Raw genomic sequence first — 288,358 nt, 5'->3', positions numbered from 1 at the left:
ACTCTTTCTAAGTGCTCAATTTTTCATCCAAGCAATGGATTAATCTGCTTTTAGTTGTTACTCTATTAAGTCAATATCATAAAAGAAACAATGCATGTATCTGCATAACCATCTCCGAGCAAAGGTTTAATTATAAGTGTACTCTATAAATGCCGCATAGTAATGGACTGAAAACAAAGAAATGTAAAAATATATATATATATGACACGCACTGAGTTGAAACAATACCACCTACACTACTGAGGTGCCCACAGTTAAGGCTTTGCTTCTGGACACAGTGTCCAAATGCCCTCTGGCTCTCTTATTTACTTGTATCAACAGCCTGATGCTTTGCTCCTGTTGAATATTTTGTAAAATCCACAATTTTCATGTAGTGGTTCGTGTTCTTTTTAAATAGGTGGGGCCATACATTATGGCATCTGTATGTGAAACATGCATGAACTTGGATCTTCTGAAGAACAACTCAAGAACAATTTTGATGATATATTATGAGATTAATATGCAGAACTTATGACTAAATACTATATAATAAAATAATATATATGGACTGCACTCTATACAGTCAATAAAAACAGAATCACATATTCCGTTCAAGTCAAGTCAGAGTTGACTTCTATAGCACATTTATAAGCACTGAACAGCCTCAGTTGACCAAAGTGCTCTACAGTCTATGCAAAATATGCATATAAATAATAATGACTAAATCACACACACACAAAAAAACCCACAATAAAATATAATCAAATAAAGCAAATAGTCGACTTGATATACTGGGTTACAATAATACTATGTTTGCACAATAAAAGCCAGGATGCCTTTCTCAAAGTAGATTGTTCCAAAGATTAGGGTCTGCCACCGAAAAGGCTCTTTTAACACTGCTGTTACAGTTGTTTTCGTGCGTTGAAAATCACCTCTAGAAATCAACTCGAAATAGAAAAATTTATTAAATTTCTTGTTTTATTTTATGTCTATTAACAGTATATTCAAATATGAGTAGTTAAGAAAAAGCAACAGTCCTGCACGCCACAAGGTCTAACTTGGAAGAATTTGGGGAAATTTGGACATTTCACTGGTTTTGTGTTAAAACAGTAAACTAACGCACACCAAAGCTAGCCATTATAAATTATGATTGTTGCAGTTCTATTTAAGGCTGCAAATAGCAAGTAAATCTTTTTTGTTCTCGAGGACCACTTCTAAATATTTTTTAGGAGCCATTTATGCAACTTTAGGTTAACTAAGGGTAGCCTTCAGTTAACCTCAGCATCTACGCTGGAGCTAACTGGAAGTTAGCTTCCCAACCCGCACAAGTAGTATCTTCAATACTACAGCCACAGTGTGTGGATCCAGCAACACAGAAAAGGTCGTGGCATAGACAGCTTATGCCAGGTGTAGAGCAAAGTTTGAGATTTGAATGGTGGTGTTTTTAGTATCTTGTTATCGTCTTCTACATTAGTTTAATGATGAAAGTAGCTCAATATGCTATTTATCTTGATGTGTGCTAACAAGTTAGTTTGCAAACTTTCCAGAAGTTTGGAGATATTCTGCGCTTCATTTAGACTAAAAGCTGGTTGAAGTACCTTCAACGTTAACCTTGTTTAAATGTACTTCACAGACTACAGCATTTGTTACCCTGATACAGTGCAGGCCTAGCCATGCCCTAATGTCAATATAATACAACAAGAGAAATAACTAAGACAAAATAGCAGCAGGCAGGAAGTGGCCTTCAGAACCTTTCAAGCTTAAAACCGCTTTCTAAAGGCAAAAAAAGCATACTTTAAATAATGAATATTACTGCAGTCAACCTCCATCTGACAGTGATGTTTGGACAGCTGTTCTTCATTTTTGTCTGCTTGTGGGGTCATGAAAGCTCTTCATCCGCAGCAGTACAGCGAGTTATCCTCAACGAATTTATCTGTCTCCCCAGCAAAACATGCAAAATATTTTTTCTTAATATTTCATGACCCACTAAACACTAAATAAAACTTGCATTCATTCTGTGCTCTGTTTTTCTTTTTTTTTTCTGTGTCACTGAGCACTTGCTGTGATTCTCTTTGAGTCCTCCATTTAAAATATACCACATAGATAAATTATGGATGAAACGTTAGAGGCAAAAATTGAGCCAAAATAGAACTTTCTTTGAAGAAAATGCAGGAGGAGCTTACGCTGTCTTTTTTTGCAGACAAGCTGTAAATTTATTATTGGCAAAGTATGCATTCACTACTCCTGTATGATGCCAGTTAATTAACACTTTCTAACCATAATTCTATTAATTATTACTATTACCCTAACCATTTTGTCCTGTCTTCCTCCCCTCACCCCCAACCGGTCACAGCAGATGGCAGCCCCTCCCTAAGCCTGGTTCTGCTGGAGGTTTTTTCCTATTAAAAGGGAGTTTTTCCTTTCCACTGTCGCCATGTGCTCACTCATAGGGGGTCATCTGATTGTTGCGGTTTTCTCTGTATTACTGTAGGGTTTTTGCACCATGAGCAACTGTTGTTGTGAGTTATATAAATAAGATTGAATTATAATAATCAAGGGGTGCAATTACATGATATTACATCAGAATGTTGTGAGATGAATTTATAATAAACATGCATTGATAATAAATGTGCATCGATAATGCTGTCTGTTGTCCTAGCTATGCTCCCTTACATTCTCTCCCTCTCATATACACAATTACAAGAAGACATGGGGCTGAGGCCATGGCCTTTACCTTTTTAGTGCTCGCCGTGCTTATTGGAGCATACTGTCTAAGACATGGCCCTGCTCTCAACAATAGCTTCAGCAAAGATCCCATTTAGTTAAGAGCCCATAGAAGACCTGTCTTGAGGCTAAATGCAGAATAGCAAAGAGTGGAGGAAGAACAAAACAGAGAGAGGGAGCAGGATCAAACAGCAGAGAGAGAGAACAGAAACACATATGTGCAGCTAGTTCCTTATGGCTGATGCTTACTTTTTTACTGTCTGATGAAACCCAAAGCACTCTTTGCTGTCCAGTCATCTTTTCTTAAACCCATTTCCAACCTTCTATTTCCTGTAAATGAAAGTTTAACCAAGGGGAAACTTTCTCACTTACCATCAGTATCAGTTACTTAACAACTCTGATATACACTCGACTCACATGAATCCAGCTTTTGTCAGTTACCCCCTCAAAAGTCCAACTCTCTCTATCCTCAGCAGACCAGGCAATCTCACTTTCATCTTGATTCCCTTGTGGTATTGCCAAAATGATGGAAATAGCAGCAATTCCTCAGTGAGGGTAGCTCTCTAATGGTGATGGGTGTTTTCTGCTGGCATGAAATTGCTAACTTATCTCCAAGAGGGCAAGATCAACCGTCATCACTACTGTCACGCAAGGTTTTATTCATTGCCTCTCTCTGCCCACCTCATGGTGATGGAGTGCAGCAAAGCCTCGTATTTTATGTGCCGTAATTAGGATCATGTCTGGCAAGGAGAGCGGTCATAGGTATAAAGCATGCCAGTATCATAATGCAGATACAGGTTTGTAAGGTTCTTTAGCTGACTCAGATGCAAGACAAAACCTGACAAGATGTTTTAAAATAAATTACCTTTAATGGCTTATGGGAAAAATATAACAAAAAGTGAAATAGAAAGGTAACAGGACACCCCAATGTAGAAAAATGGGAACTGAAAATGCTTAAAGGTAACACAAAAACTGATCAGGGAAAGAGCAGGAACAAGAAATGTGTAACAGGGCTATGGGACAGATACTCAGGGAAGATAAGACAATTCTTGCAAAAATACAAACTGCACTGCATACTGCTAACCCACGTCATTTAAAGTATGTCACTATCCAAACTTGGCTGTTGGGGTAATCAGTAATTCTCAAGACCACATGCGTAAAACCCTTGCATAAAGGAAAGTAAATATTTAAGTGGAAAGATAAAAGCGCAAAAGAGACAGTCTAACTGATAACAACATTTCATTCAAACACGCTTGCATGTTCAAAATATTACAGTAAAAGCATTTAGCTGAATACATGCAAACTGTTTAGCGGCTCATTCTGGAAGATCAAATAAATTAAAAGCACAGATTACCAAAGCAACAAACGATCCAACGGTGTCCCACACATCTGTCAAAATCCATGTAAAATACACCAGGACAAAACCCTACACAATGCATGAATTCGACACTTCTGAATACCTCTCGCTTGATATTCAATACAAAACACACAGTTTGTAATGATATTTACCTCACGATAACAAGCCAGTGTTCCCTACAAACATATCAACACTGCACCAACTACACAAGCTAGCTACTTTGGTGAACCTCTCTCTCTGTCTAAACTTTTTGTCAACATTTTTGCGCTCTCAGGGGTTCTCCAAAATGTGCAGTGCCATCTAGTGGTGTGAATAAAAATGATAACATCTTCCCCACCAGAACTCGAGACAAAATAACAAAAAAAGTCCAAGGACAAAAAGAAGAGATTCAAGAGATTCAAGATTCTTTACACATGCATAGTTATACAAGTGCAACACGCAATGAAATGTGTCCTGTTACTGATGCTGAGACGTGATCTGCTGTTGTAAACTATCAAACTAGAAGATTTCGGAATGTATAACAAAGCAATAAATAAGTAAACAGCTAAAATGGTGCATAGTCTGTGTGGAGCGGTCAGGAAGGCATCTGGATGTGACCACTCCATCTTGATTGATTGATTGATTGATTGATTGATTGATTGATTGATTGATTGATTGATTGGTAATTTATTTCAAACATGTAAACAATATAGAAAAGAAAATAAGAGAGAGAAAAAAAAATACTATACAAAAAAATCAATACATTTCAATATAGCTGCCGTTCTGATTAATTTACATGTTGAAAGGGAGTGGGAAGAAGTAAACACTTATTTAATCCCACCCCTTTGTCATAAATTATCAGTTAATATTTAGTCAGCTTCCTTACTGATATAATTTGTAATAAAATATAGTGAACAGATTTCTGATATACTATATACTATAATATAACATCATGAATTTTTTTAATTTATTTATTTTTTTTTTTAAATAGAGACATTCACTTAATTTCAATATTTTCCTTTTCTTTATAGTTCGAGAAGATCATATTTTTATAACTCTTTTTGAACTGTTTTATGTTTGGACATTTCTTTAATTCCATATTCAGACTGTTCCACAGTTTCACTCCATGAACAGAAACACAAAAGCTTTTTCTTGTAGTACGGACCTTCCCTGTTTTGAAGTTACAAAAACCCCTTAAATTATAGCTTCCTTCTTTCAAAAAAAAACATACTCTGAATATTACCTGGCAGTTCTTTATTTTTTGCTTTGAATAATTATTTAAATTTAGTCTGTAATTAGCAAGCCAATACAGTGTGTGAAAAACTAAGTACACCCCCATGATTAAATAACTATAGAATCACATCTACCACCAGTCTGAGGTGCAGCTCTTGGATTTTTTGCAATTTCTCATTTCCGTGCTTCTGACCTTGGGGTGAATTTACTGGGATGCCCACTCCTAGGAAGATTGGCAATTGTTCACTTGTAAGTAACTCTCACTGTAGAACGATTAACTTTAAGTTGTTTAGAAATAACCATATAACCCTTTTCAGACTGATTGTCAAGAACAATTGCTTATTTGATATTATTACTGATATCTTTCATCCGTGGGCTTCAGTTATAAATACCTGAACGCTCCAGGCCTGCCAGAACTTCAGCTTTTTTAATGAAGTGGATTTAATTAACAGCACCTTGCTGTTACTTACCCTCTTATTTTCTATGGAAGCAGTGGAAGTATACTTAGATTTTTACATTTTGGCTTAGTTTTTATCAAGGTTTAATACGGTATTGATGTTGCATTTACTTAATTTTCAGACCCTATGATTTTTCTTTGTTTATTGATTGATTTTTTTAAATGTCCAGATAGATAAAACTTAAGAATTTCAAATGGTGCAGGGTATTATCTCAAATAAAATACAAAAAATACTTCATGTATAATCATACCCAAATAGCATGAAATGTGTAGTTTACCTTAAGCAACTGTTTTTTTAAAGTGCCACTGTTAGCATGCTAACATCCTGAATGAAAATTGTCCCTCTTGATGGACAAGGTAGGGATGACTGAAGGTGAGAAGTGCATAGTGTTTCACACTTTTTGCCACTATCATGACATCACCTGGGTATTTGTAGAGCACTCCATGTAAAAGAATGCACTTATAGACTCAAAATAGCAAGGGTAAGTACGCAACTCAAGACACAGCCTGAGCTTCAGTGTTTCTGTTTTCAGCGTTAAAAATATTTGTTACGAAATTAGATCAAACTCAAAATTATGCAAGTATGCATAACCTCCGTCAGATGTAGCACTTGGTCATAAATTGGCAGAGAGCCACTTTAGACTGGAGGGATACCATGAACATGTCAACGCTTTCAGGCTGAGTAGAACAACTAAGTGCAAATGTGTAAAAATCTACAGCAGTCCTGTGCCAACTCACACTTCTGTCTTTATGTGTAATCTTGGCCGATAGGAACATAATGCTCATCTTAGATGCTCAGTAATTTATTTAAAGATTTTTATACTGACCATTTTTAGTGTGGTCATACTGAAGACTCGTTGCATATTTAAGTTATTGATAATACCTTCAAGCCAATCAAAAATTATTCTTCCATGCAGCGTGAGAGTGAGAATGAAATATTAAACAGTCTTTCCCTTTGACACCCCTCTGTGAATCAGGAACAGAAGGTGTCTTTTCATCTGACACAGAACAGACCGTTACGGTTGTCAGTTGCCGCTTGAAACTAATATAGAATATCAAAAACATGCAGTAATGAAGGCAGAAGGACGTTACAGTAGTTACTGTAGCTGAACTCCAAAAGGGATTCTTTCGTTCACGTGTTATTATATCTAAAAACCAGCTGGGGCACCACAAAGCAGCCCACCCAGGAAGATAGACTTAAATCACAGGATTTTTTTTTTCTCTTCCTGGCCTGCAGTCAGTCATGATGGATGGAGCAACAAAGTGTGCTCTGCTGTGGGCTTCAGCTGCTCTTAAATGTATGGGCAGGGGGATGGCGAGATGGACAGTAGGCAGAGGGATGAGATGGAAGGACCAGGGGAGATATATGAGAAGAAGGTCGGGGCGAGGTGATAGATGTCTACAACGAGGGGCGAGAGGGATGGCATAGGTGGACCAAGGTGACCAGTGAGAAGTTATACTGTAGGTGGGCTGTGGGGGGTTGCAGTGAGCCTGCGATCCATCTCTGTCAGGTGGAGGAAAGGCTTTTCTCCCTCAGATAATTCTGAAATTCATCACTGGAGCTAGAGGTAAGGGTTGCTGTGTGTGGATATGTGGAGATGACCCACTGACTACTGACTACATGTTACGCTTTATGGTAGTGATTTATGGCACATACAGAGGCTTGTCTGTCTCATGATGAGCCTTCGTTGACTCACCATGGATGCAGCCAACCCTGAACTCTAAGAAAACAGTGAGAAGAAAAAGAAGAGACATGAAATAATACACATAGAATGTCAAAATGCTGAAGATTATGCTACAAGAATAAAATTGTACATTCACTGTAGCATATCAGTCCCTTTGTACATCCAGTAGCTCACCAGGGGGGTTGTGTCCTTTGATGTCCTTAGATTATTCCTGCAGTAAACATGCCATATTGTAAAATTTGCTTCCTTTTTTCATAGCTTGTCAGCTCAATTATACGGATTCATAATGAAAGAATATGCAGGGTGGTTTGACAGAATTCATCTGAATCAAATATATCGAAAGCTAGAGAATAATTCATGACACAAGTACTGAAATCACCGAGACCTGCATTTGCTCAGGAACTGAGTTTCATAACAGATTGGGATTTAATGTTATTACACATTTTATTATGAAAAAGGCCCAGCGGCAGCTCCACCACTTCCTTACTGTAAATTAAAATTCTTTGTAGTAGATCAGATACTATTGAATCTTTTATTGAAAATATTTAAAGGAAATGTAGGAATGGCAATGTCAACTTGTACGTTGATCCGCTGCTTTGGGCTACACAGATACATCAAAAAGTATTAAGAGGAATTTTCTACCGGCCTTCTTGGTCCCCGGCAGACAAATCATCCTTATTAAAGGCTCCACTGACATTTTCAGTTGTGCCAACTTAAGGTTCCCATTTATGGTTTGAAGTGAAATGTCTTGGCAGCTATTGAAACTTAGTGCAGATGCTTGTGTCTCCTTAATAGGCCACTCTGCTTATGTGGTATACAATGAAATGAGATCACCAGTTAGAGATTTTGCAGGCGCTTTAAGCCTTGAGATGAAAAGCTGGCTAAGTTCTGGCAAACTCCCTTCACAATTTGCTACTTTCTTAAAACCACAGCTGTTTTTCTCCATTATTTTTATCTTATTAAGCTCATAGTGTTCAACTTAACTTCAGGTTGCATCAAGTAAATATCACTCAATTTTGTTCTGCCCCCTCTAGAGCCACAAAAGAACAAATTTTTCCAATCTGTAGTAGCATTCAGAAAGTCATCTATATTAATGAACCTGGTGTGTGTAACTCTTTTTCTTGAACTTTTAATTCAGAGCCATCTTTTCTGAGTTTCTCTGGCTCAGTTATCTAATGACGGTTCAGCTGAAGTAAGTCAAAAAAAGTGAAAATCTTCAGGATATTTTAAGAGCTTGAGTGCAAACAGGTTACAAGAATTTGTGAAGCTTGCACAGATAAATATTTATAGTACTGCCACACTAGGGAAAAGAGTGGGTTAGTGACCCCTGCATGACCAAAATTACTGCAACTGTGAAAGAAGTTGTGATCTCATTGTATTTGAGATAGATATTTCAAAGATGGAGACTAGGTCTGCAACCTTTTGCAGTCAGTTCCCGTCTTCAAAGTGGTATTGATTTGTCAGGATGGAAGTGAAACAGCAATAAGACAGACTGAGTCTGCTATCACTTTGGGACTGAATGGGGTCATGTTGGCACTTGCATGCAATACTATCACCACCGTGATAATATGGCGATTTAAGTGCAAGATGACATAGGTGCTTAGCAACCTCGTTTTTATATAAGATACAAGCAGAATATAAGCAGTTGGCAACCAGCTGAGTGGTCCCCTATTGCAAAGAGACGCATCGCAGACGAGTTGGACCCATCACCACAGACTGACTGATTGATTGCAATGTGTTGGCAGTTTGTGTCTATAAAGTGGATGGCAATTATTTTCAAACCTTTAGCAATCTGCACGAGAGTGATTGCAGTCACTCTAAGTCGATCCACGACTGACTGATTACCTCCCATCAGTCGTTTTGTGCTGTTGCCTTGTGATTAAAAATCCCAAAGGCTGAAAGTGTTACACCTAGCTGGTCGCTGCGACTACCTGCAATTGTCTACCAAAAGTTTTAAAAAAAAATCACTGTAGTCCTAGAACAACTAGTCACAACCAGTCATATTTTTTTTACTGAGCTATTAAAGCAACAGCACATGAAAGATAATGAGGAGTACATCTTCAGAAAATACACACAAATACAACAGAAAATAATGGAAAAGTTCACATGATGGTTACACCGCAAGGGAGAGCATTAGGTACACGAGTGAAAAGGATGTCCAGCTGCTTCCCACTATTATTTTGTGTGACCACTGGGAGAATATGATTTTTTTCACCCCTCATATCACCTAAATATTAAAGTAAAATAATAGTGCATGCTGTTGAAATAAGCATCACATCAGTTATCTTAATATTACACATTAGCGGTCTGTTATTCTCAGAAAAGTAAAAGTCTTGTACAGTAGGCAGTCAGTTTCAATGAATACACTCAGAACTGAAATTACAAGATGAAGAATGAATTTCTTGAGTCATTCTGACAAAGTATGTAAACATTAAGAATCAGAAAGGCTAAACAGAACTTTTCATTTTGGCGTGAAGGACTTCTTCGCCGACTCAAAAGCGTGTTTTTTCACACATGAATTCATGGTTTTGGGTGAGCCTTGCGGCTTTTTTTGGAGGTTAACCATAGTGTTTTGACACATGTATGAGCTGTTTCGGGAAAATTTATCTTCCGAGCTGTGAGTCTGACAAATGTGCCAAAGCGTTTGAGAAAAGCTGTCACGTTAACATGCTGAACTAAAAGAGCCAACATGGTAAATAGTATTACTGCTGCGAATCAGCCTGTTTGCACTGTCATTGTGTGCCTTAACATGGAAGCATTACCGTCTAACTCACAGCACTGCTGTCTCTAAGCAGAGCTCTACACAGTCATTAGGAAGGATACTGACTCATAGCTTCAGGTGTACAGTCATTTATCAAAAGTGTAAAGGTGTAAAGTGTCTTTAATCACAGTTATGGAAGTGCTGGCAAACCACTGCACCGCTTATATCAAACAAACACTTTATTTGTGATTACTTTGTGTGAATAGCACTGAAAGAAAACAACAACAATCATATAGCTTTCATACATTTAGAGTGAATTCATATGCATCAATTGTTTGTTGAGACATATGTGAAGTACTTCGAAATGGAACAGAATATTTTTGAGGCTAGAGAAAACACGAAAGGGACCGAAGGGAGGGGAGCAAGAGGAGCAAAATGTTTGTGGCGAGGGAAAGGAGAAAAATTTAGAAAAGACAGAGTACCGGTTGCATGTAAGAGAAAAGGGCAGCAAGTAAAGGATGGAAAGAGGAGATGGCATTAGTGGAGAGGAGAATGGAATGGATGGGGGAGCCAGAGGGGAGTTTTGTACCGAGGAACACTATCATAATTGTCACTTTTGATCAGGGAGGAACTCTAGTTCACTTCATGGACCACTGCTTTTTTCCAAGCTCCCACCCCTCTGAGGATTCACTAGGCCGAGCATTAGACAAACACACACAAACAAGCATAAGTACCCCCAAGTTTTTATTTGCCATTCGTGTTTATGGCTGCGGATGAACATAAACATGTGCAAGCATACACTTCACTAAAGGCCTTAAATGCACATAGGCACAGTTACAGATTTGAGGAAACAGAAGAAGCTGAAATAAAAAAGTTTCTTTTTAATATTTTGGAGCAGTTGTTTTGTGCTTGGATTCATGTTGGCAGAACGACACTCTGCTCTCTCTTGATTCGAAATGCGGTACAGTGACAGGAGGGTTGCTGAACTGTAGCAATTAAAAGTCTGAATGGATGAGACGTTTGGTAAAAACATGATTTTGTCTGTGTTATGTTTTGATTCAAGTTGGTGTAGAAGCAATCTTCAGAGAGAAGGATAGAGGAGGAGGTCGGGGGGGGGGGCATAAACCCTAAAGGCAAGTAATAAGTATGGACATTTAAACAGCTGGTGCTTCACAGACACGAAGCAGGTCCTAGAGGGATACTATCCACCTCAAGTGAAATTCAAGTTTGAAAAAGGAAGTTTAGCTTGTTGTCAGAGGAACTGGGACTGAATTGGGTTCACAAATTTCCCTGAATGTAGCAACATTTAAAAAAAAAATAACAAAAGGAAAGCGGAGAAACTGTAGGAACAAAGTATGCTAAACTCTGAAGCTCTGGCCTGCCCTTAACTTTCTCTGATTCTTGGGATACAAATCAAACTGTATTGTTCGGGGCCTATTTAGCCTCAACAAAATTAATCAACACATGCCAAACAATTTTCTGGCACGGCACGCATTTTAAAATTACAGAGGATGAGTAGAAAATTACAGTTGTCCTGATTAGGGGGCCAACGGTGGAGATGTGGGTACGCCTTTTGGATTTTTTTTTTCTCTTAATGTGTTAAGGTTGTGCTCTGAGAAAGAAATATGTACATTCCATATATGCACACACTAAGTCTTGCAGCTGCCACAAAGAAAAATGCTTGTTTCATTGATGTGTTTTATTCCTTAAATACTAGAAAAATGCAAGTGAGGTGAGGTTGGCGTTTATTTGCAAAAGTCAATACTCAGCATTTAAACACTAAAGCATGTAGTCTTCTCAAATTAGCTTCTTGATGTTGCAATCCTCTCTAGAATGTTTCTGCCAGTAGATTTTTCCATAGTGTCTATAGTGAAATGCTCCCCCTGTCACACCAGATGTCAGATAATCAGGTCAAAGAACATATAGAACATGTAAACTATACAGTTGCATGAACAATAAAAAGCCTGGTCTGGCTGTTTTCTGAAGCATCACCACAGCTCGGCTTCAGGGCTGTTAAATTGTGATCACAGCTTTACATCTCTGACTTAAAGCTCAGGAAAGTTGTGAAAATGTTAAAAAAGATTTTTGATATCCAACAAAAATTTTAGAAGGTTTTGGTACCTTTTCACTTTGCTTGCAGAAGAAGAGCCCAGAGTAAAAATTATATTTACTCAGATCTCTCGAATGACAATATACACACATTGCTCAAGAGTTGTCAGCCATATGGACGTGATACAAACACTGGTTTGCTAGGGAAACATGTATTCCCTGACTGGAAGTTGGTGTATCTCGCTGGCGAAATTAGTTGCAAGGTTTTACTGCTTTATTTTGGTTGCTAGCAGGTTGCCTGTAGTTCTTTGTGTTTGTCTGCAAATACTATTACTCATTCCTATCAGGCTCAGCAATGTCAAATTAATTTTACATCTGAGTCACAGACAGCGTACATTGATCATAAGTGGGGCAGACCAGTAAAAATCCCCTTTTTCTCAGTGTAAATAAGTTTAGCTGCAGATGTAATTCTTGCGATATCTCAATATAAGAAAATAGAAGTGAAGTTTTAACAGCATGTCTCACTAATACTACATGATAAAGAAATGCTGCACTTCTTATTGAAAGAAATCTGCCAGCACAACTCTTTGGATTTAAATAAGCATGTAAAATTACAGAAAAGAATCTGGTACAGTGGCTCCAAGCTGTCCTTTTAATTATAAAGCACAAAGTTTTTGTTAAATAACAAAAAATGTCCTTTACTTGTTTATTTATTTTACTGTGGACACATTGTTAAACACAGACATTTCTGTTCAAGATGTCCAGTGGGCCGCATTAAAGTCTGTGCTGGGCCCATTTTAAACCCCCGGACCTTTTGTTTGACACCCCTGATCTAGTTCCTATTCGTAGGTCAAAATATTTTTAATTTTTACTTTGAAGGTTCATTTTCAAAGTAGAAACTGTGCCTCTGTTCTGCAGCCAACATGTTTCAAAAGGCTCAACTTTTACTTTGAAGGCAAAAGCTCTCCCTGCTTTGCGTTGTACTTTTCACAGTTTCACTGCAGCTCGGAGAACAGCTGGCCAGTGTTTTGAAAACAAGTCCATCACATTCGTTCAAACTAGGAGCACAGCAATGTGCGAGCAACCAGTTAGTAGTTTTCTGTGGAACTTGACATGGAACTTATTCACTTGATCCAACATTGAATGCCATACACCTAAAGTAAGGGGCAAGTTAATTTCATATGGCTAACGGTCACGTGTCTACAAAACATCAGTAGTTACCTCCGGTGTATATTACGCTGTAGGTTCCACATCCATATCAGTGCTGTCCCAAAATTCACTATATCATTGTGCGTTTGTTCATTCCCTGACTTGTGTGTGTAGTGTAGCTTCCAAACTTGTTGCAAGTCTCTCTGAAATATAGGTGGAGCTCTCCATGGTGCTGAAATCTTCTCATCCTGTTTTCTGTGAGAGCACTATTCTGTTTCCTTGCTATACCATTGTTGTGTGTATGTGTCTGTGTGTGTGTCTCTCTGTGTCTGTGTGTGTGTGGGCAGGTGGGCGTGTGTGTGTGTGTGTGTGTGTGTGTGTGTGAGTGTTTTCACTAAAAGCATCTCGAAACGTTCATGAGCTCTCCATGGTGCTGAAATTGCAGCCGACTTCGCAAACTCAGAAGTCCTTTCCATCATCCAGCGACCATTATGTCATTATTTCAGCCTTCAGTTCACTGTTTACTTTAAGTAACAAGGTCATTATCTGGCAGTAAAACCAGGCTGCAATATTAAGTGTTGACATTCATTTATTTCTGTGATCTGATATTACTATTGGGCAGACATTTCTGTGGGCTTTAGACTCCCAAAATGGCAATGGTTTTTAAAGCCAGCCCAAGTTCTGCAAGAGGACAGTGGAATCAGAATTCAATAATAATAGTGAATCTAATTTCCAACTAATCAAATATGATAAAGTGGAGGGGAATAGATAAATAACATACAAAGAAAGTTCATTATGTAAGTTAAAAACAAAAACAGATTTTGTATTATTATGTGTTGAAATGTTGTTGAATGTTGTTTCTCCATCCTTTAGAAACTTCATTTCCTCCATATTTATACACATAAAATGATAAATGAGGCTGTGAATATTTAATGAATAATCCCCTCTGGAAGAACCTTCATAACACAGATAAGGATTATACTGCAATTTTTATAGATGTAAGTTCTACTAAAGTGAAGCTTTGTGGCTCAGAGCACGACCTATTCATAGGGATTTAATAGAAAACACAATTTCTCAGTTAAAGCTTTACAGAAACAGATATCACATGCAAGAGTTTGTTTTTGTTTGTTTGTTTGTTTGTTTTGAATATTCAAATGAACAATAATGTGTAAAAACACAAAAGTCTATGAGCTGTGGATGAACGTATCAAACAAAAGGCCACGTTTAGTATTATACTGTACCTGTCCCCATTTGGTTTGCATTTTGTACTAAAGTACAAAAACACCTGCCAGACACCACAATTTTACAATGAAGGCAAGAATGATTATTTTATCTCTGTCAAGAATATTGATGCAAAATAGGTTGTTGCAGTCAATAAAAAAATGTTTCCATCCTTGTGATGCTTTTATTCTAAGCTGCTGCCTTAACAGAAAATGATGTATCGAGATGTGAGGATGGCAAGGTTGACTAATGTGTGAGTTGTGTGAATAATGTGCATGTGCCCTTCTGAGCCTTTGCTCTGTAGGAAGAACTAAAGCCTGTCATTTGCCTTTTACTAGAAGAGTTAACCTTATCTGAATCCATTTTAACTACTTCTACATATATATGTATCTGTGTGTGTGTGTGTGTGTGTGTGTGTATGTATATGTATATATATATATATATATATATATGCATACACAGCAGCAGAATTAGTTATGATGGCATTCTGTAATTCTAATAAATGAGAATGATTATATCAGTCACAGGCAGTGCCGCCGTTTGATCTCCTTTGTGCTTTCATTTGGTCCAATTCAAGAGCCCACAAATTTAATTCTCGGCGGAATCCTCTCAGGCAAAAAAGGGGGGGAAGCAAAAAATGTTCATAGAAAGCATAAGAGCTCTGAGAGTGGAGGAATTTAGCACTAACAGATCAGTTCACACTTGTACATCCAGACATAAACCCCCCCTAGTTTTCCTTTGATAAAGATGCTAAATACAGACACATGCATTCTGTCCTGACATTTAATGAATACAGACTCATTTCATTTTTAATAGCGCGATATTAGTGTCACCACAAAAAAAAAAATCATTATTTCCCAATTAGAAATGAATCTGCGTAATGCAATTCAGGAATCTGACGTAATGCCCCCAAGTCTTGCGGCAAGTGAGTGCCAAATTTCCAAAGGAAAATTTGCTCTAGAAACCCGACCGCCCACCGTGTCACAAAAAGGTGGATGAACAGAGAAAACGGAGCGTTACTCTAAAGGCAAATCTATGAAGTTGCAGCAGCTGAACAATTTGTGGTTAATATTCGGGCTCTGACATGCTGTAATCTGCTAGACATACTTCTGTGATAGCTTTTATTTTTCTCCCTGTCATTTGCAGCTCCGTTCAAACGGGCCCAGTGGTGAGCAATTTTCAGATCCGAGCTGTGAAAGTAAAGCGGTTCACATTTGTCTTCAGAGCCATGTGGTTCATTTTTACCCTTGACCTTCTCTCTGTTTGTCCACAGATGTCACACCTTGATATTGACTGTTACATAAAATAAAACTGAAAAAAAAGGATTCATGAAAGGTTGCACTCTTTTTGGCTTGGTTGCATTATAACCGATTCAATCATTCAAATATGGCCAATCTGCATAACTATATCTGTCTGCAAGTGAAGCTGCACCCCAACGGCCTTTCCTCCAAAACCAAGTTGACCAAACAGCAATTTTCATCCCTTTTACTTATCCTGATGCAAATACAGGAAGGCTCTCCAGTCTCTAGTCACATCATGTAAACTGCAGAGGACACTTCTATACACAAAACCACAAAACAGCAAACAACAAAATGGAAATATTAAAAGCGTGTGTTTTTCTGTTGTTTATGCGATAGCCTTTTAGTTCCAGTCTTGCAAGACTAGTTAAAAACAAAAAAGTGATAGTGCTAAATCTCTTCAGTGTTTTACAGCATGTGAAACAGAAGGCATGAAGAGGTAACAAGGGTGTTGCATGTGGACTGACCTGTGCAGTGTGTGGTTTTACAGTAATAGCTGCAAGTGCCGAGCAAATTTAGCAGAAATAACTGTTAACTGATAATCTCTGACTGTTTTTTGTTTGTTCTCTTTGTTCCTGATCACGTGGGAGATGTTGCAGAAATATCAGTGAAAAATAAGTGTGAACTGTTACAAGCCAGAGAATTGTCTCCGCTTTATAAATATGCAGAATTATCCTTTTAAAAAACCTGTGAATTTGAATAAATCTGGGCTCGTGCACTTGCTGTATTTGGAAACTGCGCGTGCTGACGTCATTACGGGTGATGCTACTGAGGCTAGGACGAGCAGGAAGGAGGGGAGAGAGGAGGGGGGGTGGGGGGTGCTCCGCCGTGAACGCGCTTCGGATTCCCGGCGGAGGGCAGCGAGGGCGCGCATCTCTGTCCTCCGCTTGTGAAGCGACTGCAGGGGAGCCAGATGCCCGACTGTGAGTCGCTGCCTGTGGATACCTATCCTAAATGCCAGAGCAGGCAAGAGACGCAGACACGCTTTACTCCGTGGGGGAGAAGAGGAGAGAACAGAGGCAGTTAAAGGAGTAAAAATTGTGTTTTGTTTTTTTTTTTTTTAATTTTCCATTTCTCCCCCCCCCCTCTCTTGTTTTTCCCCCTACTCGCTCTCCCAGCTTCAACCAAAAGAAGAGCTTCCTTGGACTTGGAGTACCGAGCATCAGTTGAAAATAAAGCCGCTATCCCACTCTGCCCCTGCTATTGCGGCGCTGTTAACTGTGAGCGCGTCCCCACACTGCTTTGGAATATACGCGTAAAACCATGGAGATTATATGACGTGGATTTATTTATTTTTTTAATACTACTATTATTATTATTTTTAAATTTTCTAACAAAACTGGACACCTACAATAACGAAGTCCTTCTTCTTTCATTTCACCATCGCATTATTATTTTTTGCGTTGTTCTGTTCTTTCATTTGATCTGTGGATGCTTTTTCTTTTAAATTGATCATTATTATTTCATGTCCGTAGCTATTCTTCTTTCTTTTTAATTGATCGAATCATTGATTTGTTTTCCACACTTATTGTTTCTGGGTTTCATTCGGACACGCCAAAGTGGGATGCCTCGCGGAGAACATTTGTTGGAAGAAGATTCCGCGCGGCTGCGAGGGTGAATGAATGATAGTATCCCCTCTCAGTCTGAGACGTGCCATGGATGGGAAACTTAATTTGTATCAGCGGAACCGATCGGGGAATAGCCGTCGCATCAAATAACTGCTGCTGACAGCGATCAGGTAACGTGCTTTACCCACACTACTGAAAGCTTTTTTGAAAAAAAAAAAAAAATAGGGGGGGTAAGACTGTTTCTTTGCGCCATCCACACTGCCGGTTTGTTTATTTATTTCATTCATGTCATCCATGCTGTGTGGAAGTCCGATTTTAATGACGCATATACGTTCAGGATTCAGTACAGTTATTTTTCGTCCGTCCAGGGCAGTTTCACAAGACTGAGCTGTATGGATAGTTATCCGTGTTGGGTGGGGGGTGGGAAGGGGGAGGGTATGTGATCTGTGGACCTGAGCGAAAGTAGCGGTCACAGTAGGAAAAAAATCCCCAAACACGTCTGAGCCGTTGAGTTAGATCCCATTAGTAGAACTCTGCTTGAAAGCACAATCCTCCCTGAATGCCGAATCCCTCAGTGGGAGACACTGAGAACTGTAAGTCTGTCTTTAAAACCCGCTGTCAGACCTGTAACTTTCCGCAGTGGCCGAAAGAAACACACACGCACACACACTTGCACAGAGAGCATCGTGGGCACGTACCCCGCACAGACAATTTTATTTCCAGCTTCCAACACACTGGTTCGCCTCTCGCTTTATTGATGCATTCTCATCAGCACAACCCTGCATTCAACACCCCAACAAAAAAAAAAATAAGGTCTTTCTTTTTTTTGGGGGGGGGCACGATGCCATTCTCAATTTAGATAAAGGTCCGCACACCAGACCTCTTCCCGCGTGCGGATTTCTCCTCGACGTTTCCACGAAAGGTTTAGGGATGCTTGCAACGATCGTCGGCCGGTCTCAGCATCTATATCTGTATGATCGAGGTACTGATGCCGAGCCCCTACCACCACCATCCCCCAGCGAGCGCTCTGCGCCTGGGTGAGTGGGTGCCTTCTCCGATTGAATGTTAAAGAGCCAGGATGTACTAAAGACGCCACTGATCGTGCACTGGGGATTGAATAACCGAGGAGGGGGGGGCTTCTTGACTAACATCCGTACTGGCATCACAGCACGCAACAGAAAGCCCTTTGAACGCTTGCTTGATGAAACTCTTGGGTCTGATTATTTGATGAGGTGGGTGAAAAACGCATTCGTGGGCACCTCTTTGACTGTGCTGTGCGTCTGCCGCAGTGCCTCTCTCGGTCTAAGTCGGTGCTGTTTTCAGTGAAATGATAAGTGTGCCAGGGTTTAGTCGGAGAAAACGGCCCCACAGATGCCCCCCCTCCCGCTTCGGTAGTGAGCAGGTGGCTCCGGTGACGCTGAGCGGGGATGACAAACGGGACGCGACAACGGGAGTGCAGAGGAGCCTCCGCGAGCTCTGCCCCCGTCTCTCTTATTTTCTACCCATCTGTTGAGCATGCATCGTGAGCGCTCTCTTCGCTCTCCACCTCAAAATCAAACCCCGCATTCCCTGCCACTGGATCCTCTTTAATTTATGGAGTGTAGCACACGTGTCAGCGGCGATCTCGATTATTTTGCTTCCCCAAGTCGCCATCTGTGCGCCGTGTTAAACAATTCCCTCCATTGTTTTTTGTTTTGTGTTGTTTTGTTTTTTACTTTTCCCCCCACTGAGCCGAGACAAACTCTTGCTACGGCAGCCGGTGGGTGAACTGGTACAGGCTACTTAACAGCGACACTGATTCATGTTTCTTTGGTTCTTGGCATCATTTAGAATCTGGATTAACAGGTCAGACATAGCCAGCAGTATCTCTGTCTTTCTGCTATGGGAGCTTGGTAATCATGTAATGGATTTGTTAGTGCTGGGAATCACTCTAAAACTTTACAGTATGGCCAGAGAACCCCATTAAAGGGGATACTGGCTCTTCATTTGAAGAACCGTGTATCCTGCTGCTCTGCTTCCACCCTGTAAGTAGAGAGCAGTAAATAAGCACAAACTAGCTTCTTGTTTAATTTAAAGTCAGTGCTTGTTTTGCTGCTACAGTTGGTTATGGCTGATGTTGTCACCAATGGCAGTAGTAGGGCTGCTTTTAACCAAGATGAGCAACTCACAAATCATGGTTGATGCCCATCCTTTTTTTTAAACCCCAGCTGGTTAGAGGACAGAAGGAGGATAGCAAAACCAAACCTTCTAAACCTGCTTATATTTATTAAATTTGTTCTTTTTTTCACACTGAGCACCATAAAATTCCCAAATGAGTAGTTTCCAGGAGTCCTACTGTATGGTAATCTGGATTAAGTGAATAAATGGCTGATAGAAGATGCTCATAACAGTCCCAGCCTCTGAAACTGAATTAAAAAAAAAAAAAATCAGAACTTGCCCCAATTTCCAATTTAACATTTTTCATTGGGAGCTCTATTTTTCAGTACTTTCGATGGAAACTATAAAACAAGATATTCTTTGGATTATCCAGAGGGATTAAACTTCTGGAAGCAGATGTTGCTGTTTTCATTGTAATCTTCGCATTAGTGTGAGCACCACAACAACAACAATAATGACACCCCCCCCCCCCAAAGAAAAACATTAAAATGAGCTGGCAACTCTCTGGGCTGGGAGGAGGCATAACTTTAATCCTGCTCAAATAAAAGTAAAGCCAACCTACTTACCACAGTGGTGACTGATAAAATACATTTAGAGAGCAGCAGAAATAAGACTGAGAAATGGTTACTATAAAGTTCAATATATACCTCAGACATTTACTCTTAAGTATTCGGACATGAAAAAGTTTTATATTCAATCATACTAGTATCTTAGTTTCCTTGGAATCAAAACATATTCTTTACATGAGCACAACCTTTGTGATCATTCAGAATTCAGTGTGTAATTTATCATACAAGTGCATGAGTTTTTTCCATCTAAAATATTGAGCTTAGTTATGGAAGTTATGCAATAGCCATGATGTGCAGTGTATGCAATGTGCAGAACCTTTTCATGACTTGTTCAGCATCTGTTTGAGCACAGAGCTGGCATCTCACTGTGTTTTCTAATGTTTTTGAGTTGTGTTGCTCCACAAGCAGCATCTACACTCAGAGTTTCTCCGTCCCTTGCCAGACTGGTCAAGGCTGCTGCCCATAACAATCTCCAGAGTATCCTCTAGCTCTTTCAGGAAGAGCCTCCTTATGCAGAGCATCATCCAGGCTGGATTTTCCCATTCGTGCCCGGATCCGAAATGAGATCAAGTATTTCATTCACAACAGCAGTGCAGCATGCTTGCAAATTTTAGCTCAAGCAAGGTGTAAATTGGTTCCCGGGAGGACAGAAGTGGGAAATCTGAGAAATAATCACTTGTTGCGAGATTAAGAGTGTGGCTGCAGAAGACTTCTCGCTCGAAAAAGGAATGTAAATAATGTAAAGCCTTATAGTTATTATTAGTGAGAAATCGTTAGCTTTACATCCTTGGTAATTACCTGTGGAGGGTGCCTTTAAAGCCCTATGGTCAAGCAGCAGAGAAGAAGAACCGCTCTTTATTGGAAAATAAAGTTATGAAACGGACAATTTTGACCAAAGTGCGACAGGGACGTTAAGCAGAACAGAGAAACGAGACGGCAAGTAATTACCGCGCCATCACTGAATGATCAACCCAGCAGCTGCTGGAAAGGCAACACAAATGACAGCGTGACACATATCAGCTGAAGACGTATGAAAACCACCCAGCTCTGTGGCAGTTTTATAAGACCTGCAAATGTGATACTAATAACATCTTCAATATCCACCCACATGTCATGCACTAACGCTGGCAGCACTAAATCCACCCCCCTACCTCACCCCAGCCCACCTGTCACCCCTCTCATTTTCTCACACGCACACCCAGTCACTGCACACTCTAACCTCTCTCTCACCTATCTGTCTCCGCGTTTCACGTCTCACTTTTGCTCAAGCGACTCGGATAGGCAAGCATTCAAGAGCATGCATCAAAACCAACAAACACACACACAGTATGAAAACTGATGGTGGCACGTCAAGCTGTGTGTGTGCATACGTGCATGCTGTTTAAATAGTACATATGGACTAGGGGGCCACACGACAGCTTGATCTTTCCTGGATCACTGCACCCTGGCTGAGCCATTGTTCCTCTGACACCCCCCTTACATACACAAACACACGTTCCCTCTCCTTCGCCGGCCTTACCCTAACAAGCTTCCTGTTCTGTTCTCCTCCTTCCACCTTTCCTCCTTATGTTCTAGCCCCATCCATCCATTGTACCGTTTCTCTAATTGAAATACTACCGGGGTCCTTATTACCTCTGTGGATCTGTACAGTTAGGCTGGGATTGATAGAAGAGGACAGCTGCGCCCAGCTTCAAAATTCTATAGCAGTACGGTCATATTCACTTGTTAAGTAACGCACCAACATCCAGGCTGAAGACTTTTTTTAATCATGCCATGTAGAAACCGCTGTCAGCTCCCTGCACATCAGTCATCATCAGCTCAGGCCACTGCTCAGCAAGGAAGTAAGGGCTAATGAGGAGAAAAAGCCCAAGAAATAATCATAAAATGTATAGAATGGGCTCAAGAGTCGGTCGGAGAGATAACCAGAGTAAGTTGCTCAGGAAGAACTGGGGGGGAAAAGGAAATGAAGCAGTCTGCATCTGCTTTCTTTCCCTCCTCGTCCTTCTCCTCCACGTCACACATCGTACACTCCTACTTCGAGTGCTCTGCCATGCTCCATTTGGAGTCACAGATGCCTCTGTCACTGGGGCAGCATTCGTTTGGCGCGGCCCCTGGGTGACTGTGTCAATATTTGTAGTGAGTGCCATTTTGGTTTGGGGCGCCTCTATAAGCATGACTGGGCTTGGGCGAGGCTAAAGCTAAAGGAAAATCAACAGGAAGCCAAAAAAAAAAAAAAAAAAAAAGGAAAGATAAAAAAACAGGCCCTATAGACTCACTATGTACAATTAATTAAGCCTTTTGGCAGGGAAAGGCTAAAGGATGGGCCTCCTTGGGAACAGATAGGTAGGTTTGGGTTCGGGGGGGGGGTAAAAAACAAAACAAATTAATTGCCTTGAATCGCTGACATAATTCACATCTCTGATTAATATTGATTGCACAAGGGATAAGAAACTGCCACAATATGACCGCAGAGAACAGTTAATTTGCCGAGATTCCGTGTTAATAACTCTTTGTGCAAAGATGAAAAAGGAATCTTTGCAGGGCAATGACTGTGCAATTTGAGGTTCTTACTTGGTGCTCATTAAGCTGTGTGTTTGTGACTAACTGCTTCCCAACAGTAATATTTGCCTTTTTATGTAATGTTTTTTTCATAATGTGTGGCCCTTGGGATGGAGAAAGAGCAAGAGCTGGCAGATCGTATTGATTCAGAGCATCTAAAGCTGCAGTTTTATAGCGCTTTACAGGAGGGCCCGCAAGGATTTCCTTAAGTTCATGATTGCTTTTACTCAGCATCATACATCACAAATCTCATAATTTTTTTCCATCCCCGACCCACCTCTGCAACCCTGTTACAGCCCTCCATTTGTCTCCCTCTCCTTGTCTTTCCAACATTACCGTGCACACACTTCAAAACACCTTCTTTTAACCTTTTACTTACCTGTATTATGTAATGTGAAATATCTAAGTCACCATTTTTCAAAGAAATGTACACACACACACAGACACAAAGTGGCTGCCCTTTGCAGCTCACACACAGAGGGGGTCTAGTTCCACTGCGTAACTCAGCGTTCAGAGGGCGCAGACTCCTCTGCCTCAGCACATCGGCCTCATCATCAGCAGAGTGGCTCCTCTGTTGCACCCATCGCCCCCTCCGTTCCTGCTCTATACAGGGGAGGATACTTTGTGTTTGCAAGCCAACAAGTGAAATGCTCTGCTCTGCGGGAGCAGAGGAAAAGAGCCTTTGCACCATGGTATTATGGGATCTGATGTGTTAATGTCAGTGTCACCTGTGTAGACTTGGAAGTTATACAGTAACTCTCACACCCTGGTTATACAGTTAATTTGTTAGATGAACGTTATGTACTTGGTAAATGGATTGCTTCTTATATAGCGCTTTTCTACCAAGTACTCAAAGCGCCTTATACAAAATGCCTAACTCATCCATTCGTTTGAGCCCTTTTTCTATAATGTTTCAAACTAAGTGCTTTCTATCTAGCATTCAAACTTCAATGAATGCATCAGAGAGCAGCGTGGGGTTCAGTATCTTGCCCAACGACACTTTGGCATGCAAACTAGAGCAGAACTTAACCACCAACCTGCTCTACCTCTGGAGCCACAGTCATACGATCAATATATTTGTGTCAAGGTGTTGATTTCTTTCGGAATTTCTTGATGCAAAGAATGCTTCCTATATTTCCTACCTCTTAGTGGCTCAAAGAAACAGTTGTTGAAGTGAGATCTGGGGATCCTCACAGGGTCTCATTAACTTGCAACTATTTGCAAAATTTGTCCTCAGGTGCTAGCAAACACAGCCAGCCAATGTATTAATGCTGTTAAACTAAGTCCACATATATTATCTGTAAAGTAAAAGTCAATTTAAATGTATGTCACTAAAAACAAAATTAAAATTTAAATGTTTCTGTTTTTATGAAAGTTCTGAAATAACCAGACTAAAAAGCTTTAGTGCTCATATCTTTGAGCAGGTCCTCGAATCCTTTTTTTCCTCTTTAAGGTTCTCCAGCCACAGATTTGAGAACTGCTGTTCCAAAAAATGGTGATTGAAATCTCTTATCTGAATAGTCATATCTTATAAAATACATTTTTTATTTGCTCCTGCTGAGGAAAACACAAAAATCTCAGACTACTGACAATCAACAACTTTTGACACCTTCACAGTTATCTTCTGTTAAAAAGAAGAAAAGCTTTTATGACAAAGAGCTGGAAATTATCTCAAATAAGGGCACCTCATCTCTTCAGGCTATAGTTATGAATAAACAGAGTTTTAGGAATGTGCATAGCTTGCCTGTTTAAATAAAGATTGAGAGAAAAAAATCTGACAGACATTCAGTGCTAACACGCTGTGATTTTATATGTTGCCACTTTTCATGTTTCATTAGTCCTGTGCGAGGGCCGTTTGCTACATGTGTGATTATGCATGAGACATGTCAGTGCGCATGTGTGCGTCTGTGTGAGTGCACAGAGCACCTCCTCAGGTCCAGTGGCTTGTCAAAGCTGCAGCTTGTGCATTTTTGGAGGAAGCAAAGTGGACAGGTGGAATTCCAGCCCAGCGGCAAGCTGGATAGACTCACACTGTGACAGGTGTGTGCATTGACAGGGCAGAGTTGCCATGGAGATGATTAGCCGAATCCCAGTGGTATGGACCCGTCATCGTGTTTTCCGTACATGTTAAAATGTTAAACCGGAGCCTAATCGAGGGTGATAGTGCGTCTCTTTGTGAGTTTGCAATGCAAAGATAGAGGCATGATTAAGTGAGAGAGAGAGAGGGAGAGAACTAATGCTGCTATGATCTAAAAGATATGCACAAGGTGTCCTGTGGTGTTGGTGATGTGATGCATCAGGTGTATGATAATGGTGAGATCGGTCTTTTATTTCCATCTCATCACAAATGGATGACTGAAAAGATCTCCCCCTGGTGCCACATATAAATGCACTCAAATTTGTTTTTGTTTTGTTTTGTTTTGGGTGTTTTTATGCATACGGTTACTGTGAATGAGCAACTTAATCTAAACCTAACCAAACAGTTTTTGGTACCTTACCCAGCAAGCAACTGCTAAAGTACAAGCAAGTGAATAAAAAACAAGGCAAGGTCGGAAACACAAAGCTGAACAGAACTTGAACCACAGTCTTCCAACCGATTCAACGCTTTCCAACCTCCAAACCCAGACTTTGTTGTTCCTATCTCTCTGATGCTGGAGGACAGCCAGTGCACATCTCTAAGACATATGACAGAGCATAAGTATTTGATGTCCTGAGATAAGAAGAAATTTACTGGTCATTAAAGAAAAAAACTGAGTCGCAAGTGGTGGAATCTTGAGAAAAAGCAATTCTGCAATTTAATATAACACCTAAATCTAAACTGTCATCACCGATGTAACATACACAGAAACACCAGCCTTATTTTTAGTCCATGCTGTTATTATACCCTGCAAAGTCTAAAATAATCTACTTGTTGCACATAGATTTATAGTCTCCATCATAAATTTGCTCTGTCTAATTTAATTTTAGATATTTGATTACTTTGAGTTGTTGTTTTTTTTAACTGCCTTTAACTTAAAAGTAAATTGCTTGCACTCGTAGCCTCAAAGCTCAGAACTCAAAGCACTCAAAGTTTCCAAAATCTTCTCAGCTTATATAATGGGATGTGAGGTTTGCCAGTTTTTATTTGGAAGGCATTAACATCAATTGGACTAATAAGCACATTTTAATATTTCACACAAAAATATTCTTTACGACCAGATCACTTTTCTATTTTTGACTGCTTTTGAGTCTGTATGCACCTATCCCCAATTCTAGATATGCTGAACTCCAGTCATGCCCCCAATGCATTCCATTGGTATATTCCAAGATAAGAGACCTGCTTGAGGTGACATTACACAGAATATATGTAATAGCTCCTGCCAGTTTTCATCTACTTCACCAGAATTTCAATCTCGGACTCATATAGAGGTCTTACAGGTTATATAAGTGGTGCAGAGTGGCAGTGAGTGGGGTGATGTGATTTTGTGCAGTGGAGTACCTTTTGGGGAGGCTTTGGCTTTCTAAGCGCATTTGGTTGTTCTTGTGATTTGCTTTGTCTTTTGGCCACTTACATCAAGTGTGCATGTCCCAAAATGGCAGTACAGATGCTTAAACAGCAGAAAGTGACTGTGTTTGTGACGCTTGTTTGTGACAGTTCAGACTGACTAAATCCAGGCTTTACAGGGAGCTCCTGTTGTTTCTCTCATTTCCCTTCAGACCCTCATCTTTTGTCGCTGTCTCTGCACATTCATCTTGTGGAGTCAGATACTACTTTACAGCTTGGGGTAACTACAAAATAGTGCTCAAGTTAAAACATGTTCACCCTGAGTTGACAGGTCTTTGTTTCAGGTTTGTTGACTTTGTGCGCTTTTGTGTTGCCTTTAAATTTCACTTTGTGTTGCATAACGCAGCTGAAGTGCGGCATTGTTTGCCTTGGTGAGAACTGAAGCAACTTTTTCTCCCAGGATGAGTGGAGAATAAGTGGGAGCAGCAGCTGTGCAAGGAGTGAATACAAAATATTTTGAGCACAATGCGTACTTCTTTGCTCTTTGTACTCAGAAAAACCATAGACTGTATGTGGAAGATGGCCATAGCTACAAGTTTATGCACTTGCACTTTAAAAACTTTGAGTTGAGTATTTTGATCATCTTGTCTTCGTTTTACCCTAAAACCACATGAGTCGAGATGATCTTACCATAAAATCATGTGTTTTCACACACTCGGAGTTTGAATCACAAGGTATTCAAACCATCATTTCCTGTTTTATCGTCTCAAAATGGAACCACGATCTATAATAAACTGTTCTGTTTATTAAAAAATACTTGAAAATGATCATTGAAATCATAAACAAACAGGGAACATTTTGATTGAAGTATTACATCAAATAAGATGCAAGCTCTTTTTCTACTCTTTATACACCAAAAAATATTTTCTGCAACAAATCGCCTCCTGCTGGCCATTAACAAGAATGAAGGTTTATTCTGTACTACCTTCCCTATTGGGGGTAACATTTTTGTTTAATATACAATCGGTAACTGTATATGAGAAATTTTCATTACAGACTTCAGTACGGTGGCTCGGAGAGGTCAAACGCACTGCAACTTAAGAGAACACCAGCAAATAGAAAATCTCTACAATAGCACACAAAACACAACAAAACACAACAGCTATAGAAAAAAAACACACATGCACACGTAACACAACAGCTGTGGAAGTGATAAGCTAACAGTAAACAGCTAACAGCAAATGTGTCTATAGTATTATATGAATCATGCATTTAAAAGACACATTATCTGCATCTTTTTCTTCTTCCCAAGACTGATGAATCCTCTTCTTGTTTTAAGTGTGTCTCTTAAGTGTGCCTTTATGTTACCTTTCGCATATTTTGATTTCTGTCACTTCCACAACTGTAACATTATTGTCCACCCAAAAACAGTTCCATGTTTTTTTTTGTTTCTACCTTCATTGTGTATCATTCAGCCTCTGCTGCGTTTTGTGTGCTTCTGCAGCATTTTTCTGTTTGCTGGTGTTTAACCTTTTCAAGTTGTAGTGCATTTGACCTCTCAGGGCCACCGTACTTCAGTCTTAAAACTAGAGTGTTTCCTTGTTTTCAGTGACACTTTTACTTTTAAGAGCCAACATGCAGCTTGAAATGCTTTAAAAATGAATAAATGTGCTTTGATTTGAGCACAGCAGAGAAATTCAAACCCTCATGGAGCCAGACTGTGTTCCCTTCACAGAAGCATTGTGTAATTTATTGTCTCCCCACTAAACAGTGTGACCAGACTCTCATCATCACGTGGCCCTCCCACTACCTTCACAGCAATTAGACAGGTAGATGAAATGAGAGTGTTGCAGAGGCTAGCAGTGCAATTAAGGTTGGTGTGAGAGGCCACTGTGCTCCTATGAAGCAGTACCCCACTCGCCCACACAGTGTGTACAGGCATTGCCATGATGTCCCAGTAGTGTGGTCTTCATCAGCAATGCATCTGTATTGTCTAAATGCTGAGTACATAGCGCAGTGTCAGGAAAAAGTGCACACACATACACACACAGGTATGACATACGCTTCTTTTGAACCTTCTTATTAAGTTCACCCTAGTTCCCACATACCTTTGACCTTGCTCAAAGGAAACCTGCTGACTCTGTGACTCTTTGCCTAATGTTTATGTTAAAAATATTGATTATTCATAGCAGCTTTGATGTTTCTAGCTAATCATTATTGACATTATGAATTAACATAGAATATGCAGGTAAAGCTGAGCATGCAGCTATATAAATATACCTATATATCAAATGATTGTGAACAAGTTTGCTAAGCTTATAAACTAAACCATATAATGTTATGATGTTGCTATTGGTAGATCATGTGGTTCACAGACAGTAGGAGCCCCAAAAGGAATAGGTGGGAGCTTTGATGTGTTGCCTCATATCTGTACCAAGCTGAAAACCACTCCCACGAGTGTGATCTGCTGACATAGAGTTGGTTTGGTTTGCATTAAACAGAAGCTGCAAAAGACCACAGTTTGTTGGCCAAGCGTAGAGCTAAAGATTTGTGACATATCAGTTGGCTAGATGATGATTGTTGTGACTGGAAACTGATGTGACTATACTGCGCAATTCTCTGGTTCACTGCCGAAGTCATAATGAGTTGCCTCAGGTACTTGCAGATGCTTCATATATCTGGAGCTTTAGTTTTTTTTTCTGTTTTTTCTTCTTCTGGATTTCAGAAATGCACAGAGTGATTGTTCTATCTCTGATTGTTTGTAATGCATTATCTCCAGCGCAGGATTATAAAACATCTTACACAGCAGATGGTACAATTAGAGGTAAAAGGTTTCTGTGTGTGAAGGATTGGGATGTTGTATCAGCCATTGGGAAACAAATCCTAAAATATGCTAGTGGTTCTCTAATCAAATATACTTCTAATTCTTTCATAAGGTGGTAGTTTGATGTTTTTCTGTGCTGCTTGTGTATGAGCCCTGTTTTCATATCCACAATCCAAATATTTCACTTGTACTTATATTGATTTTACTACACGTAATCTTATCACGATCTCTTTGGACATCTTAGTAGTACGGTTGTAGCTGTATCTCCTCCATAGCGAGTGGGCCAATCTGAACAAAGCTTTGCATGAACATCGTCACACATACAGCAATGATTAACAGCAATTTTTAAAAAGACTTACTTAACACTTAACGTCATCAAAATTTGTATCCGCGACAGAATTTGTATTATACGTATTATTGCTAGTCTTTGTAATTTATACGCTGTCAATAGTACACGCCACGTCATGGTCAGATATGTTCTGCTGCCATTGTCCTTTAAAGTAACATTTTTCTCACTGACGTTAACCGTATCTTTATATATGAAATGAATAAAAAGAAGAAAACATTACAGTGGGACCTTGACTCTGCTGGAATAGAACTGAATGCCTGTTCTCAGAATGGATCTTATTCTTCTTTGTTGAATTAACACTTTCCTGTCAAGCCTTGCACTGTGTGCATAGTCACCCATGCTCTCTATTCAGCAGTGACAGCTGCAATCATACACACTGTGGCACATGAAATCATAAAATTACAGTTCCACCTCAGCAGATGCCATTATCCGAGATTATTTCTCAAGCTATACCTTTCTCCAGACGGGCCCCCGAGTTGTTACGCTGTTCTTCTTGCTGTCTGGGTTTTGCAGAGACGTGTAGTTTTATTGACAAGAAAGCTCTGGGGCACATTGTGGAAAAGTGAGCGATTCCTTAAGATGGTGAAAGTGCAATGTCTCTTAAAACAAAAAATACAACTGTAAAAGCTTAACATAAACACAGCAGGCATGATGGAGTGGTAATAAACCTATTATGCACCCTGAGCATGAAGGTAAGACGCTTTAACCTCATTTGTGTACGTGGATACAGCCGACTCGCCGGCATGATGTCTCAAATATAATCTCTTCCAAGTTACATATTGAGCTTTTTATTACATCTGCAGGTGGTCACTCCACAGGAACGTTACAGTACTTTGCAACTTTGTGTATATATGCTCTAGTGAAGAAGAAAATCCCAGGTGATGCTTAGATAGGTTTTATTGCTTGCGGCCTGACAGCGTTTTAATTCCCCTTGCGGTTCCAGTATCATAGCAGCCCAATCTCCTCTCAACACACCATCAGCACCTTTTTCCAGGACCCAATTTAAACGGTGATCCTAAAAGTAGCAAGTTGGAGACCTGGGAGACTCAGAATGCCTCTCTTCATGGAATAGCACCTTAGTACCTTAAAGGAACAGACCCCATCAGAATGTAATTAGATGCTGCCAATCTCTTACATTCGCTGGGGAACCTGGGGCTACAGGGTCTTTTAATGGAGATGGTTTTCGTGCCCCTCCCTGGGAAGCAGAGCAGAACTCTTGCTTTCAAATCAGTGAGTTGAGCCTCAAAGTATTTCCTGAAAGTGTTAATCTTTTGTAATGAATACTGAATGCTTGTTTTACATTCCTAAATGAATATCACACCATTCAGTATCTGCACTGTAATAAGTGTCTAGTAGTTCCAACTGACACATATTATACTTCTCAACAGCAGTATGATTAGTAATTTATAGCAGCTGATGATGTCTTAAACCCTGATGTAAAATGTGGTTTAAATCCAATTGAGCTTAAGGTATGATGGGAATGTGGCTTATGGGACTGTTGCGTCTATCAAATCTTAAGTCATTCCAATGCCTAGCACTGCCATTAAGCCTTCTGGGCTATTTATAATATGCAGAATGTACCAAGTATCTAATGATCTGATTCTGGAGGTGAATCGTGCAAAGCAGCAGACCTATAGGGCGTTCCAATGCTGTACATGATACATGAGTAAAGATAGATGTAACTACATTTGTTTATTTACTATACGTGATTATTTTGGCCAGAGTGAAAGCCACTGTCAGAGCAGTACAGTGGAAGGTGACAGTAGGAATAAGGGGCTACTGGCATTATTAACCCCTCACTGAGTCGAGTGGAGCAGGCAATTACAACCAGTCATATCCCTGTCACGTTGCCAGAGGGAGACCGTTCTGCACACATGCACACACGGATGCACGCACAGTATTTTTTTTGTTGCATCATTTCTAATCACACTATATTCACCAAGGTAACACATAGAAACCCAAGCAGTCACACAACCATGTTTTAAACAAACACCCATGTTAGTCACACTTGTATGAACGACTATTTGGAGACAAGCGGAGGCATTAAGTAATCTCACGCGCACCTGCTTTCACATTCACTTTCAAATGAAGCATTATAGAGCCAGACTGTTGGCTTCTTTATGGTCTGTTTCAGTGTGCATTCTGCCACACACATTTCTGAAAAGGTTCCCCCTTTTCAGAAATTCTGCCTGTTGTGCAACATTTTCCCTCTGTTTGCTGCAGTCATGACTGCTGCTTCCCCTCTTCGTTGCTGTCTTATTAAACAGGCCACCCACACCAAGTCTCTCCTTCATGCCTTCTATTTCGGGGTGCTAAGCTGCTGAGCATGGCCAAACCTGCTCACAGCAGTATATCTGATCAAATCAATACCTATTTCTCTCTCTAACACTTTTTCTATTCTTTCCTCTCGTTTCTGACTGCGGTTAACCGTGATGGGATGATTGGAAGGCGATACATCCACTGGGTCTGTCTTGTCTGTGTGAGATGGATAGATTAGCGGTGGAGAGAGTAAGATCAGTGAGACGGCTCGGCCATGCTGCACCGCGGTAAGGTGTTAGCAGATCCATCAGTGTTAGAGTTAGGGTTGGAAGCCAACCCAAGCTTTACTGGACTCACCCGGGATGCAATGTAACTCCTCCGTCTCGCCTTCCCTTCCGTGTTCCCCCCATTAACACCTCATGAGGCCAATAAAGGAACAGATTGAGATATCTTGTAACGCCCCTAAACAATCAGCAGCGTGTCAGCCATTTTCCAATGTTTGCTCCTACCAGTTTTGTCTGTCAGATTCCCATATTTCTCACAAGAATCTATTCCCACCTCTGTGCTTTCCTGTTGCTGTCACATTCCCATTCGCTGCTCACACTCGCAAGTCATTTACATCTTCTGTAAGAGCAGCATCTTGTTTTGTACTCCCACCTTTCCTTTATATCACACACCTACATGGTTATAATTTCATTTTATTATGTGATGTTTGTTATCATGCCGGCACAAGGTATGGGGCAAACCTAAAAATAATAGTTGTCCTGTTTTTTGGCAACGGATTGTGTTATTGTGTCCTTTTGCTTTGGCTCAGGTCCTGTCAGCTTTAAGAAAATATGAGTAAACAACAATATTGCATTAATATTTAGACATCCTGTCACAACAGACGGAATATTTGTGCTCAAAATCAGTCATCTATTCATGACTTAGCAAACAGGTCAACACAGTATTTATGTGGGAATGTGTGCTGCCTCTATTTTTGCCCTTTTATCAACATCTAAAGACTCTTAGTCTGCCTGTACACGTGTACCTCTGTGTATAGCTGTCCACTCCTATCATTCTTTCCCGTGCCAGTCGCCTCCGAGTTCTCTGCCTGCACTCTATACTCACTTAAAAGTTTTGTTCCCTTTTTGAAAACAGTCAGTGTTAGAGGTTTGTTTTCATTCTTTCTCTTACCTGGTATGTTATTTTTGTGTGTCTTTTAGTATTTTCCTTTCGCAGACCTGCTGTTCTGGTTATGAGCTGGCTACCTTTGAAGATCCTATTTTTTGAGTGTGGTTTTGAAAGTCCCCCGTGTGCCTGCAAACACACACATTCTTCAGCTCTGTTTTCCTTTATCTCTCACTGCCTTCAAACTTCTTTACTCCCATTTGAAGACTTAAAAAAAAGAAGAATAAAAAACAAGTAATTTTCAACTGGGGAACAATGAAGTATCTTTGCTTTTTCCTTGTTGTTTTATTCATTCTCTATTGAGGCACCCCATAGCCATCTGCAACCCTGAACTGGATAAATGGAAGAAAATGGATGGATGAATGGATGGATGAATGGATTGATGCGTAGGTGGATGAATGGGTTTACAGTGCATCTGGTCAAATTAAGGACAGAAAAAAAGAGTGAAATTAGACTTTTTTTTAGAAAGTTGGCCATAAACCTTAATTAACACTTTTAATAAATAACCGGTTAAATTTGAAAGAGCTGAAAATTTAGCTTAATAGGCAGTAGTAGTAATTAGAGTGTGGATGAATAGGTTTAAATTGGCTAAAAATAACTGTTAATGAATATGTAGTTGTCTAAAAGTGTCTATTAGAGCCATTAGTTTTAAAGGGCAGTTAGCCTAAAGAGCACACATGCATGTGAGCACACAGCTGCAATAATATGATAATGATTATAGATAAAAGTTTGTTAAAAGCAGTGAAAAATTAATGTCAATCTGGCTTCTTTCACCACAGTAAGAAGACAAACTTAAGCAAAGTAAGAGTTGTGATTTCATTCTATAAGGACTATAGTAAATAGTAAAGACCATCCATATCTAATATATATGTATTTAGAATGTATGTTCTCCCCATGTTTGCGTGGGTTCTCTCAAGGTACTCCAGCTTCCTCCCACATTCCAGAGACATGCAGTTAGTGGGGATAGGTTAACTGGCAACTCTAAATTGCCCATAGGTGTGAATGTGAGTGCGGATGGTTGCCTGTCTATGTGTTAGCCCTGCGGCAGACTGGCGACCTGGCCAGGGTGTACCCTGCCTTTTGCCTTAAGACAGCTGGGATAGGCTCCAGCCCACCCATGATGCTGACAAGGATAAGCGGAAAAGAATGAATCAATGGATAGTTTGGGGGTTTTTTTTAGTGCTTTTTGAGTATGTTTTGGGACAGAAAATAATATATCAAGTAAAAATACCATATCCATTCAATGGCTGCTGATAATAGCCATTATTCAGGTAAAGTGCAAATTTCTGATCCTTTGTCTACCCCTCTCCTCTTCCAGCTGTGTCATGACACATCGTCATCCCCACAAATTTCCTATCTCAGTGCTGGCTTTGTGGATTCAGTCATCACGTATTTATGAGCAGCCCTTAAACGCACTTCAGGTCTGGAGGCGTGGTAGTGAAAGGGATTTTTTTTTCTTTCTTTTTTTTTACATCCCACTCATCCTTTCTAAGGATTTTATCTTTGCTGGCACTTATTCCCCCTATCTCATTTCCTGCCAACTTACATTAAACTAAGGGTCCTGCAAAGGAACTAATGACATGACTGAAGCATGCACCCAATCAAGGACAAGCTCTGATAGGCATCCTCACAGATCTCCTATGCTTGATCAGAATTTTGATTGACACCATCTCTCATAACCTGCTTTTAAAATGAGCCCACATTAAACGGATTTGTAGCCCTTCATTCGCAGGAACAGATTGTTGCTCTCTTTCCCAGAACATAATGAATCATAAATGTCAGTTATGGTTATGATCAAAATTGTTGTAACGGGTTCTTTTTTGTCTTTTGTCAATAAATGGCACTGATTTACAGCGTGGTTCCTCCTGGCATACTCGGGGTTGGTGATCCAATTCAACAGGGTAACAAGCCCCCTTAAATACTGTCAGTTTAATGAGATATGCAGCTTATACACATATGACCACTCACTCTTAAAGAACTGTGTCTGTTAAAAAACATGCAGTAATACTACTTTGGCAACTATGGACAACCATAAGTTAAATATGTATAACTGGTAATTGCTGGATGGGTTGTTAGCATTTTAGGTGCAAGTTAAAGTCAGAAGAGCTTTTTTCCATGGTAGCTCTTATCAGCAGAAATAAGTTCAGATGTTAGAATAATTTAACAGAAACTTTTTTTTTTCATTTAAACAATGTCCAATGAGAGTGTAATGTTCATAATAATGTAAAAAAAACCCTGAAATATAAAAAACAGACTGTACTAAGACTAGGAATTCAACAGTTTGTCTTTGCTTGCATTGGGGCATGCAAAGACAGACTGGTTTGGGGCATGCAAAAGCCCAAGGCCCGAGCCCACATAGAAAGGGGGCCTTCTGTTCTCACTGTGCCTGCATGGATTCTCTTCCGGTACTTTAGTTCCTCCTGCAGTCCAAAGACATGCATGTTAAGTCAACTGGTGATTCTAAGCTGGTCATATATGAATGTTAGGATGAATCATTTTCTGTCTCTATGAGTTATAGGTCCTAGAAAAGGTTAGGCTCCAGCCCCACTGCAACCATGAATTGGACAAGTGGAAGAGGATGGATGGATGGATGGATGGATGGATGGATGGATGGATGGATGGATGGATGGATGGATGGATGGATGGATTGATGGATGGATGGATGGATGGATGGATGGATGGATGGATGGATGGATGGATGGATTGATGGATGGATGGATGGATGGATGGATGGATTGATGGATGGATGGATTGATGGATGGATGGATGGCACTTATAGTTTATGAACCAAAACTACTTGGTTATGTTTGGGAAAAGGTTTGCTTTCAACTCTCTGGGGTTGACGGGATCACACGCCAAATTTAAGATGAGTGTCTATTTCAACTTGTATTGAAAGTGCACATTGTTTTGAAAGGCCACATAAAACCAGAGTTATGATAAAAAAGTACACCCATCTATCTTCACATTCAGTGTGGGAAGAAACGGTAAAAATTGCATTTTCTAAGGACAGCACTGCACCCCTTTTCTATTGGTGCATGTACCATGTCAAATAATATGGCAGAACGTGACATTTTGTAATTTAGGAAGAGGGCAAAGTTATAGGAATGACGGCAGTGAGAGAGAGCGATATTGATAGCAAGTTTTGAGATGTGAGAGATTTGTGATACTTACCATGTTTGGAGCCTATAGTTACTGTTTAGTCTTCAGTAGTTAGTGTGTACTGTAGTCGTTTGTTTTGTTTTGTGTGTCAAAACAATGACAAATGGCAATGACAATGACAATGACACTACTAGATGTCGCAGTTGCTAGGCAAAAAGCCTCCAAAGACAGACTGCAATGCAAACGCCGTCTCCAGGTGGAAAACAGGAGCTCTCAGGCCTGCAGGTTTTAGGCCTGATCTGCTCCTCTGTGTTGTGGTGGATAGAAATTATTTTTTGGAGTGGCACAAATAATTTATATGGCATCTTATTGTGACACCTAATTTTTCTGTACCTAATTTGGCTGCATTTTTAAGTAAATAGTTGTATATAACTTTGCACAAACCATGGATCTAGTTATAATCATTAAAATATTTGTGAAATGTTGCAACAGGCATAGTCTGTGTTTCTCTCAAAATGCACCTAAGGCATAGTATATTATATTTTGGATTATGTAGATGTATGTGAGTGCCTTTTAAGGATAGTGAGACTTTGCATTGCTGACTAACATTGATATTTATCTGCCTAATTAAAGCTGAAAACTGGAGGGCAAAAAAGGGAAGTCTTAAAATCTCTTTTTGAACTTCTATTCTAAAGCACTAACTTGGCATTGTAAATAAAGGACAGAGGTGAGGTAAAGTGAGTCAAAAGAGGTCTTTGGTTTATTCACTTGGTGACTCTTAAGTTTCCAAACTCTACCTCCTCTGTGAGAATGCCTATCAAGATTCATACTTCTACTCCATTCATCTAGATCATTATAGTCTGTCTGGGTACAATCCTCTTGTGTTTTCTTGTTTCCAATCAGTTTCCATTGATATTCTAATTGATTTCGACTATATTTCTTCCATCTTACCAACATACCAGTTTCCCCTTTTCCAATATATTTCCTCTGTCTTCCATTTTATTCTTTTTTTTAAAACTTTGATTCCTTAGCTGCATAAAAACTGCAATTTACTTATTTTTTACTATTCATTCCTGACAGTAAAACCCAGGTTCAGCCCAGGCCAGCGAGTAATGAATTATAGCTGTAATATCTTTCACTGGCTGACAGCCAAATCTGATTGCTATACAGTTTTAAAGGTGTGTGTGTGTGTCTGTTTGTGTGTGCGTGTGTGTGTGTGTGTGTGTGTGTTTATGTTTATCTGGGCTTGTCTGCATCAGCATGATTGTGTGTGTTTGCTGTTTGAGTGGAATGATCTGTCATCACCATCCCTGTCTCCTTCCTGGCAGATTGTTCCATCATATGAATTTCAATAGAATTGCACAATTGCTTTCCTGTCATTTGCACAGACATGATTATACACCTTCGTAAACTATAACCCATTCCAGTTCTGAGAGGAAAGGAGAATATCTTTAAGCCGCAACCACATTTAGCTTCAGGTAGTAGATAACAGTGTCGCAATTATGGCTTTTACATCTGCCTAGATTCATTGTATGATCACAGGCGATGAATGTACCTTAGCTTAAAACCTAGAACCGGATTCAAAAACCCATTTAAAGAGATCTAACTTTGTATTCATTTTGAGTTTTATCATTATTATTATTATTATTATTATTATTATTATCATTATTATTATTATTATTATTATCCATTTTCTTCCACTTACCCAATTCATAGTCACAGGGGGCCCATAGGTCGCTAATCTGTTGTGGGGTTAAAACATAGAGACACACAACCATTCATGCTCACATTCACACTTATGGTCAGTTTAAAATCACCAGTTAACCTAACCCCACTGATTGCATGTCTTTGGACTTGGGGAGGAAGCCATAGTACCTGGAGAGAACCCACCTAGACATGGATAACTCTCTAGACAGACTGGATTTGAACCCTGGACCCTCCTTGCTGTGAGGCAACAGTAGTAGCCTAGACACTTTTTTAGCTAATCATCCATCCAAAAACAAATAAGCACAGATACAGTCTAAACACCGTACTGGGCTGCTACTCTTTTTGGCAAATGTTAATAATCGGATGGAAAATGCCAAACGGTCAACGCTCGGGTCAATCACCAGGTCAATCCACGTTCACTCTGCTCCCATCTTGTCACATTTGCACCACTGTGAGATGCATTTTTGTACGCTTTGTGCAGAAACGCACACATGAAAGCGTGCATAAATTTGTACGTGCATGTCTGTCTAAGAAAAGCAGCCAACTGGATCTTACTTGTGTCAACTAATAGGGCAACAAGACAGATTCATTAAAGTATGTGTCCCTCATAGATATTCTTCTCGGGGCTTTAAACATGAATAAACACTGACAACAGTGTAATTTATCCAGTCAATGAATTTCCAAACACTTGTTTCTACAGGGTTAATGATCGCCACAAAGTGTCAGTTGTGTGTACAACAGTGTTTTGTTCCTGTGATTTCTGTTTTTCTTAGTGGAAATTATACCTTTCACTTCTCTATTGTCACCACACAAGTTCTGTCCATGTGTGCACTGCAATCGTTGTCCGACTTGTTTTGGGGTTTTTTTTTTTCCTTTTATCTTGCGTTGCGTCCACGTTCAGGCTGCTGCTCGACAATTAAAACTGAGATTTTTTTTTTTCCTCAGAAATGAGAGCACGTGCAGCAGTTATTACAAAGCAACAATGATAAGGATAAGGGAAAAGCAAAGTGTGGGAAGAACACAGCGCCTGATTTGGCTGTAGTGCTGCCTTCTGTCTGATCTTCAGCTAAAAAGGCCCTAACTCCTACAACAGGCTTATAACCCCTCGCTAATCCCCCCTTCTGACTCATTTCACTGCAGTTTGAAGCTCTCTTTAAATCTGTTGTTCGCTTGGTGCTGTGTATTTGCACACATACACACACTCGCACGCACGCACACGCATGCAAGAGCCTCTGAATAACAAAACCCTTCAGATGAAATGGAAATGTCTCGCTGGACTGGTAAATTGCGCTGTGAGAAATATCTTTAGCCAAATGTTCACACAGACACAAGCAGAGAGACGAGTACACACTGCAAATCCATTTTGTGATTTTTTTGTTTAATTATAAGTGTGTGGATGCTACCCACCCGTGACCTCCATTACTGATAGTTTTTTGTTTTCTTTTAGCTTGTGTTAAATGTTTTCTTGTTTCTGAACATAATGCCTTTTATGGTAAGAGGAAGAAGGACACCCTCAGTGAGGCTCATAAAGACACAGGGTTAAAAACACACACACAAAAACACACACACAGCCATTACACATTGCATTATGTTGCATTGCCCGCTCTCTTTCGGCTCAGTCTATATTTAACAGATTTCCCCATCCTTTATGTGCACCAAATTAAAAAATGCTGAGCAGCTGAGTGAGTGAGGCTGTCAGAGGTTTTGAGAGGACAGGAAGTAACCCCTCCCCTCGACAGAAGGTCTTTGTGTCATTATTAAAGATTAATGTTTTCACGAGCACTGGAGGAATTAGCATTAGTGACGGTTTTAGTGTCAAACGCTTGTTTCAGAGCTGTCAGTCGCTCCCGCCTTCCCAAAATGAGACGACTTAATATCATGGCACTAATAATACCACCTAATCACGGTGCCAAAATAGCAGATCACAGGCACGGGTTTTAGTGGTGGTGGCACAGAAATACATTGAAAAGACAGGATTCTGTCACCCTGAGGGTATTCATAGAAGGCTATAGAGGCACTTCTTAATAATGTCTGCTTCACACTTTGTCACTATTGTTCTCCGATTACTGTGTTGGTTGAAACAAAAGCTAAGATTTTGGGGGTTTTTTTGTTTGGGTTTTTTTTAGCCACTCCCATTTCGATATTAAAAATATTAAGCATCATTGGCTAACCCAATAATTCAGCTGACATGCTGACTCTTTTAACAGCCACAAGCTCATTTAAAGCATTCCTCTGTTTATAAGAAGCCAGTGGATTGGCTATAATGCAGACTATTCCTTAACATTTACACATCGCTCACCAGCAGCTTCCAGTGATGGATTGCTCTACCTTTAGTGTGGTGCTGCAGCTGCACTCTCCATCTTCATTGCCCTATGGAATTGCATTGACCAGCCACATGTGAATGGAATGCGAATATGGTTATGGAAAGAAGGATATTTACCTTGCAGAACAAATCACCCCCCGCCCCACCCCACTCCCCCCACCCGCTTCCCCATTTAGAGCCATTATGCTCTGTACTAGACAATATTTCAGCCCCTCTTTAAGGCCAGATTATCATGGGATTTTATTATTTTTTTAAAAATATGATCCAATTACCTTTGTTTGTCAGACAGAGTGAAACAGGAGTGATTCTGAATGTAATACACGTACCGTCAGCCTCATGACACACATGCTTGAACCCAGATACTGGTATACAGTCTCCTGTGCGGCGTGTAGGATGAGTGTCTAATAGCTCAGTGATGAGGACGGGCTTATCACTAAACTGTATGGACCATTTATGCCCCATTACATAAATGAATATAGTGAAGGTTCAATGAGCAAAGCAGCAATTATAACCTGTAGACTACAATACTGTGAGAAATTCTGTTGTATTTAGATCCAAATGGCATTGGGGTAAGGGGCTGATACTGTAAATCACAGAGCTCTACGGGGTATTTTTTATTCTTCTGTTCTGGCTTCAAAGAACTTTAATCTTTCACGCATACATTGAAGCATTTAGAGTTTCAGACAAGTCTGCCATTGTATTGGAGGTTAAAGCAAACAGGATATTGGTGTTGACTGATGGTGCATGCCTCTGAAATATTGCTATTTTTGTGTCTCTTTTTTTATGTAGCTGTGAAAATAAGCCTGTTCTGCATTCCAGTCACACAGAAGCCATGGGTGGCTGCTCACTCTTATGGGAAATACAGTCCAGACCATGTTCTACATGAAGTATCATCTACCAAGCAAACATTTCAACATACCTTTTTTTTAAATAAACATACAGTTTTGTATCATGAAATTAGCAGAACATATGGATACAGGTTTTACTTTACTTCATGTAAAGATCTCATGATCTTCTTAATGGCTTAGGAATTTAAACAGGTATCTGGAGCTCCCATCTTTATTTTTCATGCTGATTTATGTGCAGTTCTTGTATAAAGTATACACACACTCATTGCCGTTTTAGTGGTTTATTTGAACTACACTGTTTGCAGGGTGTACAGCATTCATGTTTAATGGCTTTAAAAGAAAATAATTGGTTCCACAAGTTTGAATGTATTATGGATTTTCTCTAATCCACATAGGGTCATTGTGCAGTATACACAGGCTCAAATATGCACATACACTTCCACTAACATTTGGTTAAATACGGGTGAGTCTAGTAGCCAAAAATTGTTAGAGTAGCATTATTTTAAAATAACATTACTCAAGGAAAAGTAAAAAGTAATTATACATATATACATACATACATATATCTATATATATATATATATATATATCTATATATATATGTAGATAGATAGATAGATAGATAGATAGATAGATAGATGATGGTTAAGCTTCAGCAGCAGTTGGCTCTCTTAAAGCTGTGACCGTTTAGCAGTGAACAGGAGTCCCGCCTGACAAAAAAGCCTCTTGCAGGCTGCAGGTGCAGGAAGACATGTATTGACTTTGATTGACAGCTTGTTGATGTGAGGAAAGCTATGCAATAGATCCATACCACCAGTGAATAGACATGAAAGATACCTCACCAGCTCCCCTGATTCTAGCTTTCCTGATCCCATGGATCCAAAGAAGTCTTCGTCGGATAGGCTGCTCTTTGTGCTAGCCCCATCCAACTCTGTGTCTAGGTCAGGGGTAGGCAACTCCAGGCCTCGAGTGCAGGTGTCCTGCAGGTTTTAGATGTGTCCTTGATCCAATACAGCTGATTCAAATTGCTAAAAGACCTCCTCAACATGTCTTGAAGTTCTCCAGAGGCCTGGTAATGAACTAATCATTTGAGTCAGCTGTGCTGACTCAGGGTGATATCAAAAACCTGCAGGACTCCAACACTCAAGGCCTGGAGTTGCCTACCCCTGGTCTAGTTGATGTCTGAGGAAGTTGAGACCTGTGAAAAGATAAATAGTTTTTAAATAATTGTTTTTGTGATGTATAGACTACCAATCTGCTCATGTTTGGCATGGAAAACGTATAACACTGGCGATGTTTTTTTCTAACTCTGGTCACCCTCTGGCTTTCTAATTAACACTATAATCTTAAATCACAGTAACAATAAAACTCAATATAAGTCAGTGTCTAGTGGCCCACAATTTAATGCATAATGGATATTTACCAGTTTTTAAGATGGTAAAAGTTGGTAGTCCAGGTGTTCTAAATCTTGGTAGAAGTATTACAGTTGCAGTACTTTCCGTACGTTTCCACTAAAACAAAAACTGTGTCATTCATATCCCGTGCAAACAATTTGCGATGATTTCAAGATTTGGTTTAAAAGAGGAACATATACACAGCTAAGCAGTGTTAGCCAAAAGTTTCTCTTTCAAAAAAAGCTTGAAATGTCTTTGACACCATTTAGTTTTACTGATGTTGTCACTGATGTAGTTTCTAACAGAGAAGGGGGATTGATTCTGGACATACACAATATGCCACAATATTTTTTTTAAATCCTCACATACACAGTGTTTTTTTTTTTAAAAAAACCCTTTTCTCATAATAAAGTTCTAAACACAGCAGAAATATCAGAAATATATGTAAATGTGGACAAGGCCTAAGACTGTCATCCTATAACCCAGGAGTGTCAACCTCCAGTCCTCAAGATCCAGTCCTGAAACCTTTAAACACGTCCATGCTGCAATACACCTGAATAAAATTATTTGCTCTTTAAAAAAAAAAAAAAAAGTTACTTAAGCAAACGTAATTGACTAAATGTAACTTGTTACTACCCACCTCTGGTTAGCAAGTCGCATCTTAATTTGATGCTTTTGGTAGCGATTCGCAAGATCTTGCCATAAATCTTCCTTGTAATTTAACCACTTGTCTTTGCAGAATTGGTAGCGTTCATTTATGTTGGTTGGTTTCCTGGAACTTTCTCAGCTTTTAAGCATACTCAACAAGGGTTGTCTTCAGGGGTTTTGGAAGTCCATTCCAAAAGTTTAATATTAGGTTGCTTTGTCCATTCAGAAAAAAAGTTTGATGTATGTTTGTTTGGGCTCATTGTCCTCTTGGAACACCCAGTTGTGTCCAAGATTCAACTGTTTAGCTGTTGATTTTAGTTGAACTTGAAGAACTTAGCTTAGGTTGATTTGGCTTGTCCATTTGCACACTTGCAAACTTCAGCTAAGCTTAAGCAGGGGTTTCTTGGTCGGCACGCTCTCAGTCCATGATGATTATTCACTGTGGGCAGTGGGCAGAAATTAGCAAATAGGTTTAGTTAGCCTACTCAACTAGATGTAGTTAAGTTAGTGGGGATAAAATTGAAGCAAAAAGGGAACCAAATGTATATAGTCAGCAGTGCTGTTAGGCAACCCTGCTTAGCCATCAAATCCTAATATGCTGAAAATATGTTTCGTGACTGTTTTTGAGGACACAAGCCTTGGAATATTCTTTTTTTTCCCTTAATCAACACATTAATTTTTTTTAACCAAAGACAATTCCCTCTAATATTATCCTCAGCTGGGGTGCGTTCCATCTCATTTCCATCGCTGTTTATTGCTAATCATTAACAAATGAATTGTTCCGTGTTCCTCTTTAAACATACATAACTAATGTACTGTATACCGCCTGCTTAGCAGGGGAAAGCCATTTCACAAACTGTGAACTGATACAAGCTTTGAGCTCTCTGTAATATACTATGTTGCCATGCTTTGTATCACTTTTGAACCTTTGTGTTTGCTTTCTGTCAACACCATCGTTTACATCATGTTTCCTGAGAAAATAGCCTTTGCATGCTATAGTCTTAGCATACAGCGCACAGATTAGCAGGCTTACAGATAAGCAGGCTCATGTTTTGTTAGCCACATTATCAGTAAAAGTGATGACAAAAGTGTTTTACTCTAATTAGTCCTTGCTAATACACTTTTCTGCACCACCATGATGCAAATGTTGTTTTCAAAATTGCTTTGCTAGAACAGTTAGTATTATGCTAATTAGGAGCTAGTTTAGTGCTAGTTAGTATGCAAGTGGACACAAGTGATTTAAGGGCTTTCAACCAATGTCAGTGGATGTCAGTTAACAGCTTGTCCTGATTGAATAAACCGAGTAAGAAAGAGGGTGGAGGGATGAGAGGGTACATGTTTGATTAGCCTCTGAAGAGAGGGATGTGCCTTTAATCCCTCCTCTACCTAATCCTTCTCCTTTTGGAGGGTCCTCACTGCCAGGGGCGAAAGTGTTGTAAATCAAGAGTGTGGAGCTTGCGGTCATACCGGAGAGCTCTTTTACCTCTGTCCAACTCTTTTTTAGTATTTTCAACCAGTATGTTTTATATCCACTATAAAGCAACAAGTGTTCCTGTCTATTCTTATACACTGAGGAAGAAGAATGTCTGCAAGCACTACATAACTAGAACTACATACAGGACAGCAAAAACTACACATGGGAGATGGTGACCAGTGAGGCGGCCACAATCCACCTAATAAAAGAGGCTGTAAAAGTGCTAGGGTTAGTTAGGGTTAAATCTAACTAAACCTAACTAAAATCTTCTGACAGTGCATTTTTGGATGTATTCACTAATAGCCATTATATGTTTCAAGTACTAAAAGAGGATAGACCACCAGTACATTTATCATTCATTAAAAATTATTTCTTAAAATATTTTCTTTCAAAACCTCCAGTTATTGTTCAAGGATCCAAAAGCAGGAAATGATTTACCCACACTTGAGCTTATATAAAGTAGTGAATGGGGGGAAAACGGAGGGGGGGAAAAACTGGCAGCTAAGGCTAATTGCAATTCCCCAAGCACCAGTGGAACCTGAAACCTCAGCCTGTAGCTCTATCCTGAATACTGAGTTTCAGCTGCCTGTACCCATTATAGGCTAACATGCCAGAGCATATCTTGTGCTATGCAATTCATTTTAGTTAAATTAATATCCGGGCTTCAGATAGCATGCTGTAGTAGCTATAGCAAACCTCCATGCAGACAGCAGCTGTCATAAAGGACCAGCCATTGCATAATGTATACCAAATGCTTTGCCAGTGGTATCAATGTGTGATCAATATGCAATAAAAACTCATTAAGGCAGTCTATGTTCTGTCATGGAAATTAATTCCGGAAGACAAATCAACGCTGTGTCACCCTGGATATGATTTCAGTCCATCCATGCAGAAACAAGTTATTTAAAGCCAGAAATTGGATATGGAGGGAGGGAAAGGGAGAGTGAGGAAGGAGATATTTAAAAACAGAGATGGAGAGAGGAAAGGGAAGGATGAAACCAACCCATCTGGAAGAGAGGAGACAGAAAGAGTCTATGACAGGCTGGCATAATGAGATTTGGTAGTCTGTGTGGCTTTATTCACCTGAAAGGGAATTAACATAAAACACACACACACACACACACACACACACACACACACACACGTACTATTTTTTATTCTGCTCACATCTTTTCAAACCATCAGAGCTCCATATCTGTGCCTTCCAGTCTCAGTGATTTCAGTTTCTGCTGGATCAATCATCTGAATGTTTATTGCAAATGGTGTCTTTTTATTTATTTATGTATTTTACCAGGTTTAAAGATAGTAGTTCTTTTAAAGTACATCAATTTGCTATATCCAGCATAGAAACTATAAAAGACAAAAAAATCATGATTAGCAGGTAAGTGGGATGTCAGTAGAGTAAACCTCAGGGTTTTTCTACTTTCTACTTTAACTTTACTTTTTTAGTTGCTGTTTGTTGACGTTTAAGGAACTTGGATGGTTAAATTAGGTTATTATAGATACTGATGAAAAATGTAATCTTTCGGCACAGTACCCACCTGACTACTTTTGTATGTTCTGTTACTCCATATCCTCCATATTATTCTGGTACTTCACCGGTTTGTTGTCCCATGGTCAACAACAAAATGTTCCAGCACAAGACTTTTTAAAAGTGGAAAAAAGTATTCAAGAAAAAACCCTATATTGATCTGTCATTGATGAGTTGCTTACTTGCAAGTAATATTCACAGAGGAGCAGCTTCTAAACTATATTTTTATAAATCTCATTAGCAGTCAAGGATGTACTCCTTTAACATGCACAGGCACACATGCGAAGTGAACTCTGTCTGACTACTCCCCTCATTGTAAAATTGCGCCAGCATTGCGATATGATGTGACTCGGAGGGGTCTTGACCAAGAGCCAGTAAGTGAAAAGTTGGAGGTGACACTGCCCTCATGATAAAATGCAGCTCCTGGCAAACGTAGGTTTCGTACCACTTTGCGTGTGGTTGCTCCACATTAGGACTGGATGTGATGCTTTTTAGGAATTTAGTTGGTTTTTAAAAAACAAATACCAGCATGCATTCACATTCACTTTTACGCACAGAAACCTATACCTGCCCACACTTGCACCTTTCCACTAACTGAATTTTAAAATAATCCCATGCACTACTTCTAATAGCAAAATCAGATATCGATCGCTTTCCCTTATCACTGCACATTTGCCTGCCAAGGAATTGTAAGAGACACTGGCAGTGTGGGTTTTTCAAAGAGGAATGGAGAAATATTAGTATTGATCAGGATTTGCTTTGGCTTTTATGTGAACAGAGCCTAATTCCTTTACAGAATTAGGCTTTGAAGATGAGGCAAAGGCACACGCTTGCTAACTTGCCAGGGTTTTGCAGACATGCAGCTGACTGACTTAGTCGCCCAACAGGGGTTTGGGTGTCTTGTGTGTTTCGGACAATGTGTTTTATGTAAAATTATCTATTTTTTTTTTCACTGTAGCATCACAGTTCGACTGTCTTCCTGGTTTGGGGGAGCACTTGTAAAAGTTGTTAAGAGGGAGTGCTGCGTACCTATGGACACACTTTTGTGAGCATGCTATGACTGCAGTATTTTGTTCTGAGTCAGTTCCTGTGAATAGCTTGGCTAATTTCTCCCTTTATCCCTGACGCTGCGGTTACAAATCTGCCCTGTCACATATTATTCATCACTTCCTGGGCTTTCATTTATTTAACACTCCCTTTCTTTCATACAGTGCTCCCTGTTTTTTCTTCTTGAGCCTCCTCAAGTGTATTTTAAATGCAGAACAGAATAGAAATATCCTTTATTGTCCTCATTGGGTACCAGTATTTTTGCATCTTCTGTTTTTAGTCTCACTTTTTTTTAGCTTTCTTTGTGTTCTACTACAACCTTGCTTCGCTCATGCGTAAAAATCAAGTAGTTTATTTTTTCCATTTACATAATTATGTCTTGTCTGTTTGCTTACATATGAGTTTACAGGAATGACAAAGCTTGGCAACATTTGTAGCTCACGACTGCATAACAATGCACAACAGGTCCTTGGTATGTAAAAATCACAGATGAATATTTATAATTCCCCCCATCTGTTTAATGAATCATCCACAGCAGCATAACAGATTCTGACAGTGGACTTGGGAAAATAGCCAATCGCAGCCCACTTTGACTTCAAGGCCCGAGTTAAAAATATTTAAAATAAGATGATTAAACCTAAAACACTGCACAGGCACTGATACAGTGCGATTACACATAGTAGAGTTTAAATAAAGTATTCAAAATGTGCTGATCTTCACCTTTGATTAAAGGAGTTTCATAAAGGTGTTGCTGTTTTAGTGTTGATGAGCTGACAAGTGTATTAAAAGCCCACTTTTAAAGTTTTTGCTATCTCTGTGATCTGTTCTCTGGTCGTGGAACATGGCTGCCCCTCCCCGAGCCTCGTTCTCCAAGAGGTTTCTTTCTGTTAAAAGGGAGTTTTTCCTTCCCACTGATGCCAGTGATCTTGCTCAAAGGGGGGGCGTTTGATTATTGGGGTTTTCTCTGTAGGCTCTTCGCCATGCAATATATAAGCACCTTGAAGCAACTACTGTTGTGATTTGGCGCTATAAATTTTTGTATGTTCTGTTAGTCCAAATCAGCTAGCCTCAGCCTTTTTTTATTTTCTGTTAGCTTACCAGTTTGCTCGTTGACCAGGTTGCTGTCCTCCGTATCATTCTGGTACTTCACCGGTTTTTTGTCCCATGGTCATCAACAAAATGTTCCACCACAAGACTTTTTAAAAGTGGGAAAAAGTATTCAAGAAAAACCCTGTACTGATCTAGCATTGATGAGTTGCTTACTTGCAAGTAATATTCACAGAGGAGCAGCTTTTAAACTATATTTTTATAAATCTCATTAATAGTCATGGATGTACTCCTTTAACATGCACAGGCACACATGCAAAGTGAAGTCTGTCAAACTCCGCTCATTGCAAAACTGCGCCAGCGTTGCGATACGATGTGACTCGGAGGGGTCTTGACCAAGAGCCAGTAAGTGAAAAGTTGGAGGTGACACTGGTCATTTGATTATTGGGGTTTTCTCTGTAGGCTCTTCACCATACAATATAAAACACCTTGAAGCAACTACTGTTGCAATTTGGTGCTATAAAAATAAAATTGAATTAAATTGGTAGCTTTATTTTGCTATTCAGCCTAATTATGGCCACCTATCAATCTGTCTTTGTACCTCATATTATGAGTTCGAGTGAAGTACAAATACATAGCCTTCAGCAGACTATGAAACTGCTCATGTCATTTGTCCATTTACTTTTGAACCCCTTAAAATAGGAGATTAGGTAAAAAAGAAAAAAATTCTAAGGCAGAGAAAAAAAAATGACTACGATTCCCAAACAGGTAATGCCCTACTTTTTTTAGTTTTATAATACTTCTGTCTTTTCTGTCCCATCTCCTCCATTAGGCATTCAGTTAGGACAGAGTTTGGTAGTTTGACAAATGGGTAAGTGACTGCCAGAACATTTTGTTCACCATTCTTTTAGCTATAGCCCAAAAGTGCCTTTCAACTGGTTTGTGCAGCTAAGCACAGAAAGTGTGTGTTTGTGTGTATATGTGCACATGAGAAGATGCGTACGGAGACACACACTCTGTTTTCGTGTAGACCAATTTCTTCTGTGTGGTGAAAACACGTTTCAGTCCATGAATGGAGCGTGTGACTGGAAAGGCAGCTTTCTGCCTTAGAAAAACCTGCCACAGTACAGCGTATATGGCTCAGCTTTCACTGCCCCAGGCTTCATTTGAATTGACTCATATTCTGTTTGTTTGTTTACTCATGTTTAACTGCAGAAGGGGAAAAAATTATATCTGGTTGGAATATTTGGTGTAAGCTATCAGCTTTTTTGTTTCTAGCTCCTTTTTTGAATGAATTAAATTAGTTAAGTCAGATTTTTTTTTCTCTTATAGTTATATATATCATTTTCTTTGTCTGCTTTGGAATCAAAGGCTACAGATAAGGAAGGGAACTCTGCACAGGATCTCATTGAATACCACTTTAAAATATTTTGAAAACTGTAAAGATGTTGTGTGCATAGATTAAATTAGCTTTATTTAGTTGTTAGTTATTGGTGTGTTTGTTGGATTCATAATGTCTAATGCCAGGAAGCCAAGAAGTCTTCCACTGTGACTAATCTCACTAAATAGGTTAAATACTTGGATTATCCATTTGTTCATCCATCCATCCATTTACTTTCCTTATATACACAACTGGGCAGTCTAATGTAAGCAACAAGTGCATGTGCTTTTTTTCCTGTTACTCTTTCCTGAGCGTCACCTTTCTCAGGTGCTTTGTGGTCATTAATGATAGTCTCATTGACTTTTGCAGGTATACTCTCATTTCACTCTCTGTCACTTAACCAGCAATCTTCCTGCCACCAGTTAAAGTGGTTATAATTGCCATATGAATGCACGTGTTTGTATGTATGTGTATGTGCTATAGTGTGTGCATGTCGCAATTAATCCTGGGGGTAGACCGCAGCTGTGAGAGATTTTTAATTGACTTCGGGGGGCTCGGATGGTAGATTAGCAAAGTATATGTGTATGCTTGTGTGCACGTGTGTATTTGTGTATCTCTGAAGCAGCACATTTATGGGGCGTTAACATTGCTATTAATGGCACAGCTGGGGGGGACGCATTCGTGTGGTAAATAGAATTTGTATACTTTTATGTGCACCCATGCATTTGCATTTGTCTGTGTGTGTGTGTGTGTGTGTGTGTGTGTGTGTGTGTGTGTGTGTGTGTGTGTGTGTGTGTGTGTGTGTGTGTGTGTGTGTGTGTGTGTGTGTGCATGAGGGCAAGTAGACTAATGTTGAACGGATAAGTGTTTGGGGCAATGTGAAATGTCACACCTCATGGGAAGCAGGAAGTTTGGATGTGGCACGTGTACACTTTCCCATTTTAAGCCTATAAACATCTCCTGGCCATCCAATCAGCCGTAAGATGGGAGAGAGTGGAAACTGAGGCTGGTCTTTATGGTGGGAACCTGAGATGGTTACTACTCTCCACCTGGAAAACCTGAGATTTTACTGCTAGTTAATGTTCACTAACCTTCCAACACAGTTTCCACATTATGCACCTGAAATGTAAAAAAGAAATCAAACAGAATCAAACCTGCTGTCTCCATATCATGACTGATAACAAGCAAGTATGTTAGCTGTCACAGTTTATTCAACAAGAAGTCAGAGGAAAGTGAAATAAATAGAAAATAGGTCAGTCCATGAAGGCTTTCACTGCAGGAACAGGCATGAGAGAAATGCCAATTTCACACAGAAACACTCAGACATGCAATCGTGTTCACGCAGACCCACAGTCCAGCTGTGATGTTTCCTCTGTAGATGCACTCCCTTCTACCTCTCATCTGACCTGAAAAAAAAAATGACCCTAATGTGCCCATCATCTCTATAATGTGTCCGCTCGCTGTGTTTTTGAGCGTGTAAAGTGAGTTTGTGTATACATATTTTTGCTTTTGCACACAGCTGTAAGCTATACAAACTGTCATAAATCATTCAGCGCTGGAATTAAAGCATTCGTAGAACCCAGTGTAGAGTTTTGTGTCTAAGCTTTAAACCTAATTTCTTTATATTTTGTCCGGAAAATTGAAAATAGGTGCAGCTATTTGTGGAATGGAAATACAGTGTATAATCGAAAAACACAATTTATACAAATCTAACAAGCTGGAAAGTCAATATTTGGTATGACCACCTTTGTTCTTCGACACATTCTAAACTCTCATAGGCAATCGGTCGTGTAATTTCTTTAAGTAGTCTTCAGGAATAATTCTCCTGTCTTCCTGAAGGACATTCAAAGCTCTTCTTTGGATGTTAGATGTATTTCCATTCTCTGTCATGGTGATCCTGTACACTAGTTCAGTAATGTTTAGGTCCAGTAATGTTTGAAATATATCCTCAAACCATGGCAGAGCCTTTACCATGTATTACAGATGTTGAACTTCTGTTGTACCGTTTTCCTGTCCTTTTCCATACATCAGTGATTTGAATCAAAAATTACAAACATGGATTCATCCCTCCATAAGAGTGATAAATGCCTCTGATTTTCAGTCCAATTTATGTCTAATTTGGTGTGCCTCAGCATTTTCTCCTCGTTTCCCTTCCTTAAGGATGGCTTCTTGACAGCCAGCCTTCCACTGAGAGCAGTTATGATGGGTCAAGTGAAGGGCCACAGATATGCCAAGTTTCCAGCTAATCAGACTCTGTAAATCACCCTGTTGGCACAAAAATATTATTTTATGACTGTTACACTGTGGTCTGCCAATTTTTGTAGAGTCAGCTACATAGATGCAAACGAATATGCATTTTTGCAACTGGCAAACACACATATTTGTATTTTTGTAAAACTATATAAGTCAAATACATAAAAATGCCTAAACACACTATTTAAAATGGGATCTTTACTAAGTTGCCGGCTATATGTAGGCACAGTACACATTCCTTTGTGATGTGTAAAAATCTTTAAAAGACGTTCAGAAAACCGGGAAAACATGAGGACCCTTTAAAATTAAAAAATGCCTGAGGGGTGGCTACTCTGTAGGCTTTTGCACAGCACTGTATAAATGTCATCGAAGACTATTAAATCAGATTATTTTACGCTGAAGTGGCTCAAAACATTCATCAGTCAAAACCTTAAACGCAACATATTTTGACAGTGGAGCTGAATGGCACTCAGCACTGAAAGCATTTGTACTTATACATATATAGTTTATCACTGTATAACAACTAGAGGGAGAGTATAACTGTATAGATTTAAAAATGAAAATATAGGGTATAAATAAAGGGTTGAGAATCAGAGATGTGTTATGACTATGATTAGGCAGAAACACATATGGCTGAAGGCAAACGTACCCTTCCTGCTGATTCTGCTCAATCTGCCTTCAAAAGCCAGATGTGTGATGTAGTGCCTCCACTACATCAAATATGCAGTCATACAGTTTCCTCTTACAGTTAGTGTATTTACCTAAAAAGCCTCATGTGACGAAAAGCAGTATGTCAGTATGTCACCTGTGAAGGTGAGCAGTGAGTCTGTCCAGTGGGACTGTGAGTGAAAATGACCAAAAAACTTACTCTGAAACAGAAGTGAGAAAAAAGAATTCTGCTGAAGTTAACTTGAAAATCAACAGTTTGAACCAGCGTAGACAGCAATGAGTTGAAGTCAGTTTAATGTTTGGTATTAATCAGATCAACTCCAGGTCTGTTTGCATCAGTTACTCAGATCAGGGAGTTTTTTTAGAAGAGAGAAGAGTACACCTAGAAGGTGCTGTAATCTCTCTGCAGCACAGTATGCACACATTTAAATGCAACATATCATAAGAAGCTAACGCGTTTCCACTTTTGCCTTTGTTTTCTACGTAACGCTGCTTTTGGCTGTAGTTTAGATTCTCAGTTGCTAGAGGCGTATTGGAATAACAGACCACACTTAGGAACTGGGGCCACTGTTTACCACAGACCATTGAGTCCTCAGTCATACAAGCCTAGAGATTGGTCAGCGAAAAATGTGCATTCCCCAACTGGTTGGCTGAAACCTCCTTGTAATTGCTTTTCTCGCTAGCAAATTGACCATATTTTGAATGGAAGATGCCAACTGGTCTACAAACACATGCCAACTACTCTCTAAATGGTGTTGGAACTTTGGTAAGGACACAAACTGGAAGCAGACACCGATAGCCTTGAAAGTAAAGGTTTGATCTTATGAAGTGTGCTTGCTGTAGCACTGACTCCCAACTATTACTTTGAAGGCAAATGTATTTCAATCATTCATGTTCTTTATTGGTTAGTAGTTAGCAAGTGTTTGCAGTCTTCAATGCAAACTACAGGTGACCAACATGCTAGGGACCAAAACAATCATAAGGAGATTTTGGTGCGCAACCTTTCTCACCAAGCAAATGCTGGCAGCCTCCAGCAACCGCTCACCAACCAGTTTGGGAATACTCGTTTTTGATGTCCAGACACCTTTCAAATCATGTGCGCATGACAGAAAGAAAACTCTATACCGGTGATGTATCAGATAGATACTAAATACAGACCAACTCTAGAAATAAGAATAATTCAGCTAAGAAACAGATGCACTTCTTCTTGCATGTTTTTGCTTGTCTAGCTATACTGTTATGTTTTTGTAACTTAATAATGTAAAGTGAGTAAACAGATGTTATTAAAATATTACATAAAGGCTTAATTTCCCACTTTTACATAGAGTTCAGTAGATGACTTAAGCTGTTTTCATTCATGCACTGCTGCCTCGATACCTATGTGATGTCAAATTTTAAAAAGCCAGACACCATCACAAGCATAGACAAACTATTTTATTTTAGTATTACAGGTAAATCTGCTGTATTCTTTAATTAATCAATGAAGTGGGTGGGCTGTGTTTTAACAACATAAGCACGCTGCACTAGAATTTGAAAAAGCGGATGTATTACAGCCAATTTACATTACAGAGGCAGAATGAGTCAAAGTCTCATTCTGCCTATCAAAAGCCAAGCTGACGTGAAGGTGAAGTACAGAAAGCATCTGCTGTCCTCAGAGGTGAACCAAGCACAGGTGAGACTGCAAGACAAAGCAGAGAAGAGAGGCGAGGGAAGAGTGAACTTGACAGTTGGTGTTCAGAGAGCGTTTTCTGCCGACAGGTCCCACCTAGCCTCGGTCAAAAGCAGGAACTGAGATGAAAAGAAGGGGGAAAAGGGAGAGGATATTGGGGGTTGCAGGAATGATGAAGATGAATGAATGGAGGAGATGACATAAAAGCTGCAACTGAAGGTTATGTATTACGCCTCTATCCTTCATTGTGAAATAAAGTCTGCATTTTGCTTGGGAGGAAGCTTAAAAAAAGTTGAAATAATAAGAACTCTGCTTGATCGTATCACTCAAAGCCATTGGTTTTTCATTTTGTACAAACTGATATCACATGGCCCCGTCACAATACATTTTCCATTCGGCGGGTTTGGCGCACCACTGAAATGTAATCCTCTCACGCAATAATACATTTATTCAATCCACAGTTAGTGGATCAGTTGACATTTTTGCTCTTATAAGCTCTTTCGTTCTTTCTCTGTCGCATTCTCGCGAACGTCGTCCTTCCCGGGATCTCACATCATCAGCTCGCACCCCCTTTTTTTCTTTGTTTGAGGAGTGAGTCACCAGTTACTGGTTATCTTACCTGGAAAAGTTTTATATAGTGCATGCACATTAAAGACTGAGTGACACAGAGTCCCGGTGAATGGGAAAAGGGAGATGAGTGGATGGATATGGGCTTCTCTGGCATTTACACGAGGGAAACAAGGGCGAGGAGAGAAGGAGATTAAAGGGGTTAAGGCAAAGAGTGGGAAGGAAGAGGGGAGAGCGGCAGGAAGCGAGCACAGAAGACAAAAGGAGAGGGAGAGGAGAGGCTTGCCTTATCAGCATTCACTCATCCTACAGTGGATGAAATTACCCTTCTCTGTCTCGCTATGTCTGCGGTCACTGCTATCGGCCCAGGCTTGGGGATTTGCGGTGGTCATAAATCTGTGCATGCACATGTCGGCGTGTGTGCATGTGTGTGTGTGTGTGATTGGGACACGTGAAAGCAGGTTTGTACGGGCGCAGGTGGGTGTTTGTGTTTAGATGCCCTGTTGTTAAGATGAAAGGACTTTGTGGACAGAATAAAATGTACGGAAATGAATCTGCAGCATGAGGAATGAGCTCTCATAAATCATACGTGTGTGTGTGTGTGTGTGTGTGTGTGACTTGCAGCCAGCTAAACCAAAACAAGGCCTCAGATACCCTGTGTTTCCCCAGCTTACTAATAGTAAAACCACATTTATAACAATTAAGTATGGTTGCCTCTGCAACCCAACATCTTTGTGAAGCATTTGTGTGTGAGCCCATTTGTGCGTGTAGATTAGCCTGCACTGAGACATAAGTTAAAAGAGCCCTCCGGTTGATGAATTCTCTTTAGTGAAAAAGCTGATTTAATTGGGTTGCTCCCCAATCCTTTCTCCGATAAGGACACGTTGATAAAAGATAATTCTCCTCTTTATTCTTTCCCCAGCATGTTGCTCCGTATTTTACCAGCAACAGCTCTTGTTTCCTTTTTTTATTCATTCATTCACCTTTAGCTTCTTTGCTCTCTCTACAGTGCATATATACTCCTTTGCTTTCCAGCTTTCTCTCCTCTCCCTGCTCCTCTAATTTATTTCCTCTGTGTGCTGTGTGTGAAATGCTAAATTAGAAGTCGGGTTAAAAAAAAAGAGAGCCTTGGAGCGAGAGACATCAATAGCTTCCTTTTAATTCTGAGAACTCCCTCTTTCCCCCTTCCTCTTTTCTCTCTCTCTCTCTCTCTCTCTCTGTCCCCCTTCCTCTCTCTCTTTTACCCTGCTAATAAAGCCAAATTGGCATGAAAGCTAGTGACCTCTCCCCTCGCCCGCTCTTTTCTCTGCTTAAAGAACCATGTCGGGAGAAGAAACGACAATGACAAAAAGGCTGATGTCATTCTCCATCCGAAAATATATCTCACATCAAGTTCCTTTTATTTTCACCTCTTTTTAAACTCCCTTTCATGCAGCTTTACGTCTAATCTGTTTGCTTTGGGTGCCATCCCGCCATCTCTCACAAAAGACCTTGGTATTTTCTTTCTTCCTTTTTTTTAATCTCTTTTCTAGCGTTCCCTTGGGAAAAAAAGGGGAGGAGGTGGGTTGATGAAGCATATTTTTTAATGTCTGATTCGCTTGGTGCTTATTTAATAAGTCTGTCTACCTGCCATACCTGCCTGTTACTTTGACTGTCCCCTTTTGAAAGAGTTGGTGCAGAACGACCCGACGTCGGCGAGGCTCTTGCAGAGTTTAGATTTAACAATCTTGCTCATTTTTTTCATCTCTGTGTCTTCCTTGACCTTGGGGGTACATTTCTTTTCCTTTTCACACCAACTCCCTGATGCTTTCTTTGTGAAAAGAAAGAAACTTCTTCAGGCCCTTAACTTGGAGGGGGGGCATTTTTGAATTCCCAGAGGACAGGCAAGAGTTGAGCGCACCTGTCATCCGCTTGTCCTCTCTTTTCACAACTTGGCTATGAATTATAAATACAGCGTTTCACTCCCTTTTATTCTTCCCTGGGCATGGAGGGAGTTGAGCGTTCAATACATAGGCACCCACCCACACACACACACACACACACACACACACAAACACTCATACACACTTGCACTGCATCCTTTTGGGTTATTCATATATTGTACACTTCATCCATATCTTATTTGCATTTCCTTTGTTCTCTCCCTCTTCTGTTGCCCTCCTATGGGCCTCTCTCTTGTCATAATCTCTCTGTTTTTACCACTTTTATGGCACCACACCAAACAGTGACATATAGCCAAAAAGTTTCAGAGTGACAGCACCAACTTTTCCATTAAGTTTTTATGAGTCAGCGTCACTGATATTGCTTTTTCTTGCCCTTTTTGCAGTATGTGATGAAATCTACCTTTTTGATCCCCTCCTCCACGCCTTCACCCCTTCTGGTGTTTGCACCGGTGTGTTTGCATTGTCTCTGCAAATCTTGTCCCTCTGGGAGTATTGACACATTAAGTTTGAGTCTGTGATTATTTTGACTTGGTAGCTGTGTTGTACTCAGAAGAGCAGAGGCACTAATATAATTGGCAATTAAATTAAGGAAGCAGGCTTTCCACACACCCCCCAGCGAGTTTGCACAGTGTCTCCTGCAGAATTCTGCACACATACACTCAATAGTGAACAAAGTCTTCTTAGTAACAAGGTTCCAGCTATAACATAAAAACTAAATATTGAGTGAGCAGATTTTTTATTTCACAAACTGAAGGAAACAATTGTTGTGTTTGATATTTGAAGTTTTATTCTTTCCATTTTGTGTTGTTAATTCAAGTAGATATCTTCGCCTGTTCTCAGTCTCAGGATGTCAAATACTCCGTGTTTGTCAAAGCACAGGTGTCACATGGTGTGTGTTATGATGCAATGAGTGAGACTGGTCCTGGCATCCTTTTCTCCAAACTAGCCTACAGTCTTTTTGTAAGCCTAACCAAGCAGTTCCATTGCCTCAACCTGAACAAACAGTGAAAGCAAGTGGTGAAAATTTGGTGAAAAGAAAGTTTTCACAGGACTCGATGCAGTCCTGAAGAAAAGCTATGTACACACCTGCTTCCATAAGAATTAGGAGTATACATTTCTAAAAAAATGCACCTGATTAATCAATCTTAAGCAAGTTTGACCACTTCTTTAAAAACAGAAGCTTTGGTAGTTTGCTGTTCTGAGCATTCAGGTGTGTGTTAACACAAATCCACAATAGTGCCAGAGGTGTGCACCCCAATAAATTCTCCCCACTAAGAAATACTCAGAGAAGATGCAAAAGGACCTACATATTGGGCTCTACATGCTTTTGTTAGCATTCATGAGAGTACTATTAGAAAAAAGAGCATCTTCTTACTAAAAAGGACATGGCAACGTAGCTTAGATTTGTAAAGCTGCATCTCAGAAAAACCACAGGATTTCTGGAACAATGTGCTTTTTACAGTCAAGACCAAAGTGGAGATGTTTGGCTATAATGCATTGCACTACATTTGGCAAAAAACAACCACAGCATATCAGCACAAACCCTTAATACCAACTGTCAATCACAACTCTGGAGGGGTGATTATTTGGCTTGGTTTGCAGCAACGGGACCTATGCAGCTTGAATTCCTCTGTATACCAAAGTATTCTAGAGTTCCAAATGTCCTCTGGCATTAACATCAGCACAAAAACTGTGTCCCAGGAGCTTCATGACATGGGATAGATAGATAGACAGACAGATAGATAGAAAGATAGATGTGAGACATGCACCACTGTGCCACCCAGCCCAGTTAAAATGGTTAATACAAACATAAATGTTTCCCTTTTTAATACCTTGGGTTAAATGTGCATCGCACGCAGTTACTTAAAATAAGAACATAAAAGTTAATGTCCCAGTGATGAATGTTTCTAATTTAAGAGTTTCTTGTGAGTTCACGTGCATAGGTAGCTGTGCTTCCACTTCACACAGATGACTCCCTCTTTTTTTTTTTTCAGAGGCACAACAGTGAATTACCAAGTCTGCATTAGTATGTGAAACATCCCTCTCCTCAACTTTCTAAATTACACTCTGCTCTGCCCATTACTCCGAGCCCAATGGGAGCAAGGTTTGTTTAGCTCTGCTCCAATGGGGACTGGATGTTGTTTGAAGGCCTGCCATTTCAATCAGGGTTGTTGTTCAGCTGTTGTTGTCTTTTGGGGAACCTGGCCAGGCTCATCGCCAGGGGGACACATGTGGTTCATCACGCCTGTAATTGGATTTGATTTTGCGTTCTCCACTTTTTTCCCCATGTTTAATCAGGGGACTGTGCCACCAATGACTTTAGGCTAGCACCAAACATCATAAAACAAAGAGGGAAGGACTGACAGGGGAGCCCAAAGTGAAGTTGCACGGTGATTAGTGATGTGGGAAAAGTTGGCAAAGAGTTAATTAGAATACATGGATATTTGTCAGTTTACAATTTAAGTCCCAGCTTAAGGGAATGGAAGCTATACAGGCTTTAAGTGAATGTATTTTAGAAATGCGTTTTCACCTTGTGTGCACATGAGCGTACCGGTTCAACAGCAAGACTAAGAGGCGTAAGGGAGATTGGTGATAATCATGAGTAGCTGCATAAATTATGACATGGCCTTCCTCTCAAGGGGGAACCCACAGTCAGGCCATTTGTGATAGGAAAAGAGAGGAGGAAGTCTATTATCACGCTGCCTTTGTGGACTGATGACAGGCAGCTGCAGGGGTTAGGACAAACCCGCAGGGACCAGACGCCTCAGCCCTCCCCGCCACCCCCTCCCCCTGCTGGTGACTGAAGCAAAGAGAAAGCGAGAGAAAGATAGTGGGAGATGGAGCTTACCATGCTCCCAAACCCCATCGGTACTTTGAAGGTCAAGATCTTACAGTGCCATGTTTTATCTTAAGGAGTGGGGAGAACATCGATAGTGTGTATGAATGTGTGTGTGAGCGGGAAAGAGAGAGGTCATAATAAAGGCTTTCTCCTTCCTGTTTTACTGACAAGAAAAATAGTGAGGTGAGGATTTTTGGTGTAATCTATTTCTTTTTTTAACAAAGTAACAGTCACCACCTAAAAGGAACTATTTATCTCTGACTTTTGTAAGAATTCGGAGCTTTGAAGATGGGTTTCCTGTGGTTTGCTTTCTAAAATATGAGCATAACCACAATGCATGTGATCTCCATGAAGTCTCATTAAAAATAACCTGATGCTATTGGGGGGGAGGATAGGTTATCGTTTCGGTTTTTAAATTTTAATATGCACTTTTTTTATTATTTAGCTTTTCTGTCTTTGATGCATCCTTGTTTCCGGCTTCTGTTTCCTCTGTTAGTTTCCTTCTCTTCCCTAGTTTTCCATGTGTGTGTGTCCTTCTCATCTTTACTTCTCATCTTTGTCTTTTTATCCATTATTCACTGCTTGTTTTTACCTGTGTCAGTTAGCTCAATACATTTCCTATAGGTTTCCTGTCTTGTTAGTCCAATCCGTTTTTCCTTGTGCTTTATGAACTTGTGTTTTGTTCATACAAATGGATTTTTTCCTGGTTCCTGGTTCTGACAGGTGGGGCGCACGTTACCTGGCAGAAAAGTCATTTGGAACTAATGTTTCATCACTTTTACTGCGGAACAAAGAAATTCGCGTCAGTTACGTTAATAATATGCACATCCGCTGCATCCACTGAACAGCTGCAACCGTGTGCATAAGTCGACTTACACACATTTTCGGCTACAGCCTACACACATCAACAACAACAAGGCCCTATTTCATTCTGTGATTGCAGATGCCGCTCAGGTACGTCTGCCTCCCCTGCAGACCAAGCCCCACCACAGCTCTGCAGTCAAAAACAGGCTCACTGCAGCCACTAAGAGTGAATAGTATTAAACTCTCACTATATTATGTATTTTTTATCTCTGTTCACAAGTTTCTGGATTTCTTTTTTTTTATAAGACTAAGACTGGAGTTTATTTTTTCATGTCTGGCAATGTTCACATTCGGTTTAACTTGTTGCTTTTTTGAAGAAGTTAGTCACTAATGAAGCAGTCTTGTGACAAAAGTTACAAATAGTTGTTTGAAATGAAAGTTGTTTGTTTAAAACAAAAATTACTGAAGGATTTATTGTGAACGAGTTTATTATCTAAATAAAGTTGCAGCTATGCTTTTCTATCATTGTTTTGTTTAGATGGGGCATGAAAATATTTCTTCCTGCCATGTGGGGAATGATGTAAAAAGTGTGAGAACCACTGCTTTAAATTAATGTCAAATCAGTTTGTTGTGTAGGCTGGTTTATTTGTGACACTGTGGTGTAAACCAGCTTACAGACATTGAAAGTCAGAAAAATCACTATTTGCGATAATAAAAATAAGTATTTGAATAATTCCATGAGTTAAAACAGTTGTAAAGCTCGAGCTTTAAATAAATAACCCCAAAATGTCTTGCTTAGCTTTTTCCCATATCTTCAAGCTTCATTTCATTTCCCGACTCAATTGCATTACATGAACTAAGACAATTACACAAATTAAGGCTTGCAGCATTTTGAGAAACCACCATCAGTCAACACACTTTATTTTCCAAAAAACCTTCACCGGCTTCTTGTCTTGACGGCACAACTAAAGCCACAAGCTAAAGCAACATTTCCTCAATGCCTCCAATATCATATATTAAATTTAAGAACGCACTAAGCATTTTCTAATGCACCCTTCAAAATTACCCTGCTATTTTTCCCTGTTTTCATTCTGACATCCCACTGCCTACTCTATGCTACCCACACAGCCTGAGTGGCAGTGGTTCGCCCACTGAATTACACCATAATCTAAGTCTGCCACTGAATGACCGTTAGAACAAGATAATTATGTCAGCTAGGCAGCCATCAATGTGTCATACATCTGAGTGCTCAGTAGTACACTTTTTGGTGAGTAGAGCGCTATGAGCCTTTCACTCTATGTTTTGCCTGAATGGAAATTTTTATTTTAAATCCTTACTGTGTTGTAGCTGTACAAGCCTCAGAGTCTTGTAGTTGAAACAGCAGAGAGTTGGATATTGATTAGACTCATGAGTGTGTCAAACTGTGCTTTCTTCATGTAAGTACACTCTAAAAAGATTCTCTTTTGTTATTTTCTACATTTTTTTTATCAACTGTTTAAAAAATTGTGAATTCTTATGATGACATGTGTTTACCAACACTGTTAATATAACAGAATCAAATCTGAGGTAAGTCAGGGGAAGGGCCTAAATTCAACACTAATCTTTGTCATTGTTAGAATTACTTTCATTGTAAAAAAAAAAAAAAAAAACCCCAAAAACAACACATAACATATACCAAATAAAAGATTCTTTGCCCTCATAAATATAAAGCAGTAATTTTCAGCTGAAATATATCAAATCAGAGGTTTATTTATTTAAACAATCACCAGTCAAGTAAATTTCAGTTGACCATATTGTAATAAATTTCACTCTTTGTATAGTAGTTTAGTAATAAAATTTACATGCAATCAAAAAAGTACTTTGAGCTTTTTGGGCATAAATAGTTTTTTTTTAAGTGTAATTAAATAATGCAGAAAAGTGACTCATGTTTTTTTTCTTTTATTTATTTATTGTAGTTTTCAGATGGTGAAACAAAGAAAAAGACTTTTTACAGAACTTTTACAGTGTTCATATTGATTGTTCTTCCAAAAGAAACTAGCAACAGACAGGAGAAAGCAACAAGTGTAATCAGGTTTAAGACCGTTCAAAAATGGTTATGAATTTGGCTAACTCATCTCTGTTGATAGCATTCTGTCCCCGCAGGCGCAAGGCCAAAGAAATGAATCCATCCCAAGCCCTTGACTCTCTGAACAACTGTCAGCGACAGAAGTGAGATTGATTTTTGTCCCCAGGGTGCAATTTGAGATTCAAGTATAAACATAGTCATTTTCATTGCAATTCTGAAAGGTTATGTTGCCTGAAAAGGAGTGGAATAATGAATAAATCTAAGGGCCTGTCTCTGACTAAATTGCCACTGAGTCAAGTAAAGTGCTGTTAAAGAAATGGAGTGATGATTGTACAATTTAGTTGACAGAGGAAAACAGTGCATTTAGGTGCTATCTGAGTGAAGACGATTTCTTCAGAAAAGAAAGCCGGTATTAAATTATATTCCATGATATTAAGAAAATAAAAATAAAAAGGTTTCAAAAACTGTAAATAGTTTTCCGAGATCATTCTAAAAAAATCCACTTTTCCCGATGTGGCATCAAATGTTTCGAGACATGTGACTTCTTACTATTAAGATTTGGAATTTTAGTATTGCTAGAGTACTGCAGCAGCTTTTCAGTGCTGATTTTCTATTCAGGCAGGCTTTTCTGTCCTGACTGACTCTGATTATCTTTCACATCAACAGGACACAGTGACATAAAAGAGTAATGAAAGTAATTTTTTCCCTGAGCTTTTTCTTTTGTAGATGCAGAGAGAATCCTGTATCTATTGGGTTTTTTTTCTTCTTTGAAAAGGAATGAGTTTCTCTTCAGCGACGCTGACAGACACACTGCACACATGCAGACAGATCCATGCAGAAAGTGTTACCTGATCAGAATTTTCTTATTTCTGTAAATTTTCAACACCTGGAATAGAGGTGAGCAGCTAAAAATGGAAAGAGGCAAGCTTTACGTGTTCTGCGTATGCGCATTAGTCTAGACTCGGTCACCCCACTCATCTCTAGCCAACCTGTTACAGACTGCCCCGCTCAGCAGTACAGTAATATCCCTTCATTCCATTCTGATCCTAACACACAGACACACTTCTGCACAAACACACCTATTCTCTCTATTCTGTTGCTGTGGCCAATGCTGACTCAGGATATATGAAGACCAAAAAGAATAGACAAAGCGCTGACAACACCAGGTCGTTTGGCTCACAGCGAAAAGGCTGCACGGGCTGACAAAATGTGCATTTCCGCGGCCGTAGCACTTGTGAGCACTTTGTGGAGTGAAGTGTTTTCAGTTTAACATTTTCTCTTTTGCCCTCCTTTAAAAAATGCAAAAGACACTACTCTTCAGTCTTTACAACATGAGTTATGTACATCTGTCCAGTCTTTCTTTAGCTTTAGCTGTTGATTTTTTCATGCTCGCCAGACGAAAAAAAAAAAATGCATGAAACAGCCATTTGTTTTATGAAAGTGACACCACCATTCAACGCTTCCTTATCTCATCATTGATTGGCTGTTGGATTAGCCACCTGCTTTGACCAGTGTGTGGTATCGATGGGCTGCCTGTCAGAGTCAAAAGAGCCCTCCAAGCCATTGAACAGAACTCAATGGACCTGGGGCAGGGGGGTATTGATGGGGACCTGGAAATCAGATGGGTCTTTTTGCTGTGACTGCAGGTTGCTTTTCTCAAAAGGTGTCGTGACACATGTTCTGGGTGTGTCTTGGTTGCATTGGTTGGACTGTTACTGACATGTCGCATGTATTTAATTCATTTAATCATGTAATTGAATTGATGTCATTTCAGAAATTTTAATTGATGTAATTGTTTCACCGTGTTGAACATAATCAGGGAACAAAGCTGGTCAATATTAGCGTAGATCCATGTACATTGAGTGGACTGTAGCTCATAGGGGGGTCAAATGTCAACTACTGCGTAACTCCTATAACTATGCAATCTTTCCATGCAAAATAGATACATGCGCTTGTGCATGTATGTGTTTTGGCACTCTGATAACTCAGTTCATTTGCCTTCATTCCCGTTTTCTCTGTGCTTAACCTATTTGTCTGTACGTGCATGCATGTGTTTGTGTGTTTTCTGTTAGTAATTTTGTGACTTTGATACAGCATGTGCATGTGCTTACTCATGTTTGTGTGTATGAATCTGTGTGTGCGCACTCGTGCTCATGCTATCTACTCCTTACGATCAGCGTATGTGTTTATGGGCTCGGCTTGCCTCCCGAATCACGCCGGGTCGTCTGGCCTCTCTGGCACACTGCTGCCAGTCTGGAGCACGAGATAAAGTTCTGGCCTAAAGGAAAGAAGGCAGACCACATCCACCTTCTTTATACCTAATCCGCCCTCTCTCCCTCTTATCCCCTCCCTTGTACCCTCTCTCCATCTCACTATCTCTTCCCATGCATACCACCTCTCAGACCTATGTCCTTCAATACGCCATGCTCCTTTTTTTTTTATCAATTTCCCCCCCTATGTCTTTAACTCCCTCCTGTCTGCATTCTCTCTGTTTGTGGTCTAGAATTATTTTGAACACCACAGACCATGAATCAACCTTCCTTTCAACAGCCACAGTCCTTGAATTATTGTGGATTTAAAAGATAGTGAAACCACACAGTTTTTTTCTCCACTTCTTATCCATTCATTGTTATTTTATCTAGAAATTTGCCTACACTCTTGCAAGTTAACAGAAGAAAAAAACAGCAAGTGAAACAATAAAAGGAAAAGTGGATATGAAAAAATTTCAAGGAGGCTTTTATTTTTCATGGACTACAAACTTCTGTGCTTACCTGGTCTTTTGAGTTAGCACTAAGTAGCACAGAACAGATACTGCAGATACTGGAACAAAGCTTTTATGGGATATTTGCTGTACTTGTATTGTATATTTGTTCATAATGAAACATTTCAGTTTCCATTGCTGTGCTCAGAAATAAGAAACAGCTACTGAGAAAATATTTACAGTTGCACACACTGGATTGCACAATCTTTGGAAGCTTAAAGGGAATTGGGGTGGACAGATGATACAATATAATAGACATATATAACATAGCATTGGCCAGGGGGAGGTAAGCAAGCAGTGACTGTTTGTTGTTATACATTCTGAATATCTGTTTTAGACCTGCAGAGAGAGGAGACTTATTCAAGGTAAAATCAATGGATTTACAGACCATTGAGGGACATTTTACTTATCCCAGGCATTTAGAGAGGCATTTATTGCTTTTATAATTATAGAAATGTGCACTGCCTTTGCCCTGTTGGGAAATAACTAGTGTTTAGATTGATTTATTTTGTACCTTTGACTTTACTATTAGTTTATATTTAAACATTACTCTGAAAATCGATTTGCAAAAACTCGAGCTAATCTCCTACTCCGAGTTTGCTTTTTTAGTGTTTGATGATGTGCTCAAACCTGGGTTGAAGACATTGATGTTTTTAGCCCAGGAAGCTATGAAAGACCTTTATATCATGTCCCTTTATACGAGACAACAACCATTTAAATGCCAGATCTGAATGTACTGTGGAAGAAGGCATTTATGTGAAGAAACGTAAGATGTGACACTAAAATAAAGCAGCTAATGTTCACTATGAATCACCAGTAATATTAAGGAATATTAAGTATAAATGGTGACTATAGGAACAACACACATTATGCTTTATATTTGTCAGTGATGTTAAGTAGTTAGTTTGTACAAAGGTTTTTAAAGAAGCTATAATGGGCATAATGAATCTTTGATTTCTTTGCAGCGCGGTCTTTCTTTATGAACTAACTACACAGCCACGATGTTTTAGAGCATTAACCTAACTGACTTTGATGCTCTGTCTGACCTCTCAGTGAACTTTCTCTGGCTATTGGCAGTCCCTCGTATGATGTCAGTACACCTCCGGCTTTGTTAAAATATGCAGGCTTTAATAAAGTTATGTTTCCCCAAACTTGCATAGTTACTTCAACCAAAGAATATTATTCCCTCGTTTTTAGTTTCATCTGAAACGTATTAGAGATAGATGGATCCAGACTGGATGATGATGTCAATTTTAGCCGGACTGTTTAGCTTGATTTGTAAAACAAATTCATTGCGCATCTTTGTATCCAAATATCGAGACACAGATCCTGTCTGCATGAGAATGATTGTCCTCTGTCACTGTCATTAACATTTGCATTTCAATAGTCCTTGCTTGATTGAACACCAACAGCAGTATAAGTGGTTTGGAAGGCAATTTCCTTTTTGCTTCAAAACAAATATCCATACTTATTGATGCTTCTCTTCATCAGAATCAAGACTGAAACATCCTCCGTTGCTTTCCATTTTTCTCTTGGGAGAAAAAAGTATTCTGTATTTTTGTGTTCATGTCTTATTTTTTTCTTTATGGTTGCTGTTTCATATAATGGTAGATCTTTTATTATTATTATCATGATTGTTATTGTCATTTACTTCCTTTTTGCATTATGGCATATTTTTTTTTAGCTTCATGGATCTCCAAAAGTTTTATCTGTTCATCTGGACGTAGCGTTTTGTGGGAGAAACGTTTCGTCACTCATCCAAGTGACTTCTTCAGTCTCAGCTGACTGCAGGTTTCCCCAAACCTTATAAACAGTACATTTGCATAATGACTGAAACCAGCCCACTGAAGGAACAATGGGCTGTGAGGTCAGTTCCTTAATCATAATTATGCAAATTCCCATGACCATTGATCAACAATCACTGACCAAAACCCACTGATCAAAGAACACTGATCAATGGCCATGAGTACCATTCACAGAGAGTTGGGGAATGGCTGCAATCACAGCATTGTAAGATGGCGAAAGATGTACCCTTAGGCTCTCGTTGAAAGAGTGTCCACTGGCCTGTAGGTGTAAATAAACTGCAGAGTCCTGGCCTGATGAGGTAGCTCTTCTGTGTTGTGCCATCCACTTCGCTAGAGGTTGTTTGGTTTCCCCGATGTATAAATCCTGGCAATCCTCCTGGCACTTAACAGCGTACACTATGTTACTCTGTTTGTGTCGGGGACCCGATCCTTGGGTGGACCAGTTTTTGGCGCAGCGTGTTTTGGGGTTTAAAAGCCACAGAGACCCGGTGTTTAGAAAAATGCGTCTCAACTGTTCGATACTCCTGACACATATGGGATCACTACAGGTTTTCGCCTGGGCAGCGGTTGTCCTTCTCTCCTGGATCAGCTGGAGCTTTCTTTAGGTGCCTTCCAGCTTTGACAAAAGTCCAGCTGGGATAACCACATTTACTCAGGGCCTTCTTGATGTGCTGTTCTTCTGCCTCCCTGGCCGCTGTGTCAGTGGGGATGGCGTTAAGCTCTGTGTTGTAGCGTCCTGATGACACCCAGTTTGTGCTCCAGTGGATGATGAGAGTCAAACCTTAGATACTGATCCGTATCGTGGGTTTACGGTACACGTCAGCTTTTAGATGTCCCCATTACTGATGGAAATCTCACAGTCTAAGAAGGCTAACCTGCCACTTTTCATATCCTCCCTGGTGAATTTGATGTGTTGGTCCACCGAGTTAATGTGATCCGTGAAATGTAGTACGTCCTGAGATTTGATTTTCACCCAGGTGTCATCCACATATCTGAACCAATGGCTTGGTGGTGTTCCAGGGTAGGATAGCAAAGCCCTCTTTTCCACTTCTACCATGTACAAATTGGCCACGATGGGTGAAACTGGGGAGCCCATGGCACACCCATGTTTCTGCCTGTAGAACTGACCCTTGTATGTGAAGTAGGTGGAATGAAGACACAGTTCCAAAAGCAAACACACTTGGTCGATGCTGAGAGTGGTCCTGTTGCTGAGGTTGGTGTCATCCTGTAATCTCTTACGGACTACCTCCAACGCTTCCGTGACTGGGATGCAAGTGAAGAGAGATGTAACGTCGTACGAGACCATGGTGGGCTGGTTTCAGTCATTATGCAAATGTACTGTTTATAAGGTTTGGGGAAACCTGCAGTCAGCTGAGACTGAAGAAGTCACTTGGATGAGTGACGAAACGTTTCTCCCACAAAACGCTACGTCCAGATGAACAGATTCAACTTTTGGAGATTTACTTTCCTGGATGATTGAGAATGCATCAAGACATAGCTTCATGGATGTTTTTTGTGACTTTTAGTGTGTCACACATCTCTTTGGTTTATCCTTGAATAACTCAATACTATTGGCTGGTTTTTGGATTTTGTGCAAGCAGCAGTGATCACTAAAGTTGAAACACACAGACAGTAATGACCTCCTGATTCTTCCTCTGGCAGCAGCTATAGCATTTCTACTTTTTTCCACTTACAGTTGGATTAGCAACAACATATTTTGACATTTTTAGTTCACAAAGGATGAATTCCTGAGCTTGATGACACCATAGACTTTGGTGCTAGTGCATGAGTATCATTGGTTCGGGGGAATCTCTAAGCACTTATTAAGTCTTAAGTATTAAGATACCAATTGTGCTCATTTCCAGCTCCATGTTTTTCAGTTGTTGGACTCTTTCACCTGTTTTGGCTCGTCTCCCTTTAAGAATACCTTCCTTTCTTCTGACTGGATGCCCCTCACATTGGAAGGCTTGAACAGCATGTGGGTGGGGCTTCTTTTCTCACAGCCACAGTTCAGATGAATGAAATAGACAAAGATAAACTGTGTAAATACAAAGTTTTTAAATAATGATTTCATGTAAAAAAAAAAAAAACTGTCCCAACCTACCTGGTTGGGATAGTGTAATAAAGACCAATGAGTCTTTCACATTGTTGTGGAGGGATTTTGCCCCACTCTGTTTTGCAGAATTGTTTGAATTTGGCCACACTGGGGGGTTATTAACCATGAATGTCATATTTAAGGTCAAAGCACCTCAATGCCGTTTTACTCTAGGATTGGACTAGACCACTCCAACATCTTCGATCTGTGTCTTTTGGACATGCTGGTGTTTTTTGGATCATTAATTGCTTCAAAATCTGGGAGTACTTGAGCTTCATGGCACAAACTGACAGCCTTGCATTTTCCTTCAGGATTTTCTAATATAGAGTAGGATTCATGGTCATCCAGGTCCCGAAGCATCAGAGCAGCTCCAGACCATCACACTACCACCACCATGTTTCACTGTTTATGTGATTGTTCTTTTTATAAAATGATGTCTTAGTTTTATGTCTGAGGTGGTGGGACTCCTGAACCTTTGTCTTGTCACTCCACATAATATTTTCCCCAAAAGTCATCGTCTAGATGTTTTTGGGGGAATGTGAGACAACCTTTTGTGTTCTCAAGCCTTTGAGTCATTGGTGTGCTCTTGGAGAAATTTAGCTGGCTGGCCACTCTTGGGAAGATGCACCATTGTTTTCTCCATTTGTGGATAGTGTTTCTCACAGTGGTTTGCTTATATTGTGGCATCATGTGTTGCTTTTGCTCTTTGAGATCTGTTGGCCTGCTTCACTTTGTCAGACAGGTTGTTTTTAATTGATTTATTAATTAATGACATTATGCAAAAAAGCCAAGAAATCAGAAAGGAGGGCAAACACTTTTTCACCACACTTTAGTCATGAAACCTTTGGCCATCTTTAATGAGGAAATCCACCATTATAATGTTGCGTATATCAGATAACATAACATTATTTCTTTTCACCATGTTGGAAAGAAATAACTACTTTTTTCAGTGAAATTAATATGAGTGATCATACTTTTAAGACCACCTAAAGAAATCTGCATTATGTGCATATTAACATTCAGCCCTAAGCAGTGGTGTGGTTGAACAGACGTGCAGTTCTGCTTCCCAGGGCATCAGTTGTTCATTTGTTTCCTATCTTTTTTTACATCTGTTTCTTTTTATGTTCTATTGATGTGTGGCGAGGTTATGACATTGGACATGCAGTGTATTCACAAATGCTCAGATGCACAAACTTCAGAGAAAGGGATGGGAACTCTGACAGAAGCTGACTCATGTTTTTGTCAGGTTGATATTTGACAGCTTTTACTCTCCCAAAAGACATGTTTTCTGACCTTGCCTTACAATTGTTTGAAAACACAGACAGTAAGGAAATCATGCCAGACTTCAACCACTCCAAGTGATGAATTTATGCTCTCGGGTTTCCACAATGTGTGCAAAGAGGTAGGCGTAGGTGACATCAATCTGGCTTATAACAGCCTATATCTGATAGAAGTTTTCCTTTGCTTATTGTGCTCTGGGTTGTACATCACTGCTACTGTGCATTATTTGGTTCCCACTGTGCGTGATCTTCATTATCAAAAGCCCAATGTCATTGTTCTTGATGAAGAGTACACCTTTCATCGAAGACAGGAACATCATTTCTCTTTTCTTTCGCTTTCTTTTTCCTTTCTTTATATTTTAGGCTCCCCATCCCTTATCCATCGTTCCCTCTATATATCTGTCAGTGCATGAGGCGAGGAGAAGAAGTGAAGCAGACAAGAAATATATCCCAGTGAAAGACAGGTCTGGATAAATAAAGAAGAGGTATATTCAGCCCTACCCAAGAGGGAAAGCTGAAGGGAGACAAGGGAAGGATTTTTTTTCCTCAAGGCAGCTGTCAGATTTTGAGAGGACAATGAACAAGGGAGAAAGAAGGTAAAAAGGAGGAAAAGTAGAGGTGAGGGAACATGCTGAATGGATGGGTGATAATAAGAGATAGGGCACAAAGTCAGTATTGATAAAGGAGAGGAGGACAGATGCAATGTGGCATGTACAGCCATAGGTAGCGAAAGAGTGCTGTCTAGGTGCAAGACTGCTGCAGTGAAGCTTTTTTTGAGCTATTTGTTCGGTAGGGCAGTGAAATTATAATTTTAAATTTTAAAGAGGAGATTTTCCTTTGCCAGAACCAACTAGAGTGTAACCTAAATTCGATAAACAGCTGCAGACATACACATCAGCCCCAGACTTTTCCTTATTTAGAGAGAATTTAAATCAGTCTTCTTTGGAAAAACAAAAGAGTGAAAAAACATGACCCCAAAATGCCAGCTTTTCAACAGCTAAGGTATAAACAGCTAAGGTATAAAGTTCCACTTTATTAATTAGATTTGAAAAGGTGTCTTAAACCCAGTGGCTATTTCCTCAAACAAGCAGAGAAGCACGTAATCCTTGAATAAAAATAAAAAAATATGAAAACCGAGATTTTTAATATCAAGGCTTTCGCCTGGCAGTAATGACGTGTCAAACAATTACAATATTTTTATAGGCTCTCATTTACATCAGACTGTCAAGACTGTTGCGTGGATTCTTTTTTTTTTCAATCGCAGCTCTGCCCCCCAAAAAATTGAAACCTTGAAGGTGGGAATTAAATTTGGGTGTAGTGGTGAACCTATAAGTGCTTGTCTTGATCTGACTTAATTTGAGTCATTCCTTTAGACGAGCATGACAGCTGCTACGCTCATATCTGTTATGTTTTGGCAAAATCAAACACTGCAGCTTTATTTACAGTACTTGAAAGACGTCAGATGACTAAAATTTAAAAAAGCTCCTAAAGACATGACAGCTTTATTTTTATTAGTTGGCTTTTATTAGTCCTTTCTCAAGTATCTTCTGCAACTTGACCGTTCATGTTTTTATAAAGGCTATCAGCTATCATACTGTATGAGAGTGTAGTTAGCAAACACACATCTGTGTTACAACTCTTCTTTTTCATAGTATTTTATTCACCTTAAGAAATGGCAGCAAAACAGTAGTTAATGTGCTAATGTTGCTAGCAAGACCACATACCAACCCAGTATCACGGCAAAGCATGTAATAGACACACTAGTCCACCGTATCCATTTCATGTTTTGCCTCTCCAAAGTATGTAATGGACACGCATGCAGAAGTTGCAGTAAGCCTGCAGTACCAGCAGAGGGAGATATTTAAAACAAAAGCGTTTAAATGTCCATTATTAACACATTTACGTGTAAATACATATTAGCTACCCAGGTAAATCATTTGTTGCATAGTACCCTGGACTGTAGGTCATACCTTCATCAGTCACTAGTGACTTCTTTGGTTTAAATATATTATCTCCCCCTGCTGGTGTAACTTATGTATGCAAGTGGTCACGTCATGTCACGTGTTTGGGTTGCAAATATGGATGACAATTATTTGCATGTAGTAACTTTTGCAGCTTTCATGACAGGACTTATGTCTCCATGCTTCTTCTCTTGAGAAGTAGGACAAGATACTTGTTCTTAGTTCCTTTAGTCTAACCTGAACTTACCTGTTACTTTCAGACCAGTGTAATTAATAAATTCTTGGACTTTTGTCATATCTAACTGTTCCTGTTGTTGGGGTTGACTCATATTTCTTTTCTGCACTAATAGGGCTTTAATGTTATTTTGTTGCTAAATTACAGCGTGGGAGACTGTTGCTACTGTTTTGTATCAAAATGTTTTTTGTGTAAAATGGCTTTTAATGAGGCTCTGAAAAGCTCTGGAGTTTTCCCATTCGCTGTGTCCATTTTTGGCATTCTTACTTGGCATTCTTCTTACTAACTTCTGACTAATTAAACATTGGTTTCATATTTGCAATTTTACATCACCACAGCATTTAGTTAGCTAATTCTGCATTTTTAAGTAATGTTTGCACAACTTCTTTTCTACCTTTCTGCTTTGTCCCTTACATTTAAAGCAGGAAACTGCAAAAAGCAATTTGTGCACTGTAAAATAAGAAAATACATGCAGACATACAAAATCAAAATCAAAATGCCAATGCATAACTCAATATTTTTTGAGATTTTCAGCATGTAACTGTTGTTGACTTTGAAAGAGCTCTGGCAGCTTGACTTTTCTTGTTACATACTTATTTACGTGTCCTATTATTGTATTTGTACATATACAATGAAAATGTGGGTTTTCCACCGGACTACTGGGCAAGAAATATAAATAACAAATAAAAAAGATAAGCATAATCATAAATAATAACATTATTTCAAAAAACATGCAATAAAAAGAACACTGTTCAAGAAGAAAAAGAATAAAAGTATAAAAAGTTAGACGGAACACTATGATTATAGCTTGTCAACCCACTCTACCCATCATCTCCACATGAGATTAGGTTGGAGTTTCCTCCTAAGTGTGAACTGGGTGGCCTGGTGATGAAATCGTGATGAAATAAAATGAAGAGCACACAGAAAGTTAACCAGAATATAATGTTTTTCTATAGCATAAAAGTCAGCACATTCACCTTACAACCCAATTGTCCCTGGTTTGCAACTAGGAGGAAACATAAGCCCAATTTTGTGTGGTTGGGTAACAAGCCAGCGTACAACTCCTGTTGGTCCCAATCCTGGATAAATAGGAGGACTGCATCTGGTATAAAAATCTGTGCCAAACCAAATATGCAGATCCATCTGCTGTGGGGAATAAGGGAGCAGCCAAAAATTGTAAAGGCAAAGTTTTATGTTACTGATGCTAAAAATATTTGTTTACTCAACAAGAAGTTATGTGCTTTTTGAAGCAAGAATTTGGTTGATAACCTCACAGGAATATTGTAATTGCATGAAGAAGAAAATTCAAGATGCAGAGAGCTCTAGTAAAGTAAACCCACAACAAAAACTCACGGCAACAAGGTTCAATAGACATTTAAGTTCCTGTTGTTTTTTTGGGGTTATCGTCTACTTATATTTATTTTGTTTAAATAATTCTTTACCATTCATCTATTGCAAAGACACTGTACAGTTCTTCTCACTTACATCAGCACTGGTGAATGAGAATGAGCATTTAAAGCTCACCCACTTGTTTACTCATTCAAAGTAAGTATGTATAAGTATGTGTAAATACAAACTACAGACATGTAGATATCTGGACCTGTGACATTTATCCTTTGCATGCAAGAACAAAATGAGTAATTAAACCTTGAGTCTTGACCATGCAGACTCCCTGTGTAGAGAAAAAGACTAGTCTTTATAGCCTCTCTCTGCAGAATTACATTCCTTGTGAAGGACACATTGTCCACATAAAGACATGAACAACACACAAACACAAACACACGGACCAGAGTTGTAGGCTTGTACCTGCAGCGTCAGCTGTTTCGGTCTGGATTCCTGTCTTCTCCTTGATACCGAGCCCTAAAAGCAAGGAGAGGAAATAGAGAGAGAGAGCGAGGAGATAATGAAATAAATACCATGCTTGGCAACACTTCAAAGAGAGAGGGAGAGCCTGATCTGCTCTACTGCAGCTAGAGAGGGAAGAGATGTTACATAAAGAGAAAAGATTGGGGGATAACTGTAACCACCACCTCCGCAGTAACACACACACACAAACACACACCCAGACAAAAACACATTAATAAGCTTTGACTGCTCTGAGCTTGTTACCTAATAGCATTTGGTGTTTTGAATTATCCCAAATTGCTGGTCAGCATATTTTTATTAGCACAGCATATATATATATATTCCACCACTTTAGACACTTTAGAGATGTACTGTGAATGGAAAACTAGCCACTTTTGAGAGGTGCAAACCATAACTAATCTGCATATCTGTACAAGTAAACACTTTCATGTGACCGCTTTTGTATTCTCGTGCAAGCAGGGGAGGCCTGAGGATATGTTCAGTAGAAACTATAATCAAACATGCACCAGACCATCAATGTGTGTGCATCTTAATGCATATGAATGTAGCATACTGTTCCCCTTCTGATGTTATGATTTACATTCAAAGTACTCAGCGCACAAAACACGTGTTCCTTCTTTGTAGATAGTCTGAAGAAGACAAATATGCCTGCCTGAAGGATGCTTTTTCCATCAGTTCACACCTGCACGTGCACAAGAATACACACCGACAAATAAATGTAACCTTGAACGGCTTACAAAACCTGTCAAACATGCACTGAGACACGCGCAATCACACAGGGGCGCACACACACACACACACACACACACACACACACACACACACACACACACACACACACACACCGCCTTGCCCTTTTCACTTCATTTCTCTCCTTCTGCTGTAACATTTCTGTTGACATCGACAATAAATTTAGCTCTAGCTGCCTATTATCTTTCACCCCGATGCCACAATTACATTAAGTACACTATTGCTCCGTGTGTGACTTTTTAATTTTATTTTTCAATGAGCAGCTTTTTTCCCCCTTTTTCCAATCAATGAGTCTTGGAACTTTAAAGCTTCTTTAATGCCTTTTAGATCCCATTACGATGCCTCTGGTTTTCATGGGAAGTGGTGTTTGGTATTTTCAATCTTTTAGTCCCAGATCAAATTTGCTATTAGCTCTGCTGTGGGGAAATTGGGCCGACGCGCAGATGTCTCCATTTGCATGCGGCAATCAATATTTTCAATATAAATATTTTCGCCTTAAAACTAATCATTTGCTTGCAAGATTTCACTTTAACCTTGTGTAACCTTTAATATCTGCAAATCTTATGCACAATTAACCCTTCGGAAGGCAAAAAAATGAGTTAAGAGGAATGAGCTGCTGGCAGAGTAAACAGGGGATCATGTATGGAGGTCAAAAACTTCCAAAGATGTGTGGATTGCTAGACTGAAGAGGCAGCTGTAGTGTTGCCCATGAAAAGAGAGAGCAAGACAAAGCAAGCAGTTTATTTTAAGCTCAGTAAACAATATCATATCATTATTGATTTCACAAAGGATTTCCTGTTTCCAAAAATGACTTTCCTTTCTTAACTATAGTGCATCATTGAGGAATTTGTGTTTTTCCATTTTCCTTCAGCTTTCTTCAGACTTTATATAACAAATGTTTCAGTCCAAGTATTCTGTCTCTGTTTCTGTCTCCTTCATTTGCTTTTTTCCCTCATTCTCTGGCTTTCTCTGTACCATATATTCTTGTTTCCTTGAAAAAAAAAAAAGAAAAGAAAAAGCTGGTGTAAGCTGATCTGTTGGCAGGAATATGCTGTAGAGGGAAGCCGATCCCCGTCTTCCTCAGTCTGTGAACCTCTATTGCACAATAAAACCTAGATTCCCTCTAGGCCCACCACAATACTACAAGGCATTTTTCCAAACTCCTTATTGTACATCCCACATCACACATACACAGACTCGTTGATTTATTCAGATCTATATATGCACATAGCAGTGAGTTGTCTGCCTAAATACATGGTCTGCTTCACTCTCATTTTAAATATAATCACACTGCGTTCACGTGTCTGTTCCATCCGATCCTGTCCAAACACTCAGCAGATGGTGACATTTAGGCTGTTTTCCCCACCATGGCAACAAGGTCAAGGGGGTAGAGATGTTTGAGTGGGTGTTTTGAGGCAAACCTGACACACGCTTCAGTATGTGTAAATTTATAATCTGCTAAATCATGCTATCAGAGAACTGCTACAATTAAAGGCAGGCAAGGTTTTGTACAGTAAAGCATTAATGTATCATAGCAGGAATATTGCTGCCTTGAGCTTCCCTGGTAATTAGTCGCAGGGTCATGTTAAATGTGAAGCAGACGGGAACTGATGTGCTGCAGGAAACTCTTGAAATTTAGAGTGGGAAGAGTCGGGTATGTCACGTCTGTCACTGTCATGCAACCTTGTCTACACGTGACATGGTAGCTTTGGTTTTCTTTACTCATTAATTACATGTCACTTTTTTCATTTGACTGTATGTCTAGCAGATGTAAGCTGTGCAACAATATACTAGATAAAAGCTTGATTTTTTCATTTTTTTGTGCTGATTGAAGAAGATTTCTCGGAGACAATCTTTAGCTCAGCTTTTCAGCAGCAGCTCAGATTGACTGGTTGCATCAGCCTGTTGGCTGTTTGAACTCTGAGACGTTTAACCTTAGGTAGTTTTGTTAACTCATGCCTAAAGCAAGTTTTATCAGTAAACAAAAGCTTTATTTGGTGACATTACGCAACTGTCTCATGGCAAAATATGAACTAGTCACAAAAAAGTAATACGGAAAATGGGCAAATGCAAGGATTTAAGTGGGTTTGACAAGAGCCAAATTGTGATGGCGAGACCACTGGGTCATTTATGTACGTGGGGAGTGAAGGCTACATCCAACAGCTTGGATAACCAAAATACACAGTGCTGGTTCTGATAGAAAGGCATCGGTATACAATTTCTTTCACATTGGTCTACATAGCCGCAGACCAGTCCACCTGCCCACTGCCAAAAGCACAACACAAAGGTTGAGATGTTGATTTAGCCTCCAAATCCGATGGAACATCTTTGGGTTGGACAAACAAGTTCGATCAATGGAGGCCTCACCTCACAAATTCAAGAACTTAAAGGACCTGTTGCTAATATCTTGGTTTGGGTCAGGGTGTGTTAGTAGCAACAGGGGGACCAACGCAATATTAAGCAGGCGGTCATAATGTTATACCTGATCAGTGTATGTTGTCCCGACATTTCAGAGGAGCCGCATGATACTCATAACCAAAACACATGATCTTTGAAAAAGGTGACAACTGTTATATTTATACCCAAACCATTTCTTTCTAAACCTGTCTGAGTTGCTTTTTATTGTTTTAGCCTAACTAAGTAGTTTTTAATGATTATTAATAAAATAAATCTCTTATGTAGGAGTCAAACTGCGATCTGTGAGCGTCAGCGACAATGAATGTTTCCTTCCCCCGCAATTCCCTCCAGCCCCCCAAAATGTCGAGTTTTTCATCGTTTAAACGTGAAAAATATTCATTTCATGGAGACAAAACTGCAGATAAAAAATTGTGTTGAGGCAGATGAAAATAAATGAAGCTCGGAAATTTGTGTGCAGGAACATGAAATAAAAATGGAAAAAGTCAAAAATGTATCAGTAGATTAAAAGTCGTAACTGTTTCACAAATGGCTACGAGAATGGCTGTGTGTAATATGCTTTCACCAAACCTGCATGTTAATGTTATGAAATGGATAAACTGCAACACTTTGCTTGTGATCTATTAGTCTTTCTCTCAGACTTCCAGGGTTGCAAAAGAAAGAAAAAAAAAAGGAAAAATTACCTTCCCGCACCATACTTTCCATTTCATCAATTTTCTTATCCTTAGCTCCAACAACTGTTTACTCACTCATGTGAAATTAATGGGTCTCATTATCAATATCTGCCCGCAAAAGTAACATCAATCAATATTGAAATTCAGGTTTGGAACACATTGAATAAATGCTACATGCCATTAAAGTGCTTTTTAAAGGGTATGAGACCATGTAATAATTGGCTTACATCTTCCCCACTGAGTGTATTGAGAAATGCTTTTGCTTTAAGTGTTACTAAATTAGAGTTTGACAAATGACTTTCAGTTTTTCTTAGAACATCACATCAGTGCACAATCTACTTACCGCAATATTACATTACCAGTGTCATTGTCATTTATTGTGTTTGCTTATTTACTACAGATAATTAAAGTAGTGGTGGTCATTTAATCAGTGCCCATACTCATAGCTCATACACAGAGTATGAAATTGCTACAGTGGGAAGTTACTTTTCACTGACAGAGTAAATCCCATGTTATAATTATTTGCCTTCTGTAGATTCGGGACCATATATGGCGATATTGACAATAATTCAGTGTAAATCCATTCTAGGAGTAATTTCCTAATGTGTGGTCATTTACTCCTCTCAGGTTCGGCTACAATTAACCTGCCTCTTTACCTCTCTGTTAGCCCTTCACCTTCATTTACAGGAAAGTGTGATGTTAGAGCATCTTCAGAGACTTAAGCCATCTGTTCTCTGCTGAACAGTCATTTGTTAGTGGTATATTGAAGAATTAATATCGGTATTAAAAGGGAAAATCACCGATATCACTGATGATTGGTACAACAGTTCGATTCAGAGTTGATTTAAAAGCTATTTCAGATTCGGTAAATCACATAGTGTACTTTAGTTTCAGGTTTTTAATCACAACTAAGCTGTTTGTTCCAAACCATTCATCATATGCACAATATGCACAACAACTGGCAGTTAAGCTAAATGGTTTTGATGAAGGTCACGGTCTGAAAAGGAGTATGCAGGTTTGTGGAATTTAACGATACAAATTTGAAAGACTGTCACAGTCCTGAGTCTGCATGACTATAATAAAACGAATATGCGAGATGATGAACAAAACAATGTAAAATGTCACTAGCAGAACAGAGGCTGCTCATCATTATCCATAACTCTGCGGATGGTTTCACAGGGCCTTTGTGATGTAACTATGGATGGATTTCTTTTCTTTGCCTGATCCGAGTAGACTTTGCTATGTGGTGCAGTGGGTGTTAGTTGGCCAGCTTGTTTTTGCAGTTGTAGAGGGTTTTTTTTTTTTTTTTGCTCCACAACATTAATCACTGGGTGATTGCGTAAGACTTGCTGGCAAAATATTTCACTTTCATCTTGCAGAGCTATCTGTAAAGTTATTAAAAAATGTGCCAAACGCTTTCGATCTTCAAAGATAAACTACAAAGTGAGTCTGCTGTGTGAGACCTGAACACTGTCTGGGTGCTGCCGTGCGGTGCTCTTGTTGTTGGAGTCACAACTTTAAAGATGCGATATCCCAAACTTGATATTAAGACTATGTGAATCTATCTAGAATCATTGAAGAAAGAATTCTAGTTCTTTCATGAACTAGAATTCTTAAGTTAAGCTGTTTAAGTGACTTAATCTGTACTATAATGTTCGTTGGTAATTTTTTGCATTCAGATCGAAGCTACACTCATAAATAATTCCGTAAACATGCTTTGAAACATGTGAACTACTTCCCTTCGATGCCCGCGTAGGTTCCCTGTTGATCCACTCCCTTCACGATTGATAAATCAGTTCGTTACTCAGTTTCATCGCACACTTATGATTTACGCCTTGTTCTTCAATCAGCACACATGTCACATGTTAAGCTGGATCCATGAATATATATAGGCGCATTGGTGTGCTTGTGCTTGTGTATGTAGCATATCCATAGCTGAAAGACAAAGTGCCCTTTTGTGTGATCAAGGGGTGTAGTACTGCTGTCTCTTTTCACAGCATGAGATCCACTCAGCTTGCCTGCCATTTGTGAATAACTGATAAGGCAAAGTGAAAAGCACTGACTTGATGGTGTGCTGGAGCAAGTTTGATAAAAGGACGAACAGAATACTGACTTCTAAAATGTCAGCCCGAATAAATCAGATTAACAACATTAGTTCTTCATATTCCTTTACAGACAGAAGATCTTATCCAGATAAAGGACTTTAAACGGAGCAAGCACGGATGTGTGGCTATGCGGGTAAATAAATTAAGTTTGACTTTGAGGAAGGCTGAGATTTCTAAGGGGCTGAAAGTAAAGATGAGAAGGGACAGAGTTGAGAATTTGATGCTGGAGGCCAGAGAGAGAAAGAGGAATTTTTCATGACTTGTTAATCAGAAGTACAGAGAGAGACTCCAAACACTTCGCACAAGGATACAGACTTCAATTTTTGATAGTATCGAGTTAGCGTTCAAATGGGTGTGGCGCCCGTGTATGTGTGTGTGAACGTCATATGGATTATTTATCGAGCATCGGCGTTTTGTGTGTGTTTGTGTGGGCTCATATAAAGGGCACGTGCTGATCTCTGCTGAGGGTTGCAAATGAGAGAGATACGCTACATCAATAAATCTGACAATACCATTCTCTACCAGAGTGCACTTAGATGTATGCACTAAAGAATGGGTGGAGGCAGAGAAATGGAGTGTGAGGGACATGACAAAAAGACGGGGGTGTCGTGATGCTTTATCAGAACTCCCTAAACACAGGCACCATATCCAGGGATATTCAGTTGCCCAAAAGCTATTTCACTCTATCATTCTGCAAGAACAAAAAAGTTTACTGAAAGGTTTTTGTGGTTTAGTGCAAGATTATCTTTTTTATGGGAAAAGCCTCATTAAAGTTAGCATGTACACTAATGTCCATTTTAGACAGCTGCTGTCATAGAATAGTAGCTATAGTTGTTAGCCTTCAGGCTCTCTGAAGTGAAAGCAGAAGTATTATATTAGGGGGGATAATATTAAGAGAAGAGTCTACATGGGAATGTGTTTATTGGGGAAGATGAGGTAGAATGGAAGACTTATACTCTGGAGACTGGTGTTTGCTTTCTATCCAATAACCTGTTTTTTAGACTCAACAAAGTTATTTCATTTGCAGTTAAGGTAACCAATCCATTTGTTCACTGTCAGGAAAAGGATCTCATTTGGGTTAAAACATACTCTGTTAGAAATCTTCATGTCTCTTATGATGATATGTGTCAAATATGCAGATAACAGCTCATGTGTTGCAACAATCCTTACAACGTAACAAATATGCTACTCATGCTACATAGTATAGTCTAGTTTTGTTATCCAGGTCTCTCTGTTGCCTGATAATGTCCCAGTTCAAAAGTTGGGAACATATTCTCACTACTGTTGGATCAAGTAGCTATGTATGAAATAAGATGAGTCACTTTTAGGGACAGATGCACAGAGTCACAATGAAGAGGGGGGATTATTACGGAGCTCTGCTGCCCCTCAGCTCTGTGGAGATTTAGAACTTTGAGCTCAGTGTGTCAGTTTCCTAGCACACAACTTAACTGCGGGGCTTCATTGCTATTGTGGCATCAATTTTAGCACAACAAGAAGCTATTCTCAGTGAAAGGATCTAAAAGCCAGCAGCACTTAGCAAGCACTTAGCATGCCACTTCCTTAGCAAAATTAGCAACTAATGAACTAAACAGATTATTAATATTGGATCTAACTGTTACTTTAACTTTAGCTAAAGCCTTTAAATTAAAGCAGAAACTTTGCACGTTTGATATAAAATCCAGTTTGGTGGTGTACAGATGTAAAATTACAAAATGTATTTCTTTGTCCAACAAATTATACAACTAACTATAGGTAAGGTCCACCTGTTGGCTATGCATGATCAACAGGTGGACCTTAGTTAATCACACATTTAGCAGAAATCTAAATGAAGGCAAAAAATAACTGTAAAAAAGTATTATGTCAACTTAAAGGGTGACACCTCACAGCTTGTTTTCATGTCTCGGTTTAAGCTCTTTTTCTTACGTAATTTTGTGCATTTTGTGCTTGCACTTTAAAACGCTTGAAAAACTAGAGACTTGACAGGATTTGAGGGGAGAAAGGGAGACATGGGAAATCATATGCAACAAAGGTTCTTGGCTGGACTTCAGCTCGCAGTGATTTATGATTGGAACCTTAAAGGCTTAGGCACACAGTACATTTAGCTTTTCTGAGTAATGACCATTCTTTTTTTCTTTTTTGCACTAGTGTATGGCTTTCAATTAGCACTGATGACTAGGTTTATTGTGCATTACTGCCTGAAGAAATGCCTGCTGAATATGCGATAAGCAGGTTTTCTGTAGACTCACTATCCAAACTGAAAGAATTGAAGCTTGAGGCTACTCCACTGAGGACCTCAGGCCAAACATATCCATTAGTTTTACATGTTGCCTCAATGGGAGAAACTGATACTAAGTGGAACACATCGAATCTTTAAACAGGCAATAGATTTTTTTTTGTCATACAATAGTGACATGATTGGTTAGTTCTGGTGTATGGGTGTGGTGGGATTTTTTTCTTTTTTTTAAACAAAGCAGCGTTGATTGCTTCATAACCTGTATCAATGTTTTGCTTGGTTCTTAAAGAAAAGAAAAAGTCATCTTTTTATTATGATCGTTGTGCCAACAGGGAGTTAAAAGGGAGTTTTTCCCTCCCACTGTCCCCAAAGTACTTGCTCATAGGGGGTCATATGATTGTTGGGTTTTTCTCTGTATGTATTAATGTAGGGTCTACCTTACAATATAAAGCGCCTTGAGGCAACTGTTGTTGTGATTTGGTGCTGTGTAAATAAAATTGAGTTCAATTGAATTGATTAGAAGGTGTGAGAAGTTAAAAAGTTGACTTTTTACTTTAAGTAATGTTTAGATTTTTAATTAGCTACATTTCTTTATGCTTTAAAATAATTTTCTCCATCACTTACTTTAAGAGACTGTTACTATTCCATCTGTATTGATAGAGGTAAGACGTGTGAAACATATTATATTATTCTGTTGTAAGTGTTGGTTCAGCTAAAGTTTACGCTGCACACAAAAATGTCGACAGTACCAGCGCATTTTGGTTTTCAAAGTATGATTCTTAAACAGAGATTATTTTATAATTCAGTCATTCAGGGTGTTTTGCCTTGTGGTTTCACAGCATGGCTCAGCAACAGTTCAATGCAAGTTTATAAGTCAGGCAAGCTTTTCTGGAGACAGAGGGGAGGTTTTTAGAGACAAGTGTATGGGGAATAATACAACTGGTGATCATTAATATCTCCTTTTGTCATCATGGGGAAAGGATCCTGCTGTGTAAAACGAATAGATGCAAATTCTTTTTCATGCTAGAGTGAATTCAAATGCTAAATATATATAAGGTCCCTTTTTTAAGTTCCAGGGCAAGAACGCATAAAAAAGCATTAAAATCTTTTTTTTTCTTGAACCAAAGTATATGTTTCCCCTAAACTACATTCAGTCCTCTACTGTCGAGGACAAAAGACCCATTTTTGATCTGTCATTAATGATGCTTTAAAGCACTCTGTGAAATAATAATCCCAGTCAAGGACAGCGATACTTTTTAGTGCTGTGATATTATTTCAAAACTAGTGCCCCAGCACTGTTCTGTCTTGCAGATGTTTTATGGTGAGGACAAAAATCAGATGAGTCATATTGTCACTTGCACGGCATTAAAGAATAACGACAGAGCCAAGAGGAGCGGGAGAGGATGGTGAGACGGGGAGTGAGGGATATACATATTTTGCCATCCTTGGTGATAACATTAATGTCAAGGTGGAAGGGGGAAGGAAGACATCAAAGCTAATGAATATTTATGGATGCCCATAGTAAAGTGCTGTTTTAGAGTGAAGTGGGACAGAATGGCCTCATGAAGACAGCACTTTAGGGCCTACTCCAGCACAGACTGTGGCTCTATGAATATTCATTGCTCATTGTCCCAAAAACAATTTGCTTAACGCTTTTGACTTCTTTTCATCCGTAAAATGTGTGTATTTTTTTTTCTTAACCTATGCATGGTTTGGACTATCTCTACCCTCACTTTTGTTCAGTCTGTTACAGGAGACACTTTGATTTTTGGCACATAAATGAAACAATGCAAAAGTCTGTATTTACTGATATATAGCATAGGGCACATCATTCCCTTCAGTACAGAACAGAAAAAAAATATAAGAAGTTTGTCATATAGATAATTCATCATATTCATACAGCTAAGTGACATGTTTTTTCACAGGGCCTGTGTCCCCTGTGCAGATTGTACAGATATTATCTCATTCCGTGTGTTTATTTTTTATTTATTTTAAGTAGGAGAGTCTGTAACAGACGGGTGACAGACTCTAACCCCGTCATATGCCAGACAGCATCATGTCCTTGAGCAGATTTCACAAGATGCTACATTCCTTCCACCTTTCCCCCCACTGTGCAATGCATTTGTCTCTATAGCTCGCACTAGTGCTGTTTGAAAGCTCTTTGGATCATTCATAATATGTGTGGGGGGCGGGGAATCAAGGTGAGAATGTGGTAGAAGAAACACCCAGTCCAAATAGTAACACGAGACTAAGATGAAAGGGAGAAAGGGAAAAAAAACATAATATCATCATAATGTTGCTATGGTTACTTGTCCCACACGACTACCAGCTCCTCCCAGAGTAAACACTGCCTGATAAGGGAACAGAAGTACGGTGCCTTTGAGTGGTGTGCTGTTTGCAAATGGAGGCCTACAATGAATATTCTGTGTACAATTGCTCATATGTTATATATGCGTGTGTTTTTGCTTTAGCAACATGTCTCTGGTTGCTGTCTTTAACAAAAACAAACATTAAAAAAAGAATTAACACTTTTTTCTTTTTTTTCATCACTTACATATGTGACATTTTTAAAGAAAATGAATCTTTCCTGTGCTCCTCACCGCACAACAGGGTGACATACTGGTTTCGGAGACCTTCCCGTGACCCCGGTGAAGCAGATTTATCGTCCAGAAAATTGTGTGTAGGTCAGCTGTCCTTGAGCATGACAGTATTTTATGCACTGTACATCACTCTGAGTTAGCATCAACAGAATGCTTCCCCCCACCCCAAAGGGGATTATTTATTTTTCATGTTAAGTGATGCAAATTGTATACATATTTCCCCTGTTGTTGTATAATGGCTTTAACTTTAATGCACTTCTTACTTCAACATCTCCTCCTCCTCCATCTTTCTCGTTGTCTTTTGTTTGGCCCTCATTAAAATCTCACACCTATAAGCGTAAGTGCCTCTTGCTGTCTAACTCTGGGGAGTCACCTCTTGACATTGGTGAAGTAAGCCTCTTACCAAAATCTTGTGGACTACATGTGCAGTGATGGAGGGCCTTATCAGACTTATATAAATCCTGTGAGTACAGGTAACTGCTGCATTTCACTAATCTGAGCCTAAAGGAAGTGGAGTTGCTCTAAACGCACAAACACTGTAGGTCTTTGGGTAGGAAGGTTTAGTAATCTGATTGGCACTGTCATGCTACACGTCACACTAATAATTAAACAGTTTAACAGAATTTGTAATGTCAATACCTGATGATATTTTGTTAATGTTCACTATGTAGATAGCATTTGCATTTGTACCAAGATATTCTTTTGCTACTGGTTAAAAATCCGTGGTCCCTCCCAGTCCAAGAGTCAGAAATGGGCTGTATAGAACTTGTTGACCATTACAAGTACAATATATAGTTATGTAGTGCACTCTAGATAGCCATACTTGTCAGTGTGAAAAAAAATACTCCCAAAATAACCAGTGTAAGTGCAAAAGGATGTAATTTCAGTCTCACGTGGCATGCCCTTGTGGTTGTACATATGTGATTTACCTGCCGTTTCATTTACATCTGCAACACACCATGAATTTCAGAAATTCCACTGTTTTTCTCACTTTTATGCATTAATGTTTAATTTGGATTATATAACAAGAGCTTGGGCCCACTACAAGCAAGTTAACAAGACTACAGCTGAGGAGAAGAGAAAGATGTTGAATGATGTTTTTATTCTCTTTCACTCAGCTGGTTCACAAGAAGATGACATTTTGTGAGCTCATACACTTGACATCAAATAATCAAATGAGAATTTTAAATAAAATTTAAAATCAGGTCAATAAAACCTCAGATGAGCTAAGTTGTGTCTTACTATTTTATAAGAAATTAAGGCAAATGCAGAAGTGTGAAAAAAATTATAGCACCCTTATTTCCATATGAATGAAGAGGGTAAGTAGCAGCCAGGTGCTGCTAATCAAATGTACCTTATTAACTGATCTTCAGCAAATGTGAGCACCTCTGTAAAAGCAGAAGGTTTGGCACGGGGGTATTTGGAGCAATCAGGTGTGTTTTAAATCAGTGCCAAGGAAGAAAGACATCAGCAGAGATCTTAGAGAAAAAAATTGTTTCTAATCATCTGCAGAGACTGCAAAGACTATAAGACCTGTTTCAAACCATTTGACGTCCATCATTCCACAAAGAGATGGATTATTCACAAGTGGAAAACATTCATGACAGCTGCCAATTCCCCCAAGAGTGGAAATCTTAGGAATATTCACTCCAAAGTCAGAACATGAAATGTTCAGGCCTCGGTTAACATGTTAGATGTTAAAGTTTATGACATGACAAGTATGGCTTGTTTTGAAGAGTTGCCAGGAGAAAGCCTCTCCCCTCTAAAAGGATCATGTTGCATCTGAACCAACCACAAGACTTATGGAAAAATGTCGTTTAGATAGATGACGCCAAAGCGGACACATTTGTGCTGATGTGCTGTTTTTGGTATCGGCCAAATGCTGTGCTGTGCATTATGGTCAAACACCTCATACCATCTGTGAAGCACTGTGGTGGAGGGGTGATGAGTTGGCTTGTTTTGCAGCCACAGGACCCGGACACCTTGCCGTCATTGAGTCAACCAATGACTGTTGTATACCAAATTGTTCTAGAGTCAAATGTGAGGCCATCTGTCAATAGGTCATGAAACAGGACAATAATCCCAAGCACAGCTGCAAAAGTCCAGTTCAGACCTCAGCACATTTGAAATGGTGCTGGATGAACTTAAGAGAACCATGCATCAATTAAGCTAAGAAAAAAAAGCACATCAGCCCAGAAAGTTCCTCATTCATGAGATGGCTTTCCAAGTCCTGCATCTTTGCATCTGAACATATTAATTATATACAGCTCATTAATTCAAAGAAAATGTTTTTTTTTTCTTTGCAGTTTCATTTTTTAATTCATCAATGAGTTTTTGTGGTATTGTGTAGTAGCTTTGTAAAGTTTTGTAATGTGTTTACAGTACGAAGTTATGGCAAAAGTATGTGTTGCCTTGAGGCATTTGTTGAATTTCAAAGCATAGCAATATTTTTTTGTAAGAAAAAGTAGGTATTATGCTATAAGGTTATTGGTAGAGTGGTGCAAACATTTCCCATCTCCCACACATCCTCTTCAAACCACGATTATGCAGAACCACTTGAAAGTCTTAGGTGATGGAGCCGACACACTGAGAATACAAAAATATAGTGACTATTGAAGTAGTTTCAAGCAAAATGCTAAAACACTGTATATAGAGTTTTTTTTGTCAGCTGTGTGTGTGTGTTGTGTGAGTCAAAATCAGGCTGTTGGCGGACCCTCACTGTGTCGGTGATGGTAATAGTTTGCCAGAGCCTTGGGGGAGCTTCTCAGCAGGCGATGGTGTGTGTATGTGTACGCGATGTTGTCTGTGTGTTTGTGTGCACATATCAGCAGGAAAGGGTAGAGCAGGCCCCACAGTGCATGTCTCAACAGCCAAGTCATCAACCCTTTTAATCCAGCCCAGCAGGGATGTGTTTGTGTTTTTGACGGTGCTTGTGTGTGTACGTTTGAAGAACTTAGTGAGAAGTGCTGCCATGAAGTTGTTTATATTCTACTGTGAGGCGTGGCAGAAAGCTGTCCAAAACATTTTCAGCTTGATGTGATTTTTTTAAATACAATATTGAACTTTTTCTCTTTTATCCGTGTCATGTTGAGTTTGTTTGCTTGTGTTTGAAAATATTCGCTAATATGTCTTATGTCCAATCAGATCTCTCTCTATCCCCGCCTCACCCATCCTATTCTCTCTTCTCTCCCCCTGCAGGACGAATGTCATAGGATGAACACTGCTGGTGGGGTGTGTCTGTCTGTGCTGTCCTCTCTCCTGGCTGTGGCTGGGGCCCTGGCTGCCGTGTCTGCCCTCGCTCTAGCTCCTCTCTCTGCCCTGGCTGAGGCTGCCTATGGGGTTGCCGATAGCGTCCCCAGCACCGGGGCAGAGGGGGCCCCCTCGCCTTTGTCCTCACCATGCTCCAGCCTTGTAGCTGGGGTGCTATATGGCTCTTTCTCCCTAAGGGAGCTTTTTCCCTCCAGGGCACCGGGTTGTTCCTGGTCTCTGGAAAATCCGGATCCCACCAAGTACTCCCTCTATCTCCGCTTCACGCGCCACCCTGTCATTTGTAGGACACACTCCCCCATGCTCCTTTCCCTTGACCACCACCTAGCCAATCAAAGCTGTCCCCTGCACTTACAGACGGCCACTGCCAGAGATCAGGAAGTCATCGATCTTTGTGGCAGCCACACCAGTTCAGACGGACCTTACTCCTTTCTGCAGTTCGATAAGAACTTTGTCCAACTGTGTCTAACGAGACATCCAGCTGCAGATGAGCCTCAGGTATCTAAGGAATTGCTGGAGCTGAGACTGGTAGAGGTGTTACTCATTAACAACGAAAACTCCAGTCAGTTTACCTGCGGTGTGCTCTGCCGATGGTTCGAGGAGTGTTTGCGCACTGATCACAATGGAGACCAGGAGGTTTCTGATGGGGATGGTTGTGGGATGACTCAGACAGGCTGTATTTGTCCAAATCACAACATTATGGCACCGCCTGTTCCTCTGCTCCCAGAGACACCGCACACTTTCAGTAACGGGTCACTGGCTCCTGATGACTGTTGCGTCACCGAGCTGCATTCCAATGATGCAATCGCCATAGCGCCCCGAGATGTCCGACAAGGTAGGATTCCTTTCACTGTAATTTATGAGGTGGAGTTTCATGCTGGTCATGCTATCTTCAGTGCATCACACATGAGCACACAGCCCTGTGTGAAAATTACTTTTGCCTTGTAACACAACGTGCAATAAAGCAAATCTCCAAGGCGCAAGATGACCCAAACACTCTAAGTTGTTTATTTTATGTATCCACTCGGAGTAACAAATGGAAAAAAAAGTTTGTTATTGTGCCTTTTTGTAGCGCCTCGAGAAGCGGCGGAGGTGGCGAGAGGGGGGTCACATTGGCTGCTTGACAGAGAATTTATTATTTGAATTTTGTCTTTTGCATGTTGGCCTTTAATTAAAAAACGAAGCAGTTCAAAGGAGGCCCTTTAAACCTTCCATCAAAAGATTTGTAATGCCTGACAGAAATTCAGCCTTTTGATCTATATTTTAGAGATTCCCCCATGTGGCCAAGAGGTGGGGCTCCCATGACTTCAGTTTACATGCTGAACGGTATTGTGTGTGTGTGTGTGTATCCATCCACTGAGAATGTTAGGACTAGATCAGATTTGACACCAATGGACAATATGCAAACCGTCTTTTCTACATCAATGAATTAGACACAAAGAAGACAATCCTTTCACGCACAATACACATGGAAATTTGTTTGCGTGTGTGCATCCGCATAAATCTGTTTTCTGCCTGCAAGCAACACAGATAAGTGCTTAATCCAAACAGAAATGGACAAGCACTTGTGCTAAAGCTTTCTAATCATTTCACTTCATCACTGCCACCAGAGTATTTAGTCTAATGTAATTAAATTAGAACAATATTGAGGTGCATGTGATATACAGAGATGGAGTTTGCTTTTCAGGTCACATAATTGCATAATAATTTTCCTTTGGGTGCCTCATAAGCATGTTTGCAGTCTGAATAGTAATAATTAGAACCAGGTTATTGCTAGGCTTGGCCTTCCTTTAACAACACACTAACACACACACTAAGAGCTCTAGGGAGATTTTTACCTTGCTAGTGGGAAGGTTATCGTCTTCCGGATTTCATGAGCAGGGGAGCATTTATCATCTTATAACCTCATAGAGCAAGAAAAGGGTATACTTAAGGGAGATTAAGGAAGTGAGTCATTTACCATTTTGTCTTGACCTGATGTACTATTGCTTGAGAAAGTGCCATGTAACTGTTTTGGCCAAAAGTCAAACTGATAATGCAACTCTTTTAATTAATTGTAAGAGTTGCAGTGATATCCAACTTATGGCAATGTCCTGAAAGACCTCTTATCTTTATATTTGTGTCACTTCCATGAGACTGTTTTTTGCTGACATATTGATTAGCAGTCACATGTATGGTTTGGAGAAGGTGGCACTACCAAAACACCAGGAGGCAAAGCTGGAGATGCTAAGTATTTCAGTGGCAGTGACCATAAGAGAGAGCATTAGAAATGACTATATCAGAAGGGCAGCTCAGGTTTTGAGTTAAAGTTAGAGAGACAAGGCTACCTTTAATCTCCAAGGTTTGGAGATGTGCAGAGGCAGGATAGTGGATATATTGGGCAACGAATGTTGAATATGGCGAGCCAGGCAGGATGACAAGAGAAAGACCACAGAGAAGATTTATGATGTATTAAAGGAGGGCATTAAGAGGGTTGGCGTGAGAGAGGAAAATGTTGGCAATAGGGTTTAGATGGAGGCATACAATCCACTGTGGGGACCCCTAAAGAGAGCAGAGAAGAAGAAAAAGAAGATTAGTTAGCAACCAGCCACTGTCCACTCCTGCAGGATGTTCTCAACCCCTGGTCTTCTGTAGAAAACATTTTTTTCTCACCAGTTCCCTTTTGCAGTAATTACCCATAAATGTTAAAATTACTGTAAATCCAGGACTGTGCTGTCAGAGTAACAGCCATAATCTTGCCTTTACTCTGCTCCTGCTCCTGTCCCCTTTCTGTCGACTGAAAGATAAACAATTTTGCCCTCGCTGAGTCAGAGACACTGAAAAACAAAGCTTAAATGCCAGCTTTCTCCTTCATGCCAGTCCACTTTTTGCCTTAATGCATGGTTGCCAACTTTCAACTGTCAGCTGTGGTGAGACTCAGACACTCACTTTAAATTTAAGGCGAAAACAAATAGTAAAAAATAGAACAAAGGAAATGAATTTCGACTTTAGTAAACAGGGCAGTGTCTGAGCCTTAGAACGACATCTGTGTAAAAGAAAAATGAAACTGAAAATGAAAAAGTAAAACTGCTACTCTGTAACAGCTCATCTGTCTCAGTTGCAGAAAAACAGACTCATTTATTATTGATAATAAAAATAATAATTAATGGCCTAACCCCTCATCAAGATGCATCTATATTGCTTCCATAATCAAGCAACAAATACAACTTCATTCCCAGCCAGAATTAGGCTACAATCAGTGGTGAGTATTAAAACAACCGTTAAAAGTTAAAGGTCAGTTGACTGAACTGAAACACATAAAAACTGTATTTTTTCTGATAGTGATGGGCGAGTGTCGGTGCTAAAAACAACAAAAAAAGAGGTTTTGGCGCAAGAGTTAGGAAATTAGAGGAAAAGCATATAAAAACAAGCACATCAAAGAAGAAGATGAAATAAGGCAGGGTTGCCAACTCGCGATGGGAAGCTATGATGGGAACTAAATATACTGCAGATCTTTCTTCATAAATTTTACATAAGCAATCCACTGGACATTTAATTAGCTGAACTCACAACTAAAACTTCTGAAGGTAACAATTCTATAGATCTTTTCCTTGAAATGGGCAAACAGATCTAGTTACACCGAGTTACACAATCTTTAGATTTTAGATTAATAGATGAGATAAATACATGATCAACAGAAGTTTCTAATTTGTCATGAATACAAGTTAAACTCAGCAGGGCTCAGCTGAGTAATACAAAAGTAATTGTCAACACAGTTTACATTGTTACGCCACTTGAATCTGAAATCTACTTTTCTTCTTTTTTACAAGGTGACCTCAACCAGTACAGAAATCAAATTGTACTAAATATGACCTGTGAGGGAATGCTGTTAATCAGTGCCAGAGGCATCAAATGATGAATATTTACTTGTGAAAAAAGCCTGTTTGTTCTTCATCCACGTAGTTTGCAAAGAAAGAATTATCTATGTAGTTTATTAGAGTGACACTTTGCTCAACCAGTTCTTTAATACCGCATATGTGTATTTTTCTATAGGCGTCTCAGTGGATGCTGGCAGTGAGAGATGTTACTTTGTAGAGAAACAGTTCATAGTAAATTCAACAAACTTGTTTGCAGAATATGAAATTGAATCTCCTCTATTGACACTGACTCTTCGAGGAGTAAACTATACAATAATAATGACTCAACTCTCAAATCTAACTTTCTCAAAATTGCTGCGAATGTCTCAAATGGCAGAGAGTATGGAAAGTAATGCAAACAGATTGCTTCTCCAGTTTAATAAACATGTAACCTTGGGCTTTTCCTCAACTGCTGTAAATGGTTTGCAGTTTTAGTTACTCTAAAATGCTAGACTTGCACATGACCTGCAATGTACGTATTCCTAAAACAGCAAAAAAGCCAAAATGCAACACGTTTATGCTTTAAAAGGCTTTTCTCTATATTTTTGTAACTCTTGTGCTTATGATGTGATTCTTAGAGCTACCTGTTATACCACGACCATGAGCAAGTGAAGGCACATTTTAGTTCCTCAGATGTTTTGTGGCTGAATGTCAGGTCTGCTTGATAAAACTCAGATCCCCGGCTTTTCCAAACCATAACCATTTTGTATTTAGATTAAAAAAAAAAAAAAAGAAAGAAAAAAGAAAAAGGAAATACAAAGTGCGATCATACATGTGCACACATTAGCATGCGGATAATATTTACAGTTGAAAGTTTGTGACGATGCTCATTTCCACGTGCTATTTATCTTATGGTCTTTACATGTTACGCTTTTTCCCCTTCTTTCTTTTCTAAAACTGAAAATATTGCAGCTAACTCTCCTTTGCACACTAATCAAATGCACTTACTAGAATGGACAAAGATCTCAGCACTACATAAAAATATTAATTTCACATTCTCATGTTCTTATTTCTATTGCGGTATAAAGTGAGCTGGAAGGCTTTGCTCTTGCAAATACATAGGATCCTTTAGATTTCTATTTGGAATGAAGGGCAGCCTTGCTTGAGTGAATTATTTGGCCTTCTTAAAGATTATGAGAGAAAAACCATTTCTTAATCTAGCCAATTCTGAATGGTGAACTATACTTATATATCTACACAGCAATGACAGAATACATTAAATCTTCAAAGGAACTCTCAAATAAGATACCCTGATTGTAAGTCTTTAGTGCATGTGGGTTCAATTAGTACATTGCTGCTATTAAATTGCTGATGAAAATAGAGACCTATATTCATCCATTATGTCCACCCCATTCTAAGATCCTGTGTAATTTATATGATAGCCTGTAATTTTATTCCTTCATTTCATGCCTGTGATTTGTCATTTATGTATTCGTAAAGTCCGCACGTGTGCCAACAACAGTGTTACCTGTGTCATTGGGATGGATGACAGATGGCTTCTCCTGGTGTATGAAGTGTAAGGATTAAGGTGATGTCAAGACATGGAGTTCCTTCTCATGTCAGCTTGTGGCTTCCACCACATTTGCCCGTAGCTTCTACCTCACCTAATCAGAAAATGGCAATAAACAGCTGATTTATCTTACCGTGGTATACTACATTTCATAATATCATGAGCTGTTCTGGATCCTGAGGACATAAGAACGTCTCATTTATGTGAGAGATAGCTGAACGGAGAGTATGAAGCTAACATCATTGTTTTCAATCGTTCATCAATCATTTGTGAGAGAATTACACCATCCTGTATGTGTTGGCTCATTCATCACGCTACAATATCTACCGTAGTTGCCCTTTGATTTAATTAGTAGGCATGCACATATTAAATTGGGGGTCTAAGTGGAAGCTTCCTCCTCAAGTTTGCAGCAAAGGCTATAATTTGGTGCTTGTTTTTCTTTTGTTATTCATCGTATTATTTGCACTAGTTGGTATCAGGAATGAAAAGACTGCTGTTGCAAGCACAGAGAAGTGTCAGTTTAAATAATGTACTCTTTAGGAAATACTATAGGATGCAGCCTCAAGCTAACCTTAAAAAATTCCAGCTTCTGTTCTCCATGCCAAGAAGACGGGAGTCCATTCTTTTAAAGAAAAAAAATCCTATATAAACTGCACTGGTTGCATTTTACTTAAATGCAACGGGGTTTATATGTATTGCTATTCTTTAAAAAAATAAATAGAAAAAGTTAATACAGTATTTTTACTGTAATTTTTCCTTTATTTATAAAAACAAAGCCGAACCTTTGCAGTAAATACCAGCACTTTGTTGTTATTAATTACTATTGTGAAAATAATTTGAATTGGTGCCGAATGTTACAGTCTTGTGTTCTTTTTCTTTCTTTCTTTTTTTCTTTCTTTCTTTCTTTCTTTCTTTCTTTCTTTCTTTCTTTCTTTCTTTCTTTCTTTCTTTCTTTCTTTCTTTCTTTCTTTCTTCCTTCCTTCCTTCCTTCCTTCCTTCCTTTCTTCCTTTTATTTTGGCACTGGAGTGGAAGTAAAGTTCAACCCATAAATACAGGAATGAAGCAGCTGAAGAAGTGTCCACTGCCTCCAGTGCAAGTGCAATCTGGCTTTGTGCTGTCATGACACATTCAGGTCATGTTTGTAATGTCCACCAGCAGTGTTTACAGATGCAGGAGAGCAAGGACAGCTGGACTTGTCTTTGACTTGCATTTCTCTTACTTTAATGTGAGTGACTTTGATCAGCTACAGTGTTACATGATGATTCATTCCTTTAACAGCCCAGTACCGCAGAGATCTGTGCACATAATAACATATGCTCAAGTTTCATAAATTCTCGGAAAAAAACGTCTATTTCAGGATGACAGTTTTTGTAATATACAATGCTGTTCAAATGTCTTAAGTCACCCAATTTTTATTTGGAAAATAACAAAATTTGTGCAGTGATTTATTGAAATGTTCAAATGTAAATGGAAATATAGTGCATAAGGCAAAAACTGAGTTTGTACAATTCTAAAGAGCTTGAAAGCCAATATTTTGTAGTACAACCTTTCTGGTAATTTAACTTTGTAAATGGAGGCATTCAAAGCTCTTCTTTGAAGAAGCTTGACCTGCCTTTTGTACTTTTTCTGATCAACCTGATCCCACACTGCTTCAATAATGTGAGTTCTTCTTGTGGAATTTGGCATTTGAATAGTTTCTTGACAGCCAAACTTCCACTGAGATCATTTCTGTGCCGGCTTCCATGAACAAAATGAATAAAGAAGTGATGGATGGCTTAAGACTTTCACACATGACTACAGTATTTTACTATGCTTAGTTGCAGATAGTCCACTTCATGGCAAGTCTGCATGCTTAAATATTGATATCTGAATTTCTGTGAGTAAGGTGTCATTAATTTCCATATACGCTTCATTATCCAGCTGTCAAGAGGTCACTTTGCTGGACATCTGCCTTAATCCCTGCACATTCACACATCCATACTGCACACACTCACACATACTGACACACACAGTTACAGCATTTCACTTCCAAGGGAATTCATGTTAGCACAGATTCAGGTTGCGGATTATGTCATATGCATGTGGTAGGGGTGTAGAAAGAGGAGGTGGAAACATAGAAAGGAGGAAATTAGAGAGGAAACTGGGATTTGACGAGAGCTCTGGGGACCAGATCAACCTTGCATTGAGCAGAAGCCAGTGGTCCGTCACTTAAAAATACACACTTACACACGCACACCTAGACACAGACACACACACAAGCAGTCAGTTCATCCCTTCCTCACGGAATACTATCGCTTCTTGGTAATTAGAGCAGAGAGAAGTGTGTGCTTTTTCTTGTGTATCTCGAGCAACATGGGTAATATGTGTTTATTCTCACAGTGTGCTGGTACACTGTATTTACATACAGGTGTTTGCATAACCCTTTACCCAAACACATACAAACACAATGAAAAATGCAGGCTGCAAACACACGCCACGGCTTATGACAGAGAGTAATTGCATGCCATACAATACAGTAGCTGCGGAGATATTTTTTCCCTAAAAGAATGGAGCACGGCCACGTGTGTGTGCATGTGTGTGTGTGTGTGTGTGTGTGTGTGTGTGTGTGTGTGTGTGTGTGTGTGTGTGTGTGTGTGTGTGTGTGTGTGTGTGTGAAAGACTGTGGCAGGAGAATTAGTATTCGGTGCACATGGTACTCTTACTGAACGGGCTCAGCACTGAGCCCCTTTATGCTCCAGCAAAGGCCCAAACACTCACATAAACACACACACACACACATTGATAGACATACACACCTTGTCATTTAAATCCTTTCCCATTTTCTCAACAGATTGCTTTGGATCAGTATGGATTGGAACATAGTACACAAGCCAACTTCCTGCTGATGCCATTAAATATGCCACAAATCAAAATTATATTGTACATTGTGTATTTTCCAATAAATAGGACCTCTTTGTCCTCTTTCTCTTACATTCTTTTTTTTTTTTTTGCAGATGGCACAATACATTTGCATAGTATGCATGCTTGCTTGACTCCTACATGTTGTACTCTGCCACTATGTCTTATTTTGCCTCCCACCACAGCCATCTGCACATATAGATCCAAGATGTTTATTCTCAGTTTTTGACACAGGTTTTTTTTTTTTTAAGCGGGTTGTACTCTGTTAAAATTCAATAATGTGAGCTGTGTTGATGTGTGATATTGCAGGTGTTAACTCCAATACAAAAGCAGCTTATAAAAGGCAATTTTAGACTGCATCGATCCTCCTTGAGTTCTGTAACTCCTCTCCAATTAGCGTCTTCAGATATCTCGCTGCGTTCCAATTGCATCTATTGTCGTTTCCGGTGCACTGGTTAGACTTTTGAGTTGAAAAAGAAAATGTATGATGTTTAAACTCAATTTGTGTTTTCAACAAAGACATAATTTGATCCAAAAATGATCCATAAACAGGTAGACACAATGACTTTTTTAACACCAAAGGATTAAAAAAGTAATTTAAAAAGCATATACTCTCACTCCCTCATGCATGCATTGACCAATTTCCTTCACCTCTAACTAGATATATTGATTTACTAAATTTTAAATGATCAGTAAACTTCCTGTTTGTTTGTTTGCTTCTTTTTCTTTTTTCTTTTTTTACCCCTGTGGTGATGAGGGCAAATCTGCATGGTGTGCCAAAAGTTTAAGTGGGTTTTGACCTTTTCATCTCATTTCTCTCACCATTCGGTCATGGCATATGGCTGCCCCTCCCTGGGCCTGGTTCTGTCAGAGATTTCTTCCTGTTAAAAGGGAGGTTTTCCTTCCCACTGTAGCTAAGTGCTTGTTCAAAGGAGGTTGTTGAGGTTGTTGTAGTTTTCTCTCTATTATTTTGGTGTCTTTACCTTACAAAATAAAGCACCTTGAGGTGACTGTTTTGATGCTATATAAATAACATTTAATTCAATTCAACTGAGCTCAATTGAATTAAACTGAAAAACCTTATTAATCAGAGAAAATTTATGGAAGGAATTGGCAATATGTTCTCCAGGAACATACTATACCAATACTAGCTTACTGAGAACAACATAAAAAGAGTGAAGACACATATAACATTAAAATGCATACATGCACACACATACACAGACACACACAAGAGAATACAGGGAGAATATAGTACAGCAGAGTTTCAGTAACCTGGCCCCGTGTTGAAAATGCCTTTCAGATCCCAAGGGTGTATCTGGTCGAGGGAGTAAGATGGGGGGCAAAGGTTGGTGCTGAATTAGGTCTATCACTCTGTCTGCACCTAATGAAAGTTGTATGATGTTAGGAGGTGAGCGAAGCCAGAGTAAAATTGTGAGCGGGATATTTTAGGCCGGCGGAAGTTTTGAGCGACATGCGAGGAGATGAAGTGAAGCGAGGGAGATGTGGTTAAGGCACCAGTGGGCCAAATTAGATAACCTCTAGAGAGCCCCCCATCCCATGCATACCCATCATTTGAGACTGCGTGCAATGTGCAGCGTGTGTGTGTATGCCTGCGTGTGTGCGTGAGTAGAGAGTGAGAACAAGAGCAAGTGTGAGTTAGTGCGAGCGCCTAGGATATTTGTGTGTGAATGAGTGGATGACGAAAAACCTCAGAGCTACAGCGTCTCTCAGAAGGCTCTCACAGCTTTAGAGTGGCCATAGAGCGATTCGTTGATAATGGAATACAATGATGTATTACAGCGCAGACACACACATAGATGCACACTCACATAGTCTGTATCACTCTCTGGCCCACTGATTCCCAAAGTCAAGCTCCGATGACTTCATGTGATCGATTAACTGCAGAAAATAGACAGGCATTCCACAGAGCACCTGTGCCCACAGTCACATGATACAATCCCCACAGGAGGCTAGCGTGCATGTGGATGTGTGTGCAATTGTTTGTTGGATTTCCAGTTGCGTGATGATATTAAAAAAAAAGCATTCCAATGTCAAACTCCAACCATGCAAATCTCTGTGACAGGGTTGACATTTTGCGTGAAGCATCAGCCTCTGCGGTTTTATAAAGAGTAAAAAAAATAAGAAAAAAATATGTTGGTGTGGCACCGCTTGCTGATTTTCAAGCACACACCCCTGCGTTGTTTTGGCAACAGTGACATTTCATGTGAGCGAAATGTTGACATGCAGTTTGAAGCAAAGCATTTGATTTTAAGCAACTATCTGTGGGATGCGAACGGCGGTTCACCTGCATGACAAAATTCTTTTGTTTCTGCGCTTTGACAAGAAGACAACAAAAGGCTTTGCCTACATACAGTGGCAATTTGATCCATCACAATTAGCTTTATAGCTGTGCAGTGGAGCATGTGATGCTAATGTGGCTATGGGTACTATTCCACTCCCAGCAGCCCAACTGTAGGTGACATTTATCTGTGTTTTTCACTGACTTTTAGTGTTGTTCTCCTCTGACTTTCCTCCTAACATCAGTGGAACGGCATGAATTATGTCAGAATGTTTGTATTCCCTCAGTTCATGTGCTCATCTGTTATGGCTGGGTGTTGCTGCCTGCTTAAAGTGTTCCAATATATTGTTTTAAATTGGAAAAGAGGAGGAGACGATACAGTTTACATCAGTTTGATTTGACACAACACTTTTCTCCTGTAAACTCTCCAGCTTGTGGACCCTATCCCACCACTCCCTGCGCATCTCCAGTCCTGCTCGCTACACTCTACTCATCAAACCATAAATAATAAGTGATGTCAAACATAATATTAAAAAGCACTGAAACACAGAAAGTGCTGAGCATCCACTGTGTCACTTTAGTGCTTTAAGATGTTAGTTTGGATCCACCCAGCTCTTCAGAACACCAAGCAAAGCAGAGCAGCTCCCGTATTACTCCCAGACTCAACTATTGGAATTATTATTCATCCCATAGTATCATATTATCCTAACAGAGAAATTCACTCTTGAAGGACATGCTTACCAGTGATTCCTTCCCATATTTTTTAAAAATACATTGAATTTTACCATTCATGGATCCCACTAACAGTGTGAGTATGTGGAATCAGTTAAATGTTTGGGTTTATGAGACAGTCACCCTAAAATAAAGCTTAAAACTTTCTTTACTTTTTTCTTAAAAATTGAAACTTATTATTACGGACTCAGTCACACAATAGCAAAATTATGATGTCAACCTTGTGACTTGGAAAAATGTAATTCCATTTTTTTGCTCTCTATATTCTGGTTCTAATTCTATATAAAAGTAAGGTTGCCAAGTGTCATTTTGCACTTAAACTGCTGTCCTGCAGTAACTTTGTCACTATTTGTTTCTAAATTTAGCAAAGTTTAATGTTAGTATTTTGCATATGTAGATGGTACCAGATAACCACCATATTATCACAAACAGATTGCATTTAATTGCCAACTTGTCCACACTGCTTCGCAAGCTCCATCCTAAAGCTGTTTCATCACCATCTTGAGGCAACAAAGTTCCTTTGGAGACAGCAGCAGACTGCAAATGTTTCAGACCTGTCCTCATCTTTGAAGCAACCATCTTTTCACTCCTTGTGCATAAATATACATTGCGTGTCATTCACTTTTTTCCCATTCTTTTCTGTAGTTTGTGTCTTTGTTATTGTGTTATTCGGCACGTCTCTATGCTCCTCTATCCTGTCTTCTTTTTCTCCTCTTCCTCCAACCAGTTGCAGCAGATGGCTGCTCCACCCTAAGCCTGGCGATTCTGTTACAAGGAAGTTGTCTCTCACTGCTATTGCAGTGAGCGAGCTTATACGGGATCTAATCGTTGAGTTTTCTTTCTCTAAAATTGTGGGGTCTTACTGTACAACACAAGACGAGATGGCTGTTGTTGTGGCACGATAGCCACTAATGTGGCTTTGTGTCGAGATGGACACCGATTGCTTCACTAATTCTTCAAAATAAAGAACAGAAACTGTTCAACAAATGAGACTTTGCTGTTGATTGAAAGCAACCTTTTTGCTTGTACCTTTTCTTGACAAGTATATTGTGCCACTCCAACAACTCACCAAAAAAAATCCCCAACACACAATAGTCCTGGTGAATAGCATGTGAGCTTTTATAAAGTAATTGTTCCCAGTGCATCTTGTCCATAGTTCAGCCATGCGTGGGAAGTGCAGTGCTTTGACCCGTGTGGTAAACAACTGGCCACCTGAGCCCACAGCAGTTACTTTGCATGTGTATCTGCTTTTGTATCAGCATTCACAGCATAAAGCGTATTTGCTCGCGTGACCGTATATGCGCGCGTGGTGGAGTGTGAGGAGATAATCTTACTTGCTGGGACATCTGGAAGATTTATGGTGGCAGTATAATTACTTCTTGGTACAGTAAGTGATTTAACACATGTGGATCCTGCCACCTGTCAGGTGGAATGAGGCTGGAAACGTCTTTGCAGTTGATAACCAGTGGTGATCTAATACTCTTCTGAAGGTGCTATGGATACTAACATCCATTTCCAGAAGTGAGCTGATGGTATTGTCACCAGGAGAGACATAGTAAGACAGACAGAGGAGGGTTATTGATACCAAGCATCAAGGCACATGACATATTGCCTGCCATTATGTAAATCTGTTTTTTACTTCCCAGTATCAAGGAAAGACACATTCCCATGCTGCTGCTGCTGCCGGGGTGCATTTAAGTTCAAAGACCTGTAAGTGTATGTCGTCTTGAATTGTTTCTATTCTTGATGCATGATAGAGAACTTACCCTGGTACACAGCCCTGAAAGAAGATGGGGATTTATAGCTTTGCGTGTTACCTCTCACTGGCATTTGCACTCCGTCTGTCCTGCATTCAGGGTGTGTTGACTGCAAAATCATATAAAAAAAATATTAAAAGAAAAATGGAGAAAAGGTTTCCCCAGCGTTTGTCTTATCTTTAGTGGGCTTCATACTTTCTGATGATCACCTATATCTGTGGAATTAAAGTGGAATTTTGCAGGTGTGTGTGAGGGGAAAATGACCTGGTAATGTGGTGTTGTGACGCTGAGATTTGTTGTTCAGGTCAGTTTCATCCCACAGCTTATCAGCATGGCCTAGCACTTCATGCTCTATCACTTTGCCACAAGTGACTTCCTTAATATTTTTGTCAAGTTTGGCCGGTGAAACTAAAGATCATCAGTGTCTTAATCTTAAACTGACGTTGGCTAACTTAAGCATGGGTACCACTGGCTGTCCTGAAGGCTAAATTACCCTGTTGCTGAACAGAGTAATCACCAAAATGTGGCAAACTGAAAGCATGTTCTCATTCCTGTGGCATCAAGTAGTGCCACTTTTGTAAATGCCGCTGTAGCATTTGCTCACAAAGTGTCTGTTAGTGGCAGTGTGTGATGCACCAGGTTATAACTGTCTCTTGTTAGAGTGAATGTGTGTATTTTAACCCATGCCACAATCCTTTCCTAAGCCTAACCAAGAAGTTTCAAATGCCTAAATTTAACCAGTGAGTGAAAGCAAAAGGAGGCAAAGTGGGTAACACTTTGCACAAATGGGAGCAAGTTTGCAGGCTAATGTTACTTATACCTGCTGCCTAGTGATGGGAGGTCCGGGTCTTGTCAAAGAATCAGAGAAATGGCTCTTTATTGGGCGCCTGGTATTTTAGCCTTATTTAACAATTAGGAAAGTTTTTTGTGCTGAGAGGCAATTTCTTTATTCATGTTTTTGTAAAATAAAGATTTTTTATGCATTTACTACTACTAAGGAGAACATACATGGGGTTTAAGGCCTGGACAAAAGTTTTAAATGAAAAATGGCTGAAAATAAAAATGGGTGTGATTTCAGCCAGCGCCTCATTTTAGCTTTGCAGTCTCCAGCAGGGCTGAGCAGGAGCAGCTGAAGATTCAGCTCTCCCTGTCAGCTCTCGTTGTTTACTACAATGAATCGGCTCACTCACAAATGACACATCAATATTGCTGTCCCTGTAACACTATGATGTCATCTTTTCAAAAAATGGTGCAGGATCTCCTGGCCATCAACATTGCCACGGTCAGTTGCATCTGCTATTTTCTACTAAAGGTTGGACCTATTCTGTATTTTCATGTCCTTTGATGCATCAGATTTTTTAATGAATTGGAGAATAAATGTAATTACTTGCCTCATGCAAGCACTGCATTTCTTTAAGATTCATATGAGGGAACTCATTGCAGATTCTTATGTATGAAACTACGATTTACTTATCATGAAAGTACCAAAACACTGTACCAGATCATTCAGGGACACCTGCCTGCATTACATCTTTATTCTTAATATACTCTTTATGATATGTGCACATTGACACTCTTCCCCCTCCAATGTCTCCTCTGGTGAACTTATTTGTGTTCATTTGGCTTGACAAGATGGGAATCTGTTTGCCAGACACATGATAGCCTCCCATGGACAAAGCTATCTATCTTAATACAGCGAGAGAAACTTCACTCTCTCTCAGACACACAGACACACGTAGTTCTTCCTGCAAGCCTCGTGTGTGTTTCAAACACTGTAGATGCGAATTTCAAAATCATTCCCAATCACTAAGCATGACCTTTGTTTGTCTCCTGTTACTGAGCTGTACAGTCCTTGGGTTTTTAAATCTTCAATTTTTTGTATACACAGCTATTCATTTTCAGAGGCTGAAATCAAATGTGTGAAAATAGCTGTAATTCCTAAAAAGTTAAAGCAATACTTTTATTAAACCCTGTGAATTAAAGCTGAAAGTCTGCACTTCAATCAAATCTTGATTGTTTGATCCACTCTGGTGGTGGACAGAGTGGTAACTGTGAGAGAGGCTGGCCCTGAATACTGGATCAGAAATACACAAACACACATAGGAATGCTCACAAAGATGAATGTGCACTTAAAAAAAGAAAAGCATACACAGAGCACAACGCAAACGCCCATCAGCTTGCAGCAGAGAGGGAGATATAACAGTTCCTGCAATGGGAATCTGGCAACGCTGCTCAAGATGAACACAATAGCTTGGCATGAAGGTGATCACGCGTGTGCTTGTGAGTGTGCGAAGGAAGCAAGAAAGGGGGCCGTGGGCAAGCGAGTCGATATCTGACAGCAGCCGCCTCCTGTAGCTGGAGTAAAATTCCCCCCAAAACATCAACACAGCGAGCTGCGAATGGTGACCAGCGAGTGACAGCAACTTCTGCCCTTGCGAAGTCAAAGTCAGACTTCAAAAACAAGCGTGACTGGTGCCTCTCTTGCTCTCCCTCTGCCTCGTGCTCTCTTTTTGTCAGTGCACATCATCGTCACCAGCCGGTGTGTGGCAATTAAATATATCCCTGGGCAATGACGCCCTATTTAGAAATCATTACAAGACAAGGAAATCGTGCCCCTCGTGTTTAGCAAAAACACACGGGGAAGTGTATGTGCCCGTCTGCCTGTCTGTGTGTGTGTGTGTGCTGGTGGGTTTCCTGTGCATCCCTTACTTTCACTATCCGTCATTCTGTTCCACTCATCCATGGCTCTTTGCTTCCAAGATAACTCTCCCCCTCAGACAGTTTCCAGGAGAGCAGTAAATCCTCTCCTCCCTCCTTTTACCCTGGCCTCCTTCCCCATGTGTCAGTTATAGATGTTATCATCTGCATGTGATAGAAACAGAGCAGTGGGGAGACACTATGGTCAACTACATAAGTGCGCATGCTGGAAAACTGGATGTCAGGGTATGGCATTTTAGGTAGTGGTCAGTTGTACTTTAATATATATATATATATATATTTTTTTACCAGTATTCTTGACAGGAAAGAATATTTCTGCTTTTGGATGTTTTTTTCTGTGTTTTTACAGAGCAGCCGACTCCCAGAACAATTTCCTCCTGTTTCTGCTCCTTTTTTGATCTCCTCGTTTCTTCGTGTAATCGGAATCTTACATAAAAGGAACCTTGCTGTTTATAATATTTGATTGAAATAGTTTGCTTTAATGTGATCATCAAAAATGAAACAAAAAACAGAACAGAAGAACAGTCACAGGCTTGCGTCCAATTACAGACTTTCCATTACAGAGGTTGTGTTGATTCAGAGGCTGCTCCGACTCTTTTCATACTTCAGATACATGTAAATATGTTATGCTTAATTGTCTGAGTGACTTTGAATAATGATCCCATTAGGCTTTTTTTTTAAATAATTCTGCATCAACCATTAGCGTTTTATTGGCCTTTTTTCTTCCTCTTTTTTTGACTATACAGTAATCTGCATATCTGATGGGATGTTTGCAGGGGTGAACTTAATCACTAGCAATTCTGTCTCATGTTTCAGCGAGCCAGTGTGCATGCCATCATGCAAATGAAGACAATTTTCATCAAATAAATACACAACAGAGTTGAAAGAGAGTTGCAAAAAGAAAGGAAAAAAAGATGCCAGGAGACTAGAAACAATTCATATTAATTCAATTTTATATTGTTGTAATCCTGCCTCTGGATTAAAGTTTACGACACATGTGACCTTATTAATATATAAATAACAGGCTGAATGAGTAGAAAGGGGTGGGGGTGGTGGTGGGGGTCACCTTGCATTTCTATCCTTTTTTGTTTTTTTGTTTTTTTTTTGTTCTGCAAGGGACATAAAGTGAGGTATGCTTTCCTGGTCTTGCAGGAAATAAATGCACTTGGGATTTATCGACACACTGGCTGTTATAAGCCTACTGTCACACTCCAGCAGTTACCCATGGCGGATTTAAGACTCAGGAAAGAAGAAACACTCTTAGTCTCCATCTCAGTCTAGTTTTCCTTTCCTTTGTACCCTGCTGCAAGTACTTTCATGCCACTGCGGCCAATTGTTACTCAAATGTGGCCAGGTGGAACCCGATAGGTGTTTTGGAACGCAAATTTTGTTAAAGTTTCCTATGTGAAAATCTATGTGTTTGTGCTAACCTCCCCTCTAATCCTAACCTATAAGTGGGACATGGCCACTTTTCCCCTTGGCCTCCCCAGTCCGACCATGTGCACAGCTGCCCTGAAATTGTATTTTGTTAATATGATGGTAAAATATTCATAGAGGAAAAATAGCCATGGAAGCTGTCCATAAAATCTCCAATAAAGTGATATGTAAATCCACCACACATAAACACACAGGCGCCCAGACACCCATGCAAGGAGAACTGAAACCCTCAAGGGCAAAATGAAATGAATGACAGCAGCACCTGCCTGTGTTTGTCCTGAGAGCCAGATACCTTTCTTATACAACAACAGGCATGTAGATGCCGCACACATATACAGACACACACGCACACACACTCACACAGGCACAGCTCACAGACGGATGCTGTGGTTTGGGAGTTAGTATCGATCGACACTCGTCAGCATGTCCTCTATAACAAGCCCTGTCCCCAAAAGGACTGCAGCAAACCTGTCAGGGAGAGCCGGAGGGAAAAAAAAAACCACAGGGCATACCTGTCTGTTCATCCAATTTGCTTCTTCTGTTTTAAATTTCAGTTGTTTTACATGTTGCTACGGCAGCCCCGAGAGGTCAAACGCACTCCAAAAAAGCTGCAAAGGCACAGAAAATACAAGAGAAGCCTTTTTGGTGCAGACAATAACGTGACGGAACAGCAGCTGAAGTGACAGAAAGAGAAAGATGTGTAGGACTGCACCACGAGATGTTTAAAAGAAGCGGAGGATTCATTTGTGTCGTGAGGGAGAAAAAGATCCAAAGTAATGTGTGTTTTAATATCATGACTCATATAATACTGTAGATGCATGTTTTAGCTAACTAGCTGTTAGCTTGTCACTTACACAGCTTTACCGTCATGTTATTCTCTCCCCAAAAACACTTCTGTTGTGATTTTTCACAGCACTTTTCTATTTGCTTGTGTGACAGTTTTTGACCTCTCAGGAGCACTGTACATTTCTAAGATCACATAAAGAAATATCAAAAACATTTTATTTTTATTGGCAAACGAATAAATATTGAGTTGTATCCGTGATGCCACTGCCAAAACTATAGACCATAGAGAGAAAAAACAGGCTGATAGGTGAAACCTACTCCGCATGAGTTACCACGAACAACCAAATAAGTTGGTGGCTTTCACACACTGCATTGCCTAATTTGTTCGAGACCTTTATTGTTTTTTGTTTTGCCTTCTGCAAGGCCTTCTTGAAGATTATGAGCAAGGGCAGAGTGGCTGGAACCAAAGCACAAGCCTGATGATAATGATGAAGTATCCAGTCACCCGGCTAACGAGAGCCCAGATCTGCCCCGAGTCTGCCTGCTATGCAAATTTCTCTCACACCAGCAATGAATCAAAGGCGTAGAAAACCAATGTTTCTTTTCGCAGCACTTTAGCAAAGCCATCATTCACAAAGGACACGCCAAAGGCACGCACACACTCACACACACACACACACTGACACATAAAGAGCGTACGATAACTCTGGCACTTGAACAGCAGTTTTACAACATGTCAAACCTTTTTCTGCTACCATGGAAATAAAGAAGAAGCTAAAAAAAAAGACAGTGATGATGGTTTTTTTGAGCCAACAGAAAATTACGCATGTTTGTGCACTTGTGTATGCTTTTGTATTGTTGCGACACTTCAGAACACAGTGGGCCCCTAACAGTGAGTTGACAATAACGAGGCTCCGGAGACAAATTCCTCTAAGTTGATGTTCTTGGCAGAGAAACACAACAACATAAGACAGATCTTTTGTCTCCCTCGCCATCTCTGACCTCATGGCAACCGGTGTTCCCGCGGCATGGATTTTTAATGCTCAACAAATAAGTTTTGCTTTTCTATGTTGCCAAGATGAAAAGCGAGGGATCTTAGAGTTGAGACTTTAATTGATGGATGAAGGCGCAAGTGCACGCACAGATGCACGCACAGAGACGGGCATTTTCAATATATTGTGTCCTTCATTCTCTCTTGCTCTTCCTGCGCCTCTCTGTTTCTCTCTCGGTTCTCTCATTATCTTGTTGCTCTGTCAGGCTTGGAGGTTTGCCTCTAGGGTGTTGAACTGGCAGAAGTAACAGGATGACGGTAATTTGCTGGAATGGAGGTTAGAAAAGCTCACCTTATGTTTTAAAAGGTGTCATGGGGGCCAAACTATAGACCTTTGACACCACAGCTAATTATGTAACACATGTAGAGTAATTTCCCTTCTTTTTTTGTTGAATTCCAACTGGATTTATCTGTTAAGTGGATCTTTACGTAGGACCATTACACTCCTTCAGGAATGCAAACAAAGACAAATAAGCACAGTGTAAAACATGCATCTGTTAAATGCATTAAATAGCAGACCACAAACACCCACATTTGCATGTACCGACATGTCATACAAGCATGCACAAACAAACAGACGGTGGCAGGCTTTTAAGCCTTTGTCAGATTAATAGCCACTTTCTCTCTGTGGTCAATAAATGCTTCAGGGAGTTCCCTAAAGGCTGCAGGATAGCTCCCTGTGTGTCCGTGTGTGTGCACGTGTGTGTGCGTGCATGCAAGCACCTAACAGGCCTCATGGGTCAACCTGTCACCACAAAGATGGCTAAGCAGTTGGTTGGCCAGCGGGAAATCAATGTAAGGTGATGAGGCTACTGTGTGTGTGTGTGTGTGTGTGTGTGTGTGTGTGTGTGTGTGTGTGTGTGTGTGTGTGTGTGTGTGTGTGTGAGAGAGAGAGAGAGAGAGAGAGAGAGAGAGAGAGAGAGATTGAGTTTAGTTGTGTAAGCCTGTTTGTCACTGTGTTTTATGTGTACCTGTGCGCATGTGTATATTGGAGCACAGCCTTCATTTAAAGCACCGGTAGTTTAAATGAAGGTTAAACTACTGGTGTTAACTACTAAAGTTATATAACCTTAACACGTACACACACACACACTCACACACACACACACACACAATCTTTCCTCAATATTGATGCTGATTAGCGTATTATTCGGTTATAATAATTGCAGTTGTAATGATTTCACTAATGATGTCACTGTCATTGTCATTTAGCTCATTAATTGCACTTGTAATAAATTACATTGCTTCCATTTAAGTAGCCAGGTCTAATAGCTATAGTTTTATTTTCCAAAGTAGCAAAAAGGCTACATGAATAGAATTTACACTTGTGTGCGTAAAACAAACACACCAGTTAAAAATTGATTGCAAACAGTGACCAATCAGAAAATCAGAAAAGGCAGCCAACTTGAGAAAAAGTATGAGGCTCTCATATGCAGAACTTCTCTTAAATTTGGACCCAAATAAGCTAAACTGAAGGTTTAAAGTTAACGTGAGCCTCGCGCCTCTTGTTTGTTATAGCTCTACTGCGCCTGAGGCCAAAAGTGCTAGTTGTTGCGGTAGATGTTAAATAAAGACTTTTAATGTTCACGGCTATATAAAACCATTTTTTTTTATGTTGCAAAGAAAAGTTGTAGAGGTAAAAATGCCATCATCTCAGCTGGAATCTAAAATTGTTTTGGCTTTGCTCAGATGTCAGATTACGTTTGCGAGACCAACACGTCACACAGAGAGGATGCTGTTTGGACAGGATGCAGAACAAAATAATCCTGGGCTGCTATAAAAAAAACTCTCTCAGCTGGTAAAACCGACTCACACAGTAAATGGATTAGTTCTTACATAGATCTTTTCTACTCTGGTTGAGCACTCAAAGCACTTTATACAACGTGCCTCAATCACCCATTCATAGCCACAAGCTCTTTTTTTCTATGTCTATCTAACTTTCACACACATTCACACTAAGATGAATGCATCAGGAACAACTTAGGGTTCAGTACCTGGCCCTAGGATACTTTGCCATGCAGACCAGAGGGTCCAGGGATCAAACAACCAACCAGTAAACACGATAATGGTTTTACAGATACACCTCTCATTTTCATAAAGATGGCATGGAGACAATTTGAAGTGTCACTGGGAGGTTTTAGGATGCTGGACGTATCTAAACATCCCCGGGGGAAAACATTGCCCCATCAAAAATATCATTTTTACCTAAGAAAAATGCCATGAGAGTTATGAATTGATTAAATTCCAAAATATTAGCTGTTATTAAAGAAGAGATTTTTTTTTTTTAAAGTATACTTTAAACTTTTGTGCTGATTAAACAAAACTTTTACTTTATTCTTTGCAAATGGTTTGTGTACCCTGCAACATGCTAAAGCAGAGAAGCCTTATGTAGCTCCACAGGACACAGTGTGGCACTGGAAAGTTAGTGGAGCTTCCACTAGTCAACACCACATGGCTAAACTCCTTTCCTTGAATTTCTGGAAGTGCCAGTCCTGCAAGAGTTCAGGGTCGAGGGTGAGCGGTTTTACCCATCTGGCTGAGTCCTGATGTAACGTGCGCTGGAGATTATAAGAATGGGAAGCTGCTCTGGTTTTTTCTGTGCTCCAGGGAGCACTGGAGCTCCAGCTCACTTCTCCGCTAGTGAACCCTGGTTGTTTAAACTAGCCCCAGTGGTCCTCATTACCCCCTCCCCGGGCACATTCACGCACACTGATGCAGGCTCACACAATGGTGAGCGCACAGCAGCAAGTGCAGATGAAGAAAAAAAAGAGGCACTTGCACGCAGACAGCTGTTGGCTTTGATGTAATGGAGGTGGATGCTGCTTTGTAATAGCTTGCTTGGACAGCTGCCCTGATCCCTTTGAACCTCGTGGCTTAAAGGGTTGTTACAGCAGTGACGGTTCTAATGATCCTAAGACCACCAAAGGGCTGACACATGAACACTCTAAGGTTGTTGTTTTTGATGTTGATGTTGATCCTACAACACTGCATTTCAATTGCTAAAACTTTAAAAGGAAAAACTCTCAGTTGCACTTAGTCAACTATGTTAATTGCACCTCGCTGCACATTTTTTTTTGCCTTTTCAAGCGTCATTTAAGTACATTCACCATTTCAAGTACTTAAGTGCAGCTATTTGAGCTCTCTACATTCTCCACCTCCAAAGTGTTTAATCACTAGGTAATATCAGTTAAGTACACACTCCCATCCACCCGATTTCTTTTTTCCCCACCTGTTCCTCAATTGTCTTTTTGCTTTTCATGTTTTCTATCTTGTACTTTGCGGAATCCTCTCATCTTCACCTAAGTCATCTATGCACACATAGCCACACAAGATTGCTATAAGTTTTAGTTATTTTAGTTACCTTCAACAAAAAAAGTGCAATTTAAATATTACATCTCAGTTTTTCCACATGATAAAAATAAATGCTGCTTTGGGTTTGAATTGAAAAAAACAAATGTGTAATATTCCAAAAAAGCTTGTCTCTTGAGCCTGTGAGCCCACTGTAAAAATAATACATTTCTACAGTAGATAGTGAAAAAACAGGAATTTTCTGTTATTTATTTCTTTATGTATTACTGATTTACTTTGGTTTTGTATGAATTATCTTGGGGGAGGTTCTTATCAGTAGGAAAAGCCACAAGACTTAGGAAAATACTGTTAAACATCTAAAATTTATGTCCTCCTTCACATTGTTCAGTGGGGAATCTTTGACGGGCCGATTCTCACCCCCGGGCCTTATGTTTGACATTGTTCTCCTGAGGGGTCACAGATAGAGCTGAGACTTTCATTACATACTTTGACTCATGTGTGAGTGTGGTTTCCTTTGTGCATTTGTGATCCCCAGTGCTGTTTGTGAAGCTGTGGTGGTCAGTTCAGTGAGACGTATGGCAGCAGTCATCGTCAAATGTCTCTAGGTGTAGCGGCACTCAACCAGGCCAAGTGGATCTTCAGAAGAAGACTGAAAAGTACAGTATGTCTTGATGTACCAAAACACAGGCTTGCTGATATATCTGTTGCATCATTTTCTCTTTTCACTGAAACACTTCAGGTTTAAAGAGGGTCATAAAAAAAAAATCCTGGCCAGTGTCGGGATTCTTTTTGTTTTTTCTTCAGTTTTTAAGGTGTGCTTTCTTCCCAGCTTCAACATGCTCTCAAAGGATTGTACTGCTGTGTCTTTTTCTGTTGTGAAAGAAGGAGCTCAGTGTTCTTTGTCCCTCAGCTGTGTGTGTGTGATTTCTCCAAGATGACGCAAAGATGCCTGACCTTCCATGGCAGAGCCTCCCACAGAACCAGTCTCTTGGTCATGACTCTCTTCCCCCAAGATTATTGTTCTCCGGGAAGCCGACCAGAAAGCCATCAAATGGCAAGGTTAATCCAATGAATATTGGCTAGAAGTAATCAAGTGATTAATCAGCACAGCATTAAGCTGACAGAGGAAATTCTGGGGAAAGATTTATGGATACCAAACAACAGTTAATAGAGAGGAACGCTGTAACAGAGCCACATCAGAAATGCTGTAAACATTACAGGTAATACTTGTGAATGGGAGAGATTTGTTAGCTTTCAAAGACGAACTATACCTATAAGTTAATCAATGTCTGCATTTTAAAACACCAAAGCAGGTCTTTTTGTGCAGTTGATGCATTTTGCTTTTACATTTATTCTTCATCCGTCTTTTGCCAGTCTATCGAAACAAGCACATGAAGTACACACACACACGCACAAACAGACACAGCCACACATGCATGCACATGTCAATCGTGAGTTAAAAGAAAAAGAATGTAGGAGGATGCAATGTAATGAGGTGGGCAGAGCAATATTTACTTGTGGTAGCAGAGTAAATTTGCATGAAATGATGCAATGTGATGATCGCAAATTCAGCAAGTTTCCACCTACCTTTCAAACATCATTAAAAGATATATTTGACAGGTTGTTCACTTAGGATTAGATGGCACCCACAAACTCACACTGAAATTATATCTGATATTAGATGTTAAATATTAGCTCAGAGTGCTACCGTGCCATTAAAATGAACAACATTTAGCATTTTCCTGATAAAATGTTGGTCATTGTTTTTTAACTCATTGTATTTATACTAAAGATTTGCCTATATGTGGCTTTTAAACCAAAGTAAAATGTGTAGAAATACTTTTCCAGCTAAATATTTTTTCAGTTTCCACCTGTTTTTTTCTGTTATTCTTCAGGTATTATATTTCTTGTTTTTTGAAAGTCAAGATCTTCTTGCACTGATTCTGTGAAAGTATTTTTGTTTAGACTTGAAAGGGCATTGGACCTCATGGATATGCTTTGATTTGTCTGAAAACGCCTGCTAAATTGGACAGTTTTGCAATTCCCTGTGATATTATTTGATGCGCTCCGCACTTTGATGTAGCCCAGTGAAATCAAGCCTTTAATTTTGCCACGAACCAAACTTAAAGTCTAATCCTCAGACTTGTGTCAGTCTTTACCAACCATTATTGTTTAAAGCTATATAAGTAGGACACAGCAAGTCAAGTGGAGGCATAGGTGCATGAGACAAGGACTGAGCAGAGGAAGTAATGACTTTATTCAGTTGCACCTAACATTTCCACTTTCATTCTGCTGGAAGGGTGGCAGGAGAAGAAGAGTGTAATTGAGAGGTGATGGGGAATGGATGGCAAGGAGTAGGTCAGAGGAACTGGCAGGGGCAAAGAGCCAGAGACTCATGAAAGTGAAAAACCTATGACAGCAAGAAGGAGTACTGCATATAGCAAGGAGGTGCAAGAGTGACTGATAGTGACTAAAATCACTGGTACATTTATGCCTTGAAGGGACAGGAGTGACAGCTGACAGTTTTTTTCTATTTTAAAAACGAGAGAAGGGGAAAGGTTGATCCTCTGTAATGGCAGCAGTGGATTCCATTTAACCCGATGTAATGATGCGGCTATAAGGAGGATCTTACCATAAAAGGATCACCGACTATTTGAACTTGTGGGCCTCAATATGCTACAAATGTCTTCCCCTACTAAAGCATGAAAAATACATGAAGTATTTTCATTGTCTTAAAAATCCTTAATGTTTAATAAATATTAAATATACAAGTATGACAGTACCTGCATTTATGGTAAATTGACTCATTATAATATAGTGCTTTTCTATGCTTTTCAATGCTTTATACAACATGCCTCATTCACATCCATTCAGACAAGCACTTTTTTCTATGCCTTTCCTACATGATTCAGAGGGTAACTTGGGGTTAGTACGTTGCCCAATTTGGATGCATTGAGAGGGTCCTCACCAAGAAGTGAGGTGGCTGTTTTACTGCCAGTGATGCTGGTACATTGCACAAAGTGGATGGAATAATGAAGAAGCAGGACTACCCTCAAATTCTTGAAGTTCAGCTTATATATATATATATGCATTATACATGCATATAAAGCATGTATAATATCAAATAAAATCAAGCACCTGTCCATGCAGTCTGCCTTTACAATATTTTTTTTTTTACTATAATTACAATACAATAATTTTTGAAAGAATGGGTCATTCTAAAGAGCTCAGTGAACTCGAGTGTGCTACTGTAAAAGTGGTGCCACCATTGCATCAAGTCAGTTTGTGAAAGTCCTTCCCTCCAGTCAGCTTTAAGTGGTATTATTGCAAAGTGGAACCATTTAAGAACCACAACATACACTTAAAGTTAAAGAGTGACGTCACGTTGAAGCGCATAGGGTGTGACAGTCATCGATACTCCTTAGACTCATTAACTGTTTCAAACCTCCTCTGGCATCAGCATCAGCTCAAAAACTCTGCACCCAGGGCTTCACAGCACAGGTTTCCACTGCCAGCACCTGTAGGTATGACGTACAGGTGACCCAGTACTTATGTCCTTTCAGTGTGTCTGAGACCATCCACTTGTTTGAAGAAGTGGGTCAAGAATTTTAACTTTGGGATAACTCAAGGAGGTTGCCTAGGATTTTGAAATTCATACCATGGGTGCATCTGCTAAAATCTTGCGTGAGTTAGAATACCAGTGACCTGGAACTCAAGGTCAAGCTCAGGAGTCAAGTTTTCTAAAACAAAATTGCAAACATAATAAAAAATGTCACCTAGGATGTTTTAATTGATATCACAGGTGCATCTACTAAAAGTCTTGAAAAAGTTCAAGTCTCAGTGACCTCAACCTCAACTTTTCAGATTTATACTACAGGTGTATCTACTAGGAGACTGAGGGGTAGCACTGGCAAGAAGAAGTCAAGTTCGATTTTATTTTCTTGGCTTACCTTTGTTCTCCAAACTCCGGGGTGTCTTTGTAGCTCGATTTTCACTTCAGCAGCTTTTGATCCTCCACATCTCTTTGGGTAAGTCTTAGAAGATGCTCTGTGTTATTTCACATTCTAACCAGTTTATTGCAGCTTTATAAGGATGAGATCTTTTGGTACTTGACCCTATATAAACCAGTTAACCTAAATAATAGGTTCAAAATGGCAGAAGAGCCAACCACTTCTGCACACTCGATCCTTGATTTTCTGTGGGATTTACAGTGCAGCTACTTTCTCACTCACACATTTTTATTTTTTATTTTTTGGGGGGGATACACTGATACAATTCGTAATAAAAAAAATGACTTTACGACAAAAAAAACCCATTAAAGGTGAAAATGAAATGAAAGAAAATGAAAGAAAAATTAAAATCTAATTATTGTTTTGCAAAGAATAAATGCTTCACGCCACTTGAGACACGCATACCCACACATGCTCATAAAGGAATCTAGGACAGAGCCTTATTTCGATGATTCATGGCATATTCATTTAGCTTAGCACTGAGATTTCAAAATTAGGAGAGTTAAAATTCCAACCCAGTGTCTAGTATGCATTATGCAGCATTTCTCCTTGGAAAAAAAAAACCCAACACACAACTCAGATTAGCCCTGTCGATTTCCACAGCTGAAATTAACTCTTTAGCATAGGGCCCCCTTCATGCTGCGTGACTGCACCGCTCTCTCGATTAGCCTTGTGGCCTGAGTGCTCTCAGCTATTTATCCGGGTGCTCATTCTGCACAACACCTTTTTCTCTCCTTGGAATAAATTGCCTGGAACACTTTGTTGAGCAGCGAGAGAAGGAAAGAACGGGCCGAGACACCTCATCTCGTGATCTTATGAGGCCTTGGCCGTCCTTGAGCCCTGTTAAGAGGAACATTGTTCTCAGTGCAGGACATATATGTCTGTTTATGTGTGTGTGTATGTGTATGCTGCATGTGGACTACTACACAAAGGATATGAAGAACCATTTTGCTTTAGGTCAAGGCCGTTGACTAGTCTTTCCTTTTTTTTCCCTTTCCCTAGAGTCACATTCCAGAAGGGGGAGTGAGAGAGAGGCTGATAATAGCAGTGCAGGACATAAAAAGGTGGAAAGAGGGATTATGGGGATGATGGAAGTAGTATGGCTTTTCAGTTGTGGCAGGAATTTTTATGCTTTTCCTGTGCTTTACTCTAAGGAAAATAACAAAAGATGGAAGGAAGTAAATAAAGGAAGTAAATACATACAACCAGGTTTTCAAGTAGTGTATAGTAGCTACTGATTGACAGCTTTCAGACGAGCCCCAACTGATCAAACAAGCAAACACAGCGTGTATTTTTTTTTTCTGTCTTCTTGCCTCTCACTTGTATTCTTCTTCTTGTTTGTCAGGGTTATCTTCGCATAGCCAGCCTTTCTTTCTTTTTTACCATCTATAATGTTTTTACCGGTTCAAAGTTACAATTGCGTTTTTTTCGAACGTTATCCTCTGCAGTTACAGGAATTATTCAAAGTACTACACCGCGGGGAAAAGTTGGCTGCCAACAGAGTCGGAGTCAAATATGTTAATACAAGATAATAATACCCTCTGCCAAAGAAATAAGAATAATTGTGAATGAGGACCTCTGTGATTTATGTTTCACATTACTGTACATCTTCGACCTTACCCGGCAGATATTTCAGAGATGATAATGCAAAGTAGACCAAAGTGCACCGTAAGCAAGAAAAATGTCTTTCAGAGTATGGAATTACAGCAAAGTAAAGTCTTAGCTAGTTTTGATAAGTTTGTCTTGTAGAAATGTGTAGTCTATGCAATAGTCTAATGCATACCTTGTAAGGAAGGTAAGTATCCACTAAGGTCATGTAGACCCCAACACACATGTAGCTTTTCAATCTCAAGTGGAAGGGTGTCTGTCAAGAAGAGTTAGAGCGGTGTTATCGAGGGATGAATCCAGTCTCGAAATATTTGGTTCAAATAGTCATCATGTGTACAAAGGCGGTCAGGAGAGAGGTACAGCAGTGAGCGTCTATAATCATCTATAAAACACGATGGAGGCTCTTTCATGGTTTGGGACTGCATTTCAGACATTGGTGTCCTGTCAAAAGTGATGGAAATCTCAACACATGTGGTACCATCAGACTTTGATTCACCATGCAATACCATCCTGAAAGTGTTTGATTGTCATTGGCTTCATTTTAAGCATGACAAAGACCCAAAACACACTGCTAGTGCAGTAAAACAGACAATGAAGCACTATCGGTCATGGATTGGCCTCCCCAGAGCCCAGACCTCAACATTACTGAAGCAGTGTGGGATCATCTTGACAGAAAACAGAATAAAAGGCAGCCAACATCCAATGAAAAGCTCTGAATGTCCTTCAGGAACCCTGGATAACTATTCCTGAAGATTACTTAAAGAAACTGTTAAATCTAAGCTTACAAGAAAAAAATGCTATAAGAAATCTTCCCTTAGAGAGTTCAGGCTCTGTTGAAGAATAATGGTGGTCATACCAACTATTGATTTTTGTTAGAATTACAAATACTCTACTTTTGGCTGATATAAACTATATTTCCATGTATGTTTGTACATGTTTCAATAAATAGCTGAACCTATTTAATATTTTCCTAGCAACATATAATTACACGAGGGTTGGTTCAAGATTTTTGCTCAGTAAGTTAGTCCTTTTTAGCTCAAAGTCCAGCATGATCTGTTAAGTTTCACTTGTGATGACAGAGAGATTGAGACACATCAGTGCAAAAGTATAAATGCAAACAACAGGCTTTCAATTCTTGACTATAAATCAATCTTTAAGCCTAGATTTAACAAACATGGTCCTAAAGTAGATTTAATCCCACTGAAATGCACATACAATCACAATGCAAATCACAACTAAATTTTAAAGGGATCTAATGTGATCCATTTAAGCTCTGCGGATAAGGCTTATACATCTGATAAGAGACAGCTGTCTATAGCTAAAAAACATTAGATGAGATGAGAGACTCATCAAGCAACAAAACTGTCACTTGTTTGAAGCAAGTGATATTAGTGTCAATTAACCTGCCATACAGTAAGGCTTGACCCTTTAAATAATATTCATATGGTGCTGATTTCACATTTGTGACAATGTAACTTTTTTTTTAAAGCTGTAACATTCAGGAAACAATTTACAAGTTACAAAAGCTTTACAGTGATGCTAATGCACAAATAAAGCAGTTAACGCTCATCACCTAATGTAATGTGCCTGTAAAGCTCATCATCTGCTAAAAAACACAAAACACAGCACACATTTTTACAGAAGTACAGAGGTACCCTGTGAGTGCTTCCAGTGGTCATTTGATGGAGATTTGCCTCGCCATTGCAAACTCCTAATGCTGATATGAAGAGCTGAACTGCACATCACTTAAGTCTCCATGTTCCAACTGTCTGATTTTATGATCTGAAACTATAAAAGTAACTTTTCATTATGCACAAATAATCATTGTATGAATGTGGAGTCATTTTTGTGCCTGTTAGTTTGAATGGGTTTGGGGAATCTTATTCATTTGTCGAGCATATTGTTCTAAATACATAGCTTTCCTAGAAAATCACATATATTGAGAGAAATAACACACACTAGCACTTATTCTAATGAGCACGATAGCGGGCGAGCAAAGAGCTGTTGTGTCTAAAGGAAAGTCCAAAATCAGCTGGAACAAACTGTAAGTGTGTATAATCCAAGATGAACCCACACAAATCCAACAGAAGAAAAACAGTTTGAGTTTGCAAAGAACAAAGTGGTTTTAGTTATTTATTTATTGATCGATTTTCTGGGGACCACCCATGCTGCCATGATGTTGTCTCTGAAAAGAAAAAAGTGGAATAACAAAATGTCTTGTAGATTGGAGGAACAGCTTGCTACAGCTGAGCCAAACTAAGCATGTCTGAATGTGCGCGTGCTTGTGTGTAGTCATGCTTGTGTTGCATGTCCACATGCATTGAGCATGAGAGGCCCAAAAGATTTCCCCTCTGTCCTGCTGTGCTGACCCTTCCCACTGATGAAAGGTAGTTGACAGAGCAGAAGTGAGTGGTGTGTGAGTGTTTGTATACTCTGGAGAGGAGACTGAGGGCAGGTGTATCATTTTTTCTGCCTCTTCTAAGAAGTGGAGAACTAAAGTCTGGCTATTTGAGACTGTTCTCATTGTGCTCTCTTATGAGTCATGAAATCCACCTGCAAGGGTTTGCCCTGGGTTGATTTGGCTTCCACGTTTTGTGCCTGGATATGTAGATTTGGTATCTAAAGTAAAGATCTGTTTTTTTCCCCCTAAGTAGCTGTTTTCCTTTTTTCAGAGAACAAAGCCAGCCTTTTCATTGTTAATTACTGCAAAGAGGAAACGATGCCTTGCATGAATGAACATACACTCTTATGTTCATTAGGTTTATTTTGGCCAGTGGCTACCTTACTTGCTCTAGGGAGTTCATTTGCCTTCAGAGCTGCCTTCATGGCAAATAATAACATAGTTCGGGAAAGATTTTCGTTCATGTTAACATGGCACCATCACACAATTGCTGCAGCTTTTTCAGTTCTACATCCATGTGTGAATCTCCTGTTCCCCCTTATCCCAAAGATGTCATTTCAGTAAAGTGAGCTAATTGTCATGGTTAAGAAACCAGTTTCGAGGGATCTGAGGTGTGTGACGTTATCCTGCTGAAAGCAGCCATCAGAGGATGGCTATAATGGGGGATGGACATGATCAGAAGCAGCACTCAGGTAGGATGTGGCATCTAAACAATGCTCAGTTGATACTAAGTGGCCCAAAGTGTGTCATGAAAATATCCCTCACACCATCACACCAACAGGACTTTTCATGCTTTAATGTTGTTTACACCAAGTTCTGACCCTACTATCCAAATGTGGCAGTAGAAATTGAAACTCATTAGACCAGGCAACATTTGTCCAATCTTCTGTTATCCAATTTTGAATATTGAATATGAATTGCAACTTTAGTTTCCTTTTTTTAGCTGACAAGAGTGGCACCTACTATGGTCTGCTAGTGTATATGGTATGGTGTTCTGAGATGTTTGTAAAGAGTGTTTATGTGAGTTACTGTTGTCTTTCTATCTGTTCCAATTAGTCTGGCCATTCTCCTCTGATCTCTGGCATTAAGAAGACATCTTCGCTCAGAGAACTGCTGCTCACTGGATATTTTCTCTTTTTCAGACCATTCTCTGTAAATCTTAGACATGGTTCTGCAAGGAAATCTCAGCAGATCAGCAGTTTCTGAAAGACTCAGAACATCCACATTCAGAGTGAATTATGTCAAGTTTCTCTCCCATTCTGATGGTCAGTTAAAACGTCAGCAGGTCATCATGACCATGTCTAAATGCACTGATTTGCTGCCATATCATTGGTTGATTATATATTTGTGCTAATTAGCAGTTGAACAGGTGTAGCGGTGTATGACCAACATCAACAGTTGTGATTAGTTAACACATGGCAAAAGAGCTGCTATGATTTTGGTTGTTGTGTCTATATATTGCAGTTTAAATCTGTAAACATTCATGTGTGAAACCTTTACATGCTGTAGTGGGGAAAAAGTTGAATACAAAGCTGAAAATAAATGAATGCATGAATAAAAGTAAATGTAGAAGAAGAAGACATAAAAACGAACCAAGAAAGCAGAAGGAAACAGCAAAGAAGAATCAAAATGAAAGAAACACAAAAGTTCTAGCACAAAGAGCACAGCAGCTGCCCTTCACGGCAGCTGAGAACAGCGGTCCGCCGGCTCCGCTCGCTCTCTCTCCCTCTCAGACAGGACCGGCGACAGAGTGTGGACACTAATTCATAATCCACCTCCGTCCCCTCCCTCCTTCCCTCCACCGTTCTGCACGGCCCCCCTACATCCGTTCCTTTACAGCATCAGCATGACGACGTTGCTATGGTAACAGCATCCCACTGCAGAGGCTAATGTGAGCAGTAATCGATCTTTTCGTGTGGCTGCATCATGTACATACATAACGCTGTTGTGAAACGCGTCACGGTGAAAAGCCAAGTTTGGTTTGGGGGCGTGTTATGGGTGATATTCTATACGTGGCGACTGTAGAGAAAGAGAAGGAATAAAGACGATGAAGGCAGAGAGGGGGGCTATCATGTGTATCATATGTATGTCATGCAAGAGTAAAACAAACTTAGATGTAAAAAGACCTTAAATATTTAAGGAGTGTTGATGTCATCTAATATATTGCATAACATGCAAATAAATGAAGATGAGGCTGGAGAGACAGAAGACTTTATCAACTATTCATAAAGCCAGTTAAACATTTGATCATGTAGTCAGTTGCCATTTGCCAAAGTAGGAACAGTAGCTACACAACCTAAAATAGGAGATACAACTTGACCGCAAACTTGCCTCTACTCGAGAACTTGAACAAATAGCACTACACCCCTGGATTTATGTGTTTAAAAGCTTTTATTTTTGGGGGGACACAGTAGCGATAGAAACCACTCCAACCTTTTTGACCGTTGGAACCATTCAGCATACTATTTTAAACTTTCATTTGTTGAAACTTCATCACACAGCAAACACTGATATTAAAGTAAAAATGTTTAATACGTCACAGGATTGTAAGCATCGTCACTGTTACCATGTTACTTTAGCTCTAGGCACTGATTTGCCTAAATTCAGCCTCACAAAGCTTCTAGCATGGATGTGGACATGTTCTGTGGTATCTGCTACAAGTGCCACTTTCTTTACTGTAGTTTAATCATTTAGAGGCCGTCAACTTGTCAGTATGTGTTATTTGGATAATCTGAAACTTTAAATTGTCCAGAGGTTCTGCTGTGCATTTAAATGTTCACTTCTGCGGAGCCTAAAGTACCACGACATAATCATTTTTTATTTATAATTATCAGCCCAAATCTGCTATCCTTGTTGCTCACAAATCTTATTTATTAATGCATAAATAATTTCCTAAACACACATAAAATTCTGCAAATGCACTTTATGATTAATATGAAACAACTGGTATCAATAATTATTTCTTATTTAAACCTTACTGCCATAAAGGACCATTGAATTTAAATATTAATGAGAGATGTCACACCCATGCACACAATACTGATGCAGTAACCACCACTTCAAATGATGACTTTGAAGTTAAGATGAAAGAACAGGGAGAAAAAAAGTGGACAGCAAAACTATATTTGATTTCAGTGGATGAATCTGGCTTCTACTAACCCTCTCGAGCATGGTGTTTCCCTCAGGCAACAAACCAAATGATATATTTTTGATTAATATATCAACAAGCCCCCCCAAGCTCTCAATAAGTTTGGTGGATTATATTTTTTTTCTCAAAAAAACATTCAAATTCATATCATACAGGGCTAACAGTAACATGAAAGTCTTGGATAGCTGTAGGGAATTCAGGACTATTCAACCTGAGGATAGAAACTGTGTAACAAATAAATACAAATATAAACTGTAGGTCTTTGTGTGGCAGCTCACCTGTCTCACTTCCAGAAGAATAGATGATATTTTGTCATCAGGTTCTGCCTGATCCTTTCTTATAGTTGGAAATATTCACTCACATATTGATCCTATAAACCTGCAGTTATTTATTGACTTAAACAGCTGGGACAAACAAACTAAGGGCATAATTACACTAGAATTAAACTTATTAAAATTATGATAAGATTTAGATATTACCCCAATTTCTTTTGTAAATATGCAGTACATTTAGGTGTGCGAACCATATATGCAACATAAACCCTAGTTAATTCCCCAGTGTTAGGCTCCATTAACAAGTGAGTCTCTGCAAATCAAGCATGAGAGCTGTGCTTTGCATTCGTCAGTGTTTATGGACCAGTGTTGATGCTGAAGTGTGGAATAAGCCTGGCAGCCCGTCACGCAAACTGGCCAAATTTTATTTTGCTTTATTCTTTTCATGCGTGCAGTGATCGGGTCGAAAGTGGACTGGCAGAAGTCGTGTACACACCTTCTTTCAGCTGCATCGACTTGGGAGAGATGCATAGTCTGTGATCGCAGAAGCACAGAAGTCTGAGGAGGCTGGCAGGAACATGGCGGGCCGTTTGTCAGCGTACGCATCAGTGGTCAACTCCATCTCTGGATGGAATTTTTTTGTGGATTTTTCTTCCTGTTTGCATTTAGCTTTAGTAACTGCATTGTGTGACGTGCCTATCCATTTCCACCAAAGTAACTGTCCATTCTGTTCAGCTATAAAAGTCATCAGTAGCAAATTGGCTGGTGGGTTAAACTCGGATGGGTTTTATTGCAGCAGGCTTTCAATTCTTAAGCAGAAAAACATAACAATGGATCATTTATATGTACTTTCAGCATTTCTGTTTAATCTAGATGTTTGAATTTAATTACATTTTTGCAAGTCCGGAGTTTGTTTTGTCTCCAGAGGATCCTTCTGCTTCCTGAGAAAAAAAGGGGGATTAAGTAACTAAGCCGAGCAATTCAGGGAAGTGTATTTTCTGACAAAACTGAGTGATCCTGTCCTCTACAGCTCCAGTCAAAAAAAGTGCACCAAGTTTGACAACAACGTCACTTTTATCTAAGTAAGTAAAATAAAACCTTTATGCTTGCGTCTTACTGCTGGGATAGCAGACACTACGTGTTTAAATGTGGACCCAAGGTTTTCACCTTGCGGCTGTGGTAACTTTACATAACATGTGTCAGGCAGAGGCAGAGGACAAAGTGCAGAAACACTGGCTTTGCAACAAACTCACAGGGGGCTGAAGCTTATCGCACATCGATCCTGTTACCATGCTTCCAGCCATGATGGCAAACACAGCTACACTGGCTTATTGTAAATGCACTGTACGGATGCAGCTGTGTAAACATGCTTAACCACTATCTGTAATTCATCAGTCCAGTGTGAGACATCCCTTCATCGATTGCGGTTTGATTGCAGCTCTGCAGCTTCGCTCAGAGTCTACTCAACTATAAATCCATCTAAATTCTCATCTTGTTATGGAAGCGAGAGAGAGAAAAAAGGCCACGGTAGAAGACAGAGGGAGAGGGGGTGTAGGGCAAAAAGACAGGCCAAGCCACTCTGGTGTGGGAGTTGGAAGATTTGAAAATTATCTAATAAGAGAAGGATATGGAGAAAGAAAAACAAAAAGGCCAATTTGAGATTGAGAATGTAAGTGCAGTGAAACCGCCAATTTGGCAGTTTGGACTTACACAGGGGCTCGTGTTGATTTTTGTGTACGTGGGTATACATTTGGAGGTGTGAAACCAAAAAACCAGTCAGCCTGTGGGGCTGAATCCATTTTGAAATGACCTTGAGTGCCCCCGTAGTCAGCCAGACAGTGTCCTGCACCAACCAGATTCAGCTTCCCTCTTCATATCTGCTAGCTGAGAGAGTAAGAGGTGAGAGAGGAGAAGTAACAGAGAGAGAGAGAGGGAGAGATGGAGTGGGTCTGTCTGTCCAGTAGCTTATAAAAAGTCCATTATGGTGCGCTTCTATCAGTTTGGGCTCTCCCAGATGGACCCTGGAGTAAATGGACAGCACCAGAGAGCTATAAGCTCAGATTTGATATACGGCTGAGAAATGGCTCTGTGTGCGTGTGTGCGTGTGTGTGTGTGTATGTGTGCGTGTGTGATTTTGTGATTGTACGTGTTCAGGAGAGTGTGTGTTTGGTCAGACGGTCCAACAAAAGCGCCAACGATAGCGACCAGCAAACATTTCTGTGCCACTACTATTTGTGCATTTCACTTAGTTAACACAGCTGTTTTACCATATTACAATAAGTCTCCCAGCCCCACACACACACACACACACACACACACACAACATACACATGCACACAGCCCTCCCAGCAAGCTTAAATCCCGGCTCAGTCTGACAAAGGAGCCTGTGGCTCTAACTGACTCTGGCCCAATCCCCTACCACTGCCTGCTGCTTTGTATGGCTCAAAACTGCTTTACTGCATGACGCTTATTTATCAACTATATTTACTTCTGTTGTGCTGATGTGTGTGCGCGTGTGTCTCCGGGTGTGTACGTGCCACATCCTGGCCTGCATGGTCTTTGCTGTCATATCGCTCGTGTCTCCCTTTAGATGCAGCCAGAATGTCTCTATGCTGGTGGGTGCCCACCGAGGGATGTGAATGGGATTTCAAGTTCTACACGCTACTTTATTAGCACTTTGAGGCTGAGATGAGATAACGGCCTTGGGCAAAGAGGCAGATGAGAATGGTCAAGAGCCACTTTTTTTCTCTTCTTCTTAGCAGTTGGGTTCCAACTAGGCAAGCAAGTCAAGTGGTTATCCTCAAATGACCAGCAAACCATAGACTTCTGGGAAACTTTTCCGCTTCTGCACATCCAAAAGTAGATACCTGCATTTTACGTTTGATTGACATAAGTTTGGCAAAAAGAAACATGATAACAGATATTTATTGAAATTTATTGAAATTGTATTAATTTATTGGCATTTGTTAGCGCACAGTCCAAAGCTAATGCCAAAAAAGCTTCAAGGCTAGCTGTGCTGTTAGCTCTGCTAAGCATGTATCATGCTTAGTTTTTCCACACATAAATGCATGAAATGACTAACAGCTTGCTTTAAAAGCAGGCCGGAACTGCAGGAGCTAATGACCCGTGATTATTTGATCTATCTATTTGTTTCAAATTTTAACTATACGACTAGTGATCTGTTCATTGCCGTGTTTTTGCTCCACAGACGACATTAATGCACAGCCATGCTACAAATAAAATATCACGTCTTAACCTGTGCTCCTAACCAATCAGAGGATTATCGACCCAACTAATGACTACAAGTGATACTGCCGGCTATACGTGGGAAACAGGTTCCCCTGACGATGAAGAGACAGCTAAAATTGTTTAGGGGAAATGTAAGGATAAAAGACGATAAGACTATTTCATGAAGTGTGCAATGACGTGTCCATTAAAGTGCAGTTCAGAACATTAAACAATATTGTGTGGTTTGTAAAGGTCAGTACTCAGGGGTTTATCTATATTGATTTCTGCTTTCTATTGCAGTGGACTGCGCACTGGTGTCCATCTAAATCCTCTTGTGTGCTGCAGACCTGACGTAGAGAGAGAAAGACAAAAGAGAGAGCGAGGTAGAGAGTGAGAGCGAGAGCGAGAGAGAGCGCAATAACAAGAAAGAGAAAAATAGTCCTCCCTGGTCATCAGCAGTTGGGGAAAAAGTCTTTTTTTGGACACAGTTCACCTGATTCTCTTTATAATCTTTCTGGTTCCTTCACCCGCTCTTTCCCTCCTTTTCTGTTTATACAGTGTTAAGCAGAAAGTTCAATATCACCAATCAGTCATGAGAATGATATAGCGCTAATGGCTCAGTGGTCACGAGCGAGAGATGCCCCCGCTTAATGGTGCCACTCCACCGGATCTGTCAATTCCATGCTTCTAGTTTGTCGTCTATGTGTAGGCATCCATGTGTTATGATCCATGATCATGTGTGATATTTGTTTACAGCCTCTTGAACTCCACTTCACCCTTTTCTCCTCGCCTCTTCCCTATCCATCAGTGAGCCAGCAGATAGTTTGCTATTTGAACTGGGAGTTTTGTGTAGGTAGCATAATTGGGAATTCAAACTTGAATCCGAGAGTTGAGAGAGTGAAATCCGATATTTGTACTCTTAGCTGTGAGCTGCTGGCAAAATAGTCTTTGTAACTGGTAAAAAAAAAAAAAAAAAAGAAGAAAGCATGCTGATCATACACTGTAAACATTGAGCACATCATTGCAGATTAGTAGGCGTGAAAGGCCCTTTTTATTGAGAATTTTTCCATGTTTTTGTGCTTAGGCGCTCAGGTTAGAGGACTCGTTTGCTTGCCTTTTAATTTTGGTTACGGAAGAGTAGGAGGGTCTTTGGAAGTTTTTGTTTATTGTTTTGGTCACCGCTCATCTCCGACAAGCTCACGGGGGGCCAAAGCTCATCTCACATCGATCCTTTTAACACGCTTCTAAATTCTGATCTTGTTATAGAACCGAGAGAGAAAAAGGCCACAGACAGAGGGAGAGGGGGTGGAGGGCAAAAAGACAGACCGTGAACCTCTGGTGTGGGAGTTGGAAGATTTGAAAATTATCTAGTAAGAGAAAAACATGAAGAAAGAAAAAAACATGGTCATTTGAAATGTATGTGCAATGAAACAACTCCAGTTTGGCAGTTTGGACGTAAATGGGGCCTTGTGTTGATTTTTGTGTGTGTGAGTTTATGTGCAGATAAACTGCTGTTCAGTATCTTGGACCTGGCTGGCCCTTCCTTTGGTGTGGTGAAGAGTGGGGAGTCCTGAGTAATTTTGTGTGTAGGTTACCTCTTGGGACGTAGCACATGCAAATGCATTCTGGTTGCACAGCGTTGCATTTTGCCAGTTCTTCATTTACATGAAGCTGAAGTGTAGGCTGCCTCAAGCGAAATAGGGATGTTGGGTCTACTACGCTACACCTCCGTTAACTCGTGAAAAACTCTAAAATCTGTTGTCAATGCAAAAGAGAGGTGCAGCAAAATCATAACTTATTTCTTGCATCAAATGTGTTAAGCGTTCTCATAATGTTGAAGGAAGGTTGAAGCAGCACAGTGGTGCGGTGGTTAGCAATGTCGCCTTAAAGCAAGAAGGTCCTGGCTTCAATTCCAGCCTGGGGGCCTTTCTATGTGGAGTTTGCATGTGGGGCTCTCAGGCTTCCTCCCACAGTCCAAAAAGATGCATGGGGTTCGCTTAATTGGTGAGTCTAAGTGAGCGTGAATGGATGTTTGTCTCGATGTGTTAGCCCTGCGACAGATTGGTGATTTCTTCAGGGTGTACTCTGCCTCTTGGCCCATGACAGCTGGGACAGCCACCCACCTCCGGATAAGAATTGGATAAGCAGAAGAAGATGGATGAAGAAAGTTTGTAAGCGAGTCGCTATATTCATTTAGTTTCGAAGTCCGGGAGCAGACAGCCCGCGAGAGGCATGCACCCAATCATAAGAAGAAGGAGAGGGACAGCAACTGTCAACCATCTATCATCACTTTCTAATGGCTTGTCCATCATGTGTCCAGTGCTGGGAAGCACAGCAACACTTTCAGCACCCCAGTGGAAACGCACCACGACTGTCTTGTTCACTCACTGGTTCACAAACTCGGTGACTCCTTCAACTTTGCCATGTGTCATTAAAACTCCATAGTCTCCACCATATCTGCTCACTGTTCTACACACAGTGTTGGGAAGGTTATTTTTAAAATGTATTCCATACAGATTACAGAATACATGCCCCAAAATGTAGTTTGTAACGTATTCCGTTAAGTTACTCTATGTGAATAATGTATTGTGAATACTTTGGATTACTTGATATATTGTGATGCTTTTTACAACTACATGAATGTACTATTGCTTTGTGATTTATTACTGTTAATGAAGGCTGCATAACTTCAGTGTACAGTTTCTGTGAAGAACTATACACTCAAGTAAGGTGATAAAGATTTTGAGACCTTACTCTTCTGTACTGCTTCACTGACCTCAAGCACTTATGTGGGCTTAATTTGCTCTGGACCAGGATTTCCTGTTGTTCTCAAACTAACTCTACACACATGCGTAAAGTTCTATTAAAAAAAAATCTACACTGTCCAGTTAGTGTTATGCATCGAGGCAGATGATTTGGTTGTTTCCCATTGAAGATTATCATAGACCATTCAGTTTCACTCAGCATTTATACCCTAAAGTCGCACTGATGAATGTGGGATGAGAACATATAGGGATGGGTGGCCTTAACAAACACACCTTCTTAACGCACTTTGTTTAACTTGGCCAATTAATGTTGTAGAGTCTTTACCTTACAATATAAAGCACCTTGAGGTGACTGTTTTTGTCATTTGTCACTATGTAAACAAAGCTGAATTGAACTGAATGCAAATATGACGGAAACCACGGATGCTTTCTCACCAAAAACGGTGTCAGGTAGTGTAGACATTTTCTTCAACTCTTGCTGAATCTTTTGTCTCCCAGGCTGCAGTTTCAAGGAATCTAACAATGAGTCAAGCTTGAGCTTGAGAGTCAAACTAAAAGAGCAGTGAAAAAGCTACCGTTTGACGCCATATTTCAGCTAATGAATGCTGCTTGTTTAGGAGGATGACTAATGTTAGTGTAGCGGCGATGATGAGTACAGTCAATAAAGCCCAGGACTGTGGCAAAGCAAGCCATAAATTTCTGGGAGCACGATACGCTCGCTCAAGGTCTCACATTTTCCGTGTAAAATATGACTGTAAAACCTGCAGCTAAGTAAGTGGGCGTCTGTACCACGAGCTGACCCGAGAAAGATTGCGTAATGAGAACTCCTTCAAATCCCTGGGCATGCTGGCATGTACATCTCCGTTTTGTGCTTGATTGTCAAATCTGATGCAATGCTGAAGTGTGATTTTTGTTTTTTAAGAAATGATTCAATTAGATGAAAATTAAATCTGTTAATTGTCTTATTAAATACTTTCCCGGTGCACCATTTGCTCATTTTGGCTTCTTTTAAAGGCAAATGAACAGACCACACATGTGCACAGCAGTTATTTATTTTACCCACGGCTGTAACCTGCAACAGCGCAGACAGCACGCAAACAGGATTATTACTTTTTTTTCCATTGGTTAAAAAAAAATTGGTCTTTTGTTAAATGATCACATTGAGAACAAAGCAGAAAACGAGCAAACGGGGAAAGAGCTTCTTTTCCCCCGCCAAAGAGTTGATTCTCTAAAAGGCCAAATTAAAGGTCTGGTAGCAATGGGCGTTTGAGCAATCATGGCAGAGCCTCAACACACTTCCCAGGCATTCACACTTGCATGTGTGAGTGTGTGCGTGTGTGCCGGATAGGGAGGATATGCTACGTCTCTGTTCTTTCTTGGGTCAACTGCTTGATGGAGGCTAACGTGAGGAAATTTCACTTTTGCTCTCTGTAATCGAATACGCAGACACACAATCACATTCCGTGTAGATAATGTACCTTAGATACGCCACGTGTGTCAGCTCCTTTTCCATAAATGCAGCTGCTGCAAAAAAGTTCCCAAGTGGAGAAAAAAAATAAGATCTGTGAAAGAAAAGATTGTTTCCCCCCGCTGAGGGAGTTGATTAAGACTTGCATTGGTGAAACTAAGCCTAAAAATCCATTTGAACCAGACAGAACGGCCTGCACACATGCCTCCACGTTTCTACCAGCTGAGATGAAACTGACTTAGATATGTTGTGTGATTTCACTAACTCTGAGAGACCGACTTAATGCCATTTCCAGAAATGCTCACCGCTTATGTGAGATGTTCACATATTTGTTAGATCAAGTCCCTCTGGTGCATTTTATATGTGTGTGTGGAGTCTCATCTCCAAGCCAGAACTTTTATTTACTTGGTTTGCTGCGCTGAACCATGAACATTATCAGCATGCATTCAAAAGAAGATATACTTTTTTTTTTTATTTCATGTTTTCCCCTCCTAATGTTCCCCTCTAATGAGCCAGTCCAAATTTGCTTCCTCCTGATTTTCGGAGATTATACACTAGATTTGACAGTCTGTTATCTGTTACCGCGCGGCGTGTGCTAAAACGTCTCGTCATGTTCTTTAAATTTCCTGCTACAAGCACTAAGCCAAGGAAATGTAGGCGTTTGTACTTTTATTTTGCCAGAGTCGTGTTTTGGATGTACTTAAGCTTTCCTGTATTTTTTTTTACTTTTCCTGAACATAAAAGTGAAATGTGGATGGTGATGAGCGCTTATTTATGACAGCTTTTAAATTCAGGTTTGATTTGCCCATGCAACCCATGGAGCCCTCATATATTTTGAGCTGTACCATGTAATCACAAGGAAGTTAAGTAAGACTAAAATGAAAAAAAAAAAATGTCTGTTATTTTTTTCAGACCCGTATGATGACGACCTGAAGGTGAAGACCCAAAGACCACGATCAGCTGACCAGCCAGGTGTGTTTCAGGCACAAACAGGTGAGTATTACGAGTGTGCAATGGTGTCCAGAGCCTGGAACGAAAGAAGACAACCTGACCTTTACAGGCTGTATGTCCCACTGAAATAGTCAGTTTTCTATAAATACTTATGTAAGGTGAACCTTTTTCTTTTCGGTGAAGAAACCTAGGGCAGCTGCCACCTTTAATCATTCACTTGTGTGAATTTGTGAAAGTGTGAAATTTTTGAGTCGGCGTGTGAAACTTGGAAAAAATAGAAAAGACTGGAAAAAGAATGAGTGAATTATTCAAAGCGTGATCTATTAAACATGAGAATGTCACATGTATGTATATATATATAAATATGTAGACGAATCGGCCTTAAACATACAAGATATTCCATGTTGCCTATTTCACCCAGACTACGATAGGTCATATCCTAATTTGAAAACCTTTTGTACGTACGCATGCACATGCATTTCCATATTCATATCTACGGCGTAGAGGAGGAAGTCCCTTAATAGGAGGGGAAACCCCTGGGTCTATCTTGTCCTCATCCTACCCTGTCTACCCCTCCCCTTCCTTGCTTCTTCCTCCATTCTTCTAGTCCTCTAGGCATATGTGATGAGCTTAAGCCCTGACTCACAGCATGTTAATGAAGATGTAATGCGATTAACGGACATGCAATTAATTTGATTTCCTTCTTTGCCATGTGATGACGCCTCCATCAAAGGACACGGCGCTCATAAACAATTTACAAAGAGAGAAGTGGAGGGACTTGGCTCCTCGTTTTCGCTTTCAAGGGCGTAGCTCAGTGGAACAATGGGACCCTCTCCACAGCTGCCTGGAGAACTCCAAATTAGACTCCATCAAGTCTAAACACCTAATCTCATATGGGTGCTTAGAACACAGAGTCGAATATGTACACACACAAACACACACACACACACACACACACACACACACACAATTGCTTTGAGACTTAAAGGCCTTTAGCGGTGAGATCATACGTGTTACCATAATTCCATTAATAAATTGAATCACCTTTAAAAAAAACATTCCTGGAGCATGATCATCATCTTCATTAATATCCTGTCAAGATTTATTTACAATAACACTCTTAGTGTGAATAAGTCAAGAAAAAAGCTACATCGTGTCACTTTCATCGCCTGTCACACATTCCTGAAGGTTTCTTTTTTTACTTCTTGTTAATTGCATAGGTCACAATTTTGTTTGTCTTTTTTTGTTGTGATTTTGCACCGGTGTCATTGCTTTTCAAAAGCAAATTTTGATTTTGGGGGTTTTTTTTTGTTGTATTTGTGTTTTTACGGTAAACAGAACAGCAGAGGAATCTGAGATCCGCTAAACAGCAATCAATAAAGCAAACATCTTTTAATGTCGGTGGTGCTTCTGTGAAAACTGGAAGAGAAGATGTACCTGAAAATTGTCACACATCTCCAGTAATAGTTTCTGTCTGCTCCATTTGTTGGGACATTTTAGGACTCTGTGATAAAGCGAGGAATTTATTGTAATTACCTTTTATGGACATCTTTTTTCTTTTCTGTTTTTTGTTGGATCTTTGCATTACGAGCCACTTTTACATAGCGGTATAAACTTTCAGCTGCAGAGCTGAGATAGTCTTCTAGCTCTTCCTCATCTCTTTTCTGTCTGACCTGAGGAGACACCAGAATCATGACACTCCTGCAGAGCAGGCAGGGGTGTTTTGTAGGAAGTGGGGTGGCGTGGGGTTACCAAGCACCACATTAAAACCACTTGGAAATTGGCTGAAAATTTCACACTGCCTCTATAAAAATGCATTTGGAGATTTCAGCAATATATCCATGTAAAGGCACCAAATTAAGCTGTGAGATAACAAAATGCAGTCTTGTTACAATCGTGAATACGTTTTATTTGAACGAGTGATAAAAGGAAAGAACAATGTCTCTTGTTATTCAACCTTAGCCGCGCATCTGACTCTCAGGATCATTGAAAACACTGTGCATATATAACTATCCTCTCCATGTCCATCTCGCTCCTTAGGTGACCCAGCAGCGGAGGAATGGTCGCAGTGGAGTGTGTGTTCTCTGACATGTGGGCAGGGCTGGCAAGTGAGGACCCGATCGTGCGTTTCTTCTCCCTATGGGACACTGTGCAGCGGTGCCCTGCGGGAAACACGCATGTGCAACAACACGGCCTCTTGCCCAGGTGAACCCGGAATCACAGGCTCAGGTGCGTTAACTGGCTACCTTTGACCAGCGACTGATTCACTTCTCCTGACTGTTTTATTTTTGCTCACAGCGAGAATGCGGTGGGTTAATTCTTTTTCTGAGTGCCATTTGTCTGATGCTCAGCTTTGCACAGTAGATAAAAACGACATGGACTTCACACTATGACTTTTTTTCTTTTTTGAGTCTTTTTTGTACAAATGCTAGTAAAAAACTGGTGTCCTCTCTCTTCAGTGCCGCATACACCCACCGCCTTTGTTTGGTACAGCAAAAAAATGTAGCTTTAACCCAACCTCACTCAACCATGCAGCGGTTTGTTTTTATTTTCTTCCTTCTTTTCCTTTCACAAAAGCGTTAAGAAAACAGAAGAAAATAATGACAGTGTGAGGAAGGTAGGCAGTATACTCACAACACGGACACACGCACGGCCAAAACATATCTAACCACGGTTTAGCTGAACAGAAGGAGAACGCCACTGTGTCATTTCAGTTCACAATGCAGGCAATGCTGGAAGAGGGAGAAGAGAAAAGGGGTGTATGTGGTTGTGTGTGTGTGTGTGTGTGTGTGTGTGTGTGTGTTTGAGAGAGCGAGACAGACTGACAGCCTTGAGCTTGATGTCACCCAATCTATTAGACCTGCCACATTTCTGAAGTTAATACTTCCTGGGCTCTCTATCTTTAGCTCTCCTCTGCTCTTTCACTCTTCATTTCTTTCCTTTTCCTTTTTCTTGTCTATATGTATCACCAAGTTGATCTTTCAGAGCATAATGAGCAGGCGAACTTTTGAAAATGTTTTAATTTTGCAGAGGAAACTAAGCCTGCCGAAGCAAATGTTGAACTTATTCGATGCAAAATAATCTGTGCTCACATTTCAGTGACAAGCAAGGAAAATGTTCAAAAGTCTAAGTGCAAGCAAGGATTTTTTTCTCTTGTTTGTTTGTTTTTTCTTCACTTTCATTGAAATTGGTCTCATAATTTGCAGTGACACCTCCAAAATACCACTGAAATTACATTTTCATATGCGTACTACAAGAGTGGGTGGGTGCAGTCGGCTCTATCTGCTTTCTGCAAAATTGCAGCAACGAAATGAAGACTGTGAGAGTTTTTTTTCTTCTTTTTTTTCTTTTTTTTTTAGCAACACAAAACCACTCAATCAAGCTGGATGAAGTCACTGAAATAATAAGTGTACACAGCTGCTACTGAACAATGCCAATTCTGTTTTGCTTTGATTGCCAGGCTTTAATGTTGACTAGATGAAATTATAAATTTCATCTAGTCCTGCATTGGTTTGATTTGCCTGATTAGAACAGAGGTGAAACCCTGTATGACATCTCTCTCGATGGCCCCTCTTGACGGCCCCTCCCCTAATCGACTGCTAATGCTGAGTGAAAAGTGTTGTGCCATACTGCAAATTCTGGTCTTGATCCCATACCAAGTAAATATAGGGCCAGTTTATGGACATGCAATGAAATTTATAAGAATCACCATCAATTTGCAAATTCCAAATACATTTTCATGACTGCTAAATCACTGTAATTTGAAAAACAGAATTTTTTTTTTAAATTTAACACAATTCAGTAGGCTTCATACTGCGCTTGCAAAGTATCGATACTATCATTCTAGTATTAATCCTATACCAATACCAGTGTTGATATTGATACTATCGATACTGGGATCGAACTGCTGACTCTCACAAAAGTACAGTCAGCACACCCTCCTTTACTGTGTCGACCATCCTTTCTCCAGTGTAGCCAGTTTCTTTCTTTCTTTTTTATGGAGATTTATTTTCATGCTTAAGGCCGTCTGGGATGGTGTTCTGGCATTTGGAATTTTGGTTAAACCCATGGCACAATAATCAACCAACAGTAAACCTAGCAAATACCCTACAGTAGCCTTTTAACAGTTTGCAATAAGAAGGAAAACATGTTTTGTGAATTTTGCGCATTCCTACCTTGTAAGCTAGGGGGTTGCTGTTCTGTAGTCTTGTTCAGCATTCAGTTTTACATAGACACTCTAGAGCAGTCATTCCCATCTATGGCCCACCCAAAATTTCAATCATAACTACTCAATACTTCTTACCATTTTTCTTGCCTGTTGTTGAAATTGCTTCTCAGTTATCAGGTCTCCTTTTGGTACCTAACGTAATTAAAATCCCATGGCTTCGATTTATTAATGCTGAAACACACTAAGTGATATATTATACCCACCTGTTGTGTTCCTACAATGTTAGTGCGGTGGGAAATTAAGTTAGAAACGCACCTACATTGTAGTGCAGAGTTTTACTGAGGGTCTTTGAACGTGCTTTAATGTAGGAGCTGTGAGGCCTGTCAGCCTTTTCAGTTAACCTGTAACAGAGAGTTTTGTGGGATCGCACAACTGTAATTGGTCGAGAGCTGGAGGGGGCATTCTGTTTTGGCCCATGCACAACAAGTGTACTATCCCAGGTGCAAGCGGTATTTGATACTGTCTGACATATTTTTATTTAATAAAAAAACTATAATACTTGAAGTTAGCATTTTTTATAATTAAAACTAAATTACGACTTACCACCTACATACAGTAACAGTAAGGGACACTAATGGGTCACTGTCCGCAGTTTGAAAGTTTGCTATTCATGTTTTCTGGTAAGTACACTTCAGTTTACTCCTAGCCCATATTAGCATCGCTTTTACTAATACAGTGAAGGTAGCTAAATGAACCTAGCTGTAGTTGATATTAACAGATTCTAGCCTTTTACCCAAAGTTGACCACATAAAGTAAAGTACATTTTGGCCTTACTTAAGTATGTTTTTTGTTTTAAGTTCAGGTCTTTTAGCTTTTTGTATGCATGTTCGTGAGAGCTTTATCAGTGACTTCTCTGTAAAGTATGTGGCACAGACTATACTACATGTGAGTAAAAACTCTGTGTTTACTGATGCATCTCAGACCCCCACTAGTTCCACCAATTCCAAAAAGAAAAAAGCCAGAGGAACATTTTTCCTCCCTGTCAGTGCATATGCTAATCTTGTTTTTATGCAAATTTGCCAGCCCGATTTGTATGTCTAAGTGCCTCATTTTCCATTCAGCGTCGATATTAATATCCTCAGCAGCTCCTTTGATGGGATATTGGTTGCTGTGTTATGTTCCGTTTATTATTTCATTTTCCGCCGCTCCTCTGATGTTTTCTGACGTGGTTCTGGAGGGGTTTAGGGGCACTCCAGGGATCGCCTGAATGGGATCACACCAATTTAAAATAGATGGGGAATGTGGGGGTGGTAGCAAAAAGACATAAAAGTCTTTAATAAACTTTGTGTGATTGACTTTAAAAAAAAAAATAAATAAATAAATAAATATATATGTGTGTGTGTATTTTTTTTACTTTCCTCCTCTTCTTTTTGGGGGTAAAATCTACATTCTTGCTCGATTTGGTAATCTATTTACTTTTGGATTCAAGCTGATATTTATGGCTTATGGCAGGCACACACATGCAAAGACACAAATCAAGGCTATAGTCAGCTGGAATTAAAGTTTGACTTCCTACTTTTCTCCTAAACAAGTTAGTTTGATTTGCTTTTTTTTTAGTTGGTTTCCTTTTTAAAAAAAAGTACATACCAGCATGAGTTTTCCCCTCCAGACCTATTGCACAGAAAACAACAGCCAGTTGTGCCAAAATATTTATGTAAGAACTCCAAGAGGAATATTTTTAACCAGTGTCATCTATTCCGTTCCATATACATTGACTTGCTTCTGCAAATATACAAAACACACAAGTATAAGTGAAAACATGCGCACTTGGTTTTTCCCAGAGTGACTTGAAATGGAGTGCAACGTGTAGACTTCAGTTGGTAGATGAGTTTGCCAGATTTCTTTCTTTCTTTCTTTCTTTCTTTCTTTCTTTCTTTCTTTCTTTCTTTCTTTCTTTCTTTCTTTCTTTCTTTCTTTCTTTTACCATTAATTTGTGTTTGGGTGTGGGTGTTGTATCAGTGTGGGTGGATATGTCTCTGGGCATATATCTATCTGCAACTATGGAAGGCTGTGCAGTATGTGTGTGTCTCTGTGTGACTGCACAAATTAAGGAACATCAAAGAAAAATAGCTTGGACAGAAAGCAAATGGAGTGAAAATAGACTTTTTTTAAATTTTGGCTTCATTTTTCATGGGTAAAACCCCTAAATTAAGGTGATACAGGTAATCAATTTTAAGTAATGGTCTTGCTCATGACAAAGCAAACTAGTCAGTAATTGGCATCGCAAATGAAATTTTCTTTTTCTTTTTTTTTTTTTTGTGGAATATGCAATGAAGTATAAGGCTTTCGTGCCCCAAAGCATGCAAAGTGAAGTAGTACTCCCTACTCATGTTCTGTTTAGCTATTGCTCATTTACCATAGATTCACTGACATTTAAAACATGAAGTGGAACAACGGCGCATTGTGAATAAAGTATGTCCGGGTCAGTGCGCTGTCAAATGCAGAAACACCGCTTCCAGTAATCATTCAAGCAAGAGACTTAACGGAGTTCCTCACGTGTAGTCACGGTCTCATATCAGCACACGAACTTCACACATGTGCGCACACTCATACATATCTTTAAATAATGCATTCATGCGGTCCTCTGACAATAGATGAGATTGCGGGTAATTATGGTAATCCATAAGGACATTATGGTGCATATGTCTAATTACACCACATGCATTGCAAAGGTAAAAATGGGAAATTAAAAGTTGATATCTCAATACAGCACACAGCACTGCATGTTTAATAACTGCAAAGATTTTAAGGACAGGTTCAGAAAACACGCATCCTTACTACCTGTAAGCTCATTATGGTTTCTGTTGTGAATGTATACTTGTGCATAGCTATGCATGTGCAAGCTTGCTTGCATTTGCATCAGAAATGTGGGGCAGCGCAAGCAAGTCTGTTGCTTTATTTTCAGTTTTTTTTTAGCTCCCAAAATGGAGCTCGTGCAGTTCATGAACTTGAATTTTTTTTGCCAGATGTTATGAGACACACAGACATGACACGCTGTTGTTTGATCTCAGATCAGTTTATTATTTCATACCTTTTATCTCAGCTTGCTGCTGCAAATATGTTCCTTTGCACCTCCCTCTGTGACTGCAACATGGCAAAAAGGTCCCCTTTAAAGCCCTTAGTCAAACTAAAAGATGTGATGTATTTCAGTAATTTGGCCTGTGTTGCTTTGCTTATGATTCAAAATACCTACAAATTTAACTGGTCAGGTGTCTAATACTTTCATCAGCCAGTTTGTGAGGATATTTCATCATGTTTTGTTGTTGTTGTTGTCCTCATTTCCAAATTACTTTTTCTTCTTTTATTGTATTTTTGTCCCAAAGCTGATTGAAACTTGTTTTTAGGGGCCAGTTGATTGGTGTTGCATGGTCAGACTTCAGATACACTTGTACTGAATTTGAGAGCTGGAGATTCAATTCTAATGAATAAATCATGTTTAACAAGCAATTCCATGTTGTTGTAGATGAAGATGGCAAGTAACAGCACAGAGCATTGTATTACGTTCTGCAGTCTGTTTGCTGCAGTCCTCTGAGAAGATTAAAAATGAGATAACTGCGTAAAAAATATATTAAATCCTGGTTAGATGTTACTCATATTAGCAAAATATATTCCATTTAATGTTTTGATAGTAAGGGGTTGGTTGATTATTGATACAGAAATAGCTCCCATGCCATACTTTACCTTTCAAATCAGTGATTACAAATTGCAATTTCAAATTAATCACAAAAATTCACCTTTGACTCTAAAATGGTGTTTTTCAGAGGAAAAGAAATAATACTGGGAATGGCTCAGAAGTCTCAGTCATATTCAGTGCAAACACATCCAGTTCTAGCAATACTGTGCAAAACCCACTCATCATTTCTTTATATTTCGTTTCTAAGGAGCCAGAATTTCTAATAATGTTTTCAAAGGGGTCTTGAGCAGTAGGCTGTCTGAAGGTCTTTCAAAGTTTTTCTTTGGCCATTACTTGGTTCTTTACTCATTTTTGGTGAATTACTTGTACCTGAGTATTTTCAGATGAATGTTGTTTGTTATGCAACGTAACACTGACCCATGAATCACTTAAACATAAAAAAGGCATCTAACTCGAAGGATGAATCAGTGTTGTGTCTACACATCAACAGTCGACTTACAAAGGACCAACTGCACATGACAATCATACCTTTAGGCAATTTGTTGTTTTTGGCTTTTTTCATAGATAAAGAAATTGGAATAAATCTTTGCAACAGGCAGCGGGTAACAAAGTGTGACAGACATAATTTGTATACCTGTGAATCTGGCATAGGTTGCCATGGTGCGCAGTGTATTTGTAAAAAATGAGAGGAAATTTGGACAAGTGGAGGTTAAAAAAAACCCAAACAAACAAAAAATAAAACAATCAAACAGAAATAGTTTTTGCATCAGATGAACAGTATTTGAAAGTTATGTCGTTAAGAAAAAGAAATCAAGGAGAGGCTTGACACAGGACTTGAAAGATACATCTGGTCCTTCAGTTGATCCATCTTTGGTTCACCAAAGCCTCATCAGAAATGAAAACATGTTACTACAAAAGATGTTCATGTATTAGTTCATGTACTAATAAACTGTGAGTGGAAAGCATGGTGCCTTGTGCTGTGCATTATGAATGAATGACTGCTGTTCCAAAATTTACCACGACCACTTTAGTGAGACTTAAAATCTAAAATAACAAAACCATAAATGATCCATTTTATTCTGCTTATCTGAATTTGGGCCGCGGGAGTAGCAGCCTAGGCAAGGAAGCCCAGACATCCCTTTTGCCACCTCCTCAGGCTACTTGGGGTAAACACAGAGGAATTAGATGTAATCTGTCCAGCAGGTCTACCCCGTGTCCTCCTCCCAGTAGGACATGCCTGTTTAGAACACCTTACCCAAGAGGCACCCACCTAAACTGGCTCCCTTCGATGTGGAAAAGCAGTAGCTCAACTCTGAGCCCCTCTTGAATGAGTGAACTTCTCACCTCATTGCTAAAGGAAAGCCCATCCACCCTCGGAGAAAGCTAATTTCCACCGCTTGTATCTGCAGTCTTGTTCTTTCGTCTTTAAAGAAAAATGATAGTGTCAACAACAGAGATCAGGCTGAGATTAGCAGATTTATGGGGTTCCTCAGCAATGATGCTTCATCTGGTGCCAGATGGCTACATAACATTTAGGGCACAATAATTTACCTACATTGGGAATCAATTTAAATTTAAAACATTTAAATTAAATGACTGCTATTTTAGGTACCGACTAGTGACAATAGCAACGATTAGTCTAGTCGACTAGTCATGGACATCCCTACTGCTAACAATTTAATACATTAACATTAGGTTAATGTTTACATTAGACTATTTGATGTATTTAGCTTCACAACTTACTAAATGCCTTTGATGAGTGTGAGGATCATTCTCAGGTGTTTTTAAAGCTGTACAGAAGTACGCAGTTTGAATAACTGTTTGTGCTTTTTTGTTTTGTTCTTTGTTTGTATACCAACCCATACCTCTCCCATCATAAAGAAATTCATGGACATACAGACCTTTCTCATTTACCAAGTTTTACCATTAGATAAGAGTTTCATACATAGCTAAAATACCGGAATGACTGTGTGTGTAATTTTCAGGCATCAAGTTTCTTCATCACACTTGTGTAAGTTGCCTCTTGGACCAGGATTGGCTTGTAGTGCTTGTAACTACTTGTAATGTCACAAATCCTGCTCATGGGTACTCCCTTCAAACTCTGATATTTGGTGAGCATAAATAAACTTTCAAAGATAAATCGCAAAGCAGCCTTTCAATGTCAGCTCTGCACATACATCATTCATTACATCGAAGCTCCAACATCCAAGAGAAGTAATATTTACCAGAACCCAGTCATGCAACTTTTCAACAAGGACCACTAATGAGCTTACTTTAAAAAAACATGTCATTAAATTTGCAGTAAGAGAAGCACAAATGCTTACCAATGCTCTTTCCCACTCATGTATCGTATATGTATTTTATAGGGCAGCTTAAAGACATAGTAACACCATGTTTTTTTTTCTTCTAAATTTAAGAACTATTAACAGCTTTCCATATCTCTCATACTTTTTAATACCACCATCTTCTCCCTCCCTCTCTCTCAGCCTTCTACTCTTCCTCTAAGCCATCGTTCACAGACGAGGCTTAATTATTTATCGGCATGATTTATTTAGCTTTGCTCAACACAGGACCAGCAATCTTCATCCTGCTGTCTCCAACTTTCTCGTCCTCCCTTCTCTGTCCCTCCCCCTCCCCATCTCCTGCTTTCCATCTCTCTCCAGCATCGGTTCCTCTCTCTTTCTTCTGGCTCTTTCAACACAGTTTAATCTCCTCTCACTGAACATTTCAAAATAACCTCATTTTCTTGGACTCATTTCCTACTTCGTATTCACCCAAACTTTGTGAGTCCCCAATCTTCTTTGCGTGTTCTTTCAATTTTTCTTATCATCTCCCACATTTTTTTTCATGTTCACCTGTTCTTATTCTCTTCCTTTTAATCAGGCATGACATTCATCTTTTCCTTCTTTGGAGCCTTCGCTTTCTGTGTATTCTTTTTTTTCCCCTATAATATCCATCATTCCATTATTATTCCCTCTAGTCTTAGGTGAGACATCTCCAAATGGTTTTAGTAATTAAATTTTGTGAATGTGTATGTGCGAAAGTGTGTGTCTTTTCTCTGACATGGCAGTTTCTAGGACTTTGGTTCAACTCCACTTGTTCTTTATTCTGTCTTTATTTATTTTGTTTTATTTTGTTAAAACGCGTGATGGAGTGCAATAAAGAGAAAACATGAGGAAGGAAAAATGGGGAAAAAAGAGAAGCTTTTTAATGCTTGGGTGACTGTAAACTTGTAGGAAAAAGCATACACCATTTATTTCCTTGTCTTGATTCGAGCTGCATGACTTCAAATACCAGTGTCCATTCCTAACCTTCATTTGTTCATATTAGTAACATGTAAGTGCAGTTTCATACTCAGTCTGTCTTTTCCTTTGTAATTGGGCTGGTTTGCTGGAGGTCATAAGGTCACCTCCTTTGTGTTTTTTCTTCTTCTTTTTTTAAAGGAATGTGATCATCATTTAATCTCTCGTTTTTCTCATTCTCAAACCCTCCTGCCTGCAATGGGATGCTCCATTCCCTCTCCTTCCTTTCCTCTCTCGACCCTCATCCCCATGTCGTGTCTTTTTGTGCGTCATGTTTGTGGGTGTTCGCAGTGCATGGGCTGTGGGAGGAATGGTCGTCATGGAGTCTGTGCTCTGTGACCTGTGGGCGGGGCTCCAGGACACGAACCAGGAAGTGTATGGACGGCAGCGGGGCTGTAGCTTGTGGACGGCCTGAGGTTCAGACCAAACTCTGCAACATAGCAGTGTGTCCTGGTTAGTACCATCCCCATTAACATGATACACCAAGCCTCTCTCTCTCTCTTGCTCTCATAAACTTGACATTTTCTTTTGCCTCTTCAAAGTTGCAACAGTAGAACATTACCACTCACTGTCATAGCTCTTGAATTTTCATCCATTTGCCTGTATATTTCATGTTCTTCTAACTGACCAAATCTCTCTCTTCGATTAAATCAAGCCAAAGTCTGCTTTGACATCATCAAAGCATCTAAATGGGAACAAACTGTTCAGCTGTTTTAGCACTGTGGATTTGTGGAGGCAATTTGTTTGTATTAGTTAACCACTTGGATTCAAAGTAAAATATCTCAGCTACGCAAAATACTGAATGGATCTTTCTGGCATTTTGTGAGATATTGATGTCCTTGACTTTGGTGATTGTTTTTTTCTCTGGAATGCCACCAAGCCTCGAGTGACAGTTGTGGTCTTGAATAAAACATCCTTACAAATCTTAAATGGAATATCCTGAAATTTGGTGTAGACATTTATGTCACTCGCATTTACACAACTCACAGTTTTTCTGAAGGCACAGAGTACTTTGTGATGAAGTTCTGAAAGTTAATACGCTTCTCTCAGCATCAGTTGCTAAACTAACGCCCCTGTCCCACAGGTCTAGAGATGAGTATGTAACCATTTGGCAACCATCAGTGCATATTTCATGACCAGTTGTCAAGTGGTTGCTTTAGGTTGCAAGCAGTCACTAGAAATTGATTGCAGTTGATTGCTGCACCAAATACTTCCTTGGTGGTTGCTTTGGTTGCCAACAGGTTGATGCAATTGCTAGTAGTTTCTATCAAACATGCCAACTTGTCTGAAAACTATGGGTGACAATCTGCAAGCTACCAGAGCATCATAAAGAGGTTTATGATGGCATGACTCTACTTGTAACAAGCTGTCACCTGCCAACAGCTAGCGACCACCAGCAATCACTTGGCAGCTGGTTGGGGATATTTCCTAGAACTAGACATTACCAAGAGGGCAGTGCCAGTGGGTCTGTGCAAATGAGGCCTAACATGGTAAACAATTTAAAAGGTCTGCTGAGGAGTAACATGCTCAAAATGTATTTGTTAGCGTGCTGACCATCATGTTTTGCTCCTCTGAGCATCACAGTGACTGTGAGTATTAGTCTTGCTTTAACCAACACTGTTTCATAGAAATTCTGTTTCTAATTGAATTTACGTGCAATGCTGTCACAAAGTGAATTGTATTCAGAGGCAGTTTTCTTTTGAATGTACAGCATGGAAATTTATGCACTGTATTAAAGTCGACTGGAGGCGGTTGGAATGATTTTTTGGTGGACTAATTTGATTGTCAATTAACATACTGAATGATTTGGACATTGCTAAAATACATTTTCACAGTTTCCCGTCAGTAGAGATTTCAGTTCTGTCTACGTCTGTGGTTATCCATGGGAATTAAGTCCACATTTCCTTTCACTTATAGAACCGTAGACTAGAAGTCTGTGTTGGACCAGTGTGCTTCTTCCACGGCTGACTAAGTTTAGATCGCTGAACAACCCAACCGTGGAGCTCTTCTATAATTGTCTCTAAAATTATCTATTAAAACTACACTTTGTCAAAAACAGTTAAGACAGCATTTCGGCCCCAGCTAATGGGGCTGTTAAGGGTAATCTGGCACAGACTGTCCAGTAGAAACATCTTAATCGGGTTGCCAGTGGAGTGAAGTCGGATTCTCCAGCAACTGAAATAAAGCCCTATTGCAGCACACTGTGAAAAAAAAACTGTCGGACAAGATAGGAACAATAATTGCTGTAGCCTGTCACAGTACAGGCTCTACCTTTGTCAGTATAGCATTCAACTGAGATGTAAATACGTAAAAATAGGCTGTAGGTATACTTTGGTTATGCATATTGTCTCTGTGCAGTTCTAATTTTCTATTCCAAGTGTCCCCTTTAGGGAAAAAATCACTTTGGAAACACCGACATTAAAAAGGAATATTAATTTCAGCGATTAAATTTGCTCTGGCTTTTTGTTTCAGACTTTAAATGGATTCTGTGTTGGAATAAAGGCATTAATGGATACACAGACATTAAAACATAAGACAGTTTATAACAAAAATGCTGTCAGCTTTCTGAATAATAACCTTTTTCTTCCTGAATTAATTTCAGTCCAAGTGAGAGTGTGTTTGCTTAGTGTGTAATCACTCACAGCCCGAGCAATTATCACAGTGTAAGTGCTTTTCATTTAAGACTGCTAAGGCAAAGAATTCTGTATCACTCTCCCCTGGACTTTGAATCCATATGCCTTTACATTTACGTGAGTGATGCTGGAGCTAGAGCCTTTTCATTCCTGCATCCTAAACAATATTTTTCCTCTTTATTTTCAAAAGCAGAGGTTTTGCAAGGTTAATATTTAAATAAAACAAACTGTCCCCCTTGCCAGACAAAGAGGCTGCAAAGTTAAAAAGAAGGAACAGGGAGACATCGTAATCTAAAGTATGGCCTCCAGGATGTTTTGCCAAGCTGTTTTGGGAACAGTGATGGAAAGAGAGGGTTTGGGAGAAAGGGTGTCTTCCTGCGAGGCCTTAAGGAAATCTTTGTGTATGTGTGTGTGAGAATCTATCACAACAGATTCAGCCTGCTTTTGGGAGTTCAAAGTCAATGGTCCTTTGAAATCATGAATACCAGCATAGGCCTTTTGGCACAAACAACCATGCATACAGAATAGAGCTTTGATGGATTGTGTGTGTGTGTGTGTGTGTGTGTGTGTGTGTGTGTGTGTGTGTGTGTGTGTGTGTGTGTGTGTGTGTGTACATGCGTGTGTGCGTGCGTGCGTGCATGCATGCATGTCTGTGCACATGTGGGTGCACAGTTGTGTGTTTCTCTCGATAATTTGATCTCACTGCAAACCATATACTTAATCCTCCCGCTATGTGCTGTTGCATGCCCTGTTGTGTTTATGCTACAGTATATTAAACCAATTTCTTACCTCTTCACAGTGGGTTGTCACTTAGGCAGTCACATGCTAAGCTAAGCTTACATATCAAACAAGTGCATACATATGTGGGCAGAACTGCAAATTTAAATATGGCAGCTGTTGCATCATATGAAGACAATCAACGGGGTATTATTAAAGTCAACAGACATTTTCATGGGAGTAATTAATTTGGTCATATCAGACTTTTTTGAGCTAACATCAAGTACTAAAAAAAACCTGTGTAGGCAGAGAGCTGGCTGGAAATTGCCTTTAAGTTCTTTGACACCTCCTTTTCTTTTTCACAGCGTTAACAGTTCAGTTCATAGCCAAACATATGCTGGGATTAATTGCTATGTCTTAATTACAGGCAAATTGATAGTTTCTCTCTTTGGCAAAAGCTCCCTCTTAACAGAGAGCTGCCATCCAGCTTTTTTAGCATCAGTGCCGATAAGCTGATTGTGCTTTGTGTGTTAACACGATGCTGAGATATATACGATAACACGCCTTGCAAAGAAGTAACAGTTCGACAGAAAGACATGGACGGTCTGAAAATGTGCTGGTTTTTGTGTCATTTTCTTTTTTTAAATGTTGTTTTAGAAATGTAACACTTCCATTAATCAGAGCACATTCTAAAACCATCACATTTGCAATGCTTTTCTAGGTCACTTTTTATTTCCTTTATGTCATCTCCGCAACACAAGCTGACCCACGGCCGTTGGAACACAGTACAAGTGTCGCCTGGCGTGATTGACCACTTTACCAAGGAGAGCTGGCAATGCCTTCTCACTTGGGATAGCCAGACAAATACATTTACAGCACTGTACTTCACTTTCTCTGCCGCTTAATGCCCCGGAGTGTAGAACGTGTGACTCAATATATCATTTCGAGCAAAGAGTTCTCACTTCGAATTGTAATTCGTGTTAATACAGAGACAGAAGAAGTCCATACACAACAGATAGATACATCCACTTGTCCACTGCAGTAGTTAAAAATACGTTTTCTGCCTATCAAATATTATAAAAGCTTTATACAGTGAGCCATTTCTTTGTATTTTGTTAGGAGAATGAGAAATATGTGGAGCAATTTATTGAAGCGTGTACAAAAATACATGGAACAAACAGAGTTTGTACAATTATAATAAGCTTGAAAGTCAGCATTTTGCATGGCAACCTTTATTATTCAGTACGGCCTGAACTCTGTTAGCCAAGTGTTCTTGTAATTTCTTTAGGTAGGATCCAGGAATAGTTGATGGTGGTTCAAAATCTGACCATACTTTTCTGCTTTCCTAATTCCATCAGCTTTTTTATACAAGATTACAAGTTGCCACTGTGTTTTAAACATGGTTGTAGATAATCAGTGCTCCCGTTTCTCCCATCATCCTAAATGTATTGACAGTGAACTAAATTAAAAAAAAAAAATAATAATTTTGATTCATCATTCTATAAGACCATTGATTTTTAGTCCAGTTCTGGTGAAATTCAGTGTATCTCATTGTTTTCAGGGACCCTGCACACCATACCGAGATATGTCTGTGAAGGTTCTCAGTCATCCAGGTCGTCGTGGACTAAGGAGCTTGTAATGTTCAAATAATTATAAAAAGTTAATGGTGAATTGGACTTTACGCCGAAGCAGAGCGTAAAGTGTTCCAAGTGTTCCATTTCTTTCCAAGCTCCTTAGACCATACCAAGATATGTATGTTTTCATATAACTACTGAATCGCCCTGCTGGTGCAAAAATGTTATCTTTGGCATTTTTTATAGATTTTATGCTATTGTGACATGCTGCTAGTAAAAAAGTGCCTAAAGATGGAATTTAAAAAAGGTCTTTGTTAACTTTTCTCTTAGACAAAATACTGGTTTAACCGTCTTGAGTTTGGGGCCTTCTCATTCTTGAATTATTTATTGGCCCCTGTTAACCAGAGTTAACTAATGCTGACCAAACAAACTCGAACTATAATGTATAATGTTTTATTAGAGCTGACTAAATCTGTCATGAAATATGATATATTTTAAAGGTACTTTTTCATTTTCTACATACTAATAAGCATTGGTGCAGTTTAGTCAGAAGAGCTCTGAAAAAGCTATGGAGTGTACTTTCCCAGGGCTAAATGTGGTCGCTTGGGACCGTGTTTTATTCTGTATCCTTATGTAATCTGTAGGGAGCAAAACAGAGCTAAAAGAAAATATTAGATTTAGTTATGTGGTCAGAAACGCCACCTCAGTACGAATACTAATGCGACTGTCTGTCTCCTGGATGTGTAAATACCGCCTTGTTTGATAGCGCGTACTCTTTATCTAATTTCTTAGCTGATAATGTCAGTTTAGCCTTAACGGTTTATTTTAGTGTCCAAAATTGTCTCAAAAAACCAATTAATGTGACAGTTTTAGCAGGCAGCAGTTAAATCATTACACATCATTAAGAATTCAAATTTGTGCAAAAGCACAGCTCAGGTCCTTCAATAATTCCAGCTGGAGGCAACACATTATTGTTTTTACATAAGTGACACTGTCGCCAACCAAAGGAGGCATTGATTTATTACTCCATTTCAATTATTGTTTTTCAGGATTGTGTGTGCTTGTGTGAAAGAAGTGGTAAAGCATTTGTTTAGAAAATAGCAATTGACTATTCCGTGCAATTAAATGCTGCGTAAACCAAACAGAATTAATGTGACAGTGTAACAATAAAAACCTAGTTAAATTGGCTCTTTCATGCTGCTGCTGCAGGTAAAACAAATGCCCAGATATTATCTGTTTAGGCCAATTTAACTGCAGTAATAATACAGTTAGACACAACCTTTTGTTAAACAGCTAAAAACTAGCATATTGTCAGAGAAGATTTTGGCAGCTGCTTTTGTGATTGAAGTTTCTGAAATTGTAGCGCTTTGACAAGTGTCTCTGCATTCGGAAACATAAAGGAACATGGCTACAGGCTAGTAATTGGGTCCTCTGTCAGTTCTTTTTCGCTTTATTACAAAGATTTCTAATCAAAAAAAGTGTTTTATTTATTTATTTTTTCACAGATCTTCAAAGTCGAATCTATATCTCGCTTTGAAGACGATAACGTGCCAAAAAAATCTTATCTGCTTGTTTTGGGTTTGGTTAATGTCATTTTATTTTATTTGAATATTTCATCTGACAACTCAATTACTCCCAAGCAACACTTCCTTTTCTAGCACCCATTAGAATGGACAGCAGAGGCTTTGATTACATCGATGCATGTCGTCAGGCTTCGGTTAAGCTGTCTGACAGGCGGTACTTCATTGTGTTTGAATTATTATTATTTCTATCTGTTTCTGCACAAACACCAGTCAATAGTAGGAATGCATTCTCTTTTTAATAATAATACTGTGGGTGAAAATCCAACCGAATGCACTTTGCGTGAACTCTTTTAAAACAAAGCGTGTAAGAAATTGCAATCAGCTTTTTTGGGGTTTTTTGTAACAGATTGAAATATTTAAAATGTCCATTAAAATGGGAGGTGCACTGTGTTTGTTTGTTGCTATTTATGGGAAGCCAAATAGCTTCTGTAATTTATTTGCTGTTCAGCCTAACTCGTTGTATATTCTATTCAGCGTGCTCACTTTCTCTGCCTTGTCTTTTTCCTTCCTCTCTTCCTCTGTACCTTCCTTTCTGCTTACAATCATTGTCTTTTTTTTCCATCACTTTTTTTTTTTCATTTCTGATTCCTTTTTAAAAATCTTCATCCCTTCACCCTCGTGCATGCTCCCGTGTGTCTTTGTCTTCTCGGATCTGTCTCCCGCTCCAGTGGAGGGCCAGTGGTCAGAGTGGGGGCCTTGGTCGAAATGCAGTGTGACTTGTAACACAGGGACCGAGCAGAGGCAGAGGCGCTGTAGCCCATCGGTGCACGGCTGGGCTGAATGCAAAGGCCCCCATCAGGAGAGCAGAGAATGCACCAACCCTTCGTGCTCCGGTAACACAAATTAGTATTCACAGTCACATGCTCTCAGATGGCATTATGCAAACACAGAACATGCATTATCTAAAGGCATCCGCATGGTTGTTTTTCTGATTCATATTCCACACATGAGTAATTATTGGGTTGGGACCTAATTTGGCTTATGAGTCTGTTTCGACAGGGGCCCCAGAGAACAAAAATACTAGGGTGTTTTAATGAGCCTGGGCCCGAGAATGGGCTCGTATTGACTTAATTTTTCACACTAATAAAAAAGCTTTAGACTTCTAAGTTAAATTTACTACTTCATCCATAACTGTCATTTATTTTTCTTTTTTTTTCCTTTTGCCATGCATTCCGGTATTTCCATCTTCACTGGTGGTGCTCTTCCTCTTGCACTAGGTGGAGGTAACTGGGGCAGCTGGAACCACTGGAGTCTCTGCAGCAAGACGTGTGACTCTGGATGGCAGCGACGCATCAGGATGTGCGAGGGCACTGGATTGCAAGGCTACCCCTGTGATGGCTTGGGAGAGGAGGTCCGGTCGTGTAATGAGAAAAAGTGCCCTGGTCAGTAGCTTGAGTGTGTGTTACAGACAGAGGGCTTCAGTATAATCTGTATAACCTTTTCATGCCCTAGTTTTTGTCTTTCACATTTTTCCTTTGTTTTTACGAGGATTTCGTGGTATTTTTGAAGTTTAAAAGAATGTGCGTGTGTGCCAAAATTGCACTTGCACACTACCTATCTAGCAGAATGGAAGCAATTCCAAGAGATTAACAGCATACCCAAAGGCTACCTCCGCACTTTTAGAGCTCTTCACATCTTTTTCTGTCCCTTGCCTGTCTTCATGTCAGTTCACATACCCGTCCGTCTTTACCTATTCATTGATTTTGCATTTTTCCCTTGTATTGCCTTCTTTTTATCCTCTCTGTTTATCTGTGAGTTATTTGCTTTCTCCTTATATCTCTCCTCTTTAACATTTTTTTCAAAGCACTAATCTCCCTTACTCTTTGTCTCTCACTTGCTTTATTTCCTTCTATGTTTCTCTCCCTGGTGGAGGGCAGGATGTTCAGTGGTCCGCTTGGTGCCATTTGTCAGTGTCAGCCATTGCAGGAAACACTATGGTTTTTAATAAGTATGAGTACTGACTGAAGCTGTGTGTGTGTGTGTGTGTGTATTGGTGTATATATATCTATATGTATATACATATAGATATATATATATATATATATATGCAAGTATATTTTCAGTGTCACTTGTGTTAGCACTGAGACTTGACGGGTTGCAAATGTTAAACTTTTGAGTGGAGCCTCCATCATGACCTCTTTGTTTTTAGTAGCTCTAAAGCTTCTTTTACACTAGACGAGGATCTTGTCTGTTGGCATTGCAGGGGGAACATCACATATTTTCTCCTTCTTCGCTCTGCGCTCTCCGTCCCTCTTCATCTCTTTGCATCTGCCTCTGCCAACCCTAGTGTGCCCCCTCGGAATATCTTCAGAGCACCCAGCTCCCCCTCCCCCCGCCTGTTTTTTCATCATGGTTATGAAAGAGAGGGAGGGGTGGAAAACAGATGAATAAAAAGAGGGGGTAAGATGAAGAGGGAATGAGATACTGTACTGAGGCAATGACACTGACAGAGAGCTCTGAGAATGTACAAGGGAATAAGATTGGGAGCTGCTGCAGGAGAACATTGATTTGAATCGTGTTTTTTTGTGCTTTGCTTCTGTCTGTCTCCCTTTTTTTTATTTCTTCTGGTTCGGTGTGTGTGTGCGTGCGAGTGCGTGTTTGTGCACGTGGTGATTTTTCTTTTTCTGTTCTCCTACTAGGCTTTACTTCATTTCGCTTTTTTTCTATGTTTTTCTCACCTTCTTCTATAGCGCCTCATGAGATATGCAAAGACGAGCACCTCCTCTCGATGTCATGGAAGAGAGCCTCAGCTGGAGAAACTGTCTACAACAAATGTCCAACGAATGCTACTGGTCAGTCACATTGCATGCTTTTAGCTAATAAAGCACTCAGCTCAAAGAAGAAGAAATGTTGTGAAATTATGTCACAGCAACCAAAACAGTGAAAAAAGTGATTCAGTACAATAAAATCCAAATATTATAAAACAAACAGGTTAAGATAAATGTTGTATAGAGATGAGGTGGTAAAGATTTCACGTGTCTGTCCTTGTGGCAGCAGAGTTGGAACAGATGAGTACGTGTTCAGCTGCATGTCTAGTATGTGGTGCAGTGGGTGGTCAAGATCCATTAATTATCCATAGCCAGTCAAAACCATCCACAGTCATTTGGATGACCTCTTCATCAGGTGATGGAGGAATCCAGACAGTGTGTTGATTTAAACCGGATTAAAACAGAACAGTGACAATAATCCAAGAGAAAGCAATTCAGAAACACCTCCTTGCACCAACATGTGTGGGATTACACCACATTTCAATCACAACTGGTGCAATGCCCCCACGTTTCATCTCAGCTCAGAATAACATTCCTGTCCACCTAAAAAGTCCTGAAGTGAGGTACGGTCACGCTGTGGTCTGGGAAGTTTGAGTGTGGCACGTCAAGGGCTCAAATCAGATCACATAGCTTGTCCTCATTATTGCCCAATCACCAATAAAACCACTGTCATTTCCTCTGTAGCTTCACCAGGATTACATGGCTCAGTCCAGGCAGTAGAACTGTTAATACGAGCTGGTTAAGATTCGGGAGCTGTGGAACAGGCTGCCAAGCTGCACCGTGACAAGGAAAAAAAAAAAAAAAAAAAAGCATATTGCAATCACAACTTTCTTCACGAGTACCACAAGTACCACAACTGTTACAAAAATGTCCAAGCGAGAAGCCTAAAGAAATCTCCAGTAGGAGCAACAGACGTTTGTTAGCATCACGAACATGTGGGCATGTGGTTTTTAGCAATGGTAGAGTTGCAGCAGAAGAACAGAGACTGGCTACTTAATGGAAAAAAATCTCTGGGATGATTAACTTTGGAAGTTTGTGAGCCCCATGTACGTACAGTAGCACACCCTGATTAGGAAAGGCAGAGCTACAGTCAAAGCAATACCTGCTAAAGCTCATACTGTAACACAGGGCTGGCAACTCTCTATACATGTGGTATGAGACACATGCTTTTACCTCCTTTCTCAAGGTTGCTCACTGCCTGGAGAAATGTCATGGAAAAATAAGGAGAAACTTCAAAGTCAGCTCTTTGTGATTTAAAAAAAAAAAAGAAAAAAAAAGGTTAACCTGTATTTTTAGTCTTAACATCTGGCTTGCTCCAAATTCACCATCAGCACATGTCTATAAGTCAAAATAGCTCATCTTCTTGATTGACCGGGTTTACACAGACCTGTTTGTAAGGCAGTTGTGTGCATCATGATGCGAAGTAAGGGGATTGGTAAGTCATATTTGATCATTTTACAAATAAACACAGATGAGCTGTCACAAAACCATTATTAGACTAATAAAAAAGGGCTCATTTACAGAATAATTGTGGCTACAGTCAATCAAAGCGCCTTGAACATCTGTCATCAGGACAGTTCTCCTCAACCAGATGTCAGCCTGAGTTCTGCCTGCGATCAGATCTGGCTTCACAGGATGGAGAGGCTAATACTGAGTCAGTTTAAGGCTTTGAATTTCAGCTTTGAGGTCTTCTTTATTGGAGACAAGTCTCTGATCTCCAATGTCATACCAGATATCCAGACTCTTTTCAGGGGTCAGAGCAGCATTTACGTTTTTCTCCTAAGTCAGAAATAAAGAACACTCAATATCCCAAATGGCTGGATGAGGCTCTGAGATACACTGCTGATAATCCTGGATCTGGTCCTCTGATTATTGGTAAAGCTTTCTGGAAGACATCTGACGTCTTTCTAGTCCAGGATTCATACAGCTCAAACATCTGCTCCTTGACGTGCTCAGGGGGAAACCAATCCTCCATCAACACTGGGAGGGAGTGAATTGTCCTGCGTCCTCTGTCATGTTTTTGATAAGGACAATGTCGATGGCGAGTGATGAAGCTCCTGTGTTCCTCGTTTTTCTTTTCTGATCAGCTGCTTCTTTGCTCATATTGATGTTCCAGATTTTTCATCAAGCTGCTCTTGATATGTGTCACAGCTTTGCAGGTGTTACAGGGAAGAGAAGCGAGCTTTCTTCTGGGTCTTCAGAGTTACTGCACAAATGAGCACACTCAGATTTAGCGGTTGTTGCTGGTCAAGCTGTGATGCGTTGCCCAGTTGGTTGAGCCACAGCTAGATGAGCAGATCCTTCACCGCAGAAAGAAAGGATCTTTGCACCAGCTCACTGCTGATGAAACTCTAGGGTTCAGCTCTCTCCAGGTTAAACGATTTGTCAGAATTCATGTTCTAGAAAAAATAATCTGCAAACTTTGCAGTTCTTTGAAGGAGGTCCTCTTCAGTTAAATTGAGGTCAGTGTAGGCTTAAAGCAGCATTAAACAATGCAAAACCTAATGAAATGAGGCAGACCTAAAGTGGTTTGTACTTGGAGTGATTCTAAACAGAGGTCTGAACCACCTGGACCAAAGACTGAAGATTGTACCATCTCAGAGGTTTCTATAGTATGATGTGATGTTTTGTACGCACGTTCATACGATGTTTTTCTAGCCACGCTGACGTCTTAAAGCACTTGAAACAGTGTACCAATCTTATCCATCAACAGAGCAATGAATACATAAAGTACAAGCTGTATATATATGTACACTAATGAAACATCATAAATCACTTCATGCATACAGGTGTCTGTGAATCATGAGAATCAGAATATTATATTAATCCCTGAGGAAATTATGTAAATACAGACTTTAATATGGTTAAGGCAGACTTAAAGCAGAGTGATTTTATTTGTTTTCCTTATTCAATATAAGAGAAAAGAGGACGTTTGAAGGGAGTAATGTGTACTATAATATAACTAAAAAGTTGGATCTTTTTTCATTATTAAATACTAAGTGGGACAGCTGGACTATTTAAAGGACTAGTTCACATAAATGATTAAAGTTGGCTATATTCCCAAAAATCCGCTGCAGTTGACACCGATCCCATAAACTCCAGCTGATAGACAGCATAGTAGTTGGGAAGATTATTAACATTAGATGACATGAAGATAACAATGTGTATGTAGGTGAATATGTCCAACAAAAGCACAAGGGAGGAACAACTTGTGCTCTTGTGATTTGTTTGGTCAGTTGTTCAGTTGCAAACCAGTGGGCTTTTAACTTCAACAGGCCTTTAGTGCAGGCAACTCTTTTTAAAGGAACAGTTGACTGTCAGGTGTCAAGTGTCTGGCAAATTCACTGCAACAGAATGACAATCATATGAAAAAGATGGTAAAATAGACAAGATTATAGGCTAATCAGAATAAATTGCTCTGCTAGCATCCTTGTGTTTGAAATAAATTTGCTCTAGTGGGTGTATTTATGCCTCAGCAATAATAAATGGCATTGCTCTTTTGAGTTTTGATAGAAAAAGGCAGTCGTAACATTTTTCACACACACGTTATCCAGCATGTGCCTTTAATTTATACAGCACTCATGTCTCACTTGAATGCAGTCAAACCATATCACTGTTATTTCAGTCTAAACTGAGAGTTGCCCGATTGTCGCCAAAGAGGAGTACAAACTTTGATACGTGCAAGTCAAGTGCAGGTGTGGTTCGAGAGGTCTGCTACATAAAGACGTGTTTCCACATCTTTTTAGGGTCGGCAAAACACGTCTGAACGAGTTAGTCCGCTAACACTGAGCCTTAATTAAATATAATAGTCTTATTTAAGATCAAATTAACATTCTTTAACTTATCTCAGTTACCATGGCAATAACAAAAAAAAAGAGGGCATAAAGGACTTGTTTATATTTATTTTTCAAAAGGTACTTTGGCAGCTTTCACTAGTTTGCCTTGAAGGTGTAAATTGCCAAATACTGCTACAAACAAAATATTTTGTAGTTTTTACAATCCTGCATAATATTTCACTCCAGCATATGAATAGACGTGACCTTGGGTTTTAGCTTTTTCATTAGTAGCAATATTATGCATTCTGATATTTCCGTATAGCTATTAAAATACATTGAGCAGACGCCCTCTGTATTACTCCTGTCCGTGTGATGAATGGGCCTACTTCTCGGCGTCAGAATACAAATAACATATTTATGTGTTTTGTGGCCATATTGGTTTTTGGAAGTTTGAACACCATACCACATTCAGAGTATGGTGTAGATAATGTTTGGTGTTTGTTGCATCCTGTATTAACCACGTGCATCTCTCTCATCTCTTTCTAGGATCTGCTAGTCGTCGTTGTATGCTGGACAATAATGGAGTTGCTTTCTGGGGTCCTCCGAGCTTCGCCAGATGCGTCTCACTTGAATATAGATATTTACATTTATCTGTAAGTAATGTCAAATGAGTACAATAAAACGCACAATTGATAAATTGATTTTTTTTTATGATGGACAAGAAAAAGAAAAAAGCTAAAAAGATATATTCATCCAATCTCCACCATTTAAGCCAGTTACAGTGCATCCGGAAAGTATTCAGAGCACTTCATTTGTTTTGCATTTTGCCATGTTACAGCCTTATTCCACACTGGATTACATTCATTTTTTCACTTCAAAATTCTGCACAGTACCCCATAATGACAAAGTGAAAAAATTCTGCTTGAATCTTTTTGGGAAATTCACTAAAAATAAAAACAAAAACAGCAAAAGTTCAGAAGTATTCACAGACTTTGCCTTACACTCAAAATTGAGGATCCTGTTTCCACTGATCGTCTGTCAGATGTTTCTGCAACTTGATTGGAGTCCATCTGTGGTAAATTCAGTTGGACTTGATTTGAAAAGGCTTACACGTGTCTGTGTAACGTCCCATAGTTGGCAGTGCATGTCAGTGCATTCTCTGGTCTGATAAACAAAGATTGAAAGCATCATATCTGAAGAAAACCAGGCACTGCTCATCACCAAGTCAACAACTTTCCTACAATGAAGCATGGTGGTGGTAGCATCATGCTGTGGGGTTGTTTTTCAGCAGCAGGAACAGAAAGACTAGTCAGGGTAGAGGGAAAGGTGATACTCTAAAAGACCTAAAGCTGTAATTATTAAGTATTGGGAAAAGGGTATGAATACGTATGTCATATTTTAGTTTTTTATTTCTAATAAATTTGCAAGAATTTCAAGCAAACTTTTTTTCACTTTGGTGTTATGGGGTATTGTGTGTAGATTTTTAAGGGACAAAATGAGTTTAATGGAATAATGCTGTAATATGACAAAATGTGGAACAAGTGAAGCGCTGTGAATACTTTCCAGATGCACTCGAGTTGCTTCATCTGCTTAGTGAAACATGTTTTTCAAGTTCTTCTCTATCTGTTCTTCTCCTTTGTTTTTGTTTTTTTTTTATCTATAATGTACCTCTCTTTAACTACCCTAAAAAAGAGTTTACTCAAAATTGCAGAGTGTTTTTACCCAAGACTCGCTGCTATCTCTAATTAGCTTTTCCAGAGCTTTGTGCTCACACTTATCAATTAATGAACAGAGCTAATGAATGTGTTCATCAGCGAAACTGTTTTCCTGCTCCGTGAACTTCAACCTTTTCCATCTCCTCGATGATGGCGGAAGGAGATGGAGGTCAGGGATCGTGCATGACAGAGCTGATTGCACTGTTAGCTTCTGTTCCAACCTTTCATTAATACCAGGAGTCAGTAATTAATTTTCTGTGATTGCTGTGATGTTCTGTTCCCCCAGCTTCTTTCTCTCCCTCCCTCACTCTCTTTCTCTTTGCCTCACACGCACGGACTATCTTTCTGTATCTCTTTCTCTGAAGTGATGAGATCCAGTTTCTGTCTGAAAGTGCTGCTAGGCTTCGATTTGCTTGCCTATTTTAAGCACAAGCAAACACACACACACATACACAAAAAAAGAAAAAATCCAACCATGTACATATATACTCCCGTCTTGAAATATCCCCGTCGGCTCATATCCAAAACATTCCTGTGATTTCTTTGTCAAAAACACAATCTCGGGTGTGCTATTTCTGTTTTCCTGCTACGTAGTTTGAGTAACACCATATGCAACAGCAAAGGGTTTACCTGTAATCATGAGACAGGAAAAAAAAAACCACTTCTAAAAATCTCCTTTTTTTTAATGCATTTTAGTTACGAGAGCATCTCGCGAAGGGTCAGAGGACCCTGGCTGGGGAGGGCATGTCTCAGATCGTACGGAGTCTCCTGGAGCTCTTGCAGAGAAGGAGCTACTACAGTGGCGACCTTCTCTTTTCCACGGAGATCCTGCGAAATGTGACGGACACCTTCAAAAGAGCAACCTACATCCCAGCTCCCGACGACGTGCAGGTAGGCAAAGCCTCTCGGCATTCGCCCGCAGCCCTCTAAAGTCACCAACCATGACATGAATACATAAATAAATAAATAAATCTCACACAAACACACACACACAGTCACTTACAACAAAATTTATTCCATCCGCAGCTTCACTTTCTACTGCACAGGGTGTGCATAACAATTAACTACAGCTGCACAGTTGCTATGGCCTCACAGGGCGGATTTTTTTTTTTTTTTTTAGCAGCATTTTTCTTTTTCCAGTGCCTGAAAGCGAGCAAAATGTTCCCGTCTCAGTCGATCATTTCACAGACGTTATTATTTATGACTTACAATGTGCCTGTGTACAGCAAAAGAATGAACCAGACATGATCGAGAATAAGAGGCAGTATTGCTGCAGTGCTAACCGCAGCGAGGTTATCAGTAGTTATTTGATATCCAGGAAATAACTGCCTGATGGTCTGGCTTCAACAACTGAGCACATCCTTTTTTATTTCTTTTTATCTAGAAATTCTTCCAGATTGTCAGCCACATGTTGGACATTGAAAATTTAGAAAAATGGGAGGACGCTCACCAGGTAAGGCTCTGCATTTATGTGAATGTCCGGTACTTTTTGTCCTCCTTGTGCGCTTCTGTGCACCTCTGTATCATCACAACTGACTGTCTGCTTCACCAAGTGTCATAAATAGATCTTTTTGTAAATGTTTATGTGTGGTGATGGAGAATGGGTTTGATTCTACCTAATGTTAATGTTTTAAAAGTTGCACAATGGCCTGTGTGTCTTTGTGCAAGCTTTGTATGTGACCCAGTGTGGTACCCCTGCAGCGAAGTGTGTTTGCTTGCCATCTGGATATAATCATTTTAAGAAAAAAGCCAAATATAATATTATAAACCATGTGATTATGATTTACAGCCCAGGAACACATTCGGTAGTTCAGGTAATGCAGTGAGTAAAAAGGTATCAGTGGTTGAGACGTGTCTCACAGAAGATGGTTGGCTGTGGGTTATAATTGCACTTATGACATCCTTCCGTTCATCTTTCTATCATCGTGCTGTCCACAGATCGCTCCCGGTGCTGCTTTGCTGATGAAGATATTGGAAGATTTCATTCACCTCATTGGAGAGGCCCAGAAGCCTTTTCAGAGTTTTCTAGTGGTTACCAACAACCTCAGTAAGGGTCACTCATTGCTGTCAGATCACACGGCTTCACAGGAGCAGATAAAAGATTCTTTGTACACAAACATCTTGACAACTTACAGTACTGCGCAAAAGTCTTGAGCGGCTTAGCATATATAGTTGATGAATCAACCAAAGGTCCAGATGTATCTCTCAGGTCCTGTGTCAGGCCTTTTTTTTCTTATTTTTGAAGGACATGACTTTCGGATACTGGTAATTGTTTCTGTAGATAGTTTTTACCCCTCAGCTGTAAAAGACTGATGGGGTAGTATCATGACCTGACAGGGGGGCAGGCTGCATGGAAACCCAAGTTTGTGAATGCAATGACTTGACCGAGGTGACGAAGGATTTTGAAATTCATACCATAGGTGCAGCTACTAAAACTCTGAGATGAGTTTGAATCCCAGTGACCTCAAGGTTTTCTGACAATCACCTATGATTGTCAGAAAAGTTTCCAAAAGTTTCTAAAAATTCCAATAATTCAGGATTTAACTACATATGACCAACACATCGACTTTCAAAGATATTTATATATATTTTGTGTATAATTGCTTTTATAGTTTTTTAGATTTATACTAGAGGAGCATCTACTGGGAATCTGAGGGGTAGCATTGGTGGCTGCCAGTATTTTTTAGGCCAGTCAGTTCTTCTTTTGTAGTCCACTTACCCAGTTAGGACACTTGGCACTTCATCCTGAGAAATAGCAAGCATTTGGTAGATAGGTTTTTGGGAATCACCTTGTTGGTTGCAAAAGTACTATTTTATTAAAGTCAAACTGTGTTATTGCTGCCATTTTTCATAGATTCGGCTACAGAAATTGGAACAAATGTTGGGCTGCTGGTAACAAAGTGCCTAAAGAATTTAAAATGGGTTCTCTTTTATGTGTAGACACAACTCTGGTTCATTTCTTGAGTTAGGTAACCTTTTTATTTTTGATAAAATAAGAAATAAGTGTTCCTCTATATATGCTCAGGTAAAAGGACCGAGCTGAAAATGAGTGAAAATGAGTATTTCAAGGAATTCTTGCTCCGTAGAAGCAAAATGGCTCAAGACATTTGCACAGTAATGTATTTCATCATAGTTAGAATTCAGTTGGGAGGGTTTTATTTTTACTATGCATGATTGATGATTTAGATTTTTTCGTATCCAAGTATGGATTTCAATCTGTTCCCAATAATTCAGAATTTAAACACATGACCAGCATGTCGACTTTTAACAATGTATTTTTTTGTGAAGTTTTCTTTATTGTTTTTGTCTGATTTTTGTCTTTTCACCAGCACTCTTTGTTTATTTTCCCAGTGTCATGCCTAAGTGAGTTTTCATGCAGGATTTGTTTTCATATGTTGTTTGTCCAGTGGTAACCATTCAGAGAGAACCAGTGTCAGCAGTTTCCAGCGATATCAACTTCCCCATGAAGGGCCGGAGGGGCATGAAGGACTGGGCCCGAACAGCAGAAGATAAGCTCTACATCCCTAAAGAGGTTTTCACCATCCCACCTGAAGGTAAGAAAAAAAGGAAATGTGGTTTGTCTACTGACCAGGGTTGGTCTAAATTTTTAGGTTGTCAGTTTCAGCTCATAAACACAAGATCATATGTATTTCTTTGTTTGGCTTTTTTCTATAAAAGGTTATTATGTACATACAAGCTGCTGCCAGCACTCAGAATTGCAAAAGATGGGAAACACAAGGTTAGGAAGGCTTTCATAGTCTATTCTTAACCATAGAGTACATACGTTGTAGTTGTAATTCTTGCTCACTCTCTTAAATCTTAGATATATGAAAAGAACCGACTCATGGTTTCCTAATCTAAGGTCAGATCAGCTTGGCAAGTAGAGGTTCCCCTGTGTGAATTCTCATGCTCAGAGATGTTTCTCACTGAAGCAGATAGGTTTCTCAGGGGCGTTAAAGGGTAGTGCTGAGAAGGATTTGGACTGTAAAGAGGCCCTAGAGGGCTTCTCAAGAAGATGCCAGTCTTTCATCTGTGAAGAAGTGTGTTGCTTCCTCTTGAGAGCATTGAGTCTCATACAATTTTCAAAATCCATTCACTTTGAGCAGCGCAAGAATGTTGACTGCGTTTAGTCGTAGCTACATTTTTTTTCCTGCAGTTTCAAGCAAACACAAATGGCGAGAGTTAAAAAAGAAGGAGAAACTGCATGGATGATCCCAGAATAGATAGAAGCTAAATTTGTAAAGGAGAAAGAAAAATGATGTTAAATAGTAATGGTTTGAAGTAGAAATGAGAAATACAGAGGCAGATGCTATCGTCTACGAACAAAGGCAAAGGTCGCTTCCCACAGGAAATTACACTGGCAGACTTTCTGTCAGGCATCCCCGTCCCCTACCTAAATTAAAGTTCAGAGAGACTGCAGGCCAAGAGAGCAGAGCTTCCTCTGACCTCTAACTTGCACTGATGGCACAAACTCTCTTTGATTGGCGCTCAAGACATCCTGTATACTAACCTCAGGGCACGTCACCTCTGATGCCTTATTGTGCACCATGTATTATGCTTATTCTAAACCACCTAGCATCTAGCCTTCTACAAGTCTATTTAGCGCTTTTTTATGGAACAGTGAATTCGGATATCTCAGAGGTTGAATACCAGGTTTTAAGCTGGATCGGTTTAACGCCATTGCATTTCAAAGTTTTCGCCTTGCTTGCACTCCATGTTGTGTTTTTCGAACTTACTTTCCTTACTTTATGCCCTTTTTCCTCCAATCCTGTTCTTTTTCTTGTCCATTATCCTTATTGTTTGTCGTGTTGAATGTTTTGTCTCTTGCAGGGCTTATTGTGCCATAAAAGTGACCAGCCGCATTACAGTTACCCTGCGATATTCAGTACATGCAATTGCCATTTTAGCATACACTATTTGGTAAATTGTTTCATCCAAACCGCATATAGCTTTATGAGTTAGGACATTATTAGTACTCTTTGCCCTGTGGGAACTCTGCCACTTCCCATTGGCAGTTCATGAGTTGAGGTCCTCAGTTGATTGCTATCGGTTTGTTTGGTTCATTTACCCTGTAATGAGAGCCTATCTCAGATGGACAGCTTAAACATGCTCATAAAGCCCTATTGGCACCGTTGTGTCAGTACGTGCGCACACCAGCGCACGCACGCACAGCCAATAGATAGGTTCATGAATCGCTTCAGTGGGCAGAGGCTGGGACTGTTCTTCACTGATTTTCGAGGTGACAAACTTCCACTCTCCCTCTCTCTCTCCACTGTCTCTTTTTCTCTTGCCATCGCACATACAGGCAGCGCACTCTGTCTCGCAGACATGCACACACATCGATCCAAACATACAAGTCAGCAATGGCTTCATATTTCAAATACACCATTGGTGGTTCATGCTCATGGTTATGCGTTGTTAACTTTTAACTCAACAGCCTCCTCCTATACCGTTTTCCTTCTCATGATTCTCCCTTTCAGTGTGTGAGATAGAGCTGGAAATTCAGTGATTCATTGGGCATCAATTGGGGCTGACGCCTGAGTTGTTAACCTCGGTTGACATCTTCAGAAACACACTTCCACACTCTCTTAAAGACTGTGATATGTTAGGAAATGTTTAGTTTATTTAAAAAATGTACCTATATTTCTCATAAATGCAGGCATCTTTACTGCGAACTGTACATCTTTTGTAGATATAGCAACAAGTGGTCACACACACAAAGTATATCATTGTATATGGTTTGAATTAAAGCAAATACTTGCCTGGAACTGCCATTTCGCTAACTGGATTAGGGATTTACAGACAAGCTCAATGAACTCATTGCTGTAGCGAGTTGTGCCATGGATTATTATGAACACAAGTCATACTTTAATTATCTAGATTAGAGTAAACAGACGAGGGGCTAAATCACAAACACACGACGGATAGAGACAGAGACAGAGAGGTCAGGAGTATTCATAGAGACGGCGCATCTTAGGAAACTGGTGGTCTCTTTGCGGTCTTTTTCCTTAGTTGACAGAAACTTGGAGTGGGAATTAGTAATTATACACTTGGGAACACAGTTGAATAGATGATTCCAGTGTTCAATCTGCAGGAAATTATTTTGCAGACTTGTAAAAATTTTCATCCAGAGAACATGTCATTGTTCCAGCTGAAAATTGACAGGAATAGGCCCACGGTGGCTTGGCAAGAAAAAGTAGTTAAAAGATGTAAAAAGGTATGAAAGGTGCTATAATTTGTGATGCCAACCAATAATAAACACTAGCTCTGCTCATTTTCCTTGGCCAACTGTTTGCCAGAATTAGAGTGGTAACCATTCTAGGCAGCTGCTTCCTGTGGGCATTTTTGGGACTTTGAACCAATGTAGCTCATCACTGCACTGCACAATTGCCAGTAAAGCCTTTTTCCACAAAAGTTCAGTGTGGTTCTTTCTGGAAATACTTGATCCAGGCAGTGTCCTTGTTACCTAACCCATACCAAGTTTCCAGTAGGCAGAAAACATGACACCTATAATTACAAGCTGGAAATACACCAGATGAAATCAGTGCCATGGGAATTCATTCAGACCTATTAGTAGTGAGCTGCTAGGGCAAAAACCATCAGCTGCATTGGATATTCACAATCTCATATACACGTGTCGTGAAAAGTTGGGTCAGTTTAGGAGTTTCCAACATTTAAAGCAATTGAGCAACTTAGAAGTTAAATAGACGGCAGCTAGTGGTAATATTGGCATCACTGAACCAAAGTAGCCTGAGCCTGATCAATATGTTTATTTAAGCAGGAGACCACACTTGTTGTGGTGTGCAAAATAGAAAAGTACAGAAAATTCAGGACGAAAGAAAAAACCAACTGACAGGGAGCTTTCTGTCTTCGATTAAACTGCTAAGTTATGGCTTAGAATCAACTGCGGGCATATCTTTTCCTGATCAATGACATATTAAAGTTCACAGCTGGTGACTGGTGGTTTGCCATTTTCCTGGATTACAGCTGACCACCAATCATTTAGATGTTTAGCAAGGGCAGAGTGACAAAAAGTCTGTTCATGGGAAATTAGAGTTTTGTGATTGAGTGCTTTTGTGGTATTAATCATCCTCAAGCGTAGGAGTGCCACCCCCTCACATAGATTTACCATTTACCCATAATACATTGACTTTCTCATTTGCATGCCTTGGCAGACACTGTCCAATTAGGATCCATCAAACTCGCAGGCTTTCTCATGCTGACTTTGATCTGTTTTTTTTGCCTCCTCGCAAGTCTCACAATTGCGTTTTTTCCACAGTTGAGATCTTTTTGTCTCTTCCTCTTTCTCTCCTCGTCTGTCTTTGCATAGCTATCTCTCTTCCCAAGTATTACCTCTTAGGCAGCAGGCAGACAGATTTTGGATGAGTCACCCAGTGTGTCTGATACCATCAGCCCTCTCTGTCTCCTCTTCTCCCCCCACTCTCTCTGCTGATGCCTCTCCATTGCTTCTCTCAGCCTAAAAGGGCAAAGGAGGGAGTGGCATCTCTCAGCATGAACTCTTTCCCTCATACTTTCCCCCTTCTGCTTCCTTCTGCCTCCTCTCACTTGAGACAAAGTGACATTTACAGAGGGACACTACATCTCCTTGGGAGCTCCTGCTCTTTTTGGCAAAAGAACACTGAATAGAGCGATGGAAGGCAAGGGGGTGTAAAAGAGGACTATTGAAAAGAGTGAAAAAGTTGAAAATTGGGTGGGAGAATAGCAACAACAACAGAGATAGATAAGAGGGGTGTGTGCTGAGGTGGAGGAGAAGAGGAAGAAAGGGGATTTGGAACTAACATAAAGCGAGAGGGACAAGGACAGTGTCTGAAGTTGTCTGACACACTGACTTTTCTTTACTCATGTTTAGTGCATGTTGGTAAAAGGCTTGCTTTTAGGAATGAGGCTTTGGTACTTCAGCAGTTCTAGATATACAGTATTGCTGAGCTACTATAACTGCTCAAAGGAAACAAATTGACACAGTGTCTCCACCCACAGAAAGTGTGAAACCAGCGTCTTGCACCTGACTTGTGTTTTCAGCTGAGAAGCATAATTACTCCGGATATGGAATATGTAGCTGCCAGAAACTTTGGGAAGGCACTGCAATATTCTCACATTTCTTATTTTGATGTAGCCAACAGAGTGTGTTAGTGTCACTTTAGGAGTACATTTAAATGAGGCTGAAATTTCAGGTTGATGAGACAGGTAAATCTAATCATTTAGTTGACCAGTGCAACTTAGCTCAAACTTAATTTATGTTAAATAGTAAAACTACAGACTTTATGGCAAATCATCAGGCTTATCCTTGACGGGGAAAGTAAAGAGAGCAGTTCTAACCTATTGTGCTAACTAGCATTTCTGCAGTACTTAGATGTAAAAAATAATTTTAAAAGAAAAGAGGGTTATTAGGTTTAAGCTATCCTGTCAACTACTTTTATTTCTCCACTATCCTCTATTGTCTATTATCAATGCACCAGAGGTGCTGCACTGTTAAATCAATCACATTATACATACTACTACTCACCGGTTACGTGGAAGGGCAAACACAGACCTGTCTGAAGGAGTTTATGAATGAAACAGATGAATAATGAATGCAATCCAGGTTTTGATGAAATGTCAGGAGATCAAGTTATGTTTGTTTCTTACAGCTGCATGCATATAGGTCATGCATATTTAAACAGTGTTAAACATTAGGAGCGTTCCTAGCGACTAATTTTCTGGGCGTTTAAACAAGAGAACAACACTGCAGCAAAACATTTAAAACTACGCACACTTTAAACGTGCAATGTTAAATGTTAGCCAAACATATATTATATCTGTATTTTAGGAGATACATGAAACTGTTAATTACGTTCTTGATTAATTCAAGTGTGTTTTAAATGTTGCTGAAATTTGCAACACTTTATGCTATGTGTGACATTGCAAATTCATAGGTTGTTTGATTATAGTTTGCAGAGTTGGCTAACCTTAGCAGTGCTAGTAGCAGTAGCATTGATTTCTTCCTCGGTAGGCTCAATATCCCATTGCAGAATATGGTTACACATGGCTTCAGTTACTTATTTATATTTCAGTTTATCCCAACAAAGCCAACATACGGCCATTTTTAAAATTATTTTTTACATCTAAGTACTGTAGAAATGCTGGTTAGCACAACAGGTTAGAACTGCTCTCTTTACTTTCCCCGTCACTAGTCTACAACTTCTATTCTCAGAAATCACGAGAGAGTAGCTGTCCTAACAACTTTGAGCCAGTGCATACTGTTACTTGTATTTTTGACACTGATTAGCAAGGGCAGCAATAAATCAAAGAGAGCATTTACGCACCACAGCCTAAAGTTGCGTCTTGAACTTGTCACAAGTGTCATGTCATTTTCATTGTGCTCCTAGCATCAGTGTATAGCCATTGATGAGTTTTAGCACCAGATTCTAGTCTTGAGTTGTTTGACTTTTTTTTTTTGGTTGAAATAAAATGGTAGATATGAAATATTTTCCATTTGCCTCAAGCTGTTTTTGTTGTTGTGAAAATTTCATTGTATTTTAGTTTTCGGCAACAAGGGCCTTTGAACAAGATAACAAGGTGGATATGGAATAAAGCGGCAGATGGGCTGAAAGATTTGGAGTTGATTTTGAAGGTATTAAACCGTACTGATTTTCTTTTCTTTCAGAGCAAGAAGCTGAAACAGAATCTACAATGTACTATGTCATTGGAGCCATCTTGTACAGGACACTTGGCATCATTTTACCTCCAGCGACGTGAGTACTTAATTATTCTTTATTGTTATTGAGGATTTAAAACCACATTTCATTCTTATCTTTTCACTGTCCTTTCTTTTACCTTTCTGTAACTCATTTTTTTCTTGCGCTTTGTCTGACTTTTTAATCTCTCTCGTGGTCTCTTCATTCTTACAACAGTCTCTCTTTATTTCTGTGCATTTTCTTCTATTTTTTCCTTCCCTCCTTTCAAACTTCCAGTTTTCCATATGTCTTTTCTTCTGTTTTACAACTCTGCTGCTTCTCTTGTGTCCTTGCGCCTGCTTACTTATCACACTTATCAAAAAGCACACTTCCCTAGATGTTTTCCCCCTTCCTTTGAGTTGCCAGTATATTTTTGGAAGTGTACACTGAGCTTGGATTGGGTGTGGGCCTAATGGGTCCCAAAACTTGCACAGAACATGCAGTAATAAAAGTTAGAAGAAATCAGGAGGTTGTGAAAAAGGCCATTGTGATATGGTGTTTATGCTGGCCCTGGGCCCTTTTATTCAGGTCACTGCTCTTGGTTGTGGATTAGCTGGATCTGTTAAAACCCTTTTCACTCTGTAGCCATGATGAATGTTAATGGGTGCAGTATTCTGTTTTTAGTCAGGCGCTCTCTTTAGCTTTCCTCACCTCCTACTACTTTGTTTTTGTTATTTGTTGGTATTTGTATGTATTATTTTTGGTCTTTCTCCAAAGTCATAGAGCCCATTCAGCTCCATCTTGAATGTACAGAAACACTTGTCTAAAAAACAAAAAAGATAATAATAAAAAAACGAATATCTTTACAGTCCGCCTGCGGTGATCAACTCCAAAATCCTGACCGTGACAATACGACCGGAACCACAACCCAGTGAGCCCATGGTGGTGGTGGAGCTGTCACCGCTATTAAATGTAAGTATATAAAAAGCTGTTTTCTTTTCTCTGGCAACTATTCAAGACCGCTAAGCTTCTGCTTCGGACCACTGAGCATGTTCTAAATCTTCAAAAGTTAGATTGCCTTGCAAGCAGTTTTAGGGAATGAAGGAATGCATCACATCATCTCTTTTTATTTTCATCATCTAAAGTTTCCCAAATGAAAAAAAAAAACAAAAACATTGAAAATAAATAAAGTACATGAATTTTTATGCTTGTCGTAAGTATTTCCCAAGAAAATAAATTTGTTTAAGGCTTTAAGCAACTCCTCTTCTCCCAGCCGACCCATGTTTTCTAAGTTCAGATGAAGCTCAAAGTGCTGCATGCTATAAAGTGCCATAGCGCTCGGTGAATTGCCTGAATAAATGCAGACCTTTTTGACTTCCCTGTATCGCGCTGTCTCCTGGTAGCTGTTCAGTTTATATTACATTGGAGTGCGTTATTATAACGACTCATGGGGTGTCTTCAGCGGAAAAGGACTAAGTGCTAGATTAATGAGAGGCATGCTTCACGACCTCGATGTGATGTGGGTTTCTTTGGGCATTCTGCTGTGTAAAGGTGGACATAGTTTTGAAGATAATGTTAAATATTTAACGGCTCCCTCCTGACAACACAAACACACACACACACACACACACACACACTATATATAGACGCAGACGTGCTAAAATGAAAGTGGAATCAGTTTCTTGCTGTGTCGACCAGGACTTGAGGGTCAAAAGTATTGCAAAGTTTCATTAAAAAAGACTTAGTATTCATTCGCTATTCCCTGTGAGTTCATCTCCCTGCTGTAAACTACTGATTCATTACACAATTATGGCAGTTTCTTTATATGCCTCTATCTTTTATCTTCCTATTATTCTGCTTTTTAACGCTTTTGGCAAAGCAAAGGTTTTGCAGGTTGCACACCCTCTTTCTAGCAGATGATGCCTTAATGCTGATCCTTGCATGCTGCTTTGTACTAGAAACCAGAGGCTCCCGCTGAGGACAGACACTTATCTGGCACACAGCACAGGGCTGCCACATAGAGTAGATCACATGCACACCCTAAACAAGTGGATGAGACGCAATTGTTACTCTTTTAAACAATATATACCATGTATATCAAATTATTCTAAATATTGGGGTGGGAATTGTAAATGGATTTTTTTTTTTAAAGGAAGAATGATGACAATTAATGCAGCAGATGCTTCCAGTCCCTTGATATGCCATGCATCAGAAATACTCAGTCCTATATTACTCATTAATCAACTGAATAGTCTCAAGTTAAATTAAAGCAGCAATAGTATGGCCCTTGCACCTCAGTGAACATCCAGGTGTGCTGAAGGTGAGACGTTTTACGTGCTAACATGAATGAATTAAGCCTGGGATGGTAATTGGGTGTTGTATAAATTTACCGCCGATCACCTTCTGTGAACACTAGGTGGCGATAAAGAACGTCCATCAATTAAAAGTCATGCTGCTGTACGGAATTTGATGAACCACCAATGAAAGTTGAAGTGATGATGATTATCACCTAATGTTTACTTCATGTTGCCACTAGTACTTTAATAAAGACATTGTAGGTGGCGATGTAGAGTCATGTTGAACCGCCCATGTTTAAGACCCATAAAATACGTACATTTTCACCAGACCCGACACGTGCAAAATTTCATGAGGGCTGAGGTGCAGCTTATCCTTGCTGACATAGGGCTGGACAGTTCGTCATTCCATCTTATGGTTAAAGGAGAAAACATGGTTTTACAGTGGCCTTGCACACAGACTACAGGCAACTTTGCAGATGTTGTCTATATGTTGTTGTTGGTTATTTTCTCCAAGAGGCAGTGTCACAAACAATCGGTCTGTGTGCTACTCTTGTTTGTGCTGTTATTGGTCCTTGCCAGCCACAGAGAAGAGCAGGTTATAACATACAAAAAGCTGAAGCAAAACTGTATGTATAAAAAAAATGACAGGAGTATGGAAAGGCTTGGAAAAATCTGGAGCAGCAAGGACAGCACATTGCCATTCAGTGGTCCAGACAAATAGCTACATTGGGCTGCAAAACCTAGTTAGAGGTGCCTTTACTTGGGAGAATTTCTATAGAAAGAACTAGTATCTAGCCATCCCTAGGAATGTACCTATCTCCCTTCTGGAGGTAGGTACAGGAAAGGTAACAATGGCAGAAACCTTAGCCTCAACGGGATGAATCTGGTCATAGCAAGGTTCCTTCAAAAGTTAGGTGACAGTGGCCTTGCCAAACTCACACGTTGCCAAGTTTAGTGTCAGAGAAGCGTCTGCTAATCAATCAAAAAAAATGATTCACTGTTGCAATGTGCTGTGCCCAGCGGGGAGAATAAATAACCACATCAACCAGATAAATATTGCAGTTTGAAACATTACCCGGGACAGTGGTCATTAGCCTTTGAAAGGTCACAGGTGCATTTTTCATCTCAAAAGGCCATCACAGTACACTGCAAAAAGTGATCAGGCGTAACAAATGCTGAGACTTCAGAAGCTCTTTCAGTAAGCAGGATTTGCCAGTAACCTGTAAGGTCTAACTTACTGCCATCTGTTGCTGAGCTGATGCTGTCTATACAGTGCTCAGCGTGAGGTATTGGAAAAAAACAGACACTGTCTGCGTTCACTTTACGGAAGCCTGTGAGGAAGCGATGCGTACCATGACCAGACAGGAAGAACTCCACGGACTAGAATTAGGTTTGCTTATGCTGTGTTCCAGCGAGTACTTTACTCCCTTCTTCATCATCTCTCTTTTAATTCAAATGTTATTTAATTTAAAGTGTGCCACTATGACAACAAATCATCTTTGGTACACAGATGTTATTCCTTCCAAGAAGGTTCTTTCTGAAACTTAAGTCAAACGGATCAGTTGACATACTCACAACTGTTAACAGACCCAAAAACCAAACAGTCTCCAAAACCAAACTTCCACCATCCTGTGCTGGTATGAGAAGTCCTCGACATGGGCTCCAAACTATGTTACATTCCCAAAATGGTCTACAGGTAAAGGGAGTAACATAATACTAGATGGGGGAACATGAGGAGTTTGTTTGGGTTGGTTTAAACAATTTATTGCCAAAATGTTAACAATGAAGCATAAGGCGAGTACACCAAACAAAAAAGCTCTAACTTAAAATAAAACTCCATCAAAAGAAAGGTTACAAATCTATACATCAACTACATGTCAACCAAAGAAAAATAAGGGAAAAAGATGTACATCAAAAGAAAATGGCAGCTCTCCCTTACAAGTATCTTCTGGCGACTGCAACAGAAGGCAGAACAACTGAGGATAAATCATTCAGGTTTAGCAAAAAAAAAAAGCAAGCCAGAGACTTAGGAAACCTAACAAAAACAGGTAAGGCTACACTCAAAAACAAATGCTGCTCTAACAATGAAAAAAATTGGTCAGCTTTTATCAACTTTGGAGAGCACCCATTGGCTGCAGGACTCCGACTTCAGCCAAGGACATGAAAAACAAGATCATCAAGAGTCAGTAGCAGGGAAGGGTGGAAGTCAGGACCTGGAAGCAGCATGGTAAATATTATCCTCATCCTAATCTTTATATTTTTTTTAAAGGAATATAACACCTGGTTTTGGAAAAATTTGGAAGAAATTCACAGAAGCACAGGGGGAACATAAAAAAACAAGCAGGAAAACCCCGACTGAAGTTTAAGTGAGGAACCTTTCTGTGAGGTGAGAGTGCTAACCACAGCACCACTCTGCCTTCATTTAAACTGTAACCAGGTTTTAATCATAGTCACACAATTCTGTAATTGCTACTTGAAATTAATTGGGCTTTTAGCAGCTCCTGAATACAAAATACAAGAGAGAATTTTAAAAGGAAGCTGAGCAACGTCATGTCTTCTAGTGCTAAAATTGGCTGTATTTATGATAGAACTTCATAAAGGTAACAACATCTGAGTAGGAGCGCCTTTAAAGGTTACATTTGGACAGAGTCGGCTAACAAGCAGCCACTGCTCTAGAAGTTAACTCTTGAGAATAAGTGCAACTTAAAATGTCCAAAAATCTTCTTTCCAGTTTTTCTGTATAATATTAACACAGCATAAATAATGCTTTTGCTTTAAGAGGGCAGAATACAGTGTCTTCTGTAGTTGTGTCGACTTTGGCCAGTGTAGAAACATCCAGCTGCTACAGCAGTGGCCTGGCAACAGCTGCCTCAGGCTTCACTCTCATAAGGGAATGTTAGGGTCTCTGTGCTGGGTCATGTCTTCTCTGAGAGGACATCTGCTCCAGTCAGACTCCCTGTGTATCTCCCCGGTGTCCTAATGTGTGTGTGCGTGTGTATGTGTGTCTTTAATGGTAGGTAGAAAGCAGGAGGCCAGAAAGTCCCGTGTCCCTGCTGTAGACCATATGCCAAGTGTTACACCACAACCCCTCCTTCAGCCATCCTTAATGTAGCCTTTTAAATTATGAAAGAAAGTTCTGGTTAGCTTGAGCCATAAGCTTTCCTGGTAATTTCAATGTAATCTAGGTCATTTTCATCAGTCAAAAAGGATCATCCTGGTTTTCTCCATTTCATACTCTAAACCTATGATCTTAAAGTGAAGTGCTTTTAAGACCAGAGCAGTCATGTTTTGTTACATTAGCTCATTTCATCATATTAGCTTAGCCCATTCACAGCCAGTATTCATTACTGCATGTATTGCAGAATGCATTAAAGGAAACTGCTGTTCCTTTGAAGAGAGAAAAAAAAGACAGAGTATTTAAGGTAGATACCAGCTATCACTGTCCACAAATGCCACTGTTAGGATTGCAGAGGCACGTTTCTCCCTTTGATAACCATCAGCTGAGCGCTGTCATTATGCAAAGTATGAGCACTAAAAAAAGAGGCAGACACCGCAGGAGTGCACAGGTGTCAATCCCGCTGTAGCGAACGGTCCAATAGGACACTCGTTGATTGATAGCTGAATGCTAACAGAGCTCAGCACGCTAATGCACGCCACGGGACATCTATAGTCGGTGGTGGCTGTCTGTGTGTGAGGCAGAACAAAGCACTGTCATCCATCAATCCGTGTCACCCAGTCTCTGATCCAGAGTATATAAATGTTGCATCATCCTGTCCTCTCAAGTCCAGTCATGCAGAGATCCCTGGATGCACTGATTCATTGGAGATCAGTAATGAACTGTTCAGAGAAGGAAGGATGACCTTGCCTGTAGAGGAATAAATCCTCACAATTCAGGCTACAATGTGCATGTCTTACTTTCCTTTTTTTTGTCAATTTCAAATATAGTTAATAATCAGAAAGAATTTTAACTTGAGAAGTAATTTCTTCAGATTTTCCTGAGGCTTCAGTTAAGATCACATTATCCTTTTTATAATGTGCACAGCACTCTGGCTGTAGGCTTACTGCTATAATCCCCTTTGCCATAAGGGGGAGCTCAAAGGCAAAGTGCCTAATGCAGGATTCAGGAAGGACCAACATAATGGTAGATTTTCCTCAGCGTTGGCCCAGTGGAATACCAGCATTTCAGTTGTGGATACTAAAATTGAAGCTGGACCCTTTTTTGTTACCCCACAGAACCAAGAAAATGTTTTTAATAGTTGGTTCTTAAATAGTTGCTGATTTAGTCAGGTCCAAAGCTCCATTTTAAGTGTTTTCAGTCACTTGATTGAAAATGTCTCAAATAACCATTTGATTCAGACAAAACCCAGTCACAGTCCACTCGTTACCAAGCACACAGGTTGAAAGGACATAGATGCTCCATTTAAAAAGTGATCGATGCAGAGATCACTGAGGATCTCTGGTGGAACAAGTTGCTATGAGCTGGTTAAAGATATTGATCCCATGATTGATTCTCTGATTGAGTCATGACAAGTCTTTCTATGCCACCACACGCCACTGAGCGAACTTTAGCTTCAATGACTAAATGGATTAAGGGTAAGCTGAGAGCAAATCACCAGCATCCAGTCACTTTGACTTTGCTTTTTTAAAAAGAAAAAATTGGTACATTGGTGAAACTTTGCACACTCTTAAAGGGCCAGATGTTTAATTAATAACATTTTACTTCATAGCTTTTTACACTTACCTGACTACTTTTTGCTGTGGTTGCACTTAAGTGAAGAATGTTAATGTTGTTACCCCACAGGATGTTTACGACCCTAGTTATTGTCCATGAAATGGCTTTTCCTTTGTCATCTCTAAAACTCTCAATTTATAGCTCATGCACCTTTTTTTCTCTTCAGCTGCAGCAGCAGAAGCAGCTATTCGCTGCGTTGTCCTCTGACAATGACTCTTTTTTTCCATCTCTCCCTCCTGTCGTCTATCTCAATCCTTCTCTTTCATTGTCTGTTTACTTCTCACCATCATCCATGGAGCATCACTCTTTCTCCTCTGGCAATGAGCTATTCTGTCTTCTCTCTCTGCTGCCTTCTCTCTCACTCATCCTCTTGACTGGCAATAACAGCTTATCTTCTCCTCTCCCCCCTCCCCCACCTCCCCCCACCCTGTATCTTGCAGGGTACATCAGATCCTCAGTGCGTTGTCTGGGACTATGGAAACCCGTAAGTTACTCACAGTGACTCTGACACTCGTGTAAATGTTTGTGTGTACAGTGCAGTAATACATGTCTGTCAGTCAAAAAAAAAAAAAAAAATCGAAATGACTGTGCGTGTGTTTGTGTGTGTGTCAATGTTTATCTCGCATGTGTGCTCATGCCCAGTCAGATTCATTTTATTAATGATCTGAGAACATTGTAATGAAGTTCTCAGAGTTTCTCTTAATTAAATTAGTCAGTGGGAACAAACACTGTTATTTCACTGCTCCTAACAGTTCAACTGCAGGCTAACTCAGAACTCCTCTGTGGGTGCAGCTTTTTCTCTGTTGCAGTTCTCTTGTGTAGCGTTTACCTTGTTGGCAGTTTAATTTGCATTTCTTTATGTCTTAATAGACATACTATCTAAGTACGTCACAGACAGTTTTCTTTTTTTCTTTGCTCTGTATTGTGAGCCAGCTAGTGAACTAAATAATATAAACCAGGACAATTGATCATACTGCATTTACCATTAACCCACATATTGATCAGATAGTCTGTCAATAGCAAAGTTGATCTTAAAACCAGGCTTTGGTTTCAGTTCATGGCCTAGTTACACTTTAAGTATAAACGCAAAAATTAAGGAAATTTGTTTTTGGTCAGTTATTTCTTTGTTGTAACAGTCTTGCCTGAGAATAAAGCTTAAACCATTGGAAAGCCTGTTTACTTTTCCTTAAATGATGCCGTGTTTTGTGTGGGGGTTGAGCAACAGAGTTGATTATGTGGGTTGCACAGTGAAAAACTTACCAAATCTTTTCTTCCACTGCCAAACAGCTTATTCTGCTATTGACTATTATTTGGTGCCATTTATTGCATTGGATGGTTAAAGTCTGAAGAAACAAGACATATTGCCAATCTATAAATGTATTCATTTAAAAAACTGGGGGCTCAGTAGCATGTGGAACCAAACAGTATTTGTTACAAATCAGCCAACACACCACAATGACTGACTTGCAACAAAAGCTGGTTGAAGAACCAGGTGGTTGGGTGAGCTGTCTACCAACCTACCAGGGTCAGTGAATCGAATCCCGGCTCTTAGAGGCCCAGCGTTGAATGAAACATTTGCCTGATTTGTCCCATTATTTGTGTGGTGTGTGTTTTGAATGTTAGATAAAAGTGCTTAGGTGTAGATAAAGAAACACGCTATGAATGTGCGTGTGTTATTGGATGAAAGAAAGAAAGCACTTTGAGTACTCAAATTAAGTAGAAAGGTGCTATATAAGTACCAGTGCCTTTAACATAGTGAGTGTGGGTAATCAGCTGTATGAAAGACGGGAGATGTTGTTAGATCCTGGATATCAATTTAACATTTGAGCAATGAATTTTTTTTTTACTGATTTTTTTTGTTCTGGCTGTGAATCTGGCTGTTTCATTTAAAAATGCTAGAGCTGTATTGTAGCATAACAAATAACTAAAAGCTAATGATCATCTGTTGTGCCTCAAAGGAGACCCCTAATGATGTGCAGAAAATTAAAGGTAGCCATTAAGTGTGGTAACTCTAAATTGGTCACACACTGAAGCATGTATTAAAATCATTAAAAGTGCGCACGCTATCGACAGTCCCCAAAGCATCGAAAACATGTCATTATTGGAAGAAAATTCCAGTACTAATGTTGCCACATTCATTCTCTCCCAGTTCAGTAATAGTGGACCTTGGAATCTTTAAACCAAACTAATTAAGATGTTTAAAGTCGTGCACTTATTGATATTTGTGTTAACGAATTTTACATCCCAACTTCTTAACTTGTGTGTGTTTTGGACTGAAATTTGGCATAATAGTCTGCTCTGGTAGGAGTTCATGTTACACTTGACCAGCACTAAATTTCAAAAAATCAAACACTTTAGATTGTTGAGTGCCTCTTTAACTTTACAGGTAAATCGCCATCTTGCACCAACAAAGTCACTATTTGTGAAGGAATTTCATAATTTCACATTTCAAATAGGTTCTAGTTGGATTCTGAATGATGGTGATGTGAACTCCTGTATATACAAGTGACAACAGATTGCAAATGCCAATTCATCAGTTCTACGGCATTGTCACAAATAGAATATAACTGCCCTATCTTCTTATCCATTTATTTTATTGTTTTGTTTCACCACCATCTTCACACACCAAAGTCATTTTGAAGATGGCAATTGACTGCAAGTGATCGCAAACCTGGTTCCTGTCTTCACAGCAGCTATTTCAAAAGCAATGAGATTGCAATCATTTATGTCATGCTGTGGTCTCCACCCATGCTTTCTTCTAGCTTGACTGTAAGATTAGCTGCAATTCTGACAGACCAGATGAGCTAAATACAAGTTCACAAAAGCTCATGGCCCAGCTACCATCCTCTGCACAACTGCAGTCCGTAAACTGATTCACAACCCACTTGCACCCCCAATCCTCATCTCATGTTGTATCGTACAATTTGGTTTAGTTCAATTGTATTTATGTAGCCCTAGATCACAATAAAAGTTGCTTCATGGCGCTTTATATTGTAAGGTAAAGACTCTACATTAACAGGGAGAAAACACCAACAACAATCCCCCTATAACACTGGGGTGACAGTGGAAAGGAAAAAATCCCTTTTAACAGTAAGAAACCTCCAGCAGAACCGCTCAGGGAGGGGCAGCCATCTGCAACCATGCAACCGTTTGGGGGTGATGAGAGGAAGCCTTTACTTAATGTAATATCTGTTGTCTCTGTTGTCATTGCCGTGTTAAGTGGTAGCGATTGTGCTGCTCCTCTTGCCATCTTTGACTTTTCATGAGTGTATTTGGAAGATCTAGAAGGTGCCACAACAAAGGGACTTTGCCAAATAATAAATTAGTATAGACTGAAATATCAATAATCTTTTTGCTAAAGTGGTCCTGCCTGAACTGCCATTAACCCAACAGTTTCAGTATAAATATGACTGACTTCCTTTTTTTGAGTGAATGTGACCCGAGTACAGACTGACAGTGATGTCATTTTTATTGTCAATAAAAATGCAATCATGATGATATCACTTTTCTTCAAAATGTATTTGCTAATCCAGCTGGGCTGTATGAGAATATAAATTATTTTTGGAAACATATTTGACATATGATGATTCACAGCAACCGATAACTTAAGAATTGAATTTGTCAGAGGGCCATCACTGAAGACCTTCCAGTCTAATGTGACAACAAGACGGATGACAGAAAATTCAGGTCAGCTCAAATTCTCCCTGGAGATCCCATTAGTTTACCCAGTTTTAGAAGAGTACTCTCTGGTGACCAAAGCACACAATGGGAGTGCAGGTTTGCAGGGACAGGATAAGACGTTGTAACTTATCAAACTACCCCTTCTCCATTAAGGCAGGAGAGGAACAATGCTTGGCAAAGTCAATTAACTAGCTGGCAGATTACAGCTGCAATCAAATTAAATTTGCAGACATGACGAGGGCAGAGAGCCAAGCAGAATATAAAGTGGCGAGATGGCAGTGATGTCAACCAATCAAAAACGTGCGTGCACAAGAAGGAATGCACTCTTTGGTTTGTTTTTTGGTTTTTTGCCAAGGCTTTGGTAATGTGCTTGTAGAAATCTAAAGATGCATACAGACAAGCATCCTGACCTCGGTTCATTTGACATATTTATATCGGCATGCCACAGATACAGTGTTTAATTACATTTAGCATGCTTTATGGCTGCTTTCGATATCCTGTACCGAGAAACATAATCAACGAAAAAAAGAATGTTTCACTCGCAAGTACCGAAGCAAGGTAGGAGCATAAGGGAGTATCTGCATTTTTAATGCTCATGTCAGCCAGCTACTCTCAAAAATTGTCGAGGATAGGTTACTGTTGAAATAGTTGCTTACACATTGAACCCATGTACAGACTTGAAATTCTCAGTATAAACAGCCTATAAACAAGTGCTCATGACATCATCTTTGGGTACAAAGATGCTTCTATGGAAATGTGTGAGGCAGTGAAATGAAGGCAGGTGGTACATTACAGCCAGAGGAAGTCAAAAATGAATTTCTGATTTGAATCTGATGATCACCTGTACAATTTATGTGCACAAACATCTGTAAATTGCTCAGAGAGCAAGCAGGCAAGCAGACAGGCAGACAGGCACCAATACCCTATCAGTCTTACTATATTTGTTTCCCTATGCCGAACGCCAGATCCTGACAAAAGATTGGCATTAGTGCACAGTTGATATGGGTGGAGAATTTGCAGGATAACGCCTCTCTCAGGAACTAGCCACAAGCTTTTGAGGGTTGAGGAGGAGGTAGGCGAGAGGTGGAGAATGTATAGATAGTAGCATGCAGGCAAGGCAGACACGGCAGCAGCTGAACCAGACAGAGGCAGAAAGGGGAGATGGAAGAAAAAGCGTTGCCACTCCATGACCTGTATATGGAGACTATATTTAGTGCACCCAAATGCATCCACATTTGAAACACAGATTATATTCTCTCTGTATCTTTTACCCCCCTCTTTTGTTAAAATACCCACATTGATGATGTACACTTACTTGGAGATTAGGCATCACACTGAGGCTCAAATCTGCAAAGCCTATTGTCATCCCCATCACAATTGTGTGTGCGCGCATGTTTTTTCTGCAGTGGTTCTATTTAGAAATCTGCCAGCCATTTCAGCGGAAGCTCTCTCCCATTTGCGCTCTCGCTCTCTCTCTCTCAGCTGGCTAAGTTGGCCGACAGTGTGTGGCACTCACAGTTCATCTCAGTATTTATGTGCGAGTGTTTATTTATTTATTTAGCCCCTAACAGGCCCATATGTCGGTACCATCTGCCCACCCAAATCGTTGAGCTCGCCATCCCTCCCAGTCTTCCCCCGTGTGCCTGTCCCCTCAACCAAGTCTCAACCTGTTTTCATTTGCCTCGCTGCCTTGAATGGAAGCTGCTACATTTAGCCCTCATAAAAGTTTTACACGCTTCAAAACTAGAAGCTCAGGTAAGCAAAAAGCAGCTATTACGAGAGTACGCATTGTGTGAACATGTATGGTGGTATTTTACACAAGGCCTTGAGATAAAAATAGAAATAATAACTAAGTCAGTCTTGGTCATCCAACCTCCTCTTGCTTATTTTTTGCCCTGTTTCTCTCTTCTGCTGGGACACAATAGCAGGTGTTCAGCTGGTCTTCGCTGTGGTTCCTGACCTTGCTTCTAGCTTCTCTGGGCTTTGACCCTCACTCAGGGGGGTTCAGTCAGATATCCCACTGAAGTACTGACACAGCGACTTCCACACACTCACTCTGCTGTGAAGAATAAGCCGCATTATGGCTTGCTGTGGTTTTGTTAGATATTTGAAAGATGTGCCGGCATCTGTAGGATATACATTGCATCACTAAGACATTTAGTTTTTTCTTTATCACTCGTGTGTTACTATTCCATCTCCTGTAATGGAAGTGACAAAGCAGAAATATATGGCTCACAGAGATTTCAAAACATACATAAGAATGAAACCCAGCAGAGGGAGATAAATGTAATATACACTTTAGATGGATGGATGGTAGTAAGCTTATGAAAGGCTGAAGGTCATTTAATCCTTTCACTAATCCCCGCGGTCTTCGGCTTGATCGGGGAACAGTGGTTAAAGACCCAAGCAACCCACTCTGCCCCTCTGCCACCCATCGCTGCCATAGAGTAATAAAACCCGATGTGCAGTGCAAGTAGCTCTAACATCAACAATCTGACACGGTAGATTGGGGCTTGCTTTGGGCTCAGACTGATCTGGCGCCACTATCGGCTTTGGCATTGGCAGGTTCCAACCTTAAATGAAGTAAAAAGTCAAAGACATATTCTGCACACTGCCAAAAAAACCAGCGGGGCACAAATCTGGCCAAAGTGTAATCACATTTACTTTACAGAAAAGCATGGAGGCAAGTAGCAATGAGCCAAGTGGATGACACTTTTAATTCTCATATTGGGAAGCTTTGGGCTCTGTCATGAGGCCCCTGTTAGTCTCTTGTGAATCAAACAACGGAGTAAATGAAGGAATTGATTTAAAAAATATGCAGAGTATTGCCTGTCCTTGGATATAACGCTTGCCTGAAAGTCAAAGTATGTATCACATTGAGTTGTGTATTGTCCTTTTTACTCACACTCTCACAGTAAAGAATTTTCAAAGACTTTCAAAGTCTTTTTTGTATTATTCCTTGAAAAAAAACCTAAATACTGCCTACATGACCCTTTATTTACATTTCCTACATGGACAGTGGTTTTTTCTCAAGTTATTTAAAGAGATGTGTGAGTTACAGTAATGCAGCTCAAGCACACATGCTGTTTATTTCATGTTGGCCAGATGATAAACTCTTTCTCTTGTGCAGCCTAGTTCTAGCGTAGTGCATTCTGGGATACATTGTACACCCTCCTTCAACCTTAATTAGGTTAGGTTAAATACTGTTATTTCAGAGATGGTAAATTAAATATAAATATATGGAGAGATTTGTTTGCATAAGGCAAAAAGATGCTATTATGCAGTGTGTATCAGATAATACAGTGGGAATGATAAGTTCATTATACACCCACTTCATTGTGTTTCGTTTCAGTTTTCATTAAAGTTAGTTTTGTTAAAGATTGTTTTTAGATCTCTCAGGAGTCATAGCTAAACAACAAGGTACTTACCTGGTTTTTCTTTTTAAATCTAGCTCTCCAACAAAAGAATTTCATCATTTTGGGGTTTTTTTTCCCACTATTGTTGCAGACTAAGATTAAACAGAAATGCAAACACACACACACACACACAAGCAGCAGAGCCACCAGGAGGAGGGGTGGATGGCTGATACGGCTTGCTCCACTTTTCCATCTGACAGAGCAAAAGGGATCAAGACTGTGTCAAATAGCGAGTCAGCACGGGAAGAGGGAGTTGGCCAGGCTTATGCGAGCTCTGTCTCCATTGGCTGTTACAGGCATGGACAGGCTCTCAGTTAGTTTCCCCAACTATCACAACTGTCCCCCGGGTGCCCGTTAATGTGGGAGTTTCAATTCTCGGTGCCAAAAGCTGGGGTGACTAGTTGAGGACAGTCGGTTTTAGGTTACTTTTGATGCCTGTAAGTAGATTTTTTTGAGGAGGGGGGTTAAGATCAACTCTAAGTAGCTGTGTGTTCTGCTGTAGCTATGGTTTATTTTTGCTGCTGAACATCATGGATACTTGTGGGTAGCTCGTAGGTAAGGAAGATTCTGCTTTTTTATTTGGGTGAAGAAGTTATATAAGGAAGAACTTGTTTACTCTACATTCAGTAATTTTTCTTCCTTCATGCATTACTGATTGGTTGATGTTATTGATTTCTTCATCATGTGACAAGTGACAGTGAAATGGAGCTTTAGCACTGGTGCTGTTTGTCTTGGGAATGTTTTTAGAGGAAGATGTTATTGGTATTGATAGTGATTAGAAGTCTTGACTTGGACTGTGTGTTGGAATACTTTGCCTCTTGGCTGCTGGGCCTGTAGAGCGTGAGAACTAGTAGGTAAGTAACATCTCCATCACCTTAAAACCTTATTATTTATTAGAGGCTTGTACAGCTGTTGTGTTTTTCTGCCAATTATGCACTGCAAACATGCTCTTACAAGGTTCTGACCTTGAGCCAAGTGCAGTATTTGCCTAATGTTTATCTTACTGACTTCCACATTATCTTCTTTACTCTTATGTTGCTGAAAGTAGGCTGAGAGGGCACTGTGTTAGTCCATTATGAGACTGAGAGTTGGCACGATGCTTAGAACATGTCCCGCTCTCAGAGAACTCCACATCTTTCTCAGATGCATCACTTGTCTTTTTCAAGGTACCACATTCTTCATACATACAGTGGTGTGAAAAAATGTGTGCCCCCTTCCTGATTTACTATATTTTTGTATGTTTGTCACACTTAAATGTTTTAGGTCATTGAACAAATTTAAATATTTTGACAGAGATAACACAAATGTATGCAGTTCCTGAATGAAGGTGTTTATTATTGGGGGGGGGGGATTCCAAACCTACATGGCTCTGTGTCAAAAAGTGATTGCCCCCTAAACCTAATAACTGGTTGGGCCACACTTAGCAGCAACAACTGCAATCGAGCATTTGAAGTAACTGGCATTGAGTCTTTTACAGTACTGTGGAGGAATTTTGGCCCACTCTCCTTTGCAGAATTGTTGTAATTCAGCCACATTGGAGAGTGTTTGAGCAGCTGCCTTTTTAAGGTCACGCTACAACATTTCAATCCGATTCAGGTCAGGACTTTGATGAGACCGCTCCAAAGTCTTCATTTTATTTTCTTTTAAGCTATTCCGAGGTGGACTTGCTGGTGTGTTTTGGATCACTGTCCTCCTGCAGAACCCAAATGTGCTTCAGCTTGAGGTCATGAACAGATGGCTGGACATTCTCCTTCAGGATGTTTTGGTAGACAGCAGAATTCATGGTTCCATTTACCAGAGCAAGTCTTCCAGGTCCTAAGGCAGCAAAACAGCCGCAGACCACCACACTACCACCACCATGTTTTACTGTTGGTATGATGGCTCATTTCTGAAATGCTGTGTTAGTTTTATGCCAGATGTAAGGGGACACGCACCTTGTAAAAGGTTCAACTTTTGTCTTCTGAGTCCACAAAATATTTCCCAAAAGTCTGAAGTTAGATGCCACTGACTTGGTTTCTCAGGTGTTTCTTTAGATTGTGGCACAATGTGTTACTTTTTGAGATCTTTTAGACTGCTTCACTTTGTCAGACAGATTCTATTTAAATGATTTCTTGGTTTGACAGGTCTGCCAGTAATCAGAGAACTGGCAGACCCGTGAGTATCTTTAGTAAAAACTGAACTCAGCTTTCCAAAGAATGTGGTTAATCAGAGCTAATTCATGATTTAACAAGAGGGACAATTACTTTCTCACACAGGAACAGGTAGGTTTGTATAACTTTTCTCTGTTAATCAATTAAATCATCATTTAAAAACTGCATTTTCTATTTACTCTGGTTATCTTTGTCCAATATTAAAATTTGTTTGATGATCTGAAACGTAATTGTGACAAATATGCAAAACACTATCAAATCAGGAAGGGGGTAAACACTTTTTCACACCACTGTATGCGGCATATCTGTGGTAATGCAGAGTGGAGGCAGGCAGAATGGCAGACCATTTATGGCTGTAGCTAAAATCTGTATGTCTAGCTTTTCCTGTGTGCTCAGTAGCTTGCACACCAGGAAGGAAGATAATCCTGGAAAAGAAGCTTATAAATTAGCTTAAGGGCAGAGAGAAGCAGATTTGGATAGTAGAGGTCACTGACAAAGCATTCTCCCTACACAAGAATCGGGGAGGAATTACGAAAGGCGTTTTGGTGACAACCACATAAAACATCAGACACGACAAAGATAATGAATAGTGAGCATGAACTGCGCATTGGTCTATAATAACGACCTATTTCAATTTTCACTCTGCTGAGGAGGAATAATGACGCTGTAAGCTGCCTTTTACATTTCTATAAAAATATTTTGTAGCATTCAAAGTCTGGCCTTGATATGGCTACTTTATCTTTTATGCCTGGGTGACTGTCCTAGTTGGAAGAACACCTTGAGGAATTTCTTGGAATTTGGCACGAATGTTCACCTGGACTCAAGGCTAAGCTAATTAGATTCTGTTAGTTAAAGGTCAAGTTTTTGGCTTTGACTCAAGAATTCATAAGTGAATAATGGCTGTTAAATAAATAAATAAATAAATAATCTATCCTTTGTTTAACACCATAACTTAGGAACAAATAAGGAGAATATGATCATAAGTAACATTTACACTAAACTTATGTCAGGCCCTTGGAAGTGTGATCTTCTGTGCTGCAGAGTTGAAGATGTATGTGAAACATCTGCATTTTAAAATCTGCTCATTAGCAGCAACATCCAATTTTGTGGACTGTCACAGCTACGTCTTTGTGTTATGTTAGAATTGGCTTTGCTGCCCAAGCATGTGAACACATGCAAGAAATGTGACTGTTTTTTTTCTTTCTCTCAGTGATTTTGCACATTAATATGGTAGACATATACATACAGCAGTAGCAGAATAAGTACAATAAAGTGTAATAATACTATCTTTATTGTCATTCCTTTTGGGCAAAGAAATTCAATTAAATTGCATCAGTGCAAATATCTCATATAAGTTTAAAATACGTCAGCTAAAAAAAAATCTATGTATTATATTAAAAACTCTAAAGTCTCTAAAAGTAACCATAAAAAAATTCTAAAAGGGAAAGTTGTTAATACCACACATGTGAGATACTTCACATTCTGTAGGCATTCATTGCATGATTCATTCTCCCTGTTTTTTTAAATGCACAGTTCCAGCAGCATTTAGCAGAGTTCAGGATTTGGATAAAAACTATTTTTTAATCTGTCTGTCCTTCTTTTTAATGTCCTGAAACATCTGCTTGAGGGCAGCACTTCAAACAGAAAGTGTCCGGTTTAGAATGGATCTTTCAGGATGCTCTGGGCTTTTTTGAGACAGCGGGAACTGTAAAGATATTCCAGGGAGGGGAGAGGGTATCCGATCAGCTTCTGGGCAGTGGTGATGAGCCTCTGAAGCGTTTGCCTGTCTGCTGCTGTGCAGCTGTTGAACCGCACACAGATGCGGTATGTGAGTATGCTCTCTATGGAGAAGCCATAGAAGGACGCAAGCAGTTTTGAGGGGAGGTGGTTCTTCCTGAGGGTCCTCAGGAAGTAAAGTCTCTGCTGTGCCAGTGTTGTGGTGTTTGCACTCAGAGGTCAGATCCCTCTGTATATCCATGCCCAGGAACTGGAAGTCCGATCATGTTAGGTCAAATCAATTTTATTTCGTTGATGGTATATCACAGATCCAAAAAAGTTGCCGTAACTGGCTTCACAGTGTATACAGCAAAAGATATCTTCCATCTTTAGACCCATGACTCAAATGAAGAACATCTTTACATGATTTAGGAGTTCGTGCTCTTTAATTATTCTTCACATTTAAAGTATTTGTGTATGTAAGCTGAGTAACATGAGGCACATGTGAGTATTATAATCAAGAAATGATACAATACGAAGTCATTTAAAAAGTGCTTCCTTCTGATTGTCATACACAAACTACATCAGTTTATATGTGTGAGCCGACGGGGTGGGTCTGAGGAGGAGAAGAAAGGTTGAGACAGTCTTCTGTCACTGATCTTTTTTGTTTTTTAAGCAGTGGCAGGCAGTATCCAGGTAAAGAAAAGAGAGTGTGTAGCTATGGCAACATTTATCACCGACTGCTGGGAAGTCATTTAAATCCATCTCGGGTTTAGTTTGTATGCTCATGTTTATACAATAGGAGCCTTCTATTCCTAAAATTGCAGAATGTCATTTTCTTCAGAATGATAAAATCAAATGCAGATTAGGTTATAAAGTAATACCACAGTTAAAAGCTGTACAAAGACGGGGCTGCAACTTTTCAGTTCAGAGAGAGGAATCAGCTCAACCCTGTGATCCTGTGATATCCGTTTTATTGCCAATACTGTGTATGTTTTTGATTAAACTTGTTCAGTACGACCTTTCTTCAATAGTAGCTAGTGGATTTTGAGAGGCTACATACATCATTAAAGATTTGTAAAACAGTACTGTGTAGGTCAGTACAGTCGTAGGCCCTGTGTAAGAAATGGTTTCACAACTCCAGCCCTGAAAATCAGACTGCTGTTTGGTTTCTGGGTTGGAGCTGGAAACCCAGCTTTCATTACCCGTGATGATCCTCAACATAAAATTAGGTCAGTTTGACACATTTGTTCTCCATGCAAGTTCGTGGTCCATAGTAAATAGTGAATGGACTGGTACTTATATAGCACCTTTCTACTCTGTTTGAGCCCTCAATTGGCTTTCTACTACAAGACTCCTTCACCCAGTCACACACACATTAATAATGTGCCTTTATCTATAGCAAAGCACTTTTTACTACCATTCACACACAAGCCAATGGTTGCATCAAAGGCAACTCGGGGTTTAGTATGATGCCCAAGGAGGAGCTAGGGTCAATCTACTGATCTTCTGATTGTTAGATGACCTGGTCTACCACCTGAGCACAGCCATAATGAAAGAGACCCAACTGCAACTGGTCACAGTGGTATTTTAAAAACTGCAGTGTAAGCAGTAGAGAGGTTCCTGGTGACTTTAAAAGGAGATTGGAAAAAAAGAAATAAGAAGATCTCTTGCTTGCAGGCAAGTGTCAAAAGCATCAGAATACACCAAGATGAGGAATGAAATGCTACAGCCTGCTTTTTATATCTTTTCTTAATGCTTAAGCTTTACAAGAATCTGTGTTGACACTCTTGTTGGGAATACCAGACTGGGTTATTTTTGGTATCAGATCAGAAAGGAAGCAAGTGTCATTGCGCATCACTAATGTAATCTGCAGCTGGTGAGCGGAGGCAACCGCAAGGCACAAACTTTTATGTCCTGCACTGACCCAGCCACAAAAGCAATGCGTGCATCAGAAGAGACGCCTAAATTATGTTTTTCTCATAATCATTTCACCAAACACAGCCTTCAAATCAATAAACATTTCATGTACATTCAAAAATATGATCTGTACAGCCTTGCATGTAAAAATCACGACAAGCTTCCCATAATCTCATAGCATGTTTTTCTGGTTATAAGACCAGTCTTTACATCAGTCGGTGGAACAGAGGAACGCTTAAAATCAGTTCAAATCTGGGTCAAATAGTTTTATGCATACAGACACACAAACATGGTCTTATATTCTGGCAGATATGTTTGCTGCAGTATACCACAACAAATGTGTAGTAGTCAATCCTTCACAGTAGGTGGTATGTAGCGTTGAGTAGGCAGAGATGATTTGAGTCATGTGAAGATTTGTGTCAGTGCTTTCGAGCTATATTTTAAGTAAGAGGCGAGGATTTACTGCCCGTCTGGTAAATGTGCTGTCTGGCTCCCTGGTAGCCACAGAAGTAATGTCTATCAGAAAAGATAATCTCTTCTACACATTTGTTTTCCTGTTTTCACCACTGGATTCAACCTTGGTTCAGACTAGAACCCTAGCAGTATATACCGTGCAGTATTATATTCAGATAAACAGATAACCTACAGCGCAGTTTAAAACATTCTGTTAAAAGATAACTTTACGGTACTATTGCTGTTGATCTTATTCTTTGATTGTTTAAAAAAATAAATACAGCATTTTAATCAGTCAGAAAAAAATCCACAATGAAACAACACATTTAAAAAAGAGAGAGAAAACCCTTACCCCGCCCAGTCACGCCCTACCCATTTCCCTTCATTTGTGCCATTGCATAAAGAAGTCGGCATCATTGAGTGATTTTTTTTAATTAGTTAGCTTTTAGCGGTTGTGGATTACAAAGCTCTCCAACACAGAGTCTGTACCCATGTAGTTGACACATCTGGTAATATGAATTCCATGTGGTTATTTCAAAAATCTGATTTTCATGAAAATTTGTTGCAGTTATTTCAAATAATTGTAAATACAGTTATTTTTCCTGAGACAGATGACTGAGCTGTACGTTCTGCCTACTTTATAAATAGATGTCACATCTAGAACCAAAGGTTATCAGCTTGAAGTTACTTTTTATGAATGAAAGATGTAAACACAAGTAGGAAATAGAATATATATGCATGTTACTTTATTTAGCTCCATGTGCTTTCAGTAACTCAAATGTAATGCATTGTGCTGAATTGTTTTATTAATTTTTCTGCTTTGTTCCTGTGTTTTTGTAAAGTGTCCTGTTAAATACGTTCTCATTATTGTTGTAGTGCGTGTTGTTGTAGCAGTAATAGTAGGAGTTATAACAGTTGCAGCAGCATGACATGCTATAGCAGATACTGACTCAACAATAACAAAAAAAAATTCTAAATATGGTCACACAAATATCTAAACACTATAAATACTATAACATAACACTTGATATTATATTTTTACCTGAAGAGTTCTCTCAAACATGTTGGCCAAAACATGATACGGACATACAATAACATAAATTGCACAACAGCACTGAAAATTACATTTGAAAAATAAAAATTAAGCAGTAAATAAAAAACTTTAGTTTCACATTTAAACAGCTGGACCATTAGGAAATTCAGTGACAGGAAGGAGTAACATTTAAAAATTTCTTGACCGGATTAAAATCCAACCCGTTGGATTTAACATGGTAACAACAAGCTGCCACACCAGGATGACCCTGCCCTTGTGTTCTCTTATCAAGTACAAGCAGATAATCACAATGTGATTAAACATTTTGAGTCCATGACATGTCGCCACTGCCCACAGAGTTTAGTAATCTTGCTGAGTATGTTGTCTTTTTAGAATCAGGATGCACCTCGTGAGAGTCTTTCCCATACAGGGCTACAATAAAAACAGATGGCTTCTGTTTTTGCTCACGTACGCCACGAGTGTGAAAGCAAGAAAGCAATATTTATTTATGTAACACATTTCACAGACAGGAGTCACAAATGCAGAAATGAGAGCAGTACAAAAATGTCAGGAAACCTCACAATAAAAAACTAAAAGAAGAAGGTAAAAACACACAGTGCATAAAAGCAGATCCAGTGCAAACATATTACCCAAACACCCATCTCAACAAATATTAGTTAGCTTTTGAAAGATGATATCATGCACATATCTCAACCTTGATACTCTAGCGGCTAAATTGAATACATTTTATTAACTACAACCTTTTCTATGTTTGATTTTACTACTGTGGATTGTCATATCTTTTGCACCGTTACATGCAGTGTTCACACTTCACTTTGCAATAAGAATAAGAAAGCTGTGTGTGCAATGTTGGTTGGGAACCGATCAGAATGCAACCAGTTGGCAATCAGCTGAGTCAAGTTCCTTGTTGTGTAGAGATTCAATTCAATTCAATTCGATTTTATTTATATAGCGCCAAATCACAACAAAAGTCGCCTCAAGGCGCTTTATATTGTACAGTAGATAGCACAATAATAAGTACAGAGAAAAACCCAACAATCATATGACCCCCTATGAGCAAGCACTTTGGCGACAGTGGGAAGGAAAAACTCCCTTTTAACAGGAAGAAACCTCCGGCAGAACCAGGCTCAGGGAGGGGCGGCCATCTGCTGCGACCGATTGGGATGAGAGAAGGAAAACAGGATAAAGACATGCTGTGGAAGAGAGACAGAGATTAATAACAGATATGATTCGATGCAGTGCAGATGTCTTGTGGTCATCGACACAGACTTTTTGTAAGTCTGTCTGAGAGATGTTATTTCATTGCAACTATTTACAAAAATTTATACACTCATCAGGCTACTTCTTCGTATTTCTAACATGGTTTCTGTCTTATTTTCTACTCTAGTGTAACTGAGCAGTTAGTTTGACTGTAATATGTCAGTTAAGCACATTATTTATTTGTGTAAATGCTAATACAAAACAAGGAAAAACATAGTACTATATTAGTAGTGGTTAAAGCAACCTAAGATTATCATAACAAAATGCACTATGTACAGTCTTCTTCATATTGTAGATACTGAGGGAAAAATTATTACTATATAAATTCACAAGTGAGCAATAAGTACATACTTCAGTTGTTATCATAAGTTTTTATCATTGCCATATGATACCACTGATGCGCATGTATGTTGATGAATCTGAACACAGTGATATCTGAATCATTCCCTTCTTGAGGTCATTTACTTCCATAATACTCACAATTCTTAGTACAACAAACCCTCCCCTTCACACTGGTCCTTCTGCCTGTGACTCATTAGCTCTCTGTTTCCACTGTCTATCACCAGCTCTCCCTCTGCTATAGACAATGACTTTACTCTCTCTTCTCTTCAAAAAAGCATTACAGCACTGGGTTACACACTGTCTGTGGCAATTTGCTCACTGTCTTCACAATTTCATGCAGTGAACATTATACCTGGTCCTGCAGTCGTCTAAAGACTTTATAGCAATTTGACTTCAGAGAATTCTTTTTTGTAATGAGGACAAAACTTTCTGTGATTCACATGCTACTGATTTCCATCTATGCGTGAAATAATTCTGTCATTCCCCAATGCTTTATTCACCTCTTTGCGCTTTATTGCTGTTTGCCTATTCCGCTTCCACATTTTTACTGTTTTTCTCCTTTGCTTCGCTGCATTTCTGACCATTGAAGAACACAGGAAAAGATTTTTCCAAACATTTGACAACACCAAAATGAGTCCCGGGAAGCCGAGCAATGAACTTAAAATGGACTAAACTATTTTTTGCATACATCTCCTAAATCACTTTGACAGCATTTGCCAGCAGCTGAAATTAGCTGATAATGTTAATCCTTATTAAATCACTGACAGCTGTGTAGAACAACATTTTCTCCTGTTAAACTGGTTTAAATGCTTAGCTATGACTATATATTGAATGGTACCAACTGATTCAGATAAGTGGATTAAAGTGGCTAAAATTGCTTACATCTACTGTAAAAGCGCAGTCTGTCTATAAAGACCTAATGTGCATTTTGTTCTGTACCTTTACTTACCAGCACGTTGGTGGTTGACGAGACATATTTGGGATATTTGGGTCTCTTATGAATAAAAGCTGATGGTGAAATGTTAAAGGATGACCTACAATTATTTAAATATACCAGTACATGTAGTTTTTTCTCTGTTGAAAGATAATCCCTTGACCTTAAAAGTTATCAGAAACAGCTTCTTGTAGGTGTTTTCATAGTAAAGGCATATCTTTAATGCCAAATGTATGCTACCTCTTGTCTTAAATGATATAAGTAAACACACCATTGGATGGAAGTGCTCTTGCATCAGTCTGCACTTGGGCTGTATTTGCACACGCAGCTAATCCTGGACAAACTTTTCCATGAAATGGAATCATGTATTTCAAATAACCTGGAGATTTCATTTAAAATTCCTTGTCCTAGTCTTAGGCATTCAAATCATGTTTTTTTTTTCTCAGACCTTGAGAGATCTCTTTAGAGCTTGACATTACAACACCACACAATTTGAAAGAGAATACTAGATCCAAGATTTGGTTCGTTGGAAAAAAAGTCCATGTGCTGTATTTTTTTTATATGACTATAAAGGTGCTGGCAATACATCACTACTGGTGTGTATGCATGTGAGACACTTTCATACAGCTGAAATCCCTTCATCAAGCCATTCAGTTTTAGTCATTCAAAGCATGTTTAACCTTTGTTTGCTTCTTAACAGGGGGCAATTGGCTTTCATAGCACTGCCCTTTCAGGCAAGATTTGGTGCCAATTTATTCTCAGTAGACATAAAAGGTCAATTTACGCTGTTGTTCGGAAAGTATTTTTCCTATTTTTTTCTTAACAGCCACAACAACATTCTACCAGCAATTAGGAAGCAAAATGGGAAGCATTTTAATAAGTTCCTGCCACCGGCAGGTCAACATTTTTGCTTATCTGGTAACAACAGTGCTACTAATCAACATCTTGTGCAGACATACACATTTTTGAGAGAAATGTCCAAGCTCAGTGGTTTAATTCATATTTGTAAGCATTTCTGACAGGATTAAGAGTAATTCCACTGGTGATCTCTTAACCTTGCAATTTGACACTATCACAGGTCAAAATTTCAGTTTGTCTAATACAATAAATCACCTGCAAAATGATAAGATCCCCATCGGCTGCAGTTCTGGTTTCTTATGTAACTTATTAAGCAGCTAAAGATAAAGTGCATATGTTAAGTGTTAGGATACTAATGATTATATTTATTGCAATGCAAAGCAGCGCAGTGCCTTGCAGCAGCAGCCTCAATGAGCACATTGCCTAGTTACAAACTCTTGTTTAATGTGTGTGTAAAGTGCGTAATCCCCACTGAGCGGGGAGGGTTATCACCAACTCTAGCATTCATTTAATAAAACTTTGTCAAGACCAAAGAGCAGATGTGTCCGTTACAGCAATGCTAGAAAGCAGGTTGATTTTATGTATATTTACACATCTTGTAGTTTTTTCTTATAATGCCAGGTTGAGCTCTTTGCAGTATACATTTGGATTCCATAGCCTATCTACCAACTGTACTAATATACAGACCTGTTTGTACATCTGGTACCTGTTTTCCATGATAAGAAGAGCTGTCAGCAGTTCCTGGTCCATTCAAAGGCTATAACAAAAGTATCACAAAAGCTGCGTCCTTTTAATCTTTTCTCACCCTCTGATCCTAACTGATAATCTAACACTGTTATGAGCCCAGTGGGAGTCACAGCAGTGTTGTGAAGCCGTAGCTGTAGTGGATCTACAATGCCAGCATTCGGGGTTTGTGCCAACTTTGTGTGCGACATAAAACTAAATAAAAGTCAAAGCTGACTTTCTGCTGAAAGGCACAAAAACCAACAGTGGAGTGTAGCTGTAGTAGATGAAGGTTAGCAGTCAATTAAGCTTGAAACCCGGCAGACAAAACAAAGAGGTCACATAATGTGTATTTGTGTGTCTGTGTCTGTGTGCGTGTGTGTGTGGTGTTATCTTTAGCGATCCCCCCCGCTGCGTGCTGTCAGATAGTTTCTCATTACGCCAACTTCCTCTCTGCTGAGACTAGTGTCGAATACCGTGTGTGTGTGTGTTTTATTTATTGCATGTAGTCTGAATGTTTGGACCAGTAAATTACAGGCTTTCATGTGCATGTATAAATTAACCATTAAAAACATGTAACACTTCACGTCCCAGTACTTGTGTGAGCAAAGCCGTTTGGAAGTACTTAACTAGACATCATTTGGGAGGTCACACATGAGCTAATAATATGACTATGAAAAAAATGGGGATTTGTGTGTTAACATAATTTTCCATCACACCACAACCTTTTAGAGTTTAAAAGTTCCTCCACAAATTCGATGTGTAAAAGTGGTCAGCTAGTCATTGTTGCGGGATGTCTAACCATGGTAATCAGTGAAATGTCAGAAGTGGGTAGCAGATGGAAGAAGTTTCCCTATTAAGAAATGCATTTTTTAAATTTTTTGCAAATATCAGCATGTCAATGCAAGATAAAATAAACCAAATGTATTTTAATAAACTCTCAAAGACTGTGACCAAAGGACAGGGCAAAGCAGGATAAAGCCAACAAAAAATGATAATAATAATAAAAGGACAAACCAAAACTCAGGGGAATATGTAAGAATGAGACAGGACACAAAATGGCAAACAGCAGGATAACAGACAGTCAGACAAAGAGCAGAGACAAAAATATATATTTACTCAGGGGTGTGACGAGACACCAGTGGGAAGCTGTTTAGGGCAGGACAGCTCGGAGAGTAGCTGGCCCGTGCTTGTAGACAAATCCAACACTTTCATAGTGACCAAAGCAGTCACAAGGAATATTTTAAATTTTTTTGCTGACTGGTTGGGAAGCACACATGTTTTTTTCCCCCACAGACAGGTGGTTGCTAGGGGGTTACTGTTGGTCTGTGTGACTGGACCTTCAGCGATCATTTTCTCTCCAGCAAGCACTAACAACCAGTCAGGGAATGTTTTTTTTTTCTCATTTTTACCTCATGACCAGTTAGACCATCTAGGCCTCTGTGACTGGGCCTTATTCAGCTACGATGGTAGGTAAAATAAATGACGTATACACAAGCCAAAGCAGCAAAAATACCACACACATATTTCCTCATCCTTGCTGTTTTTTCGCTCTCCCACCTTGTCTTTTTTTATCTTCCTCTATCTGTCGCTCTCTCAAACACACACAAAAACACACAAAGCCCTGCACCATGTTGATACCTGTCAAGCTGTCTCTAAGCTTCACTGCTGTAACTCGTTTTCTGATCCTTAGTCTTTGAAGTGTCATAGTGCAGATGATGATCATCAGGGGATTGTACTCACATCTTATTAGTGACATTTTGAATTGAGTGTCAGTGCATGTGTGTGTGCATGTGTCTGGTTTATGATCCTGTTTGCAGTCCTTCATGTTCAGACGTACTTTTGAGGGTTAATGTTGATACACTCTTGTCATTTACAGTCAAACTGATCATATTTAAGTGGCCTGTCAGAGCAGAAGTAGTCGTGAGTGGTATATATTACTGATCTGCAGTTAACGTGATGTAAGTGGCAAGCAGAGCATGTACCTCTTTAACTGTCTGTTTGCTTTTTTTGATGGACGGCTGTAAAAGCTACAGTAAAGTTTTAGGTTTTCCTAATTTGAACCAGAAACCGTTCAGCGTGTTTGTTTATTTCATTCATTTATGCTCTCAAATCCAGAGTTTTGTGCAACAGAGCTATGTTAAGCGGGCGTCACAGAGGAGTATCGTTGAATTCTTCTTTGAAAGCTATCCTTCTGTTATTTCCCCAAAGGTTGGATAAAAACCTAAGATGCCATAAAGACAAAAATAATCAAAACAGCTTGTTAATTTTATTGAAGTGAAGCTGTCAGCCAAGTTTCGTCTCATTTAAATTTTAAATTGTTAAAGATATACAGATTTTACAGTCAAAGGATTTCCCAAGAGCTGTTAAAGAGAGCAAGGATTTTTTTCAACACAGCATTTCCAAACATCCTAGTGTTTTTGATACTTTGCACATAGACAAGAAAGTATTTCACAAAAACAAAAAACTGCAAGGGTCAAAATCATTAGTCCCTGTGATAGGGTTGGGCAATTGGACGAATATATCGACGATAGGCTGAGCCCATTTGCAATCGTTTTTACAAGGGCGATAGCCTAGCATACTCAGCTGGATGGTGGACACGTAAGTGCTCATGCAAATTAGTCGTGTTTGAGTACTTTGCTTGCACTATATGTCTGCGCAAGCGGCACATTGCTTTGGTTACATCCTTAGGTTTACCTCTTTCATCTGGTTTAAAGCCAAAGAAATCACAAATTGTCAACTTCCTATATTTTTTTAGTGCTGTCAGCGTTAAAGCGCTGTCATCACGATTAACATGATTAACAATTAACCCATCTGGAGCGCAGACTGAGTCAAAATCCCTGAAATGTCTCTGTCAATGCATTTTGGGCATTTTGTCCAAAGTTTGTTTATTCTGCGCTCCAGATGGGTTAAAAATTTGAATCGCGTTAACGCCGTGTTAACGCCACATTAACGCTGTATTAACGCTGACAGTCCTAAGTTTGGGGGGAAATTAGTTCATCCATGTCTGGTCTGACGATTGTTGGTTGGAAAATTTTTACATATCGCCCAGCCTTACTCTGTGATGCCTGATAGTCAATTGTGTATCCTTTTTGTTGGACAACAGCCTGCAGTCATTTGCTCTCTCTCCAGATGTGATGGTCTTCAGTTCAGCCCACAGATTGTCATTGATTCAAGTCAGGGCTTTGCCTAGGCCAGTCAATAACATTCTCTTTGGCCTTCTGGAGGTAGTTCTTCATCAGAGTTATTGTTGTGTTGGAAGACAAAGCAACAACAGACTTAGGTTTGCTGCCGACTACTAGAGGTTTACTTTCAAAATCTTCACATTTCCTTCTTTATTTACGATTCCTTCCACTTTTACCAGATTCCCACTTCAAGACGCACTGAAGCGTCCCCACAACATAATACTCCCACCTGTTCTGTTTTGGGTTTTACACCTCTTCCCTCTTTCTCCAACACAGTATGCAGTAGTTTAGTCTAGTTTATTCTCATCTGAACAAAGGATGTGCTTCCAGTTTGCATAACCCTTCTTCAGCTTGTACTTGGCATCCTTCAGTCTGGCTTGAAGTGGCGTTTTTCCTGGTCTGAGACTTCAAAGTCCATTCCTGTTCATGGTCCTACTGATTTTTGAGACCGCAGTTCCCGGCTTGACTAAGTCATTCACTCATGTCTTGGCAGTTCTGTTGTTTTTGGACACATCTCACTAGTTTTCTGTCTAGAGTCTGTGAAATCTTTCACTTCCTACCTCTGCCAGGCTTGTTCTGTACTGTGTGGCTCTCTTTGAACTTCTTGATGATACTTCTCACTACAGTTCTTGAAACACTGTGATAACTTTGTGTTTCCGTCTCCTGCTTTGTGAGCATCAACAATTCTTTTTATTAAGTCTATACTGATAAATTTAGTTTTTCTCAAGTGGCAGCTCAAACCCTTGCTTACGTTTTTGTACTGTGTGGAAAAAGTTTTAACTTCATTTAACTTGATTTTACAAGCTTTGAGCATTACAAAGATAAAGCACATTATTGCAGCAGTGGTTTGTGCTACGGGTGAATAAAAAGGTCCGTTTTTCAGGGGGATGATAACATTGACCCATTGACAATAATTCTGTTATTGTTTGCAAGTAGAAATAATGTTATATTAAAAAAACATGGGGAAATGTTTACAAAACTTTAAGTTTCACAAGGGGATAATAATTTTATTCTAAACTATAGATTTCTGCATATTTAATAACTTTCAAATATATAGGCTGTATATATAAATCCTAATAAACAGATGTCCTGAAACAGCCAGCACTTTATTAAATTTTCTCTCCATCCACTGCTGAGGGTACTCAATGCTATTAGCTTGGAATGAGGTAATTAAGTTCTTCACTAAAGCAGTAGAGAAAGAACAGCATACCTCTCCAGTTGTGTGTAATCTTTCCTCCTACTCCATAAATGTTTATAGAACAAAATGAGCAGCACAAGTTTGTGTTGTTTGCTAACTAACAAAATGATTTTCAAAAAAGAGACATTCTAAATTGGTTTCTAAATTGGTAGCAATTTGTTACCGTGATAAAGATATCAAGTACAGAGTGTTTTCTTTCACACAGATCAGTCGCTAGGTACGTTTTCATCACCTTAAATCCCTGCTGGGAAGCATTTGTTCTCACATAGATCCCCTTCTTCTCCTGCTAAAGATCCTCGTTTTGAAACTGGCAACTATTACCACAGAAACAGGGTTTGTCTTTAGCTTCAAATAATTGATTTTTTTTTCTTTTTCAAGCAGGCCACTGCTGCCTGAAATCAAACCCGAGTCTCTTGTGGTCAGATTGTTGTGCCTACGTGCTACAACAAAAGTATTTACTTTGGAAAGATGTTTGTCAGATATCTGTGCAAAAAGTTTTTGAGGCTTTGGTGAAAGAAAAAAAAAAACATACACCTACTCCATATATTTGCATGCTACATTGAATATAGCCTGTGAAGTATTTCACTATAACCTAAAATATTCATGACAAATCATGAAAGTTTAGCAAACTTTCATGGTGTTTCAAATCTTAAGGTGACATTTCTAAAAGTTTTATACTCACTTAATCTGCTTTATCGCGATTGTTCGCCTGCGGCCTGATCGGACTGGATTAACAATGAAACTGAACACATTTTAACTGTCATCAGCTCAGATGTTTCTACTTTAAATCCTGGACGTTGCCACACCCACTTCAAAACACTGAGAAAGGTACAGAGGAGAAAAAGAAACAAAAATATTTCTCACTGACACATTACTTGCTCCTTCTTTTGCTGTAAGTCATGAAGCTGGCCTTCTTGACCCCATTAGAACATCTCTATGGCTTTCACCTGTCCTGGCAACTAAAATAAAAGTATATCCAGGGTTAATCGTAAGGTTAATGTGCAGTGTGAACTCTCAGGGTAATTAGTTCACTTCTTATTGATTGACCTCCACACTCGACCTTCTGTTGGGAGCTTTTATAGAAAAGTGAAAGGGTGGGAAGGAGGGAGGGAACGGGGGGCCAAAAAGGACGGTAAAGATCCGGAGCAATAAAGCGTTGAAGGTTCTATTGTACGAGATTCTGGCCGCTTGCTTCCTTTGCAGTAATGTGCTAGGTGTCAAAGCAATTGACCATTTAGTTCCACATAAGCCCCATACACCATTTAGGCCTCACTGGTTTTTGTTAACTTTTCGCCGATGCAATCCTTTTCATTTTTCCCCCAGACTCTAAGGGCATTCTTCCATGTAAAGGGAGATGGGATAGATAAAAGGAAAAAAGAAAAAAAAAAGGATGAACAAAGACGTGAAAGAAAGTGTTTAGGTTGCTGAACACGGAGAAGGACAAGTGGGGCGATGCTGTAAAGGAGTAAAAGAGCATGGTGGTGCCCGAGTGCCGATCGCTGAATGTTAAACGTATATGCCGTGAATGGTTGAGCTCGGGGAGCTCGGTGGGGAAGAACGAGTCCGTTAAAACTTTCCGTCCCCTTTTGAGCTACAACCTCCTGTATCCATGTGTAGTCATGTGACAGTTTTTTTTGTATGTGTCTCACAGTCACTGTTTATGTCCCATGTGCCACCTCCCCACACCCTCTCTACCAACACCCCCCACCAACCCACCCTTCTCTCCACCTCCAGGGAAGCTGGCGCAGAAAACTGGGGCACAGAAGGCTGCCAAACGCTCGCATCAACCGCTGTCCATACCAAATGCCTGTGCAGCAGAATATCCACCTACGCCGTGTTAGCGCAGCAAGCTAAAGACCCGGTGAGTCACCAATGCAAAGCCTGATGTACTCTGTGGGACTTTGGGGTGTTAACGAGGCAACTACTACCAGGAGGAGAGGGTGCTCAGGTCAGTGAGCTGATGATTTTCTGTACACCGACTCCACTATCCCCGTCAGACATATCACCGAGAACTAAGTCTCTTAAGTCATTTATTGAGTTAACAGAAGGATACGGATGGGTGAGGCTGGCATGACTAGCAGAGCTTTATGTGAGATGTCTTACTTTATAACAATGAGCGCAGCCTGAGTGGAGCTGTCAGTTTTAAAACTGTGACACAGTACTGTATAAATGGCTATTTTGATCACTGTGTGTTTGTCTAATTATATGTTGACTGGCTGTCATTCTTCCCATTACGCAACTTTGTTTTTTTTGTTTGTTTGTTTGTTTTTGAGCTTAAACTTGATCAAGGTCGGGCTCTTTTTAGTCCCGTGTGATGTGAGAGAGGCGAGGCGACGGGAGGAAGAAAGAGATTTTATTGTGTCTCTGTGTGATTTTTTTTTTGCCTGGAGCACATAACGTGTGCCTCTATAAATAGTTCACGTGGCTCACAGTGTGTGTTTGACGTGATGAAAGAGGGCTTTTTAGCATTTAAGGGTAATGCACATTCTGATTCACTGACCTGTTCTCCTGCCCTAATGGTCATCTAAATACCCGATCACCTTCCTCGTAGATCCACCCAAAGGACCCTAATTCTCTCACCGCGTAACACCTCACACTACCCCCCTATTTATTTTACACCTTTGCTCCAAAACACACCAAATCTAGTTCATTATTTTTACCCATTTTCTTGCTTCCCTTATTCCTTTTAGCTGTTTTTTTTTACCTGTGAATCTCTTGTAAGACCCCCCATCACTTCTTTTTTTCCCCTTTTCACCTTGTTAACATTTCCAGTTTTCATTCTCACTTTATGCCACAGCTCTGACCCCTAAACTGTGGTCACAAAATGCTCCCCCTTGGCTTTGGCTCTTAATTTGCCTCTCTGCTTACTTGTACTCAAAGCCCACGAGAAGACCGGTTGCTTTAAATATTCAAAGGAGCAGAAGGAGATGAAGTTTGGGTACATTTTTGTCACACATTAAAATCTCTTTTGTGATTCTCTCTTTTAATGGTTAGTTCTCTAGTAAGCGCTGGAGAGTAACTGTGTGTGTCACAGAAATGGAAAGTGATTGTAAGGAACAGAGGATTTGGGGGGTGGAGGAAATGTTCAACCAAACAGAAAAGGTAGCCTGGTCTCGGCTTGCAGACAGCTTAGGGAGAGAGAGAGAGAGAGGGCCAGAGAGATGGAAAGTGGATGTTTTCTGCACTCACTTGTAATGCATTAACAACCAGCATTGCAGAGATAAAGAGCTGTGCACTTATGTGGCCCTGTTCGGCGTAACGCATTGCTTCTGTATTGTGCTCACTGATGCCGTGCATTTACCCTTTGCTTTTTTTCTTTTTTTAAAATGCATTTCCATCAGCTCATTGTTTAGCTGCCAGGCCATCAGCTTTACTGTTTACAGCAATGGCAGGTCAGTGTTTCCCACAAAAAAGCTCTCAAAAAACCGTGCTGTACTTTACCTGCATGGCATTTGTCAGCAGAAGAAGATCAAAAATTGGGAACAAAAAAAAAACTGGAATTCATCACTACCCCTACCTGGTCGCACCAAAAAGGAGCAAATACAGTTAAAAGAGTATGAATATTGGAGGTAAGTTTCTTATACATCCCCCTGGCTAATGTTACACCCAAAGTTGTAATTACATCAGTTTTGCTTCTTTAATAAATCCCTTTTTTTTTCTTTTAATAGCAAATATTACCGCATACCAAATGTGCCTCTGCTGCCATTGCTCTAAAGAAAAATTAAGTTAGAGGCAGAATATTGTAGTGAGTTGCAGCATATTATAAATGCTTCAGTCTCAAGGAAAAAGAAGGGGGGGAAAAGGGTTTCATGGTTGCCGCACTCATTGAAAACTGAGAAATGAGAACATCTAATTGAGTTTATCTAAGCTGAATGCATTTTTAGTCTTCTTAACAGCATAGTTACAAGAATCCCACTGTTGGGTAGCATCTAGTTGCCAGTGCAGACACGGCGTTGAAAAACTCCTGTCACAGTCACATTCACTTCTGTCTCTTGTTATCCCCAACCTTGGATGAAGCCGTGCAAGTGACAGCTGTCTTGAACGTTTCCTGAGACGGATCAAGTCATTTAATCCGCGAACATGGATAAGCCAAGTTGACAGTAGTGACACTGATTGGCGACGCAAGTTTTAGATGACCTCCCTGTTTTAAAGGAAGGACTCAGTAAATTGCGTAAACCTGAGATAATCGGCTGGTTTGTAAGCCTCAAGATTTTCGTGTCCTGCTTTAGGATTTATTATTATTGTTATTCCCTTCTGTTCTATTTCCCCCTTCTTTTTTATTAACTGTAAAGAGGGTCAAAATAAGGTGATGGCCTTCAGGTAAGCAACCGCAGTTATTCATTATTTTTGTACCTCAGAGCTTGAATTACTTCACAGGGGTCTGGAAGCCATTTCAGACCCCAGGGAAACATTAACTTCCCATAATATGGAAAACACAATAGCTTTGACCCATAAGCCGAACGGGTCATTCCGGCCACTGTTTCTGGTTCCTGCGACTCCTCTTCCAGCCATACAGTATTGACTTTTCCCTCGCCACACAGCAAGCAGGTCGACCGAGTTGAGTGAAAGAGGGCTAGGAGAGGGGGGAAACAAAAAAAACCACATTGACTTTTTTTTACATTTGTGACATCTGTGAAGAGTGTGGTAGTCATTAGTGATTCATCAGTCAGCCCCCAGTACTGCCATTTAGACCCAGTGCACAGGACCAGAAGGTGTGGGTTAGTGTTTTTGTGTCAATGGCTCTCAGTCAGGAGCTGTTGCTGCTGGTGCTGAGTGCACTTTGTTGCTTTAGGGTGCTCCAGAGTTAGCTTTTTACTGCAGTGGAGATTGGGTTGTGTAAAAAGAAGAGAGAGAGTCAAATTGAATTTGGCAATAAATAAAAAAAGAAAGAAAGAAAGAAAGAAAGAAAGAAAGAAAGAAAGAAAGAAAGAAAGAAAGAAACAGCCACATTCAGACATGCAAACACACTGATATATGCGTAGTGGTATGCATTTAAAAACACTTAACATGCACACAAGCCTGCATGCATGCATGTAGGTCTGGGCGAATGAAAACGCGCACACAGATGCTCAACACACACACAGACAAAGATGCACTCATATGCTCTGTCCAGGCTGTGTGGCTGTTGGAGCAGTGCTGAGTATCAGCAGCCCAGCTCTGACAGCTTATCCTGGGCTACGGCGCGAGGGACAAGGGGGGCTGAGGATTAACCTCCATGTTTAATAGAAAAGGGAGGCAGCGGGAGGGGGGGTGGGGGGTAGGTGGAGGGATTTAGAAGCAGTAGTGCCATTACAGGCCGTTTACAGTGGAGTGAGGGATAGCCAGTTAATCCTGTTTACTTTCTATAGCCTCTGAGATTTCCGTGTGTGTATGTGTGTGTCCTGCGTGTTTGAGTGTCTATAGAGACCTTTCGCTATCAGACACGAGACAGAGGTTTTTGTTTTTGTTTTTTTTAACTTTAGCGACACAGATAAGCGAGAAAGAGAGAGGGAGGGTAGGAGGATTTGATTGAGTTAGGTCATGAAGGAATACTAAAAGACCAAGCCACTTAATTCTTAAAATGACTCCAGTGGGAACACAAACCCCACGGATACGTCTGGACTCTTTGCCTGCGCAGAGCTCACGGAGATCACGGGATTTGGAGCTGAGGGAGGTACTGGCTTTATAAAAGTCAGTTTAACATTTTGCACCTCCAGTCAATAATGTGACTTCCATGTTTTTTTCCCTTCGTATTTGTCAGCCCATAAAGCCGGTGCTCAAGTTGTGTTGACATTAAAGCTAATAGCAGCTCTCCAAACTTGTATTCAAATACACTGAGCTTGCCTAAGCAGGCATCCAGAAATATGAATGGACAAGAGAGGTCAGCGGTTCACAACAGCACCTGAGACTTTGGTTTAGTCAGCACAGATGAGCGCACAAGCAAACACACTCGACTTGAGCAAGGAGGAGAAACAGAAAGAGGGGGAAAGGGATTTTCTCATTTTCTTTAACTTATTTATGAGCCAATTACTGAATCAAAGTAAGTCGCTCCAAATAACAATATCCGAACTGATGTCTTTCTGCTGTAAAGGATTTCTCAGAGCTTCTTCTACCTGCCACGCTAACTGCATTTGGCCCAATCATTCTTATGAAATGATTGGCTTTGCGTGAGATAAATCGAGTCTTTTTCGTCTGTTATCATCAGTGCTTGAGGCACCTAATCAGAATGGAAACATTTCAGAGCAGTACCTATTATTTAGACTAATAATGGCCACCGTGCTTGATTTGACTGTGGAAAAGACGATAGGGATGACTGGAAGTGCTTCAAGGTGGCGACTCATATTTTAACTTATTATAATTTAACTGGCAGCAGTGTTTGGAGAGAAAACAAGGCCTGACCTAGACCAAGCGAGACTGCAAGGTTACGGTATGCAAATACGTCGCACTTGTCAGATGTAATTAAAGGATGAGGGGGCGCTAAAATTTATGAGGGACTCGGCATAGAATTGCATTAAAATCTTTTAATCCTTTGTCATATTAATGAAGGGTTAGCCAAGTGACAGCGATGACACAGGAAATTATGAATAAACAGGTGTAATGATTTAGTTGCGTGTTTGTCTAAAGATGCATAATGGCTGAGCATGGGCAGGGCAAAGACTTGTTAATTAGATATTCAAAACTGAGTGGAAAGTGTGTGTTTTTCTTAATATAATTAGAGGGTCAGAATGTGTTGGAGGCATTGGTTTTGACTGAATTTTTTAAATGTGAAATACAAATATGGTCCACAAGATCCCTTGAGGAAAAAATGTGTCTTGGTGCAACTGGCTTTTTGTTTGCCCGTTATCTTGAAGGCCTTTCATTTTCTTGCTTGTGTTCTGCATTTTGCATCAACAAACATCACAAACCTTGAACATTATGCAAAAACGGCAACACGTAAGGAAAAGGCTTCGCTTTATGACACGGCATCAGCACTTCAAGCTCAAGCAGGCTTTTGGTTTCTCTCGAGGCAACTGAAGTCAGAGTCAGTTAAGTTGAAACCTCGAGGGTTTGCAAAAATAAAAAAAAAAGACTCAATTTGAAGTATTTTGCAGTCAGTATGTAACTAGTGCTATGGCAGCAAAACAGGCAACTGAGCTGCAGGATTGCTAGATTAGCAAAAGAGTTTTACCTTGTCTGTAGTGGCACAGTGTGCCTGGGTGTACTGTTGAGTTTGTATGTACCTGGGTGGGAATAAAAGGGACAAGTGACTGCCTTGAATTGAAAATGTCATTTTTTCCCCACTTTTCACAAGGGGCTTAGCATTTTCAGACCCTACATGGGAGGACTGTGAGACACACTGCAAAAATATCAATGCTGTAAGTGGTAATGAATACTCAATATGTTCTCATTAACAAATAATAAATGTGCACATATTGATTATTGATTTTGCTGCAGTACATCCACTATAGGGAGAATGAATGGATAGCTTAAGCCTGTTTCCTGCCGTCACTCAATAGTTTTTCTTCCCAAAATGAAACATGATTTTAAATTTCAAAATCAGGCGATAATTAACTGTTGCTAGAACGAATTTAACCATCTTGTATTATATTACATTTAATATAAGCAGAACTATTATAGACAAACTATTATAGACAAACATAGACAAACGATTATGTCACCTGCAAGACACTTGTAGTAATTAATTTCCATGTTAGTAAGATATGTAGTGAAGGAAATTTATAGATGGGCACCAAACACTAATGTGTTCAGTGTCACTGAGCATGAAATATAGCTTTTGTCGCCCTTTGAAGATCAGGGTCTGGCTGCTGTGCTAGGGTCAGCTTGCACTCAGCTTCATCATCTCTCCGGGCTCTTGGCTAGTTTTCTGTTAGCACGTTTGTCTCTGTGTAGATGCTAGGGCTGTTTGATACTGCAGATTTTGGTATTGATCCGATACAGAGTAAATACAGGGCCAGTATAAAGGCAGCTTTTGTAGAGGCGAGCATTGTGTCATCATTAGCCACTAAGTCACTGTGATTTTTGCTCTCCACTACAATTAGTTAAGAGGACAAAAGCTTTTCATGTATTCTGGAGATGTGAATGTGCCTGCCTCTAAAGTACTTGGCTCAACTTCTGTTCTTTAAATGTGCTATGCTATAAATAAAATAAAATTGACAGCCAACACAAAAAGGTTCAGTCATTTTTCATTATGCATGTTTGAAGGATATTTCTTTATTTCTAAGAAGAAAACACTTTTGTTTAACACACGTCAGTGGGCTGCATACTGAACTTAGAGGACAGGAACAAAGTATTGATCCCACTGCACTAGTATTGATCTGATACCAATATCAGTGGTGGTATCAATGCTATCATTATTCAGATCAGTCTGCTCAGCTCTAGCAGGTGCTTGCGAGGATGTTCTTTTTCTTTCCATATGCCCAGCTTGTAGATTGTATCTGAAAACTGTAACGTAATCACTGTGTTTACTGCAGTACTGAAAAGCTTAATCTGATCATGTTACTTTGGAATTCAACACTAGGAACACACATACAGTTAAGTGAAATTTTTGTAATAAATACTGGATAAATTCTTCCGTTTGCTGGTGCCCTTCGTCTCTGACCACCATACTCATGGAAATGGACTGCCATCTTTGTAGGAATTTTCTAATTTTACTGTCCACTTATAGAGCACAGTTCATATAGTTATTAATTCTGTGCACTTTAAGCACTTCACCAACCAGCTGCAGTATGTGTACAATGATACTAAACAGAAGTTCTCTAATCAGTCATAGATGACAAATGTAGTCTTCCTAAGTTCAATATTCACGTTTTTCTTCCAGTTGTAAGAACAGTTAATGGAAAACAGGCCTTTTGGTGCAGGTGGACATGGAAAGCCACTAGTGAGGAGCAAGTCTGAAGGTAGGGGGGAGGAAAAAAATAGGGGAAGAATGAGAGCCAAAGAGAGGGAGATGAAGTGAGGGAGTGGGTGGTAGCAAGATAGGTAGGAGGGGGTGGGGAGGAGGAGTGAGAGGAGATAAGTAGGTTAAACTTCCTGAGCTCAAAATAGCTATCTTCTCCATCACATGGTAGCCAATCTGCCCAGGGGAGCCTGGCCATATACAGCAGAGCCTCAGCGCACTCACTCTTTCTAATCTGCACTCTGTTTTATTCTCTTACGCACAAAACACAGGCACACATCTCCTCCGACTGCATCAAAATATCACTATATCTATCTGGGGCAGGGCATCTGTGTGAGCCAGTAGCCTCGGGCCCGATGTGTTACGTTTAGTGTTTTTGAGCGTGTCTGTTTGTGTGGGCGTTTCCTCTTTTCATTTCCCCTTATTGTAGCATCCTTCCATATTATGAAATAAACCCTTAATCTCATCACACACCTAACCGCCACCAATTTAGACAATTCTGTTAGACAAATTGACACGATGAAGAGTTCAGGGACAGTTTGAGGGGTTTATATAGAGCACACTTACAAATGGGAGAATCGTTCATTTTACATTAGTTCACATTAGTTTTCTAGAAGAGGCTCATTTAAGACAGGGAATCAAAAACTGAGAGGGAAAAAAGGTGATCCTGCAGACTTGTTTTAAGTGTGTGTGCCTGTGTGCGTGCATGCGCTTGTCTGCTTGTCATTCCCCATGCATCGCCCTGTGTTTGATCTGTCAGACCTCAAAAAACACAAGTGCCTGTGTATCCTTTGACCTTCCATTCTTCGTAGTATCAAACACAGTGAGTCTCTGTTGCCTCTCGCTCTCCTTCTAGGCCCTTCCCTTTTTCCTAGAACAGATGCTTGTCATATGCCCTCTTTGTCTTTTTTTTTGTGGATCTCGCCTTTCCTATGAGGCAGTTTTGATTATGTTTCACCTCCATTCCCCTCCCAGTGTGTTTGTGTGTGTGCTGTATTGGTATTCCAGCCTATTCCGCTTTCCTCTGGAGAAATTGGCTTCCTTTGATGGGCCAGGGGAAAAAACCACTAAAAGACAAGCTTTGACTTTCTTGCTTTTTCGGTCTCCCTATCTATTTCGCTCACCTCCTACTCTTTGCTTTTACTTACGTGTCCTTAGCTCTTCCTACTCCATCTCCCTCTCTAAATTTCTCTCTTACTCGTTCTTTTCATGTTGGATTCTCCTCTCCTTTCTGATGGGAATAAAGAAGTCTTCGTCTTATGCTTCCGTCTATTCAGATCAAGTCGAATACACACACAGGCACACGCAGCTTAAACACTTACCTTCAATTACTTAGCCCATCTGCCTGGATGTGCCTATGTGTGCAAGTATGCGCTTTATTTGCAGTAAAAGACACCTTGTGCCACGGGTACGTACAGTGATAAATCTTCGGGATGAAAGGGAAGGATAGTCGCTACGGGGGGTAAATTGAGGTAAATTGTGTGATTGAGAACTTAAAAGCGGGCCAAACATCAAGCCCATTTGGGACGCGGCGGGGTGCATGCTTTCCATGCGGCTTCATTTGTCTGTTCCTCATGCTTTCAAAGGCACACCTCAGGAGCAGAGGTACGCTGTACATCATGACCTAAATCACTTAATTATGCGCTGTGGTCTCGTACTTTTACCCTCGCGCATAAGAAATCATCAAATGAGTGTAAAATTGGTGCACAGCAAGTGTAAACTGAGTGTTTGTCAAAGCTGTATCATACAGCGTAAGCTCTGTGTCTTGGCAGCATTGGTCAGTCATCATAGAAACAGTTCATTCTAGTGGTTTGAAGGAAGAGTCATATTTTAATCTGCAGTCATTTACACTTGGTGGAATAGCTCTGTTCTGGTACCTCACTACCTTTTAACTCCCCAGGATAGAACAGAGCAGGCATCAGTAACAACAGGTTGATTAATTAACAGCTTTAAAGGCAGAGCTGAGGCGGAGGTGGGTTGTAAAGCAGCTTGCAGATGTGCTGAAACTGTGGACAGGCTAAAGCAGCTTAAACACAGCAACAAGCCTCAGAGAGAGTGGGTTTGTAGAAAGGAAAAAGCAGAGTCATCAGCACATGTGGGATGGTATACATTAATTCAGGGGTGTCCAACGTAAGGCCGGGAGGCCAGAATTGGCCTGACAAAGACTCCAATATGGCCCACTGAAAGGCTTTGGGAAATGTGAAGGAATGCATATAGATTCCTATTGATAAAGATTAATTATACTATTCATACCATTCATATGACAACAAATAGTTAACTAATAAATAATTAGATAACTAACTAACTGAATAACGAGTAACTATTATATCTAATATAGAATTTTTTCTACTACAGGGAAAAAAGAACATTATTATAATTACAGCACAATCTGGACAATGAGCTAACAGAAGCGTTTCTGTAATTTTACACATTTATCAATGTTGAAAATTGAGACGCATAGTTGAAATTGCATGTCTTTTTCTTGTGATAAGACATGCCAGCGATTGAATGTTTAATTAAATGTCTTTGCACTGATATAAAAGGGAGTTTAGTGTTTACTTTGACATCCCTGCATTAAGTGATATTTAAGGAGAGTGCTCAGCTTTTTGTAGCCTGCCTAAACTAACACTAAGCCTCATTAAACTGATGCTGTAAATTTAATGCAAGGATTAGTTGGTCCTGCAAAAGATGCTGTAGGTGAGCTTTATTTTTTAATTTTGTTTCAGTTAATTATATTTCCTCAGTGGCTCCTGATTATCATGTCGTTGGTGGATATTTAAAGCAGAAAAGCGGCAACAATTACGTTATCTGGTGTTTAATGATGGTCACAGAGCTCGCTTTCATAGACATGTTAGCATTATAAAATGTCGATGTCACAGTTGATACAACTTCAGTGGCATTAGTGCCATCATCATTAATCAGTCAGCTTGGGTATGTTTCCTACCAACTGGAACCTCGATAACAAGACCAGCACGTTCAAGTTCAAACAGATATATACTGAGATGTGCTTTGTTGACAAGATACTGTTGATACAGGTACATGTCTCTTGTAATGCCTTGCAACTGCACTGAAGTATCCATCTCTCTCTCTCTCTCCTGTTTCTGTTCTTTCCTCCCGCTATTAGGACATGGGTCCTACCAGCATGCCCTCTGTGCCCCTTATGGTGGGGTGCGGCATCTCCTGCACCGCTCTGCTCATCCTGCTGCTAATATATGCTGCCTTCTGGAGGTGAGAGCACACACACACACATACACACACACTGAGAGACACATTTGATAGAGTAATGGCAGTGTCAGTATTCATACATCAACTGTGCTCACAGTGTTCATTTTCTCACTAGCAAAGTCTCTTTTGTGTCTGTCATTTGCTTTGCCAAAAACTCCAATGAGGCCTAATAAGGAACAAATGGTTCAACTACGGTGGGGGGGAGGTGGTGATTAGTTTGTATTTTGATTACACGCAGCAGATGGCAAACTCAAGCTAATGTCTCTGCAATGTCCAGAAAGTCACTGTTCAGTCCATCAGTCTGTCATTAATGCTTACCGCACATGCCTGTCATTTCTCCCTCTTTCCCGTCTCTCGTTTCTCTGCTTTTAGGTATATCCGGTCGGAGAGATCGATCATCTTGGTGAATTTTTGCCTCTCCATCCTGGCCTCCAATTTATTAATTCTGGTCGGACAATCACAAACGCTTAGCAAGGTATTGCCTTTCTGCTCTTTGAGTTACACGTGAATTTTCACAGGAAGTCTAGTCCATATGCTTGTGATTCCAATAATAGTGCTTGTGACTAAGCCTCCATTGCCTAGAAACAAAACTGCCAAAAACCACCAGGGTTCAGAAGTAGACAAAGTTCATACAGTGGAGTTCTCAAAGCAGGCATTCTAAGTCCTCTGACTAAGCAAGGCTGAACTGTGTGGTGGTCAGTATCGATCAACCACACAGCAGTGCCAGGTTGAACTCGTGTTCTTCCACTCAGTATTTTTGCCTTTGTCCTTTCTATTTTGCGGAGGTTTCATATTCCCCTGCCAAGCCCTAAAAGATGATTCGTGACGTCTCCTCTTAAGAACGTTTTGTTTGTTTGTTTGTTTGTTGAAATAGCACCTCTCCGTGTGTTGTAATCCCTTGTCTCTCTCGATAACTTTCTTTATTCACTAGGGCCTCTGTACTGTGACTGCTGCCTTCCTGCATTTCTTCTTCTTGGCGTCCTTCTGCTGGGTGCTGACTGAGGCGTGGCAGTCCTACCTGGCGGTCATTGGCAAAATGAGGTCACGACTCATTCGCAAGCGGTTTCTGTGCCTCGGCTGGGGTGAGTCCACACAGTATCACACGCTTTAAAACAATGTGCAGTGCTGTTGTGGTCCTAAAGCTCGGTCACCACATAGTGGATGAAAAAAATTAATAGAGCCTACCTGAATGTTTAGCAATATGCTAAACTAGTGTAGCTTTCACAGTAGTTGCCATAGATATACAAGTCTGTCGCATTTTCTTTGTGCCATCATCTCTTGGTTCCTGGCATGCACTGTACCAGAGTGATTCTCACACACAGACACAGCCCATGTCACTGATCTGTGGTAATAAAACCGACTCACTTTCCTCCATAATTACAGTTTCATTTCCAAACTCTGCCTGTTTGAACAGAGAAGCTAAAGGGGCCACATTCTTTGCTGATCTGACATTATTACAGCTACCTTTTCACTCAGACAGGGAGCACGAGCTGCTTTCACTGACAGAAAAATATATTTTGGGCTTTAAGGTTGTTTTTTTTCTGATAGGAGAAGGCGGGACAAGATAGTATGAGTTAAAAATGTGATCATAAATTTACCTGAAATTTGGGCTAAGATTGTAATAGCCCTTTGCATGCATGACCCCTGAAATTATTCCTGTTGAGTTTTCTCACGTGATATTGCTCGACATTTGTACGCCATATTGGTTGCTAGGGGGGAAAAAAATGTATATTTCCTGGATGTCATTGGTTCCTCCTGGGTAAAATTGGTTGCCTATAGTGACAGGTGTGTTGCTAGGGATAAATGGGGGTCACTGACCAGTGTGTAGGCCTGTGTGACTGGGGCATGAACAATTATTTTCCCAGCAACTGCCATCAACCTCCAGCAACCACAATTTTTTCCCTAACCACAGGTGGTTGCCAGATGGTCACTGACCAGCATCTAAGCTTGTGTGATTAGGGCACTGTGCACTTCATTCTACTTTTTTATTGTGATTGTCACATGTCCAAAAGACAAGTTAATATCACATGGTTGACAATCACATGTCTGCAAAACCTCAAAAGATAAGATTCTCATTTCCAGCACACAGAGCATCCTTTTTTTTCAAAATGCTGCTCTGCTAATCTGCATCTTTGATTCATTCTGTCGTTTTGTTGCTGTTTCTTGTCTGTTTAATTGCAACTGTAGATACATTTAGCCGGTGAAGCTCGCTTCTCTTCATCGCAGTCTTTCTCGCTTCTTAAATGATAGTTCAAGTTGTCAAAACAATATGTGAAATCATTCACAACATGTTGTTACTTGCGCACAGCAGAAAAAACGTTTCTCATTCATTGTTAGCGCTTGCGATTGTTTTATCACATCTCGCCAAATCAAAGCCCAATTGTCTACAATTTGAACAATTACTGCTTTCTGTGTCTTTGTGATCAAAATAGATAACGCGTCTTCACAGCTGAACAGTTTCTCTTTTCTTTTTTTCGCCTCTTTCTAAAGTATGTTGGAATTATTTCAGTGTATAAACCATCATACACTCCATGCAGAAAAGTCTCTAAAATTATGTAAATCTGCCAAGCAAAGTCACACGTTTTTGGCAAACTCATTTAAAGAATCTGAGTAGTAGTTCCAGCAACTTGAGAACGTGGAGGATCCTGATCAGATAAACATGTTACAAGGTCAACCGTGTGCCGAATGAAGACGACAATTACCAAATGCTCCATCGTGTTTGCTGGAGATATAGGCATCTTCAAACTGGGCTGCTTTGATGCAAAGTTGTTGTCAGTTATACTCAGAATAATACTAGTCTGGCTCACGAGGCTTTCAGTGTCAGTAGTAGAAACCTGTTTGGAAATCAGCAGCTGGGGGAGTCTGTCTGTCTTTCTGACAGAACATCTAAACATTTCGACCACCTTAGTTTTTCACAGTGTCAGAGGAACTTTTTATTTTGAAGGCTGTTTCGGTGACTTGTTCACTGACTTAAACATTTTTTTTTTCATCACACGAATTCAAGGTTTTGTGTAAGAAACAGTCTTTTGCAGCTGTGTTTAATTGCATTCCTGCATTTATGATCTGCTTTGGGAAGTGCATCTTCCCTCCTTAGAACTTTACCACCTGATATAAAGAACAATGTACCAAAGCACTTTGGAAACACCGTAACAGCTACTTGTTAATAATGACCAGCTGAGTCTTTAACTTACTAGAGATTCAATGCCTTCAATGAACCCCCAAAAGTGTTTTGTTTTTTTAAGCCGACCAACTAGAAAGTCACTGGATTGGAAGTGTTTGAAAAGCAACAACCGTCCATCTTCATTTAATGTTAAAGTTATCGAAAAGTCACTTTTTTGTTCACGAGTCCAACACTGCACGACTGTACACACGAAGCACATTTGATTACGCTGAGTGCACAAACACAGTGACTTCATTAATTCTCCCCTGACTCCCCTCCATAAGCATTAATATGTATTGCTATGCGCTTATTTGTCGTTGCCATGACTTTCCCAGAAATCTGAACACTTTGACCGGCGCGTTTGCGAATTCCAGCGAAGAAAGCACACCGTTTGTTTCAAAATGCAGAATGCATGAATTATCATATCCAATATAATGGTGGCATTCACTACACTTTGCTGATAATAAAGGTGTCTGCCGTTTCTTTTACCGAAAACATCCACTATCCTCGAATGCCAGAGGATTGTCAGCGTGGCAAATGAAGACCCTTTCATGAATTGGATTCTGATTGAGGCACTCTTGTGTGACATGCATTGGTGATGGAGAGCAGCAGGACAGGCTTATTTTACATGAAAATGTAACAGCTTATTATGCCATAGTGTTGAAATTGTTGGCTGTATTATGCTTAACAATCTTCATTTGCTCCGTTCTAATTTATATCCCATTTTTCTTCACCGTATGCCGTCATTTGCTGCTTCATTTCCCAAAAGGCATTCATTACAGCTTTCTACTGTAATTTTATCTAACTCAGCCAAAGCCCCATGTATAAGCTGTCTCATGCATACACATTCTCAAAGGGTGTCACTCTTTACAGGTAAACTCTCTCCTCTCCGCCTGTAAGTCTATGTCACTTTTTTTTTCCACCTCTGTTTGTGCGCATGTCACTCTATTATGCTGTGACCTAGACGACCTGATAACTCAACAGACAGCAGGGATGTTAGGTGGGATGTTAATCAAAACATATGATAACATCTGCACAACCCTAGCAAGATGAGCAGTGAGATAGCACCAAAAAAAAATAAAAAATCACAGCCCCCACACCCATTTCATTTCACTTGATATTGATCCCACAGGTCTAATCTGCCAAGTCACTGATGCCCTAACTTGATACAGAGCGAAATGTATATGCTGTGCAGTCACAGAACGCGAGGAAGGCTCCGGGCACACGGCGGGGGCGCGTGCCAGCTGTTCAATTATCCGACACACTTGCAGATGCACACAGAAAGCGTGAAACAGTCGAGCACAGTGGAGAGGATCAAACCGCTTATCCTCCTCTCGTCCATTTCCCAATTTTCTTCCCCAAATTATGTGATTGAAATCGGTTGCCATGGCAACGGGAGATTTCGGGGCGGGACTGGATCTGCGTTAGATTAGCAGCAGACCGTGTAAGCCTGAAGTGTAGGTGCGCGGTTTGCCGTCCTACATAGAGTTAAATGCTAGATTGATGATGTTGACTAATTGAAACTTCGCTGGTTAGTGGATCGGCCTGGCTCTCCACCATCTTATTTGTTAATGTTAATGTGACTTTTTCTAATTGCTTTTCATTTGCAGCCATAATCGCAGCTTTGTTAATTACATGAATATTTCAGAGCCAAGCTCATTACAGGGCCCGGCATATTTCCTTCTTTTTCTGGCACGCATTCTGCAACACTCGGTCTCACTCTCTTTCCTTCTCATTTGTGCGCAGACACACACACATACACACACACACACACACACACACACACACGCACACACAAATCACTTGATTTAGCTAATTATTGTATGACTTATTGACCACTCCTAGTTATATCTCGCATTTTTACAAACTGCCTCTAAGTCTCATATGCTCAAGTACTCCTGGTGCTGCTTGCACACACCCACACTGTGTGTTTTGGGTCACCTATGACTAAAATAACTTCCATCTATCTAAGCCCAGTTTTCATGCTTGTAGCTAGACCTCGTGTCAGGAAGTACAGAGTGCTGGGGTTACCTATAGAGCACCCAGTCACTTTGAATCATATATTCATATTACACTCTATTGCATGGCTGCTTAGCATTTTAATGAAAGGAGCCGTATAGAGTTGTTCATACTGGGAAATCTTATTGGGCCGACATGCTTCATCGTCCCCACTAAGGCTCTCTTTTATCTTTTGTCTCACACTTTTAATCTTTCTCTCCGTGTCTGTCTGTAGGTCTTCCAGCCCTTGTTGTAGCAGTGTCAGTGGGTTTCACCAGAGCGAGAGGTTACGGCACAGCCAGCTAGTGAGTATTGCTTCCAGACCTCCTGACTTTGTCTCAGTGCATGTGAATGTCATCACTAAATACCAGCTTCAACCATGCATTTCTGTGAGCTAGAGGTAGAGTACCATTCATTGGGCTCATTGCTGATGATTCAAAACATGCAAGTGTTTCCTCCCCTGAGGTGTTCAAACTAAAGTTTATTTTATAGGCGAGTATTTTATGTATTTGGGTTATTCAGTCAAAGCACTCCATGTGTGTTATAAACAGCTGAGTGTGTAAACCCCAAATCTATTGTTTTACATCAACAGTCATCATCAGTTACTATAGTATATTTCTTTCTTCTGTGCCACAGGAGGACAGTTGCCTGTCCCAGCATGCACTATGTGCAATATGCAACACATCTTAGCTGCTTATTCATTGGGCATGATATAATATTGACAGTCCTGTTCACTGCAGGTTCACATTAACCCTCTGAAAATGAGCTCTGAGCCAAAAAGCAGGTTAAATAAAACATATTTACATGTCATGTGTGAAAACCTTAATCGTCCAAAACTAATCAGCTAATTGGCTTTTGATTTTTGTGGTTCTGTTAATGTTTGATATTATAGCAATGGCTCCATATCCAGCAACTCCACCGCTGAAAAAACAATTAAAGATTTTGATTTCAGAGTTTTTAAATTTGCTCATAAATTAAGAAACCTATTCCAGCTCAGGGCCAAATCGCTTGTTTCTGTCATTCAAGTGAGAAACTAATAGTTTTAAGGTCCTTCAATATAAAATTAATCTCCTCGCTGTCAAGTGTGAGCGCAAAATGACCTTTAAGGCATTTCAATAACCACGTCAAACAGGTAAAGCATGATTTGAATGTTTTGTTCAAGAATATGAAAATCCAAGTCAGCTAGGCTGACCTTTAAGCAAAATGCACACAAAAAAGCTTTATTACATACCCAGTCAATAAAAATGCATCTTAAAAAGGTTTATTTCCTTGTATTTTACTTAACATATCATTAATGTGAGGGCTTTGTGGAGTTTTTGGTGTTTTTTTTTTTTTCATCTTAAGCTTTCTCTTTATTGAGCTGTAATTAAGATGACAGAGGGGTTTCCGCGTGCTCTGATGACATTACTGGAGGACACATTTAAACTCATTAAGTCTCACTAGCTTGCAAAAACCAAATAAAATTTCCAGTTTGAGGATATGTTTTAGGTAATGTACATAATAAATTTGCTCAGCACTGAGGGCATTATTTACAGAAAGAGGCACTTAACCACACATTGAAAGGCTTTATCCCTCACCAAGGAAATTTGGAGTTAATGTGATACTTAATTGAATGTCTACTTGTTTTTGTTAAGGACTTGGCACTCACAGTAAGTGAAATGTGAGACCGGAATCTGGCGACGTGATATTTTACATGCTGTGATTTTACTGTGTTTATGCACTTTTTAACACCTCTCCTTTTTTCTTTTTTTTCCTCTATTAGTTGCTGGCTATCGTTGGAAGGCGGTCTGCTTTATGCCTTTGTTGGGCCAGCTGCTGTCATTGTATTGGTGAGTCTGTCCAATGTACCTGCTTCAGTTCAGTTCAGTTTTAGTTATATAGCACCAAATCACAACAATGGTTGCCTCAAGGCACTTTATACTGCAAGATAAACACCCTACAATAATAGAGAAAAATCAAACAACCAGACGTTCCCCTGTGAGCAAGCAATAAGCGACAGCGGGAAGGAAAAACTCCCTTTTAACAGGAGCAGAAAACCAGGGTCAGGGAGAGGGGCAGCCATCTGTTGTGAGCAGTTGGAGATGGGACAAAATCCACACTGGAAGAGATTCAGAGTTTAGTAATAGTTAGGGCTGCACGATTAATCGTTAAAAAAATCGCGATCTCGATTCATACTTATGTGCGATCTCATTTCCAAATGACAACGATTTAAAAAAAAAAAAAAAAAAAAAAACGACGACGATTGTACCGCATTTTGATCCGGGACGTAATCTGCATGAAAACAAGCGCTCCCTCTTCCTGCTCAACAAATGACAAGGGCGGAGCCTTATACCACGTGATACAGAAGCTGTGCCGTGATGCTCAAATTGGCAGGGAAAAAACAACGGAGAACACGTCAGGGATGACGAGAAAGTGACAGGAGAAAATCCGTCCTGGTCAACCAGCCAAACATCAATAACGGGAACCTTATACAGCGCTTCCCTATACACGTCGAACTCCCGCAGGCACAAAGAAATTACGGAGGCTATTACTTATCACCTGACCAAAGATATATCAACACTGTGCAAAACGAGGGATTTAGGAAAATGATCAACACCCTAGACCAGGGGTCCCCAATCTCGGTCCACGAGGGCCGGTGTCCCTGCAGGTTTTCGATGTGTCCTTGATCCATCACAGCTGATTTAAATGGATAAATTACCTTCTCAACATGTCTTGAAGTTCTCCAGAGGCCTGGTAATGATCTAATCATGTGATTCAGGTGTGTTGACCCAGGGTGAGATCTAAAACCTGCAGGGACACCGGCCCTCGTGGACTGAGATTGGAGACCCCTGCCCTAGACAAACGCTTCACAGTGCCGTCCCGCAACTATTTTTCTATTGTTGCATTACCTGCTCTATACACGCAGTGTCGAGCAACGGTGGAGACGGATTTACAAGCAGTACAACATTTTGCGGCAACCACAAAATGTGAGGCATTTATTTTTTTTATGTTTATTTATTGTTTTTATGTTCAGTTTCAACTGTTACGAAGTTGATGTGCAGTTAATAAGTGCAATAAATATTTATATTGGAAAAGAAAATCGTGAGAGAATCGTGATCTCAATTCTAAGCAAAAAAATCGTGATTCTCATTTTATGCAAAATCGTGCAGCCCTAGTAATAGTGTATAAACGGTGGTCTATAAACACATATAGAATTAAAAAAAGGGTAAATGAACACTCAGTGCATCTCGGGAAGCCATCAGGAGCCTTGGCCTATTGCAGCGTGACTAAGGGAGGATTCAGGTTCCATCCACGTGACGAAGTTCCCTTCCTCTCGGCCAGCCGGCCTCTCTCTGTGGTCACACGGCACAAATATTCTCCAAATATTTTTGCAAAGTTAGCCTCCAAGCTTGGGGCATTAAAGCAAATGCATGTTGACCTCTGAGGGTTTTCCTCACTCGCACATGCACATGTAAGCATACACACCCAGGGTGTACACGACACAATGATGAGCTGAGCGCTTTGATCGCTGAGTCTAAAATGTCAGCCCAGAAAAAAATAAAAACATATTCTAGCTGACAAGAGCTGCCGGCAATGCAGCGCAAGAGTGGACCTCCATCGCAGTTCTAGCCCCGAATCTCTCACTGTTATATGCATTTTCAAAGCGTAGGGCACTGTAGCCAATGTTTTAATATGGTCCAAAAGTGTTTTCAGATCTAAATATGCGACTAACTGGTGTTCCACAGAACGTAATAATGTGCGCTTTCTTCATTTTTGCCAGTTGCCATAAAGCAGACGGTTTTATGTTGAAGTAAATATACTTCTGTGTTGTACTACAGCAAAACTGAGTGCATTGATTGCATCTCAGAGGCATTTTAATCATCTGCTTTTGTGTGCTGCTGTATGTGGCTCAGCTAATTTCTCCTAAATGGATCCCTGGGTAGATATTGCCACCACTAAGCTTAATAAGCCTGTATGGGGCATTAAAGTTTGGTAATTGCTGCCACTGGCGTTGCTGTTGTGTGTGTCCGTTTATAGCTTCTTTTCCTCTGTTGTTTGCACATGTACCATACAGTACACGTCAGAAAGGAAACATGGATCAGACAGCACAGGTGTGCTGAGTGATATGCATGATTTTGAAGTAAATCCCTGACAAGCAAACAGCAGTTAGACAGTTTCTGCAAGCTGCAGTTTGAGGCACAAGGGAATACAGGATTATGTGGTGCTGAATATTCATCTTTATGTTAATCTAGTGTCTTGCAATGCCACTGTTATTATTTAAAGGTTACTTAGTCTGAAAGTGAATGCAAAACAGTAATAAATCGCATTCCTTTAATTGAAAATATTAAATAGTGTTTGTACACTTGTATAAACACTATAAATACTCGCGAGGCTGCTGCTTTATTTAAAAAAATGCAAAATGCATGACTCTAAAAAAGCGTATTTGAATAAGTTATAAGATGAAATGAAAGTTAAACATTCAAGTTTCGAAAGTTGGAGCAGTTTCATAAAACCCACCAACTGTATTGCTTAAAGTTATTTTGCAGTGCCTAGTATGTCTTGGTGTGCTTCCAGCTTTTCTCCTCCACAATGTCAAAGTACGCTCCACACCCCAGCTGCTACGTGGTACCTGGCCCCCTGGTGTTGTTGCTGGGGCCGCACTCTAACAAACAGCTGTAATGAGAGTAGGGCGTTGGGCAGAGAAACACAGACCTTCCCACAGGACTCTTCTCTAATTAATGAACCTGGCCTTGGGCAAATAGCTGAGCAGGATGGTGCTGACTCACAGGGCCTGGGCCAGACATGACTGGCATGACAATGGTGCTCTCACAGTCTGGCACGTTGTAGGTAGTTGTCAGTAGCACACGCGAGACTGAAAGAGATCAGAGAAAGAGATTTTTTTTTTTAATGAATTGTAAATGCCACATGTACCATACTGACGATCCACCAAATGCTCTGTCTGGTTTGGTGATGTGCAGTACAGGAGCTCCACTGGGGACTGTGCTGTCTCCATTTCTGTTCACCTTGTACACCTCAGACTCAGTACAACTCCAGGTCATGCCACATACGCAAATACTCTTGACAGTTCTAGTGTTTGGATATATTAGTGATGGGTAGGAGGAGACGTACAGAGCGCTAGTGGATGTTTTTGTGGAGCGATGTGGCAGAAGTCATCTGCTTCTGAATGTGAATGAGACCAGAGAGACGGCGATCGACTCCAGAGGGACGAGGACCGCAACACAGCTTTGTCTGTGATGGCATATGATATTAATGTGGTGGAGGAGTACCCAGTACCTGGGCATCCACAGTGACAACAGACTGAACTGGAAGACCAAACAGAAGCTGTATACTAAAGAAATGGGATGAGCAGGCTCTTTTTCCTGAGGAACCTGAGATCCATCAATGTGTGCAGTAAAATGACGGAAACTTTCAATCACTCAGTTGTGGCGAGCACAGTGTACTTTGCTGTGGTCTGCTGGGGGAGCAGCATCGGAGCTGGAGACACCAACAGACTGACTAAACTGATCAGGAAGGCTCTGTGATTGACTGTATATGTTTAAATCACTACACACTCTATAATTCAATATATCTGTCATGCAAAGTGTCATCTACCAGATAATGACATATTATTATTATTTTTATTATTATTATTATTAGCAGTAGTAGTATTAGTATTATTATTATCATTATCATCATATGCAATGAAAGGAAATATGAGTATTTCACATTTCATTTATAAGAATTGGGATTTTAGCTGAAATTAGGCTTCTGCAAAGGATGTGAAAACCAAATATTTAACATTGTACGTGTATGTCAGACTCTAACTGTTCAGCCGCTTAGTGGTTGTAATTTTTGGCAGACATGTTTTCAGCATATGGAATTTTTCCTCTTAGCTAGTAGTAGCTCTTGGCATGAGCTGAAGGAGGTATTCAGGCAGACATTCAGTTTAAGAGCTTGGTAAGAATAGGAATGCATTGTAGGAGCTGTGTAGGTACGCATCAGGGTGTGAAAATCACTTGTCACTTACACCGCTCGCTCCTCCAGCAGACTTCCCAAAGAACCTGATAAACGATCAAACAAAGAATAGGCAGAGAAACCCATGGCTGATGGAAGAAAGCGTATGAGTGAATGCTGGCCATCAGGATTATGACGAACATGTCGCTAGCACAGAAAATCTCCCACATGGGCAGGATTTCAAAGTAGAAGGGGTCTACATGTGGCAAGCCTCGGCTCAGAGCCGTGTGCGAGTGTGTCTTATTGAATCTGTATCACTGGGTCACCGCTATAACCCAGATGTTTGGCAGGCTTAACAACGGACTCCTCATTAGTAAGAGAAACAAGTATGAGAAGCAGTTTTTTAATGCTTTTTTTTGCAAATAGCCCTGTTTCAGAACTGCCGTAATTATAGGTTAAAAAAAGTACAGAACCTGCTCATTTAAAAAAAAAAAACAACAGTGAGCTGAAAGTTTAGTTTTTTCTTTATAATGAGTGCAATTCTCCAAAGTCAAAGCAAAGTTGGATTTGGTTTTAGTTTTATTTTATTTGCTTTAGAAATGTAAAACTTTTGTCCTGTGCTATGTGGATAGAAGGAGTAGGCTGAAACCAATGAAAGGAATGTCTTTTACCTTCAATTCACCAAATTAAAGCTGAATTTGTTCATGTAACTTAATATGTTGATTGTCTAGATTTTGTTAGGGTTAGGGCAGTTGAAGCATGACATCATTTGACGTAGGAATTAGTAAGTAATAAAACCTTTCGAAAAAAGCCTCTGCTTGGCTTTAATAGTATACATAATAGTTTGTATAGTTCATAAATAGATGTTTTTATTCAACCGACCCCAAGGCCAAGTCAGCTCACTCTCCCTGGACAGTATTTACTCTTAGGGGAATAGTGTTGTATCTTCTAGATATTCGTTTTTGTTTCTTTGGCCTTTTTTAAAAGACTAAGAAGTTTGTAGTGCAGTAAAAATAAGTAAAAGTACAAGCTTTTGTTATTTGCCCTGTGAAACCCATTTTAAGATACAGACAGACATCATTTTTAGTATGATTATTATTATTTGTATTTTTTTATGTAGATAAAACTCATGTGTAGCATTCATTGTTTAGTAAATTCACTTAAATGTTTAGTAATAAATACGTATTTTTTTTTGTAAAAGTTCACAAACCACCATCTATTCAAATTGTTATGTATTTAAACTCTTATAACCGTTACTGCAGTATACATAGCAAAGATATAATATAATGGTATAATATTTAGAATCCTCATATGTCATTCTCTGTATGCCTGTATGTTGTCAACACAAACAATGGCAGCAGGAAACATTGCTATAAATAGCTCTGTAACGTTAATATCACTTATTATTATCAATCTATTAACCTCAAAGAAGAGGTCAGAGGTCAGATGTGACATGATATTTAAAATCTTTATATGGCACTTTCTATACGAATCATAGTTTTATGGCTTTTTGTCAATTTTCAATCAATAAATCTTTAAGTTGACCTGGAAGACCTTGGTAATGTAAACAAATTTTTAATGGCTTGTTGATGTGACCCCACTCTACATCCCTACAGAGTTTTATCAAAATTCATTCAAAACTTTTTGAGCTATCGAATGTTTACAGAGTGATGACACACATGCAAATGCTATCAAAAACATAAAGTGGTAAAGATAAAATATATCATTACTAATGTCTTATAAACATTAATTTTATTGATAATTAGTGATCAACTTGGTCTATGAGGCTGTTACAAAGTTGTTTTCAACCTTGTGAAACATTAATAAAAAAGCATACAAAGCCATTTGATCGCCTGTTGTCGACTCTTGTATCACAGCAATGTGTCTCTGTCTCTCAGGTGAATATGCTTATTGGAATCGTGGTGTTTAACAAGCTCATGTCTCGAGACGGCATCTCAGACAAGTCTAAAAAGCAGCGTGCTGGGTAAGTTGCCTGCACTTCACACACATACTTACACACAGACACACACACACGTCCATCCACGCACATTTGCTGCATTAGTTACATTTTCCCTGCTGTCAGACAAACTTAGGAGCACAAAGTATTCATGGCAATTAACTAGAAATGCTTTCGAGGGTCTGAGCACGTACACCTACCTGTACATCTGTGCCTTCAGTAAAAATTATCCAAAAAAAGGAAAAGAAACAGAAAAAATATGATCCAATTTGGCAACAAAATGACAAGACATCTGTTGTGTTTTGTTGCTCTGTGCAATGCATTTTACTTCGCTTCGACATACGCTACCCATCTAGTTTTGTGTGCTTGAAGTGACATCGCCGAATAAAGTGGATGTGAAAATCAGTGGCAGATGGAAATCTAATTACATTCAATAAATACCTGGATTATGTGGATTAAACCTTATATACTATTGAATCCTAACCCACACACATACACACAATATACAGGCATATGTCTCTAGCTCTACCGTTGTTTGTATTAAAGTAGTTCGCAGCGCTCATCATCTTTCTCATTCTGAATGGCATTCCCACATCTAAAAATCCACGTTTTAATTTTTACACCTATTGATTTCATCATTTGTTCTCCTTTTTTTTCTTTATGCCATTGCATTTCCTCCAACGTCTATACAGTAGTGCACAAATGGAACTTCTAATTTGTTCATAGCTTCAAGGGTTAACAGTACAGCTCTGCTCTCCAGGGGGTTGATTAGCTTTTGTTACCCGGTGATGCAACCTGAGATTAAACCAGTCGCTGTGTACAAACACACCTACGCGCACACGAAAATACACACGAACAGGTGTATCCTTCTTTGTCGCATGAAAAGTCCTTGGCCTTATCCGAGCAGTAAGCACATTTCGTCCCCCGATTCTCAGAAGTGTGTTCACAGAAATAAAATGCTCACACATACACACAGACACACACACGCACCTCAGTTGATCGTGTTGCTAACAGGACAAGCTGTCATTAGCGTAATGTATTTCCTTATGAAGCCATGGGGATGTGGCTGGCAACAAGGCAATGAGCTGTGATGGGACGCTAATGTAGCATAGCAACGTACTGCCCCATCATTCTCTGCTCGCATGTATATACTCAAATTCAGTAATTCACACACGCAAGCGTGCGCACATTCACTCTCTCTTTCTGTCTGAGTGGTCGACTGTAAGTAAGTAAACAACCAAAGGAGTCAGAAAGCTTCACTTTTGCACAGTGATATAAAAAAACGAGATAAAAAATAAATAAATATATAAATAAAAACACACACAAAGACCTGCTTGCACTAGCCGGGGAATATATTTTTGGTACTTGCACCAGTACTTCCTGTCTGCATCACTGTAATCTGTTAATCCACATGATTGCTGTAACATTACAATGTCCGTCTCTCATGTTCTCTCTACTTGCTCTGAATCGATCTTTGTATTCTGACTGTTTTTCATTGCTGCTACTTTTTAAGACCTGTTTTTAATTTTTCCTTTCTTTCTTTTCTCCTCCCCCCTTTCTCCCCTCTCTTTTTTTTCTTTTTATTTCCTCTCTTTGTTGTGTCCACTTTCTCTCTTTATGTTTATTTTTCTTTACTTTTTCCTCTTGGTTATTTTGCAACTGTGACACCGGCACATTCACCTGTTGTCATAACTGGTACTTGTCCTTCCCACACATCCCACACCCTTACCTACCTCCTGTCCTCTTCACATGGGTGTGTGCGTGTATGTGTTTATGTATGTATGTCTGTACATGTCCTAAAGTGTCCCAGCGGAGGCGCGTAGCCGACTGCTCCTGAAATGCTCCAAGTGTGGCGTGATCTCAAGCACCGCTATGTCCAACTCGACTGCCAGCAGCGCCATGTTAGTCCATCTTCACCTCTCTATCGCTTTCTCTCCATTACCCTCACTCTCCTACATCTTTTTTAATCTCTGGCTTTCAGTTATGATGCAGGATCTGGCTAAGTAATGAAAGGAAAAACACCTGCTCTACTATCGCTGCAATTTAATGAGATCATGTTTTCATCCAAAGTGGTATTTCCTCTGGTTGCACTAAGCAAATCTGACCCCTGTCAAGCTATATTTGTGAATCATATTTAGAAGTTTGTTTTAAACATGTTTGTGTTACACAATGTTTAGAAAGGTTGTTAATGAAGCAAACTATTTGGGTAGTGTACTTGCATAAACGTGGATTTCATATTAACCAGATCATGTAAATATTAACAGTAACACACGTAATATCACATACATGTGAGAAAAAGGAAAACCTGACTCCAAGTTTAGGATATGTTTAGTGGTGTATGTGTTTAATAAGGTGCCATTCTTATTATAATGACAAAAAAAGAGTTTTCTCTCTGTGAGCACATAAGCCCCACCCGCCTGTTGTTCAAACCTCCTGCTTTTAATGGGCAGGCCAATCAGAAACAAACAAAAAAAGTTGACTTAAACAGATGAAGAAGAGTTAAAACAGCTTGTTTAAAACAATGGGTGAGCTGAGGGGCTGCACAAAGGCCAAGTAAGATAAATAGGATTATTTACAATCCAAATCTCATTGTAACCATTAATAAAACTGATTAAAAAGAAATACATAGACTGCTACTAAAAATCAAGGAAATAAAATTTTAAAAAATCACTTAAAAAATTTTTAAATGTGTTGTTAGATGTGTTTTCTTTGACAATGTTTCGCTGAGCTTTTGCTAAAAAAGATTCATAGCAGTTTCTTTTCAAACACTGGATTGTTTCTTTTGTTTTAATGGTTTCATAATCAGGAAGACCTAAAAACGTTCACACACAGGGTGATTTTTCATGTTTTTCATTTGCCTAGATCCTTGCTAAAGACAAGTCGACTCTATCACTACATATTGGCTCAGAAAAGAAGTAGAATAGCAAACTTGTATGAATTTCCAAACCATCCAATAGTCATTGTTCCTTATACCTAAGTCTCAGACATATACAAGTCATATTGGACTTCAGGTGGTTTACTTACTTGCTTACTTTGACATTTACCTGACAGTTATCACCAGCTAGACTGTATAAGTTGTCAAGGCAAAGAACACACACACACAAACACACACACACACACAAGATTGATTTATTAGTGATGGGCAAAAGATGCTACTTTAATATGCAAAACGTAGGATCAGCTTTATTAGTCTTATGGAACATTCAATTCATATGAATCATACCTCTGTTTTACTTATTTTTATTTCTTTTATGTAAAAATTTCTTGTAGTTTGTTGCTCTGCTGGATTATGACGTTTGGTTACAACCGCAGTCAGCACCACAGGGAGTTCACAGGAGGAGAGCAGTTACATCACTATAATTTATTGTTCTTTATTCGCTTTTGCTCGTTTTGCACATCAACAGGGACGTGCGTATTTTTCCATGTAGCTAGACGGAGCTGTCCGTCTTTTTTATTTGACAGTTATAAAACCGTGAATATGTGCTCAGACAGCATGAACATTTTAAATTGGTGTCTATCTTTGTGGCATTACAGTCAGACACGCACACACACTCTTGTACCTCAGAAACCCCATGTCAGTACTTGTCAGTGACTTGGCTTCCCCCTGCTCGGTGGGCTTCTGCCCATTGTCTTCACAGTCTACCAGCATGGCACTTAGTGTGCATCAACTATGTAATTGTGAGCAACTGCCAGTCCCAAAACTATCTACATGATTACACATCATCTTCCATTTATCGGTGAGAATATTAAGTCTGATTCAAATCCCAGTGTGCCAATCAGTTTCAAATTGCCCACTGCTGAACCTATGACTCATCTCCATGTTTACATGAGTGTATGTGTGTGAGAAGTTGAGTTATGTGACTTACCAGATATGACTCATCTGATTTGGTTTGAGACTGAATCCCTTGTTCATTCCCCCCTTTCCTCCTCCTCTGCCCCGACCTCTGTCTCCTTCTTTCTTCTCTGACAGGGCATCTCTGTGGAGCTCCTGTGTGGTTCTCCCGCTGCTAGCGTTAACCTGGATGTCAGCGGTCCTGGCCATAACTGACCGGCGTTCCACACTCTTCCAGGTGATGTGTCTCACAACACCAGTGCATGCTAAGACACTGCAACTCATCTGTAGCTTTGAGACACCATGGAAAAGCTGCTTTTTAATGTTGGGAGCCCTCTGAAAGTTCAAGAAACACCTGCTGTGTCACACATATAGATAAAGTATTTGCACATTTACTGCTGTTTGTTCTTCGATAGTCAAACGATAAAGATGCAGTGTTGGAAACAGTTATCTGATCCCCTGCTGAATTTGTAGGTTTGCTCACTTATAAATAAACAGCCTCTATTTTTATAACAGCAAAGCGATAGAATATCAACCAACAACGCAGAAAAAAACATATGAGATAAAGTTATAAATTTATTTTCATGTGATTGAGTGAAATAAGCATTTGATCTCCTAAATTCAGTTTCACAGATAGGCTGTGTGCGGGTCATATATAATTAATCAGTCAATCAATTATAGATAGTCCTGATCTCAACTTGTTATGTGTATAAAGCACATCTGTCCACTTAATCAGTTTCTTCCATCCAAACTTCTCCACAACCAAAGAGCTATAAAAGGACGTCAGGTCCTCCACAAGGCTGAAATGGGCTAAAAGACCAATGGCAAAAAACTTGGTGAGAATGTGACAACTGCTGGTGGAAATATTCAGAAATGGAAGAAATATAAAATAATCATCATTTGTCCTCAGTCTTGAGCTCCGTACAAGGTCTTGGCTCATAGGGTGAGGATGATCATTAGAAAGGTGGTGGATCAGCCCAAAACTACACGGGAGGAGCTTGTTAATGATCTGAAGGAAGTTTTACGGCAATCACCAAGAACACTATGGATAACACACTCCCCCATAATGGACTGAAATGTTGCAGGATTACAAGTCCCCCTGCTCATGAAGGCCCATCTTAAGTTTGGAAGAGAAATGTTGAGTATAACCCAAAAAACACCATCCCCATAGTGAAGCACAGAGGTGGAAACATTAAGTTTTGGGACTGTATTTCTGCTAAGGGTACAGGAAAACCTCACTGCACTGAGAAACCAGTGGACAGGGCCTCATTCCCTAAGCCACAACACTGAAGGTGAATCATGGATCCTCCCTTAGTTATGCTGCAGTAGGTGTAGACTGCTGGGGCATTCCCATGATTCACTGAGTATTTCTTCTTCAGTCACCTTTCCTACTCACTATGTGTTAATAGACCTCTCTGCAGTGAATCATACTTGTTATTAATCTCTGGCTCTCTTCCAAAGCATGTATTTTATTCTGCCTTCCTTCTCACACCGCAGCAGATTGCCGCCCCTCCCTGAGGCTGGTTCTGCTGGAGGTTTCTTCCTGTTAAAAGGGAGTTTTTCCTTCCCACTGTCGCCAAAGTGCTTGCTCATAAGGGGGTCATTTGATTGTTGGGTTTTTCTCTCTATGTATAATTGTAGGGTCTACCTTACAATATAAAGCACCTTGAGGTGTCTGTTGTTGTGATTTGGCGCTGTGTAAATAAAATTGAATTGAATTGGATGGGACTTCCAGCATGACAGTGACCCAAAACATGTCTCCACAGCAACAAAAGAGTGGCTAAAGAAAAAACAAGGTAAGGTCATGGAGCCCAGATCTCAGTCCCATCTGTGGAGGAAGCTGAATCTTCGTCCAAACAACCCAAAGCTAAATTTAAAGGTTTTAGAGTTTCTGTAAAGAGGAATGGACCAAAATCCCTTGAGATGTGTGCAAACCTGGTGACTAATTACAAATAAATGTCTCTGGTCATGCTGGGGATCAAATACATATTTCACTCAAAGAGATGCAAATGAGTTTATAACTTTCATGTAATGTTTTTTTTCTGGATTTTTAAGCAATATTCTGTCTCTCTGTGTTAAAATGAAACAACCATAAAAATTAGAGACTGTTTGTTTTTGTTTTTCCCAGTCTATATGTTCGAGTCTCATATCTTGACACATTAGCAAATTTGGGGATAAATACTATCATGTATAAATAAAGAACTGGCCAGTGGAAAAATAGGTCAGCATGAAAATAATCTTATTTTACTTTAAAACAAACAATTCCCACTGTGTCAAGATCACAAGTGGCAACACAAACAGTGAGTGAGAGTATTGACTGTGATGATTTATTATGAATAATCATGACTACTGACTCATTTTGTTATTATATGAGGGTTTCTCTAATGATTCATTACAACACAAAATAACAATAGAGTGGGTGCCACAGCACCATGTGGTACGCTACAGAGAATTCAAGTGCAGACATTATAATATTTTGAAATTTGCACTCTCAGCTAATTTTACTTTTGAAGGCAACAAGTACGATACAGTTAGTTGCTATGTGCTTGCATTTATTCTATTCAGTGGTTAGTTGAAGTTTAAGCATTTGCACAGAAATATAAAGCAACTTAAAATTAAGGGGGACCCCATGGTTTAAAAAGTTTCTGAACCACTGCAGTATTAAACAAATGTGCACCAACTAACAGGAGCATCTAATTTCTCTCCTCTAGGTTCTCTTTGCCGTCTTTGACTCTGTTCAAGGCTTTGTTATCATCACCGTCCACTGCGCCATGCGCCGAGAGGTGAGTCCAGTCTCTTCCTCCCCCTCCTCCTGTTGAGCATTTGCTGCGTGGATGCCACGTATTTTTTGAATTTATTCTAACTCTGCAGTACACAATGAACTCAGAGATAGTCGCTGCCTTTGCTGGGATGCCGGGATTCATTTTCTTAAATGTCACGTTAGCTTCTGGGGTCAGTATGAAGTCACGTCAGAACACAAGCGGATCAGACACGAGACGGATTAGCACGGTATTCATGTCCTGTGCTGCGGCACTACTTCTTCATAATGCAGTAGGATAGTGCGGCATTGTCCATCTGATCCAAGTCTGCTTTAAGGAGCTTACTATGATGCTGTATGAAATAAGACGATAAGTCCCTCACTAATAGCCCCAAGTGCCTGTTTGCCACAGGCTTTACTGTGTCCCCAGGGATCCCGGATTTTAAACTCATTATGGACATACATGTATTCTTGTCCTTGAGACAGACAATGGCACCCATGCCAGTGTGTGCGCACTTATTCAATATTGCATCGCTCACAACTGCTCTGGCTACAATTAATGGATTTTACAATGTCGTCAGTTTTCCATAACTGTAAATGTGTCATCTGTTTCCGACGCATGTACGCGGCGCGCGGCACAACCTCTGTCAAAGAGATCATTATGATATTGAACGAACTGCATAGTGTAAGTGAATTTTTAAATGCTCTGAATGCTTAGCTGCATTAAATCAATATCACAAAAGCGGCAGGGATCAGGGTACCGTAAATCCAGGAATTATTTATTGTAAATGTATGAAAATCCTCTTGCAAGAGTGAGCGTAAATCCTTCGTAGCTGCAGAACAACAGACAGAGGGGAGTGCCGCAACGGAGGAAGTAATAGAGGGAGGGTGGGGGGGATCAGGATGTATTACAGTGCAAAAAAAACAGAGAGAAGGTAGCATAAAGTGTGATATTATGTAAACAGCAGAAAGGGGAGCGTCTTGTGATGGAGGAACTAAGTTAAAGTTAGGTAGTGAGGAAGGGAACGCACGCAGAGATCTGTGAGAAGAAACTGTGATTCAGAAGCGAAGCAGGGGATGATAGTAGGGGAGGAGGAAATAGAGAGGAATGTGGAGAGAGAGAGGTAGGTACCCATAGTGGGGCATTTCTCTTTGAAGTAGGAATGAGCTGCATTGGGTGCCAGTGCACGCACTCACATACACACAAACACTCGCGCACTAACACAGAACTGGGAACAAAGGCCACTGAGGATGAGTATGGATATAAAAGGAAGTGATAAATAAATGAAACAATGGAGGAATAAACCAGTCCATGCAGACATGGATGCAGTCCACTCGTGTACATAGACCAGGAGACCGCCCAATGTGCTGCTACTTCCTCAGCAACTAACCAGGATACCTGTAATACAGATCGCGATTGGGGGGGGGTTGTTCTTTGTTACAAGGAGCGGCCCTTTGACAGCGCGCTGGTGTGTGTTTACTTAGATACAGTATGTGGGAGGATAAGGAAAAAACAGCATAACACAGGAAAGGCCTCGGGTTTAGAACATCTACAGTATATACCATGCTGTTAATTTTAATTAGTACTGTGAACAGTAATCACACTAGGCTCAAATAGGCCACTTTCAAAGTATACTATGGGCTTTCTATACCGCTCCTTTAACTGTTATATAATCTGCAAGCCGAGTTTCCTCATGAACAATGGGACTTTTTACATAAGTTGGTATTCACCGTACACCTGCCATTGCGGTGATATAGATGAAGCATGTAAGGAGTTGTGTAAGGAGCATGGTCCCCACGCTCCAATGTTTGCCAAACTAACTTAAGGAAAAGTTCCTCCACTAACTTCTTTCCTTTGCATCATCTCTTCCTCTCCCTCATCATCCTCCCCGCCCCTCCTTCCCTCTCTACGTTTCCACCCTCCCTTCTCCCGCATCCCCCTTCCAACCCCCAGGTGCAGGACGCGGTGCGGTGTCGAATGGGGGGATGTAAAGACGACAGCGAAAACTCACCAGACTCCTGCAAGAATGGACAGGTGCAGATCATGGTGAATAGCACTCCATTTCATCCCACATTGCAGTCCATTTGCCTCAGACTAACATTAACTAGGCTGAAGGTTTTCCCCGCAAGCTCCAATTCCAGCAGAGCAAAGCATGATGCCATTACAGACGTGATCAAACTCGCACCTGGCTTTCTCGTTTTCTCCTTAACCATCTTTACCTTAACAGGGGTTCATGCATTAAGCAGTGTCTTTTTTTTTCTTTTTCTTTTTTTATATGTGAGATCATCCCATGAATGAAATTTCACTTGAAGCTTGTCTAGTTTCCAGCCTGAAACTAACTTCTGCTGTTTCACCGAACAGTCTCCTGCTATTATATCATTTCATTGTCATTTGCTGTTAAAACATATTCTCACTCCCGTTTTTTGACATACGAACACTGAAAGACACCCGACAAACTGAATTGGACTAACCTGCGCATTGAAATAAGCTGTTGTGAAATCGTCTGGTCCTCACCAGGCATCCGTGTGTGACAACTCGGGAGTGAGAGCTTATTGGTCTATACATCACAGCCTCTAATCATATTTTATCACAACAGACATTTCAGCACTTTTATGTTCTTCTAACCGAAAGTCCTTCATCTTTTTTCTTTTTTCTAAAAGACCGCAGCGCTATAAGCTGTTAGGTTATTGTGTGCGTTCCAGATGTTGTTAATAGTGTGATAAATCATAGAGACTTGACCTGCCCCAGCAATGACAGTATAGTAACACCACAACCATGAGAGAATGAGTAGCCCTCATCCCTATTCCCTTTATTTCTCCCTCAGACCTGTTTGCGGTAACGATTATGGGTTTCTGAATGCTCCTCTGAGGTTTTCAAGATTAAACTTTGGAGCCATCGCTCTGCTCAATGAAGCCATCGCGCCACACTCTCACTCTCTGTTTTCCTTTACAGTCTAACTGGAATGTTTAATTTTGGGTTAACTGTATTATCATGGCGTGTGTGTTGGCTCATCAGTGTGCCAGCGACAGTGCATTAGACAGACAGGTGCTCTTGTTTTCTTAACTTTTCTTGTCTAAATACGTGCGACTTTGAGGACGTCTTTTCAGACTGCACATATGCACGGAGAGCGGCTGTGTGAGAGACGCAGCACCCTTGAGAACATTAATTGTGATGGATAATTTGACGAGGTTGCCACCAGTTATAGCTGCATCATAATTACAGTGAACACCATTCTCTCAGGTGCTCTTGGTATATTCATGGGAAATCTCATTAGCATGTTAAACCCTTGACATTTAGAGACGGCGTAAAGATGTAGAACTGCAGCTACACCCTCTTGTTAAAACGGAATCAAAGCTGTCTCTGGAAATTTATTTGATTAGCTAAATTCTGATTAAAAATCAGCGCTGTTCTTTGCAAAGCTGGTTAGATGTCCTCTTCTTACATTTCAACTTTATGTTTTTCATTAATTCTTTTTTTTATATCATCAGAAGTGTGCAAATGTGAGCGCCTGCGGAAAGCAGAGTGGGTCTTTGCGTTACGGCACATCCCTGTGCTTATCAGGTTGCCACGCACAGCCGCTCCCACCAGCGTGCCACCAGACATCCCAGCAAGGCTGTTACCACAGTCTGACCCACGGCAACCACAGCCACGCTTTGAGCCATGTTAATGAGCATACCCCCATCCTCAACAACACCCACAACCATAACCACGCCCATAATCACATCAGCAGCCAACCAGTATGTAACCCAAAAAAACAGTTGTTGGTAGAAATAGTCAGATCCGTAAGTAGAAAAGGTGCAATATGTAAAGCAACATTTATTAATAAATGCTACAGGATTACTTGAGCATTTTGACAGGTTCTTCCTGAGAGATGGATGAGAAAATGTTAACCACTCGACACTCACTGCTTCTGAGCTGTCTGGAGCTACTGTAAGCAGCCTCTTAACTTAACGGAGAGGTGGGAAATAGAATCAAAACCCTACCATTACTGTGCTCTGAAATAACAAAATAAGCCCAACCCAAGAAAAATACACTTTCGTATTTGTTAAGAGATACAGTGGTTTGGTACAGTTGCCACTGTACCCTTGATGGGTGTTTTTGTACTTTAGGGAAATCACCCCTGGTGACATTTTTGCAATGTTACAGAAATAGATATTTCTAGATTTAGGCATTTCTGTACCTATGCTTGGAAATGTACTCAGATGTGTATATAACCTTTCTTGTCCTATTACAAGGTCATATATGCATATTTTGGCACTTTAAAAAGGTGCATAGAGGTCCAATAATTAGCCCTTAGTTATGTTTTTATGTACATTAAACCTGTGAAGAGCCTGACAAAAATAGTCATAGGGCCGATATATTGGCCAGTATTAGTTGTTTGCTGATATATCATTATCTGCATTTATAACAGTTGATACATTAAAATGTAAAACATTAAAGAGGCAGTAGAAACACCATTCAGCCATGTTATGAGTGTTTATGGTTCATATTTTGTCCACCAGAGGGCACTGTACAACTTCCCTGTTGACAATGGAACACCACCAAAGCAACAACCAGCTTGTTTACTGTTTATTTATTGTTTGTAAAACATGATTTTGAATCTGCATATTCTGCTATCTGCCATATTATCATATTGTATTAGTAATGACTCATAAATAACTACACATAACAAAGTAAAATCTGTTTATATTTCGAGTATCTGAAAGGAAAAAAAAAATGTCCGCCAATATATCAACTTTTTAAAATCAATAAGCATCACTGTCCATCTTAAACACCTATATCGGTTGGGCTCTAGTAAAGACCCAAATTGCCTTTTGCTGTACCCCTGTGCACTCTGATGCTCTAAGCTAACTGTTAGCAAAAAGCAAAGTTGTAGTTTTGCCAAAGTTAGTTTTGTGTTTCTTACATATCGCACCTTTAAGTGTATGTACTGCAGTAATAGCTGTGATTTCTAAGAGACTTGACTAACTACAGGAACGTGTACGTTACGTATGCTCCCTCAGTATATGCTGCAGTCTGTTCCTTTATATTATTTAGTTGATGTTGATGACTCAGTGTATGTAACCTGTGAGGCAGTTGCAGAGAGAGTGCATAATGGTTAGAATAAAGATGATTTGTTTTTTTTCTCAATGTGGATGAAAGAGACAAAAAGAGAGGAGAGTTTTGGTTTTTTGGTTTTTTTCTTAATATCCTCATTTGTCCATTTAGTAGAGAACCATTTATGGTGCTGCGGGTGATTTGCGTACTAAGAGCTTCTCTGCTCCTTTGAGACCTTTGCACACTCTCTCCTTCTCTCTTTTAGTTTTTCATTTCCGCCCTTTTCCTCTTCTCCTTGCCTCTGTGGCATGCCCAAACTGTCTGAAATCTGTAGTTTATTATCCAAACAAAGGCTTTTGTAAGTGAATCCCGCCGAGGACGGGACGAGGCTCTATGGTGAGAAAAGGGAGGATCGCATCTGCATAGCAATGAGCTTCACTTTTACTAAAGTTCAGAAAAACTTGAGTGGTGGCCATTTTGGAAAGAGAGCTTCTTCATTCAACTCGCCACCCTCTGGGTTTCTTTACCCCAAGGAGCAGTGCCACCCTGCATCGCTCGAGTGAAGTACGAGATCAAAGCAAATAAACATCAGATTTGGTTGTGCCCGAAGTACCTTATCTACATAAAATCTGAATATTGAGTACAGGTTAAAAGCAGTGTTGTGTGTAAGTTTGTGTTTTCTTCGCTCCTGTCAATGGATTGCATTCTTACATTATATATTTTTTTTCCTCATCCTTGCTAGGAAGCTGCAAAGTTTTGCTTCAGCTGGAACAGCAGATAATAGTTTAGCTGCTGTGTAAATTTCTGTCCCTGTTTCCATTCAGATGATAGCGAGGTGACTGATGAGGCATGCAGAAGCATTACGTACCTCACAGCCTTCTGCTCGTCTCTCTCAAAGTCTGTTTTGGATCTGCTGCTGTGAACTGATAAACATCACGAAAAAAGCAGCGGTTGTGTAGGCCTTAGACAAAATGTAGCTTTTTCCTCTGTTCTTTTTTTGGTTAGAAAAGGCGTTGGGATGAATTCATTGCAAAGAAGGAAAAACTGAACATTTTCAGTGCATCTTTTTTGTTTTGTTTTGTTCTGTTTATGGAGAGGATTGCTAATTGACTCATATAAAGTGGCAGATTGGGATCAGGTCCTTTTCTATAGAGTTGAATCAGAGCATGAGAGTCATTGGATACATCATATCCATTTGAGATCCAGTCGCTCACTCGGACTCGTGTGCTTCCTGTTGCTCTGAATGCACAAATTAATTGTGCCTCCTCTCTCCCCCACCGCCTGCCCCGCCTTCTACGTCAGACGGATTTTGAGAAGGACGTTGACTTGGCTTGTCAAACAGGTGAGCTCTCCCTTCTACCTGATTTCGCTTTCCCTCCTTCTCCTTTTGTCTCCATTCTCTTCTCTGTTCCCTTGTCCTACACAGGATTAGCATTGCAAGCTGTTTCATTCTTAACTTGCTGCCGCATGTGTTGATGAAATGACAGGAGATGATGCGCTACATCTCGGCGCAGCAAATTATTATGCCTTATCAATCACACTGATTCTGCCCAATAAGTGTTCAGCGAGCATATGTTTGGATGAGACTGTGCTTAATTGTGCATGATAATAACACTCCTCAATGTGTTCAGACCTGTTTCACTCGTTAGTCGACAATGCTCCTGTGTGGGTGTTTGGATGTGTTACAGATGTACCACAGTATAAGTGTGTGTTGTGCTTTGAAATATTAACAACGAGTCACTCCACCTCCCACCCCTCCACTCCCTCCCAAAACCCTTGCAGAGAGAGGACACCCATGTAAGTTTTGCACCTTACTGACCTAATAAATACTACCTGATGTGTCTGTAAACTCTAAGAGCTCCTATAGACGAATCCAGCTGAAAGCCATATTCGTTTACTGCATCTATTAAACAGTTCTGGGGTTTTTTGGGGTCTGATTGTGTCTATGCTGATGATGGCACCACCCTACATACTGTATCTCTTTCTAGTGGGTGCCTTCCTATATTTTCTAGCCAAACTTTAAACCTGTTCAAATAATAATAATGTATAATGTGTATGTGTTAGTCCCCGTAGGGAAATTACTCCTCTGCATTTAACCCATTCACCCAGTGAAGCAGTGGGCAGCCACCAATGCAGCGCCCGGGGAGCAGTGTGTAGGGACGGTACCTTGCTCAGGGGTACCTCAGGGTAGCCGTTTAGTGGAGTCGAACCCCCGACCTTCCGATCGTGGGGCCACCACTCTACCTACTGAGCTATCCCTCCCCCAAATAGCCGATCTTTCTTATTTTTTTTGACATTCAGTACACGCGTAGTAAGACGTTCCCCGGTTTAAAAGTGGACCATTCAATTCTGACTTTACGTATGTGTCAGCAAAGGCCTTCTGAAAGTTTCACTCTAAGCATCTTAGAGTTTCGAGGTCAAACATCATGAGCAAGGGCGAGATCTAACCAAGAAACCGATGGACGCTATATACTCAAACACAAGAGAACTGCCATTGCATTGTGAGCATATGCTGCTTTATCATTTTTATGAACTTCATGTATTGAATAATACTTGAAACTAGTGACTGAATTCGTAGAATGTAGCTTCCACGTCTCAAAAATCAAGTCAGCAAAGGTTGACATTAAACCTGCCTTTCCTATCGCTATTGTCCCATAGACTTCCATAAAACTTTATGGAAGTCTATGGGACACTAGCTCCTGGCTCTGTGACCGTTTTTATGACAACTTTATGGGCTAAATTGGTAGGTTAAGTTGTAAAATTATACATTATTATGATTTACAAAATTAAAATCATCATTAGAGTGAAAAAAGAGAATTACTGACCATATCCTCATCACCAGCGAGTATGCTGCGTGCCTCGGTTTCACGGTCAGATCAACCCCTCAGTTGTTACATTTGGTTTTCATAACAACCAGAGAGCGCCGGTTAAAAGCGCCAACTTAAAGCTTCACCAGTAGGTAACGTCATTACATCGATCTCAGGCTTTACCTGGAATCTTCCTGCTAGGTTTAAAGCAGTTAATCTGTTGTATATAACACGTATTCCACACACAAGGCATTTGTGTTCTTTTTTTCCCCCAAAGGTTATGTAGTAATTAGTCTCAAAGGACTAATCTGAAATTAACTTCCACATTCATAGCGACTACTTTCATTGCCCCCCGACAGTGATTAATTTAAATATCCTTGCTTTCACTGTCAGTGTAAATGTGTTCACTTCCACTCTGCATCAGCAAAAAAACAGCAGCGGTACTTTAGAACAAAACACACACAAAAACGACGCTGGATTCGTCTATAGGTCTTTCTCTGAGCCATCCACTGTTTGTTGCAGATGTGATGGGAGCAGATTGGTCAGATTTCTCCAAAACCTGTTCCAATCCAGCCTGTCAGTTTGCACCAACGGGATGATGGAACAGAGGAAATGACAGTTTCTGTAGTAAGCCAGTGTGCTTTTGCTGCATTCACCTTCAGCAGGATCCAGCTTCAATTTTTGATCAAATGTCTAGCCTGACATTCTGTTAAATCAATACAGCTTCCATGAAAACAGTCTGAGCTACATACTTTGGTCTAAAAATTGGGATTTTGGGGCCATGTAAATATCTACTCCTCTGATGGTGACAGAATGAGCATGATATCTTGCATGAATTTCCAGATGGTTTGATGTGTGTGTGTGTGTGTGTGTGTGTGTGTGTGTGTGTGTGTGTGTGTGTGTGTGTGTGTGTGTGATTGATGATAGCTGTGACAGAAGATTGTCTTTCATAAGCATGTCCGAGTTAGTTACGCAGTAACTCTTCTAGAAGTGTGCAGTGTCTGAGCTTCTCCTGTGATTAATGAGCATGAAAACTAATTCACAGCCACTGCAAACAAGTTTTGTGTTGTGCTATTAACAGTATTGTGAAACACACGCATACCTTAATGCTCAAAACACATCCTTTAGTGCATATAGATGTACGTCAGTATGTGAAAGCAGGCAAGAGAAAAGCACTGGGTTTCACATAGTATTTTTCACTGAGGACATTACTCTGAGATTTAAGGTCACAGTGTCAGAAACAAAAAGTCAGTCACTGTATACCAAGCACAACATGAGAAAATCACATTTTTCTTTAGAGATACATTGTATCTTAAGGCTGTTTTATAGCTGCAAGCATATTTCAGTATCAGTTTAATTTAATTTATGCTGTCAGTCTCTGCGTTGCACATCTCTCTTGTCAATTGTGTTCTCTTTGGCATTAAATATATTTATTCTCTTCCATTCAACGTCTATTCCTCAACCCAATTACCCCCCCCGCCCCCACCCCCCCCTTCTCTATTCACACCCACCTGTAAACTTTTCACCTTCACTATATTTCTCCTTTCACCAACTATCCATATTCCTTCTCCCATATCTCTTGCCTATCTTCCATTCTCTTTGCTGTCTCTTTCCAAATCCTTACGCCTCCCTCGTCTCACTACAGTCATTTTCAAAGAGGTGAACACCTGTAACCCAGCCACTATCACTGGGACCCTTTCCCGCATCTCCCTGGATGATGAGGACGATCCTAAGCTGGCAGCCCATCAGGAGGGCGGAGTAGGGGTCAACTTCAGCACTCTCCCAGGGAACATCCCCCCTCCTAACCTTATTGTACAGGTGCACGATTAAAGTTTCTAAACTTCCAAACAGATTAGCTCATTCATTTTTCAACTTCCATCCTTCTGGACATTGTATTGAAATTAAATCAAGTTGAACACGACAAAAAGAGATGGAATGTGTCTCATCATATGAAGTTAAGCAGGATTGCTAAAGAAATAAAAAAGAATATAGTTTATCGAAAATAATTCTGTTTGCAAAAAAGCAATTTTATTGGGGTTTTTTGTTTGTTTGTTGTTTGTTTTATCTGCAAGGTTCCACCTCTGGGAGGCCTCAATGAGCTGAGTGAAACCCCCCTAAAGAAGGAAGTGAATGTGGACCAGCAGAGACAACAGGGGCAGCAACGTGGCGGCGCTCCGATCTACCTGTGCACCGAGAGTGGCCTGGGCTGGGCTCGACCTCCGGCTTCATCCAACACCTCCCAGGACGGAAGTGCTGGAAGCGGAGGGGGTGGGGGAGACGGAGGAGAGGGGGGTGGTGGAGGAGAGGGGGACTACATGGTCTTACCTCGCAGGACAGTCACTTTCAAACCTGCAACACCCTCCTCCCAAGGAGGAGGCCTGGGACTGGGGGGTGAGGACAAGCCTCTCAACATTGCAGTGGAGGATCCTCCCTTCCCGCCGCCTCCCTCTCCTCTGACCCTTCATCCGGCAGAGAGTGAGGCCTATCCGGCGGATTTTGTGCCATCCAGTGTGGGTGACATGAACATCACCATGAACCTCAACCGCTCCTTTGGGACGATCAAAACATTGCCCCATGGGCAGGGCCACTTGATGCCTCAGGGTGGTCTTGTGCACTCCCATGGAGGACATATGCATTCCCATGGGAATTCTTTGCAGCTAAAGCCGGGCCAGAGACCTTCAGTCAGACAGATTCTGACAGGGGGAACAACAGTGGAGAGAACCAGGACCCTGCCACGCAACCTGGGCAGCACCAATGCCAACACCAGCCTCTCAGCAGGATCCCTGGAGGTGGGTGATAGGTTGAGGACAAAGGGAATAAAGGCAACGCTGGTTGAGTTTTTTTCCACTGTCTCCCTGAATTTTACATTGATGGCTGTTCAGGTTGTGATAATGCAAGTTAAGTTAGAAGTGGGTTGATAAACAAGAGTGGAAGGGTTCACAGTCATTAATGCTTGTGGAATCATTTACAAGTTCATTTACACCAGGAAAAGGAAGACATCTCGATCTACCTGACATTTCATTTAACTTTAGAAACAACTAGATGGTCTTCATTTCTAAACTAACATTTATCACCAATCTATCAATGCCAAACACGTGTAAAGAAGAAAAATGTCTATTCACATACCTCATAGTTCCATAGGTGCAGCCTTCAAATGTGTTAGTTCAAATTTAGGGAGTTTCTAATACATGCTGTCTATCTTATACAGTAACAGTACACTGTGATAATAACACAGTTGTGTGCCTAAGTATAACAGCTGCTATAATTTTCAGATGAATAGTATTTATAGCTGCTCTTTGAGAGGATGACCGTTGAAATGAGTTATTCTCATAATGACAGACAGCTTCATATTAGTTTAGTGTCTCTGTATGAGTGATTTTAATATGTGTGTGATACCCCCCCTCTCCACTTCCTAATGGTACAGGGTTTTGCAGCAGATGGACCAAGACTGACAGGATCAGAGTAAAAAAAATTCCCTGATGAATGTCTTTCAGCCCACCTTAATTTTTGCAAACACTCACTGACATACTGTACATAGTCACATGCACACATACACACTTTAGATCTTCCCTTAATGGCATCTTGCTGACTACTGAAGGTTGATTAAAGAGATGGAAGCAACATTTTCGCTCAAAAAGTGAAAATACTTCACTCGGGGCAAAGGACGTTAAGGACGAGTCATTAAGACTCATAAAAAATCACTGTCAGATGAGTAACGAGTGCACTCGTGAATATGGAAAAAGGAAAAAAAAAACTCTGAAGAGAAACCGGATGTAATTTACTGCTACAATTTCACCCTGTTAGGATATGTTTGATTCGGAGATGGATGTCAGAGAGTGCCTCTTAGGATTAAATCAGTGTTTTACTTTCCAGTTGCAACAGGACGACGTGTTGTGGAAAGATTGTGAAAAAGTACATAGGGTGTCAAATGTACTGTTGATTCAGAAGCTTGTATGTTTAAACTCCAAGTGATGTATATCAAAGTGTGAAAATGACTCACTAAGCATATTATCCAATAATGGTGCTATCGAAACCAACGAGTTCAAACGAACAGCACCACAGCACCATCGACCCATCTGAACAGCAAAGTGTAGAAGGACAGAATCCCATATGATTTTTGTGTGAGTGAGTTAGCTATTGCTTTCTGTGTGTTTCCATCAAAACATGCAATATACTGCACACGTATATGCATGTTGCATGCCTGCCATATTGCAAAGCTAATTCAATCATGGAATTTCTCTGTTTAAGGTAAGGATTCCGCGATAATAAGAGAGGGAATGGTTGAATTCTCAAAGGCAATAGGACATCCCGGGAGAAACTTGCCTCTCTATCTGTTTGCATTTCTCTCCGTTTTAAAAACCTTGGCCGCCGTAGCATCAGATCAGCAACTCTGCCCTTTCAAAGAATGAATACTGCTTTTAACTAACTGTAGAGAGCAGCTCCTCTCCCTGCCAAATGCAAATCTGGCAGACAGTGAGAGCCAGAGAGGAAGTCAGAGATGGAATGTAATTCAGTGCAATGTCGGGGCCAGATGAGTTGGAAATGTCTGCAGCTGTTAAATTGGCGGCTTGTGTGCCACTCACTATAGCTAAAGAAGCACTTAAGATGAGAGCGGTGGGGTCCAAACAAGATTAGAGGATGAAACACATCCCTCACATGTTTGTGGCAGCTTTTTTAATCTGGATGTCTTCAACAAATTCTCCAAAAATAGCAGAGAAGACGATTTACACCAAGGCTGTGGCGATTGTATTTGAGGGTATGTGAGCCAAGAAATTATATTTCATTGTAATTCTGGGTTATTCCACTCCACTAATCTCATTACATTGAAATAGGCTGAACAATTTGCCTTTTTTTCCATGACATTTGTAAAAAATGTCTGTATCATGTTGGGCAGCCGGTGAATATTAGCCGTCCTCTTGTTACTGAACAATGGCACTGAAAGATCCACAAAGACACTGAGATCAAGAGAATTCTGTGGTGGTCGAGGGGTGGTCATTGATGCTTTCTTCTCTCCCCCTGCCCCCCTCCTCTTCCAGAGGAAAAGAGTACGGTACTCTGAACTGGACTTCGAGGTAAGATCTCGGACCTCATCCCCCCTGTCATCAGCCTGTCTCTGCTTTCTTGTGCTTCTGCCAGGACTTGAGTAACGCCTAGAGGAGTAAAAAAAAAAAAGCATTGCTAAACCCCTTCCCTCGCTCCTGTGTCTCCCTTGCTCTTAGATCAATGACCTGTTTCAGACTTATCTTACATAGTATGCTGTTTCTCCAACAATGGCCAGTCAAGCTGTCCCTACCTACAGTCCGTCTTTATGAACAAGCGGATGTGTTATTTGAATCTGGAAACCAAACCTTCCAAACGGCATGCACAGCTAAATCCAATGAGTTTGTCATGTCTTTTTTGGGGTCCTGGTTGAAGAAACAGCAAAAGTAAAATGCTTCTTGTGTCTGGATAAAAACTAGTAATTCCGTCCTGGGTTGACACGTACCGTATGTGGCCGCAGTTGGTTTGCTGGTTATATCTGTTGGAACGAGATGGTTTGGCAGTGTCTGTGAGTATGTTTGTGTTAAAAATGACTCAAGTGTCCCATGAATCTCCAGTCTCTATGCAATAAAATACAAGCCATCTATTAACATTGCTGCCCTCCCTGAGAACTCCTTTGAGTATTGGCCACTGCAGAGACTGGACATTCACCTCCCGCCATGGACACATATCATTTACGTAAAGGGTATGAGTGAGGACAAGCTACTAACACTGATTACAGCTGATCATTTTACTTATCTGGCCTATTTATCTGGAGTCATCTGTGGCTTCTGCATGAACAAGGAAACTGGCTCTCCTTGGAAGCAACTCTTTTCTCACCGACTATTGATTTTTGAGAAAGAGACATAGAAGAACCACTAAAACAGCAAAGTGTACACTTCTATGAGTTAATGAAAGGTAAATCCATTTTCAACCATGCTTTTTTTTTTCTCCATTGATAGAGTTGGCTCATCCCTTTAGACTGTAAAAAGTGAACTTTTTTTTACGAATATACTGAATACTTAAACAAATTAGAAATCCATGTGTTTATGTGTTTCAGGGAAAATAATACCTTAGACTCTTAAGTTTATACTCTTTAGTATTTGACTTCAAGCTGGATATCTTGAAAGAAAGAGCATTCAATAAGAAAACATTGCAGTACAATTTGGTATATCCTGTCTTTTATTTCAGACACCATAAAGTGGTGGGACCAGTTGCTCCAACTGGTATTTACTAAGCCTGGTCTTTAGTGCTAAGTTGGCTCCAGTCTTTAGAATGGACTTGGAAAAGTCGTGTGAAGGCAGGGGCTACTGTCTAGCAGGTACCAACTGTAACTGTACCAGTATAATGCAGATTATGAATAAACCCTGGTCCTAAGCCTAAATGTATGTACAGTCATAGCAAGATGGTAGCTTATCTAGCAGAATGACAAACTGGCCTAGCTGGACTAGCCTAGGTCCATTGACGAACTTAGCTTAAAATTGCCCTTAAGCTCTGTTTGTGCAACCTTACTTCCAACCTTTTCTATAATGCACCGCTGTTGATTGTTCTTTATTTTGTATGCTACATTTGAGATTCTTGAAAACCTAAAACTGTGGAAGAAGTCAAGGAGATAGTAGCACCTTCTAACTGAGCAGAGATGAGAGTACCCACTCTGAAGTAATTGGAGCCAGTGCTAAGCGCCAACTGGCCAGTAAGTGTGCGGGTGTGAGTGCTGGCATCCTGCCCCTGTGTCACTTTCAACCTCACAAGCTGCTTTGACGATTAGCTACCGCCGAGCAGCTCCAGCACTGCCCATTAGCATGGAGAGACAGTAGTGGCACTGACAAATGCAGTTCGCTGTCAGAGAATTACAGATCCGGGTTTAACTCCCTTCGGGACAGCCACATTCGAAACACAGGGATGGCAGTTTTTTGACAAATATAATTTCAGTGAGGGTAAGAGTTAAATTCTAGCCCATCTGTTAGATTTTTAATGAGTTTGACAAAAAAGAAATCCTGAGTTAACAGGATCACCAGTTAGCAAGAGCCGGGCTGTGACAATGGCATTTTTGTCACTCATTTTCACCAGATATTCATGTAAAGGACTCGCTTCTGCAGCACTCACAGTTGCCAAATTCTTAAAGACAGAGGAAGTGGATAATGGATGAGCATGAGCCAGCAATCGATCGACAGTGTCCCGCTCTAACCCCCCTTTTCATGGCTGGCATCACTGCAGTCCCTCAGCATTTTACCCATTTTCATTTTTCCCCCTGCCTGTCCCTACATGGCTCCCCCTTCATTCTTTTTTTTTTTTGGTTTGTTTCTATTTGCTTCATTTCTGCTGTCCCTTCCTTTCTTCCCTTCCAGAAAGTGATGCACACTCGCAAAAGACATTCTGAGCTGTACCATGAGCTCAACCACTCGTCCAAGTTCCACACCATAGACAGGTATAGCAGGGACCCAGCCATGTCCACATTCAAGGTAAGATCATTGCCCCGAGGCAGGATGGGAACCCACTGCACCCGTGCACCTCCACCTCCTATCCTATACAATACTTCAACCCCCAACGCCCAACAACCCCACACTCCCCATACCGTGCCATTTCTGGAACGCAATAACTAGCTTCAAAGGAAGTGGTCAACAATGACTAAATATTATCAGCGCTGTGGTGGCGACATTGTATTTATTCGTAAATGCAGCTTTCAGCCAATTATAGGCATAAAAATTCTGAGCAAAGCTCCCACTCATTTACAAACATGAGGTAGATTTGAAAGCAGCTGTATTCATTATGGTTTCCTTTTTTCATGGCAAATTGCTGTCTTAGAAATGTGAAAACATTGTTTGCGCTAACAAGGAAATCTAAATGCAATGCGAATACTGTATATAGTGTTTTCATTGCCATTTGATTAATTCATTGTTACACTTATTATCACAGTCCCGAAGAACTGAGCATTAACTGCCTTATAAATATTTCTTTAGAGGCACATTCTGTTCCATCTTTCATACTGTAAATTACTTTTGTACCTGATGTAATTGGCCTGAACCTCATTTATTTTCACTTGTGCTCGGTGCCTTATTAAGAGCCTATCAAATGAGTTGATCGCATGAGCTTTTAGCAGAGGGATAATCAATCAGAGCGGATTAATGAAATCCGAATGCTGCAGTTTTAATACCTGTGAAACTGTTTGTCACTCCTTACCAAACTATCTCACCACAATTAATTACAGGAAAGGGAAAAGAAAAGAAAAAGAAACAACAACAGCACATCTGTCCATACGCACAAATGGTTTTGTCTGTGCCTGTGTCGAACCGGCTAATGTGTCCGTTTAATTTTCTTTGTGCTGTATGGAAATGTTCTTTTAAGTGTGTGTCTGTGTGTGTGTGTGCCTGCACAGGCCACGGGGTGTGTGTCCATGGGGGGTGCCTGGGTGGGCACCTATGCGCATGAGACAAAGACGCCTCCTTGAATCATTAATACATCATTAGCAACAGACGAAAGAGTCCCCCGCTTGCTCCGCGCTGACCTTCAGAGGGCTACTTTCATTAAGATTTAAACACACACATACACGCTCGCATTCCACTCATCTGCTGCGCTTTAGTGCGTGGAGCCATGATGAGTTAGCCAACCTTGATAGGTGTACTTTCCCCTGGCATCGATGGTATGCTGGTTTCACATCTAATTTACACCGCCAGAGGAGGAACAGAGGCTAGTCTGACATCTCTCATATTCCCCATCCACATGTAGACACACAGACACACACACACACACACACACACACACAGAGGGAAACATGTTGCAGTTTCCCATTGCCAGAACAGCGGCCTTTTACTTCACTCCTCATTTGCTGTGCGTCTTGATCAAGATTTTCAGAAGCGCTGGCTGACTCCACGTTCGCTCATGCCAAGCAACTACTTTATGGAGGAGAAGAAAAATGGCAGGCGCTCGCAAAAGAGCGAGCCATATATTAGAAGTCTGCGGCTCTTAACAACAGTTGCGCCGTGGCATGCTAATGCGCTTCAGAGGGAGCTCAGGTGGGCTTTGAGATTATGCCCAAAACGTTAAAAGAAGCGAGAGAGCAGCCACGAGTAATAGACGGGCCGTGTTTAAACTAATTAAGACAAATCGTAGCGCGTATTTCCTCCTGGTTAATGACGTCACGCAAGTTATGATGTGAAAGGACAGCACCGGTACGGCTCACTCCTCCAAACCCATTATGTTAAAAGTAAGTAGGCCGTTCACTTAACTGCGAATAATTACACGGATAATGCTATCAGTGTCAGGTCTTTGACAGGCCCCAGCTTGAATTCGGCTCTGCTATTGTCAACATCTCACTTTGAGAGTCACCCCCAGACACGGACATGCTGACTATACAGTAATTATGGAGATGAGAGGGGTTTGTGCTAGTCTGTGCGAGCGGATGTGCACGTTCATACACTCACGTATCAGAGAGCCTACGTGTGTGGCAGCATGCCTCTCTGTGTGTGGATGTGGCCACAACTTGTTTCTGTGTGTGTGTGTGTGTGTGTGTGTGTGTCCACTTGTTCCTTCTTGTTTGTGTGTTTATCCGTTTTATGTTTTGAGATCACTGTGATGCACTGCCTGTGTTTGGAGCACATAAACTGTGTTTAGGAGACAATTACTGCATGAGTAATGATATAATCGTTTCATAATTACTTTAATAACCTCCCTTCTACAGCGTGTGACAGAGTGACAGTGATTTTCACATATCCTACATGAGTGATTTAATTGCAAACAAAACAGCATTTCGCGAGGATATCTCCTCACGGTTGGACACCCAAAGTACCGTGGAAGTTGAAATTCACCTTTAACTTCATATGGCCAATTGACTTTGTCACTTAAGGACAGGCGCTATTGAGTGTCTCACCTTTTTAATGATAAAGGAGGTTGGCCAGTTCATCGCAACCCCTCGCTCCAGTTGCCTACATACTGTTATCATAAAACAGTGCTTTAAACGGAACCCTAAATACCCCTGTTGCCCTTCTAACTACCATGGCTGGTGTTCACCCACAACAGGTCCCCCCTCCCCCTCCACCGAGGCACAACACTGAGCCATCTCTAGTTCGCAGAGCATCCCTGGTTTACAAAGAAAGTCAAAGTAAGACGTGCTAAAACAACATAAACCTTGTGATGTAAAGCCCCTCTAACGCTGTTAAAGTAGGCAGTGTAGCTACATGCTACAGTTTGTACCTCATAGTTTGCCACCTTTTGTCCTGACGCTGTTTTCATACAGTAATTTGTGCATTTCACATTGAAGCGTCTGCTGGTTGAATTCCTCCCCCCAGAATAACTGTTCAATTGCAGTTTATCAGCTGTGACTAGGTTAGTCAGGCTTTGGATTTCTTTACATGTTAATAAGTAGTGCGAATGGATGACCTTCCATTTGTCTGCTGTATTACAGAAGGTAGCTTGGTATATACTGTATCTGAGCATTGCCTAAAACAATAAAAAGAAACACTGAACAAGCTGTCCTTGAAGGCGTAAGAGTTCAGGTTTATGAACCAGGTTTATGAACCTGAACTCTGTTGGAATATGTCGTAGTAATAAAACATTGCACCTGCAGAAGCATTAAAAATAAAATGTGACAAATTACACATTCATTATTATCATGGTGAGAATAGTAGGAATACCTGTATTACAATGATGCTGAAGATTTTACTTTTTCTGGGACATGTAGCTTGTAGGTTTTCATAAAGTGCACATTCAGTGCCCATAAATATTCTCATTTTAAAACCTGAAATGGTCCAACCCAAGACAGGAGTTTAAAAGAGCTGATGAAGTTGGCAAGTTAATTATCTAGTTTAATTTAGATAGTAAATGTGAAGGCTACTTGACTAGTTCAAACAGCTAAATACAAATTTATCTTAAAAACTTGACAGCTGAGAGCAGGAATGAAATGCATACTTTTCTGCAAATCTTTTGTACCACTTTTTGGTACAGCAACAGCAAATCTGTTCACATGTCCATACACAGTAATTAAAGGAGGAATAAAACTTAGCAAGCCTGGTACTAGCTGCAGGTCGGCAAGAATTTATCATGTGTAATTACAGTAAAACAAACGGTGTCAAACTATACTACCTGTAGCTGCTCATTTTCCACCTGTCGGTGCTTCCTCATTGTGAAGTATCTGTATTTGATGAACCTTAATATTATACTGAACCCCCCTTCCCAGTGGTATGGTGTGGTGTAACAGTTCTGTGCATCGTCGCGTACACCCTCATGCCTCAGCGTTCAGGTAATGAATGCTAATTCCTCCTCCTTCATTAAGCCTTTGCAATTTCATATTGAAACTCTAAATCTGGAGCGACTTTATCTGGACGGATCTCCAGGACTTGTATAGTGGTGTGATACAGGACTGGATGTTCATGAGTGAATTTTTTTTCTTAATATCCTGATTTTGTAATGTTTTTATGTTGTGAAAAAAAGGTGCGTTCATTGTGTCCATTTTCAGTGCCTGAGTTAAATCTTACGATCTAAACACCATAACCACATAATAAACCAGTCTGTAAAGACAACGGCCCATCCAAAATGATTTATAACCACCTCATAAACCATGATATTATGTTCATAAACTCATGCACTAAAAAGGACTAAACACTATGCACTTTTATGTGTGCTGATGAAACACTCAAAAATGTTGCAAAAGGGGTCAGAAGAGACCTGATTCATTTTGCTCTCTTCAGGTAGGAGCTCTGTGTTGGCTGTGTTGGGGAGATGAGTGGATATCAGAAACACAAAGAGACATGGGCATTTTTTTTCTTGCTTTCACATCTTATCCAATTTTCCATGTAAGTGCAGTGGGCTTACAGTGGTCTTAGGCATCACATGTACCCTCACAGATAGAATCAACACACTTCAAACCCCTGATTTTGCTTTTCTTGTCTCTCCTGTTTTTTTCCAATCTCATACAGCCATATTCTTGTTAAATCTGTGCTACCTGGTATCTGGTAATCCTTCTATTTACCAAATATCTGTCCAGAAGCTAAATAAGCATTCTACTTAATAGACTGAAAAGGATAGGAAATATGTGACTGGAAAGAAGTAGGAGCCAGACAGACTACTGCAAGAGTCCCCATTAACCTCCATGCTGAAGATCACCTTGTCTATCCGTTCTGAAGCTAGCAGACATATTCCCGCAGTCTGAAAATAAATTTAAATTGGGCTCTGTGTTGCATATTCTCCTGTAAAACTCATCAGAAAGACTCCTAAGTAGTAGATTAAATGTCTTTTTACAGCCTAACACAAGCATATACACTATATTGCCAAAAGTATTCACTCAACCATCCAAATTATTGAATTTAAGTGTTCCAATCACTTCCATGGCCACGGTGTAAAGTCAAGCACCTAAGCATACAGGCTGCTCCTACAAGCATTTGTGAAAAAATGGGTTGCTCCAAGGAAATGGAAATGATTAGGAACTCATCTAAGAAGTGGTAGGCCAGGTTAAATCACAGAGCCGGGTTAGTGGATGCATAGTCATAGAGAGCTTCATGGAATAGATTTCCATGGCCAAGCAGCTCCATCCAAGCCTTGCATCAACAAGCGCAGTCCAAAGCATCAGAAAGCACACAGGATGGCGCCACAGGACTCTAGAGCAGTGAAAAAATGTTCTATGGAGTGGCGAATCACGCTCTAGCTGATCATCCAACGGACAGGTCTGGGTTTGGTGGATGTCAGGAGAACGGTACTTGTCTGACTGCTCTGTGCCAAGTGTAAAGTTTGGTGGAAGGTGTGTTTGGTATGGTGTGGGGTTGTTTTTCAGGAGTTGGGCTTCAGTCCCAGTGAAAAGGAACTCTTAATGGTTCAGCATACCAAGACATTTTGGACAATCTCGTGCTCCCAACTTTGTGGGAACAGTTTGGGAATAGCCCCTTTGTGTTCCAACATGACTCCATACGAAAGCACAAAGGTCTATAAAGACATGGATAAGCGAGTTTGGTGTAGAAGAACTTGACTGGCCCTCACAGAGTCCTGACCTCAACCTGATAGAAAACCTTTGGGATTAATTAGAGTGGAGACTGGAGGCCAGGACTTCTCTCTAACATTTGTGTCAAAAATCCCAGAAAAAATGCCTAAACCTTGAAGAAAGCCTTCCTATAATAGATGAAGCTATTCTGGGCAGATATCATATTAAATCCAATGGATTAAGAATTGTATGTCACTCAAATTTGTATGTGTATAAAGGCCGACGAGTGAATACTAAGGGCAGTATATTGTATTCCTCTTACTTCTTTGATGCGTTGTTTAATGCAGACACGTAGAAACTGAGAACGGGGTTTGAGAGTTCTACAAGTTAGTCTTAAATTGTTAGCTGTTATTTTGCTTTGTTGACCCAAGAACAGCAGTTACTGACCTGGAATCAAGTGGTTATTCTGTACAGTTACAAAGTCATCTGCCCACATATGAGAATGATATCTGCAGTGATAACACTTGTGTTACACTCTGCTGAAGTGGACAGAAAGTGGGCCTTCACATTAATGCTAATGATGAAAACAAATTCAAATCCTACTCTGTTTTAAGTACAGTAGATGCTCTGACTGGGGCCATATGGCTAGCAGATGGATGGAGTGTAGTTTCATTGTGCATTCCACAAACGAGGCAGGATACAAATGGAGTCAGTGGGGTTACTAAAAGACAGAGAGCGTGTAACACAGTATGTATTAGCATTAGTGTCTACACTAATGTTTAGATTTAGAACAGCTTCTTGGCCTCTGTCACTGTGGAGTTAGCCTGTCATTTTCTATCCATTCCACAGGGTTCAGAAGGTCATAACACAAATTTGCATGCAGTGCCCAATGATGCAGTGTTGTGCCTCGCTGTGTGTGGGATGGACGGTGGGTGTGTGAGTGTGAGAAAGAGCGCTTGCACTGCATAATGACTTGGCTGATGTATTTTTTAGCTCTCAAATGGGATATATTTCCATCCCGTCGTCTGCTGTGTTCTTGATTAAATGAAGCGTGGATTGGCTTCCCTCTCCTGATAGACAGCGAGGACTTGCGCAGGACGCAGCGGGAAGGAAAAAGGAGAGGCGAGGGACAGAGACAGAGAGAAAACAACCCTTGCTCTGTTTTTTATTTTTGTATTTTTTTTACTGATGCTAGATCAGAGCAGGAACAGCAAATTTTCGATTATGAAAGCATGCAGCAATTCAGCCTAAAATGGCTGTAGGGATGTGTGAGAATTACATTATGAAATCCTTGTCTGTTAGGCTACACATGGAAGCATATTGGTGCATAGTCTGTCTAGGAGGATACTCCATTAGCCTTCTCCATTAAAGCGAGGTGAGACTTGGGTGCTGTCTTAGTGATATTTATTGATATTCCAGCAAGGTTTTGAGGCCACTGTAGGGAAATTTAGCCAGGGTAATGTGCAAGCTCCGAGGATGTTTCACGTAAAATGAAGATGTATAATTTTAAATGACAAAGAAGCCAATTTTTGTTGACTCAGTGAGGGCAATTTGCCTGCACTTGCAAACCCCGTAGGTCTCGATAGTCAATTTGGCGGCATTAAGCTAAGGGGTTTCAATTTCACATTCCAGCAATAAAGCAAGTCCTCCCCTCTTCTTCCTCTTCATATCTCATTCTCCCCTCTATTCGTCCTCGCAGCTTGACATTTTCCCTCTCGCTGTCTCCCTCATTTTCCCATTCCTCCCTCTAAACTCAGCCCTGGGTGTCACGTTTGAGGCATTAATTGAATAATTAATTCCTCTCATTAGCTTGTTTTTAATTATTTCCTTGCCTTCCCCTCCCCTTCTCCATGCCGAGTATAAATTCATCAGCTGTTTTCATCCTTCCACACAAATTGCCCATGAAAACTGAGGGCTTGGCGAAGTGTAGCGTTAGCACACTGGCTCTATCAGTGGCGCCTAATGAGGGGACGGGTAGTCCAGGCGGAACAAGCCTTACACTGGCTTCGTGCACCAACAGGCACAATACTAATTTAGCTCATTTAGTGTCCTTGGGCCAATTAAAGGGAGGTGAAAAGGTCCAAATCACATGCTGGAACTGTTTTCTCTATAGGAGCAGTGGCCTTGGATTGCAGAGGCCCAGACAGCAGCAGCAAACCAAGCCTGTGTGTCTGATTGCTCGTTTGTTTGCAATGTGTTACACTAATGGAATTTATTTACCCTACATTCTCCAAATTTGGCTCCTTTGAAGGGCCTTATTACTTGTGACACAGATTCTTTCCCAGCTAAGGGGGTAAACGGTGCTAAGGACTGCTATGCATGGACAATTTTTGCCCCCTCCCAACCCTCCACCTAATATATTATGCCAGTGGTGAATAGGCACTCTAGATTCAGTCATTACCTTGATGATATAATGAAATAAACACACAGAAATGTTGAAACAGGCAAGGTCCGGTTCAGTGACCCTGAAGCCCACTGATAGATGCAAATGACCGTCGTATTCTGGCATCCACTCAATCTGCTCCTGCATTGTTTGATGTTACTTTCATTTTGTTCTTGTGTAACTGTGATTTCAGTTTGCTTCATGTCTAGTCACAGTTTGAGTTTATTTATGTATTCACACACGTCAAGAACCTAATTCTCAGTGTCTTTTCTTTGCCTTACTACAACATTTTATTGATTTCTCTTTTTTTTTTTTCTTCCTGTTTTATGTCCTTTGTTTGCTGACTGGGCTTTGTGTTGCATGCTTGTTGTCATGTCCCAGTTTGAATGTAGCCAGACAGTCAGCAGAACCATGGGCATCCAAGTCAACAAAGGTAAAGTTAACCCACTTACCCACAACCCACCTGTCATCTCCCCGAGACAGCCTGCCACATTGCTCACCCACACTCAGACACGATTTCCAATTCCACAGTCCAAATGAGGCGGGTTCTGAGTGGCAGAGAGTGGGCCTCATCCACCAACATTGTAGCAGAGGCTTCTAGAGATGGCCTTAGATGTTTGTGCTGTAGCCTTGTTTGAGTGCGTACCCTCCCACTGCCTCCCTACGTCTGTTCTCTTCACTTTGCTTTGTTGTGCCTGCAGCTTGTAGCGTTTTCTACCTCGTAGCTTGCCTGAAACTTTTAAGTGCAGGGCAAAATTTTCTGCTTTCTGGCTCCAACCTCTTTATCCAGCGTTAGAAGGCGTATTTGGGGTCTTGTAGTGCTACTAGCAACATGAGTTCAATTTTCCCCTGCTGTATCTGCAAAACTATAATGGAAAGTACATTTCGGGACCCCCATGATTCCTCATTAAACAGCAGTGGAGCGCTGCAGGTGAGTTGCTTTTGTGTGCTAAATTGCGAAGGTATGATATTAGTAAATAAAAACCTGTATTGTTTGGTACAATTGTGAGCACTGATTGTGCATAAACTGGGCTTTTAAAGGGTAGTTATTAAATCGCAAATTGCCATTTTGATTGATGAAAGGCAGAAATATGAAGGTACTCATTATCATGACTGAAGCATGTAAGAAAAATGAGCCATAAATTCAGCCTTCAGAAATGGTCCATGAAGTTCAACCTATTGCCAAAACCCTAATATGCTTGGCTTTTCTAGTGGCTTTTGGTGCATATAAATAAGGTATATCAAAGTCTTCTTGTGCACTTTGGACCACTTTCAGCATAATTGCTGTTTTTAGGTCACTTCCCGGAAGTCTCGTTATGACCGGTTGCGCTTGTGTCTCTGTAATGTTGGCTTGATGTCAGTTTTTTCAGTTTTCAGTTTCTCCCACTGAAAACGCTGCATCCAGATAAACAGAATCCACTTTGTGTTATTTCCGTACCTGGATGATTGGGCGTGCATCAAGACATGAAAACTGCCCGGTTGATGCTGGAGAACCAGCTGTTATAACCAGTGATCATCCTCTGCAAGAATTTGGGGTGGTTTAAAATAGGAGTTGCTTGCTCTATGCGCACATTTGGAGATCCATGGTGTGATCACAGTCCATCACGGTGCATTACAGTTCAATATGATTATAACGGGACTTCCCAGGAGTGATCTGAAAACAGCAACCATGCTAGAAAAGTGTGGACATGCCCAAGACAAGATTTTGCTCACAGCTTATATTGACATGATCGAAGAAAGAAAGAAGCACGATAACAGTAAATGCGACTCCTGAACAGTCATTTGACATTAAAAGGGGAGAATCTTTAATCTAACAAACCAGCACCATTTTTACATCTTTTTATCTAGTCACACACATCAAGACACGCTTCCAAACACCCACACAAACTCTGCGAAGCTCTCCCTGAAAGAAAGCTGTGCAATTCACTACTTTATAGAGAAAGAAAAGAATAAATACGAACATAGAATTGGGTGTTTCGCAAACTTTTTGCAGAAACTTAAAACTGTCTAGGAAAAAAAAGAAAAGCTTGAGTCAATATGTTTGATATTAACTGCTGCTGGGAATCAATCTGGGGCCGTTCCTGAGGCGGGCTGGGAGTTAGAGTCCAAATAATGAGTCCCCACCTCAAGCCCACCGTGGCATAAACACATAGCTGTATGAAGCCACTGATCTGTCAGCACAATAACCAAGAGAGCTCCAATGCCAGACGCTATTGGACTAAAAAACAAAAAAGAAGGATAACATTGCAACGTTACAGCCGGGGAAACACGGTTTATGTATTTGAGCCAAAGGCAGAACATACAGAGTCAGCAGCGTCCACTTTATAGCCCAGCTTTGACTTTTTTTATGTGCTATGTTAACACCTACAGTGTAAAATCAATAATGCAGATAGCGAAGATAGCATTTCCTTGCACTAATAACCAGATTAGTTATCTCCTTTCAACATCATTCCAAAAACATGAGCTTCAAAGCCCTCCGGCACTGTGCAGGAGGGCTTTAAGAATGAGATTATACTTTACACCCCGCATGCCGTCCATACTCGCATCCCTTATATAGTAGTCGTAGTTACTGTTAGTTACTGTCAGCTGTGTAGCATGTAGTCTTTTCTTTCACTCTGTCCTCGGATTCACAGCTCACCTCTAAGCACTGACGGATCGGGATATTGAAAATATAGGCTGTTCCAACACATTTCAACTGTAACCATGCTGACATTGATCACTGTCTGCACTGTTTCTGTCCATGTGTGCATGATGTGTGTGTGTGAGTGTTATATATATATATATATCTTTTTTCCGTGAGAGCTGGTGAGAGAGATGGAGACAGGGAGAGACGAGGGGTAAGGTGTAAGCTCAAAGCAACAACTGCCTGCTCACCTGATGAAGGTGTGGGAACAATGCTGTTGTTTCAGGGCAGAGTTGTCAGTGACTGTGATCCTCACCCCCACCTCCCCCTCACCCCACTCCCTCCTCCTCTGTCTTCCTCCCTCTCTCTCTCCCTCTCACCCCGTCCTTGTCTTCTCCCTCCCATTTCATCACCACAGAGGGAAAAGCGATGGAGCATTTCGTCTGCCGGCGGTGAAAAGAACTCATCGAGTGTAAGTAGAGGGGGTTTCTGGCAAAGAGAGAGGGATGAGATGGGGCTCGAGGGCAAGGAGGGAACGGAGTCAGGAGGAGATGGTGAACGGGAAGGGGTAGACACGCAGTAGCAGCACAATCGCGTTAGGCTAGTCTCCCAGGGATAAAGTTGGGCTTAACTGCAGCATTACCCACAGTCCTGCATTACAAAATGTTCCTTCGCCAGCATTTAGCATGCAAATTGGCTCCTAGATTATGCCTTTTGTATTCATTTTACCAACTGTCAAGCTGTGACGCAGGGAGAATGATAATCAGGCAGATATTGCCCCCTAGCGCCTCAGCGACGATCAACACACACTGCGATGGGGGGTGGGAGTGCTGTGCTACTGCAGATCAATGAGTCGTGTGTGTGTGTGTGTGTGTGTGTGTGTGTGTGTGTGTGTGTGTGTGTGTGTGTGTGTGTGTGTGACAGACAGGGACTGAGGGTGTGAATAACTCAAAATGAGTTATATGTGAGTACTTCAGAGGAGTTTCTGAAATGAAGCAAAGGTAAGATTGTGGAAAACAAAAAAAAAGTGAGAGAAGCTGCAGGAGAGCTACTGGGAGGTGGCGATGAAGAACAGAAACGGTAGCGCTCTCTCTCTTCTCTTATATGTCCAGACGGGCATCTACTCTCAAGATGACTAGTAAAAATACTTTAAATATTCATCTTCTGAATGATTATTTTAGAAGATGAATTTCCAGCTCAATAAAAACAAAGCAGCTGGATTCATTGTGTCTGTGGAAAGCATCACAAGTGGTCCACCTTGTTCTTTTGTCTTTGTATGTTTTTGCTCCACCAAGAGTGATTTGTTCCAGCGATCCCTGGTGTCTTTCCCCGTTTGTGTCTGTGAAATCACTGTGTGAGATTGCCGGGAGATAACGAGTCCAATTTGAATAATGGCCCTTATCTGATGAATAATGCCACCTCCTCTAATTCCATTTTTTGGCTAATCCCCCGACATGTATTTTACATGCATGGTGGGCTCATCTGCAGGCCGCACGCTTCCATCACAGACCCCGGGCTTAGAAGCTTTCATGCTTTTTGTGAGTTTATTTCTGGTTTAGAGAGTTAGGAGACAGAAGATGTGTGCCATTTCTGCAAATAAAAGACCAGAAGTAGCGTTTTTGATAGGTAACTACTGAAATCTTGCCCACGTTCCTTAATCTTTGCTTGAGAGTAAATGTCTCGGTCTTCTGTTGATGGTAATATGTAACCTTCAGTGCATGAACCTTTACAGTGAGACTTGAAATGGACGAAAAATAATGTTTTTGTTTTTTCTTATCTGTGCAACTTACCCATATCACAACTTGGAAATCAAGGTTCATATGGAAATGCTAATTTAGTGCACTGTTACAACCCTGTAAGTGCAGTGCTAAGAAATGATTGGGTGAATGTTGCCGTGTATCCGTCTCCAAAACTCCCCACAGGCTAAATAAAATGTTACCATTGAATTGTTTTTACAGGAAATTTTTTTAATTTTCCTGATTTTGGTATTCCTATATTCATATTTTTTTCTTTATTTATGCTCACCAGACACTTTATTAGGTACACACTGCACATACTGCGTTGCCTACTGAACTGCCTTAATTCTTCATGGCATAGATTCAACAAGGTGCTGGAAACATTCCTCAGAGATTTTGGTCCATATTGACATGATAACATCACACAGTTGCTGCAGATCTGCTCTGTCAGGCACACACCAATGATGTGAATCTACTGTTCAACCACATCCCAAAGATGCTCTAATTGATTGAGATCTGCTGACTGTGGAGGCCAGTGACTACAATGAACTCACTGTCATGTTGAAGAAGCCAGTTTGAGATGATCTGAGCTTTGTGACCTGGTGCGTTATCCTGCTGGATGCAGCCATCAGAAGATGAGTACACTGTTTTCATAAAGGGATTGACATGGTCAGCAACTATACTCAAATATACTGTGATGTTTCAGTGATGCGAAATATCCCCTCCAATATTACACCACGATCAGTGAGATGATACAGGGCAGTATGGATTCATGCTTTCATGCTGTTTACACCAAAGTCTGACCCGACCGTCCAAATATCAGAAGCAGAAATTGACAAAGCAACGATTCAGACTAGGCAACGATTTTCCAATCTTCTGTTGTCCAATTTTGGTGATTCCACGTAAACTGTAGCCTCGGTTTCCTGTTGTTAGCTAACAGGAGTGAGCTTCTGCTGCTGTATCCCCGTCTGCATCAAGGTGCACAACATGCTGTGCATTCAGCAAGGCTCTTTTGCACATTTGTAACGGGCAGTTATGAGAGTTACTGTTGCCTTCCTATCAGCTCAAAGGATCCTCACCATTCACCTGTGTCCTCTGGTATCAACAAGGCATTTTTGCTCCTGGATATTTTCTCCTTTTTGGAATGTTTTCTGTAAATCCTGAGTATGGTTTTGCAGGAAAATCTTAATAGCATTTAGGCATGCAGACATGGTGTTGGATTGCTGAGTAGCTGCCATGTGATTGTGTGGTTTGATATTTGTGTTCATGAGCAGTTGAACAGGTGTACTTGACAAAGTGGCTGGTGAGTGTATCTAACACTGTACTGGCAAACTCGTCATATATCTCTGTTGCTGTATTTTTTACTTTAAAGTCTGAATGAAGACTAGATGAAGGCAGGGGGAGAAGTTGTTGAAGGTCAGTGATGTAATATCAGAGCCAGATTTATGAGCTCAGATCTCAGTCCCACAATCATAAATCCAAATTCAGACATCGGATGTACAGATAAGCCAATATGCTATAATTGGCAGCGAGAGAAAAACAGAGCACCACAGACCCAGAAGCAGAAGGCATGAGCTTGTTAGTTTAGGAAAAAAAGTACGAAAAATGTAAATCCTGTCACCAGGAAGCCCCAGAAGCTGTTATTGTGTTGATATACACATATATCAAAAAATAGAGAGAAAAAAATGGAACAAGCAGTGAGATTCTATCCATCAGTGATATGCAGAAGCATAGCATGCCAGCATTTGAATTTTGGTGACTGTGACTGGTACTGGCCAAGAGTAATCGCTACAAGTCCAACTTGGCAATGAACGAGAGCGGTTAGAAGATCACACGGACGGTAAACAACTCAACAGTTCAGTCTAATTATCGAAATCGTTTTATTTGCCGGTAAAACCAAACGTCAGCGCTCCCTTGTGCTGGTAGCGATCATTTATTTTACACGACGACTGTGTTACCCACAGCTACAGCGGGTACACAGGCTGAAAAATATTGCACTTTTGATATCTCGTGAAACGCGATTATTGCTCTGGTCGTTAAATGAAACCGAACTTCCTAGGGTGCTGTGTGTGCTCTGCTAAAACATCTATCTCGTGAAATTACATTTACACTTTAGTTTTTGCACAAATTACACTGGGTAGTCCTTTTTATGAGTGATAAGCATGTTGCTTATCACTCATTGGTCATCAACTTACTTTTCCTCCTTTTTTTTTTCTCTTTTCTTTATTTACACTAAACTAAGCAGATGAGTGCCAGATAAGTGTAATTAGGAAAAGATACGAGGAAACTATTATCTTCTAAAATGTAATTCTCCATCAGACGGCGTGAAAGCATTTTCAGAATTTTCCTAACATGGCCGTCGTCCCGCCCCTTCTCTTTGTCCCTCTTCTCCATTAGGACAAGTCAACCCCAGAGGACCAAAGCTCCTGGGACAGCTTCAAGACCATGACCCCCGAGCTGTCCATCGTGCCCGGGGAGCAGAAGGACCGGATGGAACTGCACAATAAAAACTGGGACTCGTCCTCGGCTAACACCCCCGACTCATCCGAGGGAGACTTCCAGACTGAAGTGTGAAGACACGCAGACGTACACACCCACTGAAACAGACACGCTCTCCCGTGCCGAGGTGCAGATGCACACAGAGACACCGGAGTACTGAAAAGCTATACATAGGTACACGAGTTCTCTGCAAGGATCACACACACTCACACACACTCTCTACTACTCCCCGCCTCCCCATCTCCTGCGATGTGCTCTGTCGGATCCCATAGTGTATGTTTACTGCTGCAGCGGACAGACATGGAAAGAAGACTGTTCTACTCTATATTTTCGCAAAGACTATTGAAAAGAAAGAACAGGGGCTTGACATGTCTGTGACTGATTAAAAAAGAGAAGATTTTTAAATGAACTTTAAAAGAAGAAAGAAAAAAAACTATGAGAAACTTATTTCAGAGAAATTGTCTTGATTTTATTCTGGAGAAGATAAAAAAAGATAACCTCTTTCAATTGTTTCATGACTTTGAGGTGGGGGTGGGGGTGGGAGATATTTGTTTTATAGCAAGGGGAAAAGATCTCACCGAGGTTTCTCACACTTGGGTAGCCTCCCTTCCTCCTCCTCCCTTCCAAGGCACCCTGGTCTCAATTTGCTTTTCCCCTTGAGAATCAAATTGGTCAGTCTTTATCTATTCCCTTTTTCTTTTCTTTTTTTCTTATTTGAACGGACAGGGAATGTGGGGGCGGGTGGGGGTGGAGGGTGGGGACAGAGCCTCTCGATGATATGTGCCATCCTCTCTTCTGTTTTTCAGGTTTCATTTCAACACTTTTAGTCACCCGTTCCTGTCGCACTCTTTGTGTTAACATCACATTCCTTCACTCGGTATATTTTTTTATGGTTTGGTTCCCAAAGAAAAAAAAATGTCCTCCCCTACAGAACAATAACACGGCTGAAACAAATAACTACCAACCGAGTTGTGTTCTATGGTCTCATTGTTGAAGAAAGAATCGATTCATTTGGAGAATTTGGTTGGGTTTGTGCTTGTGATGCTTTTTCATTCTTATTATATATCTATTTTTGTTAATTTCCTGTAAACAGTTACACAGCACATAAATGTGAGCTTGCTTTCTGACATAATGTGCACCACGCGAGATCCCCCGCCCACTGCCCCCAAGAGAGGGAACAAAAAAGGATGCGAATCATGCAGATTCGTGCATCTCCTTCTTTTCCCCTCTGCTGCTTAAAGAGAAGAGTAGTATAAGACTTACACATCTGACTCCATTTCAACCATCACCAGTCGTAGTAAAGCCAGAAAAGAAGAATATCTCAGACGCTTCTGCCTGCAAGGAATGCTTTTGAGATCCTCAGAAATGTGCTGCTTTAGAGTGAAGAATTGATCAGTTTCCCCCAGTCAAAAAACTTCTGTTAGCTTCAAATGACCTGAGGAGGATTTTGAAGCCAGTAATGAGACATCACACGATCCGAGGACTTCATCACGAGCTCTACAAACATGCCTTTCTTTGCTTACAGTGCCGCCCCTCTGTTGCTCACTCTGCCCACTCAGTGTCGTGCTCCTAGAAGGCATGAAGTCTAGCAGCACAGCAGAGATATGTAATTCCCCGCTCGCAGAAAGACGGGGAGAGAATCACAGGTTATAAGGCTACAAGGTGTCAGACTGAAGAGGAGCCGATGGTGATGCTTTCTGCTTGACATTCTACCTCCGTACTTCAGCGGTTACAAGAGGACGACCAGTTTTCTGCTGCTGCTACATTAGCACATCAGTCCTCCACACACCAGCAGAGAGAAAGTGTCAGAGAGTGCAGGATGAATTCAAAAGATAGCTCCATAACTTTTCTGTCTATGTTCAAAGCAGCTGCCATTAATCTAACAGTGTGGATAGAAAAAAAATAGAGACAGTTTATGGGTGAAGAAACGAAGAAAAATGGTAGCCGAGGAGGAAAGTTCTAAATATACACAGCAAAAAAGCAAAAAAGCCAGAGGCAGGCAGAGATGCCGAGGAAGGGGAGCGCTCAAAAACAGTAATTATCCGGGGATGGCGATTTGTCCTGACATTTTCCAATGCAGCCCTCAAACCATCTGTTTAAAGATCCCTAATGTGGTAGTAGAGCAGCACAGCGCAGATGGTGAGACAAGAGCGCGGCCCTCCTAACCTTTCAAGTTAATCAGCCGATAAGCAAACCTACAGCTCGCCCTCTCTCAGAGGAGCGAGATAGGTTTGATCCCAAGTTGCCGAGCTAAGGTCACATTCACCTGACCTTCTGTGAGGAGGCTCTGCTTTTGCAGATCTACTGCACAGTGTGTCCAACAGAACAAAGCAACTGTCTGCCAGGCCCCCATGTGAGTCCATGAGAAACCAATCATTTTTAGACCCCCCCCCCTTCCCATCAGAAACCCACAAGCAGGAAAGAAATAGTCAGGTTTGATTTTCACACAATGTGACGTTTTGATACAGCCCCCCTGCCCGATTTGTTTATTGTGGCGTGAACAGCTTCAGACGCGGTGATGAATGGCTTTTAAGTTTTCTTCTCGGAGTAAACGGTAAGTGAGACGCTGCCTGTCTGATTGAGATATTCATCTTGGGTCTTAACATTTCAAAACTTCAACGTTTTCCTCTTCTGCGATGCATATTTAAACACGAGAAGATGCCGGTCAGAATGCGCTACCCATCTCAATTTTTCTTCCTGTCAGTCCTACAAAAATCAACCCACACAAACAAGTACAAAACTAAGGAGAGAAAATTTGCAACTCAGCTCCATGTTCAAGCCAACTTAACCCCCCCACCCCATGTTCACCTTCGCCCTCCACCCTGATGCTTCAGTGTTAACCCGACCGCTACAACCATCCAACATTCCAGCTGGTTTATTACTGAAAACTCATCCCTTTCTCCATTTTTGTTCTTTTTATACATAAGATTGTACAAAGTAGTCCTCTAATGTTTTCATAGTGTCTTTTTTATATGAAAAATAAATTTTCAAATCGATCCCGGTGTGTTGTGTGTGGGTGTGAGCTGCATCAAGGGCATTTGCGGAAGAATACAAGTAGCCTCTGTCTTGATTTGGAGTGTACAATCCCGTGTTTTGGGGTTGTTTTTGTTTTTTCATAATACCACTTTGGATGTTTGGGCATGACAAAGTTTGTTAGCCAGCAGCACTGAAGCTTAACTGTGACCAATCAGAGGCCCCGCTGGTCTGAAAATGTAACAAGAACATTTCTGCTGGTTTGAAGTTTGGTTAAACTGGAATAACTGGGGGGGGTATGTGAAGTCAAAATTAATATTTCATTAAAAATATATAAACGTTGAGTAATACTTATGCTAATCGCAATCCTCTTTCAAAGAAGAACCCCCCCACACACACACACACACCCCACACCCGCCCAAAAAACAAAAGCGGTTTTGTTATGTAACATAGTGAAAAATGGACACAGTGGATGGGCTTTAACAGTCCACTCAGCGATGCTGGAGTAAAGGAACAAGAGGGGGAGAGGGGATGACATAGTGCGCATGCCTCGGTCACTCTGCATTTTCCCTCCGAGGGGCTTGTGGGTAATTAAGTCTGGATGAGTCTGCCCATAGAGGAGCCATCAGTCACCCCGGAGAAAGGCCACCAAGTGGAACTTTCTCAAGGGAGGGAGAGGGATGAGAGAGAGGTCAGATGAGGAAGAAAAGCTAGCCCCAAGGATGAAATGCATGGTGACAGAGTAAAAGCACGGAAGGAGTTTTCACATTACCTCTGGCAGAAGAGTCACAGTGATAAGAGGGACTTCTTGGTTATTTCTCCCAAAGGTTTGTGGGTAATTAAGTTGCAGTGCTGGTGTGTCACTGGTGACCTAAGGAGAGACTCTGTTGACAAATAACAGTGAAAAAACGTGAAGAGGGGACAGACATCGGCGGGAGGAAGATATGACAAATTTCAACTCGACACAGGCCACGTCCAGCAGGAACCTCTGTCAGAGCCAGACGTACGTGTTCCTGACGGCACTCGGAGATTAGCGTGTTTTTGGTCTTTTAGTGCTCAGTGCAGCAAGTCCTGAAAGTTTAATATAGCTGAGGCAAACAAAAATAGCAGCAGAAACATGGTGAGCCCCCCTCCTCCCGGATGTCTTGGCTACAGCTTCGGAAACAAGCCCTCCTGTTCACCTTTTGTCTTGTTGTTCGTTTAGAGGATGATGTTACAGTATTGGCAATGTCCAAAAATGTAATATACCCACATTCACAGGATCATCTAGTTTTGTCATATATAGCTAGCAACATGGCAACACTGAATAAAACTAAATTGGTGTTTCATCATATTACCACATAGGCTACCTTAGGAGACAGTCACTGCCATGTGCTGTGATTCCAGCATAGCATTACTAATTGGTTTCTGAGGATACAGTGAAACTTAATGCCAAAAATGAGCTGACACACAGCTGCACTGTAAAAGGTTTATATCACTGCACTGTCATTACTTTTATGTCATTGGTTTATTTGGAAAGAAAGATTCTGAACTGCATGGCACAGAACAGTGCCTTTTATTTATTGATGTATACATTTTTTTCCAGGTAGGGATTTTTTTTTTTCTTGTGATGTTCTTTTTCTATTTCAATATAACCATTGTGGTTGACAGCTGCTTTAGATGCGGCTGCTTTTTTCCCTTCCATGCAGTGAAACTGTTTCTAGATTGTGCTGCGATTTGTGCAAAGTGGAAGTGACGCACTGATACTCAGTCAAGTTTCACCAGGTAAGTACATGGTAGCGTATATTAAAAACTGATAACTATTTAATTTATAACCTGACTTATACTTTAAGAACTGTTCAAAGACGGAAACAATATGATCTGCTCTCTTCACTAGCAGTCATAATATGCTGCTGAAAGGCACTTGAACTTACTTAGAGATCATTTATTTTTAAAAGCTATTGTCTCTAAGCGACATCTGCAGAATGCACAACAATATTAATTAGGTGGATTTTATCAGAAGGAGGTGGTGGTGTAGGGCCTTCCTTTGCATCATGAACCAGGCCCTGAAACAATATACAGCCCAGAAGAAGAATACACATGTAGCTCGTTTAATTGACTTAACTGCGTGTTGATTACTTTAAGACACTATTCTTTTTGATTACTATTTCATCTTCATGTAAATGTATATTGTATGTGCCTAGTGGAGTGAGAGGCAAAGATATTTGTGAAATGGTAGAACTGCACTATCATTACATCTGCTTGGTGAGCAGTGGCACAAAGGCTATGCTGAAAGCTAGGTTAGACAGCTACTGAACTGTGTGCACGCTGACATAAATGTTTCTATAGTTCTAGTGTCATCATTACTGCAAAAAAATCCAACAGACAATGTGAGGATCTTGGTCTGTAGTGGTATTTTGACACAATGCATGATCCTACCTGTTACACAGGCAAACATATATGTAGCCAACACATGAGTTATGTTCCACAAATATCAGCTAATGTTTTATGAAGGCAAACAAGTTTCTAGGTTAGAAATGTCAATGTACAGTGCTTAACACATTTTTTGGATCACTATCCGGTGTAAAGTTCATGCCACAGTTGCCTTAAATTAAAAGTACTGGTAATTACGTCAATCATTTGTTTATGTTTCTATAATGGTTAATCCATCAGTATTGCACAAGGTCTTTAATATAAATGATATTTTTAATTCTAAAATATAATTATTCTCTTTTAAAGAAGCAATAAGCATTACAAAAATAAATAAAACTATCAAATCATTTTGATAACAAGTTTTTAAACATACCTGGGTAGCAGAAAAATCTACTAAAATTAGAATTCTAATTAGCTAGCCCCGTCCCATCTTCTGTCAAAATACTACATTGTACCTAGAGAGTAGATATGGAGTCAGCAAGGACAGAAATAGCTTTGCAAGCTAGTAAACTAAGATGGCTTGTTCAGAAGATCACTGTGCTGGTTGGTTTCTGGCTGATTTTCATACTGTAACAATTTCTGAACTAAAGAAACAAACACAGACTGGTTTTTCAAACCATGGCCACGAGGTTGTGGTTGAAGTAGCGTTTGCATGCATGTGCATCATTCTGTCCATAAAAAAATGATACCTTTTGAATGTATCCTGATAAAACTTTTCTAGAGGTGCAGAGCGGGGTCATGTTAACAATCCATTAAAATTTGGCTTACATTCACCAAGTACAACGTAAGGATTTATTGGACAAAAAGCTTTCAAACTTAAAGTCTGATTATTGCAGTTGTCGTATGTATTGGCAACATATAGAAAGTAAACAGTAAAGCGCTTTCCTACTCTCCCGGAGCACTCAAAGCACTTTATACAACATGCTGTATTCACACTATGCTTTAAGTTGCTTTCTATCTAACATTCACACTCCAGATGCAACAACCTTCCAGTCTATAGATGCTCTGCTCTACCTCCTGAGCTACAGCCACTACAAAGCTATTTAAAGTGACAATAGGTTTCCAGACTGACAACAACATGCTGACATGCAGTACTTTTTCAGTATAATTGATTACATTTATATTGACTTTGTTATATACATTACAGCAGCAGTTTTTTGGTTTTTGTGAAAAACAAAATAAACTTGTGATCAAAATCTTGTTTCACTTGATATTTCTTACTGAACACTTGCTCAAATTTTACTCAACAATAAAATGAATATTACACACATATTCTATCCACATAAATGTAAAAAATATACTTGAAAACTTATACTCTAAATTTCAGCAGACCAAATAACAAAAGCCTGCACTTGGCACTTTTTTTTAACCCAAAATGAATAAATACAAAATACAACACTGTTCCCTTAAAAGTAAATACTAAGTAAGTTTGCACGGTTTCTGTACTTTTTGAATGAGGACTAAACCGTGGTTTGTGTATCATAGCGCATCATGATCAACGTGGATTCAGTATTTGCAGGTTACTTAAGGGAAATCTTGTCCCTCTCGTATTACCCGTTTAATGAAATTTCCAAGCTTTCGGAATCAAAGATTAACTAATATTTTTTTTTCATTTGGCAAGTGGTATAATCTATACAAGAATGTTTACACAATGGCTGTGAAAAACAGAAAAATATCCCTGGTGGACACAGCCTCGGGCTATTTTAGCTCTGCATTGAGAAACTCTGAGTGAGCGCGAGGGGGAATGGGGTCCAAAAGGACCAAGACTGACAAGCGAAGTAAAAAAACAAGCAAAAACAAATACTTTTGAGATGTAAAACAATGAACATCTCTGGAACTTTGAAAAATTTGGGCAAAGTGACAGTGTGAGGTAACTTGGGGATGCTGTATGCAGAATGAACCTGCGAGTGGAATAACATGTCATATTTTTGGCTCTACAACAAAGAGAGAGTGTGCCTGGCATGCGAGGAAGGAGTCTTCGTCCTGAGACAGGGAACAGTAGAAATCCATCGCTGTAATGGTGGTAGCATGTCTAGCTGTCCCTCCTCTGTGGCTGACAGATGGTTCTGTCCCACAGGCTCTGGTGCCATGCTGCTCAGAGAGGACAGTGAGGAAGGAGCAGACTGACAGATTAGAACAGAGGGTAGAGTGGACAAGGCCAAAGTGGACAAAAGCCCTGATAAGGAAAACTGAGCAAAGCTGAAAATAATCATGAAAGTTTTCTTGAGGATATAGGGGCAAAGCTGATGAATTTCAGCATAAACACAGCTGTCCAAAGCTTAAAACCAAGTTAAAGCTGCTAATAACCTGCTTGGACATCTCTTTTCATGAGGTTTGACTACACAGCTTATTCTCATCTGTGCTGTTATGGATCAGATCCCTGAATCCTTTGTAATGCCAGCATTTCAGTTTTGGCGTGGTTCTTCGGCACTGATGGCACTGCCAGACTTCTCCTTTGAGATTGCATTTCCACAATGGTTTCAGATAGCTGTCCATATGAGATGCCCTTGCTGTCCCTCATCCAAATTCTAGCCATGCTAATCCATTGAGTGTTTCCGTCTCCATCATACAGACTGGGATAAAACACAAGTGGTCTTTGACACTTTGAGGGTGATTTATTCAGAGCTGAGGTAAAGGACTCATTGAAGCTTCTTTTGGCTCAACCAAGCTCTCTCCACAAAGCACTCCTCACATATCACGGCAACCTACATTTAGTCAGAATAAATTGCCTCTCCACGCACTGCCAAGGGCTTCTCGAAACACTGGCATAATTTAGTGGCAAGCTTAGGCTAATGCAATCCACCGCGGCCTCCCTTGCATGCCGAGACACCCAATAATGCAACACATGCGACCTGTTATATCTTTAACGGCGCCTTAGCCCTCTCGTGTCGCACCGAAAGGCCAGAACGCCAAAAAAAGAACACGGGCTGTGCAGGTGGCTGTAAACCTCTAGGTTGTTTGTCAGAGGACAGGGTGTAGGAGATACATTGACAGGAATGGGAAGGTGAGGAGTCATGATGTGCCCACACACACACACACACACACACACCTCTGGTTACAGGGGTAATGAGACAGCCATGCCAGCCTCTCGAATGCCAATTGTCCAATCGCGGTCAGTCATGAGGAGTCCAAATGAGCCTCCCCCATGCCTCCCGCCTGCACTTAAGTCATTCTTTTCAGCACGCTTACTGTGTGTGTGTTGGAGATAGTTGCTCTGCTAGCTAATGTGATATAAGTCTTTTCGGTTGGACTGTGAGCTAAGGAATTACTCTCAAAAGGGAAACTTAATGTTTATGCAAACTGTGTATAGGTTGCTTTTGTTAGAAAGACAAGAAAATGTCAGATTTATTCATACACTAGTTTAAGCTAGCTTAGCTTAAACAGATAAGCTAGGTTTGTCTAAGTATAAACTGGCAATGCTCAAGTTTGCACATATCTCATTTTTATTGCCTAAATATGAACATATATGTGGAAAATGTGAGGGGTATTTAGTAAATCTGTGTAAAAGTTTTGAGCCTCATTTCCTTATATTTTGTTTCAATGAGCTATACTTTATTGTATTTGATTAATAGGTTTCCAGGCTTCCAGTTTTTCTTCTAACATTGGCTACTTTTTCAATCATTAGCAGTCCATTAAATATACCTGACCATTTTTAGAGGAATGGTTTTTGTTTGTTTCTTAAGCTGTGTAACACTGAGCTGTAAATCATTCAGCCATAAAAAAGGCACCTATAACTCAAGGGATGAAACAGTGTTTTTTCTACATATAACAGTTACTTAGCAAAGAACCAGATTTAAACTGTATCTTTGTGTCTTTAGCATCTTTGCTAGTAACTAGCAACAAATAATTTCCTCTGATTTCTTTAGTTAAATTTATTAAAAATGCCACCGATGGGGAAATGATATTATTCCACCAACAAGGTGATTCCCAAAGAACAATGAGCCAGAAACTTGGCATATCTCAGAATGGTGTGCTATGCCCTTACAACATTAGGAAACTTGACAAGTGGAGGACAAAAGAGGAAGTGACAGGCCTAAAAAAAGCTATCTACAGCAGCTTAACTATATCTGAAAGCCATGTTAAGAAATAGGGAAATAAAATATCCAAAGACCTGATACAGGATCTGACAGATGCATCTGGGCCTACAGTTGATCCATTTACTGTTCACTGAAGCCTCATCAGAATTAGCCTCTGTGTAAGGATTACTGTCAAGAAAACAAGGAAGGGGAATGGGAAGGTATTCCAAATTACCCAACAGCTGGACTAAAAATCAGTGGCAACAGGTCTTACGAAGTGATGAATCCAGATGAGCAAATCATGGTTCAGCCTATCATCAGTGTGTGCAGGAGTGTTCAGGAGAGAGATACAACAGTGAATTGTCCAAACTCTGTTTTTGCCTCATATGCTGTATTTTGTTGCTCCACATAAAAGAAATGCAGTAAAACTTTGTGTTTAAATTACCCTTTAAACTCTTTGTAATTTTTTACGTTTAAAGGGATTTTTAATAAACATACTAAAGTCTTATTGGAGCTGCCCATATATAATCATAGATGTGTTTGCTCATTTTTGTATGAGCACAAAAGATACACACAAAATGGGGAACCACTAATCAAAGCACTGCTCCAAAGTGCTGTTAGTGTTCATAAACTCCACAGGGTATCTTTAAGGTTAGTGCCCACAGCAGCTGCGCTAGACAGGTGAAATAGTCAGTTAATGACTGTGTTCATGCTGATGTATCATTTCAACACCATGTGGTTTCTGGGCTTTCAAACAAAGGAATAAAAAAACGTAAAAGCAGCATTTCTCCTGGAATTCTGACATTTTTCAACTCTGTACTGTGTGTGCATGCTTTCTTATATTACAGTGCATGTGCTGTTTGAGCTTGTGTGCATGTAATTTCATGCTAATCTTTTCATTATATAGCTTGCAAATCTCTCTTCTTTTCATACAGGAATGAACGCATGGCTCTCTTCAAACAAAGCTACCGCTGAAGCAAATATACTACATAAATACTACCACCACCGTACAGACAACATACTAGTACACTAGATTCCTCAGTCCCTACTTTACCTCCTTGTCACACCTCTGTTCTCCTAGGTAAGGCTCGGAGCCTTGAAGAGTGGCCTGAGATAAAAGCAGGTTGTGTTCGGGGACCCGGACTCACCCCTGGGGGAGTGAGTTGAAATAATATTTGATCCCACTCAAAGAGCCTCACGGTGCCAAGTCAAACCGGCCCACAACAAAACAGGAATAGATTGCTTCATCTCCTTGCCTCTCCTTCCCCTGTGTTGCAACCCCGTTCCTGACCCATCCCAACTGGGAGAATTGATTTTTATTTGCAATCCAAACATGAATTTTGCACAGCACCGTTATTATGTCTTTTATAGTTCATACAGTTTTGTGTGATATGTAAAATTTTTATATCTGAGTGCATCCGATTAAGAATTTTTTAAAAGGCCACCCAAAATATTTGGCAGCTACAGTTACATTGATATGAGAAGTTGAAAACTGTAGTTAAAAGACTGAGTCAATGCTGAAAGCTTCGTTCTTTCTGGGTTAACATTAGAATTAATCAGACTGAAAACAAGCAGTACAGTCATCTGTACTGCAGTTATTGATGGCTCAGTCAAAAACAGGGCAGCGACCTCTTTGTGGCTGGGAAAAAATGGATTCTGTTGAACTTTTTTTTTTTTTTGCTGTTGGAGACTAATTGTGTCTAGTGAATCTTTGCAGAGCCTACGACCTAACCAGCACCAGCATATAGAAACAAATCAGATGCTGGGACTTTTTACTCTCCAGGAATTTCCTGACATTTGTGAGTCCTTATGATCATGATTCCTCCTTCCTGGAGGTTTCTTCCTGTTAAAAGGGAGTTTTTCCTTTCCACTGTTGCCAATTGCTTGCTCATAGGGGGTTGTCTGATTGTAGGGGTTTTCTCTGCATTATTTTGGGGTCTTTATCTTACAGTAAAAAGTGCATTGAGATGTTTGTTGTAATTTGGTGCTATATAAATAAAATTGAACTGAATTAAATAGATTTCCCACTGAAACACTTAAAGACAGAAGTGTAGCTCACTTTTTTGAGTGAGTACAGCATAGTATACTTCATGCAGCTGTACTTGTGAACACACATGCAGTCAAAATGGTAGATGTGTGTGTAGAATGTGTCCTCCTGTGACTTAAAAGTATCAAACATAAAAGTTCAAAAAGTGAGGTGAGTTACATTTTTACCATCTTTACGAAATCTTCCCATTTGCTTCCGGAAAATATCTTCCGCCGATCCATTAAGACTTTAAAAAACATGCCTTATTCTATAACCTTTGTGTATAACAGATGAATCACTGCAAATTTTCAAAGACAAGCGTGCATTAGTGCCGTCTGAACAAAGTCTCTTCATTTAAAAATGCCCCCAGTCATTATCTTCCAACTCTAAAACAACATGCAGACTGTCCAGTAATTCAGAGAAATACAATTAAAATAGTCATGAGCAGAAAAATGTTCTTTTTTTCCACATGAATGCACAACTCCTGAAATTCAAGGAGATACTTTGGTGATACCTTCTGCAAATGCAAAACACAGCACCTGTGCTGACATTAATTTGTACCAAAGTGATTAATGTTGTGATAAATGGAGGATCTGTTCTTATTAGATTCTACTCCCAGACCAAAAGAAACTTGTTCGAAGGACTTCATTAATCTTTCAAATGTTAAGAAAAGCACAGGCTGTTCATGGTCAAATAATTGTGCCCAACAAAAAAGAAAAGCTGCTTTTTATTCACGTGCAAATGACTAAACATCGCAGCTGAGACCAAGAATGTTATTTTTTGACAGTCAGCCCAGCGTGATCGATCGTGTTGCAAGTTTAGAGAAGATTTAAATGTCTTGGGCATAGTAATGAAATACTCCTATTATATATTGTGCTTTTCCAGTATACATAAACTCTGAATTATTTTTATAGTTGTATAATAATTTAACCACTAAAAACACATTGCAGTAAAAGCTGAAATTGTGCAGTGGCACTTTTAAGATTTCTGCTCCTACATTCATTTATTTAAAAGCAGTACTGATAGAGACCTGCACTAGTTTCATGTAGTCTTTCTTCTCAAATCCTGGCTCCTATTTTAACCACGATGCCATGAGTTCCAACAGTTTAGTCGGAGATTTGCACTCAACTAAATGTCAGCATCTTGCCCGTCTGGCTCTTGATATGCATTTAAACAGCCTTTTAATTAGTTAGCTCAAATAACCTATTAGAAACACATTTTTCACTGACCTGCAGATGCCATGGCAACTGAAAGCAGTGTTTACTGCTGGGCCCTATTTGTCCACAAAAACAGGGCTATTTCTTAAAGGCAAACTTGGTTATTGGATCAATAAGCGAGCAAAAGGAATTATAATAGTACTTGTTTGATGTGCTTCAGATGAAATGCATGTATATGCAGAATTTGAAAAGTACCTCCAACAGATATTGAATCATCTTGGAACTCAAGGTTCATTGAAGTATTTGTTATGGAACATTTAGTTACAAACACAGATCTCATGAAGTGGTTTCATTCTTCTCAGTTGCCATGGAACCAAGCATGCAACCCTTCCAACTTTAAGGCTTAAATCCATATAAGCTTACAGCTGATCCATCTACTATTCACTGAAGCTTCATCTAAAGTGGAAGGGTGGCTGTCAAGCAGCCATTATTGGGGAAGAGAAACAGGGAGAAAAGGAGAACCAAACTGAAAACAAGTGGTCGGTAATCTTCTCCTATGGTCTTATGGAGAGATGAATCCAAACTTAAAATACATGGTGCAAACTGTCTTAAACATATACATAAACCTGTCATGGTTTGAGGCTGCCTTTCAGTCAGTGATGTTGGGAATCCTGTTAAAATTAATGGAATTATGAGCAGAAGGAGTTTTGATCCACCACCCAATCTGGAAAGCTTCTGATTGGCAACAATTTTGTTTTTCAAATGAACATACCCAGATGGAAAAACACACAATGGAACACTGTCGGTCATGGATTGGCCTCCCCGGAGCCCAGACCTCAACACTACTGAAGCAGGGTGAGATCATCTCGACAGAGACAAGCTTTCAGGAAGTCTGGACAACTATTCCTAAAGAGTGCTTAAAGAAATTAAAAGAAAGTTTGGCCAAGAGTGTTCAGACTATACTGAGGTATAAAGCTGGTCATATCAAATCCACCAAGGTCGTTACATTTGTACATATCCAACATATTCTGTGTGTTTGCACATGTAATATAAAGAAATTGAGTGAGGGCACAAGACCTTAGCACAATATTGTAATCTGAATAACAGTGCATAAAGGGAATCCAGCTGCAGTCGTGCAAATGTCTACAAAAAGCTGAGAAGGTAAGACTGTGCTTAGTCCACAACATGATTATGTCTTTACAGTGATTTACACTGTCATACATATCTCTGTGCCTAGTCTGCACAAAATTTTTCATCCCCCCCCACCCAGCCAACCCCAGCCCGCCTCTGCTCTTGGCTCTATACTGCGAGTCCTGCAGCAGCTGGTGGTGGTCCTGCTTCATCAGCAAATCTATTAGAGCAGAAATTGGAGCTCGACATTAGTTTATTAAGGCAACACAATAGGCCACTCAGCTTACAAGGAAAAGGACTACTCTCTGAAGACACGGCATGAGGAGATCATGACTCATCTATAGTATGAGATTAGCATTACACGGCATGTTTTCTTTTCTTAATTCTTTCCCATTCAGAAGAATCTAGAATGCATGAGACAATTGTGGGATTATCCTGATTATAAACACGCTGGACACATGCGAAGATGCAAATAGCAAAGTCAGCATAGATGCATAAGCTCTTCCACTTTAGAGTTTAAATCTGCAGCTTTAGAAATGTATCTGGCTCCGAGGACCTGCAGGCTGTTCACCCACTACAGCAGAGAATGACTGTCAAACCTTGAAGAGTTGCCATTAATGTGATCTCTCAAACACTAATGCTGCTGCTGCTGCTGCTATGCCTGTGCCTCTCCATCTGCTTGGTATGGAGAGACAGCAATCTCGTGTCAGTATTATTACTATCACCAATGCAGGGTACAGAGTCAGTTATAATATATTATGAAGGAAAAGCATGTGTTTGTATGGGTATAGTTGCACTTTTTGAGCACCCCAAGTAAAGATACACATCATACTATCTTTTGTCACGCTCAAAGTCAGAGACATAATAAGCAATATGACAAAGATTTGCTTTTTTTATGCCTTTTCAAAAATGTATATTTGCTTTCCTTTCTAGGCAAATACTCTGTCCAGTACTGCACGCCAACCAGCTCCAGCTTTCCATGCCAATGTCAGCAGGGGCGTCATCCCGTCTCTGCCACAGCAGGATGATTTTCAGGTTCCTTTGAAATTCAAAACTAAAAAAAAAGGAGTGTCCCAGGCTTCGACTACAGGAATCGCACTAGAGGAACCAATTAAACACTTCTCTATGAGATGGAGCCCAGCAGGTTGACGTAACATTTGGGTTCTCAGCAGGTCTGTAGCGTTAGCGCGTACAATAGACTGCTAGAGAACTGGTGAATGAGATTAGCTCATTTAACAGTCCACTTAAAATGCCACAGTTTGCCTTAACCAGCCAAAACCCTGATGTTAGGAAATGAAGTGCCGCAAACAAATTGGTTTTAATTTGTATTCCTCTTTTTGCCAGCCTCTTGTCTTCACCACTTCTTTTTTTCCCACGCTGTCAAATTCGGCTCAGTCAAAGTGTCAGTGTCACTTATACCTTGTTACCTTGTCTGCAATCACTCTGGCTTTCAGGCCACTTCCAGGCATCCACGATCCCCCAACTCTTGTCCTGGGTGCCTCATTTAAAATCTCCATCAGCCATCTGCTTACTCTCCACCACCACTGACCAGACTCCAGGAGCTCCAGTCACCAGCTTCTACCTCCATCTAGCATACTGCTGTGTGAGTCTGACTGCCAGAAAACACTTGAATTTTTGCATATTTTCCCTCTTTCCCTTGACGTGATCTCTACGTATTGACTGGTGCCTAGACACAGTGACGTTCATCTTTCAGCTTAGATTTAGTCAGCGTGTTGTATGCGTCTCATAGACACTTCAATGCTTAACCTTCAAACATTTGTTTTTCTTTTTTAAGTAAACACAAAACACCATAATAGCATCGCAAACTAGCTTTGTTCCCACTGTATTTTTCTTTTATTGCTCCCAAACCGCCGCCGCAACATTAAATCAACATGAAATTGCCAACTTTAAAAATAACCCGGTTCCAAAGTTAAATCAATTAAAACGAGTATGCTCATTAAAGCTGTAATAGTTGTTCTTCTACAGATATTAGTGTTCTAAAAGTGGATTGCATGAAAAAAGGAAATCAACTCTGAATTCCATTAAAGTCGCAGATAGTAAAGCTCCAGAAAGGAAAAGAGGATCAGGCGGGTGTCACGCGCTGTTCCACAAAATGCGTCTCATTGAATGAAGCTGTTGTTGGTCAGGAGAATTCTAAACTCGCCATTTTACATTTCATATTAGGGAATTCGTAGTGCCAGTGTCTCTTGTACTCGCAGGGAATTTGGCCCTTTGCCTTGACGTCACAGGTGCTTATTGTTTTCCCATCTGCATTTTAAACAGCCTCGAGAGAGGAGTGCGACTTTGACCTGTGTTATGTTTAATGTGAGATGCTCAAGCTAATGTAAGCAAGTGTGACTGAGTGAGTGCTGGACTATTATTCAGTCCACCTATTTTAATTAACCTGTGGATGGAATGCTGCATAATTTTGTACAGATATCTGTAGAGGATGAACCTGATGGTATTAAAGATCTCCTGACTTTTCCTCCAATGACACTGAGGTGGATTGTGAGTTTTAGTAACACGCTGTAAGAATTCTGCACATTAGCAGAACACAAATATTGCATACATACAGGTAACATTAATTCCCCCATGGCAAGAAACTACCTTGACTTTCCTCTATCAATACAAAGAAGTGACAGATTGAGAACTCTTAATCAAAGGGACGCTTTCTGGATTTATAAGTTATGGGCCACTAAATATCCTGCCTTAAATAAGGACTTAGATGACATAATTGCATCTTCAAAGGCAAATAAAGGTTATAAGACAGAATTTAAATTGATGTTTGATGCTGCAATTTGTTCCCCTTGTGGTGTTGAAGGGGCTCTTTCACCTGTCCAGGTTTTGAAGACTTGTCCTATTGGTAGAGTTTCACTGGTAAAATCTTCCACTCACCCTTAGGTGGAAGATTGAGTGTGTTCATGGACTGGTGGTTTTATTCCCTGGGGAGGTCTGTGTACCAAAACATAACATTTTTCTAAACATAACCCTGCTGTAAAAATAAATGCACTTTAATTTTATTTTGAAAAGGGAATGCCCTGGAGTATTTTGTTTTGTTATTTGAACATTTATGCCTTGAGAATTATTTGGTAGAAGGTTGGCATTTGCAATTATGAGTGAACTGTTTCTGCTTGGATGGAATACCTTCTCAGGATGGACTGTGTCCCTGACATCATGTTGATCACCTGTTGATCACTCTGTTGTGTTTCAGTTGCACCACACCTCTGTAGGTGTCACAATTTGTGTTCTTGGTCTTGTTAAGTTCTGTCTGATTCCTTGTATGTTTACTAAACAGTAAACATACAAGTATATATATTATAATTCATCTTTGTGTTTTTCCTTAGGATTTATTTCTAGTGCTTATAATTTTTGTAGCTGTTCATAGTTGAGTTCGGTTTTTCCTTGTGTCTTGATTTTCTTTTATTCATTAGTCTCTGATTTCTTAGTTATAGATGTTGATTATTTAACTATTTTCTTGTATTCTATGGTCTCAGTTTCCATTAGGTTTTGAGTCTTGGTTACAGTTTATCTATGAGCTCTTGTGTTAGGTTCTTTATATTCAATTACTTACTTCCTGTTTTAGCCATTTGTCTCTCATGCTTTGCATTTATTTTGATTTTCTTGTTTTCTTGTGATTAGTTTCAGCGGTGTCTCCCTGCTTTCTTGTATCTACTTTTCTCGATTACCTCATGTGTGTATTTGAGGACTCAGTTTGCCGTAGTTCATTGTGGCTTCGTTCTGTGCACGCCGTGTGGCTACCTTGATTATTCCTGGAATTCTGGAGTTCTGTATTTCTTCTCAATTTTGGATTTTATTTATCTTTGTTTTGGGATTTATTGTTTTGCCCCCAATCAGTTTGTCATCTAGATGTGTAGTTGTAGACCAATAATGCAGAATAAAACATGAGCAGGTATGAAAACTCAAAATGTACCTTTTAATGCAAATCCAGTGTTACACTCCAAAAGAAGCTGAATCGAACATGTGAAAAAAATCCAAGGAGAACAGGAAACCAAACCAAGCACAAACATTACGGGGAAGTGTAACCCAGTACACCAACATATGACTGACTGGGCTTATATACACACACTGAGGGATAATGGGAACTGGACACAAGAGAAAACAATTGGGAAAATGATATGAGTGGAACTTAAACTTAACACATTTTCAGTTTCACACAAGATAAAACTAAATGATAAACCACTGGGAACTGAAACTGTAACTAGAAAAATTTGCATTTCCTGCGAAAATGCAGTGTGGATGCTGTAACGCTGAAGCTGTCTGCTAAAATTAGCTGAAAAAGCTGAAAAGTTGCAGAAATTATAAAAACTTTGCAGAAGCAAAGGAACTTTGCTAAAATGTAGTAACTTAGCAGAACTGCAATATCTTAGAGGAAACATAATACTTGGCAGAAATACAAGAGCATAGCAGAACTTAGCAGAAATATTGTAACTTAACAGAAACACGATAACTTCTCAAAAATACAAGAATTTAGGAGAAATAGTATAAGATAACAGAAAGAATATATTTAGCCAAACATTCTTAAACATTACAGAAATACTATGATTTAGAAAAACAGTACAACATAGCAGAAATGCTGTGATTTAAGAGACATTGTAATATATTATGAATATTGTAATTTTAAATAAATACTATGTATTAGCAAAAATACTCAAGTTTAGCACAAATATTATAACATAGCAGAAATACTATTCTATAGCAGAAATGCTATATTTAGAAAGAAAAATATAATATAGTAGAAATACTGTGATTTAGCAGAAATCCTACAATATAGCTTAATATGGAACAAATACTATGATTGAGCAGAATAGTTATAACTTAAGTGAAAATATTGGAAAGGTAAATTGATAAGCTGAATAAAAGGAACATGGTTAAGTTCGCTGAAAACCAATTGTTGTTCACCTGTGAAAAAATAAAATAAAAATACATTTAGAAAAAAAACAAATAAGAAAAGCCAACAGATACACACAAAATCAAATATGGATACACAAATCAACAAATACACAAGAAATCAAATATGGATACACAAATGTACAGAGAGAGACACACACAGACAGAGTCTATGCCAGTCAACCAGTCTGAATATATAATATTTTTATCCAACAATGAGATGCTGCCCGAAAAGCGTCTTTGTGTGTGTCTTTCTTTCTCTCTCTCTCTCTCACACACACACACACACACACACACACACACACACACACACACACACACACACACAGCATCAGCAAGTGAACAGGGGCTGTTAACAGCATGTTTCTAGGTCAGTCAAACAGCTGTGAGCTTCTCAATTTGAATCCACCAATCCGAGAGGCTGTGTGCTTTTTCCCGCCAAAACTGGTGCACCAAGTGCAGGCTTGTACACATGCAGCACAGAGAGAGACAGGATTTTTGCAGTCTATTTCTCATAGTCAGGACTCCCCTCAAACAAACAGCCATAAATTCCCAACCGTAGGGGCTAAAACGGTCATTCTTAGACCGTTTTGTTCAGACGACATGGGGGAATCTTGAAATGTTGACCATTTAAAATAAAAATATGAAATATTATGGATATATGACATAGATGATTGGTTGCCTGGGAAGCCATGAAGGCCCCAATATGCAAATTTGAATGTGCCAGCCCTCAGATATGATTGGCGTGCTGGGAAGCCATGAAGGCAACAATATGCAAATTTTAATGTGCCAGCCCTCAGACATGATTGGTTATCTTAGAAGCCATGAATGCCCCAATATGCAAATTTGAATGTGCCAGCCCTCAGATATGATTGGCGTGCTGGGAAGCCATGAAGGCAACAATATGCAAATTTTAATGTGCCAGCCCTCAGACATGATTGGTTATCTTAGAAGCCATGAATGCCCCAATATGCAAATTTGAATGTGTAAGGTCTCAGATATGATTGGTTGTCTTAGAAGCCATATAAAAAGCAATAAAATTGTACTATGATTTGGTAGAAAAACTATAATTACTCAAAAATACTATATTTGGCAGAAATACAATTTTTTGGCAGAAACACTATAATTAGCACAAATCTGATGAAATAGCAGAAATAGTATGATTTAGCAGAAATGCTGTATTTAGCACAAATACTGAAAAGCAGCAGAAATGCTATGACTTAGCACCAGGGTTCGTACGCCTTTTTCAGGGTCAAATTCAAGCACTTTTTAAGCACTTTCAAGGTCCCTTTTCAAGCTTTTCCAGCACCCCCGCCAAAAAAAAAAAAAAAAAGAAAGAAAAGAATGCATGTTTCAATTCGCATCACCTCAGTAAGACCATGTGAAAAGACACCTTTGCTCCCCTTTTGTTAAGACACAGAAAAATAGAAAAATACCCCACATAAAAATATTGCAAAAGGAAACGGCCGTCTTATATACATAGTGTATAAACTCAAAATGCACATTTCACTTAAAAATTAAGATGTGAAAATGTGAACAAATCAACTTGTTAGAGATATGCTTCTCCTGTTGAAAAAACAACAACAAAAAAAACAAACAGAAATAAGTCTTCTCATCAGATATTGATGCTTCTTTCCTGTGTGACAAAAATAGATGTTTGTTTGTTTGTTTGTTTTTAAGTTAATTCCCAATAAAACTGTTTTATTGCTAACTACATTGCTGTCTGTATTATTGCTGAAGTCCTAAATGATCACCTTTAAAGTGTTTGTGCTAATAACATCATGTCAGACAGACAATGGAGAACAGCACTGACTGAGAGGCTTTGAACAGATCACATAGTTCAATTCAACATATAAGACTTTAAGAATGCACAAGCATCTACTTAAAATCTAATTTATCATCCGTGATATTATTATGTACAATTCAATGTATTTTGTTCATCTCCTTAAATAAACAGGCAGCCTTAAAGTATGAAATATTCATATACAAATACACATAAATGTGTGTACTGTCTGAGTGGCTGATAGTGTCCCACAGGCCTCAGTGTGAACTTGAAGACATTTATAATGTTTAAGGAGTTTAATGTGTAGGTGCTGACGATAAACACATTTTGAATGAAAGCCGGGAACTTGGGTAGCACAGAAACAAGTGGCTATTCTTTGTGACCATATGGATCGGTCCCTCATATTACCATTGTTTCACCCAAAGGCACCAAGTTAATACTTAAAAAGCTGCAGCAATACACACAAATATAAACAGTACTTGGTGACAACTTTGCTTTTTAGCCTTTAACCCTCTGGTGTCCAGGGTATAATTGGTCATTTTGACTACTTTTGATTTGGCCTCTATATTTCACCTTTACCTTTCACCTTTATTTCAGCACAATTTATCTAAATTCAGACATAATTTAAAATACGAGTAAAAGTGATATTTTTGACTGTAAAACCACAAGCATGTTTAAGGAATCATTTTCATAACTTGAAATGGAAATTGTACATTTTAAAAAAAAATATGCACAAGTTTTGCAAACAACAAAGTTACATGGTACTATTTACCTAAAAAAATGCAGCCAAGGCTCAGATGTTTTTATATAACCATTTAAAACTATTTACAGAACAATCAGGTGCTCTGCGTCAAATAAGAAGGCACACAAATTATTTATGCAACTCCAAAAAATAGTTTGTGTCCACTATAACACAGATGAGAACAGCACAGGGATAAACCTGCAGGTTTGACGGCAGGTGTGTCACTCAGCGTTTACACTGCAATCTGCCTTTGGTGGCTTTTTTGCAGCAACTGTGACATTCACTAGTAGAACTGACACACAAAACAAAAACTACACACTAACTACACAAGACAACACACTAACTTCAGACTCCAAACACGGCAAACGTCACAAATCTCTCACGTATCAAAACTCTCTCTCTGTCTTTCGCTCACTCGCTCTCTCTCTCTTTCGCTGGTCACTCCTAAAACTTCCCCCTCTTCCCAAACGACCAAATTGCACATGTTGCCATATCATTTTTTGATTGGTCGACATGGTACATTTTTCCACCAATAGGGAAGGAGTGTTTTTCCTTTTTCTTTTTCACTCACAAGCAAAGCGTCTTTGCTAGCGCTCTCCATAGAAAACGCCGTTTTTTACCGTTTCTTCCCGAGTAAACGCCACTGTTTTATTAAAACAAAAACACCGGTTTTACGTGGCCTATCAACACAGTTTAAACACTGGTATATAGCTTGAAGTCCGCACGTTCGACCCAAGTTGAAATGGAGACTCTGGGTCGACCCCAGAGGGTTAATCAGAAAGCCTTAAGTTGGCTAGTTATGTATCGGGCTAATGTTTAAAGCTTTCACTTGAGTAAATTAACTCATATTACTGCTAAGTAATGTTAGCTAAGTTCACAGCATATTCCATAATAGCGCTGCCATACTGCATCACACTCAGTGCATTTCAATCATTTCTCCAGCGATAGCTAGCAAAATAATAATCATAATTTTAAAAAATTGCATGCGTAACGTACACGTACTGGAAAATTATTTACTAGCACTCACCTATCATGCGACTGGAGAGCGCAAACTCCGCCACTGTCGTTTTCCATCATACACTCATTTAAACAGCAACCTACAGTTATGTTAGCGCACTCATCCCCGACTGGCCGAGGGAGGGGCGGGGTCACACGTTGAAACAGACGCAAGGAAGCCCAGGCAGGAAATTTTGCTTTTACATTTTATGACTCATTTTATTTCTCTATCTGATAAGAAAACTATTTAATCAGATAGTTATTTGTGGTGAATGAAATACAGTTACATTTTCAAGCACTTTCAAGCACCACATCTGAAATTCAAGCACTTTCCCAACCTTGAAAAGACAACATTAATATTCAAGCATTTTCAAGGATTTCAAGCACCCGTCTTTAACCCTGTAGCACAATAGTAATAACTTACATAGAAAAATTGGAAAAGCAAAATGAACAGCTGAAAAAATGCTGAACATGCTAAGGGTCCCTCAAATGTGATTGTTAAATGAAAAAAAAAAAGCAGCAAAAAAAAAGTATAACAGTCACGCAATCACAAATATGGACACATATGGAAACACACAAGCACAGAGAGACACACACAGGATCAAATTCAGTCAACCAGTCTAAATATATTGAATTTAAATCATACAATAAGATGCTCCCATAAAAACTCTCTCTCCTTTCTCCCTTTCTCTCTCTCTGTCACACACACACACACACACACACACACACACACACACACACACACACACACACACACACACACACACACACACAGGAGAGACAAGCAAGTTTCTAGGTCATCAAGCAGCATGGGAGCTGCTAAATTTGAATCCACCAATCAGACAGGCTGTGTAGTTTTTCCCGCCAAAACAGGTGCACCTCTTTTTACACACATGCCGCACAGAGACAGGATTTGTGCTGTCTATTTTTCATAGTCAGGACTCCCCTCAAACAAATGGCTATAATTTCCTAACCGTAGGGGCTAGAACAGTCATTCTCACACCGTTTTGTTCAGAAGAGATGGGGAATCTTAAAGTGTTGACAATTTATCATTAAAATATGAATTATTGAAGACATTTGACTTCTAATGCACCATAACTGAGTAGAGGCAAAGCGAAAACTGCCTTGACTTGCCCTCAAACAATGCTTTCTAACTCTAAATCTATTTGGAGTATCGATATCATTCTTTCACCGTAAGAGACTGCAGGCTTTGGTGAACAGTCATGGAAATTTTCAGGTCTGTGTGGAAATCCATCAAAAGATATGACGAGAGAAAAAAAGTGCCTCATTTCCAGAGTTTGAAATCTGAAGAAATCTGAGCGAGGGATGAATTTCCTACCCTCAAACAAACCCAATTCATGACCAAATGGTAATAGGTGAGAAAGAAATTCTTGAATTGTGAGCGTCAGGAGTGTCTGAAAATATATTGGCACAAGCCTCATGTCTTAACTTTGCTGCGTTAAGGAGATATGACGATTTGAAAATGCCTCTCATTAGAGAAATCCAGCGGTGATTTTGAACAAGTTCTCCATTGACTTTCTATGCAGTTTTCAGACTTTGTGTTGGTGTGAGGAGATTTGCCAAAATTCTATTATACAGAAATACTGTAATCAGCACATAAACTGTAACATTTTAGAAATTCCTCCACTTAGTAGTAATACTATAACATAACACAAATGTTATGATGAGTTGAGCGGCTGGTACTCTGGTGCAGTCAGCACAATCTGGAGCTGAACACTCTTAAAACTGTAGAGATGACAGTGGACTTCAGGAGACATCCTCAACTCTGCCCCCTCATCATATCAGACAGCCCTGTGTCGACTGTGGAGATCTTCAAGTTGCTGGGTACCACCATCTCCCAGGACCTGAAGTGGGAGACCAACATCAACTCCATCCTCAAAAAGACCCAGCAGAGGATGTACTTCCTGAGACAACTGGGGAAGTACAGTCTTCCACAGGAGCTGCTGATCCAGTTCTACACTGCAGTCATTGAGTCTGTCCTGTGCTCCTCCATCACAGTCTGGTATGGTGCAGCCACTAAACAGGACAGGTGCAGACTGCAGCGGACTGTACGGGCAGCAGAAAGGATCATCGGCGCCCCCTGCCCTCCATCCAGGATCTGTACCTCTCAAGAACCAGGAAACGGGCAGGGAAAATCATCACAGACCCCTCACACCCTGGACACAGACTTTTTGATCTGCTGCCCTGTGGCACACGGTACAGAAGCCTGCAGAGCAGGACCACCCGACACAGGAACAGTTTCTTTCCCTCGCCATCTCCCTTCTAAACAGTTGAACTGTCACACTGCTCCCACTGCCAGACTGCAACTGCACCTTATGTACATTCTGTAGTATTCATTCCACCTCATTTCATTTCTGTATTTTATGTATATACGTTTAGATTAGTTATTTATAGTTGGTTTACACAGCTTTGTGTATGTATGTGTATGCATGTGTAATGTATATATAGATACGTGTGTGTGTGTGTGTGTGTGTGTGTGTGTGTGTGAGAGAGAGATTTACATTGCTGTGCTCGAGAGCCACCATCTACCGGAACCAAATTCCTTGTATTTGTATGCACATATACTTGGCCAATAAACATGATTCTGATGATTTGGCACAAAAACCATGATTTGGCAAAAATACTATGATTTAGCAGAAATACTATGATTGAGCAGAAGTACTAAGATGTAGTAAAAGTACTTTGATTTAAGAGAAATCAATTATGGAGGAGTAATACTTTAAAATGGGAGAAATATTGATACACACACACATTCACAGAGCCTAAAGGGAAGAGTATTTGTGCCATGGAGTGTTAAGAAGAATGTGAGGTCCATATTAGAAAAGCTGGTAAAAAGTTTTCAGAATTGTAATAAATGATGAATATGAATTAGTGGTCTGTGATAGTGTATTAATTTGTAGGGCAAAAACATGTTGTTCAAGGTGGAGTTGAACCCACGACCTTCGGTAGCAGCCCTGTGTCATTACCAGCTGCGCCACTGGGAAAGACAGTGAACTCTTGGGAAACAGGGTGATGAGCAGTCAGAATTAGATCGTGGTGAGAGGCAAAGAGCGCCGTTTTTTGGAGTTACAAAACGTCATGTAACTCAAAAACTAGGTGGACTAGAAGCATAATTCTTATACTGGGTGAATCAGCGGACTTTGGTGTACTTTGACTGCGATTTTCATTGCTCTTTGTACATCCGTCGCTGAGATATGACGAGAAGAAACGGCAGACCTCAGATATGATTGGCTGGCTGGGAAGCTGGCAGAAATATATAGTAATAGTGTGATTAAGCATAAATACTACATTTAGCAGAAATACTGTATTAAGCACAAATCCTATAAAAAGCAGAAATACTATATTAAGCACAAATGCTATAAAAAGCAGAAATACTATATTAAGCAATATGAATATCCTATAAAATGGTATAAAAAGCAAAAATACTGTAATATGATTTGGTAGAAAAACTATAATTAATCAGAAGTACTATATTGGGCAGAAATACTATATTTAGCACAAATCTTATAAAATAGCAGAAATAGTATGATTCAGCACAATAGTAATAACTTAAACAGAAAAATTGGAAAAGCAAAATGGACAGCTGAAAAATGCTGAACATGCTAAGGGTCCTTCAAATGTACTTGTGAAATGAAAAAAAAACTCAGCAAAAAAGTGTAACAGTCACACAATCACAAATATGGAAACATATGGAAACACACATGCACAGAGAGACACACAGGATCAAATTCAGTCAACCAGTCTAAATATATTGAATTTAAATCATACAATAAGATGCTCCCATAAAACTCTGTCTCGCCTCTCTTTCTCTCTCTCTCTGTCACACACACACACACACACACACACACACACACACACACACACACACACACACAGGGAGAGAGGAGCAACTTGCTAGGTCATTCAAGCAGCATGGGAGCTGCTAAATTTGAATCCACCAATCAGAGAGGCTGTGTACTTTTTCCCGCCAAAACAGGTGCAGCCGTTTTACACACACTCAGAAGAGAGAGGCAGGATTTTTGCAGTCTATTTCTCATAGTGAGGATTCCTCTCAAACAAATGGCCATAATTTCCTAACCGTAGGGGCTAGAACGGTCATTCTTACACCGCTTTGTTCAGAAGAGATGGGGAATCTTACAGTGTTGACAATTTATCATTAAAATATGAATTATTGAAGATATTTGACTTGTAATGCACCATAACTGAGTAGAGGCGCAGCAAAACTGCCTTGACTTCCCCTCAAACAACGCTTTCTAACTCTAAATCTATTTGGAGTATCGATATCATTCTTTCACCGTAAGAGACAGCAGGCTTTGGTGAACAGTCATGGAAATTTTCAGGTCTCTGTTGAAATCCATTAAAAGATATGACAAGAGAAAAAAGTGGTTCATTTCAGAGTTTGAAATCTGAAGAAATCTGAGCAAACGACGAATTTCCTACCCTCAAACAAGTCTAACTCATTTCAGAACGGTAATAGGTGAGAAAGAAATTCTTGAATTGTGAGCGTCAGGAGTGTCTGAAGATATACTGGGACAAGCCTTATGTCTTAACTTTGCTTCGTTAAGGAGATATGATGATTCGAATATGCCTCTCATTATAGAAATCAAGCGGTGATTTTGAACAAGCTCTCCATTGACTTTCTATGGAGAGTTTTGAGACTTTGTGTTGGTCTGAGGAGATTTGCCAAAATTCTATAAATCTCACAACCATGATAGTGACATTTTCGGAAAGCCAGCAAAAATACCTACGTTTTGATGTATAATTTGTGGAAGTTGAGTGAAAATTGAGCAAGTAGCAAGAAGTTGTTCGGACATGAAGAGAAGACTGCAAAACCTTCAGTGGCACACTGGAAGCCAAGTGCATAGCAACCATAACAACGCATGTATTTTGTGAAAAATCACAATTTTGCAACTGAAAACTTTAAGAGGCATAAAAGTAAAATGGTAAAAGATTTGAAAAAGCTGATTTATTCCTGAATAGCCCAATAATTTGTGAACATTTTAAAATTTGAATGGTTGTTCTACGTGAAAGTAGGAAAAAGTAGTTAAGTTTCAAAAACAAGCAAATTTTAGCAGAATTGCAGAAGTTTCCCATTCATTTCAATGGGACAAATTAAGCTTAATATTTTAAAAAGTATAACAGTATAAAATACCAAAAGACATAGCCATCATTAGCAGAAATAGCAGAATAGTTTAAAATTTGAACGGTGAAAATCGGCTGAAAATTGTGGAAGTAGATCCACGGCGAAAAACGTACGGAAGTCCCAAGAGGAACTCAATAGTGTGGATGCTTAAAGCATCCACACAACTAAGGGGGACTGTAGCCTATCCTGGCTACCATGGGGCAAGAAGCAGAGTACTTCCTGGACAGGTCACCAGTCTAACACATAGAGACAGACAACTATTCACACTCACACCTATGGGCAATTTAGAATCACCAGTTAACCTAACCCCACCAAATGCATGTCTTTGGACTGTGGGAGGGAGGGAGTTGAACTCACTGTGACCACCACACCACCATACTGCCGTGGAAATGTAGCTAACCAGAAAATACACAAAGAACAGCATATACAAACTGGAACTAGGAATTGAGCATGAAGCAAAACAAACAAACAAACAAAAAAAAAAACATCAAGCAAATGACATGTCAACTAAGACTTACTAGAAGACATTTAAATAAAACTAAATTAGAAAGGCTAAAAACTGAAGATGCTGGAACAGTGACACAGCCTCAATAAAGGCCTCAGTTTGCCTCAGACATCTGCATTTGGGTCCCTCACTCTACACCACATGATGCTAAGGAGTCTTGCTTTCACTTTTTCCCACTTTTTGTACAGTGTGACCTGAACACAAACAGATTACCTAATCTGAGTTACAATGCAGTAAAAAAAAAAAATAATCAGGAAATGATTAGGTCACAGAGTAACACAACTCATCTGAAACATGGTGACCCTGGTGTTTTTCCTTTTTTTTTTTTTTCCCGCCTGTCCCGTTTGGTTCTTTTGCCATCAGAATTATTGTCTAAAGGCAAAGAAAGATGCCCGACGGATTTATTTTACCAAATGGACACTCCCGGCCTTGCCATTGGTCTATTTGATTCACCTTTGCTTTTATTGTTTATTTTATTTTATCTTCACTTGCTACACACGGGACAGACATGATTGGGGGAAAGAAAAGGGAGAAAGAAAGAGAGGTAGGGAAAGAAAAACAGCGGGGAAGAGGAACGGTGATAAAGGGCAAAAAACAAAAACCAACAAAACAAACAGACAAAAAATACATATATCGATCACCTGGATCACCTGTTGAGAAAGAAAAAAGAGAAAACAAGCCAAAAAAGAGAGCAATATAATAAACAACATCATCGCGATAATCTATGTGAATATAACAGTAAATACTAAATATTGAATATTATTTTGCAGCACATAGGATCAACCCTGGTGTTTTTCCGTATATAACTGCGATTCTCATTTCCCCTCTTACCTTAATGTTTACGATAAAAACAGGCACACAGCCTGGTTGTCCTTCAGACCTCGGTGATTCGTTGTGTGATATATGGGTCTTCTGTGATGCTTGATACAGGTCGTAAGCTGCGATCAAATGCTTTAGAGGACACAGTTAAATGTTTCCTCTTTATAACGTGTCCAATGACAGGTCAATGCCACAGTGAAATGTCCTAGCAGAGCTAGAATTTAAATCACTGGGAAACATTATGACAGCACATTTATGCGCCTCTAAACTGCCAAATCCTCAGCGCTGTAAAAGTGCATAGCGTATTCAATTTCTCCGTCTGTCTGACTTCCGTGTTAGTTACCTTGACAACGCATCCTCTCCTCTCCTTCCCTCGTCTCTCCCTTGGTTCTTGTGCAGTGCATTGGATGTTTTAGCGGTTGGTCTCGATGCAAGCAGTTGAGGGAATATGCTGCAAATACATGTCACGCCTCTCTAGTGGCATATTAATGCATAAGTTGTCCCTCAGGCCAGAGAGCTGTAAACACTCCTGAATGTGATGAGGCGCTTTAGCCATAAACTCTAGAAAGGGCAGCGGATTCAAGGGATTTTACAGAAAAACAAAACCTCACACTGGCTACAAATGAATGCAGTCATGTTGCTTTTTAACTTTTTCTTTATTTTTATCGTTTTCTGTCATTTCTTTTACACTATCATCTCATCTTCCTGCTTTTATGGTAACAACATCTCTTAAAAAAAGAAATCTTCCTCCTTCCTTACCCTTGTTGTGTCTGTCACAGTACTGTGGTTAGGGGGCTGCTGTTTTTACAAGTAGGGGACGGGCTTGTCTTGCAAATGGACATGTCATGTGGAGCAATGCCCAGCCAGTTGCACAAGAGAGAGCCTCGGGGCCTAGAGCAGAGCAGCCAGGCAGTCACAGAGAAAGAAGGGAACTATCTTTGGCCAGGCGAGCCAGGATGCTGCACGGGCCAAGCTGGAAAACACGGAGAGAGAGAGAAAGAGATGGAGAGAAGACAGAAAGGGAGTCGGGTGGCAGAGTGATAATGTTGTCGATGGCCCTGGCATATAAATGTACTGCACTGAAACAGAGAAGCTGTGCACAGTGAACTCTAGCATTGTTGACAACAGCCCATTTTATATCTTAATTATATTTCATGTTACAGATGCTCATGCATGTTAAAAATAACTAAATGTTAATGAATTGGACCTTTGAAGCTAGATATTTTTAGATACTAGTCTACTGTATCTGCTACTCAGTGAAGAAACTAAGCAAGCTAAACTGTTATTGTACAGTGGGAGAAATAATTTTTTGGTCCCCTGCTGAATTTGTTCACTTATAAAGAAATGAACAGTCTCTCATTGTTATGGTAGTTTCATTTTTAATGGAGAGAGACAAAATACTGACCAAAAATCCAGAAAAAAAACACATAAAGGTTATAAATTGTTGCACATAATTGAGTGAAATATGTATACACGGATTATAATTAATCAATTACAGATAAAGATACAGTCCTGATCCCAGCTCATTATGTATATAAAGTGCATCTGTTCAGAATATTGTCTTCAATTTCAGCCTCTCCACCACCATGTGGAAAACCAAAGAGCTGTCAACGGACATCAGGGAAAAGATTGTAGACTGACACCAGGCTGCAAAACCATCCGCAAGAAGCTTAGTGAGAAGGTGACAACTGCTGGTGCCATTATTCAGAAATGGAAGAAATATTAAAAATGATCATCAAATGCTCTCGGTCTGAAGCCCCATGCAAGATATTGCCTAATGGGGTGAGGATGATCACAAGAAAGGTGGTGGATCAGCCCAAAACTACACAAGAGGAGCTTGTTAATGATCTTAGGGCAGCGGGGACCACAGTCGCCAAAAACACCATTGGTAAGCCCCTTTAAGGTCTCCCTGCTCAAGAAGGCACATGCACAGGCCCGTCTTAAGTTTGCCAGTGACCATAAATGAGCCAGAGAAGGCTTGGGAGAAAGTACAGTGGTCTGATGAAAGCTGTTTGGAATCAGTGTGACCTGCCACGTTTGGAGGAAGAGACATTCTGAGTATGACCCAAAGAACACCAT

At 40.1% G+C, this 288,358-nt stretch overlaps 1 protein-coding gene across 1 annotated transcript; it reads left to right on the top strand.

Moving 5' to 3' along the window:
- The first annotated feature begins 88,072 nt into the window (after positions 1–88,072).
- adgrb2 (adhesion G protein-coupled receptor B2) lies at positions 88,073–258,369 on the top strand. The gene is made up of 33 exons (XM_039605297.1): positions 88,073–88,961; positions 130,336–130,416; positions 132,415–132,603; positions 148,714–148,878; positions 149,263–149,427; positions 150,736–150,837; positions 155,136–155,242; positions 157,001–157,195; positions 157,689–157,757; positions 158,243–158,351; positions 159,712–159,858; positions 165,969–166,056; positions 166,848–166,950; positions 173,448–173,491; positions 197,632–197,758; positions 207,897–208,000; positions 208,370–208,472; positions 208,929–209,079; positions 213,391–213,460; positions 214,918–214,984; positions 220,988–221,073; positions 222,849–222,947; positions 225,017–225,116; positions 227,590–227,661; positions 229,591–229,683; positions 233,977–234,016; positions 234,457–234,471; positions 237,127–237,299; positions 237,554–238,270; positions 240,518–240,553; positions 242,849–242,962; positions 253,831–253,884; positions 257,546–258,369. Exons 1-33 carry the CDS (start codon positions 88,073–88,075, stop codon positions 257,720–257,722), a joined length of 4,851 nt encoding a protein of 1,616 aa, XP_039461231.1. The 3' UTR covers positions 257,723–258,369.
- The last annotated feature ends 29,989 nt before the right edge of the window (positions 258,370–288,358 follow it).

The sequence above is a fragment of the Oreochromis aureus genome, linkage group 22 (assembly GCF_013358895.1).
Source record: "Oreochromis aureus strain Israel breed Guangdong linkage group 22, ZZ_aureus, whole genome shotgun sequence".
NCBI classification, from domain to species: Eukaryota; Metazoa; Chordata; class Actinopteri; order Cichliformes; family Cichlidae; genus Oreochromis; species Oreochromis aureus.
Note: the sequence above shows the minus strand (reverse complement) of the source record. Positions and strands in the feature narration are given on the sequence as shown.

Bases quoted from the DNA above. Each gene is read 5' to 3' on its own strand.
- adgrb2 (XM_039605297.1), top strand. From the start codon at position 88,073: ATGAACACTGCTGGTGGGGTGTGTCTGTCTGTGCTGTCCTCTCTCCTG. The intron at 157,758-158,242 runs GTAAGGCTCTGC...TGCTGTCCACAG, and splicing joins AATGGGAGGACGCTCACCAG to ATCGCTCCCGGTGCTGCTTT. The intron at 197,759-207,896 runs GTGAGTCACCAA...TCCCGCTATTAG, and splicing joins CGCAGCAAGCTAAAGACCCG to GACATGGGTCCTACCAGCAT.